The sequence below is a fragment of the Saccopteryx leptura genome, chromosome 3 (assembly GCF_036850995.1).
Source record: "Saccopteryx leptura isolate mSacLep1 chromosome 3, mSacLep1_pri_phased_curated, whole genome shotgun sequence".
Lineage (NCBI taxonomy): Eukaryota > Metazoa > Chordata > Mammalia > Chiroptera > Emballonuridae > Saccopteryx > Saccopteryx leptura.
The window spans coordinates 292,173,307-292,461,664 of NC_089505.1; the positions used below are offsets into that span (position 1 = coordinate 292,173,307).

General features: G+C 43.0%; 1 protein-coding gene across 2 annotated transcripts; it reads left to right on the top strand.

Moving 5' to 3' along the window:
* The first annotated feature begins 11,483 nt into the window (after positions 1–11,483).
* Positions 11,484–235,592, top strand: MMP16 (matrix metallopeptidase 16). 2 transcript variants are annotated; one of them, XM_066378776.1, is made up of 11 exons: positions 11,484–11,906; positions 130,075–130,223; positions 139,698–139,820; positions 141,506–141,565; positions 144,893–145,197; positions 166,654–166,815; positions 168,719–168,930; positions 200,776–200,914; positions 213,773–213,923; positions 220,385–220,500; positions 226,896–235,592. In XM_066378776.1, exons 1-11 carry the CDS (start codon positions 11,775–11,777, stop codon positions 227,228–227,230), a joined length of 1,884 nt encoding a protein of 627 aa, XP_066234873.1. In that variant the 5' UTR covers positions 11,484–11,774; the 3' UTR covers positions 227,231–235,592. The 2 variants fall into 2 exon arrangements, with proteins under 2 accessions (XP_066234873.1, XP_066234874.1); XM_066378777.1 differs by lacking the exon at positions 141,506–141,565.
* The last annotated feature ends 52,766 nt before the right edge of the window (positions 235,593–288,358 follow it).

Sequence of the window (288,358 nt, forward strand, 5' to 3'; positions counted from 1 at the left end):
TAACTAGATATCTCTTTTCCCTATGGACTGTAGCACAGTACCGCTCCTGAAGTAGCTTTATGTTGTGTCTTCTAGGAGACGTGTGGCATTTTAACTTAGGGATGCTGAAGATGCATTGGAATTTAACAGTTTAGATGTTTTAAATTGAAGTCCAGGGTTATTATTTTTTTAATTTCATTCATTAAAGTGGCAGATTTAAAAAACAGGAGGTCAATTGTCATCACAGAAATAAGCTGGCATAAAATGCATAAAACCCAAGGTAAAAGTCTGTAAAGATAAACAGAAGGTGAGTAGGTTGAGAAGGTAGAACATTTTGCATCATTACCAATAAGCCGTGCTTAGCTTTGTGCCAAGACCTAAGAAAATGTGGAAGGCACCATGGGTAGCAAATTCATGATGTCATTGCTAGAGTTTCAAAGACCGAAAGATACCAGATAATGTCAATTGCAATGAAATATGCAAATACACTCTACCCAAGGTGTAAATTGGGAAAATGCTAAGTAACCTAAATTTAAAAAATTCATGTAGTGCTCATAACAAATATTTAAAGTGTACTTCCAATGTAGAAATATATTTGATAATTAGTTGAAGTGTTTGGGTTTATTTTATTTTATTTAATAAATCATATATAGTTTATCAAATTTTAAGTGCTATTAAAAAGTAGCTCAAACTACAAATAGTGTTATACAACGGTAATGACTGTGTGGACTTGGCGATACTACTTATTAATTGCAGCATTAATTTGGGTGCCAGTGGTCCATAGCTCATTATTTTGCACATTCTATGTCCAATTCTTTCCAAAATGCCCATAATTCTACAATTTCATGGGCTGATAATTGTCTCTTCACTAGTTAAAGCGAAATTTCCTTTGTTTTCTTAAAAATTAATGATTTTGTTGCATTTCTTAAATGGAAATATTTCAATTGGGCCTTAGTCTGTATCAGCTTTATTGAGGTGTAATTGATTACACTGAACCAGATGTGCAATGGGAGGTATGCACACACCCATGACACTATCACCACTGTCAAGGTTTATTCCCAACACCTCTTAGAGTTGCCTCACATCTCTGTACACATTTCCACACAAAACAGTTTCGTCTTTTTCATTAGAATGAAATTGTGCTAGGGATATTTCCTCATTTTTCCATCAGCTGGACTCTAAAGCACAGTTCACTTGCGTTTGCTCTCTGTGAACAAGCTCCTGAGGAAGTCCCACACTGTTTTCACTCAACTCCACCAGAGTGATACTCCCTCCTGAACAAAGAGATCTGTTGTTTGGCCTGATAATTGTGCTAAGTGAAACAAGTGTGCGTCTTTGTTGTCTTTCTTGGAAAATGTGGCGTTGAATCTCGACTCCTGTACTTGCTGTGTGATGTTAGGCAAATGTCGTATCCTCTTTCATACCACTGAAATCTTCATATTTGTGCCAAGACAGACATCCTTTTGGCAATTACTTGAACTAAAAGTGGTTTTGACATCACCTTCTTACATTCTGCTCTGAGCGTGCTCTACAGTTGGCCGATGACAATCTGGCCATAGTGTGGCACATTGCCTATTTGGTCCTCAGTCCAATTTCTGGAAACGAGGGACTGGCCCACCTTGTTATACCTTCACAGAGACCAGAGGTAGTTCCTACTGCTGGCTCTCCACGCCCATGGACACTCCCATTACTACCGAGGCTGGCCACCTCTTTGTATTTCTCTTTATCTTCCCCCACTGACGCTGAGATTCTGAGTGTCCTTTCTGCTGTCCCAGTCCCTCCCCCACTTCATTCTCACTTTTTGTGCAATTGCCTGCTGATTCAGGTATTGCTTTTCACCTGGAAGGACATCAACCAACTTCTGAGTGTTAAGCATAATCCTTTTTCTGACCTTCTTCTTGGTTACTTTCAGTTGCTAGATGGTCACGGGTCACTTTTGCAGAGCCAAAGACATTTGTCTATTTCTTCTTCCTTCCTTTTTACTATCCCTCCCTCCATTCCTCCCAGCCTTCCATCCTCCCCCACCATTCTCCTGTAATTCTTACTGTCTCTCCTTCTTCAGCCTTTAAGAAGTCTGAAGTTTGACTTCCAGAAACTGAGGAGAAACTCGATCTTGTATATATCATATCTACACATATATAGTTTATATGCATCTATAGTTCAGAAATAGCTTTCACTGATTGCATATGCACATTTATACCCTAAGAGAGTTGCCATATAAAATACAAGATACCTAGCCAATTTGAATTGCAGATAAACAACAGATAACTCTTTAGTGCATGTCCCACACATGGCATGGGATACACTTTTATTAAAAATTATTTTTTGTTTATATGACATTCAAATGGAACTGTGAGTCATTTTTATTGGCTGAATTGGCAATCTTAAACCTAAGTCATTTTTACTGGCCTGATATATGCGTTTTTCAGTCACACAATTGTTAAAAATCATTTTGATAATTTTGAAAGTTGAAACTTTTATTTGCCTGCTAGGAGATGTGAAAAAAAACAAACAGTTACATCAAGAAAAATGGAAATTGGCAGATCTAACTTGATAAAAAACCCTTACTGATGTATGTTATACTCGTCACCACCAAACTACCTATTTTCGCTTTTATAAAAATTGTTATATAGTATTATTCATTATAACATATCTCTAATTCATTTTACTGGAAAAACACAGATGTTTACTTAATAAATAGGTGAATAGCCACCTTATATTAAGTCAGTATACTGAATTATTGTAAAACACTTGTAAATTTTATCAGTTTCCCAGAGCAGCTGATGACACAGAAGAAAAACTAAATGCAGGAGGGCGGCAAGGAGAAGCAGATGCTGACTCTGAGTGGCTGAGCAGGATGGGAATCAAGCCATGACGTTTTCCCTTTCTGTAAAAGCTCTATGGTAGAACAATTTCACTTATATATCAGCACGAGAGCCAGCTTTATACAGAAGTTATCTCTCAAGTTACATAACACATAAAGAAAAGTGGGTATCATGGATTGCTCTACCGCTTCAAAAAAAAAAAAAAAAAAATCAAAACCTAGAAAGCTCGACTGGCTTAAAGCTTCTTTCTGTCAGATATCGCGTTACGCTGACCCCTAGTGGTAACGCAAGGCAAGTGTGCCACGCGGGCACTGACACACCCAGACACTCCTAGACCAGTGGAGCCTTGAATAAAAATGCCTCATGCAGGTATGAAAACTCACCTAATCCTAACATTGGTCCATGTGTTCCTCTGCATTTAATTCAGAGTAAACTAAAAAAAAATACTCTCACTTTACTTTGTACAATCAGGACATGAAACTTACTAAACTAGCAAAAACAAAACTTTAGGTTAAATTTTATCCAGTCAGTGTTTTTAAATTCTGACTTCTTCCCCAGACAGCTGCTAGTGATCATGACTTTGAGTTAACGTGAATTTACTGCATTCACAGTCTGAGAAGCTTAGGATACTTCGGAAACTATCCGATGCAAACTCTTCATCTCAGAAACAGACTATATAGAGCAAAGAAGAATTGCCCCGCCTGTGTTTACTGACAGATGACCAGCACAGTGGCATACCCAGCGTCCATAGGTGCACCTATCCTGAAGGTCACAGCAGGTACTAGAAGAGGAGAAAAGGCAGAGTGGTGTGGCCTCTGTATGGGACCTCATACTCATTAAGGAAATCTATAATATCTTTCCTAAAGGAAGGTATTAATTTTATTCTCCACAGAATATATTCTCACCCTAAGAGGCCAGAAACAAGGTCTTATATTCTTATTAATGCTAAGGTACAGCTAAGTACAGATAGCAATGACAAAGAAACGTTGGATACTTTGAAAAAATGAACTTAATGGACCCTAAGGTACTATGTTATAGTAACAGAGGATCAAGAAATACCATTAGAAAATACTCTGAGAACATAGATTTTATTTCCATAGAGAACATTTTACACTGCATTTTAGTATGGAATTTGAGTGAGAGTTCAAAAATATTTCAACAATTGTGATGTAATAATACAGTCTTTTAAACTTAAAACCTTGAGGACATTATAGAGAGCATTCAAGTCCTGGATAGAAAACTGAGCTAATATGTATATATAATATAATAGTTCCCAGAAACTTTGAAATTTAACATTTTATGGGATTGATAAAAATTCATAGATTATTTTGTTTAAAATAAGCAGATTTTAAATATATTTTTCTGCTCCTGGTCAGTATACTAAATTATGAACTTTTATGTTTTTAATTTTGTTTAAATGGAAATATTTGGATGACTATGTTGATATATATATATATATATATATACACACACATATAACACACACACATATATAGATATATATTGAATTCAATGTATATCTATATATCTATTTCAATTTGCATGCAATGGAAAAATGACTCTATACATACATACATATACATATACACATATATTTGTTTGTTTTTACATAGTTCAACTATAGTAGAACTTTGGAAGGCTGACAGTTTAAGTCTATAGGTGAGAAATTACCTAATAAAAACAATTAGAATTTATTTAGCTTCAGTCACTTCCGTAGCCAAGTATTGTTCTGGTTAACAAAACTTGCTGCTAAACTTGCCTGAGCCCACTGGGAGCCAAGGTCTTCTCCATGCAACCTGACATTCAGTGAGAGGGTATAATATATCTTTAAAAATAATTCAAAAATGATTTTAGCTATGAAAACTATATAACTTTGGTATAAACAAATATGGACAAATTGATCAAAATCTCAAACGTCCAATGTTTCACTGAATAGTTTCTTTGTAAAGTACCTAGACTCCCATCCCTGGGTTCTTCAAGAAGTTGCCAAATGACTAGTTACTAGGAAAATGTAGAATAAACTTTTTCATGGGAGGGGAACATGGAATGAGGCAGCTACTCCCTTCCCACTCAAAGAGTTGTTTCCATAATTTTTAGATTAACAGTTGGGTCCTCATGGTTCTATGAACTTCGGTCTCCATGCAATTTAAGTGAAAATTAAAAAAAAAAAAATCAGGCCACATTTCATGTAAACAGAATCCAGTAACTTCATTACCTTATTTTCCAAGGTAAAACAAGCATCCGAGTAAAGCACTTTATTTATTTATTATTTATTTATTTATTTGTATTTTTCTGAAGCTGGAAATGGGGAGGCAGTCAGACAGACTCCGGCATGTGCCCGACCGGGATCCACCCAGCATGCCCACCAGGGGGTGATGCTCTGCCCATCTGGGGCGTCGCTCTGTTGCAACCAGAGCCAATAGCACCTGAGGCAGAGATCATGGAGCCATCCTCAGCGCCCGGGCCATCTTTGCTCCAATGGAGCCTCGGCTGCGGGAGGGGAAGAGAGAGACAGAGAGGAAGGAGGGCGGAGGGGTGGAGAAGCAGATGGACGCTTCTCCTGTGTGCCCTGGCCGAGAGTCGAACCCGAGACTCCTGCACGCCAGGCCGACGCTCTACCACTGAGCCAACCGGCCAGGGCCTGAGCAAGGCACTTTAAGGTAGAAAATAAATGTTATCTTTAAAATAACTACGCAATGTTTTTAAATGCATTAAAATGAGTGAATGTAGATGTACCTGTGATAGGGCTGAATGAAAATTCCAAAAACATTCTATCATGTGTGAATGTTCCTGTTCCAGATCTTTTCACAGTAACAATTAAACTGCACTTCTAGGTAGCATATTTGGTTGTCCCATGGAAACTTAATAAGAATCTAAGCCCAGGCATAAACTATTTTTCTGCCTCCTTGGGTTCATATGATGACAGTTTTACTTAGTTATAGGGGAGGATACCTGATACTGAAGGAAATCTTCAAATAATCTAGAAAACTTTTTCTAATTCATTTTTAAGTCTTTCAATTGGATAAGCCTTAATCTTATAGAGAATAGTCACACATTTTACTAACAAAATTAAATTACTAACTGCAGTACCCAATTATGATTTACTGACATTGACTGATATGCTTACATTAAAACCACACTGCTTACATTTTGATTACATAGGCAGAGATTCTGTAAACCTTAGCTCATTGAAAATGACCACAACTATTTTTTCCAAAGAAATACATTCTTATAAGTCTCCAGATTTCCAGACACTGATGACTGTATAATTTACAGTGAAGGAGTCACTTGCTTTTGACCTTGCAAATGACATAAAAACATAACTATTCCAAAGTAAGCAGGATCAGATAACTTAATGATATCAGAAAGAACAATGACCACATCTAACATAGATGACAGGAAAGTGAATTCCTCAGGGGATTTTATACATGTGCACCATTGACCCACCCTGCTTATCAACAGCCGGTCAGATCCTGAAAGACATAGAAGAAACTTATTATCATATTAAGTTCCTTAATAGTAAGAAGCAACAGAGGAATGAGTATGCCTTTTCTTGCCTTAAGGAAATTAAAGCTAAGCAAGGTTAAAACATGGCAAAATGAGAAGACACACTGTGGGTGTACCAAGCGCACAGGGACTAAGGTTACCCAGCCTCCTCCCTCCTCTGCCCATCACTGTCTTCCCTTAAACACACTGATGTGGGTTTGCTCACTTTTATTGCTGTTCTTATATGTAGGAAAAGGATTTTCAACTTAGATGTTTAGTTTCTCATTATTGTTGGAAATTAGCTCATAAAATGTTCTCCGAACTCCCCAAGTTTAGATTTCAACCCAATGCCTCTAATTTAATGAAACACTCACTTGTATATCATACATTTTTATTGTGATCTTAGGGCTTTATGGATGCCAATCTAATTTCTATTCTGTTTTCCATTTCCTTCTCTTTGCCGGGTAACTAATGAAAAGTACATTTACTACACTATGTAATAGTTCAAAAGGGACTAATTGTATTTTGATAACAATGGAGAAGACTGTGATTCCGTGGCTCTTTTTCTTTCACTAAAGAAATGAAAACCTTTATCATTTCCATTAATACCAGTTAAACACATAGCACTTGTTACTCTTCAATATGACCTGTTAGAAATATTCTTCTAGTATCTTCACACTGAACATTTTTTAACATTGTATTTTTCTTTCTTTTTTTTTTTTAAACTTCCTTTGTTAACCAGAGTCCTGGCAAGTCCTTGCTGCTGGCTTGCAACAGTCACATGCTATTGTAATCCCCTCATGTCCTGTAGTATTTAACAATTTATAGAACACTTCTCAACACAGTATCTCCTTTAATCTTCACAACTACCCAGAGGGTAGGAGATCCCACTTATCAATGAAGAAAATAAAATTCAGAAATATAACGATCTTCCCAAGAGCTGTGCAGTGTCTAAAGGAACTCTGGATTCCTCTCTTCTGTGTTATCGGCCACTTGTGTCCTCTCTCATCATTTCTGTCACTTCACGCTCACTCAGGACACATCTGAAATCCCGAGTATTACCCAATTTTAGCCTGCCATAAGTATTTACATGACCTCAGTGAAACAGCAGTGAATGGTTTCTTAAACTGGACTATTTGTTTATGGTGTTTTCTTATGTCTAGAACAGTTTATTATAATGCACTTTATATATATATATATGTACATATATGGATATATATATGGATACATATATAAATATATATTGATATATATAATATATATAAACCAATCAGCTGTAAATTCGAATACGTGTACTTTTTATCAAGTTTCCAACTCATTTAACCTCATCAAGCCTCCATGTCCTCTTCTGGATAATCTGAATTCAAAAGAGGAGATAAAAGCTCAGTGAAGAATTTGAGGAATAGGACTTTAAAAATGTCCCTCTACCTTATCAATGCCATGTCGCTGTTGAGACTGATCTGCAAGGAACTAAAAGGGAAGGTCTCAATGGAATAGCTGGAGACCAGAAACATCTGCATGTGCACATCCTGTTTGAAGCTATGGTGATGGTTCTCCTGCAATGACACGGACATGAACTTAAAAGGGGTCATGGTGAAGCAAAGGTGCACCCCTTAAACAAAGCTCTCAGTGACTGTCCGAGGCATGCATCTCCTGCTAATAACAGATACATGAGAGGATGTCAACAGCTCAGACTAACTCAGTGTTTTTTGAAATTCATCCTCTCTGAATTTCAAAAAACACTGCAGGTTTAAGTTATGCATGTAGGGAAGAAGGCCTCTAGATTGATGTGATAGAGGAATGAACCATTTCTTTCATATTCCAAGCTATGGAACTCACTTTTCAGCCCCTGTTTATCAAGGAATCTGGTTCAATGACAATTAAAGCATATTATTTACCTCCAATGTTGTTTTACATGGTTACAATCACTCCCACATTGCAACATGCCACTCCGCTGCTCACATTTATAAGTATCCATCACTTGTCTCTCAGAGTACAGATACCATTTACTTCCTCAGACCCCTTCACTCCCATCAACTTTTTATTGAATTGCTATTAACCTTCACCAGGGCAATTATTTTTTTTCTTTGACTATCTTGTTCATTTTTGTTTAATCTCTTTAAGGTCACTGTTCTCCATTCCCATGTCATTCAGAGATTCTTTATTAGTTTGGCAAAGTTGTGAGAAGAAAGTGACAGAAAGCACACACAGGAGAACTCAGAGTTGTGAGGAGAGATTTCGCTAGCCCTCTACAGGGAAGGGTGATAGTATACATTTTAACTAAAACAGTGCATAGGACAACAAGTCCTTCTCCAAGACCACCCACAAAGATGCTAACACTACTACCATGAGATTAGGAACTTCCTAACTCTGTCCCTTAACAGAGAATCCCATCTGATAGATGAGAGATGGATGGAAAAGACAGTGATTGATTACCTTTGCACAGGTACCCAGCTGAGTCCTTCTGGGGAGTGGTTGCATCAAGGTTATTGGACTAGCACAGATGTAAGGTCTACAAAGGTAGTAGATATTATCTACGAAGTGAAACATATGAGAATGTCTAGAAGGCGTTCCAGAGATGGCAAATACACAACAATGTTAGTGAAGATTGAGATTTCCACCCAAGACTTCCTTTAGAGCAGTGGTCCCCAACCCCCGGGCCATGGACCAGTACCGGTCCTTGGGCCATTTGGTACCGGTCCACAGAGAAAGAATAAATAACTTACATTATTTCCATTTTATTTATATTTAAGTCTGAATGGTGTTTTATTTTTTAAAAATGATCGGATTCTCTTTGTTACATCCGTCTAAGACTCACTCTTGACGCTTGTCTTGGTCACGTGATACATTTATCCATCCCACCCTAAAGGCCGGTCCATGAAAATATTTTCTGACATTAAACTGGTCCTTGGCCCAAAAAAGGTTGGGGACCACTGCTTTAGAGTAACGTTTAAGGCCTAAAGTGGCACATGAGACTGTGGTCTGATCTCTGCACGTCTGTGCAGCCTGTGACCTTCACCTGGCTTTACCTCTGTAAATTGGTTTTATTTACCTCCCTTAGATGCTATCTCAAGGGATAGGAAAAGAGTATAAACTCCCCTCCCCCCCTTTTCTTTTCTCTTATTTTGCTGGAGACAATGTATATGCTTTTTTCTACCTCCTCCTTAATTTTGGACTTTGCTAGATAAACGCATATACTTTCTTAGTATCTCTTCCTTCTCTCATTGTGCACTTTGCTAGATTCTTGATGTACTGACAAATGGTCTGCTGGTGTTCTGTTACATTATGTACACATGGCACCATGTAACTTCTATGCAGGCCTTGCTTTCAGAGTTGCCTTCTAATTGTCTCTTTTATGTAGCTATAATCTGAACCTATGAGTTGTAAAACTTCAAAGCAGAACTGCATTTCTATATAGAAAGTTATTGAGGTGCAGTGGGAAGGTAGGAGTCCTGCCCTAAGAGTAATTTGCTGGAAAGTATCTTTTATGACCACCATTTTCTCCATCTGTGAAACAAAGTCAAAACACGGATGTTGTAGGGGTTAAACGAGTTAGCCTGTGTAGAAACATTTTGTGAATTTTAATATGCTATACATATAAGTAAGGTATTTCTTCTCATTAAAGGTTCACAGTTCTTTTGTGGGTAGGGCCTGCTGTCCGCAGGGCGGACAGTCAGGGAAGGCTACACTAGAGACTTGGGTCACTCTGGGCGGGTCATATTTGCTAGTTTTTAAATGCTTAGCTGAAAAACCCCAGTACTCAGCTTTTTTTGTGTGTGTTCCTCTTTAGTATAGAAAGTATTACATACAGTGCAATGCAATTTCTGACTGAGTTTTTCAACGTTTTCTATCTGCTTACCAAACATGACTTCTTGTAGCCCTAAATCTGTTTTACCGACTCTTCCCTGACACGTGCCTGGTCCATTCTCTGTGCCACCTCACCTAGGTCCCTGTCACACCTGGAGCGGTCTTTATTCGCTTCTGTGCCTGCACTTCCTTCCAGTGGGCTCCGCTTCTCCTCTGCTGGCTGCCAAGGAAAAGCACACTTGCTGGCCTGGCCCCAAGCACACGCCTGCCCGCCTCCCTCCCCCCTCCTCCAAGCAAACCCTCACCTGCCAAGAGCGTGGAGGGGGGGGGGGGCTGCCCCCATCCGCGGTCTCTCACTGCTGCGGCTCCATGCCTATTGGCTGCCCCTGAAGTCAGGCCCGCCCGCGATCCTGTGTTTCCCGCCCACGACAGCCCCCACCCTGAGGCAGCCCTCCCCTGAAAATCCCTCTACAGAAGCTCCCCTGCAGTAGCACACCCTTCGGCTGCTTTTGCAGGTCCACACCCCTGCGGCCACCCCCTAGCCAGCCCGTCCCCCTCCTCCAGTTTGCGCGCGTGGGAGTTCAGGCTGCCCTTCCTCCCTCCCGGCCACCTTCCCGCCACCCGCTCCCAGCCCCCTCACTCCGGCGCTAACACCTGGACCACCTCTCCTGGATCCCAGTGCGCAGGTGTGTTCACACGACTCGACGCCTTCGAAAGTGAGCATTTCCTCCCCGCCTCTGTTTGACTAGCCCCCGCCCCCAACCCTGTGCCCACTCCTCGAGTCCGGTGGGGGCGGAGCGTGGTGATGTCGGAGGGAACTCAGGGGGTGGTGGAGGGACTACAGGGCAAAGGCTCGGTCGGTGGACCCCAACAAAGTTTGGACGCTAGGACATGCGTCTGCGACTCCCCAAACTTGGCCAGCCGAGCCCCCGCCCTCCCTTCCCCGAAGCCCAGGGCTCCACTTCTGGCCACTGAATGGGGCACGCGGCCGCCTCCAGGACTAGGCGGGGTTGTTTCCTCTCGCGCCCGGGTCCCCGGCAGGGTGGGCGAGGTGACGGACTTGCCCTCTGGGGGTAGTACTAGGGGTCTGCTCAGGACCCGTCCCCATCCGGGGCCCTGGTCGTCTCTAGGGCGCGGCGCAGTGCGGGCTCCCCTATCACCCGGTGCCTCCTCCCGAGAGCGCGCGCCGGGCGCGTGTGAGCCGCCGTGCAGATGTGTATCTCTGTGTATATGCAGATGTGTGCATGTGTGTGTGCAGATGTGCGTGCGTGCCGCGCGCGCTCCCGCGCGCGCGCGTCCCCGCCCGGCCCGCCGCCAGCGGACCTGGAGGAAGACAGGGAGGAGGAGTTATGTAGATTACGGATGAACGTTCTGGAGGGACGCGAGCAGCGGCGGCCCTTCCGCAGGAGCCCAGCCGGAGGCGGAGGCGGCGGAGCGGGACGCGCGCGGGGCAGACGCACAGGCGGGACGCGGCGCCGGGCCGGCCCGGGCACTCGGCGGCGATGCTGACCGCGGGCGGCCGCTGACCTGCCTGTGCTGCTCGGGCTGCCGAGCGCGGCCCTGCCCCGGCGGCCGTGAACCTGTGGGCGCCTTCCCACCAGGACTTTGGAAAGGAAGCGGGCGAAAGGGTGGGGGGCCGCGCCGAGAGCTCACGCGTCCGCTGGAGCACAGTCCACTATGATCCTACTCGCTCTCGGCTCTAGAAGACGGCTGGATTTCGTGCATCGCTCGGGGGTGGTTTTCTTGCAAACCTTGCTTTGGATTTTATGTGCTGCCGTCTGCGGAACGGAGCAGTATTTCAATGTGGAGGTAAGGGTACCCGGCTGGCCGCCTTCCCCAGGCTGGGCCGCTCCCGACACGCTTGGTTTCCTCGGGTCCGGGCTTCCCAGAGCAACCGGAGTCTGCACCGAGACTCCTCTAGCCAGACGCGGCTGCGCCTCTCGGTCTCGGGGATGGATGCGCGCAGCCCAAGTCCGTTATCCCCGCGGCACAAAGGATGCTTCGCGCTCGGCCGCCGCTGTGCGTCCCGCTGCCGCTGGGAGAGGCCGGCATGGGGCTCGGGGAGGCAGCTCGAGTTCAGGGTGAACCAGCCGCTCGGGGACACAGGACCCAAAACTGGCTGTCTGGCATCCTTGCCGCCTGGGCATTGTTCCGGGAACCTTTCTCCCGTGTTCCATGTCTAACAAAGGATGTTAACATCAGATCTGGAAAGCAGTAGGGATACTTGCTGTGTTCGATTACGCTGCTTTGTGACAAAAAACACTTGACCAGGCAGAGTCTTTTTCTCATGGAGACCTAAGTTAATACCAGGAGACTGGATTTGGCGACACAGAGGACTTGGAATCAGCTCTTGTTTAAGTGTCTCCTCCTCCCCTCCCCCGCCTCGAACATCAACATGGCCCAATGTAATAGTTCTGAGGTGTGTTTTAAATTTGATTTCACACTCTTGTGGCAGAGTGGAGAGATTTTAGACTGTCATGGGCTTTGCTTTGAGAACTCTGGAAGCAGACACAAAGCTGTGGGGAACTCAGGGGTAAGGGTTGTCACAGGTCTTCTAAAGTGGCCCTGCTGTCATCCGCTCTGCACCAAAGCCAGTGGGGAAGCCTGTGGCCACCTGGGCTCTTATCCGGGTTTATCCCCCAACACTGTGGAGAAGGCAGCAGGAGGCTCTTGTAAAAAAAAAAAAACAAACAAAAAAAACACAAAAAAACCAACAAAAAACAAATAAACAAACTCCCTATCATTAGGTCTCTGTCTTCTGAAATCTCAGAAAAATTAGGAGTAAGTCTGAAAAGTCATGTTATTTATTTCCCCTTTATATTGTTGGTCCTTTAACACTCACTGTCATTTTGTTGGGAGTGTGTGTACAATAGCAGGACCTGTTGCACAGTGTTTGAACACGTTTCATGGCACAGATTTCCATACAAAGTGTGCATAAGTGACGTGCGAGGCCACGTTCTGATATTGCTAACTCTGTTTATAGAAGCCCTTCTTAAGGGCTCCATGGAATAAGTGCCAGGTTGGTAGAGAAACAAAGTATTTGAAAAAGGGTCAGCTATAATCGAATGAGTTAAAAAAATTTACAGATGTTAATTATGATTATATTATGCAAAAACCCCAATTTGAAAACGGAAGTTGTTTAACCCTTTGGAAAAAACAAAACAAACAATAAAACCCAACAATCTGTGCCCCTGGATGAGAAGAGAGATGAAAAGGGGCTGAATGGGCAGACCGTTCTTGAGGGCACACTAGAACTTGTGGCATCACATGCCTCTGATGTATGTTTGTATTTGACATTTAAGTCGAGAGATAGTGTAATGTTGAAGACGTACTTAGTTCATAGACTGGTGGGTGGACATGGCAGACTGTCATTCATAGTGTCAGAAAGACTTCAGGTGGTGCTGGTGGTGATGGGGGTGAGGTGGGGCCCTGGGGGGTGGGCACAAGCAATTGCCCGGTTTTCTCTGGCTCACTGTGGACATGGAGGCCTGTCCGCTTGGGAAAGGCTTAGATTTGTTTGTAGACATCCTTGGGGTAGCGTCAGTGTTTTCATGATGAATAATTTCCTTTTTAAGGCTAACCATACATATATTGGATTGTATTCCTTCATAGTTTGAATCCCTCAGCTGGTTCTAGCAGATATTATTATGAAATAAAAAGTTAGGATTTTACCAAATAATTTTTTTAATTCTAAATTTCCATGTTATCTTTTTTCTTTCTTTGAGATATATGTGGAAAATGGTTTAAGGGCAAAAAGTGAGCTATTTCTTCATTTTTAGAACATTTAAAGTATTCCATCTGTATTTATTATACCATGCAAAGATTTAATTGTGAAATGTACGAGGTTGTGTCATCTGAGACCTTAGAAAGCTTTTCTAATGGAGATTCTGTAATGATTTGGAGTAGATCATATGCCTCATTGTTTTTATTTTTCCCAAGTAGTTTTCTTTAAGGCACTTGGGCATATCCTTAGTCAGGTCTATATACACTTCCTGGTATGTAATGATAACCTCTCTCTTTCCCAATTGTAAGTGTAGCCGCTGGTTGATTTACCAAAAGGTAGGGAATGTGGGATGACAGGGGAGTCTCTGGCATGAGTTTCTGGCCAATTCACTTTTATCTGGTGCATCTTTCTGGTCAGAAACACTAATGGAAAAAATAGGCCATTCCCTCTTCTTCGGAAAAGGCATTTGGATTGTGTATCTCATTCTTGGTTGCACAGCTGACACGGTTGACGCTTCCCATGATTGACTGTCAAGGACATTCTTAAATTAAACAGCTGTGGCATCAGTCATACATGAAGCTCACATGAGCATAATTCTTTTTCAGCAAGCACACCACGTTGTCACTGTTGGGAGGAAGCTCAGGGAGAGGCTTTTCCTGCTGACAGCTGAGATTGCATTGCCTGCTTCCTTCTTCCTTACTGGGGCGGGTGGGCTGTCGGGTGAGGGTGAGGGCGTGGCACAACTGGTGAGACCCCCATCCTTCTTTTCCTTTTTTCTCTTGGAGGTGGGGACTGGGTAGAGGTATCCATGTTAACTCTTTCCTGTCTGCCACGTGGGAGTGCAGACATTCAAAATTATCCATCCTCAGAGCAGGAGGCATTTTTTTAATAGGCTGATGAAAGCCTGACACAGAAAGAGACAGTGCCTTTTGTTTGTTTCTGTTTTTAAGAAGCAAAAAAGGAACATCTGCAGCCAAGGAAGGGTCAGATTCTGCCGGAGATGCATCCCTCTCCTCATGTATTTATTGGAGACAGGGCCCTTTCTAACGCCAGCCTTTCGTTACACACATGTTGAAAGGTTTTTGTATGTCATCCATTCCTTTTTGGGGAGTGGGCCTTCCGTGTGTAAGAACTAGTGGGTGCCCAGGGGGAACATCGCTGGTAGTGACTCTTGTCAGGCTGCTGTCATTGGACAGCACCCGTATGGCTACTCATCATTGGTCGGGGAAGATGTTGGTTGGCAAAGAGTCATGATTTAAGCTCTAAGAAATCATTTGTCTCTAGAATAGTTGTCTTGTCGTCATGGGGATTTTCATGACCCTGCGCTTTCTGTTTTGTTTTGTGCACTGCAAACATTTTTTTTTCTTTGTGATGAAATTGGAGACTGTAGTTCATGGTAGTCATAACTTTCACCATCAACTTGGATAGTTTGTCAAATGCTAAGTAAACAATGTATTTTAAGCGTTTTTAAATCAATAGCACACATTGCTAGAGAGGAAAATTATTCAAAGCCAACTTAATGGTAAACTAAAAAGGTAATTCTCTGAATGACACACTTAACAAAACATAAGAAGATTATTGTTTTGTGGCAAATATCTTAAAAAAATGATTTTGTTTTTAATTAAAGAAGGGAGAGAGATTCTAGGTTTCAAAAGGATAATTTATGACAAATGAGTTGAACCACTTTATACAGTTTTCTTGTCACATGTTTTTGTAACTGATTTAGTATTTATTTATTTTTGTTGGGGTCATCTGAATCTACCTAAATGGTCAGCACTTCTTGGAGTAGCTCTATGCTGCCTGTAAACTTGTCAGTGAAAGGTTTCAGAGAGAAAAATTTATATTATGCACATTTGAAAATATCATACGTTGGGGCCACTGTTTCCAACTCGTGTCTGTGATCAGCTTTATTTTATTTGCTCATGGAAAGATGATAGTGTCCCAATGATCCGGTTGGCCTCCATGAGTAAGGGATGCTCTGTGTCCGATAGTTCATGCTGGTCAGTGACAGGGCCTGTGTGATAGATTCATGAAGGTTTCTATCTGCTGCAAGACTCCCAAGTGTTACTAGACCTCCCCAGTGTGCTGTTTAGAATGCTCATGAGGGCCCAAGATGATCAGGACACTAAGGAGACTCAGTGATCCTCAGACCTTCAGCTTTTCCTGCGTGTCACACGTTCACTGTTTGGCTGTTCAGAGCTGGCTGGTCAGGACATCCTGGTTAGAGTCTTTCATGAAGCCCATACAGGTAAGCACAGATCCTGGAGGGAGGCAGGTTGTTTCCCTGTGAGAAACTCACAGAGAAGAACTGGCCAAGCCCAGCCTGCCTCCATAGCTGGCTTCTCTCTTTCAGGCTCTTCTCCACTGTCCAGTGAGGACAGATTTGGATTCAATAGCAACTTTCTTCTTCCTCTTCCTCCTCTTCTTCATCTTCTTCCTCCTACTCCTTTTCCTTCTCCTTCTCCTCTTTCTCCTCCTCCTCCTCCTCCTCCTCATCTTCTTTTTCTTTTCCTCCTCTTTTCCTCTTCCTCTTATTCTCTTCCTCCTCCTCTTCCTCCTTCTACTCCTCCTCCTCCTCCTCCTCTTCCTCCTCTTCCTCCTCTTCTTCTTTTTCTTCTTCATCATCTTCTTTAACTTTCTGGAGTTAACTTGAAAGCAATAGAGATGAAGTTTCTATTTTTTCTTATTCATGCTATTTCAGATCCTTGACAAGAAAATTTTAATTCACTTGTTCAGTGGTGTAGTTATTTTCTCTGAAATTGGATTAATCAGTGTTTGTATGTAAATTTATTTCACTGCCTGCTCCAAGTGTACCTGTTTATAGCATTTGGTAAATGACCAACTGCAGTTATGTTGGGACCACAAAAGAGCCATTGGATATTTGAATCAATTAGTTAAATTTATTCAGTATCAGAAGAGAAAGATTTCATTTTTTTAATGCTCCTTCAGGATCTTTGTGATCATTCAGTATGTGTATTTCAAATTGAGAAAGTCACTTTCCATGTTACTCCCCATCACAGTTTATTTTAAATATCTGTGAATGCGATTGTATCCATTTCATTGCTTCTTGCAGAGGAGTGTAGGTATTAAGAGCACAGGTTGCCTGAATTCTAACCTTAGCCCTTCCACTTACAAGCAAATCATTAAGTTAATAGTGATAAGTTAGTACCCTTCTGTGAGCCTCAGTCTGCACATCTTTAAAATGAGGATCCTAATAGTATCTGCTTCATAAGGTTCTTTTGATGATTAGATGGATATATGTATATTACATTGGATGGATGGATGGATTTACAGAGATACATGGTTGGATACAATGATAGATGATAGATGCTTTCCTGTGGTTAAACACTTAATTCTTTTTAGATGTAATTATTATTACTAAAAAATAAATGCCGACTCAAAGGTAACTTAGCATGATAATATCTAATTACGTAAATGTCTATCATATTAGGACATACCAGCTGGTCTAGGAAGATTTTCTTTTAATGCCTTTTTTTAATTTTTGTAAAGTATGATATACCAAAACTCAACCAAGCCAACGCCAGTACATTTTCTTCCCGTGGGTTTTTTCTTAGACAGTTTAGTTCAGCAGTGTGATTTTCACATTTTGTCTTGTCATCTGTTACTATCATAGAATGTCAAGTTCAGCTCATACCTTCTCTTGCAAGACTGAGTTTGCCGAAATCTGTTCATCTGTCCCAAGACCGTGAAAAAGAAATAGGCCTTTCTGAGTTGATGGCCTGTTTATTTTAATTGGCTCGAAGCCCAGGTGCCTCCTGTCCACAGAGCAGGATTCCATATGTAGCGGAGACAACTCTGGATTATGCCCCAAATCCAGAACAGAAGAGTCTTTTTATTTTCAATTGCTAGAAGAAGGAGGAAGATGGGGTGGGGAAAAAAGAAAAATATTAAAGTGTTTTCTGCAGTGATAACAATGACAAAACAACAACAGCAATGCTCTGGTCCGTGCCCTGTGGGGAGAGAAGAGATGTGGCAGTGTAGTGTGATGATCCCACCACGCAGGACAGGGCACACGCAGGACAGGGCACACGCAGGACAGGGCACATGCAGGACAAGGCACGTGGGCTTGAACTCTGGCTCTGTGCTGACATAGGATTGATCTTGGATGAGTCATTTCTTTTTTTTTTTTTAATAATTTTTGTTATTTATTCATTTTAGAGAGAGGACAGAGAAAGAAAGAGAGAGTGGGGGGGAGCAGGAAGCATCAACTCTCATATATGCCTTAACCAGGCAAGCCCAGGGTTTTGGACCAGCAACCTCAGTGTTCCAGGTCCATGCTCTTTCCACTGCGTTACCACAGGTCAGGCTTGGACAAGTTATTTCTTCACCGTTTTTACCTGCAAAAATGAGAATGCAACCAAACTGTTGTGATGGCCACTTCCAACTTTGAAATTCTCTTCCATTTAGTATGCGGGCTTTAATTTATATAATGAAATGGGGAAAATGCACCCATTTACCTTGTAAATTTTGAGGCAGCTGGGTCACAAAGGTGAGTGTTCCAATTTTTTATTGTTGTTGTTGTTCTGAATGTGTGGCTTCCAGCTAACGTGTGTCATTGTATGCAGTGACACAGGGTGCTCCGTTTTGGAAATAATCCTAGCCTTCTCTTGAGTAGTGAAAACACTGGCAGCAGATTATATGTAATTTTAAAGTTAGTTTTTGGCCAAAGGCAGGAAACTTAAAAAAATGTAATATTAAAAACATGGCTTGATGTTATTTTGAAAGATACGTATATTATTTATATTTACAAGTGGAACGTCAATCAAATCAATATGTGATTTCTTTTGTTGGTAGGAGAGGGTCTTTAAATTCAAATCCATCTGTCTATCTGTCTGTCATTGAAAACATAGACACATTTTGTAGTGAGGTGAAGTGCTTATACTGCATGTCCCCTTTGCCCTTGTGGAAAATAATTTTGGCACATGTCTCTTTGAAGGCTATTTCTGTTCTCTATGACACTCTTTGGTTCTGAGTTGAAAAATCTGATTGCGTTTGTTTCATACGATATGCAGCTGATGTGAACTGGCAGGAGTTCTTCATGCTCTAAGGATGAAACACTAACAATATGGGCAACACTTCATTTTCTTTTGCCTTCTTTTGGTTTTTGCTTTGGAAAGTTATTTATAGATTTTGTGGTTATTGGTGAAGTTGCCGGCCATCCGGGCTCCCTGTCATTTAGCCCTCTGGATGGGCGCCCTTTGTCCTCATGCTTCACCACGGCTGTTTGGCATGGGTGCCCTTGGGTTTGGATCCGGGGACTGTCTCCATGAGCCACATACCAGGAGCTCAGCCAAGACATCCGGAGCGATGCCACCTTCTGCTAAGTCAGCAATTTTCAGTGGGCGTGCCCAGGCACACGGGCGTGCAGCGAGGATTTTTAGAAACAGGCACTACCTATTTCGTCAGGGACACTGACTTCTTTCCCCTTGGATTGCCAAATAAAAAAGAAATGTTGACAACAGCCAACATGTCAGTAGCCATCTGGTGTGAATGAATCAAAATTATATCGATTTTTTTTCAGATTGGCAAAAAGATGTATTGATGGTTGTGTCGCAGAATTTTAATAATGAGTTTGCATGTGCTGTGAGGTCAAGGTGGAGATTCACTGTGTCCAGGGACCTGAAGTGTAGTATATAGGGAATCCAGAGGGCACTGCTGAGCTGTCCACTCACTTCCGGGGAGTGGAAGGACTTGGTTTAACATCAAGAACACCCTGGGGACAGTCAGTGTCTTAACGTGACTCCTAGCCAATCACCGAGTTTGAGGAAATCAGTAAACGCATGGTTTCTGATTTAAGATAGCTGTGATTGCATGGTTGATGAGCTGGGATGAAATTAGCTCTTTTGGGGGGGGAGGGCGGGAACGGCGGGCATGACAGTGTGACAGGACTTCCTGTGGGGCTGCTCTCTGTGTCCCTTGCTTTAGGTGCAGACTAGGTCAGCAGCGATAAGCTATTGTGACCGGAGTGCTTACAGCATTCTTACTTTAGCTAACACGACTCATGAAATAGTGGTAGTCTTATGGTTTATTAAAAGTAGGATTAATTTAACTTGATCGTGCCTATTAGGTTGTGTGTAACAAATGTCCCATGTTCAAAGCTTTGGACATCAAGGTTATTTTATTCCTTAATGTCTGCCATTCAACCTCATTGAAAAAATACTTTTCAATGAAAGCACATTAAAAAAAATACGGGTTTTACCTACCCGCATTTCTCTATGTATAAGACGCTCCCACGTATAAGATACACCTTAATTTTGGGGCTCAAAATTTGAAAAAAAAATGTATTACATAAAGTTATTGAACTCAAGTTTATTCATCATAAAATTCATACAGCTCCTCATCACTGTCAAAACTGCCATTCATTAGCTTGTCCTCATCTGTGTCTGATGACGAATCACTGTCTTCATATGTTGCTTTGTTCTCAGTTCTATTTATGGCATTTGAAATGCCACACTTCTTAAACGAAAATCTACAACCACTGTATAGGAAGCACCCAGTTTTTAGACCCCAGATTTTTTGAAAAAAAAACCGTGTGTCTTATACATGGGGAATTACGGTAGTTCTCTTTTTAAAAAAAATATGTAAGAAATGAGCCACAAAATTGTGAAAGTGTTTTTTTTTGTTTTTGTTTTTGTTTTTTCTTTAATGGGAACCTTGCAGATTGTTACATGAGTCTGGTGGAGGGCAGGGGATGAGAAAAGGCCGTTGCTGATGCATTGAGGATTTTCAGTGTTTAGATATTACTATCCACTCACAAGCATCACTCAGATTTTTTTTAGTGTTTTTAGATCTAGTAAGTTAAAGGAAATATGGGTAAGTGTGTGAGTCATGTTCCTGCAGACACATGTTCTCAGAGGAGTGGTGAATTCAAGTGACCAAACAAACCCAAATGTTACCTCAGGGAAATGGAATTGTACAGTATTATTGTTTTTTTTTTGTTTTTTGGGTTTTTTTTTAAAGTGAGAGGAGGGGAAATAGACACACTCCCGCATGCACCCTGATTGGTATCCACCTGGCAGCCCCCATCTGGGGTGATTCTTGAATCAGCTCAGCTATCCTCAGCATCCGGAGCTGATGCTTGAACCAGCTGAACCACTGGCTGCAGGAGGGGAAGAGGGAGAGAAGGGGGAGGGGGAGGGGAAGAGAAGCAGACAGTCACTTCTCTTGTGCCCTGACCAGGAATCAGACCCAGGACAACTGCATGCTGGGCTGATGCACTATCCATTGAGCCAACCAGCCAGTGCTAGTATGGTATATTTGTGCTTCAGTTAAGGGGGGCAGCATTGCCCCCTTTTATAGGGAAACTGGGTGCAGCTTTGAACTTTATATCATGTCCCCCAGTTGTATGCACCTGAGATGATGTCAGTGGCTCGCTGCCCCTGCTCAGAGCCTGAGTCACATCCGCGGGGGCACTTTTTCCCTGGGAACTTTCCAGTGTTGAATCCATACTGTGTGTTACTAGTTTCCCATTGTTTGTGGGGATTAGATACCTGGGTTTGTGTGAGGCTCTGATGCCTGTGTGCTCGTTCTGTCTTCACAGTGTTGCCCTGTGGGTTCTGAACATGTCCTACCTGTTTCTTCCCGTGGGGTCTGGAGGGAATTCACTTTCACTTCCATGGCAAGTGTCAGGCTTGGAGAGTGGGTGACATTTCATGAGAAGCCACATTGCCACTCCCCTCTTCCACTGTGCATAAAGTAGAATAGATTCAGAATCCAAGCTGTACACAGTGATTGGCGAGAAATTGAGAACAGACCTACAGAAACTCCTTCCCAGGTGCGGGGTGCCACTTTTGTGGGGGGCTGGATACTTTATATTGCAACAGCTTGGTTCGTGGAACTCACGGGTCTGCCCCTTCCTGGGAGTTAAGTGACATTGTACATTTGCTCCACGGATGGCTCAGGCGTATTACCTCAGCAACCTCTGCCTGATTTTGATTACTCACAAGTGGATTTGTGGCCTTTCTGGATTGTCTGTGGTGTAGTTCTGTAATGATACTGCCAAGACTGTGACACGCCATCTCCTAAGTCAGACCAGGGTGTTTCGTTCCTGGTGATGAGCAGTGTACAGAAACAGTTATGTGCTGGCATCCTTGTCTCATTAGAGAGGTTCCAGGTAACCCGGAAGATGAGGCTGCCTGGAATTAACTGTGACCACCTTTTTAACGACAATAGAGACAATGTTAATTAACAGTGTTGACATCTGCTGTGTGCCTGACAGCACTCAGTTTCTTCATAGAGAACTCATTCACAGTTCAGCATGGTCTATGAGTTTGTCCTGCTGATTCTGCCTCACAAATGACGAATCAGAGGCCCAGGGAGGTTAGGAGTTGCCAGGCTGAGAGGGAGTGCCCAGTGCCACAGCCACAGGCTCCCACCCCTGAATCCAGGTGGGCATTAATGCCAGGGTTCCAGGAGGATGGTGCAATCTGGCTCTGTCATGGGATTTTTTTTGTGTGTGGAAAAGAGACATCACTGTGCACAGGGAGAGCGCTAGTCTGTCCAACCCAGTGTCACCTAGTGACAACTGCTTAGGCCACTGTGAGTTTGGGACATTGGTTCCAGATTGATTATATGCTGATCAAAATAGTTTTATAATGTTTTACTTGTTAGAACATTGGTAACCCAGTTTAAATTCCATACAGTATTGAATGTGGCATTATCTTAAGTTGCATGTAATATTGAAGTAATCATATAATCTCATTTCTCAACTATTTGTCTTGTCATAGTTGACCACTGAATGTGATTCTTGAAAGTTTTAAGAAGTGTTCATTATGGCCCTGGCTGGTTGGCTCAGTGGGTGGAGCATTGGCTTGGTCTACAGACATTCTGGGTTCGCTCCCCAGTCAAGGCACACAAGAGAAGTGACCATCTGCTTCTCTTTCCCTCCCTCTTCCCCTTCTTTCCCTCTCCCCCTTCTTTCTCTCTTCTCCTCCCACAGCCAGTGGCTTGATTGGTTTGAGCATGACTCTGGTTGCTGAGGATAGCTTGTTGGTCCAAGTGTGTCAGCCTCAGGCACTAAAAATAGCTCAGTTGATTTGAGCATCAACCCCAGAAAGGGGTTGCCTGGTGGATCCTTGTCATGGGACATGTGGGAGTCTGCCTCACTCTCTCCCCTCTTCCCACTTAAAAGAAAAAATAAAATGTTAATTCAATCCAAGATGAAAAGGGCATAACATTGCAGAGAACAAGCAGGGTCACATCTGTGCCTGCTGGGGAAGCATGTGCGTGTTCTCTGAGTGCTGGAGTTATGTCCATAAATCGTGGTGACAGAGTAGAAGCTGCAAGGAAACATTTACGTTATTACTGATAATATATTTCTTTCATGGTAACCTAAGGGAGATCTTTCTCAATGACAGCTCGATCAGAGATGGATGAGGTGAGGGCCTTCTGTTTGCCCTTCAGCCTGATGTTCAGTACTGGTCTTTTTTGTGGAGCACATGGAACTTCTACTTGGTGGTTGACCAGGGGGTGTAAACACATCTTCAGTCCTTAATGTCTTTGCTGTAATAGCTTTCAGGACCCACTTAGGTCATTCAGTAGCCTTTTATGAGAGGACTGTTTCTAAATCAACTTATAAAGGTGAGAGCCCAGCATATCTTAATGAAACGTCTCTGTGTTAAGTGTCCTTTCAGTTATCTCTTCACTTGCTCTAGCTACAGTTGTCATGAAGTCTGTGTGCAAGTGTTTTGGGAGAACTACTCACAAGTCTTCGCTGTGTCACCACAGTTCAGTGGACGTAACCAAGCCCAGTTATTGACATGTTGCCTCTCTTTCCTCGTGTAGAGATAAGGATCACCAACTTGAGGGCTGGTCCAGGAAGATGGGCCAAGGCAAGGACCAGGCTCCTGGTTTACCCTCCTCCTTCAAATAACCAGAAAATGGACAGAGTATTTGTAACAATGGTTTGCAAGTCACAGGACGTCAGGTGATGAAGGGTGGTCGTCCCTGAGGATGAGCCCGGTGGTTGCCTCAGTTCCCCTTGGGAGAGTTTGCAGGCAGTAGTACAGACAGATTTCCTGAGGTAAGGAGATGGACTTGGGAGTGTCCGGAGACCATGGAGGCGAGAATTCACAGGTTGGCACACCTGAGGACAGAGCTGCACACTAGAGATCTGCGTGAGTGGTGGGGGTTCCCTCAGGTGTTCGGTTGTGAACTTGTCTGCTCATTCCTGCGAAGTGGTGTCTGGGAGCTGGAGAAAGAGTCAGCCCAAAGAACCAGAGGGGATAGTGCTTCATGTTCACGTGGGGCTGGAACAGTGCCCGTCTGTCAGCCAGACTGGGAGCTCCCCTTCTCCAACGCAGTGCTCGAGTCATCTTCCCTGGAAGCCGGAACGAACATGTCCAGCTCTGAAAACTGTTCCTTTCTGTTTAGAAAGTCTTAGAAGTGAGACCTGCAAGGACCAGACTCTAATGGCTCAGTTAGTTCCCAGAACAAAGCTCACTACGATGAACAAAGCTATCCAGCACCCAGGAAGTTACAATTCACAATGTGTTTATTCACTAAAACAAGCAAAAAAATCACTCTGCTTGTGAAGAAGTAGAAAAACACAACCAAGGGGGAAAAACGTCAGTCTGAATTGGTACAGGGGTGAGAATTAGCAGAGAAGAATGTTAAAAGAATGATTAGAACTCTAGGCTTTGTTTAAAAAAAATGAAGACCTGGAAGATATCAAAAAAGACTCAAATTGAACTTTTAAACATCAAAACTATAATTTCTGAGATTAAAGATGGCTCTTGAAATTTAGGCAGATTTGAAGTTATAGAAGGAAAAAATATAGTAAACTTGAACTCAGCAATAGAAGTTATTCTGAGTGAGACACAGGGAGAAAAGGGCATTTGGAAAGTGAACAGAACCTCAGTGATACATGGGACAGCTCTGTAGGCCTGCAGAAGTGTAACTGGAGTCCCTGCAGGGGGAGGGACAGAAAGTATTAGAAGATTTAATTACAAAAGCTTGCTCTAATTTGGTGGAAAATACATCAACTCATGTATTCAAGAGGCTCAATGATTCTCAAACATAAGACACATGAAGAAAATGATCCCATAATCAAATTGATCAGGTGAGTGACAAGGAGAAAATCTTTTAAAGCAGAAAGAGAGAGAGAGAGAGAGAGAGAGTGAAGGGAAAGAAAGACACTTTATATATAGAGGAACAACAAAAAGAATGACAGATTTCTTGTCAGAAATAATGCAAACAAGAAGACACTGGAAGAACATCTTGAGAATGCCAAAAAGAAAAAAAAAAGTAATTGTCAACTTGGAATTTTATACTCAGTGAAAATATCTTTCAGAAATGAAGGCAAAGTAAAAAAGGTTATTTTCAGGCTCCCAGAAGCTGAAAACTGTCATTACCTGTACACCAGTATGGTGTGATATGTTAAATGAAGTCCAAAATTGGAGACAGCCCAAGGCCTATCTACACCCACTTGGACAACCTACGCTGAGCCCTCCACAGGACTGAGTGTGACTTAGTCATGATACACAGCACAGCATGGATGGGTCTCAAAATCACTGCAAGTGGACCGAGCTAGACAAAAGGTACACATTCTGTGAGATTTCTGTTTGCATGAAATGATAGCAAATGGACACTAATTTATTGCAAGAGAAAACAGGTCAGTGCTTGCCTGGGACCTGAGGTGGGTTGGAGGGTTGGATCACAGAGGCTGGAGACTTTGCTGGTGGGTGAGGGTCTTCACCACCCTAATTGCAGTGATGGTCTCAGGGTGTATGCCAAAACTTATCAGTAGTTCATCAAGTGAATAGTCCAGTTCTTCGTACCGAGTGACCTGCCTGAGTAAACCACTGTGGATAGGGACAGGTGCGCAGAGCTTCATTGAGGTGGAAAAGTTGCAGTCTGCCTACTAAATATCTGATTGATCAGGGCTTGGTGTTGGGCCCTGTCTTATTCTCTCATACTTGTTTGGGCAGCACTGTGGCTTCCTGTGACTTAAGAGTACCTGCAGACTACAGCCAGGTGTTCTGAGTTCACGTCCCTTTGTTCAGCTCTAGCCTGCGTTCTCATATCTGCTCACCTCCCTGACACGGCATTCTCACTGTGTCCAGTGACAAGCATTTTCTCTGCCTCACCCAGGGTCTCTTATCAGTGTCCTGGCACTGCATACAACCTGGGCATTTATATCAGGAGAGTGGGTAGCATGCCCCCAGCTTCTTGCCCGACCCTCGCTGGTCCCATCAGTCATCTCCTTTCCTAGAAGGTGCATCTTCAGTGTGTTTCTGTCTCGTGCACTTGGCCACAATCTCTTCCGAGCCCCTGCGTCTGGTCTGACATCCCATGTGTCCATGGCCAACACTGCCTCTCATGCTCAGACCCTGTCCTCTCTCTAGCCTCTGCTCCCTATGATGCAACCCCAGGCTCCTCACACTAAGGACCCTGTTCAGGCCTAAAAATTATTGATAGCTCAAATAGTGTTTATTAAGTGGTTTATATCTATGAATATTTATCATACTAGACACTTAAATCTGGGGATCATTTAAAATATCTATTTAGAAATTCATTTAAAAATAATATTTATCTTGCTTGACCAGGCGGTGGTGCAGTGGATAGAGCATCGGACTGGGATGTGGAGGAGCCAGGTTCAAAACCCCAAGGTCGCCGGCTTGAGCGTGGGATCATAGACAGGACCCCATGGTTGCTGGCTTGAGCCAAAAGGTCGCTAGCTTGAAGCCCAAGGTTGCTGGCTTGAGCAAGGGGTCACTCGCTTTGCTGCAGCCCGCCCCCGTCACGGCACATATGAGAAAGCAGTCAATGAACAACTAAGGAGACTAAGGAACCGTAACGAAGAACTGATGCTTCTCATCTCTCTCCCTTCTTGTCTGTCTCTATCTGTCCCTTTCTCTGTAACAAAATAAATAAATAAAATTAATGCAGCTAACATTTTTATGAATTTTACAAAAAAATAGTAAAAACAGACATTTTTCAAGTACCTTTAATATCTGATGTAACATAAAATAGCTCAATTCTTATACTTGTTTCTGCATTCACACATGCAATGTTGTAAACTAATGAGTGTGTGTTAATAGCAAGCGAATGAGAGGGAAAGGTCAGCTATTGTTATATTAAAGTTTTGACCTAGCTAAATCCTCTGAGAGTTTTAGGACCCCCAGAGGTTCCTGGACTAAACTTAAAGAAGCAGGGTTCTGGCAGCCACAGTTTTCCCTTTTCCTCCTGGATCCATCTCCCTGGAGCCCTCACCACAGTGCCCCATGCCTTCCTTTCTTCCTGCTCTGTCCATGTTCCCTGTGCCCAGCAGACATCAGGTCTTCTCCAGCCCCCATCCTCACCCCACCCAAAGGAACCCTTGATGCATTTGTAAGGACCTTCTTTGCTTACTCTTCAGAGCACTGTGCATAATTACAATCACAAAGGGTTTTACAATATCTCACCTCACAGGTAGATGCTGAAGTTTGAGAGGAAGACCAAAGCACGCTCTTATAGTTACTTTTAAACACCCCTTGCTGCCTTATTCATGGTTCAGACTGGCCCAGGGATACCCAGAACCCAGGCATCAACTTCTTTTGTGCCTTTCAGTTTTGATCTTCCCATCTCTGGGACCACGGAGGCCAGAGTCATATTAGTGTGTGTGGAGAGAGGTTTACGAGAACTTGAGTTAACCATTTTTTCTCTCTGTTTGCCTGGAGCATATGGTTAAATTTGGTGTTAAAGAAAATGGCATACGTGTGCAGATAATCTGTTGAATAAGGTTTTTTTTTGTCAGAGTCACATCTGTCTCTGGCCCTATTCGTGGGTGTTAGTTTCTAGTTTAGTATTTGTTTCAGTTACTTTATTGAGAATATTTAACTTCTAATTGTCAAAAGTCCTATTTTCCTTAATGATCCATGATTAGCTAGTGAGTCTCTTGGACTTGAGAAATTTTTCCTAGACAGCTCCCATATGTCACATCAGTATTTCTCATGTGAATAACTGTTCTCTCTTTCCCTTCACTAACAGAACATTCCCTCGTTCTCTTCACTAACAGAACTGTTGGTTGGGAATTAAAATTGTTGTAAAATGATCACTTTTTTTCAGAAGTGTGTATCAGAACACCTAGGAAAAATATACAAGGAAAATAACCGTGTTCAAGTTCAGTGACTTCAATTGTAGTTATTACTATTAATAAATGGCAACTTTCCCCATTTCAGGAAAAAGCAAAAGCAATTTTACTTGTATTTCACTGTACGTCTTAATTCATTTCAGAGCCCCTTTTGGGTACACAGATGATGAAACCCTTGTTATATTCTGAACTTTTGTGTCCATTAGTGTGTAAAAACTTAAGAGCAAATGGTCACTTGATCATTTCAAAATTGACCTATTCTTTGTCATGCATAATAATAAAAGACATTATTGATGTATTGTGATTTTGCTAATTTATATTTTTCAGATTAGTCATTTATAATACGACTTTTATTATTTGCTTTCAAAAATCTCCAGCACTTCAAAAGTCCAAAATCATTTGTTTCTTTCTCTCTTCTTCTTCTTTTTGTTTTGAATTTAAACCTTTGATTTATGTAGAATACTTTCGGTGCAGGCCCTGAACTTGGACTCTTAACTCATTTCCCGCAGAGACGAACAGGTGCGTCAGCACTGTGTGATGAGTGATACGTCTTTTCCTCTGTGTCGCTTAGGTTTTGTTGAAAACTAACAAGTATAAAATGGCTTCAGACAACGTTGATTTGATCTGAGGGAGCCGAGGGTGGCCTGGGCAACTGTCTGGCGTAGCTCGGCCAGGGCAACCCTGCTGACATACCTCGTGTGCGGTTGGGAACAGAGGCAAACTGCACTGGGTCTCTTGGCAATAGCAAAAACTCCAGAGAACATGCAGCCTCAGGGGGCGCCACTGTCTCAGCCGTGTAACCAGCCAGTTGGTCTCTTCTGACCACATTCTTTTGCCTCAAGGACGTTGTTTACATGGCAGGCCCAAGGTCAGGAGCTTGGATATCTGTGCTGCCTCTGATGAGGCCAGGATGGGTGTGGACGGAGGAGGAGTGAAGAACTGGAACCAGTTAGGAACAGGGGTGTTTTCTGCTGCAAGGTTGTTACCTACTTTGAGACTCTTGCCATGAGTGAAGTTTCTGTGGTGAAGGGGGATGAGACTCATCACCAGGCAGAGGCCACTTTGGCCAACAAAGGACAAAGATGGGAATAAATGAAGCAGGGTTTGGAGCCTGTGTGATTGAGCGAGGCACAAGCCAAGAGGCTTAAGGTTGGGTTCAAGCAGTCATTTTGACTTATACTCAACATGTGTATTCAACAGGTAAAAAATGAGCAACACTTTTTTCTCCAGCAACTTCTTGGTCTGATTTTATTTGACATGTGACAGTCAAGTTTGTCTCATTCTTTTTTTTTTAAAATATTTTTAAAAATATTTTTTGTTTTTTTTTTATTTATTCATTTTAGAGAGGAGAGAGTGGGTGAGAGAGAGAGAGAGAGAGAGAGAGAGAGAACGGGGGAGGGGAAGGAGCAGAAAGCATCAACTCCCCTATGTACCTTGACCAGACAAGTGCAGGGTTTCGAACCGGCGACCTCAGCGTTCCAGGTCGATGCTTTATCCACTGCACCACCACAAGTCAGGCCTGTCTTATTCTTTTTTCCCCCACGATCTCAATGACTGCTTCTGAGGACCTGGCTGTGAAGTTGACTTTAGATCTGGCATCACGGAAGGTTCATGGAGGCAAGTGCGCAGAACCCGGGCTTCGATACCAGTTCTTGTAAGGGTGATGAGGAGGAGAGTTGGTGTCAGAAACAGGAGTTCTGCTAGGGTATCGCTGCTCAGATGCAGAAATCATCGTTATGCTAAAGGTGATTGGTAGATACTACTTTGTTTTAATTGTATTCTTGCCCACTGTTGACCAAAAAAAATACCTCGTGAAACAGTAACAAGTTTTAGCCATTTGAATATCCATGTATGAATTTATCATTTGTGTATTTCCTGAGAGCCAGCTGTGAATGGGGCAAAGGATGGAGAAAAAATGTTAGGACGTTGCCAAATGCCTCATAAGCTCAGACCTTGGCAAGTTAATTTTGTCTCATAATTTTTTTTTTATTGAGAAGCACTGAGATGTTGGAGCTGTGACTGAGTCAGTCCTCACAGTTCTAGGCACTTAAATAAGAGCAGCTTTGTTTCCTCTGTGTTGAAATGTATTTGTAGTGTTACAATTAAACACATGTCTAACTATACACACACAGTGTCAGAGCCACGCATATATATGTGTTCCCGCAGAAAAGAGAGAGAATTCAGCATATGTGTGCATATATTGAAAGAGAGCTTTCTGAGTGACTTGGGAACATAAAGCAGCTTTTCATACACATCGTCAGATTTTCATCTTATTTTTAAACTTTGTAGCAAATAAGTCAGTGATAGTAAAAGGAGACAACCGTCTTTCTGCTTCTAGGAAGATATGCACAGGAGGATCACACACCTCAGCTGTTGGCCCCCCCCCCCCTCCTTTTTGGCCTTACCTGTGAGAATTATTGCAATTATAAAATGGAGAGAGGCAGAGAAGGAGATGAAGGGGGTCGCTGAGGGGACCGGAGGGGGCTGAGCAAGGCCATTTTCCTCCATCTGCACAACATCCTTAGAAGAATTAGCGTTGCTCGAAGAAATGTGTGGCCTTTGTTCTAGAGTTCTTGGCTGGAGCCCAGTGAGAGGTAACCCTAGTGTTTATTGATCTTGGTTTGAAAAAAAAAAAAGGATGATACTGTTTTTATGGCAAGGTAGAGTAAATGATCTATTAAACTTTAATGTCTTAATGCAAGGCAGGAGTCTTTAAAGATGCAAGTGCTGCCTCCTCTCATGCCAGCCTTTTGCCTTCCTCTTTCTTCTAGTCTTTAAACATATGCACGGAAAACAGTAAACTTTGGGATTCTTTGTTTTGTTTTTTTTCCCCATCTACCGTTGTTTTGAAGTCATCCTTGTGCTTGTGACTGAGGGCATGTGATTGGCTGGATGAAAAGTCACTCCAATTTCAGGGTCTTCAAAAAACAAGCCTTTCATGTGTGGCTTTCCTCAGCTCTAGGGGATGCTGCAGTTATGGGGGCTCTCTCTCTCTCTCTCTCTCTCTTTCTCTCCCTCTCTAACTAGAGCTAGAGGGATGGATCTACTATTTAGGCCTGATAATTATTGGATAATATTTTCATAGAGAAAGCTTGAGTTTTAGACTTGAAGAGATACAAGAGTTGAGTCTGATAGAATTTGCATGCAGTTTTTGTGGACGGACTGTATTCCTTTTTTTCTGTATACAGTGTGCTGGTGTGGACGTACTGGCCTCTTTTACAGAGAGACTGCATGTGCCGGGCCTCCAGGTGTTTTTATCGCTTTACCAGGGAAGGCAGAAGTGTACGTGTGTGGCTATGCAGTCTAGTTTGTGCCGAACCGAGGACACGCAGGAGCAATATCAAGGCTTGTGCTGGACAGACAGGGAGGCAGCCGGGAAACTCACCCCGAAGGTCCTGTGCTCCCGGCTCTGATGTCTGCAAGGCAAGCCCGTTTACAGACGCCTTTACAGACTCAGTCATGGGAGGTCAGAGAGGAATGACTTTGTGACAAGGAAGGGCTCTTATCTGCTTTCTGAGGTACATTTGACTATCTTTTTTCTTTTTCTTAAGTCATCATTGCAGGAAACCTTGCAGTCTGGTGATGTTGTTATGAGTCACCTCACGCTGACTCATGGGATGAAATACTGACAGTTCAGGTCTTAGGCAGCAGAAGCTTTGGTGAAGGTATGATGGCTTCTGCCTGGGCAGGTAGACTTGTCCCCGTTGTGTTTGTGCAACAGGGTTGTCTGGGTGGTTTTCTCAAGTCTTCTCCAGACTGAGGCAGGAGGGGTAATGGGAAACGGGCCTGGCTCCTCACTCCTCCCCTTCTGGCTCATTCCTTCAGGTGGACCCAGGCGGAGAACTGGGGCACGGGGTTGGTGCTAATTGAAGAGTTGAGAGTTTTCAGAACTTTCATTTTTGCCTCTTTAACATCACATTGATACATACGGCTAAACGAAAGTGTGAGGCAGGGGTTTAGACAGTCGCTTTCAGAGCAGAAGAGACCAACCGTGAAAAAGAAGTGAGTTTCTCTGTTTGCACTGTGCTGTCTTCAGACTGGGGACAGGTGCCTTAAAGCCAGAGTGCAGAGCATAGGACCAGGGTTCCCTGAATAAGCTTCGCCCACTCCACCCTCCCTCCCACGGAAGGTCACCTCTACCCCACGGCCTCCCTACTCTGTGATTTTAAAAAATTAAGCTTAAAAAGAAAAATAAATTGGATTTGTACTGAGCAAGTTAATACACACACACGTAGTGTTAGACATGAGCAAAGAGCAAAGACAATTTTCCCCATAACTTGTTGTGTTGAAAAAACTCAGCAGTCAGATAGCTCAGTTGGTTAGAGCATTGTCCTGATACACCCAGGTTGTGGGTTCAATTCCCAGTGAGGGCACATACAAGAGTCAACCCATGAATGCATGAATAAGTGGAACAGCAAATTGATGTCTCTCTCTATCCCCTTCCTCCTTCTTCCTCTCTCTAAAATGAATGAATACAGTTTTTTAAAAAAATGTTCAGCAGATCCATTAAAATAAATTATAATCAGGTATTGAAATTCAGTTTGATTTTCAGACTGGTGCCCCTACAGTGTACGTGTTTAAAGTGAAGTCTCCATTGCAGAGCCACGCAGTAACACTTGTCCATGGAGAGTAAGCAGCACTCCCTGGAGAAGGGGTTGGCAGGGCCTAACTCTTGGTCACCATCACTTGCTGTGCTATGGAGCTATGGGCCTCCGTGTGCTGACGGGCTACCGGCAGGCGCTGCAGATGGGGCCCAGTCCGTGGCTGCTTCTCCAGAAGGAACATTTTGGGAGGTCTGACGTGCACCTGCAGGTTCTAGGTTTTGAGAAGTGTCCCTCCTCCGCGTTGACTTTGGTGCCGCCATCGACCTGGCTCTAGGAGTGTGGTTAGTCTCCCCAAGGACTGTGGTCTGGGCAGGGGCAGTGTCTGCTGCTTCTCCCTCTGAACTGAAGTCAGCTTTCTTGGCCGTGGTTCTCTGCTTCATCTCTTGTGTCCTCCTCATACACTTGGTAGTCGCACTTGGGATACCGTCTGTTTCCCAGGCCGCACCTGGAGGAGTGGATGGACCTGCTCTCACGTTTTCCGTCCTCCTGCTGCTGACTGTGTGCAGGCTTCCCCACTGTCTCTCTTCACCTTCTGACCCTTCTGTGTAGGTGCGAGGAGAAGTCCACACCTTGTTTCTCTCTGCTTACTAGCCCTTCCCTTTCCCTCCACCCTTTCAGATGGACCTTTGCTCCGTGCATGACTGAACATGCTGAAGGTACCTGCATGTGTGGACTTGTCATATACAGTTGCATTATTTTTCCTCCAAGTGTTGTCTTCATACACTTGGCTTCTTTACCTTGAGTAATAGAGGGCATGTATCTGGCCCTGTGCACGTGTGCCGGTCCTGTGCTATGTTTTTGGATAATATCATATTCCATTTTAACTCTCTGAGGTGTCTAAGGTATCATTACCACTCTCCTTATACAGACAAGAAAACTGAGGTCGCAGAGAAGTGAGACACTTGCCAACCAACACATGTGCAAGCCTGGTTGCAGTTGCAAACAGTCTGGGGGCAGAGCTCACAGGCAGGCTCTGAACATAGCAGTGAGTATTTGAAAAGATTTGTCCATAGAGCAGGCTTTTTGGAAGATAGAGATCCTCACTCAGGAACACTTAGACTGCTCTTGAAGGAAGGAGTAAGGTCTGTTCTCTGTTGTGGAAGGTTTTTCACCAAAAGTCTCTGAATGCAGACTGCCAGCACTGTGTGTTCACAGGTGCATGTCACCTTTCTCTCCCACCTGTTCTGTCTGACTGATGTTGTGTGTACATGTGGGGGGCGGGCGCTGCTGTTGCTATAGTAGTTTCCTCATGCAGTGGCGGGGGTTGTTCAGCTGCAGTTTCCTTCCCGGGCTTGAGAAAACCTATGTTCTGGATTCTAGGAGAAAGTGATCATGGATTTGGTTATGAATGGAAAATGGGAACTAGATGTGGAGATTGTCTTCCAAACAAGAAGAGACTGACTTAAATTTCAGGAGTCATGTGGAAGCTGCATGTGAATTATGAGTTGTTCCCTGAAGTGGACAGGAGCTTTGGTTTCTGTGTCCTTTACACTCCATCCCAAAGCATGCCTGGTATTTTATAAGATGGATGGTATAGTGCACTATCGATCCTTTGAAAATGGGAATTGAGCCTCAAGCGGATATGACCCTTCTGCATTTCATTGCTAATAGTAAAAATGTTAGGTCCAACAAAAGGAAACTCAAACTCAAACACATGCACACACACACACACAAATGTACACATGTACATATACACACAAACATGCATACACATGCCCACACGCCGACCGACACACATTTACACATATGCACATACATGCATGTACACCCATGCACAAGGCTTACTCCTTACCTTGCGAGCCTCAAGGTTGTTATGGAGTCTTGTTCCAGATGTAAACTGAGGAGTGTAACCCGAGTCAGGTACACTGTGTGTGTGAGCGCACATGTACACACAGATACTACTATAAGGTTTCCTCAGTTAATGTAGTGTTGCCAGTTATCAAACCTCCTAACATGCCATCAGTCAAGAAAACACAAGTATCAGGTGTCCGTTGTCACTAGTTTGAATGACTCAAATAGCAATGGGACTGAATCTCAGTCTCGTTCTGAAGGGGTTTAGCAGGATCTTCAGTTTCTATTTATTCTTCCTTGCCTTTTTCTCTGGTTAAGTCAGTGCCTAGAAAAGGGTCTGATGCATAAGGTCGCTCATCAAACTGGCTGTCAGGACCTGGAATAACGGGGTGCTTCCTATGAGGGTGGAGGCTCAGAGGGCTCTCACTGGATGCATGTAGATCCCAACCTCACTTCTGTGCAGTATAAGACACAGTGCTCATATACTCTGATGTTGGTTTGCTTTTCTAAAAAGAAAAAGTGTTACCTATTTTATAGATATTAGGATCATAGTGCCTATCTTATTTAGTTCTGAGAATTAAATGAGATTTTAAAAGATATAGTATATATGTATAAGTATATTTGGTTTACCTTTGTTATAAGTTCTTTAAGTTAAAAGGAAGTGGGTAATGGTCACTTTCATTTTTTTTTATTATTTTTTAAAATTTATTGATTTCAGAGAGAGAGTGAAAGGTAATGGGGGAGGAGTGGGAAGAGTCAACTTGTAGTAGTTGCTTTTTGTATGTGCCTTGTCTGGGTAAGCCCAAGCCCAGCGTTTTGAATCAGTGACCTCAACAATCCAGGTCGACACTATCCACTGTGCCACCATATGTCAGGCCTACGTTTTTTGACAGAGACAGAGAGAGCGACAGATAAAGACAGACAGGCAGGAAGGGAGAGAGATGAGAAGCATCAATTCTTTGTTGTGGCACCTTAGTTGTTCATTGTTTGCTTTCTCATATGTGCCTTGACTGGGGGTGGTAAGCAGAGTGAGTGACCCCTTGTTCAAGCCAGCAACCTTGGGCTCAGGCCAGAGACCTTTGGGCTAAAGCCAGTGACCATGGGGTCCTATTTATGATCCCATGCTCAAGCTGGTGAGCTTGCACTCAAGTCAGATGACCCCACACTCAAGCCAGCAACCTTGGGGTTTCGAACCTGAGTCCTCAGACCCAGGCCGCCTGTGAGTGAAGGGAAGCATGCTGTGTGGACAGGAGAGGGTGTCTGGGGAGCATGCAGGGGACCCTAATGCTGAATGGCTCAGTATTGGTGAAAGAACACACAAAGGATACAGAAAAGAGGCTGCTGGAGGGACCAGAGCAGAACACAGGGCATTTGGGGCCGGGGAGTGAGGGAGGTGGTACTGAGGGCAGCCAGGTGGGTGCCCTCCAGCCGGCTGCCTGGAGGTGAGGGGGTTGCACCGAGGGTGTCGGGGTGGCCCCTGTTCTTCAACAGCACCCTGTGTGGAGTGAGGCTGTGAGGACACCGGCACCTTAGGAATCAGAAGTTGGCATAGAAGAGAAAGATGAGTTGACAGTTAATCATTTTGTTTTCAAGTAGCTGATGCTTCAGTTTGTTTAAAAGCCATTGAGGAAACTCTGGAGACAGACGATGGCGATGGCACACTTGAACATGGTTGCAGTGGTGAATTGTACGTTGTGTATATATATATTCAGTGCAATGGTTAACATGAAGAAGCCCTTGAAGGGAAAGACCCTGCACAAATATAAACGGTAGTTAACTTCAGAGCGGGGTTACTTGGAGACAAGAGATCTTGGAGTTTGTTAACCATAACAGGAGACTGGCCTGCGGTTACTTGAACGCAAATACACAGGGTCTTTCCCTTTAATCCCTGGGAAGGACCCAGCTGAGAGGGGGAGGTGACATGAACAGTATAGAGATCATTGTCAGTTTTTATCTCTCAAAAGGGTGGGAAGGGCACAGGGCCCCATATGGTTACAGGATGGTGCCCGTCTTTCCTCAGCAAGCAAGAGCATGTGGGTCTGGCAGGAGGCTTCTTTGGACGTATTGTCTCACTGGCCTTGGGGAGAAAGTAAATGGTAAGAGGTAACAACCATGCTTGTCCTTCTGACCCTAAAGTAAACAGTTATTGCTGTCATTGTTACAGGCTGGATACGCACATCCCCACACATTCCGCATGAGTCAGAAAGCCGCGTGTGTGCGGGCGCTACTCGGGAGCGGACTACCAGGCTGCTCGTCCGGTGCTCCGGTCAGCACTCTGAGGCTCGGTTGCGAGAGTGTCGCTGCGTGGGTGCTGGGGTCCCTGTCTCTGGCTGTGTGGTACGCTGGTCCTTCCCAGTCACTTTCACGGAAACCATTGAAGGAACTCTGACCCTCATCATGCAGGGGTAGTCAACCTTTTTATACCACCAACCACTTTGGTATCTCTGTTAGTAGTAGAATTTTCTAACCGCTCACTCGTTCCACAGTAATGGTGATTTATAAAGTAGGGAAATAACTTTATAAAATTTATAAAGCAAAGTTACAGCAAGTTAAAGCATATAATAATAATTACCAAGTACTTTATGTTGGATTTTTGCTAAGTTTGGCAGAATAAGTCTTTATAAAACAACTTACTATAGTTAAACCTTCTTTTTATTTATACTTTGGTTGCTCCGCTACCGCCCACCATGAAAGCTGGAGCACCCACTAGTGGGCCGTAGGGACCAGGTTGACTACCACTGCCATCATGTCATCATGTAAATTTTCTGAGAGGTTACTGTTAGTGGACCAAAGCGGATGGTGTTTGACACCTAATTTATGAAAATCTGTGAGTCTCCTCTGAACAACTGTCACAAACTGTTAGAACATTTGTTCAGGGCTCACACACAAAATTGGTAGTGCCATGGGTATGCTTTGAAAAATATGACAGTGACAGGCTGCTTGGGTTCTGTTATTGTAAAAGAAAAAAAATAAGGAAGGAAGGAAGGAAGGAAGGAAGGAGGAAGGGAGGGAGGGAGGGAGGAAGGAAGGAAGGAAGGAAGGAAGAAAGCAAGCAAGCAAGCAAAGGGGGCATGGGAGCACCGTGGTCTTGTTCCCAGAAACCGGGCTGCAGGTATCATCAGACCCCTGCAGCCTCTCACAGCGGACTGCCACTGGAGGGGAGCACTTCTACTGTCTATTAAGTGAGCTGCCTCAGCGAAACCAGAATCTGGCACCGGCTGAGCCAGGGCCAGCATGCTGTGCGTGTGGGACGCTCAGTGAATAAAAGTGGTGGATAAATGCCTGTGTGTCAGAATCCCATCAGTACCACAGCACTTGAAACATTTCCTACGTAATAGAAGAAAGCCATGGAATGTTACCAACTTGAATAATATTAACAATATATACTCTTACATCGTTAATATAGAAAATGTGTTAAAGTAATAGTATATGGAACAAAGTGAAACTCAGCCCAGGCAACGTAAAGGTTTTTTGAAATAAGAAATATGCTAATGCCATGCATGCTGTTAATAGATTACAGACAAAGACCATATGATCCTTGCAAAGAGTGCCAAAGGGTTTTTGACAAATTAACTTCCACAACAATTTATGTTTGGAAAACAAAACAGTTCAATTACATGGTTACCTCCTATTTATTTACCAGCATCAAAGGTAAGCGTGATTCCGTAGAAACATTGCTAGTTAAATTTGGGACAAAATAACCACAAAGAGATCATGTTCGTTATTATTAATATTGTTCTCAAAGTTCCATGTAATTAGGAAAGAGGAAGAATGAAGCCCATATATATTGGAAATAGGATGAGCTATTCAACATTGATCATCTCTTATATGACTCTTCACTGGGAAACCCAATAGAGTCCACTGTATAAATATTTATAGTTTTCTGTCCATTATATTTATAACTCATTGTTTGCATGTAGAAGAAACCCTGTAAGTTTGATTAACTGTGCTTCTTTACTGAAGTCTGTTAATATTTCTTGAAAACAAAATATGTAGCATTTTAGTTACCAGAGAACTGGCAGGAACTGTCTGTGTAAAACTGGACACCCTGCTGTGAGACATGAACAAGCCTGTGGATGTGGGTGGTCGGGTCAGGGGAGCGGTCTGGATAGGCTCTCAGAGAGAAATTGCTGTAGGGTGAGTGGATGTTTTCAGGGTAAAAAGGGTCTCCCAGGTCGATGGGGCAGCATAGAGAGACCTGGGAAAGTGTGGTGGGCTGGGTGCTGGCTGTCCACTCCATGCCGGGCAGCCTTGCACAGGGCTTCCCACAAGGTGTGGGCTGTGTAGAGACAGAGCTTGGGGCTCTGGTGCTGGGTGATTGCCCCGATGTGTGGCCCACAGAACAGCCATAGTTCCCCAGGTGAAAGCTGTTGACCTGTGGGTCAGTGGCTGGGTCCTGGTTTGATTCTGACATCTCAACAGTCTGGGCATCCGTCCCAAGGCAGTCAACACTATCCTATTCGTATATCCTATCATGTTTCCTGGGGGATCATTTTAGGGGTGACTTTACCTTTCTCTGACCATTCCATGGCCATTGTGATGTAGAAACCCATTGGCTGTTCTCTTACCTGGGAGCACTCTCCGAAATCTTGTGATCATTTCCAGATCACCAAATGACCAAGGAGACAGTCTTATTACACCACTCTACCATTTTAAGTCAGAACAATGATATTTCAAAATTCTATACTGAAATCTTTGCGTGCTTCCATTTTTTAAAAATTCGAGCAATCTAGGAGCATTTCATTGCGGCACTAACTCTGCAAGGTACTTGGGTTGATAGCTGATACTTCCCATGTGATGGGCGTGTCCTCACCATCCATCACATCTCAGATTTTAGATATGGCACTCCCTCACTGAGTTCCTTGCTGTGGGACTCAGTGTGGCAGGGGGTGGGGTGAACAGGGTACCAAGGCAGCCAGCGATATAGGCTTCAGGACTTTATTTGCCCTGGGATGGTGGAAAAAAATGAGAGGCCAGAAGGAGAAATAGAGGGACGGGGTCCGTGGTGACAATTTGTGTGCCGTTTCTGGACGTTGTTCTCAAGTATTTTTAGCGGTTTTGCCTTCCACATGCCGAATTTCGTGTCACCTGGTGTTAACTTGAGTGGCTTCAGGATAGCTAGTTGCTGCATCCTGCATATGCTCTGTGCCTGAAGCAGACGCAGTCCACTCCTCTGATAAACCCTCCTCACTGAAGGTGCTCAGTACCTTGGGGGAATTCAGTGCCCTCAGCAGTGCTGGGGAGGGGCTAGGAACACCGAGGGAGTGCCACATCAGGTGTCAGCGCAGGAGTCAGTCACTGCCTAGGAAGAACAACGGGCCTGCGTTACTATGTAGTTTCTCAAAACCAAAACAAGGAGATCTTTCTGAGAATGCATGGGACCCGGAAGGGAGGACCTCAGGCTCTGCTGACTGAAGGCAAATGAGCTCACGCTCTCCATCGTTCACTGGTTTGCTCACTGGTTGCACCCAGCGCAGGCGTGGTTGCCGACCACAAATTCATTTCGTGTCAGTCTGCTGTCCCGAGAGATGCCAACTGTGTAACACGCTCCTTAGAGATGGTTGTCAGCTCATGCTCTTGTGGTGCCCAGAGTGCTTGTATTCTCTATCTGCCATCTGGAAGCGTGAGCGTTCATTTGCAAAAGAAAGAAAGTGTCCACCTGGTGCACTGTGTTGGCAATGGCAGATCAGCAGAGAGCAAAGGGGCAGCATTTCCCATCCTCTCCCTGGTTGACATCCTTGAATCTCTGGGTTAGCATCTTCCTAATGCATGCGTGCATTTCATCCTCCCAGCCTACCTGGGGGAGATGCAGGTCTGGAGACTTTGGGACGTCTCGTGAATGGCCTAAACAGAATGTTCATAATTAATGAGGTTTGAAGAAAATGCTCCTAATCTCAGTGACACATTAAATATATAGGAGAGATTTGTGCAAAACAAATTCATACTGAGCTGCTGGGTTTTTCACGGCTTTTACTCCTATGCAGAAATCCAAATGTTTTGAGATGGGAGTGAAAAATTAAAATGGAAAAGTTGAGCATCTTCCTAGTTTTGCTTTGGTGGCTTAAGAGTAGTTACCAAAGACAACACAAAGAAAGAAAATTATAGGCCAATATCCCTGATGAATTTAGATGCTAAAATCCTCAAGAAAATATTAGCAAACCAGATCCAGCAATACATGAAAAAAATCATCTATCATGATCAAGTGGGATTTATTCTGGGGAGGTAAGGATGGTACAACATTCGTAAATCAATGTGGTTTACCACATAAACAAAAGGAAGGAGAAAAACTGCATCAATAGATGCAGAAAAAGCATCTGATAAAATCCAGCACCCATTTATGATCAAAACTCTTAGCAAAGTGGGAATACAGGGACCATACCTCAACATGATAAAAGCCATCTATGAGAAACCCACAGCCAACATCATACTCAATGGGCAAAAATTAAAAGCAATTCCCCTAAAATCAGGAACAAGGCAGGGGTGCCCCCTTTCACCACTCTTATTCAATATAATACTGGAAGTCCTATCTACAGCAATCAGAAAAGAAGAAGAAATAAAAGGCATCCAAATTGGAAAAGAAGAAGTAAAACTATCATTATTTGCAGATGATATGATTCTGTATATAGAAAGCCCTAAAGTGTCAGTCAAAAAACTACTGGACCTAATAAACGAATTCAGCAAGGTGGGAGGATATAAAATTAATACACAGAAATCAGAGGCATTTTTATACCCCAACAATGAACTGTCAGAGAAATTAAGGAAACAATCCCCTTCACTATTGCAACAAAAATAATAAAGTACCTTGTAGTAAATTTAACCAAGGAAGTTAAAGACTTGTACTTAGAAAATTATTAAACATTGATAAAAGAAATCAAGGAAGACACAAACAAGTGGAAGCATATACCGTGCTCATGGTTAGGAAGAATAAACATAATTAAAATGTCTATATTACCCAAATCAATTTATAAATTCAATGCAATACCAATGACATGCTTCAAAGATATAGAACACATATTCCAAAAATTTATATGGAACCAAAAAGAACACGAATAGCCTCAGCAATCTTGAGAAAGAAGAATAAATTGGGAGATATCACACTTCCCGATATCAAGTTATATTACAAGGCCGTTGTGCTCAAAACAGCTTGGTACTGGCATAAGAACAGGCATATAGGTCAACGGAACAGAACAGAGAACCCAGAAATAAACCCACATCTTTATGGATAACTGATATTTGACAAAGGAGATAAGAGCATACAGTGGAGTAAAGACAGTTTCTTTAACAAATGGTGTTGGGAAAACTAGACAGCAACCTGCAAAAAAATGAAACTAGACCACCACCTTACACCATGCACAAAATAAACTCAAAATGGATAAAGGACTTAATGTAAATCGTGAAACCATAAGCATCCTAGAAGAAAACTTAGGCAGTAAGCTCACCGACATCTATCGCAACAATATCTTTGCTGATTTATCTCCACAGGCAAATGAAATAAAAGACAGGATAAACAAATGGGACTATATCAAACTAAAAAGCTTTTGCGCAGCTAAAGACAATATGAACAGAATAAAAAGACAAACCATACAATGGGAGAACATATTCGACAATACATCTGATAAGGGATTAATAACCAAAATTTATAAAGAACTTGTAAAACTCAACACCAGGAAGACAAACAGTCCAATCAAGAAATGGGCACAAGAAATGAATAAACCCTTCTCCAAAGAGGACATACAGATAGCCAATAAACAAATGAAAAAATGTTCAACATCACTAATCTTTAGAGAAATGCAAATTAAAACCACAATGAGATACCACCTCACACCAGTCAAAATGGCACTCATCAACAAAACAACACAGGATAGGTGCTGGCGAGGATGTGGAGAAAGGGGAACCCTCCTGCACTGCTGGTGGGAATGCAGACTGGTGCAGCCACAGTGGAAAACAGTATGGAGATTCCTCAAAAAATTAGAAATGGAACTGCCCTTTGACCTAGCCATTCCACTTATAGGAATATATCGCAAGGACACCATATCACTGACTGAAAAAAAGAAATGCACCCCCATGTTTATGGCAGCATTGTTCACAATAGTAAAGATCTGGAAATAGCCCAAATGTCCATCAGTAGACAAGTGGATTAAAAAGCTGTGGTATGTATATATATATACAATGGAATACTATGGGGCTATGAAAAAGAAGGAAATCTTACCTTTTGCAACAACATGGATGGACCTGGAAACTATTATGTTGAGTGAAATAAGCCAGGCAGAGAAAGAAAAATGTCATATGACCTCATTCATTTGAGGAATCCAAGGAATAATGAGAACTGAGGAATGGAATTGAGACAGAGGAAGGATCAAAGGGACCAGAGGAAAAGAGGACAGAGGTAAAGGGGATGATAGGATGGGATAAACCTGAAGGGAAGGGGGGAGGGCGCTGTCGGGAGGGGGCAAGGGAGATGTTGAGGGGAAGGGGGTAAGGGGGTTGCATTCAGGGTGACCCTAGAATCTATGTAAACACAGTTAAATAAAAAAATTTAAAAAATCTCATTGATAACGTTAATTAAAAAGTCTGAAAAAACAAAACAAAACAAAAAAGAGTAGTTACCACGTGTTGTATGTGTCATTTGCCTGAAGCAGATACATTTCACTCCTCTGTTGAACTGTGTAGGGTAATTAAGATGATTTGACTGTTCTGATAGCGCACAGAACAAGAAAATTTTGAATGGTGAAAAATCTTATCAAGTGAAGCAAAGTTTAGCCAACTATAAAGATAATGCCTTCAGTTTCAAGTATTACAATCGAATGTCTGTGACTTCTACATTCAACTGAATCATTATTTAATATTCTTTCCATGAATATATATTCTTTCTAATATTTAATCATTATTAAATATTAAAAATTATTTAATATTTGTTTCCATGTTTAACATGGAAACAAAAAGAATGAAACTTGACCTAATTCACATTTAATTAATTTAACAAATGCAGAGTGTTTCAGAGGGTTATTATGTTTATAACTGAGACATGGGGGTGTTTTCTCTTCAGGGACAGGTAAACTAGCAGAATGTAGAACTGGGTAAAAACTGAGGGACAAGAGTGACTGCTTTTGGCACTTCCTTTTGTGACTTAAGACACAGACCGATGAAGTCAGAGATTATATAGTATTGTAAATCCTATATATTTTGAAGAAATTTTAAAAGTATTTTTTTTTTGAAGTCACGGGTCCCTAATTTTTGTCTTTATGCTTACTTAGGGCAGTTCTCTGGACTTTTCTAAGAGTGAGCTGAGCATATGCATAAGCACCAAGCAGTGTATTTGGAGGCAGGAAGCTGAGAATGATGTTCATACCTTACTTAAGCTTCTGTAGGGGGTCATCTGTGAGACCCCGAGACTGAAGACAGAGAGCATAGGACACTGGCAGAATAGGAAAATGTGCACGCATATGTGCAGGTAAACAACACTCATTACACATTTAGGGTTGCACATGCTGCATAACCTCCCGAGAGGGAAGCTCTACTTTGGCTGTCACTGTCAGGATGGGTACCGTACTGTTGTCCTTGTTTCTTAAGAGAATCTTTGTGGCTTGAGTCTCTATTTCTGCAAATTTTCAAGTTTATAAGCGTAGAATGTTAGTTTTCTACGCACCTTCATTTGCAAGTGTTAAAGGACCTGAGTACTTCTATTATGAATCTACCTTTGCCACCCAGCTTAGTGTATCCCAAGGTTCTCTTTACCATGCCACAGTCGCAGAGCTCCAGGGAAAAGCAACCTGGTCTCATCTCTCCAGGCAGAGGAGAACAGAAGCTCCATATCCACGCATGCTACAAATGGCTTCTCCAGTCTACCTGAATCATTACCAGCTAGAAGCAGCGGTCATTGGGATTTGGACATGAGCTGCAAAATATAGAATTGTGACAACAATTCCAGTGCCATGCGGACTTTTCCTGGATGTGGACTTTTCCTGGACTCCTGCTCCCTGTGACAGCTCCTAACAGACTGAACTGTGGTTGAGTTGCATTTTTTCAGGGATTTGGCATGGTGATGGGGCCAACTTGGACTTGGTGAACATGTTAAGGACACTACTCTTTTATGGATGCTTGCTGTATTGGCCAAGAGTTTGCTTAAAGGCTTTTAATCACTGTAAAAAAAAATAGAAGACTGGATAAAGAAGATGGGGCACATATACACCATGGTGTACTATTCAGCTAGAAGAAATGATGACATCGGATCACTTACAGCAGAATGGTGGAATCTTGATAACATTATGCGGAGTGAAATAAGTGAATTAGAAAAAAACAAGAACTGCAGGATTCCATACATTGGTGGGACATAAAAACGAGACTAAGAGACGTGGACAGGAGTGTGGTGGTTACGGGGGGGGGGGGTGGGGAGACGGAAGGAGGGGGAGGGAGAGGGGAGGGGGAGGGGGAGGGGTACAAAGAAAACTGGATAGAGGGTGACGGAGGACGATCTCTCTTTGGGTGATGGGTATGCAACAGAACTAAATGACAAGATAACCTGGAAATGTTTTCTTTGAATATATGTACCCTGATTTATTGATGTCAGCCCATTAAAATAAAAATTTATTTATAAAAAAAAAAAAAAAGACCTGAGTACTAGCCTTCACGACAGTTGTGCGCCCTGGGTCTCAGGAACATCTGAAAGTGACTGCTGGACGGCGGGACTGTCTGTGACATCTTCATGGTCTTGCTCTTTGTAAAATGACAGTTGCAGTGGCGGCAGCTGATTTTATGGAGTTCAGGAGCGAGGGTGCAGGGTTTGTGCTTGACCGGACTGTGAGGATGGATTCAGGTGTTGCCTGAGCAAGGAGTAGGCTCTGCTCAGTCTGTGTTCAGTGTTCACAGTGACATTTTATGATGCTGGTGAGCATGTTCTCTGGAAATTGTTACTGTAACCATGAGTGTGAATCACAGGCCCTTGTGATGCACTTGAGGGGACCCAATTCTGATATTTGACATTAAGGAGCGTATGGTGAGGACTGAACAGGATGAAAAGGCCTTTTTTTTTTTTTTTAGGCTAATCTACTGTATATTGGAACTTGTCCCAGTAGAACCCAAGCTCTGCGTTGATCAGGTGTCCCTGATTCAACTTCCCCGTGCAGTGGGACACTCCTGCTTATCAGCAGGGCTGGCAGCCTCTTCGAGACTACTCTTGAGACTGCTGTGAGGATTCTACTTATCAGTGCCGACACTAACTGCCAACGGAGGAAAGACACAACCAACCCACAAGTTAGTTGCAAGAATCACACAGGCAACTTATTACTCACAAATCCTTTTGGCGTGCCTGGGTACAGCTTACGGGGGGCCCCGTCGGCGTGCTCCTCTCGGCTGACTTTGGTCAGAGCTCAGAGCAGTGTGGAGACAGTCCACTTTTATGTTGGAGTCTGGGTGACTACCGCAGCAGGGGCCCCTTAGGTTTAGTACCTTTTCTGGCCAATGCCTTCTAACAGGTGTCAATCTACAAGGTTATCCTCTCAAGCCACCTTTTTGTGAGTTCCTCTCAGGGAGCCCTTTTTATGTTAATCTACTGAAATGTTACATCAAGCCACTTTTAAGATGTTCCTAGGGAAGCCTCCTGTCTACATCAACCCACAGAGTTTGACATCAAGCCACTTCTTATCTATATGTAACTTCACACACACACTAACTGAGCCCCGTGCAAAAGGCAGAGTCTGTTTATTTTATCTGTACACACTATATTAATTCCTATCCAGACCGCATAACTTTATTTAATTTTCTTAATTGCTTTTAATATTATATCTTAATTATTTTTATATATCTTCCATATTTGTATATATTTAATTACTATAACCTTATCTTACTGCACCAGAACTAAAATCATTGTTCATGACCTTGTTCAATAGCCAGTGGCCATCTATCTTAGCTCTAAAAGAATAAGGAAGGAAGGGTATTCTATAATGGCTTAGCCTCGTTCTTTTTAAATTATTTTTATTTATTCATTTCAAAGAAGAGAGACAGAAGAGAGAGAGAGAGAGAGAGAGAGAGAAGGGGGAGGAGCAAGAAGTATCAATTCCCATATGTGCCTTGACCAGGCAAGCCCAGGGTTTTGAACCAGTGACCTCAGCGTTCCAGGTCAACGCTCTATCCACTGCGCCACCACAGGTCAGGCTTAGCCTCATTCTTGATCAATGAAACTTTATCCCAGATAATCTCATATTTACTTAGCACATCTGTTATAATCATTTTTTAACTATTTTAAATGATTAGCTACTCTTCCTTTTGATGACCCTACCTAACTTACACAGAATGATGGAAAGATCAACCAACTATTTTGATTCTCATAATTCCTCTTCAGAAGGGGCAAATGAGGCTAAATATTCATATTCCTCCCTATGTTAGCGTCTGAATGCCCCCCTCCCCAGTATCTTGTCTGGGTAACTGTAGTGACTTTGCATTGTTCTTTACATCTTAAAGTGGTTCCCTTTCTAGGACACAATCTTTTGTAAGGAAGGTCAGAGAATTGGGAAATGAAGGAATATATGCCTTTGTGTGCACAGTCAGGACAACTTTAGGGAAAGTTTAGTGACATATTATGTCAAGATGTCTTTCTCAGGTTTGCTGGGGGTGTTCCTGGTGGGACGTTGGTTGCTCTGACTACTCGCTTTCGATGCAGGCTGGCCTTCGATGTCCTTGTTGGTGTGGTTCTTGTCGTGTAGCAACTGGAGCATAGCACACATCGCTTCCCTGCTTTCTTGGCTAGGACAGATGAAGGAGCCTGCTGAGACCCGTTTTCCTTTCCCAGAGCCAGGATTTAATGACGGGGGGGGGGGGTGTCTTTTCCAGTTGGACAGTGCATCTGCTGGAATCTGGTCTTAAGTGAGCTTCCACGTCATCCATTCATTTAGTTTTCCATACCTGTATTCAGCACCTACCTCTCTTTTTGGCATTGCCTTTATGCTGAGAACAGTACTGGGTACTAGAGATGCAGATCCAGGTAAAATAGAGTCTGTGCTCTAGGGGAACTGCCTTCTGTTGGGGAAGGCGGGCGAGGGTTCCCACCTTTAGGGAAGGCAAGTGAGGCCTCCCCCCTGTTGGAGAAGGTGGGTGAGGGCCCATACTCTGTGGTGAGAAGTATCAGCTTAGAGACACAGAGGCTTCAGGAGCTGGGGGGGGGGGGCAGCTGCAGAACCCAGGCTTGAGAGACAGTAAAGTGCTTGTAAGTGAGGAAGAGGAAAGGCGTGCAGAGAGCCAGGAACTGGGTTTGGGGGCTTATGTGCAAGGGCATAGAGGTGATAGGACATCTGGCGTGTTTAGCATGTGTAAGCAGCTATGTCTGCAGACTTAGGGATTAGAGGGGGATGAGAGAGAGAACAGAGGATTGGAAAGATATCAGAAACCAGTCATTAAGTGTCTTATAAAACACGCCACAGGTTGGGGTGACACTCAAAACATGATCATTTCTCCCTTATAAATGTCCCTCCTTTCACTGTGCTCACACACAGCTCTCAGCCCCAAGCCAGCTGAGCTGCGTGCTCCACGTGTGAATCTGGCGGGGAGGGACACGGAATGGGCGGCTGGGCTCACTGTATTTTCATCACCAGATCTCAGACAGACGCGTCACACTGCTAGACACTCCTCTGCCCTCTGTGGAGTGCTCGCTCCCCCCTCCCCCCATGATGATTCTGTACCACTTTGTTTTTCCATGTGGGTCAGCCCACCCAGGAGTTTATATGTGTGGTGAGGTAAGGAGAGTGTCTGCGTAGCGAGAGGGGTTAATAAATGTCAGCAGCGTGGGTGATGATGACGATGAAGGTGACAGTTACGTCAACAGGGACTTTGTTGACTGGACTGCTTTGTGCCCCGTGCTGTTTCCACTCCGTCGTGCCCAACAGCACACACACTTGCTCTCTCTCACAGCTGTTCTCTCTACCTGTCCTCAGCACACACTCACCACGATCTCCCCTATCCACTCGCGCCCTCCGTGTTACAGCGGCTCACTTTGGGAAAGAATCCCAACAGTCTCCACCTTGCCAGCTCCAGCTGGCCACCTCTCCTCTCTTCTCTCGTACCGAAATCTGGGTCCAGTTTGAAACTCTTTTTATCTTGGTTTCCACAGCGCTGCCCTGTCCTGATGCTCCCTCTCCTCCTCCTTGTGTCTCGTCAGCGTCAGGAACCTGTGATAATAACACTCCCTTTCAACCACTGAGTTCTTTCCTGGAAAACATTGGAGCTGTGTATTGTAGAGGTTTTGTTGCTGCTAAATTATTAAGGGGAAGTATTGGACTTGAAGCTGCCTATTAACAGTTTTTAGTGTTTGTAAGCACTCAGTCATGGGTTCATGTGGAATTTTAAATATTTGGATCAGAAGAAGTATTTCGCAGCAACAGACCTCTTTGAATCTGTAAAACGTTCGGAAACACTCAGAATTGTGATTTCAGCCACTCTAATGAGGAATCTAGCATGTCAGCGTTTGGCCATTTGTTTCATTTAATTCATTCTGTTGGATTTGCAGCTAGCATGTAGCGCAGTCAGAATTGATGCATTCTTTGTCACTCTGTGCAAGATTAGTCCAGAGCACAGCGCTAGGTTCCTCCAGTGGGTCCCCTGGAGGGTTCAGGACCAGCTTTTCGTCAAAGCCTGGTTCTTTCCTGCTTAGCTGTGCAAAGCAAGCGAGACAGACACCTTTTCCTGGAACAGTGTGTTTGAAGCCAGCCTGGTAGCAGGGTTGAGATCTATTTCATTTGATTTGTCTGAGATTATGGAAACATGAGGCTTAGATTCTTGGTCCCTGGGGAAGAAAGCTTGAGGTCTCGTAGTCCGAGCTTCTGTTCAGCATCCTCGGTGCATTCCCTTAGGGTGGCCATGGCTCCCTTCCCTGTGTACTTACAAAGCACCCCTGCCAGAGTTTCACTGCGGTCAAGGCGCATAGACTTACGATTCTGAATGTTCACCTCCTGCCAAGCTTTTCAACACAAGTTTACAACCCTGTGCCCCAGGGCTGGGCTACTTTTTCAGTCCCTGTGACAACACAGATACCCACCATGGTTATGTGATCACAGGTGCCTACAGATCATTCTTTGATTATCTGTAATATCGTATGCCACCGACTGTAGTGTATGCCCCAGAATACAGTTTGTTTCGGTTCACGGGTCACTGCGGAGAGTTCTAGGACAGTGTGTGGATTCTGGGACATGGTTCAGAGGACAGATATCCTTGGAAAACTGAAGCCAGTATAGCTAGCTTTATAAGAAGAAAAGAAAAGTTGGATTTTTTTTAAGGAAAAGGCACCTTCCAGTGTTCCCTGTGGTTTGAACATATCTTCTGGGACAGTGCAAAATGACTTCATAACAGTGCATGGGACAGAATCTTGATTGTCCCGGTCAATGTGAAATTTTGAACGTGTGGTCATAGAGATAGTTGCCTTGACCTATTCCTCTCTAATTCAGAAGCACTTACTTCAAAACTACCAATTACCTATAAAAAAGAACAAAGGGTTGAAAATGTTTCCAAGGCCCGAAAGAAATCTAAAACTCTGAAAAGGAAGCAACCAGGCGTGGGCGGCCCTGCCGCTGTGTTGACAGAAGCCCACACACCAGGCTTCACAGCTGGCTGCGTGCCGAGGGTCCTGCAGCCGGACCCCCAGGTGTGGACCTTCTGCCTCGTGCATGTCAAGGCAGTGACGCGGACATGGGGGTTCAGCCTTCGTTCCTGCTGACGTTCCGGAACTATGCCGGAGAGCGTTACGATGTGCCACGTGGGTAGCCCATCCCCCTTACTGTGCCCAGGTCATGGAAGGCCATGGGCATCACCTACAGTTCTAATACTGTCGGCAAAATGGAAGTGCTGGAACGATTATTATTATTTTTGCTGTAAGAAATGTAAATGGAATTTGTTTCTTGAGCCCAGCTTGCTGTGTGGCCCCATCCTGAATGACACATGGCTGCCTTCTCTGCAGAGCTGATGTTGACTCATTTCCTGATTGATTAAGAAGTTTCTCGCTTCTCTGTTTCTCCTGCTCGCCTTTTCCTGCAAACCACACACTTCAGTGCTGCCCCCAGTCCTGAGTGTTTATGTTGTATGATTCTGCTTGTTTTTGTTTTTGGTGAGGGTGGACCTTTGGCTTGGATTAACTAGAGTTGAAATGCCCCTTTTCCCCAAGTTTTGAAATACCCTTGTTTGGCACTGGGCTAGGCCCCGGAGCACACCATTGGGGGACACGGCCCTTTGTCTGAAGGAGTCACAGAGAGCTTGTTTAGCTGCTTCCTAAGTAATCGTGACCAGGTTCTTCTCTGAATCTTAAGATACTTGTAACCTCACAGGTTTGGGGGTTAAATAATACAAGGTGTGTATCAATCTTCCTCCATCTGTAGGTTGTTGAGGACCATCTGTCTATGATGTACGTGTAGTAGTCATGGTAGGTATATCTACTGTAAGGCCAAAGGCCGCCACCAGGCACATGCAGGTTCCCATTGAATTCGGTCAGACAGTAAAGAAACTGCGAAACTGAAAACTGGTGGACCACACCTTTATTCTAGCCTCGCACCCAGCTGGCGAGTAAAACACACACAGAGGGAAAACACTTCCCTTTCCATTCAGGTCTCATAAAGCCACTGACTCATCTGGGTTTTTCTAAAATCAAAGGCCCCCATCAGTCTCAGCGGAGCTCGCAGGAGCCCTCATCTCTGTTCCTCATCTTCACACAAACTGGCTTCCCCTTCAGCACCCTGCCATCTAGGCTGCCTTCTCTCTAGCACTTTTCCTCCCTACTCTCACTCTGCAAAAACATGGCCTCTTTCCTCCTCCTCCTTCCTTTTCTTAAAACTTTTTGGTGCGAAAACCCCTCCTCCAGCAACATTAGCATAAAAATAACCCTTCCCAAGCAGGAAGGTAATTAGCCATTTCATGTGGGCAGTGGCCATTTTTAACAATAAAAGTGAGCAAAATCAAATAACACAAACTTTACAAACTTATTTGCCCAACATATACCATGCCTCTCTTTTTCTACGTATAATACACATGGCATCTGTGTTATTATATACATGGTGTGTGTATATGTCTGTATCCACGTAAAATGTCACTGATGGAAAGTGCTTTGGAGTGCTTCTCCTGTGTTAGGGAGAGAGGATGACTAATAGGCTCCTTTGCCCAGTGGTTTGTGGAGAATCTGAATTGGAGAAGGAGTTGAATTGAGCGGCCGGGTGGTGACGTGGAGAGAGAAGTACTGATTATGTCATCAGGAGTGGCACTAAGCACGGAGCGATAGCACTGGAGTCCTGGAGCATGTTGTAGAGTTTATAATTTGTTGTAAATCGTCGGGTCCTTTTCCTCACAGAACTGCAGTGCTGAATATGCAGAAACATGTTTCTGGGATGGATGATAAGGTTGTCCATGTGAAATAATATTTCAGCCAAACATGGTATATGTGTCTACTAAATGTTTTCTAACCTTAATACACAAAATAAGAAAACTGAGTACAGACCCAGCCTGGTGTGCATAGCTACTGACATTTGGTTGTAGGAAACGATTGCTTATACCGATGACTTTGAGAGCCAGGGATATGGTTATGGTAGAATCAGTATATCCTGCTTAATGGAGCCGGGAAATCTATGCAGTATTTTAGGCATATTTTAGCAGAAACTGTTAAATACTTTCTTCATTTCATGATGCAGTGCATCCCCCTGCCTGTTGCGGCCTAGACCACCTCAAGCTGTTAGGACGCTTGAGTATAGGGTACTTCTTGAAGGCCCTGAGTTAGTGGAGATTATTAATGTAAAAGTGAGCCATTTAGTGTGTTGGAAGCTATTGACTTAAAACAATAATCCCCTTCAAATGGGAATAATCGACTCTGGAGGCAAAAACTTACAGGTTGAAATCTGATAGCTGGCTGTTCAAGTGTCTATTAACTGAATCTGTTAATAAGACTGGGGTCTTCCAGGCCTGTAGGTATGTTTAAACTTTATAGACACTCTTGTTCCTAATTTTTAATCTATAATGTAGTTGCCAAGTTTCATCTGACTGTCACTGGGTGACATGTGTATTCCCCCTAATAGTTTTGATTTGGATTGATTGGCTGCCCATCTTGGCGGAAGTGGCTGTGATCTTGGATTCAGATTTTTTTTTGTCAATTAAGTCATTTAAGATGTGAGACTACAGAGAGAGGAGATTGGTGATGTGAATGCTCAGGGCTACACAAAATAGGAAAAAATATCAATATATATTTATTTCAGCAACCTGGTTAGAAACTTTCAGTAGTTGACTCTAGAAACTGTAGAAAATATAGATCTTTTGGTGGAAAAGGAAGATGAACGGATGCCTTGGATGATGCGTTAACTGGGTGGGACATCGTCTTCTCCCTTCATTGTGTTTTCATGTCACTTTGTTTTGCAAGAACAAACATGCAAGGACAAACTCATTAAATAGTGTTTTCTGAAATATTTCCTGTGAGTGATCATACAGGTCAGTTGTACTCTTTTTCTTGCAGAGCACTAAAACTATGTTATAGAAATACAGAAAAGTTGACCAGAGGTGAAAAAAAAAAAGAAACATAATTCTTATCACTTCAAGTGTTCTTAAATGCTTAAATGGTCTGTTTCTTTCCAGTGACCTCATGGTGAGCCTGTGTTCTTCTACTTCCTTATTGTATACAATTTTTTTAACACAAAGCCTTTACCTGGTCAACTTAGTTAAACTAATGCTTCCTTCTTTTCACCATGCAGTAAGTAAAATTTGGGGTGCAAAAAAAGGAGCTAACAATTCAGAGAGTTCATAGGCTGTGACTTGCTCACATCAGTTCACCAGCATGACTGTGTTCCAGAATCCAGCTGCGAATTGGATGGTGTCTGTTCTCATGGGGAACGGCGATAGGCAAGGCAGGACCCTGGGTAGGAGCTGGAGCCGAGGACAGGACCAGCCCTGTCCATCTGTCCCTCTTCTTCAGAGTACCTGTACCTTCCTTGTTTGCATGGTACTTCATCTGATCAATGTTCCATTGTTACCATGGCTGATTCCCAAGGGCTGGGAACTACTTTTTTCTATTATAAACAACGATAAGGTGAATCTCTGTACATTTCACGTTTTCCAGAATTGTTCGTTTGTCTAGGATTTGATGGATTCAGTCTCTAACATACTATGACCTCTGTAGATGGTGATAGATGTTACGATCACTATGGAGTGCCATAAGCAGTATACAGACTACATCCTTATGTGTATACCATCATTATCTGTTTTCTCTTTTGTCCTCTAGCTTAATACTCTTATGAACTTTTCGTTTGATCGATATGCTGTAGTCTCTTAGAGACATTCCAGTTTCTACCTAACCCTGTTCCTTGCCCTCAAATCATCACTTAAGCTTGGCAGAACACTTCCACCTGTTTATGCAGATGCTAATGTGGACGGCATCTCTCCGTGGCTCTCTGAAGGTCCTAACTGTGGAGTTGGACAGGGGTTGAGGCAACAGTTCGGTTACTGACAAGTTCCTGAGTCTCTGTGTGTCAGCCTTCCCCTCCTCCGTCTGTAATGTGGACTGACAGGTGGAGGGCAGCGAGGGAAGGGGAAGGGAGCATAGCCCTCCTCTGCCTTCTGCAGACAACCACGTGCAGTTCGCTCGACTCTGTGAGGGTTCCAGAATTATCACGTTCTGATGGGAAATGAAATCTGTTAAGTTGCAGCTGTGCCACCCAAGTAAGTGAGATGGAACTCAACCAAACATTATTATTTTAATTTACTTTCTGTCAGCGACGGGACTCTGTTTTATCCTGCAGCATCTCAATTTTTATACTGTGCTTCTTCTCTATAAAGAAGAAATAACAATGTTTCTGAGTTTTTGAAAGGTCAGAAAGAAAAACATTTTTGGCATGATAAGCCTTTTCTCTAGCCTCTTATTGTAAACACTCATTTAACACTTCCCATGCATCAGGTGACGTGGGAATCACAGGATGAAGTTCTAGTCAAAGAGTGCCCTTTTTACCTGAGAGATATTGTTCAGTCTCATTTTTTCAGCGATTCCCTTTGAGATAAAGGGCTGCTAGGGAGTGGGCTTGCGAAAGGAGAATGAGGGCTTGGGCAGAGAGTGACAGGCGGGGACTCAGTGTGGGTCAGAAGGGGACTCGTAGGGCTTGAAGCCAACTCCCTCTTAAGCTATTCATAGTTTTTCAAATTGCAAACATATTTTAGCCACTGATCTTAAGTATTGTTTCTGACTGCAGAATGTGGTGCATTTTAATCATCTTTCTTCTTGAAGGTGGGCAAGAAATTGGTCTGTTAACCCAGCAGTGGAGTTGGTAGAGGGGCCTGGCCCGAGTGGCAGGACGGAGACAGGTGAGTGCCGTCCTGGGCCAGAGGCGTCCCTGTGCCAGGATGCTCCTGATGCAAGTTGGGTGCCCCTCCACATGTGGCTCCTCCTCACCACCAGCCTGTCCTCTACTCTGGGGAAATGTGTTTCTCTCCGTGAGTTGAGGGCACCTTTGCTGACCCTCACCCTGCCTCTGCTTGACTGTGAACTCCGTTAAGATGAGGCTCAAGGTTACTGTTTGTGCATCCCCGTGTCTCTAGGAGTGCATTCTGCAGATGTTGGTGAAAAGGAAATGCCAGGTGCCCCTGCATCAGTCAGTTGAACAGATACTGTATTCTGTGCCTGAGTTGGGTCAGATGTAGTTCAGTGTGCTGTTTGCCCCGGTCCTCCTGCCAGAGAGATGAGCCCCACATGTGGTAGATCCCACAGAGGGTATGTACCCTTCTGAGAAGACTCAGTACTTAGTAGGTGCAGGAAATACATATTATATGCCAACGCCAGTCAATACTAATTATCAACAATATGCAACTTTTCGTTTGTTTGTATTTTTGTTCCCTTCTGCTGTGGTGTTCGCACATACTTCAGAATTCTCCTGATGTGACCCCTAGTAACTTCCTGACAGCTAGAGGGTGACTCTTCCAACTCCTCCTTCGTTCTCTTCCTCATCAGGTTTTCAGAGGTCATGGGCCATGGAACTTTCCACCAAGAGTACATGGATGTCCTCCTATGATGTTCCAGGCCACTGAAGGCCAAGGACGTGTGTGTGTGTGTGTGTGTGTGTGTGTGTGTGTGTGTGTGTGTGTTGAATGAATGTAAGTCCTTAAGTTTAATGTTCTATAACTAGATTAACTCGATCAAGTGGAAGTGAATCAAATTCAAATTCATCCATAATGTTTCAAGAAGAGCTAGGAAGAGGATGCAAAGTGGCAACTTGTGAAATTTAAGAAAATTAAGTTACTGAATTTGAAATAAGAGAAGGCGAGAAGACATACATATGAAACAGTGGTCGTTCTTACTGAGGGCAGAGCAAAGGGTTCTGCAGAGCTGTAATGGTTCTGATTTTGAAAACTCCTGTGATATGTTCAGAATTGCTTAAATAGGTTCTGAAATAAAGGGGGGGAAATAACACTTGGCTGCAGTGACAGAACAAAAACTTCTTGCAAGAAAAGCAGGTCCTAATATGTTGACATTTATATTATGGGTAAGGAGGTGACAAGCCAGTGACCCCAAGTTAGGAGTGTGCGTGGCTGCCCTTCTGGTGTGTGTGTGTGAGAGAGAACAAAAATGATGGCAAATGCAGTGATATATACACAGTGAAAAAGCCTTAACAGTTGGCCCTAGAAGAAAAGTTTACTGTTTCTTCTCTCTGAGTGTTGGTTGGCACTTAGTCCGGAGAGGACACGAAGAGTTCAGCTGCGCACACAGGCAGAGAAGGGGACAGGGCCAGCAGTGTCGCTCAACCTTGTGCAGCACAGCCTGGCCGGGTGTCAGTACGCGTGACTTTCCCGTGGTGCTGGAGGGGTCAAGACAGGGCCCATTGCTCTAGCCTTGACTCACCTCCAAAAGCAAACTGGAAAGCAGAGCTCAGAGCCGTGGTTGATAGTGGTGGATGTTCAAATGATGGGTATTCATCTGCCTCCTATCTCCTGGAGCATCTTCTACTAAAGTGAAAAAGTGATGATTGTCTTCAGTTGACAGTGGGTGGGCATTTTTGTCTATGTTCTAGAAAGTGCCCGATCAGATGTTGTGGCTTCAGGTCTGTGTTTTGACTGGATCTACGATGTTTTCCTGCAACTGGAAGGCATTTTATGATTAAACATTTTCATATGGTGGAAGGAGAGTTTTCCATGCATCAGTCTTTGTTAATTTGGAGAAAAGACATGCCAAGTTTTTTAAATCCATTTTAGAGGTAAGATCGATCCTCATTGATCACAAGCACATTCAGACTCCAGTTAGGGAGGGCATGTTATGTTTCTTGCTTCTACCTTCTTTTAAGTTTTTCATTATTCTGCACAGAGTATTGATTAGATAGAAGAACATGACATACACAGTGCTGTCTTACAGTCAGGGGACCTGGGTTTCTCTTAGGCTCTTAGCTGTTGACCATTAGGCAAGTCGTCTAACTCCAGTAGGACCTCGTTTTATCGTCTGTGAAATGAGATTTTTTTTTTTAGCTTGAATCGTTAACATCAAGGTCCTTTCAGCTCTAAAATACTAGTTCTATTAGACTGACCATAAACAGGTCTTTTGAGAATATTTAATGAATATTAAATATCACTGGCAGCAATTTTTGCAAGAGATTTCTGTGAAAACAGAACAAAGGTTGTGGCCAAACGGAAGAAATGGATCCAATAACTCCTAAACCGGCTCCGTGAATGGACTGACTCTTCTAGGGGCTTTTGCAGGCTTGGAATTACTCGGAGACGCTGAATGGTGGGTTTGACTCCAGCGGTTGTTGGCAAACCTTGAAGGGCCCAGCAGGACTCCCTGACTACTCACCAACAGAGAACCTCTGTGTTCTCTGTTATTGTAGGAACTCAGGGAAGTGGGGAGGGGCGGGAGGAGAGGGAAGGCTGAATTCAGCCAGAAGTAGGCAGATGCGGTTTCATCAGACATGCTGTTCTCAGCTCGCTCCTTGCCTTCATTCATGGGAAGAGAGACGGGCACTCGGCTCTCAGTTACTTTTAGAGATGCGCTTGACATTAGACAGACAGGATGTCAGGCAGAGATTTGTTAAACAAGCTCTGTGTATACATCGGATTTCAACAATACTCACACCGTGGAACCAAAATAACCACAATTAATATAGTCGTCCCCAAGGGTCACTAGCTTTTCTTCCAAAGGCCCCTTTTATGGTTGAATTGAATATTGTTTAATATTTAAGGTCAGACTTAGCTATTTTCAGTAAGTCCAGACTCCTATGATCTTTTAACAGCCTAATATTATTCAGGGAAATAAAAAGCCTGTTTAGAAATCTGCCAGCTTTAGATTACTGCCTTCTTTAAGTTTTACTTAGTTCTTAAACCCCACAGGTCATTTTCGAGTTGTTAGCACCAATAAAGCAGGGAGAAACTCAACCAGTTTCTCTTCTTTCTGGGCGGTTTTTGTCTTTCACTTGGAGTTTCCATCCTGAGGGAGTTCAACAATTCAACACATTTCTGGAAGTTGTACCTCTTGCCAAAACTCTGTTGTGCCCTCAGATAAAAAGGTGCTTAAACCACATACCCACCTGCTGGGGAATAGCTGAGCACCTGGGGAGTTTATTTTATAATACTCTCCCTAAAGGGGATTATTTCATTTTACTTTTATCGATTGATTTTAGAGAGAGGGAGAGGGAGAGAGAAACATCAATTTGTTGTTCCACCCATTTATGTATTCATTGGTTGACTCTTGTATGTTCCCTGACCTGGGATTGAACCCGTAACCTTGGAGTATTGGGGTGACCCTCTGACTAACTGAGCTACTGGTTAGGGCTCAAAAAAGATTACTTTAGAATGATCGAGTAAGTGGCAAAGATTCTTTGCTTGACCAGACTTAGGCTCCCGAACCTTCTCCCGGGCCCACCTGTCACTTCCTTGTGAAGTCCAGTTTCAGTCAATTTAGTCCCACTGAGTCAGTTTAACCAGAAGCCCCTTCTCTTTGTATTGGATCAGGTACCTCTTCCTTCATTACCTGTCAGATGATGTCTGATCCCCTGGCCTATCTCCAGTCAGAATCCCGTTGGGTCGCACCCCTGATGCCCTGCCCATGAGCCCCCACTGGCCACTTACCTGTGCTCCACTCATGATTGCGCCGTGTTCTGCACTCGGGTCTCTCTCCCCTCTGGCAGTCGTCCCGGATCAAATCCTTCTCTACTGCCTTCACTGCCGTTTTGCTCTGACATGAGTGAGAAGGTTAAAGGAAGGGCTGGGTATGCAGAACTCAGAAGCCTCTAGAGCTGCCTGGGTCGCTGCTGGCTCGATGTACCTGGATGTCCCCACTTCCCACCTTCCCAGGCACGGGCATTCCCAAGGGCCCTGCCCTGTGTTCTGCTCCCGGATGTCTACCCAGGTCTTCAGAAACTGCTTCTTCAGTGCTGCTGGTGTCTTGTCCGTAGAGCAGGTGCTCTGTTGGATGGATCTGGGCCACAGGACCAGGGACTGTAGGGAATACTCCTGAGGGCACAGGTTGCCGCTGGACCTGGGGGTCTTCAGTAGCACCCAGAGCAGGGCCTTCTGGTTGCTCCTATGCTGTGGTTGTGCTGCTGTACTGGCCAGTGTTTGAATTGTGACTGCAGATATATGAACATCAGAGTAGATTTGAGAACAAGTTTATTTTATTCTGAATGCCTTGGGACTTCTTCTGCTAGGTGGGAAAGAGGTCAGAACCCTCTTTTTACAAACATAGACTTATCCTGTCTTTGATGAAGAAAATGATACAAGCATTTCCCCCTAATTTTTTTTTAAAAAAATATTTAGACCATTACTGGTAATAAGCTTGGCTCAGAAAATATTACACTATATGAGATAAAATCAGTGGAGGAAGAAAAATGGGTTAAAAAACTGCCTAGGAAATCCACTGGCCACAAACAGGAGACAAGCTGTTTTAATAAGATCAGGGACATGATGCAGAGACGTTTCACAGATAAGCTAGGACAACTTTGAGGTTCAACCAAGAGGAGAGAAAAGAATGACCTCTGGATAAATGAAAAGATAGAGAAGGGGAAAATGAAACCAGCCTCTGAAGAAAAGTCCCCCCCGGAGCCACGACCGCGGAAACTGCGACCGGAGGGACCTGCGTCCCACTACATTCCACAGAGGCCACCAGCCCCCGCTGCGGGCAGCTCCAGTGGGAAAACTGCTGCCTCCCCACCACTCTGGTGCGTGGGACTGTGGAGCGCTCTGAGCTTGGTGCACAGGCACAGAAATCCCAGCCATCACCCCGTCCCTTCCGGCTCGTCTTCCTGCCTGCCTCTTTTTAACTCCCTGGAAGGAGTCATATCTTTATTTACAATAAATGCTGTTCCAGGGGCAACGCTGTTATGTTAGAGAAAAACTTTGCTTTTAGGCTTGAAAAGCCCTTATTGGTTCAAATTCAACCTCTGTTGGGGATCCAGACAGATCATGGGATCTCAGCGAAGCCCTGTATTATTCTGACTGTAACTTAGAGGTAGGTGTGTGTGTGTGTGCGTGTGTGTGTGTGTGTGTGTGTGTGTGTGTGTGTGTGTCTAAATTCTTCCCTTGGTGTTTTAAATGAAATTTTTATTTTAGAGTAGGTTTAGATTTCCGCAAAAGTTGTGATGACACTTAGGTAGTTCCCCTGTCCTCTAGAAAGTTTCTCTGTTACTAACATCTCGCGTTAGTATGGTGTGCTTGTCACAACTACGGGTCCTAGGTTGAGACCTTGTCATTAACTGAAGCCACCCCTTGTTCAGATAGACGCAGTTTACATCTAGGCCATTTCTGTTCCAGGATCCTACCCCACCCCCCTACCACATCCCACTTAGTTGTTGTATCTCCTCGGTTTCCTCTCTGCTTTGGTGACCGTTTCTCAGGTTTTTCTTGATTTTGATGACTTTGACAGTTTTGAGTTGTCTCGGTGAATTGTTTTGATAGCATGTCTTCTCGATTGGTCTTTACTTAATGTTTTTCTCATGCTGAGACTGGGGCTATGGGCTTGAAAAGGAAGAGCTCAGAGGGAAAGTCCCATGTTCATCGCATCGTATCAAGGGCACTTACTGTCCCTGTGGCTCATCACTGTGGATGTGAACCTTGATCGTGTGGCTAAGGTGTTGTTTCAGGGCTCTGCACTGGGAGACCACACTCCCGCTCCCATGCTCATTGGAAAGAAGTCAGAATGCACAGGCCACACTTACCAAGTGGGAGTTAGCCTTGGCCAGGTAGTTCAGTTGGTTATAGGGTTGTCCTAATACACCAAGGTTGTGGGTTTGATCCCTGGTCAAGGCAAATACAAGAATCATTCGATAACAGCATGAACAACTGGAACAACAAATTGATCTCCCCTTCTCTCTTTCCTTTTCTCCCTCTCCCTCTCCCCCTCCTCCAATCAATAAATGAAAAAAAAAATTAAATCAAGTGGGAGTTAGGTTCTGTCTTCAAGAAAATGTCTATTTACTATAGGGGATATTGTGACAACTAAATGTATATAAAACTAAATGTATATAGAAGGCTTGGGAAAGGATATAATATTGTTTAAATACATATTATTAGTGACAATCATAATAATTAGACTCTCAGATGTGAGTTGGGTGTGCATTTAACCAGCATCTCTGCAAGTAACTGACAACTTTTAAAGTTCAGGGAATAGATGGAAAGACACAAAGTAAAATTTTAACCCCTTGAGTAGTACGGACATTCATGTACTTCCTTGTGCCTCCTCACCATCCAGAGTAACTGGAACTAATTTCATTTTTGAAAAAAAACTCCCGGGAATCAGCAAGCATGAAAACTTGCTACTCAAAGGGTTAATTAGGGTAGCAGCCATTTTCATAAAGAATGTCCCTATCAGAATTTTCATTTCTACTTTTTTCAGGTGTCCTGGACGAGGACACAGAGGTGCCCATTTATCTTTCATATCTTTTTTTTTGTTGCAAATCTGTCTGGCTCTGGCCAGATAAATCAAGTCACCTGATTTTCATTACCCTTTTATTAACCAAATGTTTTCAGAGGCTCCCTTTACAGTCAGTCAGCTTTTCAGTGTGAACTAGGGTGGCACAGACAGGTGGAGAGAAAGCAGCCACTGCCGTCTGTGAAGCACGCCCCTTGGATGAGGAAAGAAAGAACAGGAGATACGCCCCCCCCCCCCCCCCCCCCCGTGCACACAGTGAGAGGCTGCAGCATTCACGAAACTGCGTGCCTGCCCCTGACCTTCACTCTCAAGTTCAAATCCACGGAAAGTGGCTGGTGGTGCAGCTTCACACCCGTGCTCTTTCAACAGAAACTGTACAGAATAGTGTAAGAAAAAGTCACCTTTGTAAGTCATTGTTTATTTAAGACAATGGGGAAATAAAATTGCCCCCCCAGAAGGTCTTGGTATATACTTTTGGGGGGGAAATATGATGACTGGAAAACACAGTAATAAAAGCAAAATTGTAAGTTGTCAGTACCCAGAAATGGAAGTTGGCTGAAGCAGTCACTGAATACCTGTACAGATAGTAACATAAAATGTAAAAAAACAAAGCCTATATATTTGTATTCATTTATTATTTTATCTGGAAATATAGGTAATAAATCACCAGTAAATACCACTTTACAAATGTTTTTAGTCCAGTGTCTTTCAGCAACTAACTTAGAGCCTGGGAACGACAGGTTTGCAACAGCCCACAATGGGTCTGGAAATTCAAGGTCAGCTTACTGAGGGGATTGGAGAATTTCTTAAAATCCAAAGTGAGTGAGTGTCCTGCGTCATTCATGAAGAAAGACAGATTAGTATGTGAACAAGTCAGTTTGCTACTTGACACCTGGTCTGTATGTTATGCAGGGATCAGCACACGGTAGAGACTCACTGAAGAGAGTCTGTTACTAGAATTTATGCTTGATGCTGACCCCTGGTTTAGGTGACCGCTGCTTCACATGTCTTCTTTAGAAAGAGAAATTAAGAAATGCTTTGCTCATAAGTTTGAGAAAATAAGTATTAAAAATGGCTGGATTTCACAGTGTAGAAGCACATACTGCCCAGGGAAATTAATGTTAGGATCACAGATTCAATTACTTTGCTTCAGTTGGGCTGAATTTTCAAACTGGATGTTCTGAGTAGCATTCTAAGTTCATCTAATTGTTATTATGCCCTTAAAGATATTAGCGAGTACAGTTAAAAATTCTGGAAAATAATGTGAAATGTCATTAACATTCCTGCAATTCTGCTCAATTTGTTAGTCCTGCGTTAAGAGGCAGAGGGTACTAATGTTTGAAATTTTCTTAGTAAAAAAATGCTACTTAAGTTCCTTTTTTACCTAGATCTTGAGATTTAGATTTTGGAACTGTATTCATTCTTTATGTTGAATAGATCGAGTTTTGCCTTGTTTCTATGGAGCTGGAGCCACAGTTTAAAGGGGAGAACCAGTAAAATGCGTTTGTGTTGGAAAGCTGAGTGTCGAAATGAAAAACTATTAACTGTTGTGATGGGGAGTTCATGGGGAGCTGTGATTGTCCATGAGGACAAGGAGTATCCTACAGCAAATAGCATGTGTGTGGGGGAATGCAGTGTCCCCTGGAGACCCACAGGTGCCAGGGTCCTAGACCAAAATGCAGGTAAAGGGGTAAAGGGCACCAACAGTCACAGACACTGAGGGCTGCCTTGGTTAAAACTAGGGACCTCTTACAGACACTCTTAACATGTTGTACATGAAGTTTAGGAGGTGTAATGTTTTCTTCACTGACCAACTGCACTTGCACACATTTCATAGTAGTCTGGTCACTCCTGATCTTTTGATCACTATTCTATGAAACAACCGATGTAACCGCTGAGCTCCCTTGAGGCATTCCCCAGGGAAAAATAAGTTGATCCCCAGGAAAAATACAATTGCTTATCATTAAGTGGTTTCCCAATGAAATGAGCAATATCCCATTAAAACTTGGGTGGTTTTTAAGTTTTAAGGATATTTTAAAGGAACTCTTTTATTTTTCTAATATTAGCGTTCTAATAGAAGAATTTGATTTAGAGTGTCTTCCGCATGCCAGCACTATGGCTTGGAACTGAAAACTAAGAAAGACGTGCCCAATCTCTTTCTAAAGAAAAGTTCATAGTGTCGTGTGGTGCGTTCTCTGCAGCGGAGGTTTCTGTAGGGCTTTGCAGCGTTCCCAGACGGGGAGCCACTAAGTATTGATGGCTTCTGAAGTTGGACGGAGACCATGCGTAAGAATTGGCGAGGCAGAAACGGAGCGCTTTGGGCACTGAACCATATGCTCAGGCCAAGATATGAAGAGATGGAATAATTTAGGAATGGGGTTGGCGTTCTCCAGGGCCAGACTGTATTTTGAATGCAGGGTGGGGGTGAGGTGGGGATAGACGCAGTGGTGAGGAAGGTGAGATGGTTAGAAGGATCGCATGCTGCTTTTATCACTAGACTATTAACGTGGGCAAACACTGCTAAAATAGAACAAGTAAAATATTTTAGCAACATTATACTTAATTTGCTTAAGCCCTCGAGTGTTTGTTGAAAAGCAGACAGAATCTCAACGTCTGCTTCCTTGCCGAGCCCGCTGGCGTGGGGATGTTGGAAATACGCTCTGTTGGACGGAGACGGGGTTTTGTCTTCATGCCAGCTTCCTAAGCTCCTTCTCTCACGGTTTCTTCCCCCCACGGCACTGACGCTGGTGTTGGGTCCCTCAATGACCAGGGTGACTGCTTCCCTGCCCCTTCAAGCCCCTGTAGGTGGGAGGCGCTGGCTGGGGAGGGAGAGTGACAGTCGGGGAGGACATTCCGGTGTCACTCAGAGGAAGGTGGCTTCTGTTCCGATTCAGTCCAAGTAGAGGGCGTCTTGACTGTAGGATGCTGAAGGGGGGACCCTAGGAGTCAGGAAGGGAGGTGTCTTCCTCAAAATGAGGAGGCTGGGGACACAGTGTAAGCCTGACTGGCCTGTCCCTGCCTCTCGGCTTTACTCAGGCCCCCATGCCCCTTCCTCCGCGGGCCCTGGAGGCACGTTAGAGAGGACCGATTAGGTTCTGGGCGGGTCCTCAGGGTCACGGACCTGCCTCTTTCTTGTCAGGGTCACTGTCCACTGTCCACAGGATAAGGGCTGCTGGCTGCAGGCCTCACTGAAAAACTCTAAATTTATATCCATCCTAGACAGCTAATATAAGGAGTTGTGTTGGTGATAAGCATTTAAAAAAATATATATGATCAAATATGAGACTTTCCCCCAAATCATAACAAGCAAGATTTCAGATTCAATTTAATGAAAAAAATAGTCCTTTAAGTCTTGTTTATTTGCCATAGTAGTAGTAACTGCACTGTGATTGGGAAACACACTCAACTTGTATTTTTAACTATGTCCAACCTTCGTCCAGCAACATGCTCACCAGCTCCTGCCGGGAGCACGGCCCCTTGTCCCCGTCCTCCCTGACTCCCCAGGGCTGCCGCGTGTGTTGTGATGAGCAGGAGCAGCGCTGCCCTGGAAGCCCAGGATGGGGGTAGGGCAGGTGCCGGGAGCCCTGGCTGCCCCCAGCAGGTTCCAGGTGGATCTTCTCCAGGGGAGTGGGGGAGGGCGCAGGACTCCTGCCCCAGTGGAGACCTTAGGGTTTTTACCTCTGCCTCTGTCTTCCGCCTCAGAACCTTTCTTTGTGTTTCCTGTCTGTTGCTTCTGGTGCTTTCTGGGAACGCCCCTGCATCTGTATTGCAGCTCACTCAGCTCACTTGCTCGTCTTCCCCCCAAATCTGCTCTTCAGCCTCTATGCTCAGTTTATTATTTACACAGTGACATGGTGTGCACCCAGTGCCTGCCGTTGGACTCTTTGTTGTATCTTCTGGTGCCTACTCAGGTGATCCAAGTTTTCTCTGATCTTCTGGTTGATATTTAATATAATTATTTCAAATTTGGTCCTGCAGGATCCATGAGTTATGCAGCACAGGGTGTAGGTGGGTCACACTGTCATTCATTAATACAGAGGTTGTGCTGTGGGTGTGTGCAGCCTCCAGAGATGGTCAGGCAAAGCCCAGCTGGTGCCCCCTGGGATTTGGGAATCGTGTGAGTGTTTTTGTATGTGTGTTTGTGTCTGTGTATGCATGTGTGTGTGTGTTGCCCGGGGGAGTGAGTGTGATCACTGGGAGGTGTGTGATACACCCATGCCTGGCCCCTCTCTCCTTCCTCCAGCCCTTGCCCAGCTGGTCTGTCATGGGGTCCAAGCTGCAGAATGCCCCGAGCGGTCTTGGCACGCTCAGCACGCAGTCAGGATGGAGAACCTCAGACTCCTCGTTGTCGTGGTGAGACGTGGCAGTGGAAGGAAGTGTGGGGCACCCGTCCGTCACGTGCTCCGTGACTCTGTTACTGCACCTGGGATGGCCAGGATGAGATTAAGGGCCTGCTCAGAGCAATGTGGGGCAAGGGACCAACCCCTGTACCCAGAGCCTCCCCATCCCATGACTCAAACTGTCTCTGTGCGGGACGGCTTAGTAGGAGGTACACTGAGGTCTCCCACTTCTCTGTTCATCTCCGTCCTGGTCCACAGGCTCCTGGACCCCCTGGACCGGCAGGAAGGACGGGGTATAGGGAACAGCCAGTGTCACACAGTGGACACTTGTGGAGCACCTGTGTCCCTAACGCTGTCCCCTCCTCACACCTTTGGGGGGATCTTGTCATCTGTGTCTGAAAATAATGTAGTCATGACAGTTTATACCATTTAAAAGTATAAAATTTTCCAAACCACAAGATTACGAGTGCTCTATAATAGGGAATATTCTTGTGTTGTAATACTTGTATTGGGAATATCTCGATATAATGTTGAGAACCTTTTTAAAATTTATTAAAATAGATATGTTTTAAACATTTTGTGACAACTTAAGGTAATCATAGTGACTATTACCAACTGTGGCCATTATGTCTTTGCCGTGTTTGGAGCTGGTTAATAGTTTTATCCTTCAGTAGTTGGTGGTTGTGATTTCCTGTGGCCTTTGGAAGAACTGCCATATTTGATTTCCTACTCTTTAGTAGTTTCAATAAAGGATTAGTCATCCTATTCAGATTCATATGAAAATGAGTAAATATACACAGAGTGAGACTTAAGTCGAGGAATGAAAGTCAGGGCACAATTTAGCACATTTTTTTTTTCAATTTTTCACTTCTGGGAAACAGCATGTATTTCTTGTTTTGGAACTGTGTCAGGTAGTTGAACTTTCTGGATTTAAACAATCACTGGGAGAGAGAGATGATAACTCTGATGAAAGAACCTCCCATGTCCTGATGTGGTATTTCCCTTAAACAGCATTCATAGGAAGAGGCATACTTTTTAAGCAGGTATCTGTCTGGCTCCATCAGATGTCTGTGTTACCTGCTGAGGTGGAGCCGGGACTGGGTGGTACAGTGGTCCCTTGTCTATCACGGGGGTTGGGTTCCAGAACCCCCCGCAATAGGCGAAAATCCGCGAAGTAGCGACATTATATATATTTTATTACTTATATATTTTTAAGGCTTTATAAACCCTCCCCACACTCTTTTAAACCTTTCCCACACTCTTATTAACATTTTCCACACTCTTATAAACACTTGCTATGCTCTTAAACACTTTCTACACTCTTAAACCTATATAATTTTAACAACATATAAAATTCTATATGGGTACTCACCAGTGAATGCTAATATTTTAATTAATATTTTTTATATTTTCCTTATATTGTTTTCATTTTTTTAGGCTAGAAAATGCATATTTTACTGCAAAAATAATGAAAATAATAAATATATAAAATATATCCACAAAACCCTATAATAGAGCGAAAAATCCACGATACAAAATTAGATAGATACAATTTAAAAATCCGCGATACAGTGAGACTGAGAAAAGTGAACCAACCACAATACAGAAAGGGATGATTGTATTTACCTCCGAGCGGATTTCTATAGGAACGGTCTTCTTGCACAGGAGATCGGCCATGGAATGAAAATTTTATCTTCCACCATCTTAATAGCTGATGTGAGGTGGCCACACTTGGGGGCTTAAAGGTAACCGATGGCCACACTGCTCACCGTGTGCCTGTCACTCAGAGCTGTTCACACACTCCCTTACCTGTGTCATCAAAAGTGTACAGAGGTGCGTGTTGCTGAGTCAGACAGGACTGAATTCTTCCATAGATTTTGTTTTTCGATAGAACAAGTGGTTTGTTAAAACATCTGGTATACAACCTGACAGGTCATCTGAATAATACATATTAGATTAGAATATCAAACCAGATTCCTCTCCCTGTGATCTCCCAAGTGAAATCTAGACCTTGTAATTTCCTTACTCTTTTTTGACGGCCGCGCCCTCGCCCTTGCCAGGGGTACTTGATGAAAGCAGGTTGCTGTGGAAGGCGACAGTGTTTCTGTGTTGCCCGTCTCCCCAGGGAACGCGCTCATGGGGTGGAGCATGACGTTACGCAGTCACACCTTCCAGCAGGCCGGTGCCCGGGGAGACCGAAATGTACCATGAGGAATAAAATATATTCGTACCAAAAATGACCAGCGGACCCTGCGATTACTCAGAATATTGGCAAAGCAAGTGTAAGTACTATTTGAGTCATAATGGGAATAGATTGCTTTGTCCAAATAGCTTATCAAAAGGATCCCTAAACTGGAAGCCAACTTTGAAACCTTTCGCTATGCATGTTTTGCGAGAGGCAGAGAGTTGAACAGAGGAAAGGAGAGGCAGGGAGGCGGCCTGAGGTGACCCGATCCACGTTTTCTTCCTACACTGTGCGGACATGGATATCATACTGACTTGAAATGATTGGATTAATTATCGACAAGGTGCTTCAAACACTCAAGATAGCCTATCTTTTAAATAAGGTTTAACCGATTTATAGATGCAAGATATACTATTAGATCACCCCCTTGCTCTCGTTTTGGGTAATTAACCTGCTACAACGTGTGTAATGTTAGATGACTGTGCTGTCACTGTGGATTTCTTCTTAGAAAAACTGGGCTGAATTTTGTCTCTCCTGTTAGCTCTACAATATTTCATGAAAACCTGAAGTAATCAGTCTGTTTTTGACCAAAATTGAGTTTCTCCCACCTAGAAAGACGCCCCTCCCCCCCAATTAAACAAAACCTGTTAAATAAGCCATCTCAGGGACGCTGCACCCGCTAGAACTCCACGGTTGCTTTTCTGACAGAAGATCGATTCCTCCTGGTCCCGCTGGGTACTTGGCCTTACCATCTTGGTGACTCTGCTGAGAACCTGTCAGCTCTGTCTTGGTGCCGTGCAGACATGGCTCCTGTGTTGCTGTTGTGACCAGTGCAGGTAAATCTCGTGATAGTCCAGCTGTCTGATGGTGGGGCGTTTCTCTGCACTCACCCAGAGGCCCTGTGGGAGGGATGAGCTCACCTGTCAGACAGGGTAACTGTTGGTGCCTGTCAGAGTGTTCATCCCTACAGCCCAAACTCAGAGTCTCTGCTGAGCTGGGGATACCCAAGGTCATCTGCTTGTACTGTCCTAGACTCTGAACAGTGAGGAACCACTGGTGGGTTCTTGGTCCCCAGTGGGCAGACCTTGTATGGTAAGAACAGTGGTCTGGGATCACAGACATGCATGCACCTGTACTTAACTAGAGGAATTTCTATTCTAATACTTGTAGGTTGAGTCACAGCTATTCGGCCATTGTTGGCAGGGTTGAGAGGAGAAAGGTCACGTGAAACATGGCAAAGGTAGAATATTTTGAACTGAAAACTCTGGAAAGGAAAGCAAAGTGACATTAAAACAGCCTGGGCCTCAGTGTCCATGTTAGTGTGCCGGACTGAGGGAGGGAGGAGCTAAGAGGTCTTCCCTGGGAGCCAATATGCATGTTGGCCACAGGTTGATGGAATGCCCTTGGAGCCTCCATCCTTGGGTGCTGGGCAGACATCTGTGTAACACCTGCTGAGACTCAGAGGGTAGAAATTGAGGACTAGCATAGCTATGTTTAGAATCTGCCTGGCCAATACTTTGTTCATGTCTGTGACAGGCCTAACAGTGAAAAGTTCCAACAGTGGGTAAGGGCCATACCCTTGGGTCCAAAGTCTGGATCTGCCTTTTCCCAATTGTGTGACTTTAGCAGGACTTTCAGCCTCTCTCTGTATTGATTGTCTCAAATTATGGTTTATGTATAACGTTGGGCTCTTGTTAGGATCAATTAAATTAATGAATGTGGAACTCTTCCCCTCTGGAGAGCCTGGTCCTTTAAAAATGCTCATAGGTTTTAGCTTAAAAAAAGCATTTTCAGCACTGGCTGGTTGGCTCAGTGGTAGAACTTCGGCCTGGTGTGTGGATGTCTTGAGTTCAGTTCCTGGTCAGGGCACATAGGAAATGCAACCATCTGCTTCTCCACCTCTCCCCTTCCCATCCTCTCTCCTGCAGCCATGGCTCAGTGGTTTGAGTGAGTTGGCTGAGGATGGCTCCGTGACCTCTGCCTTAAATGCTAAAAATAGTGCAGTTGCCAAGCAATGGACCAGATGGGCAGAGCATCGCTCTTAGGGAGGCTTGCTGGGTTGATCCTGTTGTGATGCATATGGGAGTCTGTCTCTCTGCCTCCCTTCCTCTCACTTAATAAAAAAAGAAGAAAATTTCAGAATAACTCTGATATGTATTACAAAAAAAAGGAGTGACATGCCACAGGGGAACTGGGACTGTTTTTTTGCCATTTGGTCTCAGATTTCTCTTTTCCACGTCGTTCTCAGGACCTTACACCCAGAGTTCGGTGTGACTTTTGTGTTGAGGTCCACAAAAGCTTTCCAGTCACATTTAAGACCCTGTAAGTAAAACAGCATGTTTTTGGAAATTCACAAAATAATAGCAATATTGTATGCTTTTAAACCTGTAACCATGTTTTTAAATAGATAAGGCACGTGTGGTCCACAGCCAAGAAGAGTGAAGTCTGGTAGAGACAGTGCTGGCTCAGAGTGGCCAGCATCCTGAACTTAACTCTGAAGGTTCTTTATTAGAGTTTTTCACTAGGTAAATTAGAAATAAAACAACAACAACAACAACAAACTTATTATTATTTCTTTTACCTTTAATGTAAAACAGTTCTAGTGACTCATTTACTTTTGTAGAATCCCAAACCACCACTGTCCTTTCCTGTGAGCCTGCCCCCCATCGCTCCCCCGTGGCTTCTGTGGGTGGAGGGGCAAGAGAAGGATGCCTCTGCCTTGCCCAGTCACAGCAAGCACAGCGAGGCCCAGCGTGATCTAATTCAAAGTAAAGCCGTTACCAACATCCGTGACCTTGGTTGGGGATATGTTCATCTTTCTATTCTAACGTGGATGGACAGTGGACTTTCATTTTGGGGTGCCATGCTTTAAGCCTGAAGTGGGAGGACGTTGACCACGTATTGGAAGTACTGAGAAGCCACAGTTTTGAGAATGCGGGCTCCAGTGAGACATGCCTGCAGGTGTGTGGATTTGGACTTCTGAGATCCCAGGGCGATTTACTGTCAGGTATTTTTAAAGACAGGTAGGGTCATCATCACTCTTCAACCTTGTCACTGTGGCTAGTTTAGGGTCATAAATAAAAAGAACATTTGGGTAATATATGTTAACAAATAATACTGTTTTCTAAGTTGTTTTTTTTCCCACTGATGTGGGTATGTGAGGATTAACTCTGTCTACTTTTGACTGAGGAAGGCTGAAGATTCGAATTTTCTAGGCATAGAATTTAAACTGTCCGCAGGCTTCATTATTGTGACTTGTCTTGCCCATGATAGCGTTCCTCTATGTTTACCATTGCAGAATCTGGTTCTTCTTTAGAATGGATTCACACCATCCCTTTCTATGAGATTGAGGCATTCGGATTGGGAGTCCACCTGGCTGGGGGGCGCCACAAGGACCGCTCAGTGACAGAGCATTTCTGTGGTCCCTTCTCCTCCATGGTGTCCACATAAAGGAAATATACTTTACTGCATTGCAAAGTATCATTTGCTTTAAATGATCACCTCTTCTACTCTTAAGTTGTCTGTGGAAGTCATCAGAATGTCAGGTTCTGTACGCCCCTTCCAGAAAGAACCTGGGAAGTGGGCAGTCACTGAGTTCTGGTGGTGTGACTGTGGCAGGCATCACGCCCGATAACTGCTTCTGTGTTCGTTACAGTTTTGTGTGACTCCTGAGTACAAGCTCCCCCACCCCCAGCTATCAGAGCTAAAGGATTTAGGGACCCATAGCTCCAAAGGCAGCTGTAAAAGTTGGGGTCTTAGGTGTGTGGTCCAAACACTCCACTGCCCATGGAGAAGCTGGGATTTGGGGGGGAGGGCGCTCTTATTCTTTGGCTCTATATCAAGGGTGGGGTTTATGGAGAGCATGTCTCAGCCTTTCCTACCCATGTCGATGTGGGTGTTTCCTCCTAGCCTGAGGGTAGGAGCCTCTCAGCTGGTTTCTGATTTCTCTTGGAGGAACTGCTTGGTGGGGAGCTGTGTGTGCTTTTTGTCTCGGGAGGAGGGAAAGAGGGGCCCACTAGGTTGCTGTCTTGGTCCCGCCCCTAATACCCCATCAAAACTGAAAGTTTATATCTTTCCCGTTGTCCCAGTAAAATTCAGATTAAGTCTTCAATTCTTAGGTTTGAGCCACAGCCAAAACAGGTGTTGTAAAATACCGTTTCTGAGACACTTACCTATAACATGTAAATCACATTGTCCATGGTGTTTTGTTATATCCAGCTTGGCTGAAAAGAGTGCCTAGTAATGAAATTCTTTCTGTACATTTAAAATTATCAACTTAAAATCAAGGATAGCTTTGCCTGTTGTTAACTTTTGGTAAGCAGTTTTTTTTTCCCTCTGAAAAGAAGTTGATTGTTATAACTCTGGGGAGATATTACCACATTTTGCTTACAGTTTACAATCTTTCTTACAACATACATATATGAAATACAAAGCATTCTTTTCCAAATTTTATTTTTTAATAGATGCTAGTGTTGTGGAGGAGCTACCTGTTACTTTTTTTTATTATCACTGATTGATTAGAGAGATAGAATAATGGACAGAGAGAGAAATATTTCTTTGTTGTTCCCTTAGTTGTACATTCATTGGTTGCTTTCCATATGTGCCCTGACCAGGGATTGAACCTGCAATCTTGGCATTTCAGAGCTGGTGTTCTAACTGGCGGAGCTAACTGGCCAGGGCCTGTCGGTTGCTTTCAGCGCTGTTGAAGGGAGGTGTTGGCTCTGTGCCCAGCAGACACTGTGCCTTGTCCCCTGGTTGGCCACTAGCCTGGTGGAGTTCTGGAACTTGGCAGTCTTCAGTGGCGGGCTTTGGTAACATTTTCATTTTCTGAAGGGAAATGCAGTTTTTAATAATTCTTTTTTTGCATCAGTTCTTTCAATGAAAAAAATAAAATAAAATAGAAACTAGTGAAAATTTGGGAATCCAAGTGAGTTCTCCGAGTTGTCTCATGAGCATCCTTAGACATGTTTCTTCTGGCTCAGAGCGACTCCTGATGAAAGTTGTCCCACATGGCACGGCACACTTCTCATGATACAACGCTGTCCCCACAGTCCTGTGCCTCTGCCTCGTTCAGTGTTGTTCAGACACATGAACAGTTTCCTCTCTGCGCAAACTCTGGGTTAATAAATGTTTACTTTCTACTTGCTAATGAACTAGTTATTGAACATCCCCTCTGGGCACGCAGCATCTTTGGTGTGAGTTGTTCCCCGGTGGCGCTCAGAAGTCTGGCTGGTGATCAGTGGCGAGGACACAGTAGACGCTCAGAGAGTATGTGTGGCTTGGTGACTGGCGGACTGAAGGGACGAGTGACTAAGCATCACTGGTCCCAGCAGAGCAGGAGGATAGGATGTTTCTGTCTGAAGGCAGCTACGTGTGTCTTTACTCCCCCTCACTGTTCCCATGATAGCGGAGAACACAGGACAGTCCATAAACTTCCTCTTCATTAAAATAAAAATCATATCTTTTGGTTATACTTTTGTTTAGTATTGAAAAAGGCTTTTCATTTATTACAATCACATTTCTTTAATTTCTTGTCCATTTTTTTTTGTAGAGATTCTCTGTGTATAAAAGAATTTATCAATCTTACAACCAACTTGATAACATAAACTTTTCATCTCATAACAAAAGTAATTATATGTAATTGTGAGCCACCCTACCTCGTTTCTCATACCCAAGTCAAGTGGCAGAATTGACTTGTCTTCCCCGGACATGTTTTCTTTCAGGGCATCAACCGAGGTCATTGGCTCACTTACCCGTTTGTGAATGAGGTGTGTGTTGAGCACCAACAACATCTGGATCAGTCTACTAAAGCCAGGAAATGTGGTGTCTCAGATTTCCCTGTCCTTGGACGTTCACTGTCCAGTGGTCAGTGGGAGATGGCAGGGCACTAAGGGCACCTTTGGGGGACACGTCCGAACCGACCGGGAAGTCATCTTTATTCTGAAGGCGTGATGAGTTGGCTGAATTTAAAAACGGGAACCACACAGCAGCGAGAAGAAGAAGCATGGTTGTTGTGGAGTAGGGGCAGCAGATGTTCAAGAATAGAGGAGTTCCATGGAAAAGGGGGGGCATAGTTCATGTGACACAGTTCACAAGCCTGAGCACACGTATGTGCAGCAGGAGGGGATTGGCGTTTCTGCCTCTTTGGCCACGGTAAACTCCCTACCTAGGTAATTTATGCATGCCAAGCGAGCTGCCCAGGTGTGTCAAGACTACAGGGGAAATGATTTAAAACAACTGTTGGAGGGCTACAGCATTAGCTTCAGCTTATTAAAAGATGTTTCACACAGAATTCATTTTCTGACAATGTAATAACTTGTAAGTAAAACAAGGTAAGAAGGAGAACGATGTTTGAAAATTTAAAAAGCATGCTTCTAAATAACTCAGCGACTAATAAAGATGGAGGTTGTAAAATACAAACTGGATGAGAGCAGAAGGACTACATGTCAGCACATGTGGGATGCAGCCGAAGGAATATTTTTAGGAGAAGGAAATTTATAGTCCAGATTTACATGAGAAAGAGTGAGAGTTCAAAATTCATTAACTAAACCTCCAACTCAGAAGTACCAAAGCGTAGATGGGCACATCCACAGATTGGGGGAGGGAGAAAATGGTGACAAGATCACAAAAGTAACAGGAGAAACACAAGCTTAGGACACAGCACAGAACACAGCATGCCGGGAAAGCAGGTTGGCTCTCTGAAGGGCTAGCAGAAGTAGACACACCTGTGCCAGGATTAATAATGTAAAAAGAGAAGACTCAGGTACACTGGAAATGGACATGTAGCTGAGGATGCTACAGAGAGTGAACCACTAGTAAGAGAATATTATGAACACATTTATGTAGGGAGCCCAGGACACTGAATCGGCTGGGACAATTCCTGGATGCTGACGTGGCCTCATAAACTGTCCTGTACACCTGGCCGTTACCTCCTCTCAGGTCATCATCCACACAGCAGGGAGGTCAGTGCACAAAGCAAATCTCATCCCGCTGCTTGTCTGCCCAATTACAAACCGTAGGTGACTTCCCCTCGCCCAGGGAGGAAGGATGAACTGCTCAGCGTTTCCTGTAGGAGACATGTTCCTGTGCTCGCCTGTCCCCTCTCACCTGTCCCTGCTCTGTCCTTGCTTTCTGCTGTCCTGACGCTCTGTTCTGCTGTCCCTCTGTTCCTGAAGGTGCTGTGTCCCTTTCTGCCCTGGCCTCCACCCCTGTAGTCCCCCACTGATGACACTGTTCACTGCATTCTCTCGGACACTCTGACCCACATTCCAGACTCCAGCTCTACGGTGCTTTCTGCCGGGAACATCCTGGGCTCCATCATGCCAACTCTGGTGCCCAGTTAGCCTTGGCATTGCCCCGTGCGTTCCTGTGACAGGTTCTGTCGCATGTAGGGGTGATTCTGTCTTGCTGTTTTTTCTTGTTTATGATATGGATGTGTGCTTGTCATCATGGAGGAAGAATGTCTGTTGAAGTGACTGCTTTAGTCCCCAGAACCTGCCCCGTTGTGAATTCTCATCCCACTTTCTCATTCATCCTGGAAAAATGTGCACCTTTTGTATGCTTGGGTCTCTAGACATGATGACAGGTCAGCCGTGAGCAGAACAGACAAAACCACGACCCTCGTGCAGTTGAACTTTGTATGTGTGCAGGGGGGTGTGGGTACCAAGCAAAATCAGTGAGTAGATGCTGTTGGGTGGTGATCAGTGCAGAGGAGACCCTGCGGTGTGGGGGGTTGTCCTCTGAATAGTCTGGACAGTAAACGCTCTCTGAGGAGTTGATTCTAGTGATGGTTTGAAAGAGCATTCTACAGTATCCCCCCCCTCCCCATGACTCTCTCCTCAGGACTTTTCAATATTGTACTTAGAATGAATAACTTCACTGAGTTGTTGTTTTAGGTTATGTCTCTTGCCCAGCTCTGCTTGCAGGAGCGGTGGGTAACAGGGACTCTTTCGTCTTCCAAATCCCACCACACCTGTTCCGTCCCCTTGGTGCTTGTGCACAAATTTAAGGAACACTTGAACAAATGCAGATGTGTAAAGGTACACTGCAACACATCTATTTTTTTTTTTAACTAAGGGGAGGGAGGATAGACAGACTCCTGCATGTGCCCCATCAGGATTTACCCAGCAACCCCTGTCTGGGGCCGTTGTTCAAACCAACCAAGCCACTGGCTGTGGGAGGGAGAGAGAGAGAAAAAAGGGAGAGGGAGGGGAAGAGAAGTAGATAGATGGTCACTTCTCATGTGTGCCCTGACCGAGAATCGAACCTGGGACATCTGCACACCAGACCGGTGCTCTATCCACTGAACCAACTGGCCGGGGCTGCAACATACCTATTTTATACAGTGCTTTTACAGTGGCTTTATTGCGGTATAATTGACATGCACTAAGTGGTACAAGTTTGATCATTTTTGATGTGTGTGTTCACCAGTTTTATGTATATGGACTGTGTGCACACTGGCTGTCCTTGCACTCTCAAAGTGGCCATCGACCTGCTTCCTGCATTTCATTGCATTTTATATAAACAGAGCGATTCTGCACGAATGCTTTTGCGCCTGGCTTCTTCCTTCAGCACAACACGTGGAGATTTGTCCGTGTTGCAGGTGTCAGTCAGTACTTCCTTCCTGTTTATTGCTGAGAAGTATTCCATCACAGGGCTGTAGTGAAGTTTGTTTTCCCTGTTGATAGAGCTACAGAGTTTTAAGCACTTTGCACTTAACACCTCCCCAGAAATATTAGAATAGTCTGTACAAGTTGGGGGAAGGAAGCACTGAATTATGAGGTTGCAGCTACAGAAACAAGTTTAAGATTATTTATCCTCGATATTTTCAAATCTGTAGACATTTTTCTTTATCATGTAGGAGTCTGAAAATTGCCTATGATCACTGGCATGCTCTGTGGGTACAAAGAAAACCAGAGAGATGTTTATTATTGGTAGAATTCTAACTTACGCACTCCACTTAAAAAATGACAGTGACTTTAAACTGTGTGTTTACCATCCGTCAGAAACCTTCTAAAGCTATAGGACAAACCTCATGAAGACAGTGTAGTAAAGAAAATAGGCTGTAACTTTGCCTTTGCATGGAAAGAAGATCCCTCTTAGATTAATCGATCTTCCTGTGGTCACTCAGCTAAAGAGGGGATGATGGAAGTATTCTATTACCATTTTGTTTATGTATTATTTTCCTGTCACCACTTTCTTCTTATGTCCAGTCTGAACCATAAATTAAATGATGGGAAGTCAGGACATTATGGCTCTTGGTGTTTTTAGTGTTGAGTTTCATTGGCTTAAACGTGTGTCTCTGTGTTGGAACACTGCTCTCTCTGGTCATCCACCTCTGTCCCTCATCAGTGTCTTTTCTGGTTGAGCAGAGTTAGTCCAGAGAAGAAGTGGGTAGAGGCCAGAAACTAAACTCTCCACTGTAGTTTCCCTTTTGATGCCCAATTCTACAAAATATCCTCTGCCACCTTCTTTATCCTGGTGCGAGGAGAGGAAGTCTCCCGCGTAAGAATGTTAGAATTTTCATTTCTATGTTACATATGTGTATACATATTCATACAATATGAATATACATGTATGTATATATAATATATATATTTACAGTAAGTCCCCAAGTTATAGACATCCATCCTACATTCAACTCATACTTAGGAACAGAGCGTCATAAGGGCTGTTGGTAATCAAGTGCAGTTGAACATCAGTGAACATCATATAGAGTTATTCAACTCCCATGGCAAGGAGTAACCATGAAGACCTTATGGAACTAAACCAGCAATGACAGCGTTTAGGGAAGAAAATGGGGACCTAGAAACTCCAGAACCGAAAAAGTTTTCTACAAAAGAGTTAGCTGATGCTTTTTGTCTCATTGAAGCAGGAATGGCAAAGTTAAAGGAGCAAAATACTGACACAGTTCGGTTCACCAAAGTTTACCATATAGTTACCAAAGGACTGAGATGCCACAGGGCCATTTATGATGAGAAAAAGAAAAACTCTGTACAAACCTCCCTTGATGCCTACTTCAAGAAACTGATCCAGCAGCAGACTCAAACCCTGTCTCTCTAACACCAGTCCCAGCCTCTCCAACAAGTCCATCATCTTCTGCATCATCCAAGATTATCTAAGGTGGTATTTGAAAATGTTTTAAGTATTTATAGTCACAGAAAGGTAAAACACTATGTTAAGATAAACATCTCAGATGTCCTTAATAGGTAAATGTACCTGTTTCAACTTACATACAAATTCAGCTTAAGAACAAACCTGTAGAACCTATCTTGTTCATAACCTGGGGTCTGCCTGTAACACACCTTTTCAGAATGAAGAGACATACTGACTTGTAAAATCTTTTATTGCAAAGAGAAAGGTACCCTCATTCCCGGCATCGGGGGCCCTGTCAGAGGAGACTCTCTGTTGGGCAGTGCCCCCTCTGTCTTGAGTCACATCACGGGACATCAGCTTATCCTGTCTGTGAGCAGGGCCATGCAGGCGCCCACATCAGCTGGAAATGCAAAGAATCCAAAATATTAAAAGTGGAACAAGTATGGAGGAAACTTGAAGACAATCAGCACGGAGGGGAATCTGACCATATTGCCATATTCGTAGCTAATCTGACAGTCCTTAGTCATTGACAGTTGATTCCTAGGCTTAGCCCTCCAATAAGGGGAGCTGCTTTTGCTGTAGTTCTGACTGGCTGAATTGAACTGTCTTGGCGTATTTATCGTGGCCCATCATTTAGACATAAAGTGTTGGGTTCCTGGCATGCTATAGGGAGCAGTGATTAAGAATACAATCAGAAAAGCCTCAGTTTGTAATTGTGCTTCCTCAGACTCTTATTATCAGGGTCACAGTTAAATTATTTAATGTCTTCAAGACTCAGTGACCACGTCTAAAGATGGATTTTTTTAAAAAAATCAAAGCTGCTATGATTGTTGGTGTAGCAAACGAGAAGTAGACATTGACATCTGATTGTGATACCCAGTGAACAAAATGTGCTCACTGGTGGACACTGAGGGGAGGGCTCTGTTTGTAAGCTCTGCTCTTCTCTGAAGTGTCTTTGACCTTGTTACTGTTTCCTGAGGCACTGCCCTCTGCCCATGGCAACAAAGTGAAGGCAGAGAGAGCGGCCCTCAGTCTCTCAGAGCGGCTTTGTTAACAATTAATGTAATGTGGTTGGCATTGCATGTACGTTTTTTCTCGAACATTTAACTATTTGGGAAGTATATGTAGCTACTCAATATTAGAGAAGCAAAGTTAAGAGAGAGATTGATTTTAAGGAATTGGTTTGCACATATATGGGAGTCCACAGTCCACAGGGTGGGCAGGAGCTAGAGACCCAGAGAAGAGGCGACACTGCACCTGGAGCCTGATGGCCATCTAGACACAGACTTCTCCATGGAGGGTGGGGAGGTCAGTCTTTTTTTTTTTAAGACCTTCAACTGATGAGATGAGACCCACCCACATATGGAGGATAACCTGCCTTACTTAAATCTCCTGATTTAAATGTTAATTTCATCTAAAAAATACCCTCACAGCAACAAGAAGTGTTTGACCAAATGCCTGGGAGCTGTGGCCAGGCAAGTCGATGTGAAATCAACCCTCACAGCTAGTTAGAGATACATTGACCTCTAGGCCCTCAAGACACAGGTGGGGTTCATGTCTGTTTGTTTCCTATTCTCCCCATTCAGCGTTCATAAGGGACACCTTTCAGCAACTCATCTGGTCACAAGGTGGAGGAGATCCCAGCAGGTGGCGACCCTGGGAATAGGCACAGGAAACTGTATGATGGGAAACTCTGTATCTATATCGCCTAGGCTAGGTCAACTTTGAAAAATAAGGACTTGCTGAGTAAACACCCCAATGTTTTTTATCCATGCTTAAAAAATGCACAAAAAATAGATCAGGTTAGCTTTTATTTATGTTCTTCGAGGCATAATTTTTTTTAAATTTTATTTATTTACTCATTTTAGAGAAGAGAGAGAGAGAGAGAGAGAGAGAGAGAAGTGGGGAGGAGCAGGAAGCATCAACTCTCATATGTGCCTTGACTGGGCAAGCCCAAGGTTTCAAACCGGCAACCTCAGCGTTCCAGGTCAATGCTTGATCCACTGCACCACCACAGGACAGGCTGAGTCATAATTTTTATATTTGATTTTTGTGGGGGGGGAAACATATTATCCTTCACCCAGTTTTAATTTTTGAGCATTTACCGAGTAAATAAAAAAAAATGTAAAAAAAGAAAAATAGTTCTGGAACACTGGTATAAGTTATTGTTAGAATTTGTCAATCAAAGATTCATTCTTTATTATCATCTGAGTTTATCCTTCTCATCAAAAGAGCTGCATTTGGAGAACGATAGGCATTCTGGAGGAGATGGTTAGTATTTTAGTAATTATGTGAAGGTTTTACTTACATCTGTGGAAATGAGAGTTTTTTTATTTCTCTAGCTACTTTTTCTTTCCATTCTCTTTTTTTTTTCTTTTTAACAATTCCACTCTTTAAATGTTGAGATAATGGTTTGAATTTTTATCAATAGACCTCCCAGAGTTTTTACCAGGAGGTGTGGTGAACATAATTATTTATGTTAGTGGAAAAAGAACTGTGGAATAAAGTAAAACCTAAGGCTATTTCCTACTGAAAAGTAAACAAATAAATCAAAACGAAAAAAAATTTTAATCTTATTTTTGGAATTTTTTATTTTTTCTATTATAATACTTCCTCACTGGCTAAAGAAATATCATAAACATGCTTCAACATTATTACTTAAGAATGCATGCTTGTTGTGTGAGAAACGCAGAAGGGTAGAAGACAGTCACAGCCTCGTCCGTGTTCCCCTGTGACGTGTGACCGATGTGGTGAGTTCAGGCAGGGAAGCCGGCCTGTGGTGGGTTCAGCCTGTTTTGTCTCGGAAACTGTTGCCACCCTGTGCTAATTTCTGTCTCCAAGGCTGGAGGGTGTACCTGTCAGTTACAGCTCTTCCTGCCCATGTTGGCTGACTCACGCCTGCGTTTTCTGCGAGTTTGACTTGAGGTGCCGTGTTCCTCATAGTACTACTTGATGTACTACAGGGAGAGGAAGTGTTTCAAGACGTAAGATTGGTCATATAGTCACAGGCCTGGGGGAACAAGGCATTCATGTTTAGTCTTTGAGAAGAGACAGGTGCGCAGACTGAGGTCATCAGTAATGGCCTTCATCGTGACCCCGGTCCACGCAGCAGCCCAGACACAGTTAAGAAGCTGAGCTTGGGAATGTGAATTCCCGTCAGCCCTGTCACTCACTAGAGGTTTGCCTTTGAGCGAAGTCATGTGATGTCTGTGCTTCTGTTTCTCCAACTGTAAAATACAGTGGTTGGGCTGAAAGAGTTTGAGATTCCTTCTGCCTCTAAATATCCTTGTTGGGATTTTTATTAACATCTCTAGAAGATGGTCTTATCAGTAATACGGCAATACCGAGATTTAGGAAGATTGTTAATTACCAAACAGTCTGATGCTTAGATATGCTCATTTGAAATTAACTTATGCAAGACTTTGAGCTGTCCTTGAGATAAATTTTTCTTCTGTGTAGTGGGGATGTTTGTACCCTGGCCTGAGTGGGTCTGTGACATGTTGTAACGGTGTGTGACTTCATTTTATTACTACTAATACTGACGCTGCCATAAGTGGTGCACAGTGTGAGAAGCCTGGAAGGAACAGCAGGAGGAGGCAGTAACAGGGAGGGTGAGGTTGGTGGTGGCCCCGTCTGAAAGGTGAGTCCCAGCAAGGGCAGAGGAGGGGAGCCGCCTCCGTCCTGAGATTGGTTTTAACAGCTTATGTTTATTTTAGGTAAAACCTTCAATTGTGACCGTTGCCACAGGTGGGCGAGGTCATCAGCAATGAGCAGTGTGCACATGACACTGAGTCCTCACAACACCCCCTGGGATCCATTCTGAGACCACAACACGGATTAGGAAACACCAGATTTTTATTTCCCTTCTAATTGTCTAATCTAGAATGTGTGTTCTAAACGCAGGCTTGCACAATCTCCTGAATGCTCTGTTGTCTGTCCGTATGCTCTCTGCCTCCAGCAGATCCCAGGAGAGGGTGTCCGTCTTCACACACAAACTTGACATCATAAAACTCCAGTCAGTTGTCAGCTTCAGGGTAAAAAGTTGGTGCGTTCCTGCGGGGAAGTCTCGTTAGGTGACTGAGAATGCCTGTGCCGTGGGCCAGGAGCTACAGTCCGGTTGCTGAAAATAAAATTCCTAAACCTTTTTTTTTTTAATGTTATTTGGACATAACTGAGCCTATACTTCAATACATGTTTTGTCATTGTGTCTTAGCGATGCCTAGTGTTTGGGGACGACACAGAATGCTTCAGGAGACTGTGGAATCTCTACGCGAAAGACAGACACATGGTAAACGTGATGTTTCCCCACACGTCCAGGCCGCCGGCTGCCAAGAGGCTCTGCTGGCCCACAGGGGCAGAACACCTGACCCACGGGCTGAGCTTGTGTCCCACACAGAGGAGCTTGAAGAATGCTCTGAGCGTGACTCTATTACTTTACGACGGTATTTAACAATGAGGACAGGTGTGCGGGGAAAGGGCAGAGGACACTCTGGGGCTTCGACAGGCCCCTCAGCACCTTCCTCCTCGCTGGAGTTCAGAGAGCCGAGCTCTCACTATGTCTGTGTATGAAGGTCAGCACCTACCCTGAATTGGCTGTATTTGTCCTCATAGCTCTTGAAGGAAACAAAAGACCCATTGCAGTTAAAGGAGGGTTAGAAAGAAAAGCCCCTTACATGATTAAGTCAGAAAGTAGCCGTGGGTTTTGAAATAATTCCTGGAGGGGACTTGTGGAGTCCGAGCCGTGAAGGCAGAAAGAGTTTGAATCCGAGGGTCCTATGGTTAGAGTTGTGCCTGGGATGATGGCAGTAGGAAGGGAACTCACTCAGCTTAGATTAGAACCTACTCTTGCCAAAATACTTTAACTTTTATTAAACTCTCAGGAAGAGATGAATACCACATTTCAGCTCTGTGGCATATCTCAATTTCTAGTTTGTGTTAGATGAAATTAGGGTACAAGATGACAGCCTCGCATGAATAAACGTACTCGGTTTATTGAATGAGAGCCTAAGGTATCAATCTGCTGCTGGCAGTATGAGCCCAACTACATTTAATGTTTTATTAAGGATATGTGATTTAAGATTTCGTCCAGCTCTAAAAATGGGTGTAAATCTGTGTTTCTGAGGAGTCAGTAAAGTGTACCCTCAACAAAACACTGACTTCATCACTCATTGCTACGTGCTTTTTAAATTTAAATCATTAATTGAATGATACTATTCTCGAGAGGCTAGACTTAGCTCCTTGAAGTTGTACATAATATACATCAGTTTGCATGTTTGGCCACAAGGTAGAATTGTCACTGTGAAATAAGTAGATTTGACACCCACTCTGGGGACCTTTCAACTACAGTAATGATATTAGAAAGCTCAGTGCTTTTGTACCCTGTGCCTTAGCTGTTTATTCAAATGTGAGTGAGCTTGCTGTGTGGGAAGCTCCCATGTTAGGGGATGTGCCCTGAGTCTCTGTGAAATCTGTCCTTAGTCCACTCAGCATTCATTCAGTCTTGCTTTGTGCAGACTGTCAGCTGCTAGCTTTGGTCATTGACAGAAAAGCGCCCTGTTTGAAGAGCTCAGCTTTGGTGTGGAAGGGGCTCCCACAGATAGAATGTGCTCTTGTAATTAAACGAGAGAGACCCCACATCTGGTCCCAGGGTCAGAGTTGTGTCATGATGGGGGCAACGGGTGGGTTGAACCGTCAGGGGACTGAACCTGATAGGATCTGTGGGATGAGGAAAGGTGTTGTAGGGTGATCAAAGGAATGACCCAGAGGCGTAGGGTCAGGACATTGAGGGAGAAGGCACACCATCTGGCTTGGCACATGATTGCCAGCAGTGGTGTCAGAAGGAAGTCTAGAGAAGCAGGTTGTGCTGCAGGGTGAAGAGGCTCACGTGCTGGTTCAGAAACTCATAATTTACCCTGGCCAGTTGGCTTAGCGGTAGAGCATCGCCCAGCATGTGGAAATCCCAGGTTCGATTCCCAGTCAGGGAAGACAGAAGCAACCATCTCACTTCCTCCTCTGCAGCCATGGCTCAAATGAGTAAGTTGGCTTCAGGCACTGAGGATGGCTCCATGGCCTAGCCTTAGGTTCTATGATAGCTCAGTTGCTGAGCAGCGGAGCAGCAGCCCAGATGGGGGTTGCTGGGTGGATCCCATGTGGGATCCTGTCTCTCTGCCTCCCTACCTCTCACTTGATAAAAAAAAAAGAAAAAGAAGAAAGAAACTCGTAATTCAAAGCCAGCTTTGAAGGCCTGCCTGTCTTTGTAGGTGGAAGGGGTTCAATTAAAACCATATCTCATGTTTCGTGAACATTAACTTGGTGCTGAATATTCTGCTGAGAACTTTGCTATTTTATTTAATCCTTATGGAAAATTTTAAATGGGTGTATCATTAGCCCTGTGGAACCAATGAACCACTTGTGGCTTCGAGACATTCTGGAAGCTTCCCAGAGTCACCTGGGTCATGTAACTAACTGGTTTAGAACTCAATTCCCTAGACTCCGGAGTCTATTCTCTGTACTATGATCTGACTTAGGCCTTATGAAGGTAATTTTAAAAGCACTGCCTACCTGAGGTCATTGAGAGAAGCAAGTAGGGAGTGTGACAAAGGTAAAGAGACGTGACAATAAGGTGTGGGTGTGAGAGGTTCATGGGCTTCCACATGAAGGTCAAGGTCAAAGCTGGGAGTCGGTCCAGGAATCAGCAGGTTCTAGACACACCAAAGGCAAGCAGGCCCTTTCTGATGATCAAGCCCCCTCAACGCTGCCTGAGCTGTACACTACGAAGGAGCCACCTTGGTCGGAAGTTCATTCTGTGACTGTTTGATCTGTGTTCCTGTGTCATAGGTGCAGCTGTCTTGCATCGGTTCTGTTTCTGGGGAAAGTATGTTTGGTCAGTAATCACATATTTAACATCAGACATTTAAGGCCTTGAGCGCTTTCTCTGAAGATGAAAAACATTTGGAAACCTTCAGCATATACTTGATTGTGTGGGAACAAGGGGATCACCCGGTTTGTCATCCTGTTCTGTATGTGGCTTGGGGCATTTCTGGTGAGAAAGATCATAAGAAATGATCCGACCTGGTGCAGTGAGAACCCACAAATACATAGTCTGTTTAATATATATATAGTCAGTGTAGTTCTGTGACATTTGGAAACTGTTTGGCTAGTTTTACGTCATAAAAGGAGAGTCTTTTTTACTGGGTTCCTGAGTCTTTGCAGGGTGATTTGTCTGTCGTCTGTAGAAGGGTTTCCTGTATGATCTATGGTTACATCAGTGCAGTAAAGATATAAAGCATAGTTTCTTACACAGTCGCTTTGAAATCTGAGATGAAAGCTGTTTCAGACTTTCACATGGGCATTAAATCTCCCATCAAGGTTTAAGGTGATGGTGGGGACCACTCCTTGACTTGCCCCTGGTGTGTGAACTTTGATTCTGAGATGAAAGGCTGGGGGTGGGGCAGTAAGTGCACTGGGACTGGGCTTCCTCCTGCCTCATTCCCTCCTCCTACGGTGTGAGGAGGGCGGCAGAGTGGACCCAGAATGTTAAAGTATCTTGACACAGGAAGCATCATTAGTACTGTTTCTGTCAGAATCTTGAATATTTTTGCCTGACCAGGCAGTGGCGGAGTGGATAGAGTGTCGACTTGAGACACTGAGGACCCAGGTTCAAAACCCCGAGGTTGCTGGCTTAGGTGTAGACTCATCTGGCTTGAGCACGGGCTCACCAGCTTGAGCGCGGGGTCGCCGACTTGAGTGTGTGATCATAGACATGACCCCATGGTCGCTGCCTTGAGCCCAAAGGTTGCTGGTTGGAAGCCCAAGGTCGCTGGCTAGAACAAGAGGTCACTGGCTCAGCTGGAGCCCCTTGGTTAAGGCACATATGAGAAAGCAATCAATGAACAAGTAAAGTGCCATAACTGGGAGGTGATGCTTCTCATCTCTCTTCCTTCCTGTCTGTTCCTGTCTGTCTCTCAAAAAAATAAAATGAAATAGAAAGTAAAGTATCTTGAATGTTTTATAGATTTTGAGATAAGGTGATGACTCAGAATAGAATATTTTTAAGGTTTATACTTTAAACATATATTGTATGTTTATCACATTACAATATTTTTGGGAAAAACATTTTAAAATGACCACCCCCTGATGCAGAACTTGTTTCAACTTGAACATATTTTAAAATAAAGAAGTTAGAATCATTCTGGTGAAGTTGATGTGTTTCGGGATGAAAGAGAGGAAACCTGTCAGTTATTTGCACAGGTGATATTTAAGCTTCATAAAGACTGGGGTGCCGGCAGTAACACCAGCTGGTCCCCTGGGTGCCCTCGCGGTGACCCGCTGTGCCATCGTCAGTGTCCATCGGAGGAGAGAGCTGGTGACTCAGATGTGCTGCGTCGTGACTGCTTTGCTTTCTGCACCACTGGACTTGCACTTCTCGACGCTCCGGGACATGTGCTCTTTGTCACCTTCCTGGGCTAACACCGAGCCTCTGCCTATGGATTTTAGGTAGAGAGAGGCTGGGTACACTTAGACTCTACTTTTGGCTGCTGGTTCTATGGTAAACCCCTGGAATACTGATCAAGTAAAACACAGTACACGTTGGGACTCTGACATTGATTGAGAAAATTAATAATTTTATGTCTGTCCTGGGTGGAGCAATGACTCAGTTTTGAGTTGGATAGACCTCTGTTCTTACAGGGAATCATTCAGAATCTACTCAGTCTTTCTGGTCTATTGATTTCACCTTCGTTTCTCAAATTCATCATGGGTACAAAGAAGGATGGAAAACGGAATTCTGCTCCTGGTTTTAGGATGGCAGCAAAGATACTTTAAGCAAAGTGTCTAAATAATGTTGATGGGGGTCCTGCTTTATGTTGGGCTGTGACAAATACATCACCCAACCCAGTTTAGCAACAGGAACACCGAGACCTGGAAAGGCTGGGCAAATTTCTCTGTACAGGTCTAAGTGCTGGAGATCTGTCCCTAGCTGTCTAGGAGTGACTTGATTCCTGATTGTAGGATTTTGTAAAATAGGTAACTTCCCATGATTCCAGAGTAATCCTGGGTAATAGGGATGTAGGTGACAAATTTATGAATAAGAAAAATTGTATAGTGGGTTTATTTAGCACTTATAAACCTGCATAATCATCTTATAAGCTTGATCTCATTTCTTAGAAGGTATTCGTGTTGCTTTTTCCTTACTGATATTATTACTGAAAAACACAGACTTTAAGTGGCTCCTATATAGTTTGATTTAGGAGCCCCATGAACTGGCTGATGATATATCCAAATCAGTCCAGTAAAGGAAAGTTTTAGTTATTAACTACTTTGCTGTTGCTTTCACTTCTTCCTTCAATAAACAATAAAAAATTGATTAAGTGACAAGGGGTCAGTATTTAGGTTCTGTGTGACACTTCAGCCTTGTCTTTCTGGACCTCAGTTTTGATGCCTAAGCAGTGACGCATCATGTGTTAAATGGTGTTTTCTTTTCCCGATGAAGAGCCGTGTGCAGCAGCTGCAGAGCTCTTTTGAGATGTTAGCTCCTGAGCACATTTCATCTGCCCTTGGTCACTTAAAGTAGCTTATCTGTACGGTTCCCCGGGTCACATGGTTCTCAGGCCATGCTTGTCTATGGAGGTCCCCAGACCAGCAGCCTCCCGTCACCTGGGACGTGTTAGAAGTGCAGATTCCTGGCCCTACCCCAGCCCCTGAATCAGCCTCGGGTTTCTGACAGTCTGTGTTTGGAGAACCTTTGCCCTGGGAACATGCCCAAATGGTGATGAGCATCATGAAGAAATATTCTGTAAAATGTGACACTAAGCGCCCATGGAAAGGTGTCAGCTTATTGCCTGTATTTTGTCTCTGAATATTTACTTCTTCTCTTGAGAAAGGGGTGTGCGTCTTTCCAGGATACTTTGGTACACAGCTACTCTGTCAATTGGAGAAATAAGACCAACACTTAATACGTTGTAAATATTCTTTTTTTATTATTGAGTGAATGGTGAGGAGGCAGGAACAGACTCCCACATGTTCCCCAACTGGGATCCACCCAGCAAGCCCACTACCAGACGATGCTCTGCCCATCTGGGCCCCTGCTGCATTGCTTGGCAACTGAGCTATTTTAGTGCCTGAGGCGAGCCATGAAGCCATCCTCAGTGCCTGGGGCCAACTTTGCTTGAACCATTCAAGCTATGGCTGTGGGAGGGAAGAGAGAGAGAGAGGAGGGGGCGAGGGGGGGGAAGCAGATGGTTGCTTCTCCTGTGTGCCCTGACCAGGAATTGAACTTGGAACTTCCACATGCCTGGCTGACACTCTACTACTGAGCCACCTGCCCAGGGCAGATACTCTAACCACATCCTGAGTTTATTGCTTTTACCACCCCATGTCTCTTATGTTTTGTAAATGCAGAATTATTTCTTCTTTGAGTTGTTTAGGCTTGGACACACCCCTATAAGACTTTTAGCTCCCTGTTACCAACTGTGACTGATTTGTAAGCTGAGCAGTTTTACCTCCACAAATTCCTCAAGTCCATTTTTCTCTCCCTCCGCCCCAGTCACCAGGTCAGTAGGTCATTGCTCTGGCCCCTTCACTGATCAAGTGCCTCTAGTCTTCTTTATTCAAATACATTTTGTATAAAATACTGCTCTGATTCTGTTGTCCTGCCAAGAAAGCCACACTGAACCACCAGACTCTCTCTTCATAAAAGCCAACATCCCCTCCTGGCTAGCCCATCTCTGTGACCTTGTCACAGGTGTGAGATCATCTGTCTTCTCTGCCTGGTCACCTCTGACCCTTCTTTCTCTTTTCTGTTTTCTAGTCAGATAGGGGTTTGAGAGCATACTCTGTTGTTTCGATAGGTTTATGTTCTGTTTGATGGTGTTTCCTCCTGTTTAGTTTACTTGAGAACCTGTGATCTCACAGGATGTGGCCATCTGATGGACTTTGCATGCATTCTGGGTTTTTTTTTTTCAACTTTTTGAGATATGACAGACATGAAAGTTGTGTATATTTAAAGGGTACAGAGTGATGGTTTGATATACTTATGCATTATCATTGCCAAATTCAAACTAATTAATATATCCATTGTGTTGTGTTGACTGTTTTTGTGGGAAAACAATATCTACTCCTTCAACAAATTTCAAGCATATCATACAATATTATTAACTGTAGTCACCAGTCTGTACATTAGATTCCCTGAACTTATTCATATTTTTGAAACACGAATAGATATTATCTTTTTTTTTTTTTTTTTTTGGCAGAGACAAGAGAGATTCTGAGAGAGGGACAGATAGGGACAGACAGAGGTGAGAAACATCAATTCTTCGTTGCGGCTCCTTAGTTGTTCATTGATTGCTTTCTCATATGTGCCTTGACCAGAAGGCTACAGCAGACCAAGTGACCCCTTGCTCGAGCCAGTGACCTTGGGCTCAAGCTGGTGAGCCTTGCTCAAACCAGATGAGCCCATGCTCAAGCTGGTGACCTCGGGGTCCCGAACCTGGGTCCTCCAGATCCCAGTCCAACGCTCTCTCCACTGTGCCACTGCCTGATCAGGCTAGATGTTATCTTTTGACCAACATCTCCCTTGTCTTTAATGTGTAGAGTTACACATATATGTGCTGGGAAACTAAGACAGTATACAAAATACACACAAGAGAAAGAAGTCTTATCATGTCATTTCAGTGTTGCCACTTATATATTGATGAAAGCTGTTACTCACATTCATGTGTAGGTTTTGTGTGGATATAAGTTTTTAATTCATTTGTGTAAACACCAAAGAGTGTGATTGCTGTATGGTATGTTAGGAGCATCTTTAGTTTTATATGAAGTCACCAAAATGTCTTTGAAAGTGGCTGCACCACTTTGCATTCCCACCAGCTGTGATGCTCCATGTTCTCACAAACACTTGGTATTGTCAGGGGTCTGATTGTAGCCACTCTCATAGACGCACAGTGGCATCTCATTGTTATTTTACTTTGCAGTTCCCTGACGCCATGTGATGTGGAGCATCTTTCTTGTGCCTGTTTTCCATCAGTATATCTTCTTTGGTGAGGCCTCTCTCTTTGGCCTGTATTCTCATTGAGATGTTTCCATTTTGTTTGTTTGTTCTCAAAGTTATTTATATATGGGTTTTTTTTTTGTTTTTTTCTTCTTTTTTTTAATTTCATAAGAGTAGGGGAGACAGAAACATACTCCTGCTAGTGCCTTGACCAGGATCCACCTGGCAGTCCCACTCTGGGGCATTGCTCCATTGCTCAGCAACTGAACTTTTCTTAGCACCTGAGGCAGAGGCTACAGAGCCATCCTCAGCACCCAAGGCCAACTCACTCCAATCAAGCCATGGCTGCAGGTTGAGGGGAGAGAGAGAGGGAAAGAGAGAGAGAAGTAAGAGGGGGAGGGGGAGGGAAGCAGGTGGTCACTTCCCCTTTGTGCCCTGACTAGGAATCAAACCTGGGACATCCACTTGCTGGGCCAGTGCTCTTCCACTGAGCCAAGAGGCCAGGCAGGGCTTACTCTTTTAAGTAAGCATCCTGTATCAGATGTGTCTTTTACAAATATTTTCTCCCTTCTGTGATTTGTGTTCTCATCCCCTTTAAGTGTGGAGTTTTATATAGTGTTTTTTGTAAAAGTTTTAGACATGTCAAAATGTTGCTTTTAAATATAATTTTATTGATTTAACAATAGCCGATTAAATGGAAAATTCCATAATTTATTTAATAGTTGCCTATTGATTAGAAGTTCAGGCTCTGTCAGATTGTACCCATGGGGTGAGGATGACTGTTATAAATATTGGTCTAAAGAAATCTTAGTGTATCTCAAATTTACTTATTACTTTGGTGTCAAGATAGACTCTCAAGAGTGAAGTTATTGTATTTAATGTTATAAATATGTAAATAAAATTTACTTATAATCGTTTAGCAGGAACTACACATTATATTTTAATAAATGGGCTGCCAATCCTTACTTTGGCAATCATTTGTTATATGTCATTGGCACCGTGCATACATTTTTTTGATATTTTTCTACTAACATTTAACATATGCAATTTACCATTTCAATAGCATTTATAAAAATCATTTTAATGGCTGTGTAACATTTCATTTAAAAAGGTGTTAGTATTCATTTAAATTGCTTCTATCTGGTTATTTCTATGTGTCTATTAAGCTAATTTTTTAAGGAAGTTTTTTTTTTTTGTTTGTTTGTTTTTTGTGACAGGAACAGAGAGAGACCGAGAGAGGGACAGACAGGAAGGGAGAGAGATGGGAAACATCAATTCTTTGTTGCGGCACCTTAGTTGTTCATTGATTGCTTTTTCATATGTGCTTTGGGGAGCTACAGCAGACCCCTTGCGCAAGCCAGCGACCTTGGGCTCAAGCTGGTGAGCCTTGCTCAAACCAGATGAGCCTGTGCTCAAGCTGGCGATCTAGCGGTTTTGAACCTAGATCCTCCGCTTCCCAGTCTGACGCTCTCTCCACTGCGCCACCACCTGGTCAGGCTCAGGAACATTTTTGTACAAATGTGTCTTCTGGTTTTCTCATTATTCTCTTATAATCCTTTCCTAAAAGTGCATCGGAGGAAGTAATTGGGAATTAACGCTCCTGAAGTATCTTTCCAAAACAGTTTCCAGAGTGCTTTGGCCTTTCATCCCGTTAGTTGGGTGTGACGCAGCTGGGTTCGGTGCCTCCGTGTTAGCACTGAAGATGGTAGGGTGTTCATCCCTGCTGAGTTTATAAGGGACAACAATATCTGGTTTTAATTTGCATTTCTCTGACGAGTCGTGTCTGAAAATTTCATATTCATTAATCATTTGTATTTCTTCTAGGAACTTTTTCTGTGTAGTCAGCACCAATTTCTAAATTGTACTTGTCTGGTTTTCCATGTGCCGTTCAAGATATTGAGCCTTTGTCGATGCGAGTCATTTTAAGAAACAGTGTGACAGTTATTTTTGAAGTTCCTGCGTGTTTTAGGGAGTTTGCTCTTTAAAGGTGAAGTAAGTAGATTGTTGTATTTCAGGTAGGAAGGGTCTGTTTATGAGACAATCGTAGACCACGGAGTAGAGCTGAAATTTCCTCCTACAGATATTCAGTCTTGTACTAATTCCTTTGAGCAAGAGTAGAAAACGCAACCAGCTTTGAACTTTAGAAGTAACAGAGAGCCTGGGAAAGTATCTTCGTGGCGTCAAGATTGAAAAGGATGCTGGCCACGTAGCGAGCTTCCTGTGGCTGAGGTGACTGTCCCCGACCTTGGGCGACGGGGAGTGAGTGGAGTGCAGAGACACCCAGCTGAGCCTGACTCATGTCTGTCAGGTTTGCTAACGTGGTTATTTTGGCTCCGTAAGATTTATAATTTTCTATACCTCTATTTTAGGTTTGGGAGATTTACATTTGACGGTGTAAAAATCTCACCATTTCAGTGGGAATTTTCCATCCCCTTCAAGCATAAAAATTCCATCCTTGGTAAGATTGTAAATAAGCCCTTGCCATTACTTCACCAAAATGTAATTTGATGTTTTAAATATCGTTTAAATTTAAACCTCTTGGAACTAATGATGGCATATGTGTATTGTACAGATTTAAATCATTTCCCTCCACAAGTTAACAAATTGTCTAAAAGCAAAGAGACTTTGAAAGAAAACTTGATCTGACAAACCTAACTGACAACCAGTCATTTTAATTCTCTTACCTATTTATTTTATGGGATGTAGTTGATTGATTTGTCTGTCCTCTCTAGATTAGTTTTTGTATTTGTGGGTAAGAGGGAAGAACTGTCAAACTGAATATCGACTCTCTAGTTGTTTTACTGCTTTTGAGTATTTTCATCTTTTTTTTTTTAATGAGAAATAAATAAGAATGGACCATATGAGCATCTGTTGCTTGGATATTCGTTTCAGAAAGCCAGTTTCTCCTGAATGATTTACACAGGGGACTGGAATGGAGGCAGCGCCAACCAGAACAGAAACCTCTACATCAGAAATATGTAGGGACCCAGCTGAGTCACTCAGAGATGCCCAGCAGGAAGGGGACACAGTGGGTGCGCAGAGCTGGCTTTGGGAAGGAGAGGGGGCCTGTAGGGAGCCTAGAGTTATCAGAAAAAGAGGTGCCTCATAGCAAAAGATATGTGTGAGAAACTGGACCTATCTGAAAACAACAGGCAAACATCACTGGGCTTAATTCATGATATTAATGAACAAAAAGCACAAAACATGCTTCTTGTTGTAGCAACTCAGATTACATATGATAAAACTTGAGAGTGATCCTCTGTGAGTAGATGTGGACTGAAGTCTCACTGAAGCTTTAAGAAAAACCATTTATCGATCAATTCATTGACTGATTCGTGGATCCATGAACACGATTAAAAGGCAAACATATAATTGGGAAAATATTTATAAAGTATATGAAAAAGTATTAAAAAATTTAATATATAAAAACAATATATAAGAAAAATGGAGGACATACCAGTAGAAAAATAGACAAGTAAAACAAAACAAAACAGACACACAGTCCAATCTTTCTAATAATCTAATAAATAAAAATAGAAAAAAAGAAGATGCATTTTTTTTCCCCTAAGAGAGTGACAAAAACAACTTTGACTCAGAGTGTTACTAGCGTGTGGGGCGTTGGCTGACCTCCGACTTGGTCCCAGGAGAAGTGAAAATAGTACAACTCCTCTAGAGTGTTGTGTGACACTGTCAACTGTGAATTATTTGTACCCATCAATACTATTATACTTCAGTCTTTCCAGAAATCTTCACAGCATAAAAATCAGAATTATTCATAAAACTTCTCTTAATGCGTTATTTATAACAATGATTAATTTGAAACAACCTGAATTTTCGGCTAAGTTTAATCGATGGTAAACTTACACATAAGAATCCTATCCAACCATTGCACTTCGTGTTTTAAGGGATTTATGATACAGGCAGATGTTCATGATGCAACATTAAATTGGAAGGATACAAACACTTTATAGGTAACACAGAGTTCATGCATGATCACGTGTGCATGCTTGTGTGCGGTGTGGATGGAAGGTGTGTGTAATCTGTAATGTGGGTGTTTATGGCAGAGAGTGTGAGGGTTGGTTCAAATGTTGGGTGTTTTTGTGGATTTGAGCGATTGTGGGATGTGGAGATGCTTGTGCATGTGTGTGTTTTGGGGTGATGTGGGTGGTGTTTGGGTTGGTGGATTTGTAACTGTGTTTATGGGTGTTCGCATGTGCCAACAAATGTCCAAAGATGAAAGCATGCAAAACCAATACTTTGAACTGGTCACCATAGCTATAGGTGGGCAAGTAGGATTCATTTTCTTTCTTTTCTTTTTTTTTTTTTTTGTATTTTTCTGAAGTTGGAAACGGGGAGGCAGTCAGACAGACTCCCGCATGTGCCTGACCGGGATCCACCCGGCACGCCCACCAAGGGGCGATGCTCTGCCCATCTGGGGCGTCGCTCTGTTGCAATCAGAGCCATTCCAGTGCCTGAGGCAGAGGCCACAGAGCCATCCTCAGCACCCAGGCCAACTTTGCTCCAGTGGAGCCTTGGCTGCGGGAGGGAAAGAGAGAGACAGAGAGGAAGGAGAGGGGGAGGGGTGGAGAAGCAGATGGGCGCTTCACCTGTGTGCCCTGGCCGGGAATCGAACCCGGGACTCCTGCATGCCAGGCTGATGCTCTACCACTGAGCCAACCGGCCAGGGCCCAATTCAATTTCTTATTTACATTTTTATCCAGTAAATGCATTTTAATTTGTGTGTATTCGAGAAAGATGGTTACAATTAATAAAAAACAATGATATTTTCGGTAATTATTAAGTAGTGTCTCTAAGGGTTATACCCCCATCAATTCCAATAAATATGATAATAAATTTAATATAATTTGCATAAAATGATAAATGGGATAAATTTTAAAAGCAGAAAATAGACAAGCAAAAATTTATGTATGTTTTTACTATATCATGGAAACATTTCATGGGCAGCGTTAACTTGAACTAAATAGTGTTAGTGTGAGTTATTCTGTTTTCTCTCTCAGTGCCTTGTTTATCCATCTTCAAGAGATAAAATAGCTAATGAACGCTTTACATTAAAGCTGCTTCAGTTATAAATCATATGGTTGCAGAATGTATTTTTGATGTGAAAGAAATCCTTTATGCCTGCGTATGAAATGGAAGTATTTCAAATATTTGAACAGGTGCCACTTGCTGGTAAGTGATTTGAAGTGTTGGTTGGGATTTATTTAACACCTCACTCAGGAAATGACAGAAAAGATCAGAGGTTCATCTAATCCTTTAGGCCAGAGACTAGCTCACATTATGTCCAGAGCTGTTAATGGGGTATTCTGGAAAAATACATAAATTAAAGGTCACATGGTCAAATAAGGTTGGGAAACGTTCCCTCAAATCCTCTCGTTGATTTTCAGTTCCCATTAGCTGAGTCTCTCAGAAAGAAACCTGCTTGGCTTTGTTTAATTCAGCACTTAGTACATAAATCTGACTATGGAAATATTTTTGTTTTTCATGGATTGCCCATGAACGTGTCATGAAAGTAGGGTTCTATAATTTGAGAAATAATGTGTTTAATTCTTTAGTTCAAGCACAGTAACAGGCTTATTTTCAGGTTGAAATAGGTGTTTCCAACAGCTTTACACGGTTAATTCTTGTAGACCATCCTAAAAATAAGACCAAAATAGGGTAGTCAATAGTAGTTTGGGATGAAGTCATCAAAATTTATTTCTCAGCAACTCCACGTACAGACGGCATAGTTGATGATTTGCATAACCTACCTAAATCACCCTTCTGCAGGCAATAAACAAGTGCACATTAGGAAAGGGTAACTCTTGGCAAAGGCAAATTAACCAAAAAAATGCATTTACAGTATTTGTAGTTGTTTTATTGCCATAGTTTGAGTCCTTCCTAGATGATTGTGTAAATTCTGGTGAGAGATATGACTCATATTAGATGGTGCCCAAATCCTCTGTTAAATTCCTTTTTGTTAAATTGAATTTATTGAGGTGACATTGTTTATAATACCATGCAGGTGTCAAGTGTACATACAACTCAATAAAACGTCGTCTGCAGTCTGCGTCATGCGCCCACCAGCCCAGGCAAAGGCTCTTGTCCTCTGCGTTTTCCCTCACTTTGCCCGGCTCCACCTCCCGCCACCCCTCTTTCCCGCTGGCTCTCACCACACTGTTGTCTGTGTCTGTATGTGATGTATATATGTCTTTTGGTTTATTCCTTCACCTTTTGAAATTCTTGAAGAACAACCCTAGGTAAAAGTGATCTTCTATTTATTCTAACCTAATGTTGTGCACAGTGAGGACAGATCAGTTTCTTTATTAAGAGGCACTGTTAGATGCATAAGACCAGTGCCAATACTTTTTTATTTCATTTTTAGCAAAAGAGAGAGGAAGAGAGAGAAAGTGGGACATATAGGGACAGACAGGAAGGGAGAGAGATGAGAAGCATCAGTTCTTCATTACGGCACCTTAATTGTTCATTGATTGCTTCTCATATGTGCCTTGACCTGTGGGGCTCCAGCTGAGCCTTAGACACCTTGCTCAAGCCAGGAAACTTGGACTCAAGCCAGTGATCTTGTACTCAAACCAGTGATTTTGGCCTCAAGCCAGTGACCTTCGGAATCAATCCAAAGACCTTTGTACTCAAGCCAGTAGCCGTCAGGTCCTGTGTATGATCCCACGCTCAAGCCAGCGACCTTGTGCTCAAGCCGGCGACCTCAGGGTTTTGAACCAAGGTTCTCTGCATCCCAGGCTGATGCTCTATCCACTGCATCCCAGGCCAGTGCTCTATCCGCCTGGTCAAGCATTGTGCCAGCAATTTAAAGGTTTGAAAAACTGTTCTCCACATTCATAAAAGTACCTCCTGAGGCCTGCCACCTCCTGAGGCCTGCCGAGGCTCCTGCAGGATCTCCTCATTCACTTCCTGTCACCCTGCTGGTCCCCAACCTCTCAGTGGCATTTCTGTCATGATGTCTCCATCTAAATCTATGTGTCTTTGGACTCCATGGCCTCTGTCTTGTTCCTGGAGTCATCTTCACTCCATTCAACACCAAAATCATCTTTTTTGGGTCCATACCAAATGCTTGCTTTCTGGGAAAACTGTTTTCTGATGGTCTCAGAATTTAAATCATTGGTCTCTTTTGCAGAAATGAATAATTATTTTTAAAAGTCTTTCACTTCCACTTGCTTGTCAACTCCTTGAAAGGAAGCTCCGCTTCGAGGTCCCTGCACAGAGCGGGCGCCCACAGGGAGGCGCCCGGGAGGCCTAGCCATGAGGAAGGAGAAACCTGCCTGCATTTTATGACAGACAGTACTCGCCCAGGAATGTGAGGCTCTGAGCGGATACATTTATCAACTATGTTATCAACCAAGATAGTAAATAAATGACGCAAGAACATGAGTTTCCTTTAAAATAAATAAAAATGAACAAGTCTGTATAAAAACGGATGTTTGTAATACAAGCCAAAAACCTCCTCCAGCCGTGGTGGGAGGGATGCCTGAACTGACTTGTGTGTATGTAAAATCACCATGGGTTTACAGGCCTTGACCTGCATGTAAGTCGGGACCCCTTTGGGCAGTGGTGACAGAAATAAGGAAAACCGCTCTTTTCTTCACTTCCTTTATGGGTTTTGTTAATCAGTGTTAGAACTTTTTAAATTATCTCTAGATGTTTTATTATTGTCTCTTATTTTGCGTTGTTCTGTTTGAGGGCAGATAATTCCAGTTCATCTCGTGCACTGACTGTATTTTATAGTTTTTGAGAGTGATTTCTGAAAAATTTCTGAAGGATGTTATTTTTCATGTGTGCATTTGTGTAGAATTCTCTTAAGGATATTAATTATAAGGGTTTTTTTTTTTTGGTTTTTGACGTTTTCTTTGTGTCTGTTTTTCCTGATTTTTTTTAAATATTATATGATTTCCTTTCTCTTGATTCTCATTTTGGAGGTTTTCTTCAGTTGTTTGGTGATCTTTACCTGTGTGTACCTGTGTAAGATTAAAGCGCTCCGGACTTGTTGGACGTCAAGGGCAGGCCTCCCTATTGGGGCCTCCCTGTGGACGGTCGTGTAGCCATCAGGCCTCCCCGCATTCACCCTCTGTAGAGGTTTTGGATGGGGATTGATTTCTCTTGAGACATATTGCTGCCTGAGGAGAATGAGCCTGGCTGCCCACTGGGCCCAGGTGGGGTGGGGGACCGAGTATGGAGATGGTCGGTCACTCAGCCCCTCCCAGAGGTCACTCCAGAGCCTGATCGAGTACCGTACCCTGGCTTTTACCATGTCCCCATCTCTATATTCTGAAGCCTTCAGGTCACATTTTCTTGGAACTGTCCTCCTCTGATGTAGGACAGTCTCTGGGTGAGCAGTTGACATGGGTTGGCTTCTGAGGGTTTTGCTGATGCTTATCTGACCTTAGTCCTTTGTGAGGTCGCTTATATTCTAAGGTAGAGTATCAGGAGGGCCCAGCATAAATGCATATACCTTAGTCTGCAAGTTTACCTGGGATGCTTCAAAATCCTCTTTGTACACAGGCAAAATGCGCTGCTAAACTATTGGACGTAACTCACTGAGCGATCTAAACCTTTCTGGCTGTCTGTAACTTCCTGACTTGGTCTGACTGCACCCTGCCCTGAAGACAGTGCCTCGCCTCACGCCCTGGACAGTGGCTGTGGCCTCCACTGGGGAAGCTGTGGTCACAGGTGCCCCTGTGCCTCACCCTCTCCACCCCATCTGTCTTCACTCAGTGTCCTCCCCTTGGCCAGGCGTGCGCACCCCTCCCCTTGCCAGCTGCCCCTTTCCTGTCCTCGCTTCCTGCAGGAGTCCCCTGACCCCATGGCTCTTATCACTGTGTAATTGTCCATGTATTTCCCTTTTTGTCACCATATTTATTTATTCTTTATTATCTTTCTCAGTTTGCAACACAAGAACTCTGTCAGTCTTTCCCATGGTCTGCTCTAACTATAGTGCTCTAACCACATAACTGGTGCTCTGTAATTAGTACTTTGATTCAGAGAATTATCTGGCAACTATGGGCTACTTCCCCGTTGTAATTTAGGTAATTTCTAAGAATTTCTAAAATATAATAATGATTAAACTATTTTCATTCCTCTCTGTTGTTTACTTAGGATGTTGATGCAATATCATACTATGGAGTTTGGCTGAGGGGCAGTGTTGGGCCTGAGGGTATTTTCCGGATCCAGGATAACCTGTTAGTTACCTGGAGGGACTGGAAATCAGGTCACCATTAATGCTTTCTGGATTTAGTGGATGTTCTCAATCAATGGCATTCCTGCCTTAGATGTCAGAGTAACCTAATTTGGATTACTAAGGTCTCCTTGGTTTCCTGGGCATTTGCATCAACAGTGAACATGGTTCATACTTACCCAGTATTGCACTAAGAGGTAAGGGTGTCCCGTGCTGTGCCGTCAGAACTTCTGTGCAGTCCAGCTGGAAGGCCCATGGCAGGGGCCTGGGCACTCGCCCTGGAGCCTCCGGGCCTTGAGCAGGGCAGATAAACCAACCGGAGAAAGGCAAACGGAACCCTACTGTGCAGCCTTCTATGGAAATGCTGTTGGTGCAGTTACTGTTACTTGAGTGAAAGTTTCCTGTCTCTTTGTTCATGAAACTTGCCTCTGAGGTATTGTCTGCATGCGTCTTTTTGGCTTGAAGGATTAGAATTATGGTTCCCTCATTGAATGATTCCCGATGGATTCTGCCCACTTTGAGTGTTTGGAAGATTCCTGATGAAAGAGTGCCACGCTCACAGTAGGTAGGCAGATGAGTCAGGAGTGAGGCAGGTGGCCATTGCCACTTCCCAGTTGTGAAAGTCTAAGGCTTCGATCTAAGACCAAGGCCGGACAGGTGGGGATGGATCTGAGATGTACTCACGGGACAGTCAGTCAGATGTGTAGGCCAGTTGATGGGCTGAGAGAGGTAAGAAGGAAAGAAAACATGATTTGGAGACCACTTCCAGGTTTTGAGCCTGGTTGACCGGATGGTGTTGTTCATCTGTATGAGTGACATCAGGTGGGCCCAGTCTTGCCTTCTCCAGGAGCCAGGCAAGCAGTGACAAAGGTTCAGTTTAACTATGGTGACCACGAAGTGCCTGAGGAGACGTCCAGAATGAGAGGTATGGTGGGAGACGCAACCTCCGTTTCAAGAGGCCTCACCTGGCGTTACAGAGTGGGGCATCGGCACGTAGGTGTCGCAGGAAGACTGTCGTTGTTGTTGCTGGCAGCCTCCAGGACACTGCAATCCGTGGTATGTCACACACTTGGAGGAACCTGAGAGGCTCGGCACCTTGTTTCCTTAGGAGAAAACGAGTTATCAAAGGGAGGAAAAATGGGGCTTGGCCAGTTAGTTTACCCTTTTGGGGAATATAATTTTTGGGTCGGGGGCCTAGTGGGGAGAAAGAAGTATTAGCCAGTGGAAAGAGAAAGGACAGCTAGATTCCTCCTCCAGTTTGATGTGTGCTGCTGCTGTGAGCCGCCCGTGGAACCTCTTCTTCTTGGCTGCTTCCACTGGTCTGTAATTACTGGGCCAACACCTAATGTCGGTTGTCACAGGGTCACAAAGCTCTTGAGAAACATAGCGGTTAGGATCAGGACTAGAAAATAATTGCACTCCTCTGAAGCAGCCCTATGACCATCCCAGTTGACCTTGTAGTGGATCATTTCTCTGTTTTTCCTCTGATTTTAGGCAATTCCAGTGAGTCAGGTGTGTGTGCCATCAACGCATCATCCATATGAGTCTTGTCACTGGCATTATCTCATTGTTTGCCCTGTTCCCCTAAATGTCGGTGTGCTCTGTTTCAGTGAATACATTTTGTGAGCAACATTCAATATTGACTCAGGTGGGATGTTTTCTAAGTGAAGACAAATGTCACCATGTGACTGTTTCAGATATCTGTTCTTCTCATTCTCAAGCCACTTGGAACTGCAGGGTTGACACATTTCAAATTTTAATTTGTAGTGTTTATCAAGTCAAAATAACCATTAAACACAAATGTGTAAATTTGAGTCAGTGTGGAAGATTGTAACATGAAGATTACTGGATTAGTGGCTAATGACGTCACTCCAGAGGCAGGTCTCATTGTCTAGTCAGTATAGGTCTGGCCCCTGATATCCACATGAGGTGTGTGGTTTTAGGCAATCTTTGAAAATTGTGCGGGATATCATATGCTATACCAGAAAGGAGTGTTTTTTAAGAAGACTTTGCTTCTGGATTCTCATGTATTTCCTAGGTCTTCTTAAATTGTAATCATAGAAAAGTTAAATAGTAGCATCACCCCATAGGGGGCTTGCCTGGTGGATCCCCGTTGCAGTGCATGCATGTGTCTGTCTCTTTGATTTCCTGGCTCTCACCTGATTAGAAAAATAAAGAAAGAAAGGAAGGGAGGGAGGGAAAAAGGAAAAAAAAAGTTAAATAGTGTTGAAATGGAATCTTCTGTTTTAATACTTTGCCCACAAATTCCACTCAAAAGAGGTAAACATTTTAGTGATTTCTTGTGTAAACATATAGCAGTTTTGTGTGTGCCTGCAAACCTGGCATACAGGTGTGTGTGAGAGTGAGATTGTGTGTGTGAGTGTGTGTGTGAGTGTGACTGTGTGTCACTAGTCAATAGTTTACATCCGCCTCTTCCTGTCTGATTACAGGGTACATCTACTTGTTGTTTACACGTGTACACTTCTGCACTAAAACTGTTGCTCCTTCCCCTGGTGTTTCCGGAACACCTGCCCCAGGCCAGGAGCTTCCCTGTGTGCACACGCAGCCCCTTAGCTCCCGGGTCCCTTTCCCCAGAGGCAAACAAGTCACTTACAATAAGCATCTGTTTTGGAACTTGTGTGAGAACAGTCAGATAGGTTAAATAATTCCCTAGCAGGGGAGACCTGCTTGTTTGGAGTGAGCTGGGGAGGCTTCTTCTCAGGGGAGACCCAATGGTTGACGGGAAGCCACCAAGCACCAGGAGAAGGTCAGAGCCTCTTCTCCACACTGTTGTCCAGGAAACGCCAAAGCATCACACCTCAGCTTGTTTATCTGTTCTGTTCTGTAGCAAGAGGTTTCCTCCAGGTTACTTTTCTGCTGGTAGAAAAACACTGCTATAAACATTTGTACACAAGTCTCCTGGTGCACGTGTGCAAGAATTTCTCTAGGGAACATTCCCACAAATAAATCAGTAAAGTCACAGGATGTTTACGTCTATTTTAATATATTCTTGTTTCCAACCTGTATAAATTTACATATCCATCAGCAGAGTGGAAGATGGCCTGTTACAGTACAGCTTTGCATTCCTTTGTAACACTGAGTTTGGGGTATTTTCCTTAAGTCTGATCAGGCTTGATGGATGTGACTTGAAATAACCTTCCAACTTCCACGAGCCCCTGACTCTGCGTGCCTGTCTCTGAGTCTTCATTGTATTTTCTGTTGGCTTCTGTCCCTTGGGGCTACTCGGCCATTGGTTTTTTATGCTCCTCTCTGTGTTCCCTCTCTTACCCTCTCTCTCTCTCTGTCTCCTTCTCTCTCTCCTTCCATCCTACTCCTGACTTCCCCCTCTCTGTTCCACAGTAGCCCTCAAATAGCACGGACCTTACCGTTTTTGGTAATTGTGCTGTTCCTTGTTCCCATTGCCAGGGAGCATATGACAGATGTCACCTGCCTTCCCAGTTCCCATGGAGAAGTTCAGGGAAGGGGCGGGATGCTAACTTAGTGTATGTAAATGATACGTGATCGAACAGGAGAACTGATCCATGAATTGGTAGACTTAAGGAAAGGTAGCAGTTTATAAAGATAAAATATAAGCAGTTAGGGACAGTTTTGTTAAGGAAAGAGGCAGAACTAACATCCGTGCCTGGGCATGACCCTGAGCTAGTCTTTAAAGTATTATCTTAAATTACAAGATGTGACAGGGTTCTGAGAGAAGTCCTGAGAAGAAGGACTTCAGGTGGAGTGTGGATACTGCTCAGAGGACCTGTGCCTACGAAGGTGAGATCACAAGGAGGCTCACGGGAGGTCATCACTGATGTCACATGACACATAAGGATAACTTTCGTTTTGTTTTGTGGTTTCTTCTTAGTGGCTGTAGGGATCATAGACATTTTTGTCAAGAATGTAACAAGCCTGACCGGTGGTGGTGCAATGGATAGCGTGTTGACCCCATGATTACTGGTTTGATCCTGGGTTTGCCAACTAATTCCCAGGGTCTCTGGCTTGAGCCTGGGTCACCGGCTTGAGCCTGAAGTCCCAAGCTTGAGGTCACAGGCTTGATTCCCAAGGTTGCTGGTTCAGTCCTTGGTTAAAGCATGCATGAGAAGCAATTAGTGGATACACAACTAAAGGTTGAGCAGCAAGTTGATGCTTCTCTTTCTCCCTCTCCCTTCCTTTCTCTGTCTTAAAAGAAAAAAGAATAATAAAAGTTCACATTTACCTAAAATTATCATGTGTTCTCCAGACATTTGGGAATATAACTATGCACCTGGCACCCATGGCGGAGGCTGCTGGGTTAAGCTGGACAGTAGTAGAGGGGGCTGGTGTAGACACAGAGGAGTCCGGAAACACATTCTATGGCCCACAGCTAGACCACTGTGGATAATCCCCGGGGAGCATAGAGGCTTCTAGAGACTTGAAATGCCCGAACTTTTGAGTTCACCGAATGCCAGGATACGGGCTTTGAGAACAGTTCAGGAAGTGAATGATAGTAATCAGTGTCTTGAGCAGGAAAGTTAAAAAAAGGAAATGTTATTTTCGTATGATTAATCTTCCAAGACTAAGGAGGACAGATCAAAACGGAGAGAGTGGAGCCCGGAAATGAGTTATAGGCAGTTAGGAAAGTGACGGGACTTTCAAAAACGAGTCAAGAAGAGCCTGGTCCAGGCAGGTGACCTTGCAGGCGGAACGGGGACAGAGGAGCCTTTCTGTAAACACAAGGGACTTAAATGTTTTAAAATGCCTGTACAGTTATGCCCCAGTTCTGTGACCATTGTCCAGAGCTCTACCCTGGGAGGTGTGGCGTCCTGTCTAGGTGCCCGTGCATGATATCATCTCAGCATCTTTGCTCGTTTTCCCGACAGCTTGGCCAAGGACTCCTTGATGGCAGACACATTGCTGTTTCTTCGCCTCCTAGTGGCTAGCCTTCTGCCCGTAAAACTCTGGGCACCACACTTAACTAGCATAGCAAGAGTAATAGCAATAATAACAATGACGACGACTGTAACATTCTTTACAGCTTGCAAAGCTGTGTCTATCAAAAGCATCGGTGTATTGCAGGTTCATTACCTATCTATCCCCGCAGCTACTCCAAAATTGCTTTTATTCCCAACTGTTCCACTGGTGTTCATGTCCCTCCCAATCACTACTGCACAGTGACCAGAATTACACTTTTCTGACACAGATCTGATGACATTCACATAAAGACTTAAATCCCTCCCTGCTTTCCCCTTCACACCTGCACAGGTAAGATCCTACACGTTGTTTCACGAACCTATCACGTGCCTCTTTACCAGACTCACGCCCCGGTTACTTGAAGACTTGGAGCTCTTTGATGCTATTCCCATTCCTTATTGCTGTGAAACTGTCTTCCCCACAGCTGAGTGGGTTCAAGCAGCAACAGCGTTTATTTGTGACCTGGGCAGGGCTCAGTCAGGAAAGCTCGTGTCTGCAGGCTCTGCTTGTAAGCTGGGAGGTGGAGTCATGTGAACGCATGCTACACACGTGTTCAGCGGTTGATGCTGGCCCGTTAGCTGGGGCTTTAGTGAGACTGTCAGTGGGGACACCTCACCTCCATGTAGCCTCCATGTGTAGCCTGCGCTTTCTTACAATGTGGAGGCTGTGCTCCCAGAGAAAGCCAGGATGATGCCATGATGGTGCCGTGTTGCTCTCCTGAGGTAGCTTCAGGTGTTGGGCAGCATCACTTTTATCACAGGTTCTTCTTGATCAGAAGCAAGTACTGGGCCAACCTATAATCACACTGAGGAGATATCAGTTGCTTGCTTTGGATGGATCAGTGCCAAAGAATTAGTCCATGTGTTTTAAATCTAGGGCCCCTGCCTCTGGGCTTTCGTGTCTGCTGTCTGTCTCCTGACTGTGGTATTCTTTTTTCTTTGCTACCTTTTTCTTAAGTTTCAAAATGTCAGTCCATAGATCTATTTATCCTCTCAGTCTAAACTAAGTCATTTAGTTAGACTTCCACAGCCCTCTGTATTCACAGTCTGAGATGCTGTGTTTATTATTTGTCCTCCCAGCCAGCCATCGTCACTGGTGTGACCCCAAGCCTGTCCACCAGTGTGTGCACAGTAGGTTTTCCGTAAATACCTGTTGAGTCAGTGCAGCACGGGAGAGGAGTTCTGTGTGCTTGTCTGTGAAGTTCCGTCTTCTTTGGAGGAATCTGGAATGTGTCTTCTAACCTTTGAGCAACTTGAATTTCTGCTCATTAACCCTAAAGCACATACATCTTTAAGGCACAGATAATCTTAGTTTGAAAAAAAAATTCTCCATTTCACAAAGTATTTAATCTTTTACGTGCCATGATTATAATGAACATTAAGCTTTTATACTATGCGTTTCCCCTAAAAAAAAAGTTTCATATTTCCAAGAACTGTATACCCTCTGGGCAGAGGAAGCTTTCAAGATGTTAAAGCCCAAGGTTGCCCCTAGAGAGAGAATGCTGTGTGTGAGCGCCTTCAGGACTCAGAGGGGGAAACCCCTGTGGTGGTGTTTCTTTCTGTTCATTCTGTCTTCTATAGTGAGGCCAGGGAGTCATTCCCATGAACTCACCTTCCTTACTTCAAACTTAATGCCAAAATTTAGTCTTTCTACAACCTCCACGGACTCATGCTTTGGTAAAATCAAACCATTTTTTTTTTTTATCGTTTGGGGGAAATCTGAAAGAGTTGGGAGATGCCCCCCGCCATGTCTTTTTGAAGGCTGTGCTACTTTGAAGGACATAGTTTCTAGAGAATTCAATAATGTTTAGCCTCTTGATTGAAAGCTACTCACTTTCCCTTTCTCTTGTGACCTGACTTGGTGGTTCTGTTGGACAGATAGCTAATGCGGATTGTGGGCTGACTGTTTCTGTTTGTTTGTGTTCCCTATTTTGTTTGTTCAGCAAAGTGGCCCATCTGCCCAGGGCTGAGACTCAGCTGGCTGACCGAGGCAGCCGACTCCCACCCGAGCTGGCTGTGCACGGGGTCCTCCATCGTGCGGAACGCGGGCAGGCTTGTCAGGACAGTGTTTCTGGCTCCCGCCGTTGTCAGTGCGAGGCCGTTTTAGACATGCTGAGACTCGTGTCCCCGGACGTGACCTTGCTCTGCTCCTCGGGCACATTCATTAACCTTTCTCCACCCGTTCCCTCACCTGTAAAACAAGGTTCTACCCGCCTCGTGTGCTTGTGGTGATAATCACCTAGGCTGGTGTACTGAGGAGATGAACCCACTGCTTGCCGTGGTCGGGATTAGCGCTCAGTGAGCTGTGTACACGGAGAGCTAGTGCTTTCCTGAAAGCAGTTTTCAAGTGGTAAAAGTAAGTCTGCACTGATACACATCTCCAGGTGTCTGGGTGGAAGGTAGATTCTGACATGTCAAAGGTGAAACCTGCTAAGCTCTTTCCCAGCAGTGATCCAAACCGTCATGTCATAGGTGCCTTGTTCCAAATTTCCTAGAACTATCCTGCAGTCCGGCAAGTTACTGACCTTTGCAAAGTATGCCATAACCTGGACATGACCTTGCTCTGAGATTTCTTATTCTTATTTGGGTGCTGGACACCTCCCCGGGGCCTAGTTGTATGGATGGGGGCCAGGGACATGGAATACTTGGGAAGTAGCTCAGGGTGAGGGAACCAGCGAAATATTTCTGGTGTGGTTTCTGTTGTGGCATCAGCTGGGTCTTCATCCGTGGCGTCCCCACTTACCAACCCTCGTGGTTCTGTCACTCAAGCTCAGAGCGTGTGTTGTGTCTGCCGTGTTGAACAAGACACATAAAGATGAAGGCCAAGCACATCGACAGACGAAGCTCCCATACAGGGAACCTAGTCCCTGTGAGCATGTGGGGGCGTGCAGTCAGGAAAAACCTTTTGGAAGAAGTCTAACTTGAACTAAAATATAAAGAATGAGGAGATAGGCATTTTTACATTTTCTGCATAAGAGAAGTAAATGCCATGTCCCTGAACAGGAAAGAATTTAGCTTGTTCTGGGAACAGAAAAATAGGACCACGTGCTTGGAATGTCAGGAGAGGATACTATGAAAAGAAGTGAAAGGTTCACCAGCGACTGTGCGTAGAGTTGGCAGCCACAGTGAGGTCTTTGAATTTATCTTGGTGAACTGCTGAAGGGGTCTAATCAGATGACGACGTTCTTTGCTCTACATTTAGAATAGACAACTCATACCACCTCACACCTGGTAGAATTGCTGTTATATGAAGTAGAAGGACAGAAAACAACTAGTGTTGGTGAGGATATTGAGAAATTAGATCCATTGTGCATTACTGATGAGAATGTAAAATGGTGAAGCCTCTGTTGATGATGGTTAGTTCCTCAAGTTATACACAGAATTACCAGATAGTCTGGCAGTTCCACTTGTAGATGTGAACCCCAAAGGGCTGAAAGCAGGGACCAAGCAGGTATTTGTAGACAAATGTTCAGGACAGGATTGTGCATGATAGCCAAAAGATGGGAACAGCCCAAATGTCCACTAACAGATCCGTGGGTGAACACAATGTGGGATATTCATACAAGGAACATTATTGGGCATTAACAAGGTTACATGCTAAATGCTGTAACATAGATGGACCTTGAAAAAAATCCTTAAGAGGGTGGGCCACACATAAAAGGACACTTGCTGTATGATTCCACTTGTTATAATGTACCTGGTGTAGTCATATTCACAGACGGAAGGTAGGATGGAGGCTACCAGGGAGGTTACCAGGGCAGGGAGAGGAGGGTGATGGGGATTTAATGGGTGTAGAACTGGAGTTTGCAGAGATGAAAACTTCCAGGCGGTGGCGCAGTGGATAGAGTGTCGGACTGGCATGCAGAGGATCCAGTTTCAAAGCCACAAGGTTGCCAGCTTGAGCATGGGCTCATCTGGTTTGAGCATGGGGGTGCTGGCTTGAGTGTGGTATCATAGACATGACCCCATGGTCACTGGCTTGAGCCTAAAGGTCGTTGGCTTGAAGCCCAAGGTCGCTGGCTTGAACCCAAGGGGTCACTTGCTCTGCTGGTGCCTCCAGATCAAGGCACATATGAGAAACTAATCAATGAACAACTAAGGTGCCGCAGTGAAGAATTGATGCTTCTCATCTCTCTTCCTTCCTGCCTGTCTGTCTGTCCGTATCTGTCCCTCTCTCTCTCTCTCTCTCTCATGAAAAAAAAAAATTGAGATGGGTAGTGGTGTCAGATGCATAATGTAAATTAAATGCCAACCACATAAAAATGGTTAAAAGTCTCAGTTATGTATAAATATTTTACCACATTGAAGAGAAGACAAGTCACGCTCGTTAGGCAAGGGGGGAGTGGAAGAAACATGAAGACCTGGAGCCCGGGTGGCAGCCACAGCCCCCTGGATGGTGGAGCTGGGGGGATCAGAGCAGAAAGAAGAGTTCCTATTCAGGGTAGAAAGCCAGGAAATGGGGAAGGATTGGGTCTGAGTGATGAGGAAAGGGGTATTAAGGCTGACTCTTGTATTTCTGTTTGAAATAGCATCGTGGGCAGTGGGGTGAGGTGGTGACAGGGCTAAGTTGGCCTGTCATCAGCACCTTGATGGCATTTCAGGGATTAACTGTAGAAAGAGAATAGCAGGAACGTGTAGACACAGTTGACAGGCAGCGTCCAGGCAGCTAAGAATGTGCCTGAAGGACAGGTGAAGAAGGAAGGAGGTGCGGGTTAGGCAGGGGCTTCAGAGGTGTCTGACACTAACCCTGTGCGGCCACATGTCACATATTCCAGCTTGGAAATGAGACTATTACTGGAGGAGGTGCAAGGCTGTGTGCATCGACATTCCGGACGCTCTTGAATTCGCTGTGTGTGCCACACCCAGAACATACCTACCACCCACAGCTTGGGGTCCTTGGATGATAGGAAATGGGATGTCAGTTTCTGTGGGTTTGTTTTCACATGATCAGCTTTCTTGATTTGAAATGTGAATCGTGTCTCCTTAAGATAACTTTTTTTTTTTTTTTTTTTTTCATTTTTTTTTTCTGAAGCTGGAAACGGGGAGAGACAGTCAGACAGACTCCCGCATGCGCCCAACCGGGATCCACCCGGCACGCCCACCAAGGGCTACGCTCTGCCCACCAGGGGGCGATAATCTGCCCATCCTGGGGGTCGCCATGTTGCGACCAGAGCCACTCTAGCGCCTGAGGCAGAGGCCACAAAGCCATCCCCAGCGCCCGGGCCATCTTTGCTCCAATGGAGCCTTGGCTGCGGGAGGGGAAGAGAGAGACAGAGAGGAAAGCGCGGCGGAGGGGTGGAGAAGCAAATGGGCGCTTCTCCTGTGTGCCCTGGCCGGGAATCGAACCCGGGTCCTCCGCACGCTAGGCCGACGCTCTACCGCTGAGCCAACCGGCCAGGGCCTTAAGATAACTTTTTACAATGAAAAGAGGATAAAAATAAATTGAAGAAAACAATATCTTAAATAAAAGAAAAATTTTATTCATTGCAACAGTGATACATTATAATATGATAAATGCATAATAAAACCTGGTAATATTTTATATTGTAATTATTCTTACATGCCTATTAATTTTTAATAATAATTGTAAGAAAAAAAGTACTCATTTAGATACAAATACGTCACATCACACACAATGGACTGACTCTGCATCTATCAAATATGGACATTTACAGATTAGTCTTCCAATATAAAAAAGGAGGACATGTAGGAGGACACTTTTCGAGGTGGGACGGAACTTACAAAAGAAGGACTGTCCTCCCTAAAGGAGGACGACTGATCACCTTAGTCTCCAGTGACCTGCTGGGACTCAGATAGGCAGAGCAGGTGACAGCCAGGGCAGCCATCATTCAGGCTCTGCTTGGATACTCTTTCCTCCTCTCCCAAGGCTGTGTCCTTGGGCGGGCTCGTTAATCTTTCCGGGGTTTTATTCTGTCTCTTATAAAGCAGAGATAATAAAGCTTAACGAGCAGACTTGTTAAAGGATCAAAGATAATGCAGGTGAAGTGCCAGCTCCTTGTGGCACCAGTGCTTTCTCTGGTGGTCAGAGAAAGTGGCAGCACTCCCTGTTCTCAGCAAGGTCTGCTGGCCCTGGCGCCAAAGAGCAGATAACAGGGGGCAGAGTGATCAGGGGATACTTTGAGAAGCATGGACTATTTAGGAAGTCATTCTAAGGGATTTATTCTCCAGGACTTGAGAGCTTTAGTAGTTCCCAACAGAAAAGAAGAACTTGGGAATTGTCACAGAAGAATATAATATATAGATATTGATAGACTGTCAAGGTCGTCCTGTGGGAACAGTATGTGTGTCACATTGGAGAGAACTGATGGATTTAAGGAAGCATCTTCGGTTTTTAATAATAACCGTAGTTTCTTTCTACAAGATCACTGATCTCCACACCTTGTTTCATTTTAATTTTTATTAATTTAAATTTATTGTGTTAACATGGATTCAAGTGTTCCACTCAATATAACACCCTTCCCCCTTCCCTCAGGGATTTGCTATCCTGTTATCTGTATCTATGCGTTATGTATATATAATTTCACTCATCCCTTCACCTTCTCTGATCCCATCCTCTTATCACTCTTCCCTGTGACTGCTGTCCCTCTGCTCCCTGTGACCCTGCCTCTATCTGTATCCAGTCCCTCAGTTCACTTTTTCAATTAGATTCCACATATAAGTGAGATCATATGATATTTTTTCTTTCTCTGCCTGGCTTACTTCACTTAGCATAATAAGCTCCAGGTCCACCCATGCCATTGCGAAAGGTAAGATTTCCTTCTTTTTCATGGCCACGTAGTATTCCATTGTGTGTATGTACTACAGCTTTTTAATACACTTGTCCATTGATGGACACTTGGGCTGTTTCCAGATCTTGGCTATTGTAAACAATGCTGCAATAAACATGGGGGTGCATATCTTCTTCTCAATCAGTGTTTTGGTATTCTTAGGGTATATTCCTAAAAGTGGGATAGCTGGGTCAAAAGGCAGTCCCATTTTTAATTTTTTGAAGAAACACCATACTGTTTTCCACAGTGGCTGCACAAGTCTGCATTCCCACCAGCAGTGCAGGAGGGTTCCCTTTTCTCCATACTCTCGCCAGCACTTACTGTTTGTTGATATGTCAATGAGTGCCATTCTGACAGGTGTGAGGTGGTATCTCATAGTGGTTTTAATTGCATTTCTCTGATGATTAGTGACGTTGAACATTTTTTTCATATACCTATTGGCCATCTGTATGTCCTCTTTGGAGAAGTGTCTATTTAGTTCTTTTGCCCATTATTTAAATGGAGTGTTTACCTTCCTGGTGTTGAGTTTTAGAAGTTCTTTATCGATTTTGGTTATTAACTCCTTATCAAACATATTGGCAAGTATGTTCTTCCATTGTGTGGATTGTCTTTTTATTTTGTTCATAGTGTCTTTTGCTGTGTAAAAGCTTTCTAGTTTGATATAGTTTCATTTGTTTATTTTATCCTTTGTTTCACTTGCCCGTGGCAATAATTTGGCAAAAATACTGCTACGAGAGATATTGGAGAGTTTACTGCCTATGTTTTCTTCCAACATGTTTATAGTTTTGCAACTTACATTAATGTCTTTTATCCATTTTGAGTTTATTTTTGTGAATGATGTAAGTTGTTGGTCTAGTTTCATTTTTTTTGCATGTACCTGTCCAATTTTCCCACCACTGTTTATTAAAGAGACTGTCTTTACTCCATTGTATGCTCTTACTTCCACTGTTAAATATCAATTGACCATAAAGGTGTGGGTTTATTTCTGGCTTCTCTGTTATGTTACATTGATTTGTATACCTGTTCTTATGCCAGTGCCAAGCTGTTTTGATTACTATGGCCTGTAGTTTAACTTGATGTCAGGAAGTGTGATACCTCCCACTATTCTTCATTTTTAAGATTCCTGAGGCCGTTTATGTTCTTTTTTGGTTCCATATAAATTTTTGGAATATTTATTCCATATTTTTGAAGTATACCATTGGTATTTTAAGAGGAATTGCATTGAATTTGTAGATTGCTTTGGGTAATAAAGACATTAAAAATGATGTTTATTCTTTCTATCCATGAACATGGTATATGGATCCACTTGTTTGTATCTTCCTTGATTTCTTTTTTCTATGTCTTATAATTTTCTGACTACACACCTTTACCTCCTTAGTTAAATTTACTCCTAGGTTCTTTATTTTTTTGTTGCAATACTGAAAGGGATTGTTTTCTAAATTTCTCTTTCCGACAGTTTATTGTTGGTGTATAAAAATTCCATTGATTTGTAAATATTAATTTTATATCTTGCCACCTTGACAAATTCATTATTGGGTGTAGTAGATTTTTGACTGAGACTTTAGGGTTTTCTATATACAATATCATGTCATCAGCATATAATGATAGATTTACTTCTTCTTTTCCAATTTGGATGCCTTTTATTTCTTCTTCTTATCTGATTGCTGTGGCTAGCACTTCCAGAACTGGGTTGCATAAGAGTGGTGAAAGGGGGCACCCCTGCCTTGTTCCAGATCTTTTCATTTTTGTGCATTGAATATGATGTTGGCTATTGGTTTGTCATAGATGGCCTTTATCATGTTGAGGTATGTTCCCTGTATTCCCACTTTGCTGAGAGTTTTGATCATAAATGTGTGCTGGATTTTATCAAATACTTTTTCTGCATCTGTTGATTTAATCATGTGATTTTTATCCTTCCTTTTGTTTACATGATGAAACACATTAATTGATTTGCGAATATAGTACCAGCCTTGCCTCCCCGAAAATCCCACTTGATCATGATGTATGACTTTTTGTATTTTTCTGAAGTGAGAAACGGGGAGGCAGAGAGATAGAATGCTGCATTTGCCTGACAGGGATCCACTCAGGAAGCCCACTAGTGGGCAGTGATCCGCCCATTGGGGTTTTTCTCTGTTGCACTGGAGCCATTCTAGTGCCTCAGGCGGAGGACATGGAGCCATAGTCAGTGCCCAGGCCAAGTTTTGCTTGGTTGCCAGAGGGGAAAAGAGAGAGAGAGAGAGAGAGAAAGGAAAGGGGGAAGGATGGAGAAGCAGATGGGCACTTCTCCTGTGTGCCCTGGCTGAGAATCGAATCGAACCCAGAACTTCCACACGCTGGGCCGCCACTTTACCGCTGTGCCAATCAGTCAGGGCCTGATGTATGACTTTTTAATCTATTGCTGGATCCAGTTTGCTAATATTTTGTTGAGAATTTTAGCGTCTATATTCATCAGGGATATTGGCCTATAATTTTATTTCTTTGTAGTGTCTTTACCTGGTTTTGGAATGAGGACAATGCTTGCCTCATAAAAGGAGCTTGGAAGTCTTCCCTCCTCTTGAATTTTTCGAAATAACTTGAGAAAGCTAGGTGTTAGTTTTTCTTTGAATGTTTGATAAAATTTGTCTGTAAAGCCATCCAGTCCAGGACTTTTGTTTTGGGGAGTGTTTTGATAACTGTTTCAATTTTATTTGTTGTAATTAGTCTGTTTAGGTTTTCTGATTCTTCCAGGTTGAGTTTTGGAAGATTGTACATTTCTAGGAATTTATCCATTTCACCTAGGTTGTCCAATTTTTGGCATATAGATCTTCACAGTATTTTCTTAAAATCCTTTGCATTTTGGCAGTATCTCTTGTTACTTCTCCACTTTCATTTCTAATTTTATTTTAGTCCTGTCATTTTTTTCTTGATGAGTCTGGTTAAAGGTTCATCAATCATTTTTACCTTTGCAATGAACTAGCTCTTGGTTTCATTGATATTTTGTATTGTTTTTATTAGCCTCTGTGTCATTTATTTCTGCTCTGATCTTTATTATTTTTTTTCTTCTACTTCCTCTGGGCTTTATTTGGTGTTCTTTTTCTAGTATTTTTAGTTGCAGGGTTAAGTTGTTTATTTGAGGTTTTATTTTTCTTCTTAAGGTATACCTGTAATGATATGAACTTTTCTCTCAGGACTGCTTTTGCTATGTCCCATAAATTTTGAGTTGCTGTTTGTTCCTTTTCATTTGTTTCAATGAAATTTTTTATTTCTTCCTTGATCTCGTTAACCCATTGGTTATTTAATAACCTTAAGTGTTTGAATATATTTTAATTTTTCTGTTGTAGTTGATTTCTAATTTCATGCCATGTGATCAGAGATGTTTGATATAATATCAATCGTCTTAAATTTATTGCAACTTGTTTTGTGTCCTAACGTGGTCTATTCTAGAGACTGTACCATGAACACTTGAAAAGAATGTACATTCTGCTGCTTTGGGTGAAAGGTTCTGAAGATATCTATTAAATCCAGTTGATCTAGTGTATCATTTAAGGCCACTGTTTCTTTTTTAATTTTCTGTCTGGAGGATCTATCCATTGATGTTAGTGAGATATTAAAATCCTATACTATTATATTATTGCTGTTGATCTCGCCCATTATGTCCATCAAAATCTGCTTTATTTTTTTCTTTTAATTTTAAATTTTATTTATTTAGTTCTTTTTTTTTCCCGTATGTGCCTGACGAAATCCACCGGCATTCTCACCAGGGAACAATGCTCTGCTCATCTGGGGCATTGCTCCATTGCAAACAGAGCCATTCCAGCTCCTGAAGCGGAGGCCATGGAGCCATCCACAGTGCCCGGGCCAACTTTTGCTCCAGGGGATTCTTGGCTGTGGGATTAGAAGAGAGAGATAGGAGAGTGGGAAGGGTGGAGAAGCAGATGAGTGCTTCTCCTGTGTGCCCTGGCTGGTAATCAGACCTGGGGCATCCACACACTGGGTCAATGCTCTACCACTGAGCCAACTGGCCAGGGCAAAATCAGCTTTATATAGTTATATGCTTGTATTATTAGACTTATTAATATTTATAATGGTTATATTCCCTTGTTGGATTGCTCCTTTTATCATTTTGTAGTAATCTTCTTTATCCCTTACTAGAACATTGTTTTAAAGGCTATTTTGTCAGATACAAATATTGCTACTCCAGCTTTTTTTTTCATATCCATTTGCATGAAATACTTTTCCCATCCTTTCACTTTCAGTCTATGTATACCTTTTGGTCTGAGGTGAGTCTCTTCTAGACAGTGTATCATCTGTATGGGTCCTGTTTTCTTATCCATGCAGTTACCCTATGTCTTTTGATTGGAGCCTTTAATTCATTTACATTTAAGGTTATTATTGATATATACTTATTTATTGCCATTTTATTCTTTAAATCTACAATTCTTTTTTTTCTCGATTTCTTTTTTTTTCTTTGCTCTTTTTACAGCAGGTCCCTTAACATATTTTGCAGTATTGGTTTGATTATAATGAATTCCTTGAGGTTTTTTTTTTTTTGTCTGGGAAATTTTTTATTTCTCCTTCAAATTTAATCGATAGCTTTGCTGGATAAAGAAGTCTTGTTTATAGGTTCTTGTTTTGAATCACTTTGTATATTTTTTATCAATCCCTTCTGGCCTCAAGTGTTTCTATTGAAAAGTGGGATGTCATCCTTATGGGGGCTCCTCTGTAGGTAATTAACTGCTTTACTCTTGCAGCTTTTAGTATTTTTTCTTTGTCTCTTAACTTTGGCACTTTAATTATGATGTGTCTTGGTGTGTAGGTTTCCTTGGGTTCTTATTTCATAGGACTCTCTGTGTTTCTTGAACTTGTGTGACATTTTCCTTCATCAGTTTAGGGAAATTTTCAGCTGTGATTTTTTTCAAACAGGTTCTCTATCCCTTGTTCGTTCTCTTCTCCTTCAGAAACCCCTATGATGTGGATGTTGTTTCTCTTCATATTGTCACAGAGGTCTCTTAGAGTTTCCTCAGTCTTCTTGTATCTCTTTTTGTTTTGCTGTTTTACTTCTGTGCTTATGTTTATCTTGTCTTCCAAATCACTGATTCGATTCTCTGCTTCATCCATCCTGCTGTTGATTCCTTCCAGTGCAGTCTTTATTTCTGATATTGTATTATTATTTCTACTGGTTCTTTATTATTTCAGTGTCTTTTTTGATGCTTGCTACTATTTATTTAGGTGCTCATTATATCTGTCCATTGTTGCTCTTAAGATCCTTGAGCTTCCTAAAAATCACTATTTTAAACTCTACATATGGTAGTTTGGTTACTTCCATTTCATTTAGCTCTTTTTCTGGGGATTTCTCTTGTTGATTTATTTGGATTGCATTTCTCTGTCTACCCATTGTGATCTTTGTCTAGGTAGCGCTGTCTGACTTTGAAATTTTTGTGGTATCTTTATGAAGAAGATGGGCTTGGAGATACTGACCTCCAGGCCACCTGTTTTCCTTATTCTAGGAATACTTCTTGAGGGTACTATTTTCCCTCTTATTGTATCTGAATGTTGAATGCAGTTGGTCCTTTCGTGGATACAGTTTTCCCTTCAGGCTGGCTGGCCCTAATTGTCAACCTTGATCATGTGTATTAGACATCGTGCATTGTCTGTCCTATTGGACGTTTTTATTCTCCACAGAGTCTGGTGCCTCTTAGACTCCTCCTTTGGGCATACTGCTTGTGTAGCTAACTGAGTCTAGGGTTGATGCCATCTGCCACCCACTACCCAATGTGTTGGCTCTAGATCTTCTTGAGTTGGTGTATTGTTGTTTGTAACTCGCTGTGGGCTACCTGTCTGCAACTACTGCTCTTTTTTTGTTGTTTGTGTCTGCGTTTTCTGTGCTTGGGTGGTGTGGGAGGGGCCAACTTTTGTATAAGGATCAGTTTCCTCCTGCCTAGAGATGACTGTAGCTCCATAAAAGCCCCAAGCTCTGTAAGATTTGCCTCCAGTTTTCAGAGCTGCTCCAGTTCCTCTTGCAGCTCTTCCCAGAGTCTTCTGCAGAAAGACTGTAGTGTAACAGACTGGCCTTACCCAACCAACCCCTCTACAGGTTGCACGCTTTTTGGGTTAGGGTAACTGAAGTTGGAATACGTTAGTGGACCCTACTTCAAGGGTCTCTTGTTCAGGAGCTCAGTACAGGGAATGTGGCTCCTACTCCATAGACTAATGCCTCAGCCACTGCTGGATACTCAAATTTTATTTCTCCCCAAAAAGTTTAGCAGCAGGTTCAGATCAGGTATAGACAACAGCCCCCTTTGCAAAAGTTCTTATAGGTGGTGAGACCCTGGTCTCAGGGAGGAAGACTGAGAGAGTCCTCTTCTGGGGCTGTGACCCCACCAGAAGGTAGCTAAGCCCCTCGACCAGATCCAACAATAGGCTCATACGGACTCCCACGTTAAATGTCCATGTTCCAAGGCTCTCTCCCTTTACCCCTGTGGAGTCTAGCCCAGTAGGGCAGGATATCCAGTACCTTGGCCGGCTGACTGTGAAGCTGCACCCTATCCAGTGCACATGAGCCGCTCTGCCAGTGCTAATCACATAGTAGAACTTACTTCAACTGGACCCGATGTGAGTAGCCCTTCCTTAGGATACCACTCTATCAAGGGACTTTTTTACTGAACCGATGCTCTCTGCAGCTGGCCACTGGATGTGCCAGGTCTGCACCTCCCTGGTAGGAATCTGATGCAAACCATTGGGAGACACTGCCTGTGACTGGCCCTCAGCAACCTTCTTGGAGCTACAAGCAATCTAAAGTTTGTGGCTGTCTCTGCTGGGCCCAGGTGCACATGAAAATACTAAGCTGCACACCTAGGCTTGCTTTTACCCACTCTGGGCCTGGTGGAAGGTCCGCTTAAAAGACCCAAGTTACCATGAGTCCCACCTCCTGTAGCCTCTGTCTGCTTGTTGGGCCCAGGCACTGAAAAAACCTCTGCTAGAGTCTAGAGCAGGCATGGCCAATATACGGCCCGTGGGCCAGATCCGGCTCATGTAATGAGTTTATGCGGTCCACAATTAAATTTTTAATATTCTTTGCTACTTTAAAATCTCAGCTACTCAGAAGCGGAAGCGTCTTTGATTATTGGAAATCGAGATATTTAAGAAGATAGTGATTCGTGGAAAAGAATTCCCTGTGTGACTAATTTAGGGTTAACTTCTAATAATTGGTCAAATGCATTCGCGATACTTCTTTATTTTAAAAAAAATTCCATTATAAAGATTTACAAATTTTTGTACTCGTCTGTACTCTATATGAACTGTTTGATGTTTAGTGGTGGCAATGTAAAACCCATATTCTTTTAGGCAGAGTTTGGCAGTGCGCACCCAAGGTCAAACAATTCGTTCTTTTTGTAGTCAAGTGTGCTGAATCAAGTGGCATTGTAGCATAGACAATAGCTGCAGTTGGTAACTGAAAACATGTCCAGGATGTTTGTAAAACGAAATAATTGTTTTATTTGTGATATAACCCCTTCAAGCTCATTCTATTAATTAAATAATGTTTCTATTGATTGCGATAGTTTGGATATTTGTACGGTATATAATTATATTTTTATTAAAATATCAATATATTTTTATTAAAATAATTTTTTTCACTCACATTTATTCATAAATTACACAATAAAATTTTGTTTATTTAAATGAATCATTTTCGTATTTAACATTTTTTAACTTTAATATTTCATCTGGCCTGTGAAAAAAATTTTCTTTCTAATCTTTCCCGGGGGCAAAAACTGTTGGCCACGCCTGGTCTGGAGCCTGCGGAACTTCAGGGATTAGGAAGGTTGGTGAGTGTGGCTCTGCTCACAGGTGCCAAATGTCAATCTGTCCAGAATTTTTTCACAGACCTCTGTTGGGTGTGGCTCGAGGAATCTGGTGAGTATGGCCTCTGAGACCCAGAGATGTGGTCTTCCCGCACTCTGAACAGTTTCTACTGAGTCTCCCGTGAGGCGAAATTACCAGTCTTAGACTCAGGAGCATTGGGGGAAAGCTTTGGTCTTAACATCAGAGAACTGAGTTACTGATGCACCCCTTGCTTTCTGGCCTCTCAGAATGACCCAGAATCTATGACTGGAGCAGGATAGACTCCCGAGGGCAGGACAGTTGCTTTGCTTCAGGCTGATGATACCTACCACTCCAAGGGGACTGCTCCACTCAAGACAGATAACAACTGCAGTATTGGAGAATGTCTCAGCACAGGGGTTCTAGTGGCCATTCCCCACCATGTCTCTCCCTGGGCCTCCAACTTGACCCTGTCCACCTGCAACTCCAGTCCTCTCAGTCCTCCCTCCACCGGAGCCCCAGATAAGTGGCTGTGAACAAGATTTTCTGCGCAGGCCCTTTAAGACAGAGACTGCATTTCTGAGAGCTCCGTCTCTTTCTCACAGACAGAAACCCAGCTCTTTTCACCTCCAAATGCTGTGTGGGCTCTGGGGCTCTAGGCTGGGGCTCCTGGCCTGGGGCTGAGGACCCACACCACTCAGGGCAACCCTACCCTCAGTGAGAGTGCTCTGGACCCTCAGCCTCAGCTCACTCCACAGGGCAGCCTTTTCTCCGTCTCCACCCTTCCTTCCAGTCTCGGTATAGTTTCTTCTGTGATCCTTGGTTATTGACTCCTCTTCGTTTAGTCCAAAGTGGGTTTTTCAAGATGATTTGTTCTTAAATTAAGTTGTAATCCAATTTGGTCCTAGGAGGTGGCAGTTGGAACACCCACCTATTCTGTCACCATCTTGAAATCCCCTGATTGCCACAGCTTTGATTGCATACCTCCATCATCAATTTTTCTCAACTTTCACCCTTTTACTTATAATTGTATCCATGAACAAATATACTAAACATAGTGTATGTCTAAAACATACTCAAAATAGAAATAATTAGATGAGCTAGAAATGCCGTAAAATTAAGAAATAATTTTGGTACCTCACTTTCTCATCCTGTTTATATTGTTTTGCTCTCATTAGAACTGTCATTAATCTTCTCTTCTTGGACAGTTCTGTGACTGAATTTATGTACTTTATTATTTTGAAAATGCTGATTTAACAGTTTGAAATACAGTGATTTCAAGATTTATTTCTAATCTTTTTAAAAATTGCCATTGGCCAAAAATGACACTGCACAGAATATGTAGTGTAAGTGGAAGATTACGTCATTTGCTGGTTGCATGTGTGAGCCTCAGGCGACGATGCTATCCATCAGTTTTGCAGGAGGTCTTGGTAAAATTCAGATGGTAAATTTCCATCTTCCCTGATGGCTGTCGGTTGATTCTGAAGACAATCAGAAGGTGTTACTTTTCCATATTTTTAACCATTGGACTTCCAAACCACTGTAATTATTCTTTGGTCAGGTTATTTTATGGGTAAAAAATTCGGTTGCTGGAAATTTAAAGTAGGAGATTACGGGAGAATTTCAGTAGAGCGTGCAGTATGTCTTTTGGAGTAGGAAGTCGTGTGTTAGTGGAAACATTTCCAAACGTGGGTCTCTACAGTAGTCTCAGCCTGGGACTCCTCTCTTTCCAGAGCTGTCCCTCTGTCCTGCGTTACTCAGGTACCACCTTAGTCTTGGTGGGACAGATCCTGTGTCCTCTTTATCCAATGCCCTAGACAGCCATTATGGAGTATCCAATGCCCTAGACAGCCATTATGGAGCAGCATAGTGTTTGCAGCTGCTGTCTGTGCAGGAAAAGATAGCACTTTTTTCTTTTTGCAAAAGAAATGCAGAATTTAAGAAGTTTGGCAACTTAAAATTTTTTTCCCCATTGACTTCAGAGAAGGAGGGAGGGAGGAAGAGGGAGAGAGAGAGAGAGACACATCTATTTGCTATTCCATTTAGTTTTTCCTTTTAGTTGTACCCTTATTGATTGCTTCTCCCATATGCCCTGACCAGAGATTGAACCCCCATTCTCTACATCAGGGGTCCCCAAACTTTTTACACAGGAGGCCAGTTCACTGTCCCTCAGACCCTTGGAGGGCCGGACTATAAAAAAAATTATGAACAAATCCCTATGCACACTGCACATATCTTATTTTAAAGTAAAAAAAACAAAACAGAACAAATACAATATTTAAAATAAAGAACAAGTAAATTTAAATCAACAAACTGACCAATATTTCAATGGGAACTATGCTCCTCTCACTGACCACCAATGAAAGAGGTGCCCCTTCCGGAAGTGGGGCGGGGCCAGATAAATGGCCACAGGGGGCCGCATGCGGCCCACGGGCCGTAGTTTGGGGACCCCTGCTCTACATGCTGGGGTGACACTCGACCATAAGATAACTCAGCAACATCTGTATGGTACAAAGTAGTTTCCTAGTTATTCCCCATCATGTCACAGCCTAGTGTAAAATTCCCTCATTTTAAGATGATATAATTGATAAATCCGTTTAATCTGCCACAGAAACTTACCGTAGGTTGTGATGTGCTGGGGTCCATACCCAGTGCAGGGACATCCAGACCCTCCACGCTGGGGATCTGCCCCCTCCCTCAGGACACCAGTGGGACCTGGGTGACAAACTGTGTGAAGTCTGTCTGAGCGAGGGCTCAGGAACAACCCAGACTTGAATAAAAGTGTGCTTTACCCTTCCTACTTTATAGACAGTGCCCGTGCAGGGATGTGTGGCAGGCGCAGGACGTGAAATGCCCGGGAGTTCTGTGCCCACTTCTCAAGGACACAGTGTTCCAGCTCTGCTTTGAAACCCCTAAGTGAGGGTCACCTCCTCATCGGTTTCGGTGTTGGTGAGCCTCACTCTGCTCCCAGAACACACATGTCCCACGTGCCTGAGGCTCAGATGCATGCCTGGTAGACAAGTCACAGGCTGCAACAGGCAAGGTGACCGGATACAAAGTAGACTCTTGTGAACGATAACTGTAGGAAGATACCTGTTTGGTAATTATTTCTGTCCACCTACGGAACGTGCAGATGGTGGGAGTATAAGCATGCTTTGCAGTTGTTGACTGTTGGTTGAGTATTTGTCTTGCAGGTGTTTTGGGTCTTGTTTTATCATAGCGTGTGTGTGTGCGTGAGTGTGTGCTACATATTCGTCCTTAAAACTCTAATTTCTACTTAGGAAAAACCAGTGAAGACAGATCAGAAGACAGTGTGCGGTACTGCTCTGTAAACTTCCAACACCATGACTTATAACTGATGGGCTGTCCCTGAAGGCTGCTGCATTGTTTCTCTGTCTGTCTGTTTATTATGCAGCTCAGCCCTTACCTTCACCATTGGAGGGTTTTGCCTCCTCAGCTGCTAAGTACACCGTGTGATTCATTCTTAGGCAGATAGGATCACTCTGGTCATGGCCGCTCTTCCTAATTCTCCATTTCCTGTCTGCGCGGCGGTGGTCTCCTGATGGCTGACGTGTGCAGAGAGCTACTTCTGTGTTTTTCCACTGTGACGTTTTCATTTAAGAAGCCATTTAGCTAGACAGTGAAATTTTAAAGAAATTGATTCTGTTTCTGCAATTTTATACCCTGATTCATCCACAGTGGGCATGGGATGGTGATGTAGAGCTGTTTAGATTTTTGAATGAATGGGAAAGCTGATTTTTTGCCTCATTAACATATCCTGTGAATGTTGTAGTTCACCAGTTCTGAATGACCACTCTCGCATCAGTATAACTTTTTGGTTAATTGGTAGTTATAATTTATATTTATAATCCCTTTTCAGACTAGAAAATTTAGGCCCTATATTATGCCATTTTTATCACCAGTAAATATATTGCATTTCAGGGAGAAATGACCTTAAGCTTTTGATAACTTTGCTGGTGATACTACAAAATAAGGGTGGTTCCTTTTTAGTTGTTTCAGTTAAGAACAAAATTTAACAAATATCTTTAGAAGTCTTATACTGAAAAAATGGAAAATGACTTTAAACTAATTGAGACCTTAGCTATTGGAATACATTCTTTAGTTGCATTTCATCAAGAAAGTTAATAATATCAGAATATAATATTAATTACTATAGATTTAATTTTTTTTAGTAAATATGTTAAAATTTAACACAAGGACAACAATGATTTTTTAAAAATTGTGTCCTCAAATTAAAATATGTCAATATGTAAATGGAAGTGACTCTGTAAAGCCAGTAGCCACGGCCACCTTCACAGCCGCCTGGTCATTAGCTTTAATCCTAGCTTGCACCTGGTGGGCAAGAAATACACACAGAGGGAAAACACTTCCCTTTCCATTCAGGGCTCCCAAAGTCACTGACTCATCTGAGTTTCCTAGAATCAAAGGTTTCTAGCTCACCAGCCTTATTTATCTCTGTTCCCCATCTCCTTCTCTCTACACAAACTCTGCACAAACTGGCTTCTCCTTTAGCACTCCACCATCTTGGCTGCTTCTCCTCTCCTCCACATGGCCTGTCTCTGCTCTCCTCCAGCATGGGCTCCTCTGCCTCATTTTATAGCAGTGGTTCTCAACCTATGGGTTGCGACCCCGGCGGGGTCGCCTAAAGCCATCAGAAATTACATAATGCATATCAGGTATTTACATTCCGAATCATAACTGTAGCAAAATTACAGTTATGAAGTAGCCACCAAAATTATTTTTTGGTTTGGGGTCACCGCAACATGAGGAACTGTATTGCGGGGTCACGGCATTAGAAAGGTTGAGAACCACTGTTTTATAGTGTAGAAATCAAAACCTTTAATCTAATATTCAAACAAGGAAGTCTCTGATACAAAATCACTTATCTGAGGCATAATGGGATTCCTCATGAGAGTGCACCACCCCACATCATGCAACAGTCAAGGGTGTGGGGAAAAGCTTAGTTTTGAAAAAAATCTTAGTATTAAAAGGGTGGGAAAGGCTTAGTCTTAAAACTAAGCCATAGGCTATAATGACCCTGCCTGCTTACAGCCTGTCCCCCACACCCAATGCAAACTATAAGCGAGCAAACATATATATTATATTTATAAACTTCTTTGACCAACGGACTCTTACTGAATCAATACTATGAGAACGTCCTGGTCACTTTTGCCCTTTTACTCTAAGCCGAGCATGCTCACGTGGATTGCGTGATCACTCAGTATGTGGACCTGGTATGGTCCACACCGCACATTCACTGAAAGTGAACTCTCCCCGAGACACCGGGCCCAGTCACAGATGCATCATGATCTGCAAAGTGATTTTCCAGCTGCAATAAAGTTACAAACCCTTCCTTCCTTGTCTTTCCCTCTGGTAATTTCTAAAATGCATTCGTTCTTTCCCTAATAAATTCATTAATCTAACCATTTAGAAAAAAAAATTTTTTAGAAGGCTAACTGAACATCATTTTAAGATGACTTCTCTGTAGGTTGGGTTCTGCCCTGTGATCCTCCCTCGTAAAGAACAGTGTGTCTCCATTGTATCTTATAAGGCACTGATAAGCTTATGAAGTTCAACAATCAGAGGAGAGTTTACTTCTCCGGCCCTCAGTACTGGCCAGGGAGACTTACGTAAGAAGATGCATTCTAAATATTCCCTGCTTGCATGTGCCCTTAGTCACGAGAACTAATACCTGCTTGTTTTTACTGATAGTCATTCTTCAGAACATTGCCCCAATATGTGAGTGTGAATCACCAAGTGAATTAACACAAGTTTTCACAGTGTGGTTCCATGAACTGTTAGTGACAAAGACATTCCTTCGAATGGATTCACTGGAGCTCAGTGTGCCCGCCTACTCTCCATTCATACTGCAGTCTAATGAAGGCAATATCTATTGGCCCAGAGTTTAATATTTAAATGTTGGCCTTTGGTTGCTTGGTTTGTCTTCTTGCTCTGCATAAAACAGTGCTTTCTTGGTTGTTCCTTCATTTGAATAATAACTAAGCACAGGAAATGGGTTTTGTCTACTAGGTAGCAAGGTACCTGAATGCCTTAAAGCAGGGGTGAAATTCAAGGTTAGACTTTGCAGCTGCATCTGAGGTTGTATAAGTGGTTGTTCCAGAGATAATGAAATGAGCTGAGCCCGGACAGTAAAAGCAGTCAAGTGTTGCCGCAAGGAAACTTGTTTTTCTCTGAATATATGTCTTCAGTGATCTCAAATGAACTTGCCCATCCCGTGAGCAAAATAAACCAAAGCAAAGAAATTGAAACCAAAGCAAATGTCCCTGATTGGTCACGCCGCCCCTTTTTGTTTTGGGACGTGGGGATTGCCAAGAAGTGGATGCTTCTTTGCCCTCTGGCCTGTCCTTCCTCATCGTGCTGAACACTCAGATCCCTCCTGCACACTCATTTTGCTTCATTCCAAGGGCAGAACTTCACTCCAGTGGAAGCAGTTTCAAGAACTCAGAGCCATCAGTGAGCACAATATACACCTTAGCCAGAATTATATGTGTGGATTGGTATATTCTCAATCCTCACATGACCCCTACAAATTCAATGTCATTGCCCTCAAATGCACACAACAGGAAATTACTCCTTAACTGCCCGCTATCTTGTGTTTGGGAACTTTGAAAAAATGTCAAAGGGAGAAGCAATCTCGGGAGGGAAATTTGGTAGCTCCAATCATCCAGGAGACACAATATTTTAAAACAGTGATGCATTTCAGTTAACTATGTGTGAAGATGGATGTCTGTAGTCTTTTTGTCCCTTTATATTGAATTTATTGGGATATTGGGATGACACTGGCTAGAAAAATTATAGAGGATTCAGGTGCATAATTTTACAACAGATCATGTGTACAATGTGTTGTGTTCATCACCCTCTAAATCAAGTCTCCGCCCCTCACCATGTATCCCTTTACCCTCCTCCCCCTTCCCCCTCCCCCCAGCAGCAATCACCATACTGTTGTCCATGTCCATGAGTTCTTACTCTATTTTTTTCACTTAGTGTGTCAAATATTTGTAGATTTAATTTATTATCAAATAAAGTACTGTAAGTTTTTAATTTAGTAGGAAACAGAAAAAGAGGGAGAAGTGAGGGTGTTCCTCTGTGCCATACTTGTCATTCCCCAGTTTCCCAAACTGTCTGTGGCTCACTACTTTAAGAAGGCTGGAGTGCTAAGACAAGCACTGTGGTCCGCTCGGGACTCGTACAGCCGGAGGACTTGATTCCATACAGACAGAATGAAGGACTTATCCAGGGTCTCCTCTACTTCTGTGTTGACCACAGACCCGGGTGGGTCCCTGACCTTCATTCACTGGTATCTGTAGAGGTGGGGTTGACGAGGCACTGTGCATGCGGCCACACTGGTTTTCCTACCAGTGACACTGAGTGTACCGTCCGGCTTATATCTGAGTAGCTGTGTGTCCCCTCATTGATCAGCAGTCTCCTCCAGGAGGATTAACGTTGTGTTACTCAGGGGTCCTTGGCACAGATCTTTTTTTTTCTGTCATACTTCAAATGATCAGACTCTCAGAAGTCTGTGATCTCAACAGGTTAAAGGATGTGGTACAAACTCGAGAGAGGATACTGCGTTGGTAAATTAAAGATTATTTTTCTTCTTATTATTAATTTCAATGGGGTGACATTGATAAATCAGGGTACATATGTTCAGAGAAAACATCTCTAGGTTATTTTGACATTTGATTATGCTGCATTCCCATCACCCAAAGTCCAATTGTCTTCTGTCACCTTCTAACTGGTTTTCTTTGTGCCCCTCCCCTCCCTCCCACCCCCTCACTCTCCCTCCCCCCCGTAACCCCCACACTCCTGTCCATGTCTCTGAGTCTCATTTGTATAATGATTATTTAAGGAAGAGTTTTTCATCTGTGGTTTCCACATTGAAGATTTTGTGGGTGAAGGAACACCATGGATGCGGTTAATACTGCACATCATTGTAAGGCACTTACTTGCTTTTCACACTCATGTAGAGTTAGGTTGGTCAGCAGACGTTTTTTGCTTCAGTAAGAAATGTCATTGAGGGCTCATTGGTTTCATTCTCTCCCCCGGTGATTTTTAACGTTTTTCATCTCACAACACACATATACTAATGACCAAAATATAATTTGGTCAAGATGACAAAAAAAAAGTATAATTTTGGTTCATTCATACCAGATGCCTATTGTTGTGTTAGCTGTTATGATTTTTTTATTTGACAATGAAAGGAAAAAAAGGTTAATGCCTCTGACTACATAGTCAGGTATTGCATGTTTAAAAATTCTTGTGGTGCACTGCTTATTAAAAATGGCCACCCTAACCCGATGCCAAGGTAGTCAGGCTTGAGTCAGTGTTTTGTGGGAAATGCCGTACATGTTTTCACTGAGAATTATCCCTGGCCAATTTTATTTTTCTTACTTTCTTTTACCATATTATTTATTTATTTATATTTTAATTACAGTTGACATTCAGTATTATCCTGTATTAGTTTTAGGTGTATAGCATAGTCGTTAGACAATCATGTACTTTACAAAATGACCCTCCCCCAGTTTCTAGTACCGACTGGGCACCATGTTATTGAGTATGCTCTTCTTGCTGTGTTCTACATCCCCGTGACTGTTCTGTAACTACCAGTTTGTACTTCCCAATCCCTTACCTTTTTCCCAATCCTCTTGCCCTCCTTTCTGGCAACCGTCGGTCTATTCTCTCTGTACCTATGAGTCTTTTTTAATCCTGCCCAATGCTTAATGATGTTAGAAAAGATCATTTGATGTTTTTGATCAACAAAGAACCGTAACATTAAGAATGGTCAACTCGCCTGACCTGTGGTGGCGCAGTGAATGAAACAGCAACCTGGAACGCTGAGGTTGGTGGTTCAGAACCCTGGGCTTGCCAGGTCCAGGCATGTATGGAACTTGATGCTTCCTGCTCCTCTGCCCTTTCTCTCTCTCTCTCTCTCTCTCTCTCTCTCTCTAAATTGAATAAAGAAAATCTTTAAAAAAAAGAAAAAAAAATGGTCAGCTGGTCAACTCAGAGTGACCTATAACTAATGATATTGATCTGTAGGCCAAGAAACAAACTTGGACATAAAAATGGTAGATCTCATAGTTTGGCTGATCTTTATAGTTAGAAAGAATGACTTACTTCTCAGTTATTTTGAAAAACCAGCTTTTCATGATAAAGGACATAAAAGAGAACTTGAGGAAAAATTACAGCTCATTTTTTATTATTCTAACTCATTTGTTTGAAAGGCTAAGGCATAAACCAAACATTCATTTTTTAAAACATGCTATTTTTTGATTATGCACTTAAAGTTTATATGCTTTATAATCTTTGTATTTGTCTATAAATCACAGGGTTTGTTATTAATGGTTTTCTCTTTACTCATAAATGTGGTTGCTGCCGGCTTAGCAACCATGAGTAAACTAGCAACCAGTCAGCTCTCCAGCCAGTCAGGAATAAATGCAAACAGTGTTATAAAAAGAGAGCCAAGTCAGAATATTAGTGCATATGTCCTATGAAAAGTCCAGCTAAAGTCTCATTTTAGGGGAGTTGCACGACAGTTGGTATTGAAGTTGCCTAATATGTAACATATTGCCTTCATTCAGAAAAATATGGCCTCTGGTTCAGACCTCACCATACCTGACAGGTAACTGCATGTGTGTAGGTGATACGGGAGTCTCAGTGTGCTGTCACTGTGGACTGGATGAGTTTTCTGAGTGGAATTTCTACCATGAACCTTCCTGACAGTGATGCATCACTAATCTCTTGCACACTTTTAAAATAAATGTTTTGTTTTTTAAAGTGTTGTGCTTATAGTTTTGCACCTTCCAAGGGACCAATTTCTTGAAACTACCAGAAAATACTCCACTACCTGTTCCACATGGGAAGTCGTTGATATCTAATATAGTTTCCTTTTGGTGGAATCAACTTCTATAACTGCTGTTTCTTGTCACCGAATGGATGACTCCCCTGTGTTTTGATTGTAAGGCTGCACGGAAGTATGTCAGGCTTGGGGTGAAGCTGCATTTTCCTGGGACCATCATGTACAGGACAGGTGGACTCAGTTGGGGAGCCTATTCCAGGCTGATGGGCAGCTCACTGCACTTCCAAAAACCCTTAAGGACCATGGGAGACTGATGTAGAAGACCACATGGTGGGATATACTTTGTATATATTTTTTTGTATTTTTCCAAAGTGAGAAGTGGGGGAGAAGCAGGCAGACAGACTCCCGCACGCGCCCGACCGGGATCCACCTGGCATGCCCACCAGGGGGCGATGCTCAGCCCCTCTGGGGTGTTGCTCTGCTGCAATCAGCACCATTCTATCGCCTGAGGCGGAGGCCATGGAACCATCCTCAGCACCCGGGCCAACTTTGCTTCAATGGAGCCTTGGCTGCGGGAGGGGAAGAGAGTGATACAGAGAAAGGAGAGGGGAAAGGGTGGAGAAGCAAATGGGCACCTTTCCTCTGTGCCCTGGCTAGGAATCGAACCTAAGACTTCCACACACCAGGCCGACGCTCTACCGCTGAGCCAACTGGCCAGAACTGGTGGGATATACTTTGAACATGCAACTGTGCATTTAAAACAAATGCATCAAACATAAACCCAGGGGGCATCGGCTCTCTGATGATGACTCCCCCCCACCCCCCTAGATATCCTGGGTTTTTAGAGTGCAACCGTAAATGACTCTGAGTTGGAGTTGTTGCTATAGTCACCACTGGGGTGTGTGCTCCCCTCCTTCATCTCTCTGGCATGTCCCAGGTGGCTCTTCCCTAGCAATGAGGAGAATCGAAATCATGAGGTCTTTAGAGGGGAGGTCCAAACCTGCTTAAGATTGTCTGATTTTCCTACAGGTGACAAACTGCTCACTCACATTTTTGGGATTGAAGTGACTCACCTTAACTATGAAAGAATGTTCTTTGCATGAGAAACAGTTACATAGCCTTGAGGACATCTACCTGCATTTGGGTAGAGCAGTTGCATGGACTTTGTACCCAGAACATTGGGGTGGAATCCCATGGCTTCCTTGTGAGAATGAGACTCATTCCAGCTGTAGTCGCTAGCCAGATGTTCAGGAAATGGGTGTTTAGGTGTGGCAAATGCTCATTCACTCCCCCCTCTAGCAGTATGTCCAGAGAGTCATAATGTGGAAAAGGTACTATCTTTTATTTGGGTAGGTCAGGTCGAGTTCCTAGAAGGCAGGAATGATCTTATTTTTTATTTTAATGATCTTATTTTTTATTTTACCCAGTATTTACTACAGTGCTTTATAAACCGTCAGCTTGCAACAAATGATTCAAATTTTTTTTTCAGTTAGCATTTGTAGGTATATTAGAAAGATTTGTAACAACCACTGAGATTACATTTAAGTAATCTAAACCACAGAATATGTGTTGAGAAGAGATAAACCCTTATATAATTGAAGGGAGAAAACCCTTAAGTAACAGACAGTCTTGCAGAGAAAATAAAGTTTAGAGGTCCACTGTTGACCTAATTTGCTACCATGAAACCATTGTTGCGTTGTGAAGTTGATCGCAGGCACCACTGCTTGTCTTGCAGGTCTGGCTGCAGAAGTACGGCTACCTGCCCCCGACAGACCCCAGGATGTCGGTGCTGCGCTCGGCGGAGACCATGCAGTCCGCCCTGGCGGCCATGCAGCAGTTCTATGGCATCAACATGACGGGCAAGGTGGACAGGAACACCATCGAGTAAGTCACGGCTTCCACACCTTCTCTTTGGGTCCTGAGCCGAAACACGTTGTCTTAAAACTTGTAAGGAGCTTCTGTAGCCTCAGTTAGTCTCATGTCTCATGAATTTCCCTTTAGAATCTAACCTAGTTAAACTCCAGTCCTCCAAAGCGTCTCACTTTCTCACCAGACTTGTAGCAACACATTTTCTAAATAGGAAAGTGAATGTGAATGGGGAAGTCAAAATGGGCACAGTTGCAGCCACTGCAAGAAAAGGGACCATCAGTAAGATGCTGATTGGCTCCCTGGTTGGGGAGGGCATATGGGCATATCTTGTCCCTGTTGGGTGATGTAACAGCAGTTGCTTGAAATTCACCAAATTAGAATATTGATGCCCAAGGAAAGTGGAAAACAGTATGAATCGGGGCTCTTTGGGGGACAGGGCATCAGAGAGTCATCAGATGACAAGCCTCCCACAAGCAACCAGTCTCTAAATGTGTTAAATCAAAAAGAGGTTTTCCTTGAAAAAGTCTCTGCTTCCAATTGTTTATTAACTCTTTAATATGCTTGTCATTTTATTGATTGATCCATCAATCATTTGTTTGTGTATTTATTCAATCAACTCTTCTTTACTGGGCATTTTCTCTGTGAAAGAAGCAGAGACAGCCTTCGAGGACCTGTCTCTTTTCCAGAGGGATTTGAAGTCACAGATCTCTAGATGTAATCACAAATTATTTTACCACAGGTGCACAGGATGTTCCCAACATCATAAAGAGCATTGTCTCTCTGAAGAGCAGAGAAGGAAGTGATTAATTCCTTCAGTGCAGAGGAGCTGCATCAGTGTTTATTGAGTCCTTGATACAAAGTAAATCTCCCTCATCATTTAAGGTGATCTTCATACATCAACCATCCACAGGAGGGAAGACAGGGATGCATTTTTCTTTCTCCTTTTTCAAATCAGGAAACAGACTCGGCAAGGAAATGAGTTCAGGGTAGCTGCTGAACCGGGGACCATTGGATGTTTAGATGGGGAACTTTTTGCTGTACTATGCTGTGTACCTTGATGTAAACCTATTTTTCTTTTTAAGCCTTAAATACCTGAAATATTTGGGGTCAGACATATATAATTAATCCTGACTTGTTAAACTAATTTAATGTTTTGTTTTGTTTTTTGGCTAAGAGGAAGGGAGATAGTAAAGCAGACTCCCTCATGAACCCCAACTGGAATCCACTCAGCAACCACATCTGGGGCCAATGCTTGAGTACCAAGCTATTTTTAACACCTGAGGCTGACACACTTGAATCAACTGAGCTATCCTCAGCTCCCAGGGCCACACTCAAACCAGTTGAGCCACTGGCTGCAGTAGGGAAAGAGGGAGAGAAGGGAGAGAGTAAAGCAGATGGTTGCTTCACCTGAGTGCCCTGACCGGGAATCAAACCCAGGATGTCCATACACTGGGCCGACATTCTATCCACTGAGCAACTGGCCAGGGAAATATGTAATTTTAAAATTTTATTTTGCCTTCTAATGCTTTAGGGCAGATGTTTGTCATGCCATTTCTGTTTCATCAAAGGCACATGATAAAGTCTTGGAGAGTAAATATCAAAGCAGTTTGAAAAAATAAACACATTCTCTCTCTGAGAATTTTTAAGAGATACATAAATATTAACTTTGGTCTGCATTTGGGAAACAGGATCAATAATTAATGCATCCTGCAAGAGTGAGAAACTTATTATCAATATTGGGAATAAAAAGTGGATATTTTCAACTGGCTACCCACTCTCTAATCATTGCAGTTGTTTCTTCAAGTTTTTCTTTTAGCACATAATATGGCTCTTGAAAAACCTCCAGGAAGCGCTGCATTTTGTAGCTGTGCACAGTACAGAGTTCCACTTAAATTAGACCCTTATACCAGCGTCTCACAAGTGCTGGCATGGCTCTCCGTTTTCCTGATACAGAGCTGTTCTCTTCCAAGTGGGTTTCTTGGAAAATGACCCACTTTTTAAAAATACAATAAATCAAAACCTTGGGAAGCACATTCCTTTTTTGATTTTTTTTTTTTGTTGTTTAAAATCCGCTTATTACTGGGTACTAAAATTAAGAAAGTGGAGTCTGATAGAAAATGGCATCTTTGTGTAGCCCCCCCCCCCCCCCCCCCCGTTCTGAGAGCTTCCTCGAGTCATCAGAAGGATTCACTGTGGACAGGTTTGATGTCGTAAGATAGGCGGAAAAGGTCTCTGAGGAGATGCTGCAGGGGTCATGTGCAGGATGGGTTCTATGCTGCAGGGGTCATGTGCAGGATGGGTTCTTCCCGCTGTGGAAGGGTCTGAGAGCCCGTGGTTGTCCTTGGAGGTGCAGGAACCTTTCTGGCCGTGCGCTGGCTCAGGTTCCAGAATGGGGGAGAGGTGTCAGCGGGTGGGCGTTCCAGCAGAGCTTCTGTGAATGGCAGCCTCCCAGAGAGCAGCTCGGCTCCGCACGGCTGCTCTTCATTGAAAACCAACCAGGGTTCTGGTTTATTCAGGTGCTTTTGCTTTTCCAACGAAACTTGGTCCTGATTCAGTCCTTTTGGAGTTGGAAATGCCTCTTTCCCTTTAAATAGTTTTATTCCTGTAGTGATTTCTAGGGGAATCCGCTAATGCCTTGGTAAACTGCATCACCCCCTCCCTGCACTGCCACACTACCCCTGTCCTCTGTCCCACTGCCATTGTGCTCACATTGGAACAGTCTGTCGCTCCCTTTGCCCCTTTGTGGCTCAGGTGTTCGACTCAAAGAGTGTACTGTTTCTGTAAGTAAATGCTCCAGAATCACCGTCCTTAAGCGGTTGTCTGTGCTTTTATGATGTCAAAGGGAAGTGTGCGACCAGCCCACACTGTTGGTGCAGCTGATTCTCTCAGACGGTCAAATGACAAGTTTTTATCCAAACCTCCTTCCATAAAAATGGACTACAGTTATAAGCCTAAAATCATTCCTCTGTTTTAAAATCATGTCTTAGTATTCATTTTCATATGCTATCAATGTTTATCCAACTTTGGACTCTTATTAAAATCAATTGTTTTTCAGTTGAATAATTACACCCTCCTTGGCAGACAGACATTTGGTACGTTCAGGCTATGATTCTCGGGTAATTAAAAGTGGTGATGCCAATTGTGGTTACTTCTATTACCACATTGAACAAATTAACCATTTTCAAGCAACAAATGTAGGTATTACCTTAAATGGTGTATTAGATTGCTTTTACATTCATTAGCTTTGGTGTTGGAGAGATAGCAGTAGATACATATGCTATCTCCACTCCAAAATTAGATCGTTATCACATATGGCACGAGTTCCTTCACATGATTGGTTTCTTAGCTTTTTTTTTTTTTGTGAGCAAGCTCATTTGCGTCCCTTAATAAATGGAACAATTTATGGTATGCCTAGAAAGAATATTGTTAGTGAGAAGAGAAAAGCATAAGCAAGGCCATAATGAAAATGAGTGTAATTATGTTTCTGTAATGTTAATAGTAAGCATTTTTAAATGTTAGTTCATCTTTTAGGTACGCTGTGTTACGCACTGAAGCCTGATGGGATATAAGTTTTAAGCTTATCTTTGGAGCAACACACACACATACACACACACACACACACACACGCACACACACACACACAACACACACACATACCGGATGATCTCAGTAATTCTGTTTCCTTTATTCAAGCCATGCCCAGAAATTTATCTTAGTCAAAATTACCAAAAAATAGGTAGCTTTTTTCAAAGAATAGCTATGAAACCAATAGAGGGTATTTGAACTTGTCATTTGAGAATTAAAATATTTATTTAGATCTATCAAGAAGCGCAAACATTTTGGCTGAATTATCAATATGTTTCATGATGTTTTTTAACTTTTGTCCAACTCCTCAAGTTAAGATACTTTTGTTTTTCAATTTGGATGTAAAAGATTCATCTGTCATTGAAGTTCTTTTCTTGGGACGTTCTGAGCCTACCAGTGATACCCCATGCGGTGACAGTACAGGCTGGGTGTGTCCTCGCTGTGGTAGCTACAGAAGGAAGGCTGAGAGCTAAAGGAGTTGGAACCTTAGATGTGCCTGCTGAACGGGGGTGGGTGGGGGGGGGGATGCTCACGCAGGGGCAGAGGCTGAGGTTAGGTGAGTTTTTGTTTGTTTGTTTGTTTGATTTTTTTTGTATTTTTCTGAAGCTGGAAACGGGGAGAGATAGTCAGACAGACTCTCGCATGCGCCCGACTGGGATCCACCCAGCACGCCCACCAGGGGGTGACGCTCTGCCCCTCCAGGGCGTCGCTCTGTTGCGACCAGAGCCACTCTAGCGCCTGGGGCAGAGGCCAAGGAGCCATCCCCAGCGCCCGGGCCATCTTTGCTCCAATGGAGCCTCAGCTGCGGGAGGGGAAGAGAGAGACAAAGAGGAAGGAGAGGGGGAGGAGTGGAGAAGCAGATGGGCGCTTCTCCTGTGTGCCCTGGCCGGGAATCGAACCCAGGACTTCTGCACGCCAGGCCGACGCTCTACCACTGAGCCAACCGGCCAGGGCCCTAGGTGAGCTTTTTTGTTCACACTGCTGACGGCAAGGCTTACTACAGTTATTTCCTGTGCTTGGGATTGTAAGTAGTTTCACTTTTCAGCTTCAGCTTTGTGAGTAACACCTGTCTCCACACAGACAGCTAGTGGGCTGATAGAAAGAAGAGCCTGTGGACCACAGGACAAGGTCAGCCTATCTGCATTTTAATGCCCTGAGTTACTTTTGAAAATTTTCTTCATGACTGCTGGACTTGACTCCATGAATGAAACAAAACCTACGGATTTTTAAAGTAATAAAAATTAGCACATCTGAACATATCTAGAAGGATCTCTTGGGGACAACTATAAATAGTTGCCCTCACTCTTACCTTTCATTAGGACTCGGAGGAGTCTGGAGGCTAGAAACCTGATTAATATATTATACTGATGAACATTTTTCTTAGGTTACTGACTCATTCACGCAAGATATACTCCGTGGGTCAGTTTTAATCTTTGGTGAAGGAGGTATGTGTACCTGGTACTCTGCGTGGTCCCAGCCCAGGGGCCTGCGTTCCCAATGTGCCCATTTGAAGAGTTGACTGGGGAGCCCCAGGTTGGGGCACCAGGTTATGAATTACAATGTGGAGGCACCTATTGGGGTCACACAGTGGGTGGTCCTATCAATTTGACACGAATGGCCCACTAATTAAAATATATACATATATTGTATATATGTATAAAATATATGTAAAAAATATATATTACTGAAATGGCTATAGTTTCATGTACAGTGACTCTTCAAATTATTGCCACCTTGTTTAGAAGCTTGTCACTATGTGACTTACCTGAAACAGAGGCTCGTGTGTTCGTTGCTGTTCTTATGTTCACATGTAGGTTGGAGTGAGTGGACACCTGTCCATCTGTGGTGTCTGCCTGCTGCTGCTTCTGCTACTGGTGCAACATCCTGTTTGTAAAGTAACTATTATTATTAAAAGTATATGTGCTGCCGAAGCGAGCACGTATTAAAAGTATATAATTAGGAGCAGTCACTGTCGCCAGGCTCTGTTGTAAATGTGTCACGTGATTTACGTAATTTATTTCTCATAGTAACTCAGTAACAGTACTGTTGTCTCCCTTTTATAGAGGAGGAGCCTCAGAGAGTAGCAATGACCTGACCACTGTCCCAAGCTCTGAGTCCCCGGCGCTGGGATGGGACCCTGCCATATGGCTCTGGGATCCCCACTCCCAGGGCAGCGTTGACAATACAGCTGCTCTCAAGAGCACTGATTTTAGATATTTTTCCTTTTTACATTGAGTTCATTTTAATGAAGACATTAATGATCTGCCCAACAAATTTAGAAATGCTCTGGTTTCTAAACAATCGGATCAAGACTGAATACCAGCATTCTAGCTGTGAAAACAGAGGGGGTGCCTGCATCCATGCCTAATTATTACAGATGCCCCGCCCCTCAAGACCAGTCCCCACGTCTCTGCTTCCTGCGGACATCAACCTCAAACCTTTGCCATGGAGTCAGGAGAGAAGCATACCTGTTTGAGCTGTGTGTTGACGCACTGGGACATAAGGGAGTATTAGGAATGATATTTCACAAGAAGAGCACTGCCTGAAAATCACACACATACACGCACACACACGTGCACACACATGTCCAAACCATGTTTCTTTTCTGTGATGCTGTTATCTTAGGGGAGACCATCAGGTTTACTTGTGCATGTAAGTTTTGCACACTTGTTATAGGTGTACATGGGATTTATCAAAATGATATATGAGTGCAACTGATTTATTTCTTTCACAATAAATTCATTTAGATCTGGAAATGACCGCGATTGCCAAACACCCCACCCCCGAATGACCCCATTAATATACTGTGTACACTGAGTATGAGCCAACCTTGAGTTCACTGATGGGTCCTCTTAAATACTCACTGTTCCTTATGTCCATTGAGAACTTTCAAAGTTGTATGAAAAGACCTGACTGCTTATGAAATTAGAGACTGTTTTGAATGTTGGAATCATGTAAGAAGCCTGAAAACCGATTCAGCTCAGAGACAATGTGTCATATTCAGTGTCAGGATGTTCTTTGATCTCATTGTTAGGATTTTACATACTTCAGTAAATCATACTTCATAGTGTCTCTTTGCCACAGTATATGGTTACAAAGGTTGGTGATTCTAAGGTGGCATGGTCTCAACTTGACTGAGGGTTGAGACTTGACTTGAGTGAGGACTAAGGGTTCTTTGCATGGTGTTACTGGTTGGTGTCAGGTTAAGCCTGTTCTTTTTTTTTTCTTTCTTTCTTTTTTTAGCGAGAGAAAAAGAGAGACAGACAGACAGGAAGGGAGAGACATGAGAAGCATCAACTCGTTGTTGTGGCACCTTAGTTATTCACTGATTGCTTCTCATATGTGCATTGATCTGGGGGCTCCATCTGAGCCAGTGATCCCTTGCTCAAGCCAGCGACCTTGGGCTCAAGCCAGCGACCATGAGTCACGTCTATGATCCCATGCTCAAGCCAGTGATCCTGCACTCAAGCTGGCGACCTCAGGGTTTCAAACCTGGGTGCTCAGCATCCCAGGTTGATGCTCTATCCACTGTACCACTGCCTGGTTAGGCAAGTTAAGCCTGTTCTTACCTTCATTTCTTACACATGTCATCGACCTTAGATGACTCAGTCTTACATAAAAGTGTCCACACAATAAGCTTCTTTTCAAGAAACAGAGCTGGAAAGATTTACAAAATCTCCGAGAAACACATAGGAGAGTGGGGGAGATCAGCGCATGCAGAGGTGTGAGACGTAGCTCCCTTGCTTCACCTTTCTTACTGGAGACATCCCTGGGCCCTGGCGTATCTGAAAATGTGTCCTTTGGAAGGTGCCATGCTTCCTGGAGGAAACTTACATGCCCAGCATGTATGTGGCCTAAAATGGAAGTGGATAGTGATAAACTTAAAAAATTTTTAGTTACTAACTTTACCTTTTAATTTTGTGAATTATTAATGTAATCTTACAGTATCTATTCTCACTGAACATACATTTGATGCTATCCATTTCAGAATTATTTTCACTAAGAGTATTTCCTTAAATATTTCCTTAGCTAAATGTAAGCATAACCACATTCTGTAGTAAGTACATTTGTTCATATTTAATAACTTTATATTATTTATTATCCCAGTACTTTCAGTGAGATAAGTTAAGGTTAGATATCTGCCTTTAGGCATATTATAACATTTGTTGATGCAGTTAAAAAAAATCTCATATAAAATCCACTTACATCATCATGAGCCCACCATTAATGCTAAGTTTTTGCTATGTAAATCCATATCTCGATCTTAAAATACATAATGAAAAGGAATGGTTGTTCAGTTCCAACTGGTCATTGAGTATTTTTTTTATGCCAGGGGTTCTGCAACGTACAGGGAGTCTGCAGCTCCCTCTGCCCAGGGTGTTTTGAAGTTTGGCGAAATCTCTCTTAACTTTTTGTGGTTTCAGAATGCCCAGGACTGTTAGGTTAAAAATCAGAGATCTCCAACCTCAGCTCCGAGTTCAGTTCCACAGGCCGATAGCCTGCTAAGTGTTAGCATTTTCAAGACATCTTGTTTGATTTGGGGATTGTAATAAACCCGAAGAGTAATTTTCTGAAGTAATGTGACCATGTGCTATGATCTAGGTGGGATTCTTAAGTCTGATAACTGCAACGTCTACATTATTCTTGGGGCAGAATAAAAGGGAGAGACTTGCAGTGCATTCTGGGAGAGCATCATCTTTTTTAAAAAGTGAAAGTCGTGATTTCATGGTTTCATGAGGTTCCTCTTTGTTTATAAAAACTGGTTAGCCCTGGCCGGTTGGCTCAGCGGTAGAGCGTCGGCCTAGCGTGCGGAGGACCCGGGTTCGATTCCCGGCCAGGGCACACAGGAGAAGCGCCCATTTGCTTCTCCACCCCTCCGCCGCGCTTTCCTCTCTGTCTCTCTCTTCCCCTTCCGCAGCCAAGGCTCCATTGGAGCAAAGATGGCCCGGGCGCTGGGGATGGCTCTGTGGCCTCTGCCTCAGGCGCTAGAGTGGCTCTGGTCGCAACATGGTGACCCCCAGGATGGGCAGAGCGTCGCCCCCTGGTGGGCAGAGCGTCGCCCCATGGTGGGCGTGCCGGGTGGAGCCCGGTCGGGCGCATGCGGGAGTCTATCTGTCTGTCTCTCCCTGTTTCCAGCTTCAGAAAAATGAAAAAAAAAAAAAAAACTGGTTAGCTGATTTATCCACGTAACATGTAAACCATTTTATTCATTTTCACAAAACGGACATCATTGAACAGTCTTCTCCGCAGTCAGTTCTTTTTCTTTTAAAGAGTATAGAAGTTGTTAAGTGTCTGGTAACATACGGCAAAAATTGATTCTTTTCTTATCTCTGCTTTCAGAAGCATGTGGGACCATAAAGATTCTTCACTAGCTTTGTAATTGTTAGATTAAATGGGGTCATGTAATGACCCCATTTTCTGAGTCATTAAATAAAAAGCACTGGAAATCGTTCTCCTTGCACAAAACATAAGAATAATTAGAAAAAAAGAGCCATGGTCAAATGAGCCTCTAGGAAAAGAAGCAACTGCATCTGTATAAGTATTCGAAGTTTATAAATCAAAAGCAGCATTTTAATTTTCTCAATATGAATAAATCTTATTGGTGTGGTGCTATAAACCTCATATTTAGAAAAAATGTTTCTTAAGCATTGAATTTGGCTATTATATGGCTGCTGCTTGGAAATTAGGATAGTAATGTAGATGAAAAGAAGGAAAAGGTGGAGACAGAAACAAGTTATCGTTCTGTAAGGTAGTAGAGAGATGTCGTATATGCCTTCTTAATTCCTGGAACCTGTTATTGAGTTACTGGGGGGACACTGATTAACGGTATTATACAGGTTGATTTCCTTTTGAAGTCCGAGATGAGGGTTGCCAATCAGTAATGGAAGATACTGCTTTTTGCAGCTGGATGAAGAGGCCTCGGTGTGGTGTGCCTGACCAAATGAGAGGCAGCTCCAAATTCAGCGTCCGCCGAAAGCGGTATGCTCTGACGGGCCAGAAGTGGCAGCACAAGCACATCACCTACAGGTACGAGCTCCAGGGCCGCAGCCCGTTCTCCATTTGTTTGTCAGAACTGCTTATTTTGACATTTTATCAGACATCTTGCGCACACTGACTACATGGTAATGTATGCCGTGTTCACATCAGGAACTTAAAACTGTGATCATGAAAGAGAATAAATCGTTCATTGGAGGCCTCATAGTCATCCCTGGACACACTAGGTCTCTTCTGTAAAGTAGACATTGTGGCTTCCCGAAATAAATGCCTGTATTCTGAGGGACTGTTGAATGAGTAACCTAACATACGACGGTTTTTTTTTTACCAGAATTCATAATCTAAAAAACACCTAAGTCATTACATATGTAAGTAATTGCCATTTAAACAAAATGTCTTTGAATCTTTTGATGAACTTTTAGTGTCAGTGACACTTAATCTATGGCCAGATTAGCTTTGTAAGAAACCACCGAACTGTCTTCAAAGTGGCTGCACCATTTTGCTTTCTCGCCACCAGTGATGAGAATTCCTGTTGCTACACATTCTTGTCAGAACTTGATGTTGTCAGTGGTCTAATTTTAGCTGTTCTATCAGGTGTGTAGTGGTTTCTCATTGGTGTTTACATTTTCAGTTCCCTAATGACGTATGACCTTCCTGGGCTTATTTTCCCTCTACACACCTTCTTTGGGGAGATGTCTGTTCAGATCTTTTGAGTGAGAGATGAAGCATTCCATAATATCAGTTAGGCTGAGACGATGAATGGTGTTGTTCAGTTCAACCACAACCTTACCTATTTTCTGTCAGTTACTGATAGAAGGTTGGTCTAGTCTCCACCTGAGACAGTGTATTCTATTTCTATTAGGTTTTGCCTCATGTATATATTTGGTTGTTCTCTTGTTAAGCACATATACATTTAAGGTTGTTGTGTCTTCTTAAAAAAATCGACACCCTTATTATTACATTAAGTAATGCCCCCTCTTTTTCCCTGGTAATTTTCCTTGCTCTGAAGTCAGCTTTGTCTGAAATTAAAATGGTTGTTACAGTTTTATTTTGATTCATGTAACATGGTATATCTCTCTTCATCCCCTTACTTTTAATCTTATAGTGTTTTGATATTTAAGGTGGGTTTCTTCTAGGAAACACATAGTTGGTGTTTGCTTTCTAATCCACTGTGTCTCTGTCTTCTCATTGGTATATTTTAATCATTCACATTTAAAGTGATTATTGGTATAGTTGAATTAATATCCACTCTAGTTGTAACTCTCTGCTGTCTGTTGCTGTTGTTCTTTATTTTTTGTGGTGGTGTTGTCATTGCTGTTATTGTTTTGATTTCTCTCTTTTTCTGCCTTCTGTGGTTTTAAATGATCGTTTTATACATTTTTGTTTTCTATTAACGTATCAGTGATGCTCTTTAAAAATCATTTTAGTGTTGATCTAGCATTTGAATTACACATTTACTATTAATCTAAGTCTACTTGTAAGTAACACTATACTACTTCACAGATTGCAGGTACCTTATCAAGGGTATTTCTCATTTCTCCCTTTTGTCTCTTATTACATTGTTTTTATTTTCTTCACTTACCCATTAATCATCTTCACCCAATATATTATTGCTATTATTATTTTGAACAATTATCTGTTTGATCAATTAAAATAATAATTTTATTTGACTTTTATTTATTTCTTTCCTAATGTTCTTTCTTTCTTTCTTTAAATAGATATGAATTTCTGACCTATGGAATTTTTTTTTCTAAGCTTTTTAAAAAATTTAATGCAAGGTGAGTCTACTGGTAATTGCAGGATGCATCTATTTTTGTAATTGTATTATCCTAATGAGTATTTAGACTATATTAATTAAAATGAAAATACTATGTTAGGTTATTTAATTAGTTTCAGTGTTCTCAGTAAATTTATCCTTTGGTAAACCCCAATTTTAAGTGAATGGTTCCATGACTGCTGAGGGCACACACTGGTGGTTATTATTTCAGTTTTATAGTTATGCAGGGAAAAGGATCTTAGAAGAAGTTGCTAAGGAATAATGAGCTCCTCTGCAGAAACCCTTCTCGTTTTCTCTCTGTACCCAGTGAGCTCACTGACCCTGCCAATATCATTGGCTGCAAAGAGAATTGCAGTTGCTCTGGACATACAACAGGCTGAGAAACAGACACTGTTTCATTAAGACCTAAAGTAATGTGGACTTAGATCTGCCTGGTCTGGAAAGCTAGTATCTCGGGAAGTAGACAAATATTCAGTGCGAGGTTTCCTCGAGAGACCCCCACGTTCAATCTCTAGTCTACGACCATTTCTAGTATGTGGGGAAAAAAAATGAAGCTCTTTTCAATTGTACAGAATATAAATAAAAATGAATTGCCTTTCTTAAGCTTTTCAAACAAAATCTTCATTTTATTCATTTTATAGCACTTTATTTTTGAAAATATATATTAAATTTCTGTGCATCACTATGAGAATTAGTAAGAATAACCATCTTATTTTACTCTTGATATCATGGGTTTCTCTGTGTCCTTTATTATTTTAGTCTTCAGTAATCATACTGACTGTTTGTGTGTATCTCACTGGTGTGAGGTTTATAAGTTGGTAACTTTTGTTTGCAGCTCATTTTGAAGCTCACTCATTTGTCTTGTATTTATCAACAAGGTCACGAATATTGTGTAAGCTAATAAGTCTATAGCGTGAAAAACAGAGATACATTTTCCAATCTAAACATTGTCCACATTTGTTACTCTGTATTATATGAGATAGCTTCATTTGTCTCAGAACCAGTGTGTATGTACGCAGCATGCCAACAGGATTGCATTTATTTCCTATGTTGTACAATAATTCTTTATTTGAAAACAACATAATTTCTCTGTTATACCTTGGATCCAACTTGGATTCCCCTCAATGACATGCTCAGGCCACGCACTGACACTAACTCCCTATTTCCAAAACGACCCATAGAGGATGTATCTCTGTCTCCTGTTCTTTGAATTTCTGAAATTTTTTGTGGTTTTGTTCTTGACCCCTTATTCCTTTTCATCACAAACAGCGATCTCTGTAAACTGGAGTAATACCAGGGTACTTCTCCACTTGCAATTCTCCAGTGGTGTTCTGTCACAGAATGTGGGCCGTCCCTGCCAGCTGTGTGTCCGCTGGTCCTTGGGTGCTGGTGCTCATTTCTACCAGTCAAAACGAGCAGCCTCATGTTGACCTGGAAAGGTTTGCTCGTGCTGCTCACTGCCCCTTTTTTCCTAGGAATGCAGTGCTAGGCACACACGACTCCTTTTGCCATTGAAACCGCCCTTGTCATTTACTCATCTGGCCGCCTCCCCCTCCCTGTCATGTCTACAATTTTCTTTTCTTTTTTTTTTTTTTTTTTTCACTTTTTTCTCTCTCTTCACCACAATATGTAAGTTCTACAAGAGCGGTCTGCTGCCTGGCTCTGTCTCTCACACCCACTTTTTGTAGTACATTCTTCCAAGTAACTTGTCATAAGCATACTTGCCCACTAATGGGGGGCTTCTGAGATCTTATCTTGTCGGAAGGAAATAATCGACTACTAGGAAAAGGAACTTAGGCGAAATTCTCACGTCACAACATTAACCCACTTGCCTCTTCAACCATCAGACAGAATGTTCAGAGATTAACAAGCTGGAGGAAGGTCAGTGTTAGATGTTATGGTCCAGCTTAGAATGTAAGGCAATGGATGCATGAGTTGAAATGTTTGGGTTGAAAAACGAGCCATGCCACTCTGAATTTTCTCCAGGTTCCTCTAAATCTCAACTTCTCTCTTTGTAAAATTGATATATACTCTTGTCTCATTGAGTAACTCCAGGGGTTAAATAAGACACTGTGAAATGCTTGCACAGTAATAATGTGGAGGCCATTCCTATTATTTTAGCATAATTCCTGCATGACATTTGTTAACTATCTGGACATAGTTATAATCTGGTTAAAAATGTAACCTGCATGTAAGTTTTTTCACTTGATACTGTATCAAATATTTTTTCCACACTGCTAAAATGCCTTAAAAAGGCACAACTGGCTTTGAATTCTGTATATACTAGGACATGCAATGGAGGTAACAGAATTTCACGCTTATTCCATTATTATAAATCGTTTGACTCCCAGTTCTCTTTTATTATTGCAAAAGACTATCGCCTGACCGATGTACCATTCTTCATGGGTTAGGATAGTTCCTTAGTGAGAGAGTTCATGGATTCTTGACTGTAAGATTGCTGGTAGTGGAGGGGCTCTGAAATGTATTTATGCCTCTCATGGAAGTTACTCATTGCTTTTCATAAAAATGATATGACCTTTTACTACCACAATAGGATATGTACTATATATATTCTCTATAATTATTCATGTTCTATTTAGAAAAAATTATAAAAATAACAGGAAAGAGAAATATCTCATTGCTGTTAAATAAATATTTATAATTATCCCTTTGCTATTAGCATCAAGACAGATAAGCTCATTAGATAAATAACCTCCCAGTTACTTCTTTAAATGTATGTAATTGCTAAATATTTATATTGAAAAAGCTATTCACTTGCATTGCTTATTTTAACTAGAAGAAATTAAGTATATAAAGAAAACAATTGGATATCAGAAACTCAAATTAATTGACCTTTTCTTTAAAAACTGAGACATGACTGTATCTGTGGAACTGGTGGTCTTAGAATACAATGACATTATTTGGAAGTGACATGTGGGCACACAACAGCTGGGCCCCCAAAAGTAATTATAACCAGAAAGAAATTGAGATATATTATTATTTCATCCCCAAACTGCAGCACCCATCTGATCATTATTAGGCAAAGCAGCCTTTCCATGATGGTTCAGGAGGCAGAGTTCCTGCTGGGTCCAGTGGCCCCACTGTCCCCATCCTGCGGGGACCGTCTCACTTATAGCCTTGGCAGAAGAATACCACACTGCTGAGAATTAACTGTCCCCAGCATGGTGAACTCTAGCTACAGAAACATAAGGATTGAATTTATGCCTTTCCTACTTAGTATTTCACATACTGAATAGATCAAAATCTCTTAATAGCTCAGACTCTAAGTAACGAAGCCATGCCAATGACTTTTTTCTCTAAATTTCAGTATAAAGAACGTAACTCCAAAAGTAGGGGACACTGAAACCCGTAAAGCCATCCGCCGTGCCTTCGACGTGTGGCAGAATGTGACTCCTCTGACATTTGAAGAAGTGCCCTACAGCGAATTAGAGAACGGCAAACGAGATGTGGACATAACTATCATTTTTGCTTCTGGTTTCCATGGAGACAGCTCTCCCTTCGATGGCGAGGGAGGGTTTTTGGCTCACGCCTATTTCCCTGGACCAGGAATTGGTGGAGACACTCATTTTGACTCTGATGAGCCGTGGACACTGGGAAATCCGAACCATGATGGTAAGTGCATTATCGTTTTCATTGTAAATAGTTCCCTTTGTACATTTCTTTTTGGAATGCCCAAGTAATCCACAAACTTAAGGGATGGATTCTAAGTTTGTTCTTAAAATTGTAAAGCAATAGATGCACCTTTTAATATCTTTTTTAGAGTAAGAATGTATATGGGTCATTAAATAATGATGATGGTTCTCCATGTGGTTTTTTGATTAAGATGAGAGATTTTGTTTTTGTACAGTGTCACCTAAAAGATTTCATATGACTTAAGTCATGGGGTATGCAGTACCAAATACCCCTTTTTCTCCTGATAGTTAATTTCAGTGTTTCCACTTGAAACTTAACCTTGGTTGACATTTGTGGTGTGGCTTGTACTGTATCTTTTATGTTGTTTTCTTTCCTATCCTCACCTTAGGAAAAGTTGTCCCTTTTCTTACTTCTCCTATCCATTTTCTTGTTTTCCCAATCTAATATAACTACAAAATTTACTAGTGTGTATTATATCCTTTACTTTTATAAATAATCACTTTCTTGCCAATCTATTTTGTCACATTACTATCAGTTTTCTAATCTTATTATTCTGATATGCTAAAATAATGTAAAAACAAAAAACTGCAAGTAAAAGGTTACTTGAAATAAGATATATGTTTCCTCCTAGACAGTAATCCATACTTCAATTTTATGTCTAAAAAAACATACACAGAATTATAGGATCCTGGAATTAAAAGGTTCCAAAGTAGCCAGCTCCCCAGTTCTTGCAATCAAGAATTAAATCTGTTTTTCTCAGCATGTAGTAGAATGCTCTTGATAATGTGAGCGTGCCTCCTTTTAGTGACAATTAATCAGCTGATGACACTCTTAATTCCTCCTTGATGAGTTAAGCCAGCCATCTAATAAAGCTTGTTTAGTTCATGAGAAGATTGAGTCACCTGTTTTTAGAACACACAGTATTCAAGCACAGGATAGAATGCATGAGATTGAGTTAAAATGAAAACAAATTTCAAAGAATGAAAAATGTAATCACTATTCATGTTTTACCAAAAAAAAAAAAAATCTAGCATTAAACAACGTGGTGTTTTGAATTGTTGTCCACAGCTCTATTGGCTGTAATGTTGAATGATGGTTTCGTTTTTTAAGAATCAGTGATCAGTGTGGAGGCGAATGGCGAACACATGGGGAGATTTCACTGTGGTGGGATGGAAAGCAAACACTTTGGGGTCAGGCAGCCCTGCGTCCAATCTTGGACTAACTGATCCCGGGCCTGGGAAGTCTGTCCCGCGCTGTGCTCCGGTTCTCTCTCTGTTTCTTGTGTTGTAGGGCTGGGTATTTGTAAGGAGAAGCCTTTCCTCTTCGGGCCAGTGTAACCTGCTCTACCTGAGCAGCTGATAATGAAATGTTTACAATCAGCAAGCTGGTCCATCCTGTTTGATGCATAAAACATTTGAAATAAATTGGGTTTACTTTATTTTTATCAAAACCCCGCAGGCATTCTGACCTGTTCAGATGCCTTCAGTTTTAAGAATGATTTTAAAGAATGGAAGGCATGTTTGCATTCTGAATGGCTGGGAAAAACAGCACTTACGTTCGAATTTGGCTGAGACAGTCAAAACTGCCTGTGCTTTCGAGGAAGACTTTATTCTGAAATCCTGAACAGGGAATATTGTGTTTTGTGCCAGTCTTGGGTCTGATTGTTACGGTGACTTGACTTCTGTAGCTTTGAAGCTGTGTTGATTTGACTTTGTGTCCTCATAGGTTTAAAATTATTTTTAAAATCATCTGTGAAGGTGATGGTGCCAATCAAAGTCCTATATTTGCTCTTAAAATAATGAAATCCTCTACAAAGCTGCAGAAATCCTCCGTTGTACCCTTTCTCAGCCGTTTTCTTAAGTGTCAGCCAATATTTTTGAAAATAAGAGGTTCTAAGGAAGCAATCTATAGAGGCAACTGAAATGACACAGGAAACGAGAATGTTTATTTATGCTCATTTGCGTGGGACTGGTGTTAGGAATGCATATGTGCTTTGTATGATGTGAGAAGTGTTCCAAGGAATATATGTGTGGGAAGGAAGAACTGAAAAGAATTCTGAAACCGTGAGCTGAAGGTGTCCTGTGACCCAGGGAGCGATTGACACAGATTATATATTAACACATTTGATTGCCTCTTGAACGTGTATAGCCATACATGTATAATAATTTTTACAAATAGGCCTATTATTAGAAACCTAGACAAAACTATTATGTAATATTTAGTGTTTTATTTGGAGGGAAAATATTTTTTTTACTGGTCAGATGGCAATATTTTTTTTCCTCTTGTGTGAGCTTAAAGGAAAGGACTCCGCAATGCCACAGTGCTTCACATTTGTAGAGGATTAGGGAGAAGTTAACTGACTGTTCAAGATCTAATACCATACAGCTTGACTGCTGAATTGAAATGCCAACCTATAACGAGCACCAGCAGGGCAGGGAGGGCAGTGTGTGGGGAGTATCGATCATTTATCTCAAGAACAGTCTCTGGCTCTGCGTGGGGTGTGGTGAATGTGGGGAGAACGAATGCGTCTGCCTACCCTCCCTCGGTCCTAACGCTAAGATTTCTCTGTATCACAAGTACAGGAGGCACAATTCTGACACCTTCATTGATAAACTTTCTTCTTGCGTCGTGTCCCTGAATACCCCCTGGCTTGCTTACCTGAGACATTTTCTTTCTGTCCTACTTACTGCTCTTAAGCCCCTAGAAAGCAGCAGCTGCTGCTAGATCGTTTAGCAAAAAATGCAAATGAAAGAGCCTCTCACTAAGTACCCCGCTCATTTTCCACGCGTACTGCTCAGCTAATGAAGGGCATTTGAATTCCATCTCCCTCACATGAAATAAACGGTCTTAGGCTGCCAGTAATCCTTAATTCATTGTCATACACTTTAACATCAATTCACTCATAGTCATGATACCTTTTGGAAACTCAGCCTAAAACCCTTTAAGGAAATCACACAATAGTTACCTTCAGTGGTGGAATTCAAGTAATTTAACAACCAGTTCTCTGCCCTAATGACCGGTTTAAGTATAAAAAAAAAAAGATATACTGAAAGGTAGTTTATTATTTCAGGCATTTAATACTTAAAGAAGAAGAATAAAAGAGGTGCACAAAAACTAGATTATGTTATAAGAAAGAGTTTTAAAATATTAATGAAAAAATATTAAATAATACCTGACCAAAAAAACCCCCAATAATATTCTTACTTAAGATATTTCCATATTGTTTTTTGATAGGCACCCTCACTTGCAATTTTTTTCACCTGTGAATGAAATGAACAGGCGATTGGAATACGCCGTTGTGCAAATGAATGTCAAAAAAGAGTAAGGAATATACATTCGTGATTTCCATATTGGGCGGCTGCCCAGGCCACCTTACAGAAAACCCTTATTAACAGTGCCGTTTTAACAACCCATTCTCCAGACTCAACAAAAAATTAAGTATTGGTTCTGCCAAGCCTGTGCGAACTGGCTGAATCCCACCACTGGTTACATTAAAATAAATAAATAAACACAAGCTTACACACACACACCACTCCTACTAAAAATGCCTCTTTTAGAAGAGATTTTTTTCCCCTCTTTAGTTTTATGGAGTGGATAAGCAAAATGTGCATAGCAATTCTCAATAGAAAATACTACTGTGATATGGTTTTTGAAAAGTATGCATTGCCCGAGTGCGAGTTGGAAAATTTAACTCTGATGAAATGTTAAGGTTCGTTCTGAACATCATTATCATATTGTTTCCTTGGCGACAGTAGAAAGATTAAATGGCACTGCCAGTGTAAACACAAACTTTTCCCAAAGACTTTATAATTAGACAGCTATTGGTCACAGTAGTAGGATTTCAAGTGGTTAACGTCTAATCAGAAAGGGTACCTGTGAAAGTGATAGATACAGTGGTGACAGAAAAAACAGTCTAGAGGCATATCTGATTGTACCGCCTCGTGGCAGTTCTATTAACGGAAAGAATGCAGTGCTCTGTGTCTGTTGTCAGAAAAGTCACTGCCTACATTAAGTGTGGGGATGGCAGTTTGTCTGAAAACCAGGGAGAGAGAGATAATGATCTTAATTTCATCTGAGACATCAAAACCCTTAGATCTATGACCTCAATTTGATGGTTCAGTTTCTGTGTCGCCTTGACTGGGATAAAGGGTATCCAGGTACCGGGTCAGTGTTCTTGGTTGTGTCTGTGAGGGTGTCTGTGGGAGAGGTTCACATCTGAATCAGTGGATGGAGGGAAAAAGGCTGCTCCTCACCGGTGCAGTAGGCATCGGCCGGCCTGCTGAGGGCCCAGGCGGGATGGTAGAAAAAGGACACGAGTGTCCCCTCTCTTCTTGCTTGTCCTCTGAGACATTTGTCTTTGTCCAGCACTGAACACTAGCTGCCCACAATGCCCAGGCATTCAAACTTGGACTGATTATCAAGACTAATAATGAATTTCTATCTTAGTTTTGTGCATCCTTTTTTTTTTTTTTTAAAGAATTACAACCATACCATTACAAAAACCTGGTATAACTACCAGTTTGGTAATTTTCTTACCATTTAAACACAACAAAACCCTTCACTCATTGTTCTCAAATTTAACTGTTAACTCTCTGCTCCATCTGAAATGTTATTTATAACGTTGGCGCAACTTTTCCCCTCCCTAGCCTTTTGATACGTATCAGATCAGGAACACGAACAGCTCTGGTCACAGGTCACTGTTGACTCTGCAGCCTGTCTTTGATTACTGCGCCCGAGAACAAGACCCTGGGCTTCACGGACGGTCTCTCCTCTGTTAGGCATCTGAACTAGGCATGTGTGTACTGAACAGTGGAATTGGACCTGAGGTCATGGACTGCCAGCCTGTTATCCATGTTTCCATTGAAAGTTTATTTGACCAGGATGCAAGAGAAAAGTACAGAGATCAAGAGATAATTAAAAACCATCTCAGCCCTGGCCAGTTGGCTCAGTGGTAGAGCGTCGGCTCAGCGTGCGGAGGACCCGGGTTCGATTCCCGGCCAGGGCACACAGGAGAAGCGCCCATTTGCTTCTCCACCCCTCCGCCGCGCCTTCCTCTCTGTCTCTCTCTTCCCCTCCTGCAGCCAAGGCTCCATTGGAGCAAAGATGGCCCGGGCGCTGGGAATGGCTCTGTGGCCTCTGCCTCAGGTGCTAGAGTGGTTCTGATCACAACATGACGACGCCCAGGATGAGCAGAGCATCGCCCCTGGTGGGCAGAGCTTCGCCCCATGGTGGGCGTGCCGGGTGGATCCCGGTTGGGCGCATGCGGGAGTCTGTCTGACTGTCTCTCCTTGTTTCCAGCTTCAGAAAAATGAAAAAAACAAAAACAAAAACAAAAAAAAAACCATCTCTGCCGTTGATCATCATCTCATTCCAGGTGACAGAAGAAAATAAATAATATCAGGGGCCAGATTTAACTGAGTACTTACTATGTTCCAGATGCTGTGTAAATTTATATTATGAACTTAATTCATTTATGCTTCCCAACAGATTTAGAAAATAGAATGTGCAGTTATGTACATTTCACAAGGAAATTGAGACACAAAAAGTTTGGTGACTTGCCCAAGTTTACCTAGTTAGCAACGGCAAATGATACTTAAAAGGATCCTAAGGAATCAGGGAAATGGGATGTATCTTGGAGACTCCAGAGGAAAATGTATCACTGAAAATATTTTATCAAGTGAACCAAAAAAAAAAAAACAATATTGGAAACAAGTCAGAAACCCCATAAAGGCTCTCTGTGGAACTGGGAAACAAAAGCTATCATTACTGTAAAAACAGACTCTGTCATGTGGAAGAAATCTGGGTAAGTGTTTTCAGGAAAACATAAAAATATAGAATGATGTGAAGCTCAAGGCTACATACAGGAGACTGGAGAGATAGCTCCAGCTTACAATGGTGGGTTCTCCCAAAGGAGAGAAGAATAACAGATACGCAAACACAGCCTTGTTTTAAGTTAAGGCAGTAGTGCACAGTTCAAAAAGAGTCATTGTAAATTTAATACAATCAGACTAATAAGTAAATATAAGCACATCCTGATTGTTAATTGCCCCTTGAGTTGGCTCTGACTCCTGGCTCTGTGCATGAGGGAGCTGTGTCCTCAAGGTAAGAAGGAGAAAAGTTGAAAAAGGAAGATTTTCAAAACAGCTGGAAAAAGACACTTCACCTATAACTAACTGCTCAGGGAACTTTACCAAGCAACATGGAAACCCAGAGAACAATGCAATATTTTGAAAAGCTAAGCAAAAAATTAACTAGAATTACCCAGCAGAACTATCATCCATGGATTAGGATAAAATAGAAATAAATAAATAAATAAATAAATAAATAAAACAAATGGAAACTTGACCATACATTTAACAGGTATACAAGGCTAAACATTCTATGTATAAATAGATAATGTATAATTGTGCTGTGCAATACATACTGTTTAGTGGGAACAAAGAAGGAATGGTCAATGGCAGGAAGATATTGTCAACTGCTGCTACCCGCACTACAGACCATTCTCAGAGAAAATGCGTGAATAGGGAAAATTGATGGAGACTAGACACGATATGCTGTCTTTTGTTCTGAGATTCAGCAATAAGTGACGATAAAAGGTCACTTTTACCCAGGCGTGTAAGTATACTCTCAAAGCAAGGGAAAGATGTCACAGGGGCAAGGGTGGTGACCAGCCCCGGAGGGCTGGGGAAGGGAGTGTGGACCAAGGGAGGAGTCGATAGAGGGCGGGGATGGCGGTGTCCTGTTTTCAAAGTGAGATGGATTTTTAGGATTCTGTTATTACTGCGCTTCATAATCTACGTGCATGTTAGGGATATTGTCTTTCATGTATAAATGGTACGTAATTGTCAATACGTAATTAGAAAAGGATCTTGCAAAGAGGACGATGGCCCAAAGTATGATTTGATCTTAATCACATGTTACCAGTCACATGGAAGTGTCCCTGCAAAAAAGAAAATAAAAAAGCCCATGAATTAAAAATTGAAGGAAAACTGTAATTTTGACCGAGAGAAATAGGAAGAGGGGGATATTAAAGTTTCCGTTTTAGAAATAGTCCTAGTATGGAATTACAAGGATCGGAGTATGAGGTCTGGAACAGGGTTTCCTGACCTGGCCCCTGTCGGCGTGGAGGCAGATGAGGGTTTGCTGGGCCGGGAGGTCTCCCACAAATGCGGCTTCCCCCGGCCTCTCTCCATAGAGACCGCTAGCTAGTTTAACTTTGATGGCTTTTCAAATGGTACGCTCGTCCTTTTGGAGTTTAAAAATTTTCCATTTTAAAGTAGGCAAAACGCGTTTCTTAATTTCTTCAAACATAGAATGTGGTTTCGCAGACAGTATTTTATCCATTTTCTTTTTCAAAGGTTTTGATGTGAAGTAATTGGTTTTCTGAGCTCTCGTAGGCTGCAGTGGCTTCTCATCAAAATGTTATGAAATGCACTCGGTAAGGTTATTAAGACTTTTGAAAAATATATAAAAAATAGTATAAAGAACTTAGTTATATATTCAGTATCTGACAAAAAAAATTTTAATTCAGTAGAATTGTATTCATAGCAACAGTGGAAACCAGATTAATTTTATCCTCCCAGTTTCCATAATTGAGTAAATTACACTTTGAGTTGCACTAGGGCACACGTTGCTGTTGTGGAGCTTTTAAAGCGTGTCTGTACATTCTGTGGTACTGTGCCTTTGTAGCACGCAGTGTGATTCCTCTCCCAGTGAGTTTGGGGCACTTAGTGAGTCACTTTTAACGAGTAGTATATAGTGGTGGTGTTAGGCCATTCAAAGGGTATCACTCATGATCGGAGCTAGTGCTTTCTCTCTCTGTCTCTCTCCCTGTCTTCCCCCCCCCTCGCTCTCCCCTTCTTTCTTCCTCAAGATATTTGCCTTTGAGCCCAGTCGTCACTATGTTCTATAGAAACCCAGGCTATATGGAGGGCACAGGTGGAGATGGAGAGACCTGGGTGGAGACGGACCTCCACCAATAACCAATATACATTTGCCAACGAACTGCCCTGGAGGTGGACCCTCGGGTCGCAGTCAGGTCTCCCAGAGAATACAGAGGCACCTATATGGCCTTGCAGCCTCAGGAGGGAAACTGAGGCTCAGCTCCCTGATGGGGTGAATAACTGGAACTTCATTCTTGAAGTTATTTTACCAAGAACAGCTAAAAAAAAAGAGTCATATTTAGGGATTTCAAGTATGAAAGCTTGTTCTTAATGTACATATAAAATTTTTATTTTATGCTTATTGAAAACTAAGGATGTATTACTAATTTCAGGGGATATGCAAAATCCCTTTCTCCACAGCTATAAACAGGTTTCGGTAAACACCCGTTTGCTGTCGGGATAACTAGAAAGCAAAGCAGACGGTGCTTCAGAGGGAAACTGTCTGAGGCAGTGAGGGATGGGATGCAATAAATGGGGTCACCTAGAAGAGTTCAGTTCTCCTTTGTCCATGGTGACTGACCAGAGCTGTTTGATCACAACAAAGCAGACCGTGATCCTGGAAGGGGTGAGAGCAGAGGAGTGAGCGCCAGCGTCTGTGCGTCGGCTGTCAGCACGGAGAAAGCGAGTGTGTTCAAGTGCATACAGTGTGCGGGGGCTGTTAGGAGTTGGCCGTGCTGGGGAGCAGTAGCCGATGGGTTGCACAGGGAAGGTTGAGCCTGACTGCGGGTGGTGGTTTCTAATGTGTGATTTGCACTGGTGTTGGTACGAGCTCATTTTGGGATCGTGAGTAATGGGGCCATGTCATAGTGGGAATGTTTCCTTCACACCTTTTCCTATGACCCAGGGCAGTAGGTGTCCTTGGCTAGAGCGTGTTTAGTTCCAGGAAGACTTCTGTATCTCTGAGGATGGTGTTTGTTCCTGGTTGGTCGTGCGGGTTGGTCAGTAAATTCTTACCGTTCGTCATGGAAGCTCACAGAAACTCAGCTCCAGAGCAAATGTTAGAAGTTGTCACATTCTTTTTCATTGTTTCTCTTCTTCATCTGTGTCACAAGGTCACATTAACATCTTCTACCTTGGGTTGGGTGATGATGTTTACTCAAGACAAGTATGTATGTGTGTGTGTGGGGGGGGGTAAGTTCATGGAGTCATATTCAGCACGGAGGAAAGTCTTTGGGTTCACGCCTACCTGGATACCAACGTGCCTTTCCCCTTGCCAGCTATTATGTTACTTACTCCAAGCCTTTGTTTCTTCCACCACTATTTGTCGGTCACTGCACCACCTTGAGGGCTTGTTGTGAGGATTAACTTCTGGGCCAGGTGGTTACCCTATGGGACTTCATTTCTATCCCCTCTTAAAAAAAATAGGAGCACGTTCAGTTATTAGGCCTTTTGGAATTAAAAGATAATGTATAGCAAATAAATCTCAGAATCAAGAATTGACACACGGTGTTTGTTTTTAAAATTTTATGTTTCTAATACATTTTATGTCTTACTTTTTCCTGGGAAAGAAATTGCCAAGACTACATTGAAGTCACTTTGTAAATTTATTTTCAAGGAATCTGTAAAAGTTGTGAACTATAGGTGCTTTTTTCATTTCTTTACTTACAACACACACACACACACACACACACACACACACACACACATTTGACAGGACTCTTGGTTTATGGTTTTCTTCCAACTCACACATCCTACAAAGAAAATATTCTTTGTACCATTGGAAATTTGTAAGCATACAGACAACAGAATATTCTTCCAGTTCCTGGGCTAAAACTCCAGTCCTCTCAAATATTCAAAAATGAGACAAGCTATTCTGCTACACCTATGCTAAAATAAGTAAAACTCGAGGTTTAATTACACAGCGTGTTGGATAAATCACAGCCGGATAAAAGCATTCCTATTCTTTAAAAAAAAAAAAAATGACATGTTCTTTTCTTTTTGCCTTTATTCTCCTCCTCTGTGTGGCTGTGGCATCCTAATATAAACTGAAGGAGAGTCGATGAGGAAGACACATAGTGAAATCACATCCTTTTGCAAGATCCAGAAATACGTTTCAAAATGTGCTACATGAATACTGGCCAAACCTGAATCCTCTGATTTATTTCTGTGTGCCACACCGACGTATGTTTTTAAGTCCACTAGTTGGCAACAAGGTTTTCGATGAACCAGTTCCCCAACTCTCACTATTGTGGACTGCACAGACCCATACTTAGGTCTCTTTTATCACACCTGGAACAGAATTGTGAGCTCAGGTCACCGTTCTGAACCGAGAAGTACGGAAAGTCAAAGATTTGTGACTTCTCGCGTTGGCATCAATAGATACAAGTAGTTACCAACCTGTGTGTGAAATAGGGAGCCTCCGAACCCGTATGTGACTATGGTGAGCTGTCAGAGCTTGTGATTGTTTCTGTATTCTGCACGTTTTGTCTGGAACCACTATTATCTTCATGGAAAAAAAGGCAGCTGGGAAGAGTAAAGCAGGGGGATTGCTTTAGAGAGAAAAACAAAGAATTGAAAAGCTCCTTTAAATGTTAATATTAAAAAACAAACAAACACCCACCTGTTGAACAACACAGGTCCTTTCGGGTAGATGCTTCAGTCGGGAAAACAGGAAGATGTGAACGAGTCCCAAAATCTTACGGCTTCTTGGCCTTGTTTGCTGGTATTTGATTTAAATACGCATGTTGTATAAGAACAGATTAGTTTACAATTTGTCAGTAAAACAGTATTGAAGGCATTATGATCAACTCTAACTTAAAAGGGAGATTGTTTTGGCCCTGGCTGGTTGGCTCAGCAGTAGAGTGTTGGCCCGGCATGTGGAAGTCCCAGGTTTGATTCCTGGTCAGGGCACACAGGAGAAGTGCTCTCTGCTTCTCCACCCCTCCCCCTTTCCTTCCTCTCTGTCTCTCTCTTCCCCTCCCGCAGCCAAGGCTCCATTGGAGCAAAGTTGGCCTGGGCACTGAGGATGGCTCCATGGCCTCTGCCTCAGGCGCTAGAACGACTTGGCTGCAACGGAGCAACGCCCCAGATGGGCAGAACATCACCCCCTGGTGAGCATGCCGGGTGGATCCCTGTCCGGTGCATGCGGGAGTCTGTCTGTCTGCCTCCTCTCTTCTAACTTCGGAAAAATAAAAAAAAAAAATTTAAATGAGATTGTTTTTATGTTGTTGTTTTGCTTTTATTTTTTCTGGAAAACGGAAATTTATCCACACCGAAACAGTCAGGTTTATAACATCAGTTAAAGGAATGATCAGGTGGGAATGGATGAAAAAAAGCAAAACTCTGAAAACAGGTAGGATTTCATCCTTCCCCAGCTTTTAAACTCTGTAGTTCTCCACTCTGCTCCTACATCTCTCAGAAAACCAGCAGCTGTGTTTGAACATGGCTGAGTTGCTCCCGCCCATGTGGACATGTCCAGGTGTAAATAAACCTGCCGTGTGGCTTGACTCTGAGAGCCACACACCCACTCTGGTCGTCTGTCACGTTCCTCACTTGCTTTCCTGTCATCTCTCCCACTCATCCCACCTGGGGCGAGGTGGTGTTACCATCCTTCTGTGACGGACTCTCTCTAGACCTCAGGAACTGGAAATTTTAACCCATTCTCCAATTTCAGTTTTCCTTTAGGAAAGTGGGAATGAACCAGGTAACTACCTGAATGTACTCGATGGCCCCACTCCCTTCCCAGTTCCTAGGCTTCTTCCTTTTCTGTCCTAAAAATACTGTCTCAACATTTGTCTAGGGGTATATACTCATGATGGGCTTAATAAGTTGAGGGGTGAGGGTAGAAGAATCCTCCAGTATAAAGTATAAATCATTTCTGGAGCCCGAACATTTAGGCTGAAAAAGAAGGAATTATATGAAGAAAGGTATGAATTAATTGGTGAATTATTCTCTTATCTGCAAACCCGTACTGGATTCCAGCTTTTGGAGGGTTTTGGAAGACAGGTGGGAAATGGGCATTTTTGTGCTGTGTGCCCCGTAGACTGACCTGGAGCTGGCAGCCGTGGAGACTGCTCTCCACCCTGCCTCTGGGCGTCACAGAAAACCCAGCACCCTTCCTGAGACAGCGCCAGCCTCTCCTGCTGAGGTGCACCGGCCTTGGGGACCGGCAAAGACTTACCACTGTGGCACAGGGAGCCGTGCGGGCCTGTCTCCTCTAGGATGAGGTTGGGTCAGTGAAGAAAGGCTTAAAGGAGATAGCCATGGTGGATTGCTCATTATTCATCGCCAGTTCAGCTCTAAATGCACGGCGAAAGAAAGCCAACTTGAGATGCTGTGTGAAAATAACGTGAAATATTGATAAAAGGGTCTTACATGGGCAGCTTTAAAGACCATCACCATTTTGTATAGTTTGAAATGAAAAATCAAAATCTAGTTTCACTTTGCTGTCTTGAACAATAATGAGAGTGAAATACAAAGCAGTTTTTACACAGATATTGGTGGATAAGGGCTTATGATCAAGTCTAACTTAATGATGGGAAATAGTGCAATTCGGGAAATTACTTCAGTTCTCTCTCACCCCAGTGTATTTCTTTCAGATTCAGGGACTCCCGTTTTCCATTCCCTTCCTCCCTTAGCTGGGTCCTCGTCACCTAGCAGTGTGGACAGTGGAAAGCATCTCTGCTTTCCTTGCCCTTGGACATGTCCCCACTCCAGTCACACCCTCACACTGATGTCAGCTCACTCGACAGTGGAGTCTTTTTTATAGTAAATCCTCATTGTACTGTGGTGCTTCCTACATAACATTCAGACTCTGCAACCTGGCATTCAGAACTCTCCTAAACCTCATCTTAACGCCTTTCCTAACCATGTCTGGGGCTCACACACGCTTGAATGAAGACCACGTGTAACCATGGGTGTCACTCGTATGAATGAAGTCAGCACTTATCTTAAACTTTCTGTCTTGATACTTAATAGTGTTCTGACCTTGGAGCTATAATTTCTTCTAGTGGAAAATGGGGATTCAGGATCTAACTCATAAGTTTGTAGTAGTAACAGGAGTCTAGGAGTTGTTGACTACCACTCATTAAACACTAAACTGTGTCCTAGGGACTGTGCAAAATATTTTATGCTGTTTAACCCACACACTAGTCACTTTACAAATAAAGAAACTGAGAGGTTAGTAACTTACTAAATTTCATACATATAGTAGCAGAGTTAGGATTTTAAATCTGCTTTGTGTTGAAGAACTTAAGTTTGGTTAAACTAATGTCAAAGTCACGTGCAGTACTCTGCTTATGTATTCATTTTGGGGAAAGTTCGATAGTTTCTCAAGTTCTCTGAGGAGCTTGTGAACCCCTAAGAACTCAGACTCTCTGAGCCAAACTCTCAGTCCTCCAGTTCAGAATGAAGGGCATGGGCAATTTATCTTAGAGAACCAACCCTTCACGTTGTCTGCCACACGGTAGAAGTATCGACTACATGTTAGGAAACATTGTTTAGCAATAGGTCAGTAATTCTATAAATAGTCCCTTACACACCATAGATAATAGTATTTTTTTTAAGACTGTATGTTACCTAGCGGCTGTGGGCCTAGAAGTTGTAGCTTATGGTACCAGGATAGCTGTAACAGGCCTGTTTAGCATTACGGCGGGATGGAATAGGACTTGGAGTCCACACATAGCAGAAGATACAATTCAGGTCAATTGATGACATGATTATTTTGTGTAAACAGTCACTAAAGTGATCTCTTTCATCCCAGCTGCAGAGATAGGGAGGGTAGCCTCCAGAATCCTCCTGACCAGCAAGTGGCACTGCCGCAGAAAAACTAACACAGACAAGCCACCTGGGAATAGGTGATGTGGCATAACTGCTCTCCAGGCTCAGCGGGAGAGGGGAGAACACTCTTGTAATGTCATGGTGCCATGAGCCACAGCCTCACTTGATTTGTCTCAGCAAGACTTCTGAATTTAGTGAAGACATGCCCAGTTTGCTCAAAAACAGACTTCCTATCCAAACTGTAGCCTAAAGGGATCCAACGCGTACTTTGTCCTTAACTATCCAAGCATTTTCCTAGGGTGCCCACTTGACCTGGCTGACATAAGACCTAAGTGGTTTTCATTGTATTGGTGGATTCTGCAGGGCTTATTGAATTAAAAACTATGAATGTTGCCTAGTAGTATACCTTTGAAAAACCTTTACTAATTTTTTTTGGTAGTTCTCTTAGATGGGTATTTGGTTTCCTTATTATTTTAAGTGCCCGTGTGTGTGTGTGTGTGTGTGTGTGTGTGTGTGTGTGTGTGTGTGAAGATATAAGCAAAGAAATGAGAAATTCAAAACTCAGTGAGTGGAGGACCTTGGAGAGACTGGGCAGCCAGAGGTCTGAAGTGAGAGAAACCAGAGAAGGAGTCAGTGCAGCTGGTGGAAGTGTAGTGTTTGAGTAGCTTTGTAGGATAATAAATGTTAGAGTTCCTTTATAGGTATGAAATATTGCGTAGACATTAGCATTCAATGTACGTTGCCCACCGCAGGAAGATCATAGGAGAATGTGCGAGACCGGGAACAGAGACGTACGCGTGACAAGGAGATTATAAAGACTGCGCTGTGGTTCATTGTTTGCGGCTTGGTGTTCTGAAATGGTGTTGGAGTGCACACAGGCAAGAATATCGGGGATACCAGTGAGCACAACAGGCTGCAGCCTCAGAATGTCACGGCAGGAGCAGGTCCTGGTGCAGTGGTGAGAATCAGGAGGCCTGTTCTCTTTGTTGCCCGAGTGCTAATAAGATCAGTGCAGACAACAGCAGAGAACCTTCGACATCATGAAGCGACGCTTAGTTACAGGCAGTGATTACTTCCACCCGTAGGAAAGAGGCCAGGCACATTTATATTATCTAAAACTCATCAAGTGACAGCAACTTTTATTTCTGGTGGAAGTCCAATCACAGGATTGTACTTTATTGAACAAGGTACCCTTTTAAACTATCGTGAGGCTGTCAGTACAGTGTAATTATACTGTTGCCAACCATCTGAAGAATGAATGATAATTACTCAGGGCCCTCGGCCAGACATCCTGAACAAAAGTGCTGTGGCAAACTTGGTGAGTCATGGGTTCCAATCCTATTGGTTAATTTCCCGTAAAGCCTTACTTTTTCCCAAGACAAGGAATACCTCCACCCTTGGAAATGGGGCTTAGGAAACACTGGATTTATCTGAGGAGAACAGATACATGAAATGAAATGGTTGTGCCAGTTTTTAAATTTGTTTTACTCTTTGGTCTTTTGTAGTTTTCTTGTAAGCCAAGCAATAAACATCGTATGTGACTAAAAGGTTCTTTTCCTGTGAGAGAGGTTGAGTGCTTTTACTGATTCCACAAGGTCTGAACGGTTGATAGGTGACTTGAGTCCGTGTTTATCTACCCAAGAGGAGAGAATGATTCTCCACATTTACTAGGAACAGGGTTTGGTATACCTGTGTTCTAGGGACGGGAATGTGATATACAAGGAGGGAGGTTATACAGGTTGGATTGTTTCCTTTTGCTAAATAAAAACAAGACATAATCACTGTAAAGTCACAGTGGGACACTGACCAAGAAGTTCAGTTTGGCCAAAAGAGGGCAAGAGTATCTAAAGGTATTTTCTGAGTCAACACTGAGTTCAGCCATCACCCTGGCAGTTTCCGATCACCGGGAGCCAACTTGAGTCCTCAGTGCTCAGTCCCCTGCTTTGGTTGCTGCTGGTCCTCGGGCTGCTTGAGATCCTTGTTTGCCATGGGGTCCGTGTCTGGTGTAGAAGGCCTTTGACTCTGAGCCCTCCCTGCCACACTTCCCAGCTCATCGGGGTGGGCTGCTCTGTCCTGGACAGTGTCTCGTGATATCAGGTGTGTATGTCAGAGAAGGTGTATGGTTTGAAATCCCTGAGGTGCTTGTGTTAGAGCTGGTGTTAAGTAATCTATGTCTACAAATGCTGGCGGTGTCTCCTTTTCTTCCTGCCCCCTTCTCACCTGTGAGTGTCCATGGGACACAGCCCTGAGGTCGACTCCTGATTTTACACACGTGCAAACATTCCCCATCCCCCATCCCCTTGCAAACGCCCTTTCTTCGTTCTGTGTGTCTCTGCCTGTGTTTAGGATGTGCTCCCCACATGACCTTCAATAGCCACATTTCACTGTTTTCTTACCCAAAGTAGTATCTTTAGAAAACATGTCCTGTTTTACGGTAACTCTGCTGTCCTGTGCCCTTTTATTTTCCACAGTCTGGCCTCCTGATCATCCCAATCATAATTTCTCCTCCCCAGCAGTCAATAAAATGAAACTATCTCTGCGTTCCCCAGGGACTTCCCTTCAACCACATCCCCTTTCATTACCCACGACCACAAGTATTTGCTGACATCCTTGGGGCATGGCAGTACCGTTGTCCGAGGCCAAGTCAGAGTAGCGGCCTCCCAGACCTCTCAGCCCATCTCCTCTTGTCTGTTCCTGTTCTTTGCATGAGAGTCAGAAGAAAAATTTATGAGCAGGATGAGTAGAACAGGGCTGGCAAAGTGCACAAATGTTCGCCTATAAGATGAGTGAGGTCCGTGGATCTGACATGGAATGTGGTGACCATAGTTGACGACGCTGTGTTGTATAATTGAAATTTGGTAAGAGTAAAAATGACATGTTCTCACCTAAAGTGAGTATGTGTGAGGTGATGGGCATGTTAATTAACTCAAGGAGGGGAATCCTTTCAAAATGTACACATACATTAAATCACCACAGTGGACATTTTTAATATCTTACAATTTTTATTTGTTCATTATACATCAATAATTCTGGGAGAGGATGGAGAGAAAAGAAAAATCCTGAACCATTTTTAAGTGGAAATCACATTTTATCCTTTACTACCCTTTAGTACTTCGCTCCCTGGAAATGGATGTATTCATTCAGCTCATTGAAAGATTAATCATCCACTCTGTGCCGGGCAATATCTTTGAACTGAGCACGCTTTCTTGAGATAATAATGAGAAGTTTCAATCTTTAAAGAATTCAAAATATATTGGGAAGATTTTCCAACAGATGGTGACACTCAGTGCTACTGAGTGTCACGCTGAGGGGCAGCCCAAGGAGCTCTGGGGCCTAAAGGGAGCATGTTGTCACAGCACCCTATGGGAACATTCATAAAGACCATGACATTGACACAGTCCCATCGTCTGCTCCATTGACACCCAGCGCACCAGGAAGGGAGGGCTATTTCAGGAGGAAGACAGCTCACCAGACACCGTAATGCCTGAGCAACGTATAGTTCTGTGACTGGACAGCGGGTCACACCGGGAAGGAAACGGAGGGCAGTGTTGGAAAGGTAGGGTGGAGTCTTGGTTATCTGGCTGAAGAATGTGGGATTATCTTGCAGGCAGTGAAAAAAACAACCTGACATCAAGTTCTTTAAGTGCTTTAAGGGTATTCTTTAGGCAATAATAATCTACCCTACATGGAATGTTGGGATCATGTGGTCTAACTGGTCACCCCAAGAAGCACAGGGCATATCTACCCTGCACCTCTAACTATTTTATGAGTTGCCATCTCTTGTCTTCATTTCCTCTCTTCTCTGTCTGCTGAAACAGTTTTCTCCAGAGAAGTTCCAAATCCATCAACAACAAAATCCCCTTCATAATAACTGATTTTGAGAATGTTCCCTTTAGGTTCTCTTTTGTCACTAAAATCAGTCTCTCCATTGATTGTAATGTCTCCCTGACATGCCTTCAACATGGCGGCTGTTTTCTCTTCTGTATTCCTCTACCACAGGCTGGTGCCATGAGGCACGCTTTCCTGTTTACTTTGTAATGCTATTTCGGGGTCACTTTTCTACACTCCTCCTTAGAGACTCTGAGCTTAGACTCCAATTTTGTGAGACCGATCTATCCACTGTATCCTTGCTACAGTCACTGATGACCTTCATGTCATTCTCTCTATTGCTTGGTGTAGTTTTCTCCTGGTTTGACCCCACTCCTTTCAACACGACTCTTATTTAAGTCTTAGTGATCTCAACAGGCACGTAGATAACTTTTCCAGTGTGCTGGTCACTCAGTTATTGGATCTCCTTCTCAGTGAGTTGATATTCCATCCTAACCCAGAGACTCACCTCCATGGTCAGACACTTGACATTGCTCTAACAGATCTCAGTTTCGAATATCGAGGGTGACTACCGCTGAGGGTCTCTCCAGCTCACTCCACTTAACACCATGACTCCAAATACTCTTTGGCCATACCAGGACATAAGTCAATCTTAAATTGATTTTATCATCTTGTCACACTCCTTTTTCATCCCATAATATTATTGCTTCCTTCCTTATACATAATGCCATGGCCAGTCAAATCACTCCCTTACGTATACCCACAGCACCTTCGTTTCTCTGCTTTTCTTAGTCACCTTGATACCGACCGTGGTGAAGTCATCAGCGCTGCATGCACACCACTGAATAAGGCTGGAGAAGAAAGACCTTCCTACAGGGACACCTTCTCCCTCTCCATCATGACCATGAGCACTGCTGACAGTTGTTCTGTGTGACCCCACTGCATTCCCTGTGCATTGCCCCTGCTCAGATATTTCAGACTCTTCTCTCTCCTATTCCCTCCATAGTCACTTCTCAGCCGATGAATTCTCTGTTTCACTAAGCAAATTAAAGCCTTCAGCAGAGTCTTTCTTAATCATCCTCCAGGACTTCTGCCACCGACCAGAGTCCCTCTGCTCTTAGTTGCCACCTCCTTCCTGTTGGGTGATGGAACCGTACATTCTCCTGACTGTTCAGCTTGTCCTGTCTGTGCTCTCCATCTCGAATGTATACCTCCAGCCTACACGTGCACATGTGGAATTAATAGGTGGACTTGAACCCCCAGTAGAGTGTTTAAAAGGCATCTCTAACTCAATGCTCAAAGAATAAGCTTCTAGTAATGCTACCCACCTCTTACCTCCACCAAAAACAAACAAAAAACAAACAACAGTTTGTCCTAGGGCTTTCTCCATTTCAGGGATTGGCACTCATTCTTCCAGCTGCTAGGGTCAGAAAACGTGGTTTTATCCTTGATCTTTTCGTTCCTCACACCTTGCAGCTTGTCCTTTAAGAAGCCCCATCCTCCTTTCTCAGTCCAGCGAGAGTTTCACTGCTTCTCCCTGCCTCCATCATTCCTGCCTCAGTCCAGGTCACTGGCGTCTTGGCCCTAACTGCAGATGGTGACGCATGCCGCTTCCTCGCCCTCTGCCCCCAGCTCTCGAGAGTAATCCCCAGAGTCCTGGCAGATGTCAGTCAGAGGGTGTCCCTGCTCTGCTCAGAAGCTGCCCATGACCCCACTTCGGTCAGAAGCGACCCATCCATCACTAATGTCTTAAGTTCACGCATCTTCCCAGCTCCATTTCCTCTCTGACCTCACCCTTTCTCCACTTCATTTCTCCTTACGACTGATCGCTGTGTGACATCCTGTGTGCTTTACTTTTCTGTCTTGCTGCTTTTCAGTGTCCCCAGTTAGAGTGTAAGTGCTATGAGGCCAGGGATTATCGGCATGATTTCTTCTGTACTGTGTCACCAGAGCTTAGACCAGGGTCTGCACATAGTAGGTGAACGTGGACCATGCAGTGAGTGGGACTTTCACACACAGCTACATTGTAGAACCCGTGTGCATCATAATACTTGTGTAGTTGCGTTGTGATTCACTGTAGTAACTGAAAGGATGACCATGGAACCAGGCTGAGAGGGGTTTGAGTTCCAGCCGTTCCTGGCTCACTGTGTGATTTTGTGCACTGGTAGTTCAGGTCTCTGTGCCTTTAAAAATGTATGTAGTAATAGTGACTGACTGACTCATAGGATTGTTGTGAAAATTAAATAAGGAAATGCAGGTCAAAGAGTCAAAATGCCCCGAGCAGAGTTAGTAAACTTTCCATAAAGGTAGTCCATATTTTGGTATTAAAATTAATACAGAGGATATTTGTTTTTTGTTGTTTTGATTTTTACGTTCAAGTAATTTGGTAAGAGGAAAAGAAGATAAGCTCTTTGAGATGGGAAATGTTTACTCCTTGTTTTCCTTTTCAGCACCTCTAACTTGTTTCATGCTGGTATTTAATCAGTTATTCTTTGAGAGTCATGTGGGCCCTGATGTGTCTGAATGGCTCGTCTGTGTGTTAATATCATGGGAACTAGCCCCAAGGTTTCATCCACTCCTCTGTGAAGAAATAGTCCTGAATGAAAAATGTTGCATATATACCTGGCTTTGTATAAAAACAATGAGAATTAAACTAGCCCATCACAGTGCATTATAAAAATGGTTATAGAGGAATTTCCCTAAAAAATGATCCTCATGAAATTTGTGGAGTTAAGTCATACAAGTAAAATGTTACATTTATATTCACGCACGTTGCACTTTTCACTGAGAAACTTAGCTGCCAAACGTGTGACAGCACAGTTGTTGGATGCTCACGTGGCCCCGTTGAATTTTGAGCATGCACAAACAGGCTGGCCTGTTGCTCGTGGGTCAGTTCTGATGACCCAGGAGTAGGCAGCATGTGGAGGCCATGGACAGGGATTTGACTAAATGGAGTCAGAGCAAGTGTTGCTGAGAGTTTGCACTTAAATATATGTTCCTGTGCAGATTTATCACAGGGGGAGACTTGAGCTATTGTAAATTTTTAGTGAGAAGCAGCCATTCTAAGATAAATTATATTTTTGTTCATTTGACCTATAAGTTGATTAGAGTTGATATTTACAGAAAAAAAAAATTAGTTACTTCCTATGACTGCTGGCTTACACAGCTATATTTCTACGTTGTAGATTAGTAAGGAAAATAAAAGCCTTCATATAAAAAAAATGTGAGTTCTCATAGGGAATATAGCCAGTGATATCATAGTCGCTATGTATGGTACCAGCTGCTTTCTAGGTTTACTGTGGTGATCACTGCATAAGTTATAAATGTCTGTCACTATGTTGTACACCTGAAACTAATATTATAGTGTATGTCAACTTGAATAGAATTGTTTTTAATTTTTAAAAAATAATATAAGTAGGAAAAATAAATGAATATTACCTGAGTTCTAGTAGCAGCTCTGCACATACAAAGACGTGCTGTCTTGATACAATGTCACCTGTACGACTCCATTTACTCACCTGCATTAAAGTAGGGGTCGTCCCTGCCCTCTGTTGTTTCCTGAGTGTTAGAATCATGTCCGGTATGATTGTTACAGCAGTGAGGTGTTTTACATGACACGCTTTATGTTGGGGAGGATGTTTCTACAGCATTAGTAGCAATTTCTGGTGCTGCTATTCGATCTTCAGCTTTTATCCCTCAGTTGTCCCTTTCAGTTTCTGAATTTCTGGGACTTCATAATCACTACTTTCCTGCCTCCTCCCCCCTTTTTAAAACAGCCTATTGGGTTTGCCGGTAGGAACCCCAAGGATAAAACCATACTGGTAGTTGAAGTCAAGCCCCCCCCCCCCAGCCCACATTTCTCTCAGGTAAAATATTGGTAACACCAAATTGTCTCAACTCCACACTGGATGTTCCTTACAGCCTGTCTTGTCTTCTCATTGTACAGGGAACGACTTGTTTCTCGTAGCAGTTCACGAGCTGGGCCATGCGCTGGGCTTGGAGCACTCCAACGACCCCACCGCCATCATGGCCCCATTCTACCAGTACATGGAGACAGACAACTTCCAGCTCCCCAGTGACGACCTGCAGGGCATCCAGAAGATCTATGGTAGGCCCCCTCGCTTCTGTCTGCTGAGCCCCGCAGGAATCCAGAGATCCTGCTGCAACTGTAGCTTTGAAATAGGTGCTCTAAGTATATGTGAGAGAGAAACCCTGGGCAGGGAGAAAGGTCTAGCTAGCCTATTGGCAAAGGTCTTCAATCAATTAAGTTTTATTGGCAGTCGTTCAAGATAACCTGAATATGCAGATTTATGGGACATTCTTAAATATTGATAAGAATTTTTTTTTTAATTGGGTTTCTTTAAAACCTCTAGTTGTAGTAAAGCACTGGTAAACTTTAGTGTTTGAATCAGGTAAAAAAATTATATAATAAATATAACCAATAAAAACAGTGAAAGATGTAAGAATTTCATTCAAGAGACTGAAACTTTGGTACAAATTCACTTTGGTTGTCTCTCAAGTTAGGAAGGTTGATGTTAGGTATTTCTTAGGTCATTTTTAGAATTGCAGATAATACCCTAGTGCTATGGATATAATGAAATTACTTCAGAACAGTGAAAGTTAACAAACGTGGGAGTGAAAGTTAACAAATGGCTAAGTTGACTAACATATAATTCAAAGTAAATTTCCAGTACAGTACAATCAATTTTATGTATGGGGTTCAGTCAGTGAATGCAAATTAAGACAAAAAGAGAAAGGCTATTATACATGTTGATGATAATCCTAACTCCCTCAATAGAACCACGACCTTTAGAAAGACCTTTGTTTCCTACGTGGTTGTTAAGTACTTGACATTTATCATTTACATAGAGAGACTGTGCTTTACTAACAATGTGCAGCTTTGACTTTTAGAATACTTGCTATCTGGATGTTAATATGCAATATTCAGAAGATGTTGTTTGCATTTTTAAATAGCACAGTTATAACACTTAAACTTTTTTGTGCATTCATTAGTTTTTCAATTTCAGTATTCTCAGCAGTGAGCCTTCTCTCACCGGGTTAAAAAGATTTAAGAGAGAAAAAAAAACAAAACAGGTCCACTTTTGCATTGCTCTTGATTCTGGGGAGACTCAGCAAAGACATTTCTGCACTCACAGCTGAAGAGCCATCGGGAGGAGTTTCCAGTGGTTGACTGACAGGCGGTCCCTCCCCATGACCTGAATCAGCAGTCTAGACTGAGGGTCTACCAAGGAATGCTCCTTCCATCTCTAAATATGAAGTGCAAACAGGTCTTGTGTTTCTTTTTTAAAAACACACATCGCTTGAGGAGTGGTGCTTCCCATCTGTACCAAATTCCATGTGTAAACCCTGGCTTGATTGAGAACCTTCTCTTTACAAATAATCTTTACATGAATATTTTCCTAGTGGCATGTGAATCAGTAGGAGCTTAGATTCTGTGTTCACATGGAACTCTCTCCTAGCCATTCATCAAAACGTTTCGTGAGAAGGAAAAAGATGAAAGTCAGGAAAAGGTTATAAAATATAATTGGGGACACTGGGTTAAATAAACTTTGATTCATTGATGTTTATCTTTTAGAAATATTTACATAGAAGCACGGTCCCTCCAAAGCCAGGGTCCACTGCAGCGGCACTCACGTGCATGGTTCCAGTGTTCATTTTCATTTATTTATTATTTATGCACTGCCTTCTTCCAAAGGAGTTTTGAAAGCAGCTTTTCCAATGGAGGCTGGTGAAGCTATAAAAACTGTCATTAAAAATTAACAAAAGAAAGCCTAGTTACTAGGATTCAGGATCAGGCATGACAAGCAGTTTCTGAGAGACTTGCCCATGGTTTGTCGAATCAGACAGTTTGTCTTTTTTCAGAGAACACGTGATCGTAAAGACCTCTTAGCGCGAGCTCCCGGCTGAGGCCTGGCTGTTCTCTCGTAGCACGTTTTCCAGATCTGCTCCAGCTTTAGGTGAGCCAAGTGCTGTCCTCATGTCTCCCAAAGGTCCACCTGACAAGACCCCACCGCCAACCAGACCTCTGCCCACGGTGCCCCCACACCGCTCCGTCCCCCCGGCCGACCCCCGGAAGAACGACAGGCCCAAGCCACCTCGGCCGCCCACGGGCAGACCCTCTTACCCCGGGGCCAGACCCAACATCTGTGATGGCAACTTCAACACACTGGCCATTCTCCGCCGGGAGATGTTTGTGTTCAAGGTAGGAGCTGGATTTTTTTACTTAAACAGCAGACCAAGGGTCCATAGGATTGCTTTAGAAAACCAGTTCTTGTTCATGCGGACACCACTGTCCCAGGCCTCTCACAGTCAGAAGGTTCAAAAATGTATTTTAGAAAAGTAAATGCACACACGGGCTTCAATGTCTCACAGAAGACACTGAACCGTGCGATTCTGCAGGATGCATTTGTGTCTTCAGGAGCTGTACGGGAGGGGTGGGACATGTCATGTGTCAGGAACAGGTAAATAAGCCTAATTTACACCATGAACAGGAGCTAATGGAGACGAGGTGCTTGGGATGGTAGTGTCTCCCAGGGTGCATCTTGACAGGATCCCTGTAATTTCACATGACCATGGAAGCACTGTGTCTAGGAGGGAGGAGTGCCAGCCATCTTGTTTGGGGTCTGCTGGTGGCCTTTGAGTTAAATGTCCTCTGTGAGATCGCCATTTTGATTTTACATATGATGCAACTGTGCTCTTGAGTCAGGTATCTGTATCAACCTCATTCATACTATTTTTCAAAAGGTTACAAGCTCAAACTGGTTTTTGCTAAATGTGCTTTCTGATGCCTTTGGGTACTCAATCACACTAATAAGCAGTGTGTTAAAGTAAGTCATATAAGATTGAAAAGTGAATATAGAATAATAATGAAAAGTATTCTTCTCCCTCAATATTTGTAAACTGACCTTAAAGATGAATGAAAAATATGTTTTATGTTGGCATTAGAGTATTAAAAGAGCCACAGTTTTACCGGAGGCATTCATTTAAAAATAAAATAATGTGCCCTCACTTTGGATAGACACAAATCAATAAACAGGGACATATTGTCTTATTTGTAGAGCATTTCCTGTCTACCAGAGGCTATACTTTAAAAATATGGATTTTATATAAGTCTTATAGACAAAGGACTACTCCACTTCCTTTCCTGGATAATGAGATTTGGTTTTGCTAGAATATGCACTTGAGCACTATGCTTTCCAGGAGAAATTGATGCCCTTGCTAAAAAAAACAAACAACCAAAAAATAAACAAAAATAAAAGTAGCATTCTGAAGTTTATAAATGCCTTGCGGTGCTTATTCAGATATCTCCCACTCACTTTAAGCAGACTAATAAATTAAGATGCAAGGATTGACGTACAAAAAAGCTTGTGAGATTTTTTTGTTTATTCTACAAGTCACCAGATGACGAATGAAGGATAGATTCTGCTTTCACTATTTTGGCTGATTTGTATCCCTTGATATCACAGTGATGTTACCAAAGTGTGTCCACCTTATTTGAGAATAGGATGTATAACGGAGACTGGGTTCATTGAGTCTTTTTATTGTCCCTGTTCGTCTGTCTAATTGGATTCCCAATCTCAGAGGGGACCTGTCTCTTCATGTCTGATGCTCTTTTTACCAACTTTCTGCTCTGCGCATTGTGGGAGCTTCATGTGGGTGCTTGGCTGACAAGGTGTGGTGCTGTGGTCATCCCTGGTCCCTGGGGTCGGGAATGATTGGCAAGTACCCAGATCACCTCTGCAGCAGATGCAGTAGCCACTACTTTCAATATCAAAACAGGCATATAAACATCACTAGTGTTCTGATGCTCCTCCAAGGAAACAGTCCTGTTTCCTTGGCCATCTTTGTCAAAACTCTCTACAGGGAAGAGTTTCTGAAGTCTCCCTGAGTTTAATTTCTTTTTTCACTGATCTCGGCTTTCTTTCTAAGAATAAGTTCTGTTGAAGATAGCTTCTGGTCAACATTTCATTTTTTTGATGTCCACTTGCCCTGTGAATTTGTGTTACGTTATCTCAGCATGTTTGTGCTCATCTCCCCTTTCACATGAGGAGTCAGCCTGTGCAGGGAGTTTACTGGGCACCAAGGTTGTGAGTCTAGGGCTTGGCCTCTGTCTTTTTAGAGTTGTGCTCCAGGAGTGAAGACAAATGTGACCGTAGGTCCTTGTATGATCAGGAGTAAAGGTACAGCATTCACTTGAAGGGAAACTATTGACATCTGGTTGAACTTGACTGAGAGGAAGGATATGCTGAATTTCGATAGAGCAATTTCCTAGGCACATTATAGAAGTTGGTATTTGGTGTACTAAGAAGGTAGTGTATTGAGGAAGAGAACATAGTCTACATGTGTTCATTGTAGTTCTGCAAAGCTGTAAATGATGTAACTCAGAAATATGTAAGATTTGATCACAGTGCAGAGAGCATGGTTGTGTGATACCTGCTCTTAGTTCACAGGTACTGTGACTCTGATAATACGTACCTGGATATACTCTGGGCACTAAACTTCAACAATCTCTAAACCTTGTAATAAAACTACAAGATGGATACTGGTCTCTGTGTTACACATGAGAAAATTGAGAATCAGAAAATTTAAGTAGTCGATCCAAGTGACAAGGTCTGTTAGTGTTCAGTAAGTTAGTGTTCAGTAAGTACTTGAACAGCAGGTCTACATGATTCCAACATCTGTATTTTCACACTACAGTTTACTACTTGAGAGAGTTAGGGAAAGTTTCCAAAGACAGGGAAACTACAAAGTCTATTTCTAAATAACAAATATGAAGGAAATACGTATTGACCTCTTTGTGCCTGATGCAGTTTTAGGCTCTGGCAATGTAGTGCCAAACAGAACAAGCTAGACATGAGTCCTTGGAGCTGACATTCTGGTTTTCAACGTGGGTGCATGGGTGAGCGTGTCACACAGGGGTAACTTGTCGACGGGAGGACAGGAAAGCCTGCCCATGACCAGGCCCCTTTGTCAGTGACTTCTGGTCTGACTGCTCTCTTGGTACCCACATAGGCTAAATGACCTTCACCTCTAGTCAGTGTCCTTCCCCCAAACCTGGTCTTCCTGCCTGGAGCACAGCCCATCTCCTGTTCTCACCTGCCTTTCTGTGTTGCCTTCAACAGATGCCACCATAGTTTTCATCATTTGCTCCATATTCACGGTCCCTTCAAGTGTATTTTTGGATCACCCACTATTTGATATTCCTCATCAGTGGTGGGATTCAAATAATTTAACAGCTGTTTCTCTGCCATAATGACCGCTTTAAGGATAAAAAGAAAAAGGGAGACCAAGATGGCAGCGGAGTAGGCAGATGCACAGACTCCCAGCTCACACCACCAAACTGGATTACAAATTAATTTAGGAACAATCAGTGTGAAAAACCAATTTTGGATTAAAAGAACAGGTCTCAAAAACTAAGGAGCAAAGAAGCTGCCACACTGAGCCTGGTAGGGAGCTCCGAGCCATGGGGTGGGGGGCGCCCCTGCTTCCAGGAGTGAAAGTGGGGTGAGACTGAGAGCCCAGAAGAGCTCTCATTACAAGGAGAAGAGCAGAAAATATCACTCACAGCTACTTGCCGGGAGACCTGGGAATGAGTTGTGCTGAGAGGGTTGGCTTGTCTTCCAGAAGGAAAGTGGGGAGAGAGAGACAGACCATGATGGGCAGAGGAATGCATGGGATGACCTGAGAAGCTGACTTATCCAGTGCAGAGGAGGCCATACCTGGGGGAGGGGTTGAACCCTCAACAAAGCACAAACCTAAAGTGGTCCCAGGTGACCCACCTCCAGAAAGCTCTCCAGCTCCAATTAGAGCAACAAGACAGAGCTGAAAACAGGAAGTGGGGAGGAGGGGCAGTAACTCAGGTCTCCATGGAAATCCGAGATACACCTCTCTCCTGAAATGGAGAAAGCACCCCATGCAGGGAGAGAAGCTGGCAGATCAGGCCTTCAGAGTCTCAGGTTATACCCACCACATTCCTGGATACAGCTTCAAATAAGCCCCCTCCCTCCTGAGATGAGTAAACAAGACTACCACTGAGTTAAGAAAACTGAGAAGAAAACAAACAAATAAAGACTTCAAAGAGGCTCTACTAGGTAAGGAGATCACAGCTATAAGAAGCCTACAAGTCATAGAGAATAATGGGTAGGCAGAGAAGCATAAGTCATATGCTTCAACAAGATAAATCCTCTGATAAAATCTTGGATGTATTGGAAGTAATCAAATTACTGGATGCAGAGTGTAAAATATGATTTTTAGGATACTTAAAGATCTCAAATCTACAATGGATGGACTTAATGAACACTTCAGTAAAGAAATTGAAAGCATCAAAAAGGACACGGAAATCATAAAGAAGCAGACAGAAATGACAAACACAATATTAGAAATTAAGACTACACTGGAAGGACTTAAAAGCAGTCTCGATGAAGCAGGGGATGAAATCAGTGACTTAGAGGACAAGATAAGTGAAATCATGCAAGCGGAGCAGAAAAAACAAAAGAGACTGAAAAAAATCTGAGGAAACTCTAAGAGAGCTCTGTGACAACCTAAAGAGAAACAACATCCACATCATAGGGGTTCCTGAAGAAGATGAGAAAGAACAAGGGTTAGAGACCTTGTTCAATGAAATCATAGCTGAAAACTTCCCTAAATTGTTTCAGGAAAAAGTCACACAATTTCAAGAAGCACAAAGAATTCCATTAAAGAGAAACTCCCCAAAATATACAGCAACACACATCATAATTAAAATACCAAAGCTAAGAAATAAAGAGAAAATATTAAAAGCTGCTAGAGAAAAAAAGGCTATCACCTACAAAGGAGCCCACATAAGGATGACATCTGACTTCTCAACAGAAACACTTGAGGCCAGAAGGGAATGGCAAGACATATTCAAAGTAATGCAGAACAAGAGCCTACAACCAAGACTTCTTATTTAGCAAGGCTATTGTTTAAAATTGAAGGAGAAATAAAAAGCTTCCCAGACCAAAAAAAAAAACAACACAAGGAATTCATTACAACCAAACCAATGCTGCAAGAAATGTTAAGGGACCTATTGTAAACAGAACAAAGGAAGAAAAGAATATAGTAAAAGAGGAATATAACTTTAAAGAATAAAATGGCAATAAACAACTACATATCAATAATAACCTTAAATGCAAATGGATTATATGCTCCAATCAAAAGACATAGGGTAGCTGAATGGATAAGAAAACAGGACCTGTACATGTGCTGTCTACAGGAGACGCACCTCAAAACAAAATATACACATAGACTAAAAGTAAAACAATGAAAAAAATATTTTATGAAAATGAAAATAAAAAGGCTGGGGTAGAAATATTTAAATCTGACAATATAGACTCTAAAACAAAGACTATAGTAAGGGATAAAGAAGGTCACTACATAATGATAAAGGGAGCAATCCAACAGGAAGAGATAACCATTATAAATATCTATGCACCTAATATAGGAGCACCTAAATATATACAGCAGATTGTGATTGTTTACATAAAGGGAGAGATCAACAGCAATACTGTAATAGTAGGGGATTTCAATACCCCACTAACATCAATGGATAGATCCTCAAGAAAGAAAATTAATAAAGAAACAATAGAATTAAGGGATACACTAGATCAACTGGATTTAATAGATATCTTCAGAACTTTCCACCTAAAGCAGCAGAATATACATTTTCCACCCTAAAGCAGCAGAATATACATTCTTTTCAAGTGCTCATGGTACATTCTCCAAGATAGACCACATATTAGGGCATAAAATGAGTCTTAACAAATTTAAGAAGATTGAAACCATATCAAGCTACTTCTCTGACCACAATGGCATGAAACTAGAAATCAACTACAATAGGAAAACTGAAAAACACTCAAACACTTGGAAGCTAAACAGCATGTTATTAAATGACTAGGTCATCAATGTGATCAGGGAAGAAATAAAAACTTCCTTGAAACAAATGAAAATGAGCATACAACAACTCAGAATCTGTGGGACACAGCAAAAGCAGTCCTGAGAGGGAAGTTCATAGCATTACAGGAATACCTTAAGAAGCTAGAAAAAGCTATAAAAAACAACTTAATCCTGCAACTAAAAGAACTAGAAAAAGAACAAGTAAAGTCTAGAGGAAGTAGAAGGAAAAAAATAATAAAGATCAGAGCAGAAATAAATGACATAAAGACTAAAAAAACAATACAGAGGATCATTGAAACCAAGAGCTAGTTCTCTGAATAAGTAAACAAGATTGATGAACGCTTAGCCAGACTCACCAAGAAAAAAGGAGAAAGGTCTCAAATAAAATTAGAAATGAGGGTGGAGAAGTTACAACAGACATAGCAGAAATACAAAGGATTGTAAGAAAATACTATGAAGAACTGTATGCCAAAAAATTACACTAAAATTTAGGTGAAATGGACAAATTTCTCGAAAAATGTAATCTTTCAAAAATCAATCTGGAAGAATCATAAAACCTAAATAGACCAATACAACAAAGGAGATCGAAACAGTTATCAAAAAACTCCCAACAAACAAAAGTCCTGGGCCAGGTGGCTTCACAGGAGAATTCTACCAAACATTCAAAGAAGAACTAACTCCCATCCTTCTGAAGCTATTTTTAAAAATTCAAGAGGAGGGAAAATTTCTAAGCTTCTTTTATGAGGCGAGCATAATTCTGATTCCAAAACCAGGCAAAGACAACACAAAGAAAGAAAACTATAGGCCAATATTCCTGAAGAATTTAGATGCTAAAATTCTCAACAAACTATAAGCAAACTGGATCCAGCAATACATGAAAAAAATCATACACCATGATCAAGTGGGATTTATTCTGGGGTGGCAAGGCTGGTACAGTCTTTGCAAATCAATCAATATGATTCATCACATAAACAAAAGGAAGGAAAAAACCACCTGATAACATCAATAGAAGCAGAAAAAGCATTCAATAAAATCCAGCACCCATTTATGATCAAAACTCTCAGCAAAGTGGGAATACAGGGAACATACCTCAACATGATAAAGGTCATCTATGACAAACCCACAGCCAACATCATACTCAATGGGCAAAAATTAAAAGCAATCCCCTTAAGATCAGGAACAAGGCAGGGGTGCCTCCTTTCACCACTATTATTCAACATAGTCCTGTAAGTCCTAGCCACAGCAGTCAGACAAGAAGAAGAAATAAAAAGCATCCAAATTGGAAAAGAAGAAGTAAAACTATCATTATTTGCCGATGATATGATACTGTATATAGAAAACCCTATAGTCGCAGTCAAAAAATTAGTGGGCCTGATAAATGAATTCAGCAAGGTGGCAGGATATAAAATTAATACTCAGAAATTACAGGCACTTTTATATAGCAACAATGATCTGTCTGAAAGAGAAATTAAGAAAACAATCTCCTTCACTATTGCAACAAAAATAATAAAATACCTAGGAGTTAATTTAACCAAGGAGGTTAAAAACTTGTACTCAGATAATTACAAAACATTGATAAAAGAAATCAAGGAAGATACAAACAAGTGGAAGCATATACCATTTTCATGGCTAAGAAGAATAAACATCATTAAAATGTCCATATTACCCAAAGCAATTTATAAATTCAATGCAACTCCTATTAAAATACCAAGGACTTACTTCAAAGATATAGAACAAATATTCCAAAAATTCATATGGAACCAAAAAGAACATGAATAGCCTCAGCAATCTTGAAAAAGAAGAATAAAGGGCCTGGTATCACACTTCCGGACATCAAGTTATACCACAAGGCCATTGTACTCAAAACAGCTTGGTACAGGCATAAGAACAGGCATATAGATCAATGGAACAGAACAGAGAACCCATAAACCCTCACCTTTATGAACAATTGACATTTGACAAGGGTGGTGATAGCATACAATGGAGTAAAGACACTCTCTTTAACAAATGGTGTTGGGAAAATTGGTCAGCTACCTGCAAAAAAATGAAACTAGGCCACCAGCTCACACCATTCACAAAAATAAATTCAAAATGGATAAAAGACTTAAATGTTAAGTCATGAAACCATAATCATCCTAGAGGAAAACATAGGCAGTAAGCTCTCCGACATTTACTCGCAGCAATATATTTTCTGATTTATCTCCACGTGCAAGGGAAATAAAGGACAGGATAAACAAATGGGACTATATCAAACTAAAAAGCTTTTGCACAGCTAAAGACAATATGAACAAAATAAAAAGGCAAACCACACAATGGAAGAACATACTCGACAGTATGTCTGTTAAGGGGTTAATAACCAAAATTTATAAAGAACTTGTAAAACTCAACACCAGAAGGTAAACAGTCCAATCAAAAAATAGGCCAGGCCTTGGCCGATTGGCTCAGTGGTAGAGCGTTGGCCTGGCGTGCAGGAGTCCCGGGTTTGATTCCCGGCCAGGGCACACAGGAGAAGCGCCCATCTGCTTCTCCATCCCTCTCCTTCTCCTTCCTCTCTGTCTCTCTCTTCCCCTCCCGCAGCCAAGGCTCCATTGGAGCAAAAGTTGGCCCTGGCACTGAGGATGGCTCCATGGCCTCTGCCTCAGGAGCTAGAATGACCCTGGTTGCAGCCGAGCAAGGCCTCAGATGGGCAGAGCATTGCCCCCTGGTGGGCATGCCGGGTGGATCCTGGTCGGGCACATGCGGGAGTCTGTCTGACTGCCTCCCCATTTCCAACTTCAGAAAAACACAAAAAAACAAAACAAACAAAAAAACAAAAAATAGGCCAAAGAGATGAATAGACACTTCTCCAGAGAGGACATACAGATGGCCAATAGACATATGAAGAAATGCTCAACATCACTAATCATTAGAGAAGTGCAAATTAAAACCACAATGAGATATCACCTTATACCTGTCAGAGTGGCGCTCATCAACAAAACAACGCAGAGTAAGTGCTGGTGAGGATGTGGAGAAAAGGGAACCCTCCTGCACTGCTGGTGGGAATGCAGACTGGTGCAGCCACTGTGGAAAACAGTATGGAAATTCCTCAAAAAATTAAAAATCGAACTGCCTTTTGACCCAGCCATCCCACTTTTAGGAATATACCCCAAGAATATTATAGCACAGTTTGAAAAGGAGAAATGCACCCCCATGTTTATGGCAGCATTTTACAATAGCCAAGATCTGGAAACAGCCCAAGTGTCTGTCAATGGATGAGTGGATTAAAAAGTCTGGTACATATATACAGTGGAATACTATGGGACCATGAAAAGGAAGGAAATATTATTTTTTGCGACAACATGGATGGAATTGAAAACTATTATCTTAAGTAAAATAAGCCAGGCAGAGAAAGAAAAATATCATATTACCTCACTCATCTGAGGAATCCAATGAACAATGTGAACTGAGGAGCGGAATAGAGACAGAGGCAGGATCAAAGGATCCAGAAGGAAAGCGGACAGAGGGAAAGGGGGTGATAGGCTGATAGGATGGGATGAGAGCAGAAAAGCAAATCCAGGAGGGAAGGGGGGAGGGCGTTATGGGGAAGGAGACAGGGGGGATGTACTGGGGAACACGGGTGACATTAGAATCTATGTAAACACAATAATTTTTTTTTTAAAGTAAAATATAAAAAAAAAGGGTATACTGAAAAGTAGTTTGTTATTTTATGCATTTAATACTTAAATCAGAAAAATAAAAGAGGTACACAAAACTAGGTTATAAGAAAGACTTTTAAAATGTTAATGAAAAAATATTAAATAATACCTGACAAAAAACAATAAAACTATTATTTAAGGTATTTCTATACTGCTTCTTGATTAGCATCCTCACTTGCAACTTTTTTCACCATGGACAGAATGAACATTTTCATGAGTGCTTAGAATACACTGTTGCGCAGATGAACATTAAAAAAGAGTAAGAAATGGCCTGACCTGTGGTGGCACAGTGGATAAACCTTTGACCTGGAACGCTGAGGTCACCTGTTCAAAACTGTGGGTTGGCCCAGTCAAGGCACATAGGGGAGTTGATGCTTCCTGTTCCCCTCTTCTTTTTCTCTCTCTGTTCTCTCTAAAATTAATAAATACAGTCTTAAAAAGTTTTTTTTAAAAAAAGAGAAAGGAATGTAAATTTGTGATTTCCGTGTTGGGCGGCTGTCCAGGCACCCACGTTAGAGAGAACCTTGATCACAAGTGCCATTTTAACAACCAGTTCACCACACTCAACAAAAAATTAGCTGTCGGTTTGGCAGAGCTGGTGTGAACCGGCTGAATCCCACCACTGTCCCTCTTGTTAACATAGCTTGGTTTTCTATTTTTCTTTACTGTGAACTTGCGACACGAATTAAAACCCTGGTATCTCACAACCCTGATCCTCTCCATGCTCGTTTCACTTCAGTTTTGCTGTCACTCTAGTTCTAAAGCTTCTTGACTTGATCCCAGCTTCCCTCTTCAGGTCTTCCCCGTGCCCCGGCCTCCGCCTGCTGTCCTTCACCCCCACATCTCCCAGTGACTTTCATATTTATTCTCTGCATGCAGTCAGCATGTTTGTAATTCCTGTCTTCTCTGAGTTACTTCTCACTGTGATGTGTCTGTCAACTGGAGTGGAAACTTCCTCAGAGCAGGGTTGGTTCTTTAGACTCCACCGGACTCAAGCCGATGATTTGCAGCTCAGGGTCATGGCCATTTAATGCAACTATAGCCAGTCTCCTGTTCATGCAGCAGGAACTGACCAGTATGACACTCCTGAAAGTATTCCACTCAGCTAGGTAGTTATTCTTTGCCCAATTGACTCCCATGAGTATTGTTTACTTAAATTCTGTATGTATGATTTTTAGGTACAATAAATAAAATGCCTTTATAAGTAAAAGTTATTATCAGGCAATATTTTTTTTTCTTATTAGAAAGATCCTTTCTGATGCTGAGGTCCCAGGTTTGAAATCACGAGGTTGCCAGCTTGAGAGCAGGGTTACCAGCTTGAGTGTGGGATAGACGTGACCTCACTGTCACTGGCTTGAGCACATGGTCGCTGGCTTGAGCAAGGGGTCACTGGCTTGGCTGGAGCCCCCCAGCTAAGGCACATATGAGAAGCAATTAATAAACAGCTAAAGTGATGCAACAATAAGCTGATGCTTCTCATCTCTCTCTCTCCCTTCCTCCCTCTCTTTCTCTCTCTCTGTATCTCTCTGTCTGCCTTGCATGCAGAAAAAAAGGGGGGACCTTTCTTTGTAGCAGGAGCTGCAGCATAATTCTTGTTAGTGAGTGTCCTCATAGGGATTAGATTTAGTCAAGCCTCCTATTTACATCAAGTGCAAAATGGGTGCATTTGAGTGTGTATTTCTACCTGGGACTACAAATAAGTTACATATTATAGTATAATTGTAGATAAATAGTAGTCTATCCTTATCTACAAAGAACTTCCAGTCTTCTGGCAGCCTTCCTTCATAATCTGTGGGGAGAGCACACAACCTAAAGCATGGGAGCAAGAATCAAACACAACACTCAGGGACAGAGAAACACCACAGTGACAACAGAAGCAGCTTTGTCCTTGCTTTAGAGGCAACTTGAAGAGCGGTCCCTGAAGACTCTCCGCTGAGTCCCTGCCACCTGAGGCTGCTTTTGGGGCTGAGCTGACAAGACTGTTCAGGTGAATATTCTCAGGGTTCTTTTGGGCACAAGATAAAAGCATGGACTACTTCATTATTATGTGGTATGAAGGAAACCAGCATGGGCCAACCTTGTGCAGAATGTATGTCAGCACCCTGTATTTTCCTATATGTAAAAGAATGAAACAGTGACTGAATTCTTCTTGAAGCCGAGAATAAGTGGAAAAACTGTCTCCAGCACCTGTAGTTCTTTTAGTGCAGAAAAATCTTCAAAACAGGTTTTATCCGACTACTGACAAGCTGTTAATATCAATGGGAACCAAGGAAGGCCAGGGCTTCGCACTGGAGCTAGATAGCAAGCTTGAGGAGGTCACGCTGCATCCTAGGAAGCACAGGAAAGTGGCTTCCCAGTTAGTCCAGAGGAGCAACCCCTCCCCCACTCTAAGTGAGAAAAATATTTCATTGTTTACTTCCCTACCCCTACAGGAAAATCAAAATGGTACGGAAATCATTTGGTTCCTTTTTCTTCACCTAATTCTCGTCTCTTCATTTATTACAAAACTATTTGTTCTTAAATGTGACCGTTGTCACTTATGAGCCCCCACATACTCAATTATACTAAAGAATCACGATCCCTGTTAGTTAGGAACAGAATGTCCAGATTGGGCCTCCTCAACACTGGCTAGACTGGCACTGAAGGTGCAGTGTCGCGTAGCTGAGCCTCACGAATACCAGGTGACCCAATTTTGGTTTTTGATTTGTTTTGGGTTGTTTTTGTTTTGGCTAGATGGAAATAAGAGGTTTTTTATAAGACACAGAGAGAGATTGATTGATTTAGATAGAGATGCTTATTGAAAAAGATGGTAGAGGCTTTCACCCTCAATTACGTTTCCATAATGTGGATTTGTGACTAAACTTTTCAAACAATTGGTCAACATTGAACTTAAAAAAAATTGAACCCTTTGATTCTTCTATCCGGTAGCATATGATCTTTTGAGTTTTCATGCCAATTTGATTCTCATTTTCTGTTAAAGGTCCCCCCGTGGATCAAACTTTATTCATTTCTTTCATTTCTCTTTATTGTAAAATTTCCCTTCCTGTGTTGCACACTCCTCTGTGTCAACTCTACTGTCCACTGACATAATAGAAACAACCCTAGGGTCCAGGTTTGACACCCACCAAGCCCCGTGGTTGACATAGGGAAAAGACCCAAGTGTCACAGTCACCAGGCAGACAGACGTCTGTTGTCAGCATGGAAAGATCAGATACAGGCCCTGACAGGTGGCTCTGTGGGTAGAGCATCATCCTGGCATATGGATGTCCTGGGTTCGATTCCTGGTCAGGGCACACAGAAGTGACCATCTGCTTCTCTCCCACTCCCTCTCCTACTTCTCTCCCTCTTCCCTTCCTATAGCCAGTGGGTCAGTTGGTCTGAGAGCATTAGCTTGAGGCGCTAAAATTAGCTCGGTACACAAGTGTTGGCCCAAGACGGGGGGGGGGGGCGGGGGGCGGGTAGGGGGTGATGGGTAGGTCCCAGTTGGGGTGCATGTGAAAGTCTGCCTCACTGTCTCCCCTCCTCTCACTAGGAAGGAAAGGGAAGGAAGGAAGGAAGGAAGGAAGGAAGGAAGGAAGGAAGGAAGGAAGGAAGGAAGGAGGGAGGGAGGGAGGGAGGGAGGGAGGGAGGGAGGGAGGGAGGGAGGGAGGGAGGGAGGGGGAGAGGGAGAGGGGAGGGGAGGGGAGGGAGGGAAGGGGAAGGAGAGGGACAGAGGTAGGGAGGAAGGAAAGAAAGAAGGAAGGACAATACAGAACCCTGGTGGCTGGGCTGGGAGTAGTGAGTGGGGAGGCCATGAGGATTCCCACTTGACCTCTCCACCCAGGTGCCAGATCCTACATAAGAAAACTCAGCCACTGGTCTTTCTCTCCAAAAAAGAGCAACTCCATTTTTCCACTTATTTGATAAATGAATTCTTAAAGGTACAGCCACATTGGTTGTCTCTGCCTCCAAAATACACTCAGAATGAAGCCACTTGGTGCCCTCCTACTGTAGCAATGCTACTGAAAGTTCCCGTCATGTCCACCTCAGATTGTCCTATCCCCCCAGGTGGCTCCTGGTCCTCCCTCCCCCCACTCTAGTCTGAATACAGAGCTGCAAACATGATCTTATAAAAACAGCCTCATACCTGCCCCTGAAAGCCCTGCAGTATCCAGCTCGGAGTCAAAGCCAAGGTTCTCATCAGACAGTCCCACTGCTGGCTCTGTGTCACAGTGGTCAAGGTGTGGAAACAACCCAGATGTCCATGGTCAGGTTAAAGGGCAAATAGGAGGTAGCAGACATACACAATGGAATATTATTCAGCCTTAAAAAAGGATGAAATTGTGCCATTTGTAATAATATGGATGATCTGGGAAAACCATACTAAGAGAAATAAGTCAGATACAGAAGGAACATCACTGCATGATCTCACTTATATACAGAATCAGAGAAAAGTCAAACTCCTAGAAACAGGGAGGAGAATGGTGGTGACCAGGGGCTGGGTGGGGAGAGAAGGGAGATTTGGCCATGGGGCAAAACTTCCAGTTGTAAGATGTGTAAGTCCTAGGGACCTAATATGTGACATGGTGACTATAGTTGATAATAATGTATCATTCACTTGAAATTTGATAAGAGAGTAGACCTCTTGTGCTCTCGCCACACACACACACACAAAGAACAAGTGATAATTGTGAGGTGATACATCTGTTTCTTAGTTTCATTGTGGTGATTGTGTACACTTGCATCCAAACAACTCTGCACCTTAAACATATATAATTTTTGTCGATGATATAAATGTTTCAGTCAAGTTGGGATGGGGGTGAGGAAGCCACGGTTCTTCCTGTTGCCAGCAGGCTACAAGGCCAGCTGCATCCCTCTGCCCCACTCCAATCTACCTCCTCTCTGTCATCTGCTCACGTTCACTCACCCTGTTCCAGCCACACTGTCTCCCGTGGGTCCTCGACCTTGCCAGGCACGCCTGGCTTTGCAGGTCTTTCCCTGCCCAATGCCTAGATAGTCACGTATCCTCCAGATTTCTGCTGTGGGTGGTGAAGTAGCGAAGGCCACCTGCAGTGTCTGTTACTGTCCAGACCATCCGCTGTCACCTAGGTCTCTTCTGGGGCTAGATTCATGACAAGGAACAGCAATATTGGCAGAAATTCAGAAAAGTTCGCTGTTGTTTATCGATACTTTGTGCCATTTTTGTGATTCCCCCCCCCCCCCAGAGGATGGCTTTATCTTTTACAGTTTGGAGGATCCCCTCCCAGCTAACAGCCTAACGATGTCACTCGTTCATGTTGCTTGGTTACATGCCTGTTTACATCAGGGTGGGGTCACGCTTCATTGCCTGTATTTACTAAGGGACTGCACAGCACCCTAAACACAATAGACAATAAGCATTGTTACCTGTCTCCAAGCTCACTTTCATCATCTGAATAATGGCCGGCGAGTGACAGCATTGGTTTATAATAAGCTCAGGAGATGGTAGCTACTATGCAGCAAGACAGACTGGCCTTTTGAGTTACTCATCGTCTTCCTTAACTCCAATTTCTTTGTTATTTGACATTATTTGTGAAAATAACTTTGAGCTGAATAAAGTAAAGGTGACAAAACAGCTCTAAGTCTTAGGCTACAAGGGAAAGGAAAGGATGGTCTGTTGTTGATGTCACTTTTATGAAAAATACTCTCATAGCAGAGAATCCAAAAAGTGTTTTCCAAACAAAATACATGTAGAGATTACACAGCACAGGTAGTCACATGTAGCTCCGCACGACCAAGAAGTATACTGGTCGGGTTAACAGTACGTTTCATTGGAGTGGGTGCTCATCAGACCACAGGGAGGGTAACCAGGACTTGGTTAGCAGAGAACTAATTAAAAATGCCTTGGACCATAGGGTAGAATCACAGTCCTTACAAAATTTAGGGTAAACATTTAAGGAAGCAACTGAAATTAGGCATTATTCTGCATTTTTATGCCATTAATTGATGATAAAATATTTATATTCAGTTGTGGTTTAAGACTTACCCCTTGAAACCTTCAGATTTTTTTTATTTTCAGACCAGTTCTGTGTTGAGGCGAGTAGGTCCACGAGAAGTAGCATGGATTCAGTCACCTCCATGCCAACTGCCTCACTGGTCACTTTATTCTGGAGTGACTTTACACATTTTAAGCATGTATTTGGATACTAGTTTTTGATGCAATAACACTAATTTCATTAATAATATCAAACAATATTTAATCTATGCTTACAGGGCATAGTTTGGAGACTAATGTTTGTTTCATTATGTAAATTTCATTGTATATAAAGTTATAATGTGGACAAGGCAATCCTATGATGTCAGTCAGGCAAATTGATTTCTAGAAGTTTATTCATTATGAGCGAATCTGAAAAAACCCTTTATTTCATAGCAATACTAATCTTCCCTTTGTAGAATGTTTAATAATCTAAATCTTTCTGCATCGCAATGTACTCTCTTGTTCCATGTTTGTTGTAGCCTATATTTTTATTTTGAGATTTTTTTAGGTAAAACTTTCTCCTAGTTATGATTCGTGGTTCAGATCCCATTTACATCAGTGCAAGATTAGTGAGCAGAGAGAGCTTAGTTCAGGATTTATGCTGCACATAAAAGGTACTGTGTTTATATTAGAAGTTTTGAGAGGAGTTCATTTCTGACTTTTTCCTTCTTGTTTGGCATTTGTGACGATGCCACTGGGACCTCCTCTGTTTCTGTGAGGCACAAATGAGATGTATCCTTTTCGCTCAGTCTGGTTGTCCACGAGTGACATGAAGTTATTAAACATTCAGCCGGGTTCTTCAAGATTCCTTAAGAATTTTGCTTCTAAGGAATTTTGCAAGACCGTCTTGCTTCTATATGTTGCAAAACGGTCTTACATGTATAAATAGCTAAAACCAACTACCATTATTTGCAAATTATTGGCTAATGTATCTGTAAAATTTCATGGAAATCAACAAAAAATACTAAAACTGTCCATGATGCTCAGGAAGATGTTTCAAGCCATGGTGAAAAAAATTAAGAGAGCTTTTCTAATCAGTATTTAGACTATAGAATCGAAAATAATCCTTTTCACGCCCACAGAAAGTAACTAGCAGGTTTAACCTAACTCGTAGCACCTGGTTCGTTGGCCGCATTCAGTGAATGATTTATTATATGAGCACTGTTTTCACTTCCAACACCACCTCCTCCGCATCTAACTTCCATTAGGGAGGTTCCTCGCTGTTTAGTTTATTCTCCAATTTGTGCTTCCTCTGCTCCTTTGAAGTTGCAGAGCTTTTTATACCTTACATTTATTGACATGATTGTTTTAAAGAAACTATAGACAGTATCAATAACAAATGCATAAGATTGAAAAAAAATAGTTCGAGTATAAACTGTAGCATTAGGATGTCTTAACAACAAACAGGAAAATATTCATCGTTTCCAAAATAATAACCCACGCACAGTTATTCACTCTGGAAATAATGAAGTGAGTCTAAAATGAAGAATGGTGTTTGTTCCAGCTTTCTCGCCAGTAGGGAAACAATTTTGCAAGCAGCCCAAATTATCCAGTAATACGTACGGCAGTGGAGCAGCAAATGGTAGTACATCAACTCAGCGGCGTATAGTGTAATCACTTGAAAGTTTAATTTGGGGGGATATGTGAAACAATGAGACATGATTATAATGTTTACACAGATAAAATAGTAAATATTAAAAATGCATGTATCATGAAGTGCATTGTTTGAAATATGTGTGTTGATGAGGCATGGAAATGATAGGAAAATTATGTCAGGCAAATCGGGGCGTGATGGGATTGGGAGTGGATTCTGAGAATGCGTGCTGCTGTGATAATGGATGGACGTTTAATAGCTCAAAATAGCGTAGCATTAGGAAGATAACTGAAGGCTACCATGTCAGTGATGGTGAAGCCGTGTCATTTTCAAAGAGTTATAAGTAGCGAGAGCTGTTAACGTTTTCCTTGGACTTCTTTCTTCGGCTGTGACTGAGAATGGCCATGTTCAGTTTACAGTGACAAACTGCGGTGACGAAATTCTATCTGACCAGCGACCATGTCCAATAGATGAGGAGGAACCTGTGCCCACTCTGTTTCCACTCGAAGGAGGACGGCCTCTAGTGATGGAGCTAACGTTTGGTTTTTCTGCCCTTATGTTGTTTTGTGGGCACCATGGTGAGACTGTAGTTCGTTAGCTATAGAAATAGTTTGAAATCATGCAAAGGGACCAGGCACTGAGCAGTTAATCTCGAGCGTGTGGTTAATGTATGCAACATGGGGGTGCCGTTTGGGAGGGTTGTCAGCTCGGTGAACACCAGTGGATTGGGCGCGGTGGGGCCCTTGGCTCAGGCGTGCACGCAGCCAGGGCTCCAGCGACCTCAGCAACCGTCCTTGCTGTGAGAGCTCACGGTGTTCCCCTTCCTGCCTTGAGTGCTGTGCAGAACACCACAGTAACCGAGAGTGATGGCAGCAGAGTGTGACTGTATTCCTCAGCAGTCCTTGCTCCTAGGAAACTGACCAGCACACTCCTGCACTCATCCATGTTTATTCTTTAATCCCATTAAGTGTTGAGTGGCAACCACAGAAGAGCTAGGCATTGGGCCTGAGATGATGCCCAGGTCACTCCTGTTCTCACCACCAGGGAGATGAAGTCTCAGGGACTGGTATCTGTCACTAGATCGTCATGATCCCTGGGACTGCTGTCATAGAGAAGGCACTGGGTGCAGGGCGAGCATGCAGGGAGCTGCACACAGGCTCTCTCACCATACCCATCAGAATGTGCTGAGCTGACAGGCTTGAGGGGTGAGGAGATGGCGCTGTGCCAAGTTAAGGAAGTCACTTGTGGACCTTCAGGCTGAACTTATGAACCTGAGCAACGAGGCTGGAGAGACAAGGGTGGGGCCACGCCACGTTCGGGGAGGAGAGGGCGGAACTGTGTGCCATGTGGACAGCGTGAGGTTTTGTTCTTCCACCAGCATAGCTGCCGACAGAATTGACTGGGAGTGGCTGGGTGGGGACAGGACGCAGGGGACAGAGCTCAGGAAAAACGTGGAGCAGATGTTGGCCCTGGGAGGCAGAGTCCACTTCTAAGAGGTGGGGTTGACATGACTGTCAGCAGAGGGATTTGAGGATCAGGACAGAGAGCAGCTCTGAGAATTGCAGCTCTAGAGCTGGGTGCTGGACACTGGACCAGAGGGTCAGCATTGAATTCTTTTAAAACAAAATGTTCCCTGTAAACATCACAGGGCACTGACCTTGTGAAGGGAACTAGAGAGAGCCAGACAACAGGAGGCTGTCCTACCTGAATTGGATGAGAAGTTTTTTGTGGTTTTTTTTTTTCTGAAGCTGGAAACGGGGAGAGACAGTCAGACAGACTCCCGCATGCGCCCGACTGGGATCCACCCAGCACGCCCACCAGGGGCGACGCTCTGCCCACCAGGGGGTGATGCTCTGCCCCTCTGGGGCGTCGCTTTGCCGTGACCAGAGCCACTCTAGCACCTGGGGCAAAGGCCAAGGAGCCATCCCCAGCGCCCGGGCCATCTTTGCTCCAATGGAGCCTTGGCTGCAGGAGGGGAAGAGAGAGACAGAGAGGAAGGAAGGGGGGGGGGGTGGAGAAGCAAATGGGCGCTTCTCCTATGTGCCCTGGCCGGGAATCGAACCCGGGTCCCCCGCACGCCAGGCCGATGCTCTACCGCTGAGCCAATCGACCAGGGCAAGAAGTACTTTTGTAAATAGAAGTTCCAACGTTTCCGGTCCTCTGTACGTATATATGAATGCTGTTTACTAAAACTGTATTCAAAAAAAAGTTGTGCCATACTGTTCATCTGCCCTGTGGAAAGACAGGGAGACCTTTACAGGGAATTACCGGGTGGTGCTGAGCCACACCTCGCCTGGAACAGTGTGTGCGTTCCCAGCCGCAGGTCAGAATCGGGAAGCACAGGTTGTTGCGGTCGGAACACAAGGCCGCTTATATCCCGGAGCTGATGTCAGAGCTGGCCACTCGGGTGCCCTCCCACATCAATTAGCCTCCCCAGTCACAGTCCAGAAGTCCTTTGGAACAGAGACAGCGTTTTTGTGGAATCCTGAATCTTTTCATGTAATGTTATGAGCAGGTTAGAACATCTTTATCGTGTCTGTCAGCGTCACTATTCTGACTGCTCCCATAAGCAAAAGATCGAATAGAGGATCAAAAATAAATAATATGATTAGAATTCTGAGTGTGTGTCTACACATTGGATACTATAAACCATTCCATAAGTTGGACTTTGTGAAAATAATTATATCTGGGTATATTCCTTATTTCAGCATTTCCAAGAAAAAAAAATCAATATTAAAGTAATGGAAATTTATTTTGCTACAATTACAGTGATTAAGGTAAGGAATTTATGACAAAGAATCCATATTTATTATTCATAGATTGAGAGCAAAATAACGGTCGTATAATTCTGACATCTAAAAATTTTCACAAGTGTATCTGAAATTTTACTTACAAATTTGTAAATGTGTTCAATTGTGTTGATTTTCCTTCTTATTAGTGAATTAATTTTCGTAGTTTTCACTTGGATTTGCTTCCCCGCGTGTCTGTTAGAGCTGGGTCATGTTGGTACTTGGCACTAAAACTGTTTTCTGCTTCGCTTTCCTTGTCTTAAAAGCAATGAGTGTTAAGCATTTGCACTGTTTGGTTTTGCGGTTTTTTTTTTTAAATCTGTTAATTACCTACCTGACCATAGAACTAAATACTTGCTATGTTATGAAGAATTGGCTTTGCCCAGAAGGAGTCCTGGTCCTTGCCTTGACTTTGTGGAGGTATCCAAGTCACAACTGAGAGCAGTGTCTTCCACATGGCGGGAGTGGGCTGCTCTGGGAAAACCCGTCCTGTGATTTAGTTTGTGGTCGGGGCTCTGGGTCATGTGCTGTCAGTTGCCCTAGATACCGAATTCCTCTACGTGATCAGTCAGTCAATCCAGCATCTCAATGAAATGAAGCCTCGATAAAAACTCTGCACATGGAGGCTCAGGGGTGACTCCTGGTTGGCAGCACCTCTGAGTGTTGTCACACGCCAACACCAGGACAGCAATACACTGGGGGCGTGGAACTTCTCAGATGTTCATTTGTGAATACCTTTGGCTGATTTGGATTCTGTATTCTCTCCCTGTAAGAAACTATAACCCTAAGCATAATCGTTTTCATTGCATTTTTGGGGTCTTTCAGCTCTTAGAATAGTTTTGGGAACCCCCAAATTGCAGTTAGTTAGTCCAGCAGTGAGGTTGGTCCGTGGGGTCCTCCCTCTAATTCCGCAGGCGTACCGCCTTGCAGTTGTCGAGAGAAGTCGTGGGTGGTCTTATCCATCTGGGGAGGACTTGTGTGCTCTTCATCTCACAGTTTGGCTAACTGGAAGAATTTGATAATATCCAAATTCCCAAAATGCCTCACGATTGAACAGAGCTGCACATTCTTTCATTTAAATTCATTGTTTGGCCTGACCTGTGGTGGCGCAGTGAATAAAGCATTGACCTGGAAATGCTGAGGTCGCTGGTTCAAAACCCTGGGCTTGCCTGGTCAAGGCACATATGGGAGTTGATGCTTCCAGCTCCTCCCCCCTTCTCTCTCTCTGTCTCTCTCTCCCTCTCTGTCTCTCTCTTTGTCCCTCTCTCTCTCCTCTCTAAAAATGAATAAATAAATTTAAAAAAATAAATAAAAATTAAATTCATTGTTTGAAAAATTAAATGGCTTATGATGTAGCGTCATAATGCCTCCTTGAATCTGAACACAGCTTTGCAACTCTTAACAAACTGATGTATAGATTTCCTTACAGTGAAGACTCACTTGCAGATTGGAAGGGTAGTGCTGCCCGTCTTCCAGGTCGCAGTCCTTTCTGTCCCCAGAGTTAGGAGAGAACATTTGAGTAGCATGAATCATACATGGAAACGATCCCTGGCACCTTACTTAGTGCGAATCAGAATCGATCATATTCTGATTCAACTTAAAAATAAGCCCCCCCCCCCTTCAAGGAGTAAAAAGTTAAACTAAAATTATGCATTTCCCCCAACTCAGTATTTCAGAACCAATATCAGGAAGTTTAGGGAACAGCCATTTCAGCAGAGGTCATGCAAAGGGCCATGACAGGTAACCTCAGAAATTGTTCTGTGTCCGTACAGAGGCAGAACCAGAATCACCGCGGGGCAGGCAGGCATCACTTCAGCAATGGACATGGTCACTGCAGAAGGATGTGGTCCAGTTTCAGAGGCTGGGGTGAGATTGCTCTGCTGAGCATAATAGACACACTTTCAGTGTTTTTCAAGTTAGAATTGATAATGTTAGGATGACTTCTGTGTTGCCAACTGTGACTGTGTCTGGCTGGCAAATGTAAACATGAAAACATGCTCTCTTAGCCGGTTGACTCAGCAGTAGAGCATCAGTCTGGCATGTGGAAGTCCCAGGTTCGATTCCCGGTCAGGGCACACAGGAGTGACCATCTACTTCTCCAACCCTCCCTCTTCTTTCTCTCTTTCTCTCTCTCTCTCTCTTCCCTTCCCACAGCCATGGTTCAAGCAAAAGGGCCCTGGTCACTGAGGATGGATGGCTCCATGGCCTCGCCTCAGGTGCTAAAATAGCTCCCTGTTCAGAACAACGAAGCAGCGGCCCCAGATGGGTAGAGCATCGCCCCTTAGTGGGCTTGCCAGGTGGATTCTGATCAGGACACATGCAGAAGTCTGTCTCTCTGCCTCCCCGTCTCCTTGCCTCTCACTTAATAAAAAAAAAAGAAAGAAAATGTGCCCTCACGCTCCATGTCTGGGCAGCACTTGCTAAAAGAGCACGTGACTTTCAGGAGCCGGCTGATACTTCACAAGGTGGCAGAGCCCCTGTTGCCCGCTGGGGAGGCCTCGGTCAGTCTTCCTGACGGGCTGTCTCAGGACAAAACGTCAGTCCTGCAGTAAATTATAGACCTGTGGCCGCCAACAAATGACCAGGAACTTCAACTCCTTGTTTTGGGGTTGGTTTTTTTTTTTTGAGCTAGTTCTATAAATATTTATATTGTTTATTTTGGAAACACCAAAAGACAAAAAACAAAAATGACAGTGACCCTCTAAAGCAGGGGTCGGGAACCTATGGCTCCCGAGCCAGATGTAGCTCTTTTGATGGCTGCATCTGGCTCGCAGACAAATCTTTAATAAAAAAAATGATAATGTTAAAAATATAAAACATTCTCATCTCTTACAAGCCATTCATTTCCTACCGCTCATGTTCATGGTTGCGAGTGGCTGGAGCCAATCACAGCTGTTCTCTGGGACAACACCAAATTTTTATTGGATAATGCGTAACATACACGGGTCATTGTATGGCTCTCGTGGAATTACATTTTAAAATATTTGTCGTTCATGGCTCTCTCAGCCAAAAAGGTTCCCGACCCCTGCTCTAAAGAAACAAGAAAGCAGAAAATAAAATTTTTCACTTTTGTTCAAAATATCATTTCCAGTGACACTGGAATTTGAAATAAGAACACTGAAGTGCTGAGTCCATTTTAATGCATTATAGCCACGTATGACTTTAAGGGTTTTTTTTAAATCAATAATTTTATGTATTAAACATTTCTTCCATAAATCTCCATAGGATCAGAGAAGCAACCTGTAATCAAACCCATTAGTATTTTTTCACTGAAAGTTGTAACTAGTCCCAATAACCAGGGTAAAAAATGTCTCCAAAAGTCCTCATGTTGGTTCTGTCAGGTTCTCTTCCAGATACGTTTGTCCCAAACTCAAGACACAACTTTCGTTTCTCAAATTATGAATTTTAGCATTGGGGATGCAATCTACTTGACCCGTCATGGAATGAATGTCGTACAACAATGTAAAAAAAAACCCCAACATTTTCACTGTCTGTCCCTTTGACAGTGTTTCAGGACTAGCAGTATTGAGCGTTCCAGAACCTGGTGAGGTACAGAGAGTAGAACGTGTGCTCAAGGTTGGACTAGTGACTGTGGCTTCTTTTTGCCAGGCCCTCACCACCGTTTCCAGCGCCTTGCGTCCTGATTAGCTCTTGGAGTTGAAACACGGCTCATTGTTAACTGAATCAATCCTGCATAACCTGTGATTTGGGAAGCCTATCAAAGGCTCAGCCAGTACTCTGACAGCACTATTCAAGTAGATACTTGCAAGGATGCTCTTGGCGTTTCCGTAGACTCATTAGGTAATCAGGCGTAGATTCATGTTTCAGGGCTGTGCTCGGTGTTGAAGGGCATTGTGGGAGCGCAGAACATCACTCTAGACACAGCGCTCACTAATTCATCTGGAGGGCTTTTTCTCATTATCTTTCAAATATTTGTAAATAGGATAGGTGCCCCTTGGAATTTTCTCCTAGGTTTTAGCATATTTGGAAACATGTCAATCCCCCCATTTCCCCGATGTTATGCTAATGGGAAAGGGGCATTCAGATATCCCTTTCTTGGGGTATGGATGGGACCTGAGGTCCCAGGGATGTGTGACTTGCCCTGTGTTGCAGGTGACCAGAGCTAGAGTTGTAGTCTGTCTCCCCCCGCCCCAACCCCACCCCCACCCCCACCCTGCACTGTGTTTTGGCTTTTGTTTCCAGTGGCAAAGAGAAATTAATAAAAAAAAATTATATGGACATTTCGATTTCTGTGATTATACTAATTACAATACACTTGCATGAAAATCTAAGGTGATTTTTGAGACAAAATCAATAAAGCTTTTTTATAACTCCTCTCAGAAGATTGTTGTCTTGCCTCCCGCCACACCGCTCAGGGCTGCAGAGAACAACATATGAATGCACCATAAAATCCGTGGAACTCTGCCTTCTGTTTTTGTACCTGACGAGATCAGTCCATAATTTCGTAATCATGTGGCCCACCTTGACTCCCAGCTCCATGCCCTATGTATTAAATAGTATAGGAAGTACCACGAAATACTCTGTAAAAAACCTTATACATCATACAAATAGAGAACTTTCAAACCTGGGTCTTGACTACATAAACTTAAAGACTAGACAGAACACAGCAAACAACTTTGACAATAAAACAATTGCCCATCTTACTTGGCAATAAAAATAATGTTAACTAAAAAATTAGTTAACACTATCATTCATTAGTTAATATTGGTTCCTCTCTCTTCTAATCACTCTCAATACTTTCAGATAGTTAGAATGATATATTTATATGTTAATCCACACGTTAATAACAGAAAATAATCTTAGATTGTTTTGGTAGTAATCATATTTGTCAGTAGACCCTGTAGCTACCCAACATCATCTGTTATTTGTAAGGACTTTGTTAGGTTACAAACAGGAAACCACCACAGGGTAGTTATTTTGGACTAAAGCATGTTTGTGAAAAAGAAATTAATATAATTATCCTACATTAAATATATGGTCTAGCACTGCCCAGGTACCCACAATATATGCTTGTGTTACACATGACATAAAGAGCCCTTTCTGTTCTTTCCAGGAACTCACCCCACCTTGGAGGGGGCCCAGACAGACCTGCCTTGTATGGAGTAAATGTCAGGGTCCTTCACTTCACATCGGGAGCACAGGGTGCTTCGGGGCTGCCTCTGGCACTGCGTGGAGAGATTGTTGTCCTGAACGTCTTTGATTCTGCGTTCCAAAGATGTCACTTTAATAGCATTGTGGAGGTTGCTAGTGTTTACGTGAAAATAAGGTTGTGTTTTGTGCTCAAGGGAAACCGGCACAGCCCCTGAAATCCAGGTGTGACCCTGCAGCATTAAACCTGCCTGTCCAGGAAAGGGCCCCAAAAGAGGTCTCTCCTGCTGTGAAAAGTGCTAGTTGGGGGTTATTGTAAAATAACAGCAATTATTTGTGTTATTTTCTTAACTGCTCTTTTTTTTTTAACTGCTGTGTTAAATTTCATTTGTAAAAAAAAGTGCAAAGAATGAACAAAAAATGCAGATATAAAACAAAGTGAAAGTGTAAATCGGAATGGCTGTGCACTCTGGGATGCGAGGAGAGGCAGGAAGGGGGCCAGCTGCTGTTCCCTGGGAAAGGGCGCAGCGTCCTGAGCTTCAGTCCCTGGCTTACAAGGCCGGCTGCCTTGGTGGCTCAGGCTCGAAAAAACTGTGGACAAACAAAAGTCACTAAAGACTGGCTGACGCATGAGCTGAGATGACAACTTATCCACTTACTGTGACAACTATATTCTCTCCACAGAGAGAATAGGAATTATTTATACCCAAGGTAATTGTCCATTATACGCTGTGTAATCATCGAAGGCTGCTTCTGGAGCCCTCAGATGGTCTTAATGGCGTCCCTGGAGCCAGCGTGTTTTTGTAGCTCAGTACTTAGTTGACACTGTACCTGGTCACATGTGGTAGGTTTCAGGTCTTACGCACCCCTGCAGAGGATTGAAATGCCCCTGACCAAAATCTGTCTATTTTTACCCCCTTTTCTAGACAACAGTCAAAATCACCCATTTTCAAAACTTTTACTTATGCAGGATTTCTTTAGACTATTTAGGATCGGAGACTTCCATGTCCTCAGCGCTCTTCAGTAGGTTTGCATTTGTCCTCAGTGTCCCCAAGAGATGACACCATCTCCTGAGCGGGTCACTGCTACAGATGGCCAGCCTCATGTGGTGTAGGCTAATTTTTCTTGGTTAACTTTCATAAAGGTAAAGTGTGTGCACAATATGTAATGTTAAAGTTGCTACACGTCAGATAGGAAGTTTGGAGGATACAAATGGCAAAGACCAAATTGAGAGAGAAAAGTAAATGTATCTTTTTTTATTTGAGGAAGTACCTTTATATTTCACAATAGCTTATTTCCACGGTGAATGACTTTCATCTCCCTTTCTTGCCCAACGCATCGATCTATTCATTCATGCAATAAATATTTACAAGGTGCCTGCCTCTGCTTGGCAGCCTCCTAGGATCTGGGATGTTGCAACGAGCACCACAAAATCCTTCTCCCACAACAAGAAGCTTGATTTGAGTGTGTGTGTGGGGGGGGGCAGTCAGAAATCAAATAAATATACCTAAGTGTAGAAGCCATCAAGAAATGCAGTTAAGGCCCTGGCCGGTTGGCTCAGCGGTAGAGCGTCAGCCTGGCGTGCGGGGGACCCGGGTTCGATTCCTGGCCAGGGCACATAGGAGAAGCACCCATTTGCTTCTCCACCCCCATCCCCTCCTTCCTCTCTGTCTCTCTCTTACCCTCCCGCAGCCAAGGCTCCATTGGAGCAAAGATGGCCCGGGCGCTGGAGATGGCTCCTTGGCCTCTGCCCCAGGCGCTAGAGTGGCTCTGGTCACAGCAGAGCGACGCCCCGGAGGGGCAGAGCATCGCCCCCTGGTGGGCAGAGCATCGTCCCTGGTGGGCGTGCCGGGTGGATCCCGGTCGGGCGCATGCGGGAGTCTGTCTGACTGTCTCTCCCCGTTTCCAGCTTCAGAAAAATACAAAAAAAAAAAAGAAATGCAGTAATGGGATGACAGAGGTAGAAGTCGGGCACTAAGACAGGTGTGCAGGACTGGTCTAGTTTGGGTAGCCAAGGGGGATCCTTCCGAAGAGGTGACGTGTAGAACACCAAGGTTTAAACAGCAACAGGAACCAGCAGTGCAAAGACACAAGAAACGAACATTGTGGTTAGACCCACAGCTGAATAACGTTTTTGCTTCTGAAAGTGGTAGTAATGGTGCCTCTGCCTGTGATACTCATGAACCTTCAGCTGACCACACTGGCAGGGTGGAGGGAACATCCTAAGTTCTTGATCAATAGTTATGGGAGGGAGTGCGAGGCTGGCTGAAAAGGGGGAAAGGATTGAGAAGTACACACTGACAGGTTCAGAATAGGAACAGGGATCTAAAGTGCAGCACACAGAATATAGTCATTGTATTTTTTTTTGTAATTGACTATATATAATAATGTAATATTGTAATAACTTTGTAGGGTGCCAGATGGGTACTAGACTTATTGGCGGTCATTTTAAGGTATATACGGTAAATGTCTAATGCCTGTGTTGTACACCTGCAACTAATATTGCATGTGAACTGTACTGTAATTGACATTTTTTTTAAGTTTTTAATATCTAGGTATAGTGTTTCTGATAACAATTCGCACAAGAAATATAGATGCCTTAAGATTATCTTCGTCAACATTCTTCCATTGTCTTGGCCCATTATGGCATTTCGGGATTATTTTATCAGTAATTCAGGAGCCTCAAAAAAAATCTCATGGGAGCATATTGTAACATCCATTGAGGACTAAAGTAGCACACAGTTCAATATAAACACGTGTGTATTTGTCCAGGACACAGCCACTAGTCACATGGTGCTCTTGGGCACTTGAAATCTGATGTCACTGAGAAACTGATTTTTCAAATTATATATAAGTAATTTAAATGAAGTAGCCACATGTGGCTAATGGCTACCATATGGACAGCAGATCCAGAGAATTCACTGTAAATAATTTGTGTTTTATACCATATAAATTAATTTAAAATTCTGAAGCCACAGTTTTGAAATATTAAAAAGAGGTAAAAAAGGGATTTTCATACCTTCGTGTGAAATAGACTGGTTTAAAGAAAATCTCAAATGCAGTGCATTTTGAATGAATCAGTCATGCTGTGGCCACGACCCTTTCTCATCTGTTTCTTCTTTGGCACAGACAGAAATACGGTTTCCTCCCCGTGGTGGCTTCAGAGGCGGTGGCACCACAGTCTACACAGGCAGGAACTGAACCAGAACCGTATACAAAAACCCATTATATTGAAGCGCATTCATCTCTGTTCCCTTGATGAGTTTTGTGTTCACAGAAATAATTTCCACTATTTGTGACTAGTGAGAAATCCCAGAGAAAGAATCTGATGGAGGAAGAAAAAAATCTAGGGGGCAAGTGTAGGTATTAATGGTGTGTCAAAAAAAGAGAGAGAGATAGAGAGAAATCACTTAATAAGAAGAAATGGTAGCAAAGAAATACTGCAAAGCAACAGGTGATCTATTCCTTGGGTGTGATAGGCATTGACTTCCTTTCCTGTAATGCCTCTGAGGTATCCCACGGAGGTCAGGGCAGCACCATCCCTCCTCACAGAGGATTCTGAAATTCCTCTTAGTATGCAGATCTTTCAAGGGGAAGACATGCCGTCTCTTTCATGCAGGACCGTGACTGCGTGAAGCCTCTGTACTTGCACAAAGTGTCAAACCTCTTGCATTGCTGTTCTTTTCTCTCATCCTTAGATTCCTTGTCGCTCAGAATAATGTTCAGAAATCATTGGACCACATCAGTAGTTGTTCAAGGCTCTTTTGTTTGTCTGAGTCATTAGGAAGCTTATTTGGCCCTGGCCAGTTTGCTCAGTGGTAGGTGTTGGCCCGGTGTGTGGAAGTCCTGGGTTTAATTCCTAGTCAGGGCACACAGGAAAAGCCTCCATCTGCTTCTCCACCCCTCCTACTTCTCTCTCTCTTTCTTTCTCTCTCTCTCTCTCTCTCTCTCTCTCTTCCCTTCCCTCAACCATGGTTCAAGCAATTTGGCCCGGTCACTGAGGATGGCTCCATGGCCTTGCCTCAGGCGCTAAAATAGCTCCGTTCGGAGCAATGGAGCTACGTCCCAGATGAGCAGAGCATGGCCCTCTAGTGGGCTTGCCAGGTGGATCCCAGTTGAGGCATATACGAGAGTCTCTCTGCCTCCCTGCATCTCTTAAAATAAATAAATAAAAAGAAAAGGAACCTTATTTAATTTATTGTGGAGAAGTTTCTCCTCTTTTTCTTCAACAGTGAACACTAGTGCTGATTCATCTGGGTGTCACTGGGTGAAAATGAAGCAGTAACACAGGGCTCCCCAGCTGCTAATGATTGTGACAATCTGAGCCTCTCATACACACGGACACACACAGGCAGACACACTCATACACATGTACACACCCCCGCACACACACATGGCATTAGAACTGTTCTTTGTTCCTAAGGCAAGAGGACAGTTACCTCCTGAGCTCCCCATTTAAGTAAATCAACTCCAGCAAAACAATAGCCACAGAAAGGCTTTCCCAGGGCAGATTAGCATAAAGCAATTAGTCATGGTGATGAGGATTAGCCTGTCCTGTTGTGGCAACAGCCTTTGTGAACCCTGAATCACCTCCTTAGGAATCTGTAAGGGCTCTGTGCTTAGGAATTTCTGCGGAATTCTGTCCACCCTTATCTCTCAGGAGCAAACCTCTAATTCTGCACAGGCCTTTAACACCTAAATGTGTTGACAAGTGACTTTGTCAGCCTCCTGCCCCCACCCCCAGGCCTCAGAGCTTTAGCGCTGTCTTGTGGCTCTGTTTCTGCTTTGTGTCTGTTGCTGCTGTCTCCCTTCTTTCCACAACGCTTAGCCCCCTGGGCTCCTGCCCCGTAGGGTGAGGTCTGGGAGAAAGAGTATGACCAAAGAGGAAGCAGAAGTATAGTACACGATAGTGCCCTCCAGCCCTTCGATTCTGCCCGTGTCGCATTGGAGACTTCTGTGTCTCAGCCTTCGCAGCAGGACCGCCTAGTGGCGCATTGGCCCAGGGCACCGCAGGACGCCCTGGGGATAAGCAAAAGGGTCACCCATGAAGCCTGAATTGAGGCTTTAAAATAAATCTGAGAGAGAAGGAATGATAATGATGTTCCGAAAACGAGGGGAATGAGCAAAGGGGCTGGTGAATGAGTGAGTTGTGTCCACATGGGGCTGTGGGTGCCTGGGGGCAGAGCGGAGGCTGCGAGGGCTTCCTGTGGGGACACTGGGGCTCAGTATGGACAGCCAGCCCTGCACCCAGGTCGAGGGCTAGATTTCTCTCTCTTTAGTCTGCTCAGTTTTCCTCTCTGTCTTGCCGCTGGGCACGGCGCCAGGGCAAGGGAGGGCCTTGTTTAAATGGAACAGAGGGGCCCTTGCTCTGACTGGACAGGGAGTAGATGAACGAGATAGTCTCAGAGAACAATGGGTAGTATCAATACAAAGAAAATAAAACGTGATGAGTTGATAGAAAAAGATTGAGGAGGCCACTTTGTGTTTCTTACTGAGTTTATGGGGGTGACGTTAACTAATGAAATTCTATACAATCTCAGGTGTACAACTCTAATACTCATTGGTATACTGTCTTGTGTGTTCACCACCCAGTCAAGCTGAGGTGACCACTTTGGAGTCGATGGTTACACAGTTAAACTGGATGCACTGCCCTGTGTACCTTGAGTCGAAAGAACCCTGTGCTTCATTCAGCAGGAGGACAGCCTTTGTCGTAAATGATGCATTTTTCCTCAGGTCACAGAAGAAGGGATGGTAATTTTGATAAGTGTACTAATGACACCACTGTCTCCCACTCATTACAGTCCCTGAATGGTGGCCACACTTAATTATTTTTTTTTTACATCCATTACCATGCATAGTTCCAAAAATTCTGTTTCTTTTTATTTTACTTGAATTTATTGGGATGACATTGGTTAATAAAATTATATCGGTTTCAAGTATACAATTCCACAACACATCATCTGCACACTGCATAGTGTGTTCACCCCAAGTCAAGTCTCCTTCCATCACCTGTACCCTCCCTGTGCCCTGTGGTAATCACTGTCCTCTTGTCTGAGTCCATGAGTTTATTTTTCTGTGCTTAACCCCTTCACCTTTCTTCACCCAGCCCCCAGCCCCCTCCCCTCTGACAGCTGTCAGTCTGTTCTCTGTGTTAATGAGTCTGTTTCTTTTTTTTGTTTGTTAGTTTATTGTTGATTAAAGACTTTAATGTTAGACTCAAAACCATAAAACTCCAGGAAGAAACATAGGCAGTAAAATCTCTGACATTTCTTCTTGCAATATTTTTTCTGCTACATCTCCTCCGGCAAGGGAGACAGAAGGAAATCACATGGGACTACATCAAACTAAGACATTTTTGCATGGGAAAAGAAGCCATCTACCCAATGGCTCCACATTGCAGGGCATTGTGGGAGCACAGAGGACAGGGTTTGACCCAGATTGGAATGCACCTTGATGATTCTTTTTTTCAAGCTCACTTTGTTCATTTGCAATGCCCATATAGTTTATCTTCCAAGCAGGACACAATGGATGATGACAGGATTCCATGATGCCTCCTTGGGATGATTGGTGGAAGGTGGGGGACCCGGAGGGGTCCCCTACCCGGTAGGAGGAGCGCTCGCTGTCCACAAACACCAGGTGCTTCCCTGTCCCCAGCTGCTCTCATGCTCTGGAAAGCTGTCTGTCGTGGCCACAGAGCGAGCAGGGACCAGTCTGCGCTCCCTCTCTCTTTCCACCTGAGCAGCCCTCGGTATGACGTCAGTGCCAAAGTTGAGTGTTTTCCCATGTTCTTTTCAACCACACCGCATGGGTTAGAGGTTAGGAGGTGTACCGCGAAAAGCCCTGGGGTGGTTGTGGGCGAGTGTGTAGCTGTCCTTGACTGTCCTGGCGAGGAAGCTGGCGTGGCTGCAGTCCGGGTTCCCCCGTGCTGAGTGCTCTTGTGCTTGGCTTGCAGGACCAGTGGTTCTGGCGAGTGAGGAACAACAGGGTGATGGATGGGTACCCCATGCAGATCACGTACTTCTGGCGTGGCTTGCCCCCGGGTATCGACGCCGTGTATGAAAACAACGACGGGAACTTCGTCTTCTTCAAAGGTAAGTAGCGCCCACGCCTTGTTCTGTTGCACTTGGATCACTGTGTCCAGGGCCCGGTCACCCTCGGAGAGGCAGATCAGGGGACTGTGCTGAGTGAGGGTCGGCGGCTAAGCCATCTCACAAAAGGAACCGCCGGCACTGCCTAGGAACGTGAATGAAGTAACATCAAGGGTAACGTTAAATTCTCGTACTTACGTGCTCTCATATGGTAGCTCACGGAGAAGTCAAGTTTAGGGGTCAGTGCGATCTTGTAGCATTTTTAGATTTTTGCTTCAAAGCACCAGAAAAGTAAAATGGATGAACGAATGAATGATTTAAAAGCCATTTTTCCATTACCTGAGGAGTTCGGGGTTTGAGGGATTTTTTGGTTTTGTTTTGTTTTAGGAGTATTTGGAATTCCTTGCTGTCTTATGCAGTGAAATCTATTTCATGTCTGAACCCTTACCTGATTTAGGCAGTTTATATTAAACACTGTACAGTAAACTAGGAGATTACTCATACAGGCAAAGAAAAGGTATGGGTAGAAAAAATGCACTTCACCCATGAAACTTACCATTTGTAATTATCGGAGTAACACGTTTTAATGGCATACCTGCTTGGCACACAAAAGTGAACTTAGGTGACAGGTACTCCATCCTCAAAACTTGCTATTTAATTGTCCTCAAAACATGCTAATATTTAAAACAATAAACTTTATGTCTGGGGAGGGAGGAACCAGGGACAGGAGCTTGACTGAGCTGAGGGTGGGGGGCATGTGAGCAGACATGTCTAAGCTGAATTGGGAGTTGTGGGGTAACTAGGTCAAGGATGGACAGGATTGGCTGTGTTGCCCTGGAGTTAAAGGACAGAAAATGAGTTTAAACTGGGAAAGAAGGGGGTCTTTGCCAAAACAAACGAAAGAAGTTATTCTCAGGCTCAAACTAGAAGAATTTGTAGTCATTATGAGGGAAATGAGAACATGGCATTTGGGAAACGCTTAAAATATTTTAAGTGAGGTCCAACCCGTGGACAGGGAAAGTGTATCCTTTGAATTTATTTTGTTTTTACAGATTGCTCCTTGGGAGGAAAGGTCAGGGCCTTAGTTACAAGGACACTTGGGGCCTGCAGTGGACGCTGGTTCCATGGGCTGACTGCCTGTGTGAACTAGGCAAGCTGCTCAGTTTCATTTGCCTTGGTTTCTCCATCCGGAACACGGGATGGTGTTATTCACCCTTGCAGGATTAGTTTGAGGACGAAGTTAATTCTTATGTGTGGCCCGCGCCCTCAGTGAATGCCATCTGCTACGTCTCCTAGTATACCGGTCACTATTTCTGCCCTCCTGATGGCTGGAATAATCATCTAAACCAGTGATAGTCAACCTGGTCCCTCCCGCCCACTAGTGGGCGTTCCAGCTTTCGTGGTGGGCAATAGCGGAGCAACCAAAGTATAAATAAAAAGATAGATTTAACTATAGTAAGTTGTTTAATAAAAGATTTATTCTGCCAAACTTAGCGAAAATCTGACATAAAGTACTTGGTAAGTAATTATTATTATATGCTTTAACTTGCTGTAACTCTGCTTTATAAATTTTATAAAGTAAAGTTACTTCCCTACTTTATAAATCACCATTATTGTGGAACCCGTGGGTGGTTAGAAAATTTTACTACTAACAGAGATACAAAAGTGGGCGGTAGATATAAAAAGGTTGACTTCCCCTGCTCTAAATGATGTGGATGAGGACTGTGGACACAGGAAGGAAACGTCCAGTGTTCTGGTATTTGGAGGGAAATGACCCTCCCTCCACTCCTCTCTGCTGCCCTGTGCAGCAGGCACAGAAGGAAGGGAGGAATTAGCCCGAGGCTGTGGGCTGGTGGGCTATGCTGGGGCCCTGTCCCACCTCTCTCTCGGAGACACCCACAGTCCTGTACTGCTCCCATGGCCCCAGGGCCTGACTCCTATCCTCTTGCTTTGTCCTCATCACTCACGGAGCGGTTGTGTCCCTGTCCCACCCACCCTGTCTGAGCAGCAGTTGGACATGGATGCCACCAGAGGCAGACCTAGGGTGCGTTTTCTCCCCTGTCTCCAGGTCTCAGAATTCAGCTGCTGGAGAGGCTGAGTAGCTACTTAAGAAACATTTGGAAAAAAGATTGAGACCGAAGGTAGTTAGTAACAGCAGCAGAGGTCAATGTGATTAGACTCGGTATGGTGTGTCTTATTTTGTTATGTGACAACAGGACAGCTTTGTCTCTGGTCATGTGTTTGCCCGTTGCCCATAACAGTGGTCCCCAACCTTTTTTGGGCCACGGACTGGTTTAATGTCAGAAAATATTTTCATGGACTGGCCTTTAGGGTGGGACGGATAAATGTATCACGTGACCAAGACAAGCGTCAAGAGTGAGTCTTAGACGGATGTAACAGAGGGAATCTGGTCATTTTTAAAAAATAAAATATCGTTCAGACTTAAATATAAATAAAATGGAAATAATGTAAGTTATTTATTCTTTCTCTGCGGACCGGTCCGCGGACCGGGGTTTGGGGATCACTGGCCTAGAACATTTGCCTGTCAGTGGTCTCCTGTGACGTATTGAGTCTCAGGGGAGGTCTGGTCTTAGAGCAGGGGTCCCCAAACTACGGCCCGCGGGCCGCATGCGGCCCCCTGAGGCCATTCATCCGGCCCCCGCTGCACTTCCGGAAGGGGCACCTCTTTCATTGGTGGTCAGTGAGAGGAGCATATTGACCATCTCATTAGCCAAAAGCAGGCCCATCGTTCCCATTGAAATACTGGTCAGTTTGTTGATTTAAACTTACTTGTTCTTTATTTGAAATATTGTATTTGTTACCGTTTTGTTTTTTTACTTTAAAATAAGATATGTGCAGTGTGCATAGGGATTTTTTTATAGTTTTTTTTTTATAGTCCAGCCCTCCAACGGTCTGAGGTACAGTGAACTGGCTCCCTGTGTAAAAAGTTTGGGGGCCCCTGTCTTAGAGCTTTCTCGGTCAGGACCCTGTGGTGCATCCTTCTTCCGGGTTACAGCCCGTACTGCCCAGCTGAGAACACGCTGCGCCCTGATGTCAGACCTCATGTCCAGGGGAGCTGGGGTGTTGTGTCCCCTTCCCTGGTCTCCAGCTCCCCAACTGCAGGACAGACCTGGGCATCAGGTGACACAGCACCTCCCTCCTGCGGTCACATCACAGTCATGTGGCCGTCTCAGTTTGCCAGTCTTCTTGTGGCAGTGATCACCTCAGAAGTCCAGACATTCTCCTTGTCCCTCATCCCACCTGTCTGCCCCTTTGCTGTCTGGACCAGGAGGCAGTCCAGGTCCTTCTTCACTCTGATGTCTGCTCACCACCTGGCTCCCTCTGTATTTTCCTACTTATTGCTCGTTTATACTCTTCCCGCTAAAAAGTGAGCTCAGTACAACCAGCGTGCACTCCCCTTTCTTTTTCTTCCATAAACTGTTACATTCTCAGCACCTTACACCGGGCTTGACTAACTTTTCTTGTAATGCTCAAGTAGCCAGTGTTTTAACCTTGGCAGCCACGGTCTCTATTACATATCCTTCTTTCTTTTGTTATTGTTGTTTTTAGATTTAAAAAGAAGTAAAAAGTCTTCTCAGATTGTGGACTGTACCAAAACAGGTCATGAGTCACCTTGCTGACCTCTGTTTCAAGTTGATGCCTGGAACATAGTGACCACTGAGCACAGCTGTGTGGGGAGGGCTGACCACTGAGCACAGCTGTGTAGGGAGGACTGACCACTGAGCACAGCTGTGTGGGGAGGGCTAACCACTGAGCACAGCTGTGTAGGGAGGACTGACCACTGAGCACAGCTGTGTGGGGAGGGCTGACCACTGAGCACAGCTGTGTGGGGAGGGCTGACCACTGAGCACAGCTGTGTTGGGAGGGCTGACCACTGAGCACAGCTGTGTGGGGAGGGATGACCACTGAGCACAGCTGTGTAGGGAGGACTGACCACTGAGCACAGCTATGTAGGGAGGGCTGACCACTGAGCACAGCTGTGTGGGGAGGGCTAACCACTGAGCACAGCTGTGTGGGGAGGGCTGACCACTGAGCACAGCTGTGTTGGGAGGGCTGACCACTGAGCACAGCTGTGTGGGGAGGGCTGACCTGCGTCAGTGCTCGGCCCCACCCGGGAGACTGCACGGGGACCTCGGCTGCTCCCCCTCGAAGCTCTTCCTCGGTGGCTGGTTCCGTGGCCCTCGTGGCCTTGTTTCCTCTCTCCACACCTTCCTCTTTTTCTCGTGACACAGACCTCCTTCTATGTTTCTCTCCTTCTCCTCTGTACTCCTACTTATCTAGCTTTGTCTCTTGCTCCCCACTGTTGGGACATAACTTATTTAGCCTCAGATTTCCCAGAGATACTCAATCTTAACCTTGCTTTCCTCTTGCATATGCATTCCAAGGTGTGGATTTGGTGTAAGTATAAATGAAGGTTTAGTTACAAACTATGAATATTGTCTTGGTGATATAAATATAAACATAATGTGTTGTTTATTCACATGAACTTTTATAAGTATCTTTAAAAGAGTGGGAAGTTACTAGGTACAACAAAAGCATCATATTCTGATGTGATTTGCAGAATTTTTGAACTCTGGGCAAAATTATATGTGCATATTACATTACATGACATGGGAGTTGTCAGCATATAAATTATTGAAACACAGACGCAAAGCACCCATCCTGTATAGATGTGATCAGTTCTGCATTTTTACGGTCTCGTTGCTTTGGGGGAGTATTTAGTATAGATTAAGGGTGCACTCGGCCTCCAGCCAAGATGAAATAATAGGGGTTGGGTTTACCACCCCCACCCCCCACAACCGAAACAACCAAAAATGAAGCTGAGTGTATAAAACAATGATTTTCATGACACTGGACATCAAGAAAGAAAGGACAGTGAACCCTGAGAGTCAGAAAACAAGCAAGCCCAACACTTGCAAGAGCACTGCCCAAAGGAGGGTCCGTGGGTGGGCAGAGGGACCCCCAAGAGAATGGGAGAAAGTCCTGAGCCAGGCGTGCGTGTAAGGAGACTGCTGGCATCTGGGCAGCATGTCACTCAGTAGGGTTAAAGGGAACAGTGCCCAACACATGGGTCTAACGGCATCTGTGTCCCACCAGCCACCTGTCTATGGGGCGTTGGGCGGAACTGAGCAGAGTCTTGCTCAATGGTGAGGGATAATTATCCCAGAATGGGCACTGGTCAGTCCTAACTAACAAATCTTAAAATAGCTGAAGCAAATTGTTTCTAAGTAAGTCCTGAAATAGAGCTAAACAATATTTGTAGGGGTACAAAGATATTCACCCAATAAGGTAAAATCTAGTCTCTGACTTTCCCGTAAGATTAAGAACAAGACAGGGATATCTGAATTTAACAATTCCATGTTTTCCTGGGGGTTTTAGGGTAATAAGGCAAGCAAAATAAAGTAAGACTATTTATAGACAACACGATTATCTATGTAGAAAATGGAATCCACTCAACCAATTACCTATCAAAAGGTGCAGGATACAAGACCATTCGTTATACAAAAAAATAATTATATGTCACTATATTTTCTTTTTTTTCAATTTTATTTAAAAAATTAAATATAATGGGATGACATTGATCAATAAGAGTACATAGGTTTCAGGTAAACATCTCTGTAGTAGCGTTTGAACTGTTGATTGTGTTGTGTGCCTATCACCAAAAGTCAAATCATTTTCTATCACCATATATTTGTCTCTCTTTACTCCACTCCCCCTCAAACCTCCCCCTGGGAACCACTTCACTCTTATCTATGCCCATGAGTCTCATTTTTATATCCCACCTATATGTGAAATCATTATTTTCAAGTACTCTGAAGGGTGTGAGATCTTACCCTATTTGTAGCTAACAAGTTAGCTGACCTGCCTTTCGGCATGTTGGTGGAAGACATGAGACTCTCAATCAGAGACAAAAAAACAAAACCAGAAGCAGGAACTAGAGCATAGTTCTGCGTGTGCATTGCCTGAGCCCCAGGTCTCAAAGGTGTGATACCAGGAGGGCCAGGCGGCCCCTGTATGTCCAACCAGGTGTATCGTAGGAGAGGAGCCACATGCTCTCTGCTCTCTGTTCTAAGGTCCCCAGTTTTTTCTAATTTTTGTTTATTTCTCACGTTTTATCACATATTTTTCTTATAAGAACCCTCAGACTTTTGTGGAACAAAGTATCAGTAGATCAGTATTTTAAAGAGTTTTTTTTTTAATCTCTCTCTCAACCTCACATTTGTAAATGTATGTGTATTTATTTTTCCTTTTTGAGAAACCCAGGTCATAGTGTCTCCCTTCTCTGGCTTAGATGTGTCACTGCTTGTATCTGAGTGGTAAGCTGGGTGCTGGGTGTGAGCTGGCCACCTGGTTTGGTACATGAGACTGTCACCTGGTACCTGGCATTGTTTAAACCCTCTCGTCTCTCTGCTTGATATTTGGAAGCTAACATGGGCCATTTCCCTCTGTTTTCATTCAAAAGTTGGTTTCTTTAATTAGAGAGCTGCATAAACAGAAAATGGGAAGTAATAGGCTTTCCTGCAGCACCCGGACACACTCCACACTCCATGCTGGACGGCTAGGTCAGCATCCCTCAGGTGAGCCCTGTGTACGGACCAAAGTGATGTTTTAGTGAGCACAACACGCTGTGCGCCTAGAGTCTTCCCCAGCAGTCATGTTCAGGCGAAACAGTTGTGAGATGAGAATATCAGGAATCTTCGTTGACAGTGGGGCTCTTACAGTCTTTTTCAAGAATTGGAAATCCATGTAAAAATTTAAAAAAATGAAACTGCCAGGGTTCTCAAAACCAGTAACTGTCAAAATCCAGTCGCTGAAAAGCTATCTCAAAATGCATATTGCTGCCATCACTTAATAACTTCCAGATAGGACTTCACATCCCCGCTGACAGTTCCATTTCAAGAGGCAACATTCACTTACAGAGATAGGGAAGAGGAGGGTGATAATGTCCGGGAATAAGGAAGGCACACAAAAGATGTGCATCCCCAAGGAAACGTTGTCTAAATCAGGGGACCCTGGAAGATGGCAGAGAAGAGCACTGTTTGGTTAAGAAATGGTTTGTGTGGCTCTCCTTGTCACTTCAATGCAAATGCTCTTGCAGCAGCAGTTTCTTCAGCTGCTCACAGCTCAACACTTCTGCAGGTTTAGGGAGCCTTGGCACTCTTTGAGGTAGAAAGACATTGTTTCTTACAAAGAACAACAGACAACCCGCAAGGGAATCTCAATGGTGAAAGGATGAAAATGTCATTACAAAGGTCTCTTTAGAAGGCAGTGGAAAACCAATGCCCAAAGAGTTTCACCAGATAAAGGAATTTATATTCAGCGGCCTTGCCACACACAGGAAATAGGTTTGTCACATGCGACTTGTGCTATTTCCTTGAATTTGTTCATGTTTATATTGTATATTTATAAGAATTAGTCATCAAAACCAAGAGGCCAAATGTTGTGTATTTTTAGAAAAACCTCCCATGATAATTTACCTGCACTTTCATAGCAATTTACCTGTAATTTCATAACAAAGGAAGGCTTACATTTAGTGACTTGCCCAAAATCACAGCTAACTGCTGGAAGATCTGTAACCCCTTGTTCTGATTTCAGAGCTGTTGAATACTTCATTAAACCATAGTCGAAGGAAAAAAAAATGGTCCTTATGACAATTATTTTTAAATCCCTGAAGTATATCGATGTTGATCAATAACAAACCCAATAGGTAAGTTAGTGAGTAATCTAACTTCTTTTATAGGAAGACTATCCAGCCATTAAAAAAAGTATGTTCTTATCTTTTCTGTAAAAGCCACATAATAAATACTTTTGGCTTTGCAGATCATATGGTCTTTATCATCACTACTAAACCCTGTCATTATAGTGTGAAAATGGGACTACACAGTCTGTAAAGAAATAGGTGAGGCTGTGTCCCCATACAATTGTACTTACAAGGACAGGCAGCAGCTGGTGCCCCAGTTTAGTGGCTACTGTAAGTGAAGATATGAAATATGTAAATGAGTGTTGCGGAATCTGAAGAAACAACAATGCACTTGAATTTTTTAATTAGTATTACTAAGAGTATCTGATGACTAAGGCTACAGTGAGCAAGGCATGCGCTGGTGCAGTGGATTAAGTCACCAACACTTCCATAACACATGTGCAGTCATTACTTGATCACGGGGAAGGAAGCAGGAAGTCATCAGCAGTTCTGAAAGCAGACGGCATGTGGACGTGTTCAGTTCTGAGAGTCAGTATGGAATAGGAAGCTGAGTGCTGAATTAAAATACCTGGACTGGAGTAAAAAATCTATTAGCACTTGTGCATTTTTAAGCATGTCACTTCTTTGACCTGTGAAATAATTGCCTTAGGCTGGATTCCCATCCATTTTTCTAATCCAGAACATCTGAACAATATAATGCCCATCAGTAACAGTGGCTCAGTTCAAGGGTGTTAGGAAGACAGGTATGAATCAGCTTCCAGACGAGGCCCTGTAATCTTGATAAACATTTTAAAAAGTCATTAGACCCTTTTCCTTGTTAGGAATAAGCATGTCTTTTTTAAAATTTCTTCATGGGATTTTTGCTTAGTGTCTGGCCCCTCTGCTGGTCCTTCAGCTGCCAATGGTGTGGACCTTGAGTATTTCTGTCATTGTGTCCACAGCTCCCCCAGGGACTGATTGTAATAGATTCTTTCTGAATAGATATGAGATAGATGGATGGATGGTGGGTGGATGGTGGATGGTGGATGGGTGTATAGGTGGATTGAAGGGTGAGTGGGGAGATGAATGTGTGGGTGGATGGATGGATCGTGTGTGGATGGATGGATGATGGATGAGTGGATTGAAGGGTGAGTGGGGAGATGAATGGGTGGGTGGATGGTTGGGTGTTGGGTGGATAGATGGATGGATGATGGATGAATGAATTGAAGGGTGGGTGGGGCAATGGATGGGTGTATGGGTGGATTGAAGGGTGAGTGGGGAGATGAATGGATGGGTGGATGGATGGTAGGTGGATGGATGGATGATGGATGAGTGGATTGAAGGGTGAGTGGGGAGATGAATGGGTGGGTGGATGGTTGGGTGGCGGGTGGATAGATGGATGGATGGTGGATGAATGAATTGAAGGGTGGGTGGGGCAATGGATGGGTGTATGGGTGGATTGAAGGTTGAGTGGGGAGATGAATGGGTGGGTGAATGGATGGTGGGTGGATGGATGGATGATGGATGAGTGGATTGAAGGGTGAGTGGGGAGATGAATGGGTGGATGGATGGTTGGGTGGCGGGTGGATAGATGGATGGATGGTGGATGAATGAATTGAAGGGTGGGTGGGGCAATGGGTGGGTGTATGGGTGGATTGAAGGTTGAGTGGGGAGATGAATGGGTGGGTGAATGGATGGATGGATGATGGATGAGTGGATGGATGATGGATGAGTGGACTGAAGGGCGGGTGGGTGGATGGATGGGTGAGTGGATGTTTGGATGGGTGAGTGGATGTATGGATGGAAGAAATGATCAGTGGGGAGACGGATCTCACAGGAGAATTACTGGAGTATATATGATCTATAGCATTCTAGCCCCAGACATTAGGTGAGATTGGGGGTTTTTTGGTTTTTTTTTTTTTATAAAGTTTCTCTGTCTTTAATCGGACTTGTTGGTATTTTCCTCTACCTTCTGCCTAGTACTCTGTCAGTAGGACCAGCTTTTCCCACTTGCTCCTGACCGTGTCAACCTCCTATGAAATTCAGTAAATGCCTTCCTTCTGCCAAAGAAGCAATATTTTCCTTGAGAACCAGACTGTTTGATGGTAAGGTAGTAAAAAACCCACCTCTGCTATGTTAACAGAAAATAGTTGAATATGAATCTAACACACTCAAAATCTGAAAAGTAGAAATGAAGTCACGTCAGCCTTGTCATGTGAAAATCTTACCACCTCAGGATGCAAAAAGAATTGTATAATTGTATTTCCTTAGTAAATACTGGAGAATTAAATGTATAACTCATAATCATGAGTCATTTTCTTTGTGCCACAGATACTCAGCAGGTATCCTGTTTTCTTATTTTTTTGTGTGTACAATTAACTGCTGGGATCTCATCATGTGACCTGACAGCTAATGCTTGCTGATGAGCTTTCTGTTTTGCTTGTTTTTTTAAAGAAAATATAACTGCATTAAAAAAAAATACCCGAGGGTTTGCTCCTAACAGGGGGGAAAAAAGCAAATTGAGATCTTCTATAATGAAAATCTCATTGTTTCTTCCTATTACTGATGGAAAACACCAACAGTACAGAGAAGTATTTCCAAACACCTTTTGAAAAAAGCAAAAATTTATAAACAATAATAAAAAGTTCCTGGAAGAACCGTAACCTTTCTTTTCTCATATACTCTCCTCTCCTGAAACACCTGTACAAATGTAAACTGAGCTTCTCTGAATGTTTCCCATGCTCTGTGCACCAGGAAACCCTCATGCCCTGTTGGTAGGAATGCAGATTGGTACAACCACTGTGGAAAACAGTACGGAGAGTCCTTAAAACATTAAAAATGGAACTTCCCATGACCTAGTGATTCCACTTCTGGGTACTTATCCCAAGAAACCTGACACACTCATTCAAAAAGACATAAGCACCCCCATGTTCATTGCAGCATTATTTACAATAGCCACAATATGCCTGACCAGGCGGTGGTGCAGTGGATAGAGCTTCGGACTGGGATGCGGAGGACCCAGTTTGAAACCCCAAGGTCGCACTCTTCACTGTGGGCTCATCCAACTTGAGCGCAGGCTCTCCAGCTTGAGCGCAGGGTCGCTAGCTTGAGCATGGAATCATAGATGTGACCCCATGGTCACTGGCTTGAGCCCAAAGGTCACTGGCTTGAAGCCTTAGGTTGCTAGCTTGAGCCCAAAGGTCACTGGCTTGAAGCCTTAGGTTGCTGGCTTGAGCCCAAAGGTCACTGGCTTGAAGCCTTAGGTTGCTGGCTTGAGCCCAAGGTTACTGGCTTGAGCAAGGAGATACTTGCTCTGCTGTAGCCCTCCCCCCTCCCCCATCAAGGCACATATGAGAAAGCAATAAAAAAACAACTAAGGTGTCGTAACAAAGAATTGATACTTCTCATCTCTCTCCCTTCATGTCTGTCTGTCCCTATCTGTCCCTCTTTCTATCACGCACACAAAAAAATACAATATCCATGATATGTAAGCAAGTAGGTGTCCATTGATTTGTGGATAAAAAAGTGTGGTATTGATACACAGACACATGTATATATGACTATTATTCAACCATAAAAAATGAAGTCTTGCCATTTGTGGCAACATCGATGGATCTAGGGGGTATTATGCTAAATGAAATAAGTCAGTCAGAGATAGGGAAATATCAGATTATTTTATGTAGTGTGAAATCTAAAAAGCAAATTAAAATAAAACTAATACAGTGTAGAGGTTGGTGATTGCCAGAATGGAGAGTGGTTCGAGGAAGGGGTAGGAGTTGGCAAAATGAGTGAAGAAGGTCAAGGAGTACAGAGAAGTAAGTTAGAAAAGGAGTAAGTCCTGGGGATGTCATGCCCAGCATGGTGACCCTAGTTGACAACACTGTTTTGTATATTTGAAAGGTGCTCAGACAGCAGATCTTAAAAGCTCTCATCACAAGAAAAAAGTTGTAATGTGACAGATGGTAACTAGACCTATTGTGGTAGTCATTTTCCAGTATATACAACTATAGAATCATGGCGTTGTACACCTGAAGCTAGTATAATGTTCTGTGTCAGTTATTCCTCAATTAAAAATGGATGTGAGGGTGGAGAATTGTTTTGTTGGTCAGCGCTGTTGATCCAGCCAGTTGGTGTTAAATGGGTGTGCAGTACAGCAAGGGTGACTTTGTGGTAATGGACAGCATGCTCCAGCAGGGGGTGTGGGCAGGACCGCCTGGGGGCAGAGCGCACAGACTGTGGTATCTGTAGGTAATTCCAAAAGAGCAATAAAATGCACTGTAGTTTGCCTTTTTTTCTAGTATTTTCCATGTCCTGCAATTTTGAATGCAGGTAGAGTTAAAATTCTCCCCCCTCAATAACCACCTTTAAACAGAGGATGGGTACCAGCTAGATGCAGAAACCAGTTCAAAGCAGGATGACGTTGTAGGGCCGGAGGGACTTGTGAATGTTGATAATGAAGGAAGGGGGTCGGCCTAGAGGAATCGTGCGCACAGAAAGGCGATTCCTATCAGCACAGCAGTCCTAGGATGTCAGTTTGCACAAAACACCACACTGGCTCAGCCTCCAGCAAAAGCAGGACCTCTGGTTCCCAGAGGAAACTCATGCCTGACCCTTGGTTCAGAACTATGTCATTGTAGCAAGTTGTAGAACTCTATGTCTTAGATTAATTAACAAATTCTGACTGGGTTATTAAATAGTTGCTCATTATATATCCACTTTAGAAAATAACATAGATGTTTCAAAAATAAACTCTGTGTTCCAGACATGGCTGCTGCATAGTTATTGAAGTTATCATGCAGGTGTCATAGAAAACCATTCTCTTTTTTTTTTTTTTATTTTATTCAGAAAATTAAATTTAACGGGGTGACATTGATCCATAAGAGTTCATAGGTTTCAGGTAAACATCTCTATAGCATTTGAACTGTTGATTGTGTTGTATACCCTCCACCCAAACTCAAATCATTTTCATCACCTTATATTTGTCCCTCTTTACACCCTTCCCCCCACTCCTTCCTCCCCAACGCCCTCCCCCCAACCCCCCTCCCCCGAGTGACCATTTTACTTTTATCTGTTAGTAACTTTCAATGCAATTGTTCGTCATAGGGTCTGATTTCTGAGATTGAATTAGTGTACTCTGCATTTGCACCTACTCTGCACAGGTAACAAATACTGGGTGTTCAAGGACACAACGCTTCAACCGGGCTACCCGCATGACTTGATTACCCTTGGAAGCGGAATTCCCCCTCATGGCATCGACTCGGCCATCTGGTGGGAGGACGTTGGGAAAACCTATTTCTTCAAGGGAAACAGGTCAGTATACACTTCACCTGAGGAAAGCAGCTCAGGAGTGTTTAGACAAGCCAGGATTTCCCATCTGTCGTAGTCATGGACTCTTGGTGGAAGAATTAGTTGTATGGATATCAATGCAAGAATTACTGAAATTGGAAATCGAAATGTTTTGAATGTATTTTAAAATAAGAGTCAACATAATTCTTCCTGTACTCAGCCTTTTCTTATGAACTTATATAGGTGGTATGTATTCTTTCTCTTCTCTGTAAACTTAAGGCGCCTTAAATCTGTGGAGACAGTATCTATGCACCCCTGCAACACAGTTTCTTGTAATTTTACTTCCTTTATTTAAAAAGTTCTTTTTAGCAGAGGCTTTTTAATGCTTTTATACGACAAGTTAAATTTTTACACCTAGTTCATTGTGAGCATTTTCAAATAATTTTAGTTTAGTCACGAGTTCTGTTTCTTAGAACACTGTTTATTTAGGCACCGGCAGTGGTTGTTATATGCAAGCCAAACTTGTCATAATGGACTAAGTTCTTTTAGCTTGAAGTACAGTGTTTCTTCTCTGCGCTGTCCTGTCATTTCTTTTCCTTCCATGACATTACTAACAGGGTTTGTAAAAATTAGTGAACTGTCAGTCTCACAATTTGCCATAGCTACTACGTGCAGCTGGCTTCACCCCTGCCCACTGTTGATGTGTATTATGTGTAACATACAAGGTGGAAGCTTTGCTTTTTATTAATTTAAGTTATCGTTAGGTTAAAAAATGACACAGATGAAAAAACAAGTTTTAATTACACTATCACAAGTTGGGTCAAAATATGACACTCCTAAGGAACCTCATTGGTAAGCTGCAGGACTTAGTGTCCATTTTACAAGAAAGTTTAAAGTGTGTATACATGCATTCACACACACATGTGAACAACAGACTTTAATCTCTAACAGCTGTATTTGAGTCACCTTTATAATCTCAGGATAGTTTAACCCTGTAAAACGTTTTCTACTTTAGGAAAAGACATAAACCTTGTTTATTTTGTGATTTACAATTCCTGATTACAAATTATTTCAAACATTGAGCTTTATCTTTCACCACAAAGGTCTTATAATTTGCCACTGTGGATTAAAATGCATACTTGTAAATCTATTCTGTTACTGACTTTGTTCACATTTTTTTTTCCTGAAGTGAAAAGCAGGGAGACAGAGAGACTCCCACATATGCCAACTGGCATCCACTTGGCATGCTTACTAGGGGGCGATGCTCTGTCCATCTGTGGCATTGCTTCGTTGCAACTGGATCCATTCTAGTGCCTGAGGTGGAGGCCATGGAGCCATCCTCAGCGCCCAGGCCAACTTTTGCTCTAATGGAGCCTTGACTGCAGGAGGGGAAGAGAGAGACAGAGAGGAAGGAGAGGGGGAGGGGTGGAGAAGCAGATGGGTGCTTCTCCTGTGTGCCCTGACTGAAAATCAAACCAGGGACTTCCACAGGCCAGCCCGATGCTCTACCACCGAGCCAAATGGCCAGGGCCTGTTCACAGATTTTGCCCAATGATTTTTACTAAACCACATGAAGGAAGATTTATCAAACAAAAATTGTATTAAAATACAAGATGTCACTGATCACCACAAAACATGCATGCTCTGAGGAAGATGTAGGCGTGCTAGAGCAGGAAAGGGGTGTGGAGAACTGATTACCAGTGTGGTGACTGCTAAAGGAAAGCCTGCACACTTATAGCATCATCTCTAAAATAACAGCCCGCAAGGTGGTTAGAGTTTAATTCCTCAGCAGGTTTCATTGCTTAGGACTAGGTTTAGTATGGAGTCGTTGGAGAGTTTTAGTTTCGGGGGTTTTTCTTTCTTTTCTTTTTAATTTTTTATTTCTTTTTTAGCCATAAGGAATTCATAGCTGATCACAGAAACTGTGCCATTATCAGCCGTTTTTCCACACCTATAGGCATTACTTTTAAAAATGTTTTCATTCTAAAACTTTAGCATGCATTGAAAAAATTAAATTTAGAAATTAAATGTGGATGACCTATGATCAGTGAAATCAACGAGGATTATTAGAGGCCAGATTTACAGTAGAATAAAGACTATAGTGAATGAGAAAAGGTATTTTATATAAATAGTTCCTTGATGTCCTGCTTGAGAAGATACCTGCAAATACCATGCAGTGTGCAGATGTAGTCCTTTGATTTTAAGCTCTGTTCCCATAACTGCTCTACAGGTTTTAAAAAACATTTAAAGCAGGATTTCAGTTAATTTTGCTAAGTGGTCTTCTAGAAGTTGATGAGTTACAGGTGTTTTATACAGTGATTGCTTCATATTTGTGTAATGATAGAATTCCAAAGTATCACTTATGTACTTACAAATAACTCACCCTGGACTAAAAGGCGATGGAGAAGACCCATGCTCTCTAACCCAGATGCAGAAGCAACAACTGGCCGTCTCTTTCACATACAGAACAAGGGAGTCTTTCTCCTTAGGTTGTATATTTAAAATACGTATCGATTTTCACCTTTTCTATATTTTTCTATGTATGGGTTGTTGTTTTTTTTTGAGAAACGCCATATTGAGATTTTATTTGTCTTTACTTCTCTCTATATCTTCTGCCACTGGCATCTTTCTGCTTTAAGACGTGTTGGAAAGCTGGAATGGAGGTACAGGCTTGAGATATTTGAAAATCATATTGTAGGCAGGGGCTTCACGAGGTACGGACAATGAAACAATGGTTTCATAAACACACAAACAGCCCGGCAAGTTCAGCTGTAAGTTTCCAGCTTCTCCGTTGATTACGTGGCACAGAGCATGTCCTCAGGTCCCTTCCTGCCCTTTTCTTCCTAGGCTGTAATTTGATGCTCGAATGCTCTCTGATCTCCATAGCATTTAGCTCTGAAAGGCTACATTTCTAAACCGTCTCCCAGCATCTTCTCACAAACACGTCCGAGATTCTGTTGCCATACTTTATTCTAAGCTTAACCTTTGAGAAATTTATTTTCAAAGGAGGAAGTCAAAATATAGATCCAGTTTTGTTTTGTTTTATTTTTCTGATGACCTGATAGAAGTCAAGCAGAGAAGTCCCTTTGTTTCTTCCAGCTTGAGTTGTGTGGTGATGAAGTCATTATTTGGTGTATGTGGCTTTTTTTTTTCTTTTTGTATTTTTCTGAAGTGAGAAGTGGGGAGGCAGAAAGACAGAGTCCCGCATGCACCTGACCAGGATCCACCAGGGGGCAATGCTCTGCCCACCAGGGGGCAATGCTCTGCCCAACTGGGGTGTTGCTCCATTGCAACTGGAGCCATTTGAGTACCTGAGGTGGAGGCCATGGAGCCATCCTCAGTGCCCAGGCCAACTATGCTCCAATGGAACCTCGGCTGCAGGAGGGGAAGAGAGAGAGACAGAGAGGAAGGAGAGGGGGAAGGGTAGAAAAGCAGATGGGCGCTTCTCCTTTGTGCCCTGGCTGGGAATCAAACCTGGGACTTCCACACGCCAGGTCAACACTCTACCACTGAACCAGCTGGCCAGGGCCATGTGGCTTATTTTTTAATCTTTTTTTTATTCAGTGAGAGGAGCAGAGGCAGAGACAGACTCTCCCACATATACCTGACTGGGATCCACCCAGCTCTGCCCATCTGGGGCGCTGCGCTGTTTCTTAGCAACTGAGTTCTTCTTAGAGCCTGAGTGAGGCCATGGAGTCATCCTCAGTGCCTGGGACCAACTTGCTCCAATTGAACCTAGGCTGCAGTAGAGGAGGAAAAGAGAGAGAGAGAGAGAGAGAGAGAGAAGCCAGAGGGGAAGAGGTGGAAAAGCAGATGAGTGCTTCTCCTATGTGCCCTAACTGAGAATCAAACCCAGGACATCCACACCCCGGGTTGATGCTCTACCACTGAACCAACCGGCCAGGGCCATTTCTTAATTATTTAATAGAATACAAATTGATCATTTCAGTTCTGTTGCACTTGTAAGAATGTTCCTGAAGAATGAGATTTTTGTATGATTATTTGGATAGGAAAAAGGTGTGCTCGTGGCTACTTAACGGAAGCGAGCAGCCTTACGGTGAGTAGAGAAATGAAACAGAAAAAGGAAGAATTGCTGTGTCCTGTGAAATGACCCTTTGGGCCACTTTTGTTCAGTTGGAGTTCAGGATCCATTAACATCCTGTCAAAGCCTGTCTTTCCAAATCTGTCCATACCATGTTGTTCTTCTCACAAAAGGAATTTAAGAAAATGTTCTATAACATTTCTTAAATATAGTACTCTCTAGTACTACAAGGACAACTTCTTTTTCTTTTGGATATGACTCATGATCAAGTCTAAAAAATAATGAAAGACATCTCTTTCCTAATCATCATTTATTTTGAAGTGCTGATTCCCTGTGCTTCTCTCAAAGAGTCAGCTAGATGAAGCGATAATTCTGCAGGCGAGATCACAGACGTATCAGAAGAAAAACTATAAGGTTCATCAGAATAGCCTTTACCATTGGCTAACAGTCCTGCACAAAAGTCCAAAATGTATTCCATTGTGGTATCTACATTCCAAACCCACCAAATGTTTTATTTATACAGTGTTCTGTCCAAACATGTTAATATACATCTCAATGAGCCCCTGAGCTTATTTGTCAGAGAGGAAAAATAAAATCAGTGGAACGAGCTTTTCATCCATGTTGAAATATGTTTCAATATGTTGGGACTTAAAATGCCCAGCTGCATTTCTGAATCAGCCTTGGCACCTTTAGAAGGGAGCTCTGGACACGGTGAGAGGAGTCCCACTGAGTTTGAGTGTGCTGGGTCTGTGTCAAAACCCCATACACCGCTGGTAGCCCAAGGGTCCCAGCCCGCCCTGAGCGCTTGCAGATTACAAAATGGTCCCAAATTAGAGCACTGCCTTATCTTCTAGCAGAAAGAGGGAGAAACACATTTATTCCGACAAGTTTATACCAGATTCTGTTCCTACAAGAGAGCAGGATAAAATTCACATTTTATTAGCATTTCCTTGAACTGTGGTCTCCATGGGTCTTACATCCCAGGATGTAATAGAAGTGCTCAGCATAGTGTCAGAGATGTCAAATGGAGGTGATGCCTGGGGGGACCAGGGAGGAAGAAAGGCTCATTCTCTCATGAAGAGGAGGATTTGAGCAGCAAAAGAGCAAGAAGGGCAGGTGGATTCATACAGAAAGTTCGTGAAGAGAGGATGAGCAGTGCCATTCAGACAACCAGGCAGTGTCGGTTTGTTTCAACCCTGCAACATTCAAAAGCCAGAAAGATGGCCAAGTCATTCTCTCTAAGTTATATGATGCCCAGGACTCTGTCAGTGAACGCACTGAGTGACAGGGCCATCATAGGGTGAAATATAACATGCAATCCAAAAGATTGTGGAGCCATCATAGTGAAGTAAGATAAAAAAAGTGCATGTGTACAAATTTACCTTAGAGCCACAAAACACTGCAGAACATATAGGTGTTGTTACATGAATGTTGTGATCTCTGCTCCTTGGAGAACAAACCTGGTTCCTAAGTACATAGTGATTTTATTTATTGAATTTTTAAAAATTATTGATTGATTTTAAAGAGAGAGGAAGGAAGGAAAGAAAGAGAGAGAAGCATTGATTTGTTGTTCCATTGATTTATGCACTCATTGATTAATTCTCTGTATGCCCTGACCAGGGATCAAACCCACAACCTTGATGTATCTGGACAATTCTCTAACCAGTTGAACTACCCAGCCAGGGATCTCTCTTCAGTCACATGCAGGTGTAATCCTATTGTCCCTAGGATTTTAATTATCCCAGATTTCTATGTTAGCTAAATTTAAAAACTCATCCTATAGTTTACAGCATCTGACAGGTAGAAACACCTGCCTAGTAAACTTAGACATAGTACTGATTGTGCAGAACTTCACATTTTTAGAGATCTTTCTACCTTGCTAGCGTAGTGTATTTTTTGATAACTTGGTTTTATTTGTTTGTTTTTTGCTTATAACCCTAAGATACCCTAAACTAGAAGACTGACGAGAGCTGGGTATATCTGTTTAGTTCAAGGTTGTCTCTTTCGCATCTGCAATACAGCCGGGTAGGGACTCAGGTAGGCATGGAATGAATACATGAAGCAAAATTCTGCTGAAGATTATTTCAAAAGAGATATCCTGCTGCTTACGTAAAATTTTCTTTAGAAATGGATACCTAGAACTTATACACAGGTTGCTGCTACCCTTTTGCAATTGTAAATATGCTTCGCTAGCATTTTTATTAACTTTAGCCGATGGAGTAAATGCACCACAACATGCCCAGGCTCCAGGTATGCTTTCATGGAAAGGGAGGGAAGGCTTTTGTTTCGCTGTCTTTCCCGCAATCTGAAGCCATTCTGAATGTCATTAGCAGGTGTGCAGGTGGCACATGGCAGGGACGTGGAATGTTGGCCATGGCTGTTTGCAGACATCATTTCCTCCCCTACATGTGGGTTGTTGTTGCTGACTCTGTCCTTTTTTTAGGTATTGGAGGTACAGTGAAGAAATGAAAACCATGGATCCTGGCTATCCCAAGCCCATCACGGTGTGGAAGGGGATCCCTGACTCTCCCCAGGGAGCCTTCGTGCACAAGGAGAACGGTATGCGTCTGACTTTGTTTCTGTACAACAGCTTAGCCTTTCATCCCGGGAAGTCATTAGGAATGCCGCGTGGGGGCTGCATCCTGTTACCACACATAGAAACTTCCTTCTTCAAGTTACGTTGAATAGTCTGCTCCAGATATTTTTTAACCTCAATTTATTTTAGTTTATAAGGAAAAAAAAAGGCAATTTTTTTTAAAGTAACGGGTGTGAACACCTTTGAAGTCACATCACCGTTTTTCTGTTAAACTTCATAAGGTGAAGATGATAGCACACCCACAGGTCAGGAGCTGGTCCCAGAGAAGACAGGTTGTAACTGCAGTTGAGGTATGGAGACACCTGACATGGGGCACAGTGAAGGTGTAACTTTTAACGTGTGTCTGTGGCTGAGACAGCCAGCAGACCAGGAGGATACCAGCTCAGAAAGGCCAGGCATGGTTGCTTAATAACGAGAAACAGGTAGAGTGGCCCACATCCCTTGTGCTCCCTCCCAGGGATTTGAGACTCAGCCAGATCCTAAGTGAGAAGTGAGCCAAGTAATGGTCATTCCACATGCCCTGACGTTGGCACATGTCAAGGCTGAATACATCTTTCCTCGTGCAGGCATTACTAAATAGGATTAAACCATATCATAATAATTCAAAACAAAATCTAAATACAGTTTCCCAGAACAAAGGAAGAGACAACCTTCTGAAATATACAGAAGAAAAATACCCCATCAAATGATATCTAATAGTCGGCCTGGTGTGCAGAAGTCCCGGGTTCAATTCCCGGCCAGGGCACACAGGAGAAGCGCCCATCTGCTTCTCCACCCCTCCCCCTCTCCTTCCTCTCTGTCTCTCTCTTCCCCTCCCGCAGCCGAGGCTCCATTGGAGCAAGGATGGCCCGGGTGCTGGGGATGGCTCCTTGGCCTCTGCCCCAGACGCTAGAGTGGCTCTGGTCGCAACAGAGCAACGCCCCGGAGGGGCAGAGCATCGCCCCCTGGTGGGCAGAGCATCGCCCCTGGTGGGCGTGCCGGGTGGATCCCGGTCGGGCGCATGCGGGAGTCTGTCTGACTGTCTCTCCCCGTTTCCAGCTTCAGAAAAATACAAAAAAAAAATAAATGAAGTTATATATTTTATGCCTTAAAAAAAAAAGTGATATCTAATAGGAGCCAGAAGAAAAAATAGTGTACCTCTGTAGGTCCTCAATAGCATAAAAAGTCTATAACATGCATCAAAGAACAAGATCATCTTCCCACTTCAAGGTAAACTCCATAAGGAGAAAAATGGTTTCCTTCTCTTCAGACATTGTTTTCTTTTCACGTAGCAAAGAATAACTTTTTAGACCACTGAAAGAGACACAGACCATGTTGGGAAAATCAGTGCTTACAAATGACCCAGAAAACTGCAGATTAAACTTCAGCCTCTCTGGGTCTTCTAGACCTCACCTGGTCCCCGCTCCCTTTTTGATATCCGTCAACATGAGCTCACTTTTCATGTTGCAGGAAATCCCCCTTGAATATCCTCTCTGGGCACCTGATCCCCTTGCACGCAAAATCTCCGTTTACAACCATCAACTTACATGCCCATTATAACCTCTTCAAAGGCAGTCACAACTGGAACAATTCAATAAACATTAGTTGCTGAAATTAATTTTGTCCCTGCCATGACTCTAAAATTTCGCTCCCTGAAGAGAAAATCTCACTGGTGTACAAAACCCTTGTTCTGTGAGCCGCAACATCAACAAATGCACAAGGTTTCAATCTAGTCTGTCCACACAAATTCTCTATTTTTTTTCTACTCAAATCTCATAATGTGGCTTCTTCCCTTAAACAAAGACTTTTCAGTTTCTTCTCTGATGTTTGTATGAAAGAGAGCAAGCTCAAATTATAAAGTAAACATGCGGGGATTTATATCTAGACTCAGCGTATTTCCCCATAAGGCTAAATCCATGCCAGTGACATTTGTTAGCCATAAAGTCAAAGATGATAGAGTCCCAAATTGTGTTGTCTGTCCCAGTGTAGGAGTTTCTTCCTTGGAATTCTCTCCTAATGGTAATTCTTTTAAAAGTCTGTAAATGTCCATTGTCGATTCTTGAAGGATGTTTTTTTGTATTCTAGGGGAATATGCCTTTCTGTAATACATAATACATATTAATTCTGCCATGTTAACCAATGAAATATGACTACTAGAGGCCAATGATTGAGAACCAGCGTATACCAGTTGTGCTGTATGACTTCATTACCTAATTTACTTGTCCAACAAAAATGCCTCTTTACCTCATTCTTTATTATTTATAAATGAGGACAGCGCTATCAGCTAGTTTTAAGTAGCCTTTTCTGATAATAAAAGTGGCAAGATTATACATCTATGGTTGGAAATTGGAACATTCCAACCTTGCAGAATGTACTTGAACACACGGTCTCCCAAGAAGGAGAAAAGTTAAAACCTCTTTTTCTACACTGTGTCATTAAAGTCACCGGTGGTCCCTCATGCCAGGCTTGGTGTTCCTTGTGTCACAGCAGGGAGGCCCAGGCTTTCTGGGAATATAGCTTCCTCAGCTATCATCTTCATGGTTTTCACATGAAACCATCTTAATGTCATAGTTTTTTTGTTTTTTTGTGTTGTTTTTTTTTTTGTATTTTTCTGAAGCTGGAAACGAGAGAGACAGTCAGACAGACTCCCGCATGCGCCCGACCGGGATCCACCCGGCACACCCACCAGGGGTGACGCTCTGCCTACCAGGAGGCGATGCTCTGCCCCTCCGGGGTGTCGCTCTGCTGCGACCAGAGCCACTCTAGCGCCTGGGGCAGAGGCCAAGGAGCCATCCCCAGCATCCGGGCCATCCTTGCTCCAATGGAGCCTTGGCTGCGGGAGGGGAAGAGAGAGACAGAGAGGAAGGGGGGAGGGGTGGAGAAGCAGATGGGCGCTTCTCCTGTGTGCCCTGGCTGGGAATCGAACCCGCGTCCCCCGCACGCCAGGCCGACGCTCTACCGCTGAGCCAACCGGCCAGGGCCTTAATGTCATAGTTTTTTAATTTACTCTTTGCTCTCCGCTCCCCGAAAATAACTGCAAAAGTCTAAATGACATTTGACTCGTGCAGAATTGAATGGAACAGATTCTTCTCGGCACTCACTAGTCAAAAGTGTTTTATGGCAAGATGTGAGTTTTTCTTTACTTTTATTTTTTTATATTACAGTTGGCATTCAGTTATATCACTGAGGTAGTGATCCCTCAGTAGGTCTAGTACCCGTCTGGCACAGTACCTAGTTATTACAGGGGTCTTGACCATCACCCCCCTTCAAACTGTTACTATGGTTACTGCTGTCCACGCCCACCTCCTGGGTATTTTATGGTCTCCCCTTAGAAAACGCAGTTTTAAGGTTAATACAGGCTTCTATGTTTAACACTGTTGCATTTTTATCTTGCCAATTGCAGCCCCACTTCTAGCTTTTGAATTTCTCAAAAGAGGATAATTTAGGTAAAAATTCTTCTGAAGTAGCTAGCCTTAGTAAGCGTAACATTTACCAGGTTATTCTATCAAATCTACTCTTTGAATGGAAAATGAATGAGTACATAAACATTTTTTCAACCAACCAACATTTCATAAATGGAAAAAAAATATACTAAAAATTATTACTGAAATGAATTTTGTTGGATTCAGGTCTAACAGATTTCTTATTATGAAGGTCCTAGGCTACTTCTTTCCAAATACATTTTTATTCTCTAACTCCTACTGACTAGACTTCTTATCACTAAGATGTGTATTCAGTACTCTAATTTGACTTCTGTATTTGTATCATAATATGTTATATAAAATCAGCCCACAGACCTGATAAACATGAAAATGGAGACTTCTGAACTTCGGGGGGTTGCCCGATAGCTCCATAGTAATTAGCTTGAACTAAAACTTAAAGATGTAAACACAGCCACAGCTGTTGGCTTCCAGTCTGTAAGAAGTACGTTCACCTGTTTGAAAGGTCCGTTGAGTCCTAGATCAATGCCATTGTTCAATTACGATTGTCTAATGCCCTGTTACTTGGCAGGCCCCCCACAGTGCTTCATCCAAGCCTGTGGAGTAATTGCATTGGATTCATCAGGGTAATCACAAAGCAGCTCCCTGCAGAACAATCTCAACCTCCATGCACTTGTTCTCACTTGGCAAGTTTGCTTCTGATTGCAAAACTGCCCTTCTCAATAAAAAGCAACAGCAGTCTTGATGGCATTGGACAGAGAGTGTTCCAAAAGAAAGTGATCTGGAGAGACGCTCTGTCCTTACCAAAATTTTTTGACAGATATAAGAGGTTTTTTTTATTTGTTTGTTTGTTTTGGGAGTGGTATCTATTGCAGCCTGGCCTGTTTAGCCAAGGAGTATTTGTTCAAAGATAAGAGATCTCTGAAGGATCCAGTCTTAGATAAATCATTTGTGTTCAGGCTCGGGAGCTACTCCAAGATTTCACCGGGGCTTGGTCATGTTATTTTATCTCTGAGCCTCAGTATCTTTGCCTGGACCATATAGGTAATTAATTCTGCTTGACAGAATGGTTGTGAGAATTATAAGGTGTCATTTACTAAGGTGGTTTTTTTTTTTTATTGATTGATTTTAGAGACAGACGGAGGAAGGGAAAGAGAGAGAGAGAGAGAGAGAAGCATTCATTTGTTGTTCTGATTAGTTGTACATTTATTGGTTGCTTCCTTCATATGCCCTAACCTGGGATTGAACTTGTAGCCCTGGTATTTCAGGACAATGCTCTGACTGAGCTAACCAGCCAAGTCTTACTTCCTACTAAGTTTTGAACACAGAGCTTCTTCTTCCATAGTAAGTGCTCAATAACATAGGGGGAAAAAACTCTCATTAATGATTACTAAATCTAAAGTAGGCATCTGATTCAAAATAGATAGCTCCCAAAATACAGTTTTTAAATAACCATGACATTAAAACATTTTTTTCAGGCTCTTGAATTTTATCAGAAATCAAGAATTAAATCCAAGAAGGGTAGTCACAAAGAAACATATATGAAAGAGTTGGGGAGAGAAAAAAAACTGGGTTATATACCCAACAAAAACGACAAAAACTTAGAGACTTGTCCTAAGAAAGACACACATATTTGTAGTTTGTCATAAGCTTGCAAAGTCTGCTCTTTGCATCGTTGATGGTTTGCAACATAAGTCATATGTGCTGCCAGGTCCTTGAGTCTCCCACATACCACCCCCTCCTCCATGAAATATATGTTAGAGCAAGGGTAGTCAACCTTTTTATACCTACCGCCCACTTTTGTATCTCTGTTAGTAGTAAAATTTTCTAACCGCCCACCAGTTCCACAGTAATGGTGATTTATAAAGTAAGGAAGTAACTTTACTTTATAAAATTTATAAAGCAGAGTTACAGCAAGTTAAAGCATATAATAATAATTACTTACCAAGTACTTTACGTGGGATTTTCAATAAGTTTGGCAGAATAAATCTTTATAAAACAACTTACTATAGTTAAATCTATCTTTTTATTTATACTTTGGTTGCTCCACTACCACCCACCCACCATGAAAGCTGGAACGCCCACTAGTGGGCGGTAGGAACCAGGTTGACTACCACTGTGTTAGAGGGAAATAGTAAAAATAGACTTGTAAATCTATTTATATGCTATTAATTCTTTAAAAAGATTAATATCGGCTTTAGAAGTTCTGTAAAATGCAGTTAAGTGACATGGATTTAATGTAGGCTCAGTGAATAAGAAATGTGTGTAAATGAGGACAAGAGCGAGTCAAAAATGAGGTCAGTGCACGGAATACCAGAGATGGCTGTTTTCTTATTAAAATTCTTAGCAGACAAAAGGAAAAACCTCTTGTTGCATGATTTTTTATTTGTTATGATTTCTGCTCCCCATGACAAAGGGCGGACAGACCTATGGTTGAGGAGGAGGATCACAGCTGCTCGCAGTGCTAAGATGGTTAGAACTCCCCGTGCAGGGGCCCCTGGAGACACTGTACGTGTCCTCGGTCACAGCCTGAGGCAGATGGTGCTTCAGTTTGTAAGCTGGGGCAGTGGCTCCGACACAGGAGAATGTTGTCACACTGGCGTGCGTTCTGGGCCATCGGTCTTGTAAGCCAGTGGTGGATGGAGTCTCGCTCCAGCGCAGATGAGGGTAGAAGTGCTTAGTTTGGTGTCTTCACACTGTCAGCAGAGAGCATTTCTCTATGGCTGGGGCTCCCCAGGCATCCGAGGGGACAATTCATTCCCAGAGCACAGTGGCCAGATTTATGTCCACATGCTGCTGAGCTCAGAACAGTCTTTTCTTCCGACACAAACAGAGGGGCCCTAACATTTGTCTTTTACATAGTCGATTTAATTGTCTGGACACATCCACTTCCAGCAATAAGCGGTTCCTGTGTGTGTTGTTTCCCCCCCCACCCCCAGGCTTTACTTATTTCTACAAAGGAAAGGAGTATTGGAAATTCAACAACCAGATCCTCAAGGTAGAGCCCGGATATCCCAGATCCATCCTGAAGGACTTTATGGGCTGTGATGGACCCACAGACAGGCACAAAGAAGGACACAGCCCGCCTGACGACGTCGACATTGTCATAAAACTGGACAACACAGCCAGCACTGTGAAAGCCATAGCCATCGTCATCCCGTGCATCCTGGCCTTGTGCCTGCTGGTCCTGGTGTATACCGTGTTCCAGTTCAAGAGCAAAGGGACGCCCAGACACATACTGTACTGTAAACGCTCCATGCAGGAGTGGGTGTGACACGGGGCTCCCTGTCCGCGTTTCCAGGAGTTTGTGGTCACTTGAGATTCAAGACAAGAGCTGTTAATGCTGGTTCCTAGCCTGGAGCCGGCTGGTGGCAGCCTCGTTCGGGGCTGACCTTTCAAACCAGAGGGTTGCTGGTCCTGCACATGAGTGGAAATTCAGTCGCAGGGATGCTTCCATGATGCAAGTCTCTGCCGCCCCTCGGTCCCTCGTCTTTCTTTGTCCTTCCGTTCTAGGCCTTTCCTCTGCACGTTTGATGCCCAGTACATATTCAGGGGTAACTCCGGAAGAGGAAACCAAGCAAAAGGTTCTCCCTCCACGTTCTGAGGAGGAGCGCCCTTCTGAAAGTCTTAGCCCGTATCTGGGGGTGGGGACGAGAAGCAAAACGGAATACCCACGCATATTTGCTTTTCAGCCAAGGAGAAAAAAAAAATGTTTAAAAGGTGAAACAGAACTACCCATAGTTGAACTTTTCAGGAACGTGTGAAGGCCCAGAACAGCTTTGTCTCCAAAGAGGAGAGCGTTCTGACCTTTCCAGAAAGTCTGCCGCACTGGCCTGCGTTGGGGTGGCGGGACAAGACTGTTGGGACAGCCGTTTTCCAGACAACAAGGGGCCAAAATCTCTGCAATATAGTAACAGCCTTAATAACCTTCCATGTTTCATTTCCTGCAGCTGTTCTCAGCCACGTCCTCCGCGTCTTGTCCCGCCTGTGCCCAGAACTCGACTCAAACAGGACTTGGAACCGTTGGGAAGCATTTCCAGACCCTTCCTGCCACTCCACCTTGGTCGTTGTGGGACACCTCCCCACACCCGCCCCCGCCAAGCTGTTTAAGGCCATTGCCCCAGGCCTCCCCTGGGTCGGTCAGGAATATCTATTCTAGCAGAGTGAGAAGCAGCGTGTCCCTGACGTGGTGTGACAATGCGACAGTTGCTTATAAGGCCAGGTGACATTGTAGCCCAGCAGTGGAACCCTTTGAGAACTATCAGATCAGCCTTCAGAGTCGCAGGGTCATCGGTCTTGCCACCTGGTGGATTCTGAGCGGCGGGGGCAATGGTGACAACAGTCTCAGGTTCAGGAAGGTCAGGGTTTTTTTTTGTTTGTTTGTTTGTTTTTTAAAACAGATATCCTATAACCCCATGTATTTTAAGTGACTTATGGTAACACAGAAAATGCATCCATGACAAGCACTGACCATGTGACTTGCCAAGACATTTCCTGGCAAATAAAAAAGGTATTTTATTAAGTATCTTTCTTGTAAGAGTGAAATTTTATTTGAGCAACTGATGTTAATAGTCTAAGTCGCCCCTCCCCCCCCCCCACTTGGATTAGACATACTGAGTTTCTGTTTTAAAAACCATTGCATGGGAGTCCGGCCGGCCCCTGGACGTGCCCCACCCACGGCCACTGTTAAAGGGAGTGAAAACGCCGACTCGAAGGCGATGATTGTCCTGCGTGGCGGCCATAGTTCTCAAAGGGTTCGTGTGGCTTCCAGCATGCAGCCGCCCGTCTGGTCACTGACAGAGCCAAGACACCACCAAAGCATCTATCTCCCTGTTAGAATGTCGTTTGTCCCTGACAGCAGTACTGTCATTTTCGTGTGACCTGCGCGGCAGGTTTGTATCAATAATATTTTTCATAGAGAAAACTCAGCAACTGACAGACCTCCTTCTTGATTTTTAGGAGTGGCTTTTCCTGTGAAAGGCTTTCCAGCCGTAGGGGCTGGGAGCTCATTAGAGGTGTTCTGTTGGAAAGGACCGCCCCGTGACGCAGACGTGGGCTTGGCTTTGCAGGGGAAAGCCAGCTTCCTAGAGGATTAGCTTTTGAAACAATGAACAGCTTGCCTTGAATTTGATTGTTGATCTGTTGACTTGTCTATGACAACAGTGTAAACGTTGTCTTCTGTGGACATTTCTCTTGAAGAGTCCTGTTCTGTGTCTTTGCCCTTTGACCTTTAACTTGCAAACTGGCAGAAACGGAAGGACGTCTGGTGTTTGCTTCCACATTGGAGGGTGGATTGTCCTCTAAGCGCCCAGTGAGGGTGAGCTGTTTGCTCCAGGTGGAGAAGGGAGGCGGGTGTCCGGCGTGCAAACAGGCACTGGGCTCGTTCCGATGCACTCGGAAAAAATGTCCTGGAGGTAGAAATGATTTTTAATTTTCCTTTTATATAATTTCAAGTCTAAAGTCATCATTTTAGTATAAATATAAAACTATAAGGGGAAAAAAAAACCTCTCAAAGTTACTTGAATGGCCAGTGTGGCTTTTGTATAAAGCAGGAATTTTATACTAGTGAGAATTTCTTACTCATTTGCTAACAATACACATTTCCAGATGAATTTTAATGAGGATAGGTATCCATTCTTACTTGGAAATGGATTGTCGAGCTGCCTTGACGTTCATTGCCCTTTATACTCCACACGGCCTGAGAACCAGAACATCTTTTGATCCGGCGCTTTATGGTTGGGTCAGGGAAACATTGCAACCACGTTTGCACGCTGCAGGGCCTTGCCGACTGTGGTTCCTCACGCCCTGGACGTATCTGGTGGAAGGCTGAGCAAAAAGGCCAGTTCAGAAAGAGGAAGGCCTAACGGCCAACGCCGTGCGATGCGGCTGACCTGGCGAGGTGTCCGAGACCCTGTGTGTGGGGGCAGCACCGCTGCAGGCTGACTCCTGGCTCCTACAGGGTTCGACGCCGCTGTGCTTGAGGGCCCGTCGCCTCCGCGCAGTGCGGAGGGCTGTCTGCATGCACAGGCACCTTTACACAGTGTTTGCCGGTGGGAGGACTGGAGGCTTTCAGGACTTTGATGTCCAGGGGAGAAAAAAAAATGACAAGAAATTACATCTCACTAAAGACTGTAATGAGGAACTATGTCATTTTGGGGATGTGTGTATATCATTGAGGATTTCCATTCACCTACATGGAAAACTGATTATTATTTTTTTCCCTTTAAAATGAGAAAGAAATTGAAGAAGCAGTCGTTTGCCTCTCTATATATTTGTCACAAAATCCTGGTTCATCCTGAGACTCTAGGCATAGAAGGGCTCTACAATAATGGTGCATTTGGAAGGGAAGGACTCAGCTGTGATGCTTTCCTTCCGGAATGTCCCAGACAAGCATGGGGTCATACTTACTTCCACATGAGATGAGATGGAGGTGAGAGGAAAAGGCGTGAACGGCTTCTCACTTTCCCAGAACCTTTATGTGTTTATGCTATGAGACTACAAGGGACAGGAAAGCGTCAGGGACACACACACAAGTAATCACAAACATGGGGTTCCATTGTTGATTGTATGCCCAGCACTGTGAGGGTGGTTGCTGACTCCTCTCCGCTGGGGGGTTCGGAGAAAAGTCTCATTCCTAATGGAGTCGTGAAAGGGAGTGTGACTGATGGACCTAGGATATCGGGGTTGTAATTCAAATACATTTCCATGGGTCAGCCACATGTGGTACCAGTTCAGTATCAACAGAGACATACAACCTATTCAACAGTTCCCTTCATATCATCACTAAGACATGGCAAGTTCAAGTCACATCTAGAGCTTCCCAGATTGAAATCAGAACACACAGTCTCTGAAAATAATTCTCCACTGTTTCATGGCTTTTCAGTGCTTTTCATAAACAAGGCAATGTTCTTTACATAATTAACTGCATAGTTTATCATTTTAGCCTAATGTTATTGACCTGTGTACTATTAACAGTACTGAGTGAAGAACCAAGATCGCTGGAAAGCCTTTGTTCTCTACAACAGTAAGTCTGCTCCAGGCCTAGAGCTAATGGGGTGAATTCCACCCTGTGTGAGACTAGCGAGGACAACTTCTGTCACAGACCTGAGGGCAAGGCTTTCTCAATCAGATGTGATCAATTACTAAGTAATAATTTACAAAAATAATTGCTAAGGGATAAGGGACAGAGGCTGACTTGCTGAATTAAAGCAGATATTACTTTGAGGACTCAGGTTTCTTGTCATCTTTTTCTGCTGACAGGCAGTGTATCTGTCTCCTATCTGACATGCTTTTATCCCCTTTCGGTGGATTGATTTAAGAATGCAGCATGGGGTGGGGAGGACATTGCCCAACTTCCCTGGTAGTTCCAACATGTGGATGATGTGTGGTGTGGGTCCCAGGAGGTCATGGTCACAGTTTCACATTTGCATGTTGTGTTGGTATGTCTAGTGTGCAAATGCACACCCAACTTCGTACAAATGCACATCTTAGCATAAATGTGTCCTTCACGACTCAAAAGTGCTGTCTAAAGAGAGGAATGATGTCACAGTCAACTATACTGAGTTAAAACAAGAGTTGTGGAAAGAATTTTTTAAAATAAGTTTTAAAATTATTTCCAGAAATGAAGAAAGGCCATGGCTGACAGACAGTCCTGAGTCTGTGACATTGTAACATAGATTGAAATGACCTCATGGACAGTGGAGAAATCTTTCTTGGCAGACGTAGCAAAGAGTTAATTTAATGTTCAGCGCTCTCAAGAGCATGTTCCAAAATAACACGTGTCAAGCAGAGACGTGCCGTCTAAACCGAACATGTGAAATGCAGACAAATTATTCCAAGTGGGTGTCAGTGTGACTTCAACCAGTGCGACGTCATGAAGTGACATCAGCAAGTGAGTGACATCACAGGAGCACGCTGTCTCATTGCTTCTCCAGTACGTGGGTGTGCTGCGGCCACAGGTATGGAGGGCCTGACTTGGGCAATCTGTTATTGGTTCTGTGTGGCCTAGGAGAGGACCATAGCTACATGAGAAGAGTTTTATCAGTTACCTTGTAAAAATTAGAAGTTTGTATACTGAAGAGGCCAAGCACCACACCAACAACAAGATACCTAAATAGATATTGATTAAGCAGAAGGAAAATAGAGGACAAGGGAAAACAAGTCTTTTGTAAAATATAAAAACCTGCTACAGCACACTCTTGAGTACAGCGGGAAGTTTTACTTTAGCAAGTATAAAAACACTAGAGGAAAATGCAACCTCGGTCTGTCACACTGGTGATGAGCAGAATGAGCCAGGTGTCATGAATCTCCTTCATCCACACAGCTGACCATCAGGCACCACCTCTGGGCTGCAGATGTCGCTGTTGGGCACCCAGTCACCTCAACTGGGAAGAAGGAATCCTAGCCTCACCTGAGAAAAGCATTTCTCTGGGACAGAACTCCGCCCCCCGTGATCACAGGACAGGAAACCCTCTGCGCAGGAACAGAGGAGCCGAGGGGCCGCCTTCGCGTCCCTGTCTCACGGAATCGTGAGCTTTGTCTTCCACGGGCTCTAAACATCATTTCTCATCTGAGTCGCTGTCAGTTTGAAACGTTGCTGAGTTCAGGTCGGATCAGTTACACCCACTTACCACTATCTCTCGGTATTTTATACATGTGTTCACTTTGATATGTACAGCAATTGCATGAGAATCCTAAGAACAAAGTCCGGCCCAGGAAGATCCACAGAAATCGAGTGAGAAACCTTACGTGATGTAAAAGTTCAGCCACTTTTCTGGTCAAGTCTTGAAGTAGCAGCCTCCAGTTCTGAAGCATGGCTGTGTGATTTCTTGAGCAGTGCTAATTCTTTACCCCAAGGAAGGACGTGAGTCCTGAGTGCTGGGACAGAGCACTGCGCAGGCGCTCCCAGCTGCAGCTCCTGAAGGACAATGAGCATATAAGGTAACCAATGGTCACTGCATCGTAATTATAAGAAGCTCCATATGCAAGGTAGTTATCTATCAAGATACCTGAAGAGAATGCCTTTCCAGCATAAAGACCAGCGTGTGTTAGTTAGCCTATAGCTTATACCGTCATTGGTCTGAGACTAAAGGTCAAGTTAGCACTCAGCGTGTCCTCACATTCAAGGGTACACAGGACAATGTAGGACAAAGACAGGGTAAACTAGACCCGTTGCTGACCACATAGTTGTCGTACACTCTGTGATAGAGCTGGCCTTCTGTGCCCGGAAGATGGCAGACAAAAATCAAGGAAATAGGAACACGAGGATGTGAGCATTGTGTCACCTAAGGCCACTCAGCTCCAGAGCAAGAGACCATGAACCTTCACTTCACAGGCGGGAACTGGAAAGAGGGGAGGGCCACATGAATAAAGTGATGGCGTGTTTGACCAACGGAGATGTTTCTAGAGTATTTCATCCTCTCATTTTTCTCCATGAAAAATATCACTCAGAAAGTTTTCTGGAGCACTTGGTCCATAGCGCGACTGGGTCCAGGTGGAATGCCTTTGACGCATAATGCCACTATGAACTTGATATATCGATTGCTCAGTTGCAAAGGCAATACGTACTTTACTGAGTGAATGATTCCATCTTAAAATCAAGGTCACAGTTTTGGCTGCCACAGAAATAATATCACCGAAGGCCACATTACTGCCTGTCTTCTCACAGCTACTTAGTTTATGCTGTTGCCTGGATAAAATTAGATGTTTTGGTTCTTTTTGTCACTTCTTTTGTATCGGACATGGGATCTATTGCTCCTTTTTAGGCTCATAAATACAACATTTCGTCGTCTTAATTACTTTGTGACTTCTAAACACAGTTCCAAACAAGTGTGTTCGTGTCCTGGCTTTTCCTGTTTCTCTGATTCTGAAATTATCTGTTTGCTTTCTGTTTCTCACACAGAAATATGGATGGTTGGGAGGAGTTAAGTCATTTGTCCTTTCGAGTACAGTCTGTGCCTGTCTTTACATTTCTTTTGATTTTCACCTTTTACTTCTTTTCTCCAATGTGATTGATTTTCCCTGACCTTTGTGAGAGGCAGAAGTGGAAAACCTTGGGCCACAGATTTGGAACCCAGATAATACGCCTTTGTCCTCAACTTCCTCCCACAGAGTTTCATGCAAAAACGTAGACCCAGTTTAGTTACTCCCCCTGACCCCAGTCTCTTATATTCGGGTCTACCTTTTATTGAGTGGTTTCCCCCTGAATAACGTGAAATGCGGAGTATGAAGGGTGCTGTCTGTTGATAAACCAGCTAAAGAAGTTTGCTTTGGGAGAATTGTCTTAAATCATCACACATACACAAAAAAGTAAATACTATAATATGGTGTTGGTTTAAGATACATGAGTAGAGGAGCGCCTGTCGCCTCGCTCCATGGGTCTAGTTCTCTTTATGTGTAAATTACATGTATATTAAAGAGAGTAAATAAGAGGACGGGGTATTGGACAGCCTTGTGCTGTCTACTGTTGGACCGTGACAGCATGTCTGTGGGGAGACTTCTATTTTCAGGGGTTCCACAGACTCACCCATAAAAATTTGCTTCAGGCTTAAAAAAGTCTTGAAAGATTTTTTTAGGTGTATAATTGTAAACAAATATATCTTGTTTTTATATTATGGGAGGGAAATAAATGGAGTTTACTAGTTCAATTTGGGGCTGATATGACTTTAAATACACTTAGTTTCGACAACATAAAATCTAATTAGTGCGTAGGTTTTTGGGGTGTTTTTTTTTTAAAGAATGAGTTATTGACATTGAGAAAAATTGCCTGCTTCCTCGATAGACACCTATCGTAACAAGGTTTTAAAACTTGTTTACCTGTATAACATTATCTCGATTCTGATATTGGGTCGGTATGATAATGAATGCAATTATCGCCGTCCATACAAGCTATCTGGTAATATAGATTTGGAAATATATAAAATATATTACTAGATAGATTAAGGTGGGGGAGACTCCCATAAATTTAGTTTGTCAAATAAATACTATATATATATTTATATATATAGATATATTTTAAAAATTGCGCAGACATTTCTCTTTCAGAATCAGAATGAGAAGCAAGCAATTGCAGAGGAAGTTGCCTCCTGGTTAAACTACATATTTTGTAGCTTCTTAGGAAAATTGTGTTTTCCATACTTTATGGTGGTTAAGGGAAGTTAAGGGAATTTAATGCATAAAATTAATGCAGACTTCCTTCGAATAGCATTAAACTGTGAAGCAGAGAGAAACACTAGAATATTAAATATTTAGGCCATTACCGTTTGGTCGTTGGACAATACTTCATCTTAGTTTTCATTCCTGTGATATTTCCCAGTTTTGGAGAGAGTATTCAACCTAATGTTAAGCTTCTGGATTGTCCCCATTCCACTCAACATTATTCCACTGAATCGTTGATGCCATATGGTTTTCTGTGCGCAGGTAAAGAAGGAACGTGTTTGTTTGTGGAATGGGTTTCCAGGTTTGCAGTCGTCCCTGGTGTCTGCACAGAATTCTATACATGTGTACCATCTTCAGTCCAGCATATTAAATGTATTTCTTTTTTCAGATAGCTTTCACTGACAAACACAAAGCTTGTTTGTGTGCAAATATAAGGCTAAATAAATGGTGCTAAAGTGTATTATGACTGTCAGCTATAACCAGGCAAAATTTTGTGGTGCTTACATTAATTTTTTTCCATTGGTTTCATCAATCGATGCATTGAACAGTGTTTATTATTCACATGTTGTCTTTATTAGTAAATCAAGGTCTCATTGCATGTCATTAAATAAAACAGTTGACTAGTCTGTGTCATGGCTCGCCAAGCTATTATTTCTCCTAATTTCTTACAGTGTTGTGTCATTAAAGGTCAAGGGGCCATGCTATTACTCTCACTGCCATAGACCATTAACATGACTGAACTTCCCTCCCAGGTCCTTATGTTTACAACGCTCTAACCCTTTGACTGCCACAGGGACCTTGAATCACATGCGTGTCACAAATGAGAATCATCCGCATGGTCCCCAGCCTGGCAATCAGAGTGCTAAGGACTGTGCAGTGACGTGTTCTATATTTATTGATTTCTATTTATTTTGTGTCCACTAGCGGAGGAGATTTGGGGTGGGGCAGGTTTTGTCTGTTGTATGTGTCTTAACCTCGAGCACGGTTAAATGGCTTTTATACTATGGCATCTTCTGTGTTTTATCATCAACTCATTGTGTTGTAATTAAACAACTGTCAATAAATAGGAGAACGGAGAAATGGCCCATGGACACTGTGGTTTTACTCAATGAGTGCTGTATATACGTTTGTGGTGAGAGTTTAGGCTGTGAGCTAGAGAGGTAGCCTTTACCATCTATGTCTTCCTCAGCAATATGAAATGGAAAAGGGAAACACTTAAGTAATTTAGGCCAAAAAATGTCTTCTGTGTTTACCTGAATTGGCAAGTATATTAAACTGGCCACATCAACAGGAGAATCGTCCCACTACTAACTTGATGGTACGACAGACCAGGAATGGGAGCAGGAAGCGTGACTACATAGAGCAAATTGTAGGCAAGTGCCAGTGAGCCAGGCTATGTGAGGAGTCCATCACCACTTGAAAAAGATAAAGATCACTTTTGGATAAGTGAGTATAATTGATTGTATAAAGTCATGAGTCATGATGGTCTAGATCAGTGGTAGTCAAGCTGGTCCCAACTGCCCACTAGTGGGCATTCCTGCTTTCATGGTGGGTGGTAGCGGAGCAACCAAAGTATAAATAAAAAGATAGATTTAACTATAGTAAGTTGTTTTATAAAGATTTATTCTGCCAAACTTAGCAAAAATCCAACATAAAGTACTTGGTAAGTAATTATTATTATATGCTTTAACTTACTATAACTCTGCTTTATAAATTTTATAAAGTAAAGTTACTTCCCTACTTTATAAATCACCATTACTGTGGAACCAGTGGGCGGTTAGAAAATTTTACTACTAACAGAGATACAAAAGTGGGCGGTAGGTATAAAAAGGTTGACTACCCCTGGTCTAGATAATCAGAGGACTTAATTATCATACCAAGTCTCTGTGAGAATCTTGTGAAAGGATGTTTTCCCCCTTATTTTTCTTTGCGATAGGAGTGTAGTGGAGGGCAGTCAGGAACTCAGAACTGACTGATTCAGAAAACACAGAATAAAGAGAAACACTTCCAAAGTTAACATCTCAATGTTATCCTTTCTAGAATATCAAGTAGTGGCCTGTAATCAAGTGCTCGACCAAGAGCTTTCCAATAATCAGACTGATGGTTGAGTGCCCAGAGGGTCCGCTGAACTTTAGGAAGAATAGGAATGTGTGTTGGAAATCAAGCAACATGTGCTTTATTCTCTCATGAAAAAGGTCAAGGCGCATCTGTGCATCAAGAAATGGATCTCATAGCTTGTGATCCACACAGGGGAGGAATCCTGACACAGGGCAGTGACCACGGTCCCAGGGAATGGTCTACAGCAGTAGACTGCAGGGACAGGGGACCCCATTGTTGAAATCTGCATCCAGAGTGAGCTCCTTGGAGCTTGGAGACCCACCTCAGAGAGTGGAAGGCAGACACCCAGGGAAGAGCTGCTGGGCTCTGGGGACGTGTCAGCACCTCGGAGCCTCCATGTGTAGCCAACTAACTACAGTCTAATATTATCCTCAGAAGGCTTTGAAAAGAAAGATAGCCTTTATTATTATTTTTTTTGTAAGGCTATTACAGATGTGAAGCCATATCAGGCTGAAGTCAAGAAATGACTCTCCCTGGTTTTTATTATCAAAGAGGAAGAAAATAAATTAGAATGATCAGTCTTGCCCAGGAGAGCATTTATTGTTCTTAGGCACCCGAATTATTTATTTATTTGACATCAAAGCACATGGTGATAATGACCCACCTCACCTGACTTTTACCACAATCAGGGACCAAATTAGAAGAACATATTGTGGAGAAAAAGGAAAATGCAGGTAGGGTTATGGGAAATCTAATAACACCCCTTGCCACTCTTATGGACACATAAATACTGTTTTTTGAGGTGAGTGATAATGTTTGCCTGTTATAATTCTTTTATGGAAAGTATTTGAATATGTGTGGCTTCAACCCAGTTTGATACACTCTGTCACCCTCAAGTCAGTCCCCCAGAGTGCCATTGGTTGTCTCTTCCTCCTCTGTGTCCTGCACTCCTCACCTCTCCTCTGGACTTATTTCCTCAAATGATATCTTTATTATTAAATCTAATTTTTCTAATTCTCTATCTTATTTGGATTCTTAACTGGATTTGATGCCAACGGTGAATCTGCCATTCACACTGTCTCTGGACCACCCCTTTGAGGGGAGCCCCTCCTCCCTTCTCCATCACCCCCATACCAGTGATTGATTCCACACTCCCCACCCAGTAGCCCTCAGTAAAATGCTGGTTCCCACCCAAACAAGAGAGTTTAGCTCTTTCCCCTACCACATTGAACTTTCAAAATAATCCTTGTGAATTTACACAAGTTTACCTTACTCTAGGCTCTTAACCTCAATCCTGGGGTCACTTGTATGAAGCCCAAGATGTCCTCAAACTGAGATAATATCTGACCTCACTGTAGTCTCAGCGTCTCCCGAGAGAGTAACCTTTAACTAATAGGCACCAGTGAGGTGTCAACCTCTGTCTCCCGCAGGTAGGTGACTCTGCTGACCTGTCTTCTCCGTCTACCTGTTGTGTTGTGCACCCCTTGGCCCCCTTTCTGTTTGCTGGTTGGGGGAATGCTGCCTACTCAGGAGTCATTGAATGAGGCTAACTTGATCTTTACATTCACTCAGCAAAGTTATGTGTGTTACCAGTTCCCACAATAGCTTTCCCTCAAGAACACTCTAGAATTTACCCAACATGTGACATGTGTCGAAAAGCACTTTCAGGTCAAATGGATCCTGCACAGGCATGTAATTTTGCTCCCTCCGAAACCCTACTAAAATTATAGGGAATGGATTTTCTCTTTTTTCCCTTTTTCTATATTTTGTCAAAGACTTAAAATAGGAAATGCAAGCGACGAGGCAACAGCGAGATTTGGAAAGCAGGAAGCAAGCCAACATGTGGTCACTGGTTAAGTGGAGCCAAGGAGATCAAGCCCAGGAAACACACAGGGTCTAAGGGCTCAGGGTGAAGGAGCTCACCAGGTTAAGAAGGACTGAAACAGTTGAAACTCTAGGTCCATCCGGGCCTCCATGTTTTTGATGACGGCTCTTCTGATCTCCAGTGAAAAACTTATTTCCTCAAATGATATCTTTATTATTAAACCTAGTTTCCGATCTCCAGTCTTGTGTGTGGGGAAGGGAGAAGAAGGGCTCTGAGTTGGAGAATGCTGATGTTCCGCAACAAAAAGAGAGACTCACGTCAGTGTCTGCGTGTTGATGTCAGCGCCCAAACTCTCAGCTCTAGGATGTAGAGCGGTCAGTATTGAGGGCGCTTGTTTTGCTTTGTTATCCTGCAGGCAAGAAAGTGGGAGTTTTTCTCGCATGAATCTGCCCAGCCCAAGAGGAAAGACAATAAAATCGGTAGTCAGGGTTTCTCCCTCAAAGAGCCAGCAAGGTACCCCTTTGTTAAAGCTCTGGTAAGCAGTGTTCTCTGGCACACAGGACCAAAGAACCAAGGCTTTTTAGGCATCTAAAGACAGATTCTAACAGGTGATAGTGACCAAAACCAACAAAGAAACCAACACAACAGGAAGGAAGGAAACAACATTGTGCAGGGAGAAAAATACTTTTAAAACAATCTTAACTACCCTGTAGAAGGAAAGAAGGATATTTTTAATCTTTTGCTTGAACATTAAAAATATGATAGGAGCTATCCAAAACTCAATACATTGGAAGTAAAAGTTAAATCTCTTGGAGAATGCAACAGCAAGAACAGAAATAAATAAAGCATAGTAAAATTCTAGAGCAAAACATTAGGATGTCAGAGGCCAGATATGCAAGCCCAGGAAAGGCAGTGGTCTCACATATTTAGAGTTCTGGAAAAGGAACAGGAAAAGAAGCAGAGGTTTGATCATCATGGCCATCAGCAAAATTATGGAGATGTGAGTTTGCAGACTGAAAGGATCCAGAGATGTCCAGCAGAATGGATGGAAACAGACACAGGGAGTATCACCGTGAAAATTCAGGGCACGGAGACAAAGGAGGCTCTAGAAGCTTTCAGACACAGGGTGAGAAATTTGCTTAAGACCAAAAAACAAAAAATTATAGCGGCCTCAGATTTTTCCAAAGTGACACCGGAAAATTGAGATCATGGAGTAATGTCTTAGAAATTACGGATAAAAAATTTCACTCTTGAACTCTCAATACTGGCAAATATTGGCAATTAAATGTGAGCTAGAATAAAAACAGCAATGAGTCCAAAAATGTTTCTTCCTTTGTTCCTCTTCTCAGCGAGAAGATACGCTCTACGAAACGGTGAGAAATCCAAGAAAAAAAACCCGAATTCAGAAAAACAGGAGCCCAAGCAACAAGAAGAAAGATGCAAAGGGATTTCTCAAAGGGTGGTGGTCATAGGTGCTCTCTGGGTTGCAGCAGGTCATCAGCACCAATGCTCAGATGGGTGGCCGTGCAGAGGGGCTGACATGCCCTTGACTCATTCCAGTGACTTACGTTGCCGTGCAGTCCTCGCTAACCTGCAAAGCAGCTGTAGGATGTGCTCCCTGAAAACATCAAAAGAAATGAAGGAAAACAGTGCATACCTTCTGAGGAACAGAGAATACATTTCTTAGGAAATTCAAAGGAATTTCCTTTAATAACAGCAAAGAAAAATCCTAGGGTAACAGGCCCAGGGAGCAAATAGTCCAAATAGATATAGAGTGGATGACACTAACAGAAGTGACTGCCCATGTGTGTGTTTGTGTGTGTGCATAGATGTGCTTCACTGTGCATCTCTGTGCATTCATGTGTGCATATTTGTGCATGGGTGTATGTCTTTGTGTATCTGTATGCATTCATTCACCCACACAGAGTGAAACCAATAGATTACTTGATGTGAATGACTTGATGAGAAAGCCTCCTGAGAGGTTTTGGAAGGTATAGGAAGAGTTGACAATAAATAAAATAAAAATGAAGCAAGTCTTAAAACAAGGCAATTGTTTATTTAAGAAACAGTTTTGAAAAATTATAATAAAGGTCCAACTCAGTGCTCAGTTCTGTACAGCTATAGGACACGGTAATGTAAAAATCCCATCTTTGTTTAATCCAAAATTATAATGAACTATATTGCAAGCATGGGGGAGAATAAACAGAGGAAGGCAGCTAATTTCCATCTAACAAGATGGAAATCAAAAGATGAGGTCTAAAATGGACTGATTTCAAGATAAAAGTAGATGTATAGTTCTTACTTTCTAAGCTGCTTAATTCCAGGCAGGAAAGAAGATTAGCCAAAAAGATATCAATAGAGGTTTTGGAGAGAGGACAATGGGGGATAGGGTGGGGCTGGTTATATTTTGTTATAGCTTTATTTTTGTATAACGTGTTTTCAATGATGTAACTGCATTAACCTGACAATAGAAAGCTCACATTAAAGCACAAAAACAATCTATGGTCAACATGCTCAAATTTTCATGGACACAGGGGTGCTCTGACTGTAACTGTTTTGTCTCTGTTCCTGGATGTTTGTCACACTCATTTCATCACCATTTTTCTTTTCACCCACCTCCTGCACTTTCCACTGTGTCTTTGACCCCCTCCCCTCCTCCTCCACAGTGTTTGTAGTCCCTTTCCCAGCAGAGGAGGGTAGCCAGGAAAATATCTATCAGCAACTGCTTTTCAAGGACACTTGACCCTTACCACAGGGAGATGTTTGGTTGATCATTTTAGGATGATAACAGCCTGGGAAACAGAGGTCTTTTGGTTTTGTTAACTGTGAGAAGTCTTCTTCAAAGGAAGATCAGTGGAGTAAGCAACCATCAGAAAAATTAAATTGGAACAGGATGCCGACTCACTCCAACCATCCCACCAAAAAGTGAGACTCCTCACAAGACAGGGAAAGTGGAAGGTCCGATAGAGAAATATTTCTGTGCTTTAAGAAAATACTTGTAACTATTCTTTCTGAAAAATAAATGAGGTTGGTTCATTTGATACTGAGTATTTGCTACATTCAGATATTAGGACAAGGGATAGGCTGTGTAAAGCTAAATAGGACAGCAAAATTTTCTCAAACTATTAGCTTTATTGTAATTAGTATATTGCATACCATGAGACTCACAGCACAGTGAAACATAACCTATGCTATAATGTGAGAAATATTGTAGTATAGGTGCAGCCAGATCATGAGGGTACCCAGATGGTAATATCCCTGGGGTTATCAGGGAAGACTTTTTAAAATAGCAAAACAAAAGTGAAAGGTAACATTTGAACAGCAGGAAAGGACCATTTTAGGCAAAAGCAATAGATAGGCATACAAGGGAGAACATATATAGCACATTTGGGAAAATGAGTTATTCTAGAACCAGAGTCCAATGTGCATGATGGAGACTTGAGAAAGGCAAGTTCAAAAATAAAGACAAAGGCAAGGTCAGGAAAGGATTTGATGCCACCACCAGTCTGGTGGTTCTGTGAATGACACAATACTTTTGAGAGGATTTGTGCTTTGTCTGCAGTTAGCTGTCTTCTTTGGCATGCATCTGACTAAAATGGATGGGGAGGACCAGCAGTGCTCTATCCTGGTGCGACTAGGAATGGTGAAAATCCATCTATTTTAAAAGGGTACATAATTAATAGAAATGGCATATATGACTGAATTATCACCTGTGTCTCCTATAGTAAGGTGCAACAGAGGACCCAGTGTTGCCCACATGTAGTGGTAGGAGAGACGACGACTCCAGGGTGGTGGGGCTGAAGAAACCACTCTGATTACACCTGAAAGCTTAAAGAAAGAAAACTGTTTTAAGTTAAATTCCTATCTGCTTGGCTCAGGCATTTTCTGAAAGCTAAGGACTTTTAATTTCTTAGCTTGTGCAGACACAAATCTGAGCAAGCCAGAAACAGAACCCATTTGACTCAGTATGTTCCCTCATTTCAATGCCAATTAATTCATAGCCTCATTTGATCTCTTCTATGAAGCACAGAGTTTGAGCTGAGCAAGGAAAGAGCCATTGTTGTTGAAATGAGAAATTATAAGATTAATAGAGCTCCAGATACCAAGATGGCAGCAGAGTAGGCAGACGCACAGACTCCCAGCTCACACCACCAGACTGGATTACAAATTAATTTAGGAACAATCAGCATGAAGTACCAACTTTGGATTAAAAGAACAGGTCTCAAAAACCAAGGAGCAAAGAAGAAGCCACACCAAGCCTGGTAGGGAGTACAGAGGTACGGTGAGGGCTTCCCTGCTTCCAGGAGCAAGGGGGGATGAGGCTGAGAGCAAAGAGGGGCTTTCATTACAAGGAGAAGAGCAGAAAATATCACTCACAGCCACTTGCCTGGGGACCTGGGTATGAGGTGAGCTGAGAGGTCTGGCTTGTCATCCAAATGGAAAGAGGGGAGAGAAAGACAGATGGTGATGGGCAGAGAAATGCATGGGATGACCTGAGAAGCTGACTCATCCAGTGCGGAGGCAGCCATATCTGGGGGAGAGGTTGATCTCCACACAGCACAAGCCTATAGTGGTTCCGGGTGACCCACCTACAGAAAGCTCTCCAGCTCCAGTCAGTGCAAAAAGACACAGCTAAAAACAGGAAGTGAGGAGGAGGGACATTAACTCAGGTCTCCATGGAAATCTGAGATACACCTCCCCCTACTGAAGCTGAGAAAGCAGCTCACCCCAGAGCTGGCAGAGTCTCAGAGCTTACATCCAGCACATTCCTGGATACACTTTCAAATAAGCCCCCTGCTGAGATCAGTAAACAAGTTTACCACTGAGTTAAGAAAACTGAAAAGAAAACAAAATAATCAAGATTTCAAAGTGGCTCTACTAAGTAAGGAGACTACAACTGGAAGAAGCCAAGTCATACATAATGAGAAGGCAGAGAAGCATAAGTCATATACTTCAACAAGATAAATCCTCAGAAAAAGTCCTAGATGAATCAGAAGTAATCGAATTACCAGATACAGAGTATAAAATAATGATTGTTAGGATGCTTAAGAATCTCAAAGCTACAATGGATGGACTTAATGAACACCTCAATAAAGAAATTGTAAGCATCAAAAAGGACACGGAAATCATAAAGAAGAACAAGACAGAAATGACAAACACAATATCAGAAATGTAGACTACACTAGAGGGAATTAAAAGCAGGCTGAATGAAGCAGAGGATTGAATCAGCGACTTAAAGGACAAGATAAGTGAAAGCACAGAAGCAGAAAAGCAGAAAGAAAGAGGATTAAAAAGTCTGATGAAATTCTAAGAGAGATCTGTGACAACATGAACAGAAACAATATCTACATAATAGGGATTCCTGAAGGAGAAGAGAAAGAACAAGGACTAGAGAAGTTCTTTGAAGAATTTTTAACTGAAAATTTTCCTAAATTGATGCAGGAAAGAGTCACACAAGTTCAAGAAGCAGAGAGAACCCCATTAAAAAGGAACCCAAAGAGACCCACACCAAGACATATCATAATCAAAATACCAAAGTTAAGAAATAAAGAAAGAATATTAAAAGCTGTAAGAGAAAAACAGTCAATCACCTAAAAAAAGAACACCCATAAGGATGACATCTGACTTCTCAACAGAAACTCTTGAGGCCAGAAGGGATTGGCAAGAAATATTCAAAGTAATGCAGAACAAGAACCTACAACCAAGACTTCTTTATCCAGCAAAATGATCATTTAAAATTGAAGGAGAAATAAAAAGCTTTTCGGACCAAAAAAAACAACAACACAAAACTCAAGGAATTTATTACAACCAAACCAATGCTGCAAAAAATATTAAGGGGCCTGCTATAGACAGAAAAAAGTGTGTGTGGGGGGCATATATATATATATATATATATATATATATATATATATAGAGAGAGAGAGAGAGAGAGAGAGAGAGAGAGAGAGAGAGGGAGAGAGAGGAATATATATTTAAAGAAAAATGGCAATAAACACAACTACATATCAATAATAACCTTAAATGTAAATAGATTAAATGCTCCATTTAAAAGATATAGGGTAGCTGAATGGATAAGAAAATAGGATCTGTTCATATGCTATCTACAGGAGACCTACCTCAAAACAAAAGATACACATAGACTGAAAGTAAAAGAATGGAAAAAAATTGTCATGCAAATGGAAATGAAAAAAATCTGGAGTAGCAGTACTTATATCTGACAAAATAGACTTTAAAACAAAGACTACTGTAAGGGATAAAGAAGGTCACTACATAATGATAAAAGGAGCAATCCAACAGGAAGAGATAACCATTATAAATATCTATGCACCTAATATAGGAGCACCTAAATATATAAAGCAGATTTTGATGGACATAAAGGGAGAGATCAACAGCAATACTATAATAGTAGGGGATTTCAATACCCCACTAACATCAATGGATAGCTCCTCAAGAAAAAAAACAAACTAACAAAGAAACAGCAGAATTAAGGAATACACTAGATCAACTGGATTTAATAGATATCTTCAGAACCTTTCACCCTAAAGCAGCAGAATATACATTCTTTTCAAGTGCTCATGGTACATTCTCCAGGATAGACCACATATTAGGGCATAAAACGAGTCCTGACATATTTAAGAAGATTGAAACCATATCAAGCATCTTCTCTGACCACAATGGCTTGAAACTAGAAATCAACTACAATAGGAAAACTGAAAAACACTCAAACACTTGGAAACTAAACAACATGTTATTAAGTAACGAATGGATCAACAATGAGGTCAAGGAAGAAATAAAAAATTTCCTTGAAACAAATGAAAATGAGCATACAACAACTCAAAATTCATGGGACACAGCTAAAGCAGCCCTGAGAGGGAAGTTTACAGGCAAACCTTAAAAAGCTAGAAAAAACTCAAATAAACAACTTGATTCTGTTACTGAAAGAACTAGAAAAAGAACAGCAAGTAAAGCCTACAGGAAGTAGAGGGAAGGAAATAATAAATATTAGAGCGGAAATAAATGACATAGAGACTATAAAAACAATACAGAGGATCAATTAAACCAAGAGCTGGTTCTTTGAAAAAGTAAAGAAGATCAATGAACCCTTAGCCAGGCTCACCAAGAAAAAAAGAGAAAGGACTCAAATAAATAAAATTAGAAATGAAGGTGGAGAAATAACAACTGACACAACAGAAATACAAAAGATTGTAAGAAAATTCTATGAAGAACTCTATGCTAAAAAATTAAACAACTTTGGTGAAATGGACACATTTCTTGAAAAATATAATCTTTCTTTTTTTGTTGTTTTTTTTTTTTTTATTTATTCATTTTTTTTTTAGAGAGGAGAGAGAGGGAGAGGGAGGGAGAGAGAGAGAGAGAGAGAGAGAGAGAGAAGGGGGGAGGAGCTGGAAGCATCAACTCCCATATGTGCCTTGACCAGGCAAGCCCAGGGTTTCGAACCGGCGACCTCAGCATTTCCAGGTCGATGCTTTATCCACTGCACCACCACAGGTCAGGCGAAAAATATAATCTTTCAAAAATCTGTCTGGGAGAATCAGAAAACCTAAATAGACCAATTACAACAAATGAGATCGAAACAGTTATCAAAAAACTCCCAACAAACAAAAGCCCTGGGCCAGATTACTTCACAGGTGAATTCTACCAAACATTCAAAGAAGAACTAACTCCTATCCTTCTCAAGCTATTTCAAAAAATTCAAGAGGAGGGAAAACTTTCAAGCTCCTACCGGATCCTGCAATACATGAAAAAAATCATACATCATGATCAAGTGGGATTTATTCTGGGGAGGCAAGGCTGGTACAATATTTGCAAATCAATCAATGTGATTCATCACATAAACAAAAGGAAGGAGAAAAACCACATGATAATTTCAATAGATGCAGAAAAAGCATTTGATAAAATCCAGCATCCATTCATGATCAAAACTCTCAGCAAAGTGGGAATACAGGGAACATACCTCAACATGATAAAGGCCATCTATGACAGACCCACAGCTAACATCATAATCAACGGGCAAAAGTTAAAAGCAACCCTCTTAAGATCAGGAACAAGGCAGGGGTGCCCCCTTTCACCACTCTTATTCAATATAGTTCTGGAAGTCCTAGCCACAGCAATCAGACAAGAAGAAGAAATAAAAGGCATCCAAATTGGAAAAGAAGAAGTAAAACTATAATTATTTGCTGATGATATGATACTGTACATAGAAAACCTCAAAGTCGCAGTCAAAAAACTACTGGACATGATAAATGAATTCAGCAAGGTGTCAGGATATAAAGTCAATATTCAGAAATCAATGGCATTTTTATACACCAAAAATGATCTGTCTGAAAGAGAAATTAAGAAAAAAATTCCCATCACTATTGCAACAACAAAAAATAAAATACTAGGAGTAAATTTAACCAAGGAGATTAAAGATTTGTTCTTGGAAAATTATAAAACATTGTTAAAGGAAACCAAGGAAGATACAAACAAGTGGAAGCATATACCGTGCTCATAGTTAGGAAGAATAAACATCATTAAAATGTCCATATTACCCAAAGCAATTTATAAATTCATTGCAATTCTTATGAAGATACCAAGGACATACTTCAAAGATATAGAAGAAATATTCCAAAAATTCATATGGAACCAAAAAAGAACATGAATAGTCTCAGCAATTTTGAAAAAGAAAAAAAAAAGGGTGGTATCACACTTCCAGACGTCAAGTTATACTACAAGGCCATCGTACTCAAAACAGCTTGGTACTGTCATAAGAACAGGCATATAGATCAATGAAACAGAACAGAGAACCAAGAAATTAACCCACATATTTATGGACAATTGATATTTGACAAGGGTGGTAATAGCATACAATCGAGTAAAGACAGTCTCTTTAACAAATGGTGTTGGGAAAATTGGTCATCAACCTGAAAAAAAAAAATGAAACTAGATCACCAACGTACACCATTCACAAAAATAAACTCAAAATGGATAAAAGACTTAAATGTAAGTCATGAAACCATAAGCATCCTAGAGGAAAACATAGGCAATAAGCTCTCTGACATCACTCGCTGCATTGTATTTGCTGGTTTATCTCCACGGGCAAAGGAAATAAAGGACAGGATAAACACATGGGACTATATCAAACTAAAAAGCTTTTGCACAGCTAAAGACCGTATGAACAGAATAAAGAGGCAAACCACACAATGGGAGAACATATTCAACAATACGTCTGATAAGGGGTTAATAACCAAAATTTATAAAGAACTTGTAAAAATCAACACAAGGAAGATATATAATCTAATCAAAAATGGGCAAAAGAAATGAATAAACACTTCTTCTGCAAAGAGGACCTACAGATGGCCAATAGGCATATGAAAAAATGCTCAACGTCACTAATTATTAGAGAAACGCAAATTAAAACCACAATGAGATATCAACTCACACCATTCAGAATGGCGCTCATCAACAAAACAACACAGAATAAGTGCTGGCGAGGATGTGGAGAAAAGAGAACCCTCCTGCACTGCTGGTGGGAATGCTGACTGGTGCAGCCACTGTGGAAAACAGTATGGAGATTCCTCAAAAAATTAAAAATGAACTGCCTTTTGACCCAGCCATCCCACTTTTAGGAATATAACCCAAGAACACCACATCAACGATTCAAAAGGAGAAATGCACCCCCATGTTTATGGCAGCATTGTTCACAATAGCCAAGATCTGGAAACAGCACAAGTGTCTGATGGTGGACAAATGGATTAAAAATCAGTGGTACATACACAATGGAATACTATGGGGCAATGAAAAAAAAGGTAATATTACTTTTTGCAACAACATGGATGGACCTGGAAACTATTATGCTAAGTAAAATAAGCCAGGCAGAGAAAGAAAAATATCATATGACCTCACTCACTTGAGGAACTTGACGGACAATATGAACTGAACTGAGGAGTGGAATAGAGACAGAGGCGGGATCAAAGGGTCCAGAAGGAAAGCGGACAGAGGGAAAGGGGATGATAGGGTGATAGGATGGGATGAGAGCAGAAAAGCAAATCTTAGAGGGAAGGGGGGAGGGTGTTATGGGAAGGGGGACAGGGCGAATGTACTGGGGAACACGGGAGACATTAGAATCTATGTAAACACAATAAATTAATAATAAAAAAAGAATAAAAAATTCATAGTGCTCCAAATTCCAGGTCCACTCTGAGTTTAGGTATCTCCTTTTCTCTAATCTGTTGAGGTTGTTTCTGCCTTGTTTAAATGCCCCATGGTGACTTCTTTAATGGAGAAGTTAAAACATAAAATTCTTGCCTCATGCTTCACACATTTAATTGTCTCCAGGTCTAAAAGTCATGTTCCAACACACCCTGCAGAGGAAATAACTAAGATATCAAACATTGGATGACACAGTTTACATACCCCAGATTACAAAGTCTAGCCAGTTTTTTCATCCAGGTTCTAGGGAATGGGTGAGGGCATGGATTTGGAAGCCACTAGACCACAGAGAGAAGAGTGTGTTTTTAATTGGCTAAATTTACCAGCCTGGGTTCAGTGACCAGAGGTTCTGCAAAAACTGAGCAAGGTTGAGCAGCAGGACTCCAGGAAGACTGGAATTGACATGGGGGCCACATAATTGAAGAAGAGATGCCGAACATTCCTTGCATTAATACAGAAGAGCCCGAACACTTAGGGAGATGGAACACAGGGGTGGATAAATCACGTGTGACTCACTCAGCTGTACCTGTGTCTGCCACCAGGTGACGCCAGGGGCTGTGCCTGTGATAGGAGATGAGCATCCCCCTCCAGAAAAAAATCTTTCGGTGCTTATCCTCGATAGGCAGCAGTGCTGGCAGGGGTGGGGGGATCAGCAGGTGAAAAGGATTTACTATTTTTGACAAGGACTCTAAGACCAGTTCATAGAGAATCTCCAGGAACAGAGAAGTCCAAGTCACAATAATTGACCTTTTCTAAAGGCAAGGAGTATGTGGTCTCCATTACAGTCCCTGGGTGTTTGAAGGTAGGGAGCTAATTGTTAAAGCCCCGGAGACCAAAATAGCAGAGTATCCCACACAGTCCAACTGAGCTGTAGAACTGGTCAAAATAATTTATCCCCCACTAGTGAATGGGAGCTTCCTCAGCCATCCTGGGTCAGACCCCAGACTTGAACTGGTTTGTGGACTTGGCATCTGTGGACCTAGAAAATGTGTTACCAGGTACCACGGAGGAAATACCCTTCAGTGATATCGCAGCGGGGACAGGGTATTTCCCCTGACCTTCCCTTGAAGCATCTGTGGCCATGTCGCAGGTAACCTTGCTCTAGAGCAGCGGTTCTCAACCTGTGGGTCGCGACCCCGGCGGGGTCGAACGACCAAAACACAGGGGTCGCCTAAAGCCCCCAGCAGGGGTCGCGACCCACAGGTTGAGAACCGCTGCTCTAGAGTAAGGTAAATAGCCAGACTTTTAGTGACGTTTTAACACCTCTTTGTTCTAACTCCAATTCCTAAGAACCTGAACAGCTACTCTGGACTTTAGCAAGTGCCGTAGGGGAGAGTTTTCAATTCCAATTAACCCCAACAGGATTCTGGCACAGGTGGTGGCTATTTCCCTAATGAATTTGGAGTATTATCTTTTTATCACCTGGTCGAGTCTCTGTGTTGGGTACCCATTTAGGTGAAAACAATTATAATGAGCACAACCCAGTGGGATCTCCCAGGCCTCTCTTTTTATACCAAAAATAAACCTGCACCCCTGGAATAATGCAGAAACATTATATCCGTTATCAAAGACTTGAAGAATCCTAAGATCATGATTGCTACCATGTTACCATTTACCTCTCCACATCAGCTAGTGAAGAACCTAAAAGTATTTTGGGGAATGATGGTGTATTATAGTGATACTCAGATGGTGATTCTGACAGATGTTTCTTTTCAGTGTATTCCAATTAGTGTAGAACATGAGTTGCATTTGCCCTGCCTTGGCCTGGGTCTGAGTCCACCTTTACCACAGTGCCATCACTTGAGGTCAACTCTGCGCTATCATTTGGATTGAGTGGAACTGAATCGTCCTTACTCTTCCATAGAATTCCTGCTCCCAACTACACCAAGGAAAGCCTGGTGACAAAACCTGGCCACCTGAGCTAGGGGACTTGGGGCCAGCGTGTCAGTGTGTGGGAATGAATGTCACAGAAACTCTGCCCTGTGTCCAAAGAAATTTCTCATTGTTTGGGGGCATGTCAGAATAATTTCTATAAATTAATATTGCAAAGCATTAGCAAGTTGCACTTGGAAGACACTACCATCGAGAAAGAGGTGCATGTACCTTTGTTGGACACAGCCCTTTAACTCGTGAACTCAATCGTCAAAGACAGCTGGGCACATAGGCTCCGAGAAACAGGCATCTATCTGTCCGTGATATAGACAGTTTGCTCTAGGGTTGTCGTTACCTGGTGGACCTACTTGTATTTACACTGTTTTTGGAAGATTCAACACAGAGCAATCTTTAGAGCTCTGGAACCAGATTCAAGCACTATTTACCAAGTAACTAGTCTCTTTTTGAGAAATAATTCCAGACTTGCTACTGTGCCGTGTCAGATCCCGGACCTCCAGCCATAAGCTGCTGGCACTCGCTGTGAGCTGAGGGACCCACCTCGCCACGAGGGAAAGTGCACCCATTAGGCTCCATTTTCCAGGGACAGGAGGATCCTGGGTGAGGTCTGCAGGTGTGATCTGAGCACACAGGTTGCATGAAAGTGTGGTGCACGTTCTTGACATACCTCTACCGGCTGCAGAGCCAACCACGCTCGAGTTCCAGCAGTCCCCTACGGGTGAACAGGTCACCTGGGATGGTGACGACACAGAGGACTGTGGCAGTGCGACAGTCTATCCCAGGAGAGGCTCTGAAGGACAGCGGGGACAGAGAGTGTTCCAGTGACAGGTCTCCACTGTGGCTGAACAGAGAGAAGAAGGTCTGAGGTCTCCACACTGGTGACCAGACCGCAGCTGTGCGCTTCACCAGAGGGGAAGGGAGCCGAAGGGACAAGATGGGAACCACAGGCATCCAGTCTTCATTGTCTCAGGTTTTGGAAAGAGAGCAGTCACAATAGTGACTTCTTTTTCCCCACAACTGTGTTTTCTCACAACTAAAATTGCTATCTACTCAGTGGATGGCATTGCGCATGCTTTGAGTTTTCTGGCTATAAAATATTAGGAGACTTTATACAGGTGAGAACTTTTTTTTCTGAAAATATAAGTGATGCAACATTGTCAGCTGGCTTGTTAGTAGATATTCAAGTACTTAGACTGGAAGCAAAGCTACTTAAATGTTTAAGAGTTCCTCTCTCACTGAGACGGACAGGCGTGAGGGAGCACAGTGAAATGCCAAGTAAATTTGGGGAACCTGGCAAGTCGCTTCCCTGACCTTTGGCCTCAGTCTACTAATGTAATTGTTATCCTAGTGCTCTCCTGTTCCATTATTCTAGAGGATCATTAAGATGACAAGGCTTCATTAAAAGAAAAATTCATTTGGCGATATGGATAAGAGATTAATATGACAGTTCAGTGTGATGCTATTGGGGGGTATAAGAGTTTCATTTCTTAGACCATACATTTCAGATATTGATTTTATAGCATGCGCCCTTAGACACAGTTTTGAGGTCTTTCTCAAGATGCTCATTACTGTGGACATTTAAGGCTATGGAGAGCCATACAGATTCCTGCGTCCCACCTCAGACTTGCTGAATTAAATTTAACAAATGCTTCAGATATTGTTGGTTGAGGTTTGGAAAACAGCCACTTACCACTGATGGCTCATTCTTTCCTGAGAGTATTCTTTGCTTAGCCAACAAAATGTAACCTATCGTTTTCCATAAGATGCCACCCCATGTCTGTTGACATGGACAGGGAGCACCTGTGTGTCACTTGTCAGGGTGTCAGAGTGCTTGTAACTTAATGAACAAGGATGTCAGGAAGAAGAGGTGACCCAGAGTATATTCTCTTCTAAACAGAAGACTTATTCTAGATCAGACACTAGTAATGCTCCCATTTGAATTTGTGGCCGTGAATTATTCAGTATCCTGACGGTGACGTTGGAGGTGAGCCTCATGCATTCCTGTGCTGGTCATGAGGCAGAACATCTCCTACAGAGCATATTTAATTGCCCAGATGTTTGTGTGGAATAACTGCCATTAATCATAGTATTGATTATGTTTCTCCCTTCTCTCCAGTGGGCTTCTATTTTTCAATGGTCCCCTGAAGTGACAGACAGAGCTTCTTTGTTAACCAGGACTTCCTAGTTTGCAACCTAAAGAGTGGATGAAAAATTCAATGTGCGCCATTTAGATCTGCTGCTTTGGTGGAAAAGGTAGTCATTTTGATCACTTCCTGTTTGCAACAAAGCAGGTTCTGTGCTGTGGTTCCAACAGCTGGGCCCTTTTCCTCCGGTGGGTCTGTCCCTGCACCCAGAACTGGCCTTGGGCTAACTGTCCAGGGGCAAGGCTTTGGCTGGCTCTCTGACAGCCCACTGTCCCTGCCCTGCCCTGCCATCCAAGCTGCAGGCTTCTGAACTGTGCTCCATTTCCAAGATCTCAGCTATCAGCCAGTGTAGCTTAAAATGTGCAAGCCTGTGTGTCCTCAAGAGGACTCCACCCACATTTTAGTAGCAACCTTCAAAATCATTCCACATTCATCCTCAAAACCGGGACACATTTATGGAGCAAAAAGTTTTTTAAAAATCACTTTGTTAAAACTCTAACACTTCCTAAGAGGTTTCTATCTTTTAGGCCAAGTTAATTGCTTTTATTCTGGTTTAGGAGAGGTTACTGGTTAATGTTAAAGGATGTCTTTCTGGGTTCCATTCCCTAACCTGTAAAATGAAGTTGTTAAACTAGATTATTCAGAATCACTTCCAGCTCCGAAATGTCATAGTCTTAAGAAGTCAGATTGCTTCCTCATGGGTCACATGGGACATGAAAAGGTCACACGGGACCTCCAGTTTATAGAGGGGACTGGCCATGAGCTCAGTAGCACCTGGGCACCAGCACTTAATGGCGCTTAATGTTTGATTTCTTTGGTTCTGGCATCCATATTTAACAATATGTAAAGGACTTTATAAAGACAACAAAAATAATTAGTAGATAATGAGCAAAGGTCTTTCTGCAAGAAAACATGTCATGTTAATGAAAAGTTAACTTGAACAACTATTCAGATACACAAATGAAACAGACACTTGAAACCAAAACACAAGCTTTACAATGAACCAGATTACAAACGATTTTCAGTGTGTGCATTGCCTCATGCATCTCTGTGCTTCAGGGACTTGGTGAAACTCAGTGTCAGGTTCTGCTCATCACCCCACCCAGCGTTTAGGGGGCCTGGTCCAGAGCTGACTACCTAAATATTAAGTGGCATGCACCAGGCCAAGGTAGAATGAACTGTGTGCTCTACCTTGATAAAAATGCCTCAGTAACTGTAGAAGTTAGACTCACTTCAGAGTTCTGCCCTCAGTGGGTAACGGTCCCCCTCCTTTCTGTATCCCAGCTCTGTCCTGTATCTCACAGAGCCACACACCAAGCTCCTCTACCACCCTCACATCCTAGATGACAGGGGCCAGGCTCACAAGGACAGACCCACACAGCTCTTTAAACACGTTTCTTGGACAGAGAATTCCTGGGCCCCATGTGTCAGAGTGTGTGTCTTTGTGTGTACCAGTGTGTTGTTTGTGTGTTCTATGTGTACTACACTGTGTATGTGCTCTGTGTGCATGTTGTGTGGGTGCATATGTTTGTGTATGTATGTGATTACATGTGTGCATGTGGTGTGTGTGCTCTGTGTGCATGTTGTGTGGTGCATATGTGCTGCATATATGTATATATGCACATGCATATGTTGTATGTGGGATCTGTGTGCATGTGTGTGCATATGTGTTGTGTGTATGCTTTGTGTGCGTGTTGTGTATGTGCATGTGTCTTGTATGTGCTGAGTGCATGTTGTGTGGGTGCATGTGTAGGTGTGCACATGTTGTGGATGTGTGTGTATGTGTGTCCTCTCTGTATGGGCCACCACTCAGCCCTCTGCATGCCAGCACCTGTGAGGAGCAGTGTGGCAGGACCTGCTGATAAAGCTGACCCCAGCAGCATGCCCATTGCTTGGGCGCAGGAGTGGGACTGGACTTGGCTGAGGACTGTTATGCTCCACCCCTGCTCGAAGGCCCTCACTTGGGCCATTGCTCTGTCTTGCCCGCTGACTGATCTTTCGGTTCCTTCCACAGTCATGATGCTATAATTGTCTTCCCTTGTCTGAGGACTTCTTAATAAGACCTTTCTCCTTCCCCGTTTGCCACTGTCTGTGCTTCATATGCTGCAGGGGTCCCCAAACTTTTTACACAGGGGGCCAGTTCACTGTCCCTCAGACCGTTGGAAGGCCGGACTATAAAAAAAACTATGAACAAGTCCCTATGCACATTGCACATATCTTATTTTAAAGTAAAAAAACAAAATGGGAACAAATACAATATTTAAAATAAAGAATAAGTAAATTTAAATAAACACACTGACCAGTATTTCAATGGGAACTATGCTCCTCTCACTGACCACCAATGAGAGAGGTGCCCCTTCCGGAAGTGCGGTGGGGGCTGGATAAATGGACTCAGGGGGCCGCATGTGGCCCACGGGCTGTAGTTTGGGGACCCCTGATATGCTGCATGTCCAGCTATCTCTTGTTTTATTTTCTGTGCTCCCATCTCACAGTCAGATGTCTTTTTCTTTCTTCTTTTCTGGAGTTTTACAATTTAAAGATTCCAAGGCCACTTGAGTGGATTACAGTTATAAATTAAACATGCTGGGCCCTGGCTGGTTGGCTCAGTGGTAGAGCATCGGCCTGGCATGCAGGAGTCCCAGGTTCGATTCCCGGCCAGGGCACACAGGAGAAGCACCCATCTGCTTCTCCACTCCTCCCCCTCTCCTTCCCCTCTGTCTCTCTCTTCCCCTCCCACAGCCAAGGCTCCACTGGAGCAAAGTTTGCCCGGGCGCTGAGGATGACTCTGTGGCCTCTGCCTCAGGCGCTAGAATGGCTCTGATTGCGGCAGAGCAACGCCCCAAGATGGGCAGAGCATCACCCTCTGGTGGGCATGCCGGGTGGATCCTGGTCAGGCACATGCGGGAGTCTGTCTGACTGCCTCCCTGTTTCCAGCTTCGGAAAAATACCAAAAAAAAAAAAAAAAATTAAGCACGCTGTTGATTTCATTATTAATGAAATTATTTTCAAGTTTCTATCTACTCTGATCATGTTGTCTGCCCAGAGCACACATATGCCTTCTTAAGGAAAAATAATTAATGCATTCCATAGAACAATGGACTGTTTCTAGCATTTAATCAAGGAAAAACTAAGCTGATCTCCAATCTTCACCCCGTCAGAACCAGTTATTTTGAAAATTAAATTCCTTAAAATAACTTAAAAATAATCAGAATGACTAAAGAAAATAAATCAGTATTAAAAAGGGTGACACCTTGTAGACTCTTAATTACAGACACAGAATCTATGATAGCTGTTCTCTTCAGGCTTATCCTGTCACGATGTTATTATCATACACTACTATAATTAATGCTAATATTAAGCTATTTATACTTCAATCACATGGACCTCACTAGTAACAAAGAGTGTCCATACTGTTGATGTCCAGGACGGCAGATGGACATCATCTGCCCCGTTCCTCAGTAATGGTATATAGGGGTTCTGTATGTTATTATTGATGTTTTTCTGTACACCTGAAATTATATTAAAATATAAAGGTAAGAAAGAAGCAAAAAAGAGAGGGAAGAAAGGAAGATTGAAGAAAGGGCAAATTGGGAAGGAGGGAGGTTGTCCCTGGCCTTGAGGTAGAATGGGTCTCCGCTGGCTTGGTGGTGTTCACTGTCTAGAATGCTGAGGTAGAGGGTGGATGTGTCAGATTCATAGCACAGCCACCCACCTTTATTCCCGGGGGGCAAGTTACCAGGTTTAAGGTTCTTTGCTGCTTCAGTCTTTATTTAAGATCCTCAAAATACAATAGCATACAGGTTACTCCTCTGGTCACCATGGAAATGCTAAATTAACTCCGTTGGTGTCTACTTACTATGTGCTGCTCTCTTTACTGAATTAAAGTATTTATTTTTTTGCTGTAATATGATGACTCTCATATATCTCAGGAAACAGTTAAGGGCAGATTTCAGAGCAGAAATGATCACAGAATATTCTCTACCCACCATTCACTTAGCAGCTGCTAATTTTGTGACCAGCTCTATGACTTGTTAGTTGATACAAGAACTATTCATTTAAGAAGAAAATAATTTTTTATACTCTTGAGGAAATTAAGTGATGATTCTTTAAACATTATAACATGAAAGGGATGTAACAGAACAACTCCGCCCTGTTCCATTCCCCCCCCCCCCCCTTGGCCTCTGAAAGTCTAAATTGGAAAATGCCTTCTCGGTGCCATTTTAATTAAAAGCAATTGAATTTAAGCAGTAGAGATAAACAAGGAATTGGAAGCCCCAAGCCTTAATTTATCACTTTGATGGGGCAGATTATGGAAACTGTATTTTAAATATAGGTCTCTGTTGGTTTGAGCTACAAGAACTCCATTAGGTACGTTGCTGCGAGGCCCATTCCTGGTCTTGCATTTAATTGTCGTCTCGCCTAGTTGATTAAATAAAGATTAGTGTTTATTATCTTCACAGCATTTTATAAGCTTTAACAGCCAAGGTTAAACAGGCCTTCTCTGAGCTGGGCAGGCCTGTTGCTTTATCCTCAATTAGAGATAGATGAATAGAAACCAAGATTTTCAAGGTCTTTGTATAACGACAACAGGGAAAGTAGAAAGGTCATGAGTTTTTTTTGTTTGTTTGTTTTGTGTTTTTTTTTTGACAGAGGCAGAGAGAAATAGAGAGAGGGCCAGGTAGGGATAGATAGGTAGGACGAGAGAGAGATGAGAAGCATCAATTTTTTGTTGTGGCACCCTAGTTGTTCATTGATTGCTTTCTCATATGTGCCTTGACCAGGGGGGCTAGAGCAGAGCGAGTGACCCCTTGCTCAAGCCAGCGACCTTGGGCTCAAGCTGGTGAGCCTTGCTCAAACCAGGTGAGCCCGTGCTCAAGCCAGTGACCTAAGGGTTTTGAACCTGGGTCCTCTACATCCCAGTCCGATGCTCTATCCACTGTGCCACCGCCTGGTCAGGCGTACGTCTTAACTTTCACCTGTGTCCTGAACCATTTCCCATATGGGCCATCTATCGCTCACAAAACTCTGGAGGTCATCTGTCAGGTGTTAGGGTTGTCCCAAACTTGAGAAGAGAGGAAGCGTAGGTAGCATCTTCTTCCTTTGCCATAGCTCCCTGAAGGAGATGCTCTGTAGTCATCGTTATGTTGGTTTTCTACGGTCACTGCAGTCAATGGTCATAAACAGGGGCTTAAAACAACACAGGTGTGTTCTCTCACAGGTCTGGAGGTCAGAAGTCCTTACTTTAAGGTGTCACAGGGCTTGCTGTTCCTTGACACTCGAAGGTGGAATCCATCTTTTTGCCTTGGAAGCTTCCAGAGGCCACCTGCATTCCTCGGCTGGTGGCCTCTTTCTCCACCTGCCAGGCTAGCCTCTTACCATGGCCACACCTCTTCACAGACTTGGACCCAACTGTCCACTGATTATGATTATCTGGTCCACTGGAATGATTTAGAATAATCTACCTCATCTAAAAATCCTTAACTGGATCATATTTGCAAATGCCCTTTTGCTATGCAAAGTAATGTATTCACAGGTCCAGGGATAGGATGTGGGTGTCTCTGGGTGGCAACCTCTCAAAACTCATCTACAGGGCAAGACAACTGATGTACACTCTCTCTTCCCTTCCATGCTCTTTGGATTAAAATTTCTGAGGTCCATGTGGCTACAGAGATGGAACGTGATCCCCAAGGACACAAGGCAGTTGGAATAGAATGCTGGGGAACAACTCAGTGCAGTCACTGGCGGGGCTTTGTGTTGGGAATATAAAATTCCACCCGGTGTGGTTCTGGGTGAGGCATGGGGAGGGCCCAGTCTCTGCTGATGAGTGAGCAGCCAGGAAATGCAAAACAGCAATGAGAAGGCACCCTGGTTTCATCTGCTCTTCAAATCTCCTGCGCCCGGTTCTTCCAGAACATCTCATCCTCGGGCCTCAGGAACTTCCTGCTGACATGCTACCTGCAAGGTATTGAAAAGTCAACATATCGTATGATGTATCCAGAGGAATAACATGCAACCTTATCTGTCCTTGTCCTCACCTCCCAACCCTGGCCTCTAATACTGGCCCTACTCAGCCATTGGCTTATAGAGGAACCACAGGTCAGACACATCATTCCCGGAGCCTCAATTTTTATATCCCTGAAAGGGACACAATTTTCCTCACTGTACCACATTCTGTGGGCTTTAAGGGAGATGAGGCACAATGACCAGTTGGCACATATTAATTGGTCAGCTAGAAAACAAAAACAAAAACAAATCCAGATACCGAGGGGTACACGCCTATCAAGAACTTCACTCAAGTTCCACTTTTAAGCCATCAGCCCAACCATGGGAGAGCATGTGGGGACAGGACTGATGGGGTCAGGATGCACATGTCGCTCAGCCATTAATCCCATGCATCCTTAGATCCTGCCAGGCGTAGGCTGGGCACAGTTGTCAGGGCACAACCTGAGGAGACAACTTGTTACAATAACATGCTGAGCATTATGATGGAGAGACGAACAAATGTCTGTGGGAACACAGACAAACAGGTGTATCCCGTCCCCAGCCCCTGCTGCCTGTGCTGTACGTGGTGAGAACGACTCTGGCATCTTCACATGGGATCCCAACCTTTATGTGAGTCCCTTTGCTTGACAGCGGACTTGCAGGCTTTGTTTCCAAGGCCCTGGGCAGGCAAGAGTGTTTGTTACTTCTCAGGAAAGACCAGAGAAATCATGGGTAAAACACAGTCACGTAATATCCACTCAAAATCTTTTGGTTCAGGCACCTGAGACCTAGGTCTTGGCTGACTGCCCAGGAAACAGTAGTATTTTCTTAAGCTAATCACATTGTTTCTTTGCAAAGAACAGTTTGCGTCTTCATGAGCTCCTGTCTAAGAGATGGTCCCTTTTCTTGGGCACATGGCCTCTTTCAGGAAGCCCGCCCACCCTGCTTCTTCTCCGCTCAATATCCCATCAACCTGAAGCTGAAGCAGTCCCAAACCACAGAAAACAGTCGAGAGCAGAGACCTGGAAGGAGGAAGGGCGGCACAGCTGTGTGTGTTTGAAGCCGTGTCCCTTCCTCTGCTGTTAGGCAGACAGAAGTATGACTTGGGGACTTTATTACTTTTAGAAGATGCCACCCATACAGAGCAGGGCAGGGGTCCTCCCAAGCAGTTTCCAAGGGGATTTTATCTTTGTTGGAAAGAAACCAGCGCTGGTCCCAGCTGCTCTGGCTTTGGATGGAAATCCACCTTTCATCAGCAGGATGTACAAAGTGCTGTCTGGCAGCTGGTCCCCTGTATGGTTCAATGCTATTTCATGTCATTTAGTTTAAAACTTCTCCCATCATGCTAGGGACAGAGAAGACAAGGTTCAGGTGCTGAATGGAATAGTCTTAGCTCCGTCAGAATAGACTGTCAACAAATTTGATGAAAAGAAAGAAAAAAAGAACAGCTAAGAGAACAACAACAACAAAAAGAACCACTAAGAGAACGGATTTGAATGGAATCTGAAGAACGTAGCCTGGTGTTTCCTGAGTGTTCCCAGACGTGGAAATGAAAAGAATGAAGGTTGATTCTGGTAGCAGAAGTGCACACGATGCAGAATAAAGTAGTTGAGCCTGGTCTGTGGTGGCACAGCGAATAGAGCATTGACCTGGAAGGCTGAGGTTGCCAGTCCGAAACTCTGGGCTTGCCCAGTCAAGGCACATACAGGAAGCAACTACTACGAGTCGATGCTTCCTGCTTCTCCCCCTCTTTCTTTCTCTCCTCTATCTAAAAAATCAATAAAATAAAAAAAGCTTTAAAAAAAGAATAAAGTCGTTGTAGAGAAAAAGTCGCCCTGAAACGACCACGTGCCCTCAGTGCCCTTTCTCGTCTCCTCTCTACGTCCATCTCCAAAACTCAGAACACTCGCAATGTCGGCATTCTTGACCTCAGGAGACGTAAATGAAGAGGGTTTGTACGGACTCGTTTCATGCCAGTGGAGGAAGTGAGCAGCTGACCACGAAGCCATCAAATTGCTGCTTGTGCTCAACAGACATATTATTCTGGGACACTCCATTTGTGAATTAGACCATCACTTCCATGCTCTAGCCAAGGCAGTGGTATTAAGTAAATTGGCATGCTTTTTATTATAAGAGCAGGTTGAATCCTCCCTACGAAAGTTGTACAATCATCATGTGCATTGTCATGAGAGAGGAACACGGTGTCCAAAGTTGGAGCAATGACATTGGAGCGTTTGGACCTGTGGCTCTTGCTGGCTCTGTGGAGCTAGACCAAGGACATTGAAGAGTCTGGCTATAGTCAGCCAGCTCTCCAAACCAGAGCACCATCCCTGAATTCACAGGCTTGAAAAAAAAATGATTGGGCTGTACTTGAAAGCCCTGAATGTTTTCTTATTTTTCCTGGCATGTCTAATTTCAAACCTCACCTGTTTTCTCATCCCCTTTCATATAGCGTGTTGAAAGCTGCCAAGATCTCTGTCCCTAATATAGACATCCTGGATGGAGAGGGACCAGACGCTGCCTCATGTTTGGAAGCTCCCAGTGAATCCATGAAAGAGCCTTTCACTCACTATGTGTCCACAGCAGTAACTGCCCATTTAGCATAGTCTAAGTGGTGACGTGTGCAGGTGCGTGTGTGTGTGTGTGTGTGTGTGCTGTAACACCCCCTTTTAGTCTACAACAGTGGCTGTAAGCATGGAAACATATTAGATAATTGAGAATAAATTATCCAGAAAGACTCTAATTCTGAAGCATTATTAGAAAATTAAGTATTTAGGTAATTAATCTATTTTATACTTCCTATAAATAGTCCTATTGTATCTCCTAGGTGCAGTGCTCTGTAAAGAGCTGTTGGAAATGTGAACCTGACTGCAGCCTCTGACCCCTAGCAACAGTCAGGCCGGGGAGTGAGGGACCCATAAGTACTGATGGGCAAACCGCGGTTGATAAGTAGCCTCGTTAGCATGTTAGGGGAGTCACTCTGTGCAGGGCACTGTGCTGAATACTTTACATATGTATTTGATGGACATTGTTATTGTTCTTGTTTTCTGTATAAGGAAACTGAGACCCAAAGTTAAGAGGTTTGCCCAACATTTCACAATTGAAAGTGATGCATTGATTCACCCATTTTTCTGTTCATTCCATGAACAAATTGTTACTATGTACAGATTATGTACCCAATGCTGTCTGAGATACTGGTGTGTGGAGTGATGGACACTCACTCTAGATCCTGGTTCTGAGGAAGATCAACCAAATACAAACTGTCAATTAAAAAATACGTCAGGAAGCAGTAGCTGTAGTTTAAAAAAAAAATAAACATCAAAACAGGACAAAGTAATGGACAGAATGGTTGGTGGTGGAGGTATCCTATTTTTTATAAGGTATTAGGGATGGCAAGAGGTAACATCTAAATTCTTTTTTCCGTTCAAAAATTCAATAACTTTGTAACATTTTTTTATGAAAATAATACATACTCACTGGTAGAATATTTAGAATTCTAAAAAAAAAAAAAAAAAAAAAAAAAAAAGATAAAAGGTAATACATTAAATAAACTCCAAAATAAAAAGTATCATTATTCCATCACTATCCACTATCATTATTTTAATGTTTATCTTATGAGGTAATTTGAATATGGGGATCATACTGGTTACATAATTTTATGTCATGATTTTTGTCCTAGCTCTGGAGGATGATCATTTTTCAGTGTTATTAAATATTCTTATAACATATGATTTGAATACTTGCAAGGTATTGGACCAAATAAAGTCTATTTAACATTTCTGTTGTAGTTACCCTTTCTGTTGTATGTGTATATTACCTCCAATGTTTTGGTACTATAAATAACATTTTTTCTCCTTTTTTTCATATAAATAACATTTAGATGACAACTTTTTTACATAACTTGTAGGTCTCTCTTGTTATTAGAGCATATTTTAATTTTTAAAACTTTATATATTTATTTTTAAGAGAGACAGGGACATTGACCTGTTCCTCTATGTTCCCTGACCAGGGAATTGAACCAGCACTCCGGGACAATGCTCTAACCAGCTGAGCTATCTTGCCAAAGCTTAACTTTGTTTTTATTTTCAGAGAGACAGAGAGAGGAAGGCAGAGCAAGGGGTGGGAGAAGAGAAGCACTCATTTGTTGTTCCACTCGGTTGTACATTCATTGGCCGCTTCCTGTGTGAGCACTGACTGGGGATCGAACCTTGTCGTTCTGGGACGAGGCTCTTAACTGACTGATCTAACTGACCAGGACCAGGGCAAATTTTTAAATGCTGAACTTCTGGCTAAACATACACATAAAGCCAAACCTGCTTTCTGGAAGGGTCGTATCAACCAATTCTTCCAACAAGCTTGCAGGAATCCCAACTAATTAACATACAACAGCTAATTTTAAGAAGTGAAAATATGATTATAGTTATAATTTATATTGGGGATATTGAAAACATTTTCTAAATTCAGCACCCCAAACTTGGACGACTGCTGAGAAGGCTAGCTTGTCTATTGGCTGAAGGATGTTTTTCTAGTTCTCACCTGTGGGGAGCATGACAGTAGAACTCATTTCTGGTTTAAACCTGTTGGTTCAGTCACTTGTTGTGCAGTCATAAAACATGTATTTAGCTCTGACACTGGGTCAAGCAATATGCTAAGATCTGACAGTGAACAAAGCAAACTCCCTGTTATTGTGAAGCTTTATTCTTATGGGAAATTTTTTTTTAAGTAGCTAAAATCCCAACAAGTGAGCTGCTGTGGGAAATGTGAGCTCTACCAGCATGTCGAGTCCACGAGTACAGAGTTTTGGACTATTTCTGTTGCCCGTTGTGTCCCTCACACCTAGACTAGTGCCTGGAACATGAGTGTTTGCTGAATGACATAATAAATAAGCAAAGCAGACGACAGACACAGAGACAATCTGCTGGGGGTGTGAGCAGGTTCGGGTGTGAGCAGGTTCTGAGAGGGTGGTCTGAGGGCCGTGATGCCAGTGGGATGGAGCGGAGATGTCCCACAAGAAGGGAGAGGAAGGAGAGGCACAGATGCATTAGGAGGTGGAAGGTGGACCTAGGACCGTGGACATCTCTGGAATGTGGTCTGACTGACAGGATTGACTTGGATTTCAGGAGGATCACTCCTTGTTCTGGATTCTCAAGGTAGAGATGGGGCCTGGGGACCATGTTGGGGGACAGTCACAATGGCCATGCTTTTGGAATGATTGCTGGAGCTGAGTAAGCGTGGACATGGCAATGGTAGTCCATTGGGCTGTAGTCTGAGGACAGAGCCAGAGTCCAGGGTGGTGGCCAAGATGGTGGCCCCAGCACTAAAGGCTACAGTTGTTTTTCACTAGGAAAATGTGTAAAAAGAATGTTACACACACACACACACACAACCCACAACACACACAAAAAAACCCCAGGGAATTAGGACATGGCTTTCTAATAGGCTTATATTAGTTTAAACAACTTTGCAAAGAAATAAGCAGTATTTAATGTTATTGAAAATGTTTTAGGAATGAAAATGGATAATGTGTAAAGCAAAATGAGTTTGTTTTAAATATGCAGAGTAATATATACATTTTGATGAGAAAGATTTTTCATTAGAATTTGTAGTCAAAGTAGCTAGACTTTTCCAGCCCTCAAATTCAGATTCATGTCTGGGTAAGAGGTGGTCTGGCTTTGCAGTGGGAAATGGAGTAGTGCTGTCACGGTGATGGTCCTGGGGTGAAGATGTGGCCGGGACACCTGATACATGTCAGCATCTTGAGGACGCTCTGTTGTACATCAACAGCACCTAGCAAGAGCATTTTCTCTACACCCAGGTATGACGGCATCTGAGTTATTGCTGCAAATCTAACTTTATCCTTTATCCACAGACTAGTAAATGCTTGAAAATACACATCCTATGTTTTTTTCCAGGGCTGGATATTGACACAGGAATCATTTTAATTCTTATTATAAATCTGTGCAGTCCGTTGAAATTGATTGTATGACTATCTTTAGATCTAGCAATAATTTCACTTGGCAATCTGCTGATACATTTAATCCTTGACAAATACTATTCTAACCATTCTGCAAAATATCCAAAACAACCTTCAAAGCAGTCTTGTGGCAACGAAGTCATGGGATGATCACGAGAGGGAACCCTTGTGCTGAAGCAACCTAAGGCATCTTGTGCTATGTGGGGGTAGATTTTTCTCCGGATTTCTTAGCCATCTACAACTCTTAATTAAAAGGAACAGAACCTAAAGACATAGTCAAAGGTAGATTAAGGTCGGTTGAGGCCCCGGCTGCAGAAGAAATGTTGGTCCACTTAAAAAAAAAAGAGAGAGGGAAAATAAAAATACATGTTTACCATATTTTTAAACAAATAAAAGATATTATGTACTATAAATGTTAAAATTGCACATATGAAACCAAACTTGGTGTCGTTAGAAAAAAGTGTAAAGATGGGGTTTTGTGGGGCCCTTCAGAAGTCGGGGCCTGCCATTAAATCCGCCTCTGGACACAGTGATGAGGGTTGGAAGTGAGTAGGGTAAATTTTTGTGGCCACATGGAGGCAATCTACCATGGTGGAGACCAACAGCTTTCTCCAATGGGAAGGCCCAATCAAATTTAATTAGCAAAAAAGAATCATACAAGATTGGTAGCAAAGGCACACATATACTCCCCCCAAGGATTTACTTGCAATAAAACTGAAACAGTCTCAGAAAGAAACGGCACTTTTCACTTTGAGAAAATTCACCCCAAATGGGCTTGTGCCTTTGTGCAATCCTTTCTCTCTGAATTCTCTCTGTTGATTCTGGATACCTCAAGGGCCTCAGTCAGGACACCTCCTGCCATATCATACGTTTTCTGGTGACATGCTTCCCCAGCTTCCTTTGTCAGAGTCCCGGGTGCAGGCCCACCACTGCCTGACTTCCTATAACATATACCTTCTTTGAGTTACCAAATGACCATGTTCAGGCCTATTGGAACCCCAGACAAAGCTCTCCCTTCAGCAGGGGCCACTGAAGGCCATGCAGACTCCTCCACCACCCCTGGAGACTGCCAGAGAGTTTTATATCTTCCTTGTGCCCATTGGCCATTAGAGAGGTTCTAACAAGTCCACTTTCAGCAGACGCAACATTCCTGGAGGGCAGACACTTGGATGACACATCAGTGGCCTGTTTAGTCTCTAGAGGTGACTGAGTCCATGTTCAGTTATGAAGCAGATTCTCCCATCTATACTTAAAAGTCTTACTGACAAACTGACCTTAGTGCCACAGTTATAGCAACTTGGGCCCCAAGAAAGCATTGTGGCTTGCTGGATCCAATTTTGGGAGCCCTGTGAATTCGTGGAGAATGAACATTCAAAGCCAAAGAAACACGCTCAGACCTAATTGCTTTACAACCTTTCAGCCACAAACCAGGGAACTCAACTCTTATACTGTGGCCCACTCTTTCGGGCAGGTAAACATGGCTCTCACAGCTGGGCTAATAGTATAACTATGCCTAGCAGTTAAATGAAACTCTCATGCTCTTTGAGGGTGGCAGTGCAAAGTTCTACCAGGAAGGCCGTGGGGATCCGAAGTTAGTGATAATAAACTTAGAAAAGTTTTGGAAACTTCAATAGCCTACTTTAAAAAAATGCTTTAAAACCTCTCTTGAAATTTGTATTTCAATGTGTAAAAGCAATAAAATGAAATTCAAGGCATATAAGAGTCTTATCTTTCATGTCCTTCCATTCTAACCAGGGAATGATCATAAGCAGCCCAGAAAATATTCTTAAAAACCTGTGTTACAGTTCTGCCTGATCATCCATCTCTAAATAGGAATCAAACAGGTCTGTGAGAAAAGACAGGCAGTGGGGAGCAGAAGGCCAGTTGTATAGCAATAACCTGCTGCTTTTTTGGAATTCTAAGGGGAAACTGAGGCACGAGGCTAGGGTGGGAATGAGGCCAAGTAAGGGAGACACTGAAACACTTAGTGGGTCCCATTTGCTCTGAAATGCTTCGTTGGACATGCAAATAAAACAGTCATTCCCTAAAACATTCAGGCACCCAGTGAAGGTTTGCTGAATGCCCTTAGGTCAAGACAATGAAGAATGCAGAGTTCATCACTTTCTAATTATATGTTCATACGTCACTACATTTGCTCCCTCCCCTACTCTTCCTTGTAGAGCTGAGAACAAGGCGTGGGGTTTGCCGGAGCCTCCGTGGCTCTGTGGAACCACACTTCTGCCCTTCCCGTGTTTTGCCCATGTGAGATGTGAAATGTCTGCCCCACACTGCACTCATGCCCTGCTCCCTCCAGTGCCAGGAGCTCATGGGGCTACTGTCCTCATCATCGGTCCCTGCTCCATTACCTAGAGAAACATCCTGAAGTGTAGGTCCCCAGCTAGCCATGGTGGGTCCTAAGGAGGACTCCTCCATCGGTTACAATAGCAAGAGTTTAGTTTGCCCTCATTTCACTGCTTTGCCACTTAGAGGATTCCTACTGAAAGTTCCACATTCCCATTTCACAACACGAAATAAGGTGGAGAGATCAGATCCAGTAAGTTTCTGCTCACATTTTGTTCAAGAAACCCTAACTCTCTTCAACTCTGGTTTCTCCAGTATACAGAAGCAGGCTGCTTCCTCACTTTCTAATATTTCAAAACTGTGAAACCAGTGTTGTATGCCCTAATGAACAGGAAAAGGTAGAATAAAAGTTGTGAAGCACTGCACTGTCCACAGATAAATCTCATTGATTTTATACATCGTTAACTTTAAATTAGCACAATGCCCAAGCATTGCATTCTGATTAACAGAACAAACCCCTGCGTGCATTTTTTGAGACATAGTTGTTGTTATCTCTGACCATTTGGGTTGACTGCATGCACATACGTTCACACATTTGTTCATTTAATCATCACAAACAAGCTATTGTTGCACAATACTACCAGTTGGGAAGATTAAGGCTCAGAACATTTAAGAAAAACACTATAAGATAAGGTAGCACATAATAACATGGTCTTTACTGTCAAACCTGTACTAGTTTCATTCCAGAGCCTCCACCAACTTCAGCATTTTTTTTATTCAATCTTGCCAAGCCTCATTTCCTCTTCTGTAAATTGGGGGTGATAATCACAGCGATGTCTGCAGTTGTGAGATTAAATATGAGCAGGCATGCAAGGTGTTTAACACAACACTTGACATATAGGAAGGAATTGGTAAATGTTAGCTACATGCTACTAGCAATATCAGTAATTTACCTGGCAATATGGCCCAAAAAGTGGTCGAGGTGACCATGTCACTTCTGTGGGGATCTAGAGTCTTTGCTCCTATCCCATTGGTCAACTGACTTGCATCGCCTGTAAAATGAGAGTATTCAATATGGACCACTTGCTCTTCTAGTTTTGAGATACTGTAATTCTGGGGCACGAAGAAGCTTGTTAATTCCTCATTCTATTTCATCTAAATACACACTGCTCTATCAGACCATAGGGATCACTAATTATAACAGTGAATTAGTCTTTTCTTGAAACTTCAGTGTCATTGCATGCTCAAAATCAGTTATCTAACCTCAAAATTTTGTCCTTAAATGAAGAATGTATTTGTATAGCTCAGGTTGCTTCATTTATAATGAGATAAGTCTGAAATTTAAAAAACCGTCAGGTATCTGATTTTAATTCTTTAACTAGAAAGAGACATCCTCTTAAATAAAATAGCTACACAGATCACATTTTGGTTTTGCCCACAATAGACCATTTTTAAGAAAAAAAAATTAAAACTTTGAACCACAAAGCATATACAGTCGGTAGGTTAACAGTTTCCTTGTTTTACTTGTGAAGGGAATTAGGTGCATCTACCCAGGGAGTTGATTGAGTAGGGAAGGCATAACCAACTCCAATACTGCAATGAGGCCGACTTATGTGGGGCTGTCTCGACCCTGAGGAGTCATGTTGCATCAATGCATCAAATGTCAAGGACACAATCTCATGTACAGGTACATAGCACCATGGGCAGAAGTGGATTTAATGGGGCACCCTGGGCCCCGACTTCTTAATCGCCACACAAAACCCCAACTTTACACCTTATTCTCATGACACCAAGTTTGGTTTCATATGTGCAATTTTAACATTAATTGTACATAATATTTTTTATTTATTTAAAAATATGGTTACCATGTATTTTTATTTTCCCTCTCTTTTTTTTTAAGGGGCCCAATTATTTTCTTCTGTGCCCAGGACCTCAACTGACCTTAATCCACCTCTGATCATCAGGACATAAGATCCAGACTAACTCTGTATGGCGGCAGCTCTGAGTACATACTTCACATAAGGAAGCTCACTTGGCTCCGAGCAGGCGATTTCTGGACAGAGGGGATCTGAAAATGTTGTTTATGGTGAAATGTAGAAAAGAAAGGCTCTTAGCTTAAGTAACTTTTAGCAGAATTTACTTTCTCTAAAACAAAGAGACTTTCAGCAGAACTTACTTTTTCTAAAAGATCCCTACCCCTGGTCTTGAGGCTGGTTTCCCCGGCTGTGGCCTGGGATAGTTCCGCAAGGTTGCAGATGTTCCCAGAATGTGTCTCCCTGTGTTAATCTTATCAATAAACATTGTAAAAGAGCTTGTTTCACTGCTTTGTTTTACTATGATGCTTCCCTTCCTCCTCATTCCCCAATCAGTATGTAATTTTGTCTTTAAAAGTTAACCTCAAACTGTGTTCAGGGCTGCTTGATTTGAATGACTTCGGTATCCCTGCAGTTGCCAGCTTTAAAATAAAGACTTCTTAATTTGGCTACTTAATTGTTTGGCAAAATGTCTGTTTCTCGCTGTTCCAATACAAAAATGGTTGGGAAAACAGAAATTTATTTTGCTGGATTGAGTTATTGTTGGTCAAATAAGTTTATAAATATGATATATATGTTTGCTCACTTATAGTTTGGATTGGGTGTGGGAGACAGGCTGTAAGCAGACTGGATCGTTATAGCCTAAGGCTTAGTTTTAAGACTAAGCTTTTCCCCACACCCTTGACTGATTGCATGATGTGGGGTGGTGCACTCTCATAAGAAATTCCATCATACCTCAGTTAAGTGACTTTGTATCAGAGACTTCCTTATCTGTATATTGGATTAAAGGTTTTGATTTCTACACTGTAAAATGGGGCAGACCGGGAGCTTGCTCTCTCTCGGTTCCTGATATTAGCATTAGAGAGGAGAGCAGAGAAAGTCCACGTGGACGAGAGGAGAGGCAGCCAAGATGGTGGAGTGCTGAAAGAGAAGCTAGTTTGTGCAGAGTTTGTGCAGAGAGAAGGAAATGGGGAACAGAGGTGAATAGGGCTGGTGAGGTAGAAATTTTGATTCTAGGAAACTCGGATAAGTCAGTAGCTTTGGAGCCCTGAATGGAAAGGGAAGTGTTTTCCCACTGTGTGTGTTTCTTGCATGCTGGGTGCAAGCTAGGATTAAAGCTAATGGCCCACCGGTTCTTGGCTTCATTGTTTCACTACCGTCTGTCCAAATCAAATGCGAACCTGCATAGGCCAGGCGGCTGTGATGGTGGCTCTGGCTACTGGCTTTACAGTTATTTACATGAAGGAGGAGAAACCAGAAGAATGCAATGTCTGGGGTCTTACACTCCAGCCTGTGACCTCAGTGTTCTTGACCGAGGGAACAAGGCCAGACAGAAATGTTTGAAAAATAACAAACCATGGGTGTGCACCTTGCTGGTTATCAGTTCCTTGAAATGAACTGCAGCTCCAGTAGGAAGAATGAGTGATAGGATTATCAAGGACAGACCCTCCGTCTACCTCTCCCCTTTCCTTCCCTAAGACAGGAATGTCACATAGGCCTGCAAACAAAGAAGTCATAGAAATCAGGCATTTGTCATGTGAAAGCTAAAGCTGTAAAGGTAGATAAGATGTAAGAAATCTAACTCCGGGAGCACGTGTTTTGGTTTCCTCTTTGGAGGTCACGCTGCTCCACGGGCTGAATAAATCCTACTTCCTTCATCAAGTTGTCTGGGCATTTCTGTCCTCCTTTGATTCCTGTAATATACATACCCTCAAAACATACTCCATTTTTTTAATAGCAATTATTTCCTGCTCAGTTCACCCATGAGATTTTCATGGTCAAGGGTAAATCTTCCACTCTGAAGATTCTTGCTGAAGGTAATACTCCCATATGTACAAATGTGTATTTAAATTTATTTCTTAGTATATTGAATGTGTACATATGAGACCTTAATAGATGCATAGTAATCATTTACTGAAAAAAAGAATCAAAAACTAAATATCCATCACCTTTGAAAAACCAACTATATAAGAGCAGGCACAGTTAGCTGCTGGTGTTAAGAAGAAGTCAGGCCCCCTACGCCTTGTCCCTGAGGAGGAATAAATGAGAAGAATTCAAGGGAAGGGAGCCTGTAGGGATAGCTGAGTCAACCAGTTATGAATTAAGTATTTTCTATAGTTCTCTGAAAGGGTACCTGGGGCCACTTGCTACACAGAGCAAAGAAGATAGAACTTATCTGAAAACTCCTTTCCCTTTCTTTTCTTAAAAACTTTTAAGAAAAAATGTTTACATACCTTAATTAGAAAATTCCAACACTAATCCTCTGAGCCCACCTGTTGGTCAAATAAGTTTGTAAATATGATATATATGTTTGCTTGCTTATAGTTTGCATTGGGTGTGGGGGACAGGCTGTAAACCGGCAAAGTCATTATAGCCTAAGGTTTAGTTTTAAGACTAAGCCTTTCCCATTCTTCTAATACTAAGATCTTTTCAAAACAAAGCTTTTCCCCACACCCTTGATTGTTGTATGATGTGGAGTGGTGTACTTTTATGAGGAATCCCATTTATGCCTCAGATAAGTGACTTTGTATGAGAGACTTCCTTATTTGTAAATTGGCTTAAAGGTTTTGATTTCTACACTATAAAATGGGGCAGACCAGAGGCACTCTCTCTCTCTCTCTCTCTCTCTCTCTCTCTCTCTGTTCCTGCCATCAACATTGCAGGAGAGAGGCAGCCAAGATGGTGGAGTGCTGAGGGAGAAGCCAGTTTGTACAGAGTTTGTGCAAAGAGAAGATGGGGAACAGAGATGAATAAGGCTGGTGAGATAGAAACCTTTGATTCTAGGAATACTCAGATGAGTCAGTGGTTTTGGGAGCCCTGAATGGAAAGGAAAGTGTTTTCCCACAGTGTGTACTTCTTGCCCTCCAGGTGCGAGCTAGGATTAAAGCTAATGGCCCACCAGTTCTTGGCTCCATTGTTTCATTACCGTCTGTTCGAATCAAATGCAAACCTGCATGGGCCAGGTGGCTGTGATGGTGGCCGTGACTACTGGCCATACACCACCTAAACTCACCTTCCCATCCTGGAGTCATGAGAGTGACGTATACCTCTAGAGAAAGGGACCACGAGCCCCTTGCATGAAAACCTGTATTCTGTAAAAGGTATATAATCTGTAAGAAAATCAATTTCGAGGAGCACGTATCTTTGGAGCTAATAGGCCCGTGTGCTCTGCCAGATTTTAATAAATTCTCTTTTCCTCTAGTAAAGTTATCTGAGTGTCTATCCACTGTTTGGTTGCTTCCTGCTACAGTGTAAAGTTGGTCTTGACCATGGAGTGTCTCACAAAACTGGCTGTGTTTTGTCTGTGAGTGTCATTGCACTCACAGACGACCCCACCAAGGAGTGGAGTAGTGGAGTAATTTCTTTAAGTCTGTGCTTTTTAACACATTGTAAGCTTTATATCTGGTTGTCTTTTTCTTTATTGTCTTTGTCATTCTTTAGAAAATGGTGGATTTAGCAAGATGAGGACCATATAAAGCTGCTTCGAGTTTCACTTGTAGTCTAATTCCTTTCTGTGAGGGAGCCAGTGCACATCGCCGGAGGAAAGTACCCATGAAGAGGAGCTTTAAATCCCAAGGCAGGAAAGGTCATGGGCTTGAAGGTTCCCCTATTCTTCTTCCTTTTTCTAAATAAGACAGAAATTAAAAATATTTCAAGTATAGTATGGGGCTTCCATATGGATTTTAAGGATGGGCTATGTAAAGCCAGTAGCTGCGGCCACCATCACAGCTGCCTGGCCCATGCAGGTTCACATTTGACTTGGACAGATGGTAATGAAACAATGGAGCCAAGAACAGGTGGGCCATTACCTTTAATCCTAGCTTGCACCCGCCAGCAGGCAAGAAAATATACACAGTGGGAAAACACTTCCCTTTTCATTCAGAGCTCCCAAAGCCACTGACTTATCCGAGTATTCCTAGAATCAAAGGTTTCTATGTCACCAACCTTATTAACCTCTGTTCCCCATCTCCTTCTCTTTGCACAAACTCTGCATAAACTGGCTTCTCCTTCAGCACTCCACCATCTTGGCTGCCTCTCCTCCGCAATGCTGATGGCAGGAACCGTGCAAGAGAGCCCCCGGTCTGCCTTATATTACAGTGTAGAAATTAAAGCCTTTAAGCCAATATACAAATAAAGAAGTCTCTGATACAAAGCCACTTATCTGAGGCATAAATAGGATTCCTCATAAGAGTGCAACACCTTGCCAGCTTACAGCCTGTCTCCCGCACCCAATGCAAACTATAAGAGGGCAAACATATACATCATATTTACAAACTTATTTGGCCAGCAGGCTACAAATAAACTTTCATGCATGAACAAATTCACAAACAGTATGTGACTAATGACAACTATATATATAGTATATATACATATATTGGGTACTTATTTTTTAAAATTTAAGTATAGTTGGTACATATGATATTAGTTTCAGGTGTTTACTATAGTGATTTGACATTTTAATACCTACAACATGATGACCCCACGAAGGCTAGTAGTAATCATCTGTCACTGTGCAGACTTACCACAATGTTATTGACTCTATTCCCTTCCCTTTTCATCCATCCCCCAACCCTCTCCCCGCCGGCTACCAGTAGTTTGCTCTCTGTTTCTATGAGTCTGATGTTGTTCTGTTTTGTTTGTTTAGTAGTTTTAAATCCCACATATAAGTTTATTATTTGACTTTCTGACTTAAGTTGAATTTAACATTGTATGCTCAAGGTCCAGGATTTTAAAATAGCACTAAAATTATACAAATTGAAGACCAGATCTCTCTCTAAGAGAGGTATCAGAGTCATAGAAAATATTCATATCCCACAATTGGAGAAAACTCCCCCAATATTTCTGAAAGCTGTTACAGGACATAACAGCCTGACCTATATTTCCCTGGGGCCTATATATGTAAAATTTGAAGAAAAAAAAAGAAGGGTTTTCTTGAGGTTGCGGAATACCTGCTATAAACCCAGGAATTATGTTTTAAAAGCTCTCTGTGATTTCTGAGGTGTGTTAGAGGGACAGTGACTACAGGGTAGACTAGAGCAAAGTCAGAGGAAGGAAGTGGGCTGTGTGGATGCTACAAACGCAGGCACTGCGGCAGGGAAAAGTGTGCACCTGGCCACACCTGAGGGCAGGATGCCAGCCGTTTGTCAGATCTCACTCCGAGAGAGAAGACACTGAGCAAGACTTGGAGGAAGACTCTGGGATTCCAGATTTCCCTAAAGAACTCAACATCCTTTCATCATGAATTCCAGCATATCTTTGTTTTGGGGTGTAGAAAACATCTTCTGGTTTGGGGTGATTAACAAGGAGTGGTTGGGCATAAGAGCTCCCCCTATAGGCCCTCCCAACTCCAACTTAATTGAGGTTTCTGTCTGTTAATGTGTGCATACTTATCATGTCCTAGACCTAGCCTAAATACACTGCTAAGCCTAGGCATAGAATATAACAAACTGGGAAATAACACTGAAGTATGTTCAGATATGTAAATTGTGTCACATCCCGATGAATAATAATTAATGATTGTTCTCGTTTTTAAGTCATACTTTCATTGTTACAAGATACCGTTTTGGCAGAGTTCAGAATGGAAAATTAATTCTTCAGATATTAAAGTAAAACCATCCATTCTTTAGCTGATCTATCACAACAAATATTACCGATTTTACTGTGTTAAAACTAAGCTGAGGCACATTAAGTACAAGTGTGTATTTGGGTGAACTTAGATTGGAAGCAAGTTGCACCAAACCAAAAGTATTTGGGATGCAGCACCTACAGGAGCAAGGGGAGAGATTTTTATAAAGATGGGAAAGAAAACAAGGAAATTATTTTTTATGTAATTATTTTCAGTTACAGTTTACATTTCATATTATTTTGTATTCGTTTCAGGTATACGGCATAGTGGTTAGACAATCATATACTTTAAATAGTGTTCCCCCAATATTTTAAGTACCCACCTAACACCGTACATAATAATTACAGTATTATTGACTCTATTCTCTATGCTGTACTTTACATCCCCATGAGAATTCTGTAATCTCCAATTTGCACTTCTTAATCCCTTCATCTTTTTCACCCAGTCTCTCAACACCCCTCCCATCTGGCAACCATCAGTCTGTTCCCTGTGCCTATGAGTCTGTTTCTGTTGTCTGCTTGTTTATTTTGTTGTTTAGATTCCACATATAATTGAAATCACATGGTATTTGTCTTTCTCTGACTAACATTTCACTGAGCATAGTACATTCTAAGTCTATACTGTTGTAAAATGTAAGTTTTTTGTTTGTTTGTTTGGATTAGTTATAGCTTAAGCTGTTGGCTTATTTGAGAAAGCCTGGATGGTAGTTTGTGGTTGGCTGTTCTTAAGTTTCATTTTCTCAGATTCAAGTGCACTGACTCCGGCTTAGGTTCTGTGTTGCCTAGGTAGGTGACCAAGGTATCAGAGACATCTCAGTCAAATGACCTCACGTGTAGTCACTTTAAGTCCCTTAACTTTGTTTCTGAAAATCTGAACCAGTTGTTTAAATTAGATGACAGGTTATCTGTGCTCAGTGTGTTGCCTCTGCATTTTGAGGACATCTTGCTAAAAATCTCTCTTAAGTACCTTACAAGTGAATTTGTTTATCCATTGTAGTGGCAGCAGCTGGTAGATTTGAGATGAGAGAGCAGAAATTAACAGTGGCAGAGGAATGAAAATGTAAACTAATTTTTTTTTATTTGCACATTTCTTTATTTGCCTCTCAGAGAAAGGACTATAGCTCTAGGAGTTGGTGTGGGAAAGCCAGGGGATATCAACTTGTCATGTAATCAGTTATAGGCCCTGTCTGTGCAAAGCTGGAACACCATCTGCAAACTGAAAAATCATTGTTAGTCAGTCAACCCACTGTATGTCCACATGATAGGGGGGAAAAGGAAGGTTGAGGGTTTTTTTTTTGCACTTTCCAATAGATTCATATTAAACATTGTATTAACCAGGGCATGCTTTTACAGAACACCAACAGCAATTTCAAAGGTGCAACAACATTAAAGTTTGCTAACATTATTGGTTTGTTGATTGATTTAACATCAGGAAGGTTCTCTTAAGGATCAGGAGAAATATCTTTTTATTTTCTTCTTTTCTGAGTGAGAGTAGGCAATATAGAGGGACAGATGCCTGTATGTGCCCCAACTGGGATCCACCTGGCAACACCCGTCTGGGGCCATACTTGCAACCATTCTATTTTTAGTGCCTGAGGCAGAGGCTCCACTTAGCCATCCTTAGCTCTTAGGGCCGATGCTCTTGAACCAATGGCTCAAGCTATGGCTGTGGGAGAAGAAGAGAGAGAGAGAGAAGTGGAAGGGGGAGGGGTGGAGAAACAAATGATTGCTTCTCCTGTGTGCCTGATCGGGAATCAAATCCAGGACATCCACATGCCAAGCCAAAATTCTACTGCCGAGGCAACCGGCCAGGGCCACAGGAGTATTTTTATGACTGAATGAGAAAGACTTCCTCTGAAACATGTATACTTACATGGAGTTTATCAATGTTTAAAACAAGCACTTTTTACTTCTTTCCACATGGTGTGGAATTTAAAATACTGAAGGCATAATAAAAATAGAAGGCATAATAGAGTAGAATTCTGTAACATGAAAACACGTTACAATACTTCAGGAACAACACCCTGCTCAGCATTAGTCTACAGCTACCTTTGAAGAATCAGTCCTTCTACATGTATTCATTGAGTATTTACTAAATAAATATTCTATTAGACACCGGGGTCACCCAGAGTGATGAGGAGATGGTAAAATGCAGTCTTTTCTAGCGACTCTCGAAACTCTGATGATTATAAATGCTGTGCATTTTATGTCAATTCAGATTATATTAGTTTAGAATGATACAGTACAAAATATTAATGAAATCTCATTTTATAAACCAAATTTCCAAAAAAAATACTGCCAGCTCTTACTAGTATTTACATCCAGGAGATAGTTAGTGTTGGAGTAGGTGAGTTTTGAATAGTATAAAGTCTTCAAAAATACATAATTTTCATAGAATTCTTGTTGCCTTACTTTATTTTTTTCCTTTCTTTCCTGGGAAGTCAAGCTAGTCTTTTTAATAACACACTGAAAGTGCTTCTAGTCAGTGTTTCCCCTTATCTATAGAAAGGCTAAAAAAAAAAAAAAAAACAACCTTTCACTAAGGTATGGCATATACATAGACTAAATCATAAGACTACAGCTTAATACAGTTGTGCAAACTTAGCACCGTATTTTATTCAGCACATGCATCCAGAATCAATAAAACCAGCAAGTTCTGGAGCCTCCTCCTGCTCCCTTTGGAGCACCCCTCTGCAAATATGATCTCCATTTTCACTTCAAACACCGTGGATTGATTAGTTTGTTTTTGAACTATGCGTGGAATCATTTCGTATGTGTTTTTTGTGTCTAGCTCATCTCATGTAGTATTTTGCTTGAGCATTTTATTTTCACCATAAAATATATATGGGACTGGCTACCCCTGGGGGTTGCAAGTACATAAATATTGCATATTTACCATACTAGAGGTTGTATAAGTATGTTTAATGCATAATATCCTTTAATCATCCATTAAACCTGGAAAGAAGGCAGTGCTATCACCTGAGCTTAGAGAGCTGGCGTGTTTTCCCAGGTTGTGCCATTGAAGGAGCTGGGAGTGAGACAGCTCACACCCAGGTTGATCTTTAGAAAGAAAGAATGAAAATTCTGTCTTAAGTGCTTTTATTTTGAGTTTCTGTTATAAACAGCTGAACTATATCCCAACTGCCACAGAATTTGACACACGAAAGTGATGTCTTCACATCACACATCTTGGAAATATGTAATATTCGGTGCCTGAACTGTCTGGAGTTGGGCCACAGAGACACAGATATTCCTGGCCGAGAGGCCGCGGTGCTGTTCCAAAGCGTTTAGTAAAACTGTTCTCATGACATCCGGGAAATGAGACCAAATGCTGACCGGTACCACCGCCCGGGGGGGAAAACGTTGAAAAGAGTCCCGAATGCCAATATACATAGGTATGTGATGATGCTTTGAACAAGTCAAAGGGAAAATGAGCTTAGGCTATAGGCTGTTCAGTTTATAGCAGAAACGAAACGGAGGTGCCTCCAGCTCCGACCGGGTGTGCTCTCTGGCTGCACCCAACCCCACGCTGGCTGAGCGGCTGGTAACTAGGAGCCTTGACAGTCAAAACAAAATACAGAAACGGCTTTTGTATGTCCCTTAAACAAAAACATTTGTGCGAAGGGGCTGTGAGGCTGGCAAGAGAGGTGCCTGCAGGTCATTCTCACACACGTCCAGGTTAAGAGTCTTAGGCCTGAGAGAGGAAGCCACCCTGGAGGCAGATATTGTACTAAGGGATTGTCTCTTGCCTAAGCCTATTATCTAGGTTCTTTTAGGTTTGCCTCTATTGAGTTAGGAAAGAGGATTAAGCAGAAAGACTAGTAAATACACAAGATAAGGCTTTAGGCTTCAAAATATAAATACGTGAGACCTTTGGTGGTGGTGACATGCACAAAGAATTTGTTGGAGGTGAATATACTAGGAACCTGTTAAGTTTCCAGAGGGTTTTGTTGACAGAGATTGCAAGTGTGGGTGCAAAGGTTATTATATATTATAGGATCCCCACAAGGCCTGTGCCCCCAGTAGGGCTGCAGGACAGACATGTCTACAATTTCCATACAGTGGGATTTGACAACCACAGTGGGCTGGGACTTCTGTGTGGTTTCCGTTCTCCCTGTTTCTGAATATGGTTTTTCAGGGACATTATCTTGTTCTGACTACATAATTGTGTACAAGGCATGTTTATTGGCGTGTGTAGGGAAGGTGTGAATGACCTTTTTCTATTTAGAAGTCAGCAGACCTGCCAAAAAGGCTATTGGGTCTCATAAAGGGGGTGTGTAAGTGTTATCATGATCCTCTCATTTGAGCTGAATGCATGAACCGACTAGAGAGCTGGAATTATACCTCTTGGAGAGGATGAGTGTGGTCTATGGGTGCAAAGATACACTCATAATACTTAGGGATTGAAGGGCCCACCTTAGAAAGGCTACCTGTTTCCCTCTAACAGCTGTTCCATAATGTCATGTGTTCTAAAAGTTAAATTATTTTCTCAGCCAGAGATGATGCTCTCTAGGTTCCCTGTCTGTTTCACTAAGTGTAGCAATCGGGACACTTTTGTGATGTGGGGCACTTTGGATTACATCCTCAGGAGGACGGAGCATGCTATTCTTCCCCCATCCTTCATCCTGAAACAGGAAGTCTGTGGTAGGCCAGCATCCTGTGGAAGAGGAGAGACTCTGGTAGACTGAAGCTCGAACCAGGAGTGAGGTGGGTTAGCTGTCGCCACACCACTCCTGGATCACTATCTTGCCTTATAAGGGAAATAAACTGCTGTGCTGTTTAATTCATTTTAACTTGGGGCTGTACCACCCACAGGGCTGTGCCTAGGTGTTAACATCTGCCTGGTAGAGTCTGAAGCTGCTAGAATTCCCAGGCTAGTCACCACCCCCTCAAAGAACTGTTTTTGCTTACCCTTTTTCTTCATATGTGATAACATTGGAAGCTTTGAGAAATACTATCTTCACCTGACCAGGTGGTGGTGCAGTGGATAGAGCATTGGACTGGGATGAGGAGGACCCAGGTTCGAGACTCCGAGGTCACCAGCTTGAATGCGGGCTCATCTGGCTTGAGCAAAGCTCACCAGCTTGGACCCAAGGTCACTGGCTCGAGCAAGGGGTTACTCCATCTGCTGTAGGCCTGCGGTCAAGGCACATATGAGAAAGCAATCAATGAATAACTAAGGTGTTGCAATGAAAAACTAATGATTGATGCTTCTCAGCCCTCTGTTTCTGTCTGTCTGTCCCTATTTGACTCTGTCTCTATGACTCTCTCTGTCTCTGTAAAAAAAAAAAAAAAAAAAAGAAATACTATTTTCGTCAATTAAAGAATTCTCTTGTGTAGGGCAAACCAATATGTTTCAAGTGGGAAAAAGTGAGTTAGGTTTGCTGGCTTGTATTTTGCACTGGCATGGGGGAGCGCCCTGTGTGTGGTCTGGGGAAGGCTGCGGGTGCTTGCCCTCAGGCGGCAGATGGTAAATTGCCGATTGCCTGCCTCCATGGGGAGGGGCGATTTTTTGCTATTGTTTGCAAGAGAAGGGGTATTTCTGCGGAGGAGCCTGTTTTGCTTGTGGGAGCCTGAGTCCTGTGAGTCCGTGAGTAGGGAGGGGGTTGGGGCTTGGAAGCCCTGAATGAGAGGGAAGCGGTCTTCTCTGCTTGCTGGCTCGTTCGCCATTACAAAACTTTAATAAACAGAATGGCCCACCATTTTCTGGCTCCATAGTTCCTTTACCATCTTCCTGAATCCAATAGGAACCTGCATGGCCAGGGTGGTGATCACTGGTCTTACACATTATTTTAGGGCATGGGTAGCCCACTGGATGGAAACCTCAAGAATGCCAAATACAACAGTAAGATAGAACAGAGATGTGACCAGACTATGCAAACAGTGGCCAGTCGAGTTTCCTTTTATAGTGAGGAGATCCAGGCTCTCACCCCTAAGCCCTCAGCCTGAGAATGGGGCTCCAGCATCCTTTATTATTCTGGGTTATTGGAAGGACCCTGTAGGGGTGAGCCTGGGTAGCAAACAGGCAGGCACTGGCTCCTCCACGAAAGCATTATTGCCCGGGTTCTCAGCCCAGCTCCCCAAACAAAGCAACAAATCCCCATGTGAGAGTCATCCCCACAGATTCCAAGTTGTCCTTTTTGCCTGTCCTTAAACATGGACACTGGTCTTGGTAGTCTGGCCTAGAAGCTCTGTAATTCTTTGGAACGATACCCTAGTGGCTTAATGTAAAATATAAACACATACCCTGAACGTTAACATGAGTGGTGGAGGAGAAGTCCATTGCAAAAATATTTAATGCAACTCCTTGGACCAAGAGAGTGAGGATATTTCTAGTTGCCTTCTGAATCTATAGGGGATCAGAAGTTCTTGACGTCCGTCAGTCATGAACAAGGCCAATTTAATGACTTCTTGTTTGGAGCACTAAACCATTCATAGATGTCAAGGGATATGGAACAATGGTTTGGCAAACAGGATGGTGAGGCCCCAAAGCCTCTGCCCACACAGTTGTCTCCTCAAGGGAATGGTAATTCAGGCTATTACTTTCCAACCAACCCAGACTCCCTAGGTCTCAGCGGTCTCTATATATTCATGACTAATGGTTTCTCTGCTGTCTGGAATTGAAATATGAAATAATTTGAAGGGGAACACACCTTCCCTCCAGGCCCTTATTGACCGTGAGAAAGAAAATTCTTCCAACTGGGCAAGTAGAGGTAGAGTATAGAAATAAGTTATCTTGTGACACACTAAGTAATGTTACAGGACACAGAGCCAGGAAGGCTCCCGTTCTGTGGCTAGTCATCCGACCTATCAATATATGCCTTTCCACCTCAGCGCAATCCTGACTGTGGCTCTCTTTATAAGAGGAACTAAATAGGCTGCCCTTGACTACGGTCTATGGCCCAGATCAGAAAGGATAAGATGGGCCAGTGAGGTCTCTGCTCCCAGAACCTGAAGGAAGAAACACAAGGCAAATGAACTCCTTCTCTATAGAAATTAAAGAAGCAACGTTATGGTAGAAAGAGAGGGGCCATGTGTTTGCTAACAAACACTCTTGTCATCCAAATTTCAGCACGCATCGGACCTTCTCAGGGAGGTCTTCCTCCACCTTTACCTGGACTACATTCCTTGCCTGTGATGAACTTACCCTCCTGGCACTCATCATAACAACACGTTTGATGTATTTTTCTTCTCCTTACATAAACACGTGTGATTGCTCAAGTGAAAAAAACCCCCCACTCTCTCACTCCTAAGTTCAAGCCATCAGCAAGCCCTGGAAATCTTACTATACTTCCAGAACATAATTGGAAACCTGACTACGTTTCCCCTGTATCCACTGCCAGTGCCTCACCCAGTTTTCCATCTTGTCTCCACGGGGCTGACAGAAGCTGCCAACAGCTTACGTGCTTTCTGATCTCTGCTTTCACCTTTCTCTCCACTTCCCACAAAGTCAATGAAACAATCTTCAAAAAATGTAAATTGTTCCAAATCACTTCTTTGCCTAAAATGATCCAGAGGCTTTCCACTGTGCTGAGAAAACTGTCCAGACTCTTCAACACGGACTCCAAAGCAGGCGAGGGCTCTGGTCTGCCACTAAGGTCTCTCCTCTTCCCCCTCCCCCCACCTGCTCTCCAGCTCTTCTGCATGGCCAGTTCTGTTCCTCTCCTAGGCCCTTCATTCCCAAGCACGCTTCCACTCAGCCATCCTCAATGTTCAGAGGTTGCGTCCTTACAGGGAATGGCCTGGGTAGTAGTGTAACTTGCAGTCATTTTTCTCTGTGACTTAGACACTGAATGGCATATGCTATCAAAGTCTAAGAATATTAGTTCTCTAATTTGAATGACCTAAATTGTTGGCCGCCTCAGCTCTGCAGAAAAGATACTGTTATATGTTTTGCAGCAAATTTAAGGACTTATTCCATACATTGTAAATGTTAAGTGTTTCTCAAAGAAAAAAAGAAAAAGAATGGTTCCTCCAGTACTGCCTTCATACCCCTGTTCGTATATTCATTTAATACTTATCGATTGGGGAATTTTGCACAAATGGGCATCTGTCAATTGAAACAATTATTAACAGTCCTCACAGAGGTCCAATAAATGAACTTGATCTATAATTCTCAATCTTGACTGCATATTTGTATCTTTGGGGCAATTCTACAATTATCTGTACCCAGGTCCCACCGAAGCATGGTTCCTTCCAATTAAACTGAGTTTTTGGGATAGGGGTCAACATATGGATTTTTTTTAATGCTCCCCACAAGCAGCTGGGGTTCCTAATGAGTTCCTGTCCTTTGTTATTGAAGCAGTTCTTTCTTCACATTCTTCTGAGCTGCACTAATGCTCCCTGCACCCAAATGAGCTCAATGTGAGTGTCAGTCCCCACTTCCTCCATTAGAGGACCCGGTGACTGAGTGATGAGGCCTTTCTGACTTGTTTCCAATCAGCCTGTGTCAGTTTTGTGTTTTTTTCTGAGTTGTAAATATCCTTTCTAGCAGAGCACCCATAAATGAGATGATTTTCAAGTGTCTGCATCCACCTGTGCCCCAGGATAGGGAGAACGGCAGAAAAGCTATTGGTCCCTGGACAGTTACCACAGGCTCCTTTTCTAGGTAACGAGGGATCACTTCTTTCCAATCCCACACACAAAAATGCAAGCTGACAAATTAAGAACCAAGCTTTTTACGGAGTGATAACGTTAAGTATTTGGGGCTTGGGGAAAGGGCAGCTTCCGGACGCTTTCCTTCCATCTTACTGTGAGAGCGCCATGACTGTTTTATGATAACAGGTACCTCAGAAGGGATGTAACTTCTAATCACGATGTGGTTTTCATCTGAAGTGTGTGATAAAGACAGAAAATAAGGCTTTTCAGCTGTCCTGACCATTGTAACTCAGTAGATGAGAGTGTCAGCCTGATACCCCAAGGTTGTGGGTTTGATCCCCAATCAGGACACTTATTAGAATCGAGCAAGGAATGCATAAATAAGTGGGACAACAAACCAATGTTTCTCTCTCTCTTTCCCTCCTTTCCTCTCTCTCTCTAAAATCAGTAAAAATAATTTCTTTTTTTAAAAGAAGGATTTTGTGCCAGCATGTGGAGTAAATTAAGAGAAGACAGAACAGAGGCCGCCGGGAGAGCCATGTCAGGCACAGGATGAGTCTCGTCCTGATGTCTGAGCGTGTGCCTGCCTCCTGGATCAAGGTGACCCCTGTGGACGCCCTGGGCCGAGAGCAGGTGGCTGCAGGAGGCCAGGCATTCCGAGCTCCCATTCTTGGGTTCAGCTTTGAAATGCTGGCCTGCTGGTGGAACCAGGTGAATGAGTCCAATGTGACCGGTACCCTGGGAATGGCCCTGGCGCTTCTGAGCAGCCGTTAACATGCACACGGAAGCAGGAGCTTTACATGGACAGCTGCACCTGCCTTCTTGCAGCAGCACTAAAAGCCAGTCTGCTCCCAGTCACTTCTTTCCTTCCGGTTGACCTTGTTTGGGTTACACAGTTGGGAACACACATTTGGCCCAGCAAGTTCATGGGGCTTCGACAAATCACTGGGCACAGTTGTCCTTCTGCGAAAGAAACTAGAATAGCTACTGTGAGCTGACATTCAGTTACAGCAGGTCCCCTGCAGGCTGGGCTCCCTGCTGAACGCCAGCGTGCTGACCCAGTTGAGTGTGGCTTAGTGAGACATCCCTTGGCCATGTTTGTTTACACTGTCGATGATTCGTGTTTGTATCCTGACCAAATCCGTGAATCTCTGTTAATGGTGCATCATATCCAAGAGGTGTAGTTTCTCTTCTCCAGCAAAAACCCTGGGTGGACAATGTGCACGGGCCTTGGTGTGATGGTAGGCACATCACCGTGTTTTTCAGAGTCAGAAATGGAGGAGAGAACAGCCTAGAGAGAGGCGGCAAGCTGGCAGGAACCCACTGAGAGCAGACGGTGCCTGGCCTCACGCAGCTCCTCAGTTCGTGGTTTGCTGTTTGGGTGGCGATCACTGCCTTTGAACGCAGGGTCCCTGGGCAAGTGGACATCTGCTTTACAGGGGACACCTACCACATGTGGCTGCGGCTCTGCACAACTGTCCCTTTAGCTCAGTGGGCATCAGTATGTAAAATACAACCAATTCTCAGAGCTGTTAAAAAAAAAAGCCAGGCCCTGGCCGGTTGGCTCAGCAGTAGAGCGTCGGCCTAGCGTGCGGAGGACCCGGGTTTGATTCCCGGCCAGGGCACAGGAGAAGCGCCCATTTGCTTCTCCACCCCTCCGCCGCGCTTTCCTCTCTGTCTCTCTGTTCCCCTCCCGCAGCCAAGGCTCCATTGGAGCAAAGATGGCCCGGGCGCTGGGGATGGCTCTGTGGCCTCTGCCTCAGGCGCTAGAGTGGCTCTGGTCGCAATATGGCGACGCCCAGGATGGGCAGAGCATCGCCCCTGGTGGGCGTGCCGGGTGGATCCCGGTCGGGCGCATGCGGGAGTCTGTCTGACTGTCTCTCCCTGTTTCCAGCTTCAGAAAAAAAAAAAAAAAAAAAAAAATGAAAAAATAAAAAAATAAAAAAAAGCCAGTTTTTTATATAGATGATGATAATGATGATGAGAATGGCAATAATTTTTTTTTTTTTTTTTGCATTTTTCTGAAGCTGGAAACAGGGAGAGACAGTCAGACAGACTCCCGCATGCGCCGGACCGGGATCCACCCGGCACGCCCACCAGGGGGCGATGCTCTGCCCATCCTGGGCGTCGCCATGTTGTGACCAGAGCCACTCTAGCGCCTGAGGCAGAGGCCACAGAGCCATCCCCAGCGCCCGGGCCATCTTTGCTCCAATGGAGCCTTGGCTGCGGGAGGGGAAGAGAGAGACAGAGAGGAAGGCGTGGCGGAAGGGTGGAGAAGCAAATGGGTGCTTCTCTTGTGTGCCCTGGCCGGGAATGGCAATAATTTAATTTGAAAAATAGGAAGTATTTAGGGGTTGACCATGGAGCAGGGGGAAGATTTCCTAGCTCAGTTAAAGATGACCCTTCTCTCTGCCCTCACCCAACATTTCTCCCTGATGCTGGGTGTGTATTCCTCTCCGTTGTTGTATATACGTCTCCAAAAAGTCTTATCGGTTGAAAGTATCTTTGTGCACTTCTTTCGTCTCTTCCTAGGATCACCACCAACCACCGTAGCGGGAGGGGGCTACAGGCCCTTGTATAGTCACATAAATCAGTTCAATAACTGAATTTCTTTCTGGAAACCTCACTGAAACCCACTTTTAAGGAGGATAGAGGCTTTCATTGGTGAGATCATCTTGAAGAACTGGGGACAGTCGGACGTAGGGACAGGACTCTCTGGGACTTGGGGGCTTGAAAGAGCACCAGGACTCTGGGTATTGGAGGGTTAGGGAAAAGTGCATAGAGAAATGTAGAACGTGATGTAAAAAGAAACGCAGGGGAAAAAAATGCTACCTGAAAAAGGCTTTTGGGATTTAGCAGATCATGGCTTCTAGAGGATATGTAGTTAGGAAATGGCAACAACCAGCCATATGACCAAAAATGGAAGACATATGCTCACTTTCCTTTTGCCTTCTCTTTTTCCTATTTCCTTTTTCCCCCCCTTTCTTTGCTCCTGCATATTAATCATGAAGACCATTTGTTGACAGTCCAGCATCAGCAGATGTGCACTAAAACACATAACGAAGAGCTTGGTACCAGGTGCACATGCAGGCTATAGTGACAACAGTGATGTTGGCATCAGAGTGTGAAGGGAAGCTGATTCTGGGAACCCACATGCCCAGGACCTCTTGATGGGATGGAGAGCCTGGCTGACTCTCTGCTTCGTACCTCAGACCCTACTCTGCCTGGTTCCCACCCTCCTGTTCGTTTACTCTTCTTAATGATCTTGCCTGATAAGTGTCCCACTCCTGAAGGAGACAGAAGGTCACAGAGGTCGTGGCAGTTGCCCAGGTGACACCGTGGGATGGAACATATTACACCTGGAATTAAATATTCTGGGGCAGCTGTGTTAGGCTCGCTTGCGGGTTTACCAGCTGCAAGCACTTTGCTTGATTAGTGTGTGAGCACGTGGGAGAGGCACGTAGTCTATATAAGGCTGTGGGTGCTGCCCCTGGGGGGTGATTCTCCCAGATCGCTCTCCCACCATCACGAGGTGTGGTTTTCCTTGCTCCCTTGCCCTTACTGTGAATAGCAGATTTTCCTTTGTTTATTAGCTCTTTCACTTTTCTGGTTTATTTGCTCACTTGTCTTTATGAGCCTCCAATAAACAGGTATGGCCTGACACTTGACTTCTCCGCAGTTTCTCTACCGTCTGCTAGAATCCAATGTGAACCTGCCTGGTTTCAGCCACCAGCATTACAAACATAATTATGAGGATGACACAAGACATCATTTAGGTAAGGAAATGTGACCTTTCCAATAAAATTTAAAAATACAATCTGTTATTTGATCAGGGATGACCTGCAATGAAACTTAAAAAAAAAACACAAAACACTGTGAAACAAATGCCGTATGTTTTAGGACAACAAAACCTATCACCTTCTTGGTTTTGAGAGGAGCGTCTGCAACAGAGTAACATGATTTTGAAAGTCCACATTCAGTTTTCAGGTTGGTCGCTATGCCCAGGTGCCCGGCTGAGAGATGGACGAAGCCCATGACTGGGTACCATTTCCTTATCGTCTCCTCTGCTCTACAGCAGACACAGTTTTCTGCTCTCAGAGGGAGTTCCTATGCCCGTTTTCACAAAGGTGAGCACTTGTTCTTTCCAGGATGCAGAACTGTGGGGCACCCGTGTCAGGCTTGTCCACGGGTTTACCAGCTGCAAGCACTTTGCTTGTTCGTGCGTGAGCACGTGGCAGAGGCATGTGTGCGTAGCCTATATAACGCTATATATAGGTGCTTCCTCTGGGCGGTGATTCTCCAGATCGCTCTCCCACCACCAGGAGGTACTCTTTTCCTTGCTCCCTTGCCTTTACTGTGAATAGCAGATTTTCCTTTGTTTATTAGCTCTTTCCCTTTTGTTGTTTATTTGCTCACCTGTCTTTGCGAGTTCCCAATAAATAGGTATGGCCCGACACTTTCCGGCTCCACAGTTTCTCTATAGTCTGCCTGAGTCCAATGTGAACCTGCCTGGCCTCAGCCACCGACCAGCATTATAGGAACTCTCCCTGGAAAGCAGACCATATGTTCCCGCGGTGGCAGAGGGCTCAGTGTGAAAGTCAGC

Coding starts and splice junctions, on each gene's coding strand:
- MMP16 (XM_066378776.1), top strand. CDS start 11,775: ATGATCCTACTCGCTCTCGGCTCTAGAAGACGGCTGGATTTCGTGCAT. Junction 166,816..168,718: donor GGGCATCCAGAAGATCTATG/GTAGGCCCCCTC, acceptor TGTCTCCCAAAG/GTCCACCTGACAAGACCCCA. Junction 168,931..200,775: donor GGGAGATGTTTGTGTTCAAG/GTAGGAGCTGGA, acceptor CTTGGCTTGCAG/GACCAGTGGTTCTGGCGAGT.